Source organism: Oreochromis aureus, linkage group 7 (genome assembly GCF_013358895.1).
Source record: "Oreochromis aureus strain Israel breed Guangdong linkage group 7, ZZ_aureus, whole genome shotgun sequence".
Lineage (NCBI taxonomy): Eukaryota > Metazoa > Chordata > Actinopteri > Cichliformes > Cichlidae > Oreochromis > Oreochromis aureus.
In genome coordinates, this window is record NC_052948.1 from 59,621,031 (window position 1) to 59,909,388 (window position 288,358).

Consider the following 288,358-nt stretch of genomic DNA (forward strand, 5'->3'; position numbering starts at 1 on the left):
TTGTTCTTTTCCAAAAGGCATTCCACCTCATTGTACAGCAAATTGGATATTATATTAGATATAATGGATGGTAATGTGGGGAAACATTTTTAAAAAATCAGCATTTTATCAAATACCCAGACCAGTCCTTTTGGCTCTAACAACCATGACACATTTAAAGTCACTTAAATCACCATCCTTCCTCATTCTGATGCTCAGTTTGAACTTTAGCAGCATTTCCTCACCGTGTCTGCATACTTAAAAGCATTAAGTTGCTGCCATGGTGCTGGCTAGTTAGATATATCAGTTGAACAGGTGTTTCAAACAATGAGGCGAGAAGTGTATCTTTTGCAGATGTGGCAAAAGTACATACATTCTATACTTGGATGAAGTACAGAAGTACAGATACTTGTGTTAAAAAATACTCCAGTGAAAGTTGAAATACTGATTCAACTTCTTTACTCAAGTGAAAAAGTATAAGCCCTGAAATGTACTCGAAGTAAGAAAGTAAAACATAGGTCTTATATAGCATTATAAATTATGCATAAATTATGTGTTTGGCTCTTTCATCCCTTTGTGTGAGACCCCCCATTTAGGCTCAAACCAGTTTGACGTTTGAACCTAAAGTAGCAAGCCTGTTCTGAAAATTTAAGTAGAAAGTACAGATATTTGTTTAAAAATGTAGGGAGTAAAAGTAAAAAGATGGTTGAAAAAACTACTAAAGTAAAGTACAGATACCTGAAAATTCCCCTTAAGTACAGTAAAAAAAAAAATATTTGTACTTTATCACTTCCTTTCTCTGATATTTTGTAATATTCTTGTGTATTTCTACGATCCATATATAGGAAGGCGGGTCATCTGCCAGTTGTCTACCGAAGAAGAAATCCAATAAAATTTACTTTTGTTCTTTTGAAATGAAATCTATTTGGAAATGTCTAAGAAGGAAACTCTTCTTCTTCTTCTTCACATCTGAGCAGACAGACAATTACAATCAAATAATAAATGTAAGGTTTCTGTCGCTGTGTCCGTGTGTGTGCGTGCGGGAGGGGGGGCTCGGCTGTTACGTCACGTTAGCCCCACCCAATCCAGGAAGCGTCTCTTGATTAGCGGCAACCCGTCAGAAGAGGGCTGCGACGTAAATAAAAAAGCTGGAGTTTCCGAGGATAAACCAAAGCCTTTCTTCTCCTGAGCGCGGTGCCTGGCGGTGGTGAAGTTGTGAATAAACGTGTGTCTGGGTTATGAAGGAGTAGCGGTGTCATAAAGCTTTGTTGTTGTGTTGTTATTGTTGAACAGAAAGCGGCGTTCGCGCTGACTATAAAGCTAACGTTAGATAAGTTGAGCTCCACATCAGACGCGTCTCTTCCCCCCGGGGCTGCCGAGGACAAGGTTAGTACCGTTACCGAAGCCTGCGAGGACAGCCACAGTACCCATGAGGCTTTGTTCTGTTTACTTCACCTCTTCAGTCTTAGCATCGCACTGCCACACGGATTCCCCCCTCCCCTCTCTCATCCTCTACCAGTCCAGATGATGTCATCATTTGAGCACCACAGAAACAAATCTGCACATCTCTTTTTCTTTGTGCTATTAAGTGAGGTCCTTTAACATGACAGCCACTGCTTCCTGCTGTAGCCCTGCTTTACACCCTTCTACAAAGACCTGGCTGTATCATAGTGACTGGGCTCTTAAAAGCAGACTCTCAGATTTCAGATCCCTGCACATTCAAATCTCCATGTCACCTGTTTTCCTGCAGACTCCACAATGCCAAAGGAGGCTGACCACATCGAGGATGGAGGAGACAAGGAGTCAAAGGAGGAGCAGAGGCAGGGGGCTTCTGGGGAGACTGTTAGGAAGAGGGTCCGGGCAAACACTCTGAGTCCTCACAGAGGCAACACTCCACAAGGTGAACGGGCTTATTTTAACTGTTCAGTATTGTCTGCAGGCTTGCTCATTAACTAATGAGATCATGATCGTTTAACAGAGACTTTGTAAAAACATCAGATTTGTTAAACTTCCTGGTTAATTTCTGTGAAACTTTGTTTTAATTCAACTGAATAAACTGGCTAAACACATGAATGTGATCTGGATTAAATGTGTCACAGCCTGTCATGTGACTGAAATGAAAACTGAACAATAGCACAGCCTTGAAAGTAGTGCTGTGTCATACTGCATATTTTGGTATCCATATCCAAGTAAATGCTAATACCAATGCAGATACTTTTAAACCTGTAAAGGCAGCTTATTTAGGGACGAGCAGTGTGTCTTGATTTATGAGATGAATCATCATTAATTTGCTAATTTTGAACACATTTATTGACCACTAAATCACGGTGATTTACTGTGATTGTGATTATGTACTGCAATAATTAGTAATTACAACAAAAAAACCCGTTCAGCTTTTCATGTATTTTGAAACCTGGAACCTTTTCATTAAAAAATTATATATACATACATTTATCGACCCTGTCGCTCTAGTATTGCTCTGATACCAATACCAGCGTTGGTGTCGATACTATCGATATTTGGATCGATCCGCCCACCTCTACCTAAAAGTTAATTTTCAAAAAAGATTTACTGGTTCCTGCTGCTCACTGTCATTTCAGGCCTTTACTTCCCCTGCTGGGCTGTGTTTCTGAGGGTAGGTCATCCATAAACATGTTGGCTGTGAGACCTTCTACATACGTGTGAGAATATGTCCTGAAAGAGGCAGCACAGATGGTTTAGCAGTCTGGCTGGAGTTGGGATCTGACCCCTTCTTGCATGCTGTGAGAACAGCTCAGTTCTTCTGTTCAAACATGTGATCTTGGCCCTGTTTTTGATCACAGGAGTCAGACCATGAATGCTTCAGTTCACAGGCACATACCTTCAAGCGTTGGCAGATAAAATCTTCTTGTCTGTGGTGCTTGCTTGTTTTGACCAACTTGACTCTTGCAGTCACTGCCAGTGAGTCAATATGTAGAATTGTGAGAACTGTGTACAGCGACGCTTCATGTCAGTGAGTCTGTGTGATGGGTTTATTATTCACTGATTGACTGATTTTTATCTAGAGGTAGCTGAATGTAGGTTGCAAAAACAAGTAGAATGATAAATGTATACAACTAATTACAATTAGCAGTTATCTGTTACACTGTCCATGCAGTATATACATCATCCACCTCTGAAGATTCAGCTATACCTTCTCAGTAATGACAACTAATTGGTTATGAACTGATTGGTAGGTTTCCTAAACCTAGACACACCAAATTTGACAGACTACTTTGCCTCGTTGTTGTGCATTCTGTATTAAAATGCCATGCTTTCTAAGATGCTTGGCAGGTAATAATATTTGGTTTGTGTGCTGAACACAGTGTTCATGAAAAACCTTCCAAAGGGGTCTGGAAAGTCCAAACATCAATTCTAGCTCCAGCTGTGGAGGATGCTAACCCTGAAAAAAGGAAGAAAAACCAAAACAAAACACTCCTCCAAAGCCATATATCCACATGAGTACTACTAAATATGTGACACAATGATGTCCACTGAAAAACAGTTTGGACTTGTATAAGACGGAAAAAGATTAACATTGGGAGTTCTGATGTAGAAAATGTTCTCATGTGTTTATTCCCAGATTTAGATTTGTGCAGATGATGACTTCGCGAGAGTGGAACATTGTGACTTTTTGTTTTTGCTAATGGCCGTGAGCCACAACGACAGAGGCTTTGCTTAAAGGCAGGTGTGCTGCTGAACAGAGAGCTTTGTTTAGACTCTCACTGATGAATTGAGGAGATCAACGCTTATTGCACTTAGTGTTGCCTGCTTGTAAAACATTCACACTAAATCCATTTAGAAGTGAGAGATAATGCGCTCAGTAAATGAGTTTATATCTAGTTTGCTGGCATCGGAAGAGCTCTGTGTTCTCCAGATGAAGGAAACTTTATCTTTCGAAAGAATGACATGTAATTGTGTACAAATATATATATATATATATATATATATATATATATATATATATTTTCTCTTTCTCTAGCCAGCCCACCCAGGTTTGTCTCTGTGGAGGAGCTGATGGAGACGGCTAAAGGAGTGACCAACATGGCTTTGGCTCATGAAATAATGGTGAACCAGGCTTTTCAAATCAAACCCGCGGAGCTTCCTGAAGGAAGGTGAGGACTGGATCTTTTCCTCAGTGTGAGTTCTTTCTTGCTGCAGATATAAGAGCATGTGTGTTGTCCTGGTACAGTTTGGAGCGCAGGGTGAAGGAGATCATGCACAAAGCATTCTGGGATTGTTTGGAAGCCCAGCTGAAGGAGGATCCACCATCATATGAACACGCCATCAAACTTCTGGCTGAGATCAAAGAGGTGAGATGCTGAAGCCTTCATTCATTCGTATTCCTCAGTCATCCCTCTCTAGATTTAACCATTTTGTCTACCTCTTCTAACCTTTTTTCTCCCCTCTTTTAGAGTCTTCTGTCTTTCTTGCTACCAGGCCACGGTCGTCTGCGCTCTCAGATTGAGGAGGTTTTGGACTTGCCCCTGATCCAGCAGCAAGCTGAGAATGGAGCTCTTGACATCGGTCGTCTGTCCCAGTTCATTGTGTGGATGATGGGCTCACTTTGCGCCCCCAGCAGAGACAAGGACATTCAGAAGCTGAAGCAGATCACCGAAATTGTACCTCTGCTCAAGTAAGCCATGGAAGACAGATCATAATTAGCTCTGCATGTTCCAGGCTGTAGTTTATTTTTAGATTGTGTAATTTCATTCCCATCAGACCATGCAGCTCTCAGCTTATAGTAGAGCGACTGTTCTTTGCTTTATAACTCAAGACACTATTAACTACTTCTTATTACAGATCCAGACTTACCAAGACTGAATTAAAAGTTTGGCTTGTCATGAAATGCGTATATTTCATCATCAGTGCTTAGAGTTTGCCCATTTTTTCCATCTGTCATGTTTTAGGGCCATATTTTCAGTGCTGGACCTGATGAAGGTGGACATGGCTAACTTTGCCCTGAGCAGCATCAGACCACATCTGATGCAACAGTCTGTTGAATACGAGAGGAACAAGTTCCAGGAGTTTTTGGAGAAACAACCAAGTAAATGATATAGCTTTCATATTGACTGTTATGAGCATTATTAGCATTAAACATTACATATGATTATTTAAATAGCACAAAACCCACAGTGTCTAATTCTACTGTATTCAGACTAATCACCTGCAATATGAACTACTGAACCCCAAAACAGTTGTCTCATTAGCTGGTACATTTCTATTATTGTTGTCAACTATAATGTACTTTTTTTTTCTTGGTCACCTCCATAGAGGTTAACATTGTGCAATGTCCTTTGCACCATCTTGAGTACTGTGATACCCACTGATTACCTCTGTAGCAAGACTGAAACAGTTGCCCATTTGTCATTCAGAACATGACTGTAGGAGCTGCATGCTCTCCGAGGCCACTGCAGCTCTGATAAGAGGTACTACAGACTGTATAAAACATGGATGTAGCTCCCAGATGTGAAAAGTGAAGCAAAGTCAGACTTTCCACTGAGGTTGTATTCTTTTTATTGGCCAGCGATGGGTGACTCAAAAAGACTGGTTATGTGGATTTCTGTTGGAATATGGCCCTCAGTTTTCTTGCTCTGTGACTCAGGACTGTATCAGCTCAACAACTAGGCTCCAGTCCTATTGAATACAACATAATCATTATTTTATTAATTATGCTCCTCATCAGAATCAAGCAGTGAGGGTCTTGACATCTGGACGCCAAAACCTGAACAAACGCTTGAGGCTTTGCAATCTGACTTCACAAGCCAACATCTTGGCAGCTATATGCATGTTTTATATATGCAGTCTGTGGTGTCCATTGTTTTGTAGTTGGTCATTGCTGCTCGTGAGATATCCAAACATCTGAAAAGATACAAAATCGTATTTTTCTGTAACCAAACATGTTCAAGTTTGAGCGTTTGCTTTATTTAGCAATTTAGCAATATTGTATTTATTTTTAATTTTTTTACAAAAAGGAAAATACTCTTATATAATCTTTCAACCTATGAATACTGCAGGTATTAATAAGTTACACAAGTTTTGAATGCTTTTAAAATGTACGTGATGTACAGGGGTGTAGTCACTCCTGTGTGAATGCTACTTCTTTGCTTTACTTTTTGAAAATTAGGTGAATTTCAGCAACACGCAACAGCTTTGATTTGATGCAGTGTTTACACATAGACTAAATAATTCATTTTATACCACTGGGCATCTCTGCGTTCCCCCATCTACTCATGCTAGTATGTCTTTTAAAAATGTGACATAAACATTTCTGTTTTAGCCTTTCTGTCTAGTTTAATCTGGACCATGTACATTTAAAAATACAGAAAACTGAAAGTATCTTGTTTATAGACTCCCGGATTATATTCTATAATGATGTAATACTGCTGACTAGTACTGCTATTATTATACTGAATAATAACAATGATTGCTTCTCCTTCAGATGCCTTAGACTTCACTGAGAAATGGCTTGAGGATACAGTAAAAAGCCTGCAAGACTCAGCAGCAACAGCATCTGCATCTGCATCTGATTCTTCACTCCACCCCCTCAGTGTTCATAATCATGCCTATCTTCGCCTGCTCAGGTGGGACCACGACTCAGACCCCTTCCCGGAGGTAAACACTATCAATCCTGGTTCATTGTATCTCAGTGTTTGTTTAGATTTCACTTCTTGTGTTGTACTCTTCATCCGAAAATTCTCCTGTACGTCTATCAACAGACAGTGTTGATGGATCAGGTTCGATTCCAGGAGATGCAGCAGGAGGCTGAACAGCTGGTTCTTCTCTCCTCTGTGCTGCTCATTGTCTACACTACAACTGGGGAGGCCATCTCAGGCCTGCCAGGACTGATGGATACCCTCAAAAACACTGTTAACGTCTTGCTTGCAGACATGCATACACCGTAAGCACAAAGATTTTTTTTATATTTAAAGCTACAGTGGCCAGATTTGCCTTCATTTGTTTCAGTTCACTTCCTCAAGCACTAATTATTCTCTATGTGAATAAACAAAGGTGGATAAATATGACTGAGCCAGAGTGGATTTAATTTGACTTGCATTAATGCGTAAATTGAACGACTTAGGATTAGTTTGAATTTCAAGGTAACTTTCTCTGGAAAGGCCCCATGCTGACATATTCTGTAAATGCAACGTGCCTGATCTGAATTCAGCAAAAATAAAAAGAGACGCTGTAAATTCCATCGGTTTCACAGATGTGGTGATGTGACTAGTTTAGCCTCATTTAGATAAGAGTAGTGTTGCTTCCACGAGCTGTATATAACTAATTTCTGGACAACTTTTTGAATACACTGAGTTTGGACTTTGCTGTCACTATGTTAAGGGGTTTTTGGGGGGTTTTTTGTAGACATGACAGATGGGGGGGATAGGGATCTAACTTAGTACACAAGTACAGTACGTAGGCCTGTGCTTGAGCGTTAAAGGAGGTATTTGTAATCAGAATTTAGTTAGTTTTATTTAAATTCTCACCTTTAGGTGGCAGTCTTTACTGAAAAAGTGTACCTGGCCCTGCAGTAAGAAATGAAAAAATGCAGTATTTTGGGTGAGATTGAGGTCGTGCTTTAGTGTAAAAAGTTTCTCTGTTTAAACTTTCTGGTCAATTGGAACCTTTCTATGGAGTTTGTGTGTTTTCCAACAGTTTTAAAAGATGTGCTTTGTGTTAACTATTTATTCTAAATTGGCTTAATTTATGAACATGAGAGCAAGAGGCCAAAGCAGTTACAATTTTCTGAGAACCCCCTGGAGAGTGTTTGATAGATGGCTATGAAGCACTGATCACATACAGCTTTTTTTGTATAGTTAATTGTATAAGTAAAATAAGTTTATTATATATTAAAGGTTGTAGCTTTTCCAAAATCCAAGAAGTTTTTGCACAAGACAGATGGAAAAAAAAGCACTTTTGTCCTACAGTACTACGGACTGTGCACTGTTAGCCATCATGATGGAGTAAGGTTTTGCACACTAGGGTAGCGACTCAGTTACATGACTGAAAACTATGGATAGAAGATGCATGAAGCTTGGCTTTTGTTGTGAAGCTTATTAACTTAACAACTTGCATTGTTATAAAACTAAAGCTTTTTTTTGGTCTGTCCTAAGTTCATTTAGTGCACAGGAGGTCTTGGCGATCATTGGGGAGAAACTGTGTGTTGAGCTGAGTCAGTGTCTAAGCCAGCATGGCTACTCTCCATTCTCAGCTGACCGAAAGAGCGCTCTGAAGGGGCAAATCTCCGCCGCCATCCAACCAGACAACACAGTCCGCATGCTGATGGGTAAGAGCACTTACTTATGATGACTTCCTTAGAGGCAACACCAGCGGTGCACAGTTCAGTGAAGGTGTTTGTCAGCGACAGTAAAACTCTGTTCTCTCCTCTCAGAATCTCGGGTTCACAACTACCTTCTGGCTTCCCTGGAGTCCAGCCAACATAAGACCCCTCCTCCTCTCCCAGGAGGTCTGGCTCCAGTCAGCAAGGAGCTAAAAGAGCTTGCTGTTCGCTTCAGTCGCCTTGTCAACTACAACAAGCTGGTCTTCTCCCCATTCTACCAAAAGACCCTGCAGAAAATACTGGCGCCAGGGGAGAGTCCCGGCACAGACACATAAACTCTGCAGGGTGGGAGAAGAGAGATGTGGAGAGCTGTCTGTGGTTTTTTGCAGTTTCCCCTCACTAGTAACGGTTAAGATGTAAAGAAAACAGTCAAGGGAGGTGCCCAGAGAAGTATGCACCTTAAACCAAATCGATTAGAAAACAGACTCACATCTCAGTTACATTAATCCACAATGTTGTTTGCTTGGAAAAATGTCAAACCTCATATTTGTGACCTATTAGCAGCTGTCTTGGATGAGCCTGTATTCAGTATTATAGCACGGCAGGGTATCATTCGGAATAGTTTCATACCCAGAACTAATATTTTGGGGTATTCTGCATCTTTACTATACGTGGTAGAGTCCTTGTGACTTAGTTTGCGCAATATTTAATTAAAGAAAGAATTCAGGAAGATAAAGTGTCAACGTATGTATCATAAAAGTGTCTCAAAGTAGGAAGTTATAAGATCTGAAAGAAGTTAGCTGCTGTCATTACCAGCAAATTAAACTGCTGACTTTACAATTGAACCCCCAGGTCTCCTGTTCTTACACAATCCTTTTTCCTAATTTAGGAAATTCCCCCCAACATCCAACAAGCTCCAGTGCTGCCCCCGCCTGTCAGGAGCTGCCAGGAGATGTTATGGTATTTCACAGATGTGTTTGCTTTATTACATTTCTCAAAAAAGAGCCACAATCTCTGCTTATAAAAGGTCATGCAGGTATATTTGAAAGGGAATCTGTTTACCCAGGATAAACAAGTCACCGAGTATTTTTAAAACAAATTTGTGGCTAAAAAAAGTGTTTTAGTGAATCTGCCTAAACGCTCCTTCCTGTCCACTCCTGACAGGTGAGGCGGAGCTCTTCTAAAACACTGGCAGAGAGCTTCTTGATGAGTTGACAAAGCTGACCCCTTCAGTGAGATATGTGATGGGTAAAAGCCTTAAAGTATTTAGAAAGCATCAGTACGTTACGGTTTTTAAACTTGCTGCTCGTGGCACCGTTTAACTGGCACTCTAAGCAGTTGTGTAGCTCACACAAGTAAAAGAATGAGCAAGACAGCAAATGCCTGCATGCTGTCTTTTACACTGGAACTGAAGGAGAATACAGAGGGTACAAAAACTGTACACCTTAATCTTTTTGTAGCATTTAGTTCATGCATCTGTAAGTACTAGTGGATATGTTTTTTTTAAACAGACAGGGGACTCCTTGCGGTAGCTTCAGAAATATGTACAACAAAGCCTGCTAAGCAAATTCTTCGCTATAAAGTAAATTAGTTCCTTTAATGATAAACCAGAACCAGCCCCAAATCCAAAGGTTGGACTTAAAAAAACCAACAAACAAAAAGATGATCTGAATCTCTTCTATACCTGCTCACAGAAAAAGAAAAGGATCCGTTTATCTGTTGGAAATAACGGTGTGTAGACTTTTTGTACCCGCAGTAAGTGAGATAGCTTCCAGCATATTAGATAAAATGAAAATAATCTGCATTATATGTTGTACTGTAATTTTTACTAAGGGACTTGTGTTATGGACCAACTCGAACTATTTTAATTTAACTGATGTTTACGTATTGATTTTTTGATTGTTTTTAAGAAGGTGGAACATTTCATTTTAACAAGCACTTCTCGTTGGGGTTTGGCTTTTCTCGTGCATATTTTACAACTTACCACACAGCTGGTTGTAACACTGTTTCTCTCCTCCAGGCAGAATGACGTCAGCCATTCCCCAAATGAATAACACACTGACTGATCACACTGACTACACTTTGAATGTTTATTGAACATGACAATAAAGCGTTACGTCCCACACAGCAGTCTGTGTGTTTATTTTTGAATCCATCTTCACATCAAAGAGCTTGATTGCTTTCATCAAAAGCACTGTGAGGGAAATAAAACGTTTAAAGATTTTATAATAGAGCTCTCATTATTAACTCCAGTAAGATTTAGTGCATTCTTCTCTGTATTGCTAGGCTGTTTGCATGCAATACACTTATAAAGCGGTAGGTGGCGCCAGATCTCCAATTTAAAAAACAGCACAAGGCGTTGCGTTTGTGCAATAAAAAGCGTGCAATCAAATACTTGCATATAAGCTATTTATAACCAGAGGGAGACTTGTACTTATTCTTCAAAACAGCGTGTGTTTGAATTAAGTTTTATTGGCAATTTTCAGTAAATGACCACTATTTTAATGTTTTTGAAAATGTCTACAAAGAAACCAAGAAATAAGTGCAACAGCATGTCGGGAGCATGCACTTTGAATGCTTTAGAGCTGACTAAGTTCGCAGTGTTGTAACGCTAACATGCATTGTCTTGTCCTGAACTGCACCGGGGTGTGTTTTGGCTAATCCAATAGCTAACTTGTTTCACTTATATTATGACTGTCTGGCTGCCATTTTGTCCGTAATCTTAATTACCACTAAATCTACATAGAGTATGCCGTGAACGTTATTGGACAATTATAATTTTTAAAAAATTTCAGCTTTAATTTAAGGGGTTTAACAAAAGTGCAGGCCTGGCAAAACACATCAAGGGAGGTGTTGCAGCGTTTGGATGATGCCCATGAGCTCCAGTATTCAAGCAGTCATGGACTGCAAAGGATTTTCAGCCATGTATTAAAAACAATCTTCATATCTAAAATTATACACTATGATTTTAGATTTTACAGTTTCTTTTAAAGCTTTCAAGAGGAAGGACTAACGAAAAACAAAAGGCTGACATTCCCAAAGAGTTCATGCAATATTTGAATTAAATTCAAATATTCTAAAAGTTAGTCAAAAACATTTGTTTTCATATTGTTTACGCCAAATCCACCCTACTATCTGAACGTCACATCATAAATTGAAACTGTACAATTTTGCTGAGTTTATGCAAATTGTAGCCTCGGTTTCCTGCTCCTATCTGATAGATGTGGCACCCAGTGTGGACTTCTGCTGTTGTGGCACATCTGCCTCAAGGCTGGACTGTTGTGCATTCAAAGACGCTGTTCTGCATGGCTTGGTTATTTGAGTTCCTGTTGCCATCCTATCAGCTTGAAGCACTCTGGCCATTCTCCTCTGACCTCTGACATCAACATGGTATTTTTGCCCACAGAACTCCTGCTTAGTGGATATTTTCCCTTTTTTGGACCGTTCTCCAAAAACCCTAGAGATGGCTGTGTGGGAAAATCTCAGTAGATCAGCAGTTTTTGAAATACTGAGAACAGCCCCTCTGGCACCCACATCCGTGCCACACTCTTAATAAGTCACTTAATAAATCACCTTTCTTCACCATTCTGATGCTCAGTTTGAACAGCAGGTTGCTGCAATGCAATGCTATTTGGCTTATATATTTGCAGTTGAACAGGTGTAGCTAATATGACTGTTACACTCACCAGACTCCATGACCACATTGCACAAAGAAGCTAAAGTCCAATAACATATTAATATCACATATTAGCAGCTACATTCTACAAAGTATTATGAACTAATGTGCAAAATGACACTTGCAATTATTGCTTTCAATTATTCTGCATCAATATAAATGTGATCTGATTTTCTGATTTCCCCCCTCCAGCTGTATGCATACTAACTGTGGATGTGATGGAGAAAAAAACAAAACATTTGGATTTACATTTTATTTAAGAATTAAACAACAATTAAACATCTTTGAGTGTTGTGTTTATCATTTTGGTTTGCAATCCAGTTATTACTGATGAGAGATTCTGTTTGATTTCCTAAAAAGACTCAAAAATAGCAGCACACAGAAGTTTCAGCTGATCACAGCTAACACAAAAGGCTACGAATAGCAACTTTAATTTAGGACCAGAGAACCAGAAGCAACCAGTACTCCTGTGTTGGTGTATTATTACATGCCACCGACTGTCCTTTGTGCCATTTTCTTTGTCACAGCTCAGGTAGAGAGTGTTTTATTTAAACATGCGGATCATGCCAGCACAGTGAACTAGAATGAGCTAAAAGAAGTATAAACATTATCAACTGACTTGTAGCGAACATGGGGGCTGATGAAGCCATGCGTGTAAAAACAAAACATCTTTGTTTTGAGTGGATACAAATTTATAGTACTGTAATAAAGTTCAAAGTATGATTAAATGAACAGATTGTTAAAAATAAGTTTTAATTCTAGCATATCTAAACAGAAATCAAACGGTGCAGCTCAGTCAGTGTTTCATGGAGACAGCACTGTTATTATTTTACTGTCCCCTCCCTCTGCCCTCCCCAACATTCCACACATGCGGAGAAGCAACAAGCTACCGAACCAGCAGCAACAGCTAGCCGCCCGCCAGCAGCTATCTCCGTCGGGGACGAGGCGTATTAACATGCAAAAGTTTAGAAACACGGATTCCTTGTCCTAAGCAGGCACAAGAGTGACGTTCGGCGAAACCCGAGACGGCTGTGGAAACCATGGGTCACGTCGGGCTCTCGTAATAGCTAGTTATTTGCGTTATTTAGTGCTTCAAATGTGCGAAAAGTCGCTCGGTGTGTCCTCGTCGTTGAACAAGATGGCAGCAGCAGCAGGAGCAGCACCGTTGCAGGAATCGACTGTGGTGCGGGTCCTCGTTGCTAGCCTTCTCTTTCACACCCTGGGCGATACGATTTACTGGTTTTGTTGAAGGTATGTCACCTTATCTGGCAAGGCTGGGCGTCAAATGGACTTTGTGTGCTGCGCTGGTGTTTGTTTCATATGTCCCTTTAACGTTGACGGGACTTCGCTCATGGTTAGCTTGTTTGCTAACTGCTGCTAACTTCGATTTGTCCCCTGTAGCTGGAAACTGTTGGCGATAAAACGTGCTTAATTAGAGCTAGGGCACACGGTAGCTATTCAGGTGTGTGGTTTTAGTGTGCCCTTTTATGTGTGTTCATTTTTAAGTAACTTTAGCTATGCATTTTGTTGACTTATGCTAACTTGAAAAAGTTATGTACGAAAAAACGACTTTATTTGACATATTTTTGTCCCTTAGTAAAGATATAACACCTGTAAAAGTTCTCACTTGTATTTCTGAGTTGAGTTTGAGTAAATTACTTTGCTGCCTGTCAGTTTATAAGTTCCAACAGGTGTCTCGGCTGGTGTTGCCCATCCCCCAAACACGTACACACACACACACACACACAGCCAGGCACACATCACCCCTCCCCGTGTGCTAACATGCCTCTCTAGATTGATCAGTAACAAACTGTGGGGTGTTGTAAAAGGACGCTAGCTGGACCCGTGAACACATACAAACACGCAAACACTTGTGTGTGTCGTGGCTCTCTATTTCAGGCTTAGGTCTCGTCATCCTCTGGGGATATCAGGCTACCTAAGCCTGGCAGTGAGAAGGCAGAGCAGCACTGGCTGTGTCGGTGGCCCCCAGAGACTGGAATGACATATTGGCAAGCATAGGAAGGTGGAGATGTTAGCATCAGCCATATGGTGGTGTCGCCTTTTGCTGTTTTTTCTGTAGCACCATCAGATTATTTTTAGTGTTTGCTAAATTTGCTGCTGTAGTTGTTGAATGAAGAAAGGTAGCGGTGAGGGAGGCAGTGGAAAAATATGGGTTTGGTTTTAGACTACAATGATGTCAGCAAGAATTTTAATTACAGCCACACTCCACAGCTATTTGCCACTTAGCTCAGTTCAGCTCTGAGTAATATTGTTGTTAACCAGAGTCTGAATACAGATCTATATTGAGAGAGAAAAGTGTGGTTGCAAGTGTTACTGTCCATCAGCAGTTTGTCTAGTGAAACACATCAGCCCTGCTGGTAATAAGAGGTGTGTTTTATTTTAATGTTGACTTTGAGGCACACCCCTCTGCTTGTCTCAACCTGCGTTCTTGTGAACATTGGCACTTGGAATGAAATTTTGTGTTTAACGCAACCGGCTTCATGAGCGTCAAACTGGAATCACCTGAGTCCCAATGTAACCCAGCCAAACACGGGCATTCAGGAAGTATGGCTGCAGTCTTTGCCTCTGCCTGTTATCATGGTGTAGAGACTTGCTGCAATGAAAGGAAAGTTGCAGGAAAAGAATAAATGAAGGCAAATATTTTATAGTAGTGTGTAGCATTAGACAATGGGATGTTAAAAATGTGTATGTTACATCATGGCTGACACCGTTCTCTAATCATATCCTATTTGGTGTAAAAGTAAATCAAGCATGTTTGTTCTTTGGCTGCATAATCAGTTTCCTTTGTTTGTATATTCTTAACTTCCAGGGAGATGTGAGTAATGCCAGCAGTACTTCATTAAGGTCTGAATAATTAATAATTCGGCCTAATGTGTCCACTCCAGTCAATGATTTAACTGTTTTGTGGGACAGATGGACATTGCTCACCTAAAAGAGTTTAGGGGTTAACAAAAATCCTTGTTCAGCTTTGGGGGCATTAGGTACTTTTTCAGCTTGGAAGAGAAAATAAAGGATTAAATAAAAGATTGCTGTTTGTTTTCAGATATGAAAACGGATCAAGCCACAGTAGTCTTACCTGGTAGATTTCAACCCCACTCAGTGTGGTGAGACCCTCTTCTTATTCCACTGCTCCACCAGTTAGTTCTTGCTCACCTGATCTAGTCTAAAAGAAACCTGATACTGGCTGGTCAGAGCCCAGTCATGGAACAGTCCTAATCCTATCAAGACAACTTGAATTACACTTTGCTGAAATTTGTTTTTCCCCCAAAACAGCCTCCTGCCCATACCCCATCTCTTATAAATTCAGTTAACCAATAAAAACCATCAGTGAAATTTATGCTTTAGATTTCCATAAAATTATACTGCCTTTCTATCTTTTTGTGAACACTGAGTACACATCCATGTTGTTTGAATAGTCCTACATCTAATTTGAATTTGATTTGAACTGTCACCTGAGAAAACTGGCCTAAACATTGGTGTATACTGTCAGTGTGATTTGTGATTTGAAACATGTAATCCAATTCAACAAGTCATGTAACATTAATAAACATTGTAGATTGTGCTCCAGGGCTATCACAGTATTAAATTTTCACTCCACAATTATTTTGGTAAAAAAGAAACTCACCAAAAAAGATATCTGTAGAAAATCTTTAAGAAAAAAAGTCAATATTCTTTTAGTCAGCTCTATAACTGAATGTGTTTGTTGTCTTGTTTTGGGAAATTAAAATTGAAATACAAGTGGATGAAGGTGATGAGTCTAACTGTAACTCTACAAAAGCATAAAAACAGTTTGAGAAAGCCTATGTGTGTTAAAGGCATGACATTAATATTTAATACTTCAATACTATCAATACACAGTTATCATGACCCCTACACTGTCACATTTGTTTCTAACCATGTTATCACACTTTAGCTAGTATACACCTGGTGTGCTACCACAGTGTTCTGACTTTAGAAACGTGAACTCTTACATTTTCACAGCTTAGATCACATTGTATGCTGAACAAATGTTTCCATTAATACATGAACATTAGTAATAGACAACTACCTAAAGTAGAAAGCACTGAATAGAAAAGTGAGTGCTTGACATGAAGACCTTAAGTATAAATGAGTATCTGCATCGTGTAAGTTGCTTGAATGCATGTTTTGGTATAATATACTTCTAGGATTTGAGAGAGGTGTGCCTCAATCTAAGTATTTGAAGAGTCGTTGTTAGATCATTTGGACTACAGCATTGCAAAGGCCATAAAGTAAAGCAGAAGCTACTACAGTTCAGCGTCCTCTCTTACAGATGGTGTTACTTCTGATTTTGGTTTTGATGCTAATCTAAATAAGCACTGTTACTTCAATATCATTGCCATATTTGTAAAATGTCACTGGTTGATAACTCATCCTGCCTTTATGGTGGATTATTTTCCCCTCCAATACTGCTTGCAGTGTGGTTCTACTTGTGTGAAACTGACCCTTGAGTATAGCATGCAGAGACAGGCCAGAGATGCTGCAGGCTTCCCCCGTCTCTCATTTCAGCAGGCCAGTTCCCCTTTCCTGTAATGGTGAAATGATGAGTTAATGTGTATTTGCTCTAGTGTCCTTTGGTATATTTTTTTTTTCTTTTTGTTTAAAATCTTGGCATGAGAGAATGGTGAAAGAGAAGAAAAAACTTTGGTTCTACTCTTTACTCTTTTGAATGTAGCATTTTGGTGAGTTTGTTTTGCTATGCTTTAAATGATTCAATGTGTCTTGTGTTTCTCTGTTCTTTAGGTATGGCCTCACAAGTCTTGGTCTACCCATCACAGATGCACTCAGCTCAAACAAGTGCCTTAGGAACCAGCAGTAGTGGTACCAGCAGACATATAGGTGAAGCCCACCGCAGTAATAACACCAGCAGAGCCTTTCAGCACCGACCACCACCCAAAACCTATGTGATCGGAGTCAACTACGGTATTGCATATCCCAACAACGTTGTCCCATCCTCAGTCGGGGCTGATTCAGGAAGACTGCACGCAGGAATACAGCTCGGAGAAGGGGGGCTGTGGGCATTGCAGACTGCAGGAATACAGAGTGAAGAGAACCTTGGAGAAGGTCCAGCTTGGACCCAGGATCAGCATTCTCTTTGCCATAGCGGAGCCAGAGGTCCACAGGAAGTGAGGCTTTATAGGGACAGTGGTGGTACTCCAGCCGGAGGAGGCCTGGACTGTGGGCTGCTGAGTAGGGCCTGTATCAGAGCGCAAGAGGACAGTGGTAGAAACAGAAGAGCACTGAGGCCAGGAGGATACACCAAACTTTTAGACACAGCTGCCATCCAGAGATGTGAAAAGAAGACAGGTGAAAGTGGAGAACAACTGCAGGGAAACAACTGTGTCGGAACCATGCAGATAGTGGAGGAGGTATCTGCTCTGCCTTCACTTCCTCCTCCGGTGGCCATGTTGCAAACCAGCACTGGGAACTTTGCAGACACTGTCAGATTAGGAGGTGGAGGGATGCCTGCTCAACACAACAGGGTGGAAGGTGTGACAGACATTGGAATCAGGGTGGATGGAACTGAAATCAGGCCAAATGGCAGTAACGAGGCAGTGGCCGGAGCTACGGTGACTAGAGCTGGGTCAGGAGATGGTGACTACCAGTTAGTTCAGCATGAGGTTCTGTGTTCCCAGAAGAACAGCTACGAGGTTTTGGAGTTTCTGGGTCGTGGCACCTTTGGCCAGGTGGTAAAGTGTTGGAAGAGGGGAACGAGTGAAGTGGTGGCTGTTAAAATACTGAAGAACCATCCATCTTATGCACGTCAGGGACAGATTGAGGTGAGGAACTGTGAATTACTGTCTGTTGTCAGTGTGTTGGCTGAAATCTGCTGTTGTGTTGCTCTGTCCATGACTTTGCATGACCACAATTTTGTTGCAGGATCACACCAAAACCGAACAACAGAAACAGTTCAGTTTGGCTTTTTTTCTCTCTCTCATTATCTTTTAACAGCTGATAGTCTGAGCCTGTGTTATTTCCTTTTGTTCCAGGTTGAGATACTGGCACGGTTGAGCAGTGAGAATGCAGAGGAGCACAATGTGGTGCGTGCTTTGGAGTGCTTCCAGCACCGCAGCCACACCTGCCTGGTGTTTGAGATGTTGGAGCAAAATCTGTATGACTTTCTTAAACAGAACAAGTTCAGCCCACTGCCACTCAAAATCATCAGGCCTATTCTGCAGCAGGTAAAACAGCTTTTCTGACATAGAAACACACAAGATACAGGACATATAGTATGATCTGTATGATGATGCTTTTAGAGCTAACACACCTAGTTTTTAATGGGCTAAAAAATGCAGAGCACCATATTGAATCATATTCTGTATTTATGTTAATTCCTGCAGGTGGCAACAGCCCTAAAAAAGCTCAAGTCTTTGGGTTTGATTCATGCTGACCTGAAGCCAGAGAACATCATGCTGGTTGACCCCTCCAGACAGCCCTACAGAGTCAAAGTCATTGATTTTGGCTCAGCCAGCCATGTCTCCAAGGCTGTCTGCTCCACTTATCTGCAGTCCAGATACTACAGGTGAGTGCTTTCACATTCACTCAATTCTAAATCATTCATCAAGACTCATGGAAGTCATTCACCAGTGGGTGTTGCGTGATATGATAGGCATTCCTGTTCATACTTTGCAAGACATTTTGAAGCTGCTCTAAAATAATTTGCTGTGTAAACTTGCTTTGTTATTATAGATCAGAATGCAGCCCTCACTACTCCCAGTAGTTTTAATGCAGTGTCATCAGTTGCCATATCCTAAGAGAAGCATGATGTTTAATTTTGAGACAAATGTTCATGGTAAACATTTTTATTTCCTGTAATGTGACAAGTAAAGTTTTAGTTTTACTGGAATTACGGGCTTTTTAAAATTTTGAATAGGACTCACATTTGTCAAAAGAAACGTAAATATGTTAAAAAACAAGCACTGCATGCATCAGACTGAACCCAGCTGGTTTCCAGTGGTACAAAGTGTTCAGAATAAGCTTCACATGGTAGAATATTTTTAGGAAGATCAGATATGTCACGAGGTGAAATGTCATGGTATTTGTCTTCATAACATGCTAGCACAGTGATTTGACTTATTCCCATGGGTAATGGTTGTTTGTGTGTTTCTCCGTGTTTCTCACAGGGTTTAGTGAAGTCTTGCCTGAGCATTGTGTGTTTAGGCCTTCTCTGTTATGTAATATGACGTGGTCTGTAACAACCTGCACACTCTCATTGGGAGTTCATTGACATGTCTTGGGAGCTGTTTTTTTTCCCCTTCTCTATTTGTATGCATTTTTTATGTACATGCCTGGACGGACATCTGAGTAGTTCTCAGTGCATCACGCCCTTAACTTGGCTGATCTTGCATAATGTGCAGAGGAACTGAAATGTTTATATGAGGAACAGCGTCATGAAATATTTGGCTTGTCTTTCTGGCCTCGGCGAAAGCAAGAACGTGCTTATGAAACAGCTTTCCCAACCTCAGGACACATTGTTGAACTGAAATCTAGAACTTAATTAAATTGTTAAGCTGTAAGCTTATATGCTCCCATTATGACACAATAAATTTAGGACTTTCTGTACTTAAAAACAAAGTAGACCACAAGGTCAAATAACAACCCCCCCCCCCCCAAAAAAAAACCAACCTTGTCTCTCTTTGGTATATAGCTGACTCATTGTGGACTCGTAGGCTTGTTAGTGACACGTATAATGACATCCAAGCTTTTTGCCAAAGCAAAAGTATTTCCTTTTTGTTAATCATGGGACAGAACGCTGGCAATTTCATTCATCACCGCTCCGACTAGCAAGTTTCAGCAAGCAGGTCATTTGGGTCGGGTGAACTGTTGCAAACTCTTCATTGTGCAATTCTTCAGAGGCTGCTGGGATAAGGGGTATGTCAGCAGCTAATGGAGCACACACACCCAACATTACACTCTCTGCAGTTCTGATTTTATTGCCCTGTAAGGAACGTAGCAAATTATCAGTTATTTCAAAAGCGTTTCTGGTAGTGGTGTTGAAATGGGGATACAAAAGTCTGGGTTTCCTGAGGTGAAGAAACTTCGCACATGTAAGTGTAAAACTGTGAGCCTTAGAGCACAAACATTCCACCAATAGCTGTGTGCAACTTCTCTATTTTAGAGAAATCTAGCCACTCCCCAGCCCCCTCCTCTACCAGAGCTGAGGTTTAGTGTGGAGCTACAGCTGTTACATAACATAAAGGATTTGCTCCTCATTTGACCTGGATAACTGTGTAGAACGTGCGTTCATATGTGCTTGTGTGTGTGTGTGTGTGTGTTCTCGAAGCAGCAAAAGTGAGATCATAGTGCAGTTAAAATGGGCTGCTGGTGGATTTCGGAGAGGTCACTCAGGCCAGTGAAGAATGTGGTATGTGAAAACCCACATTTAGATCCAGAAAAAAACCATTCAGACATTCCTGTGTGTGTCTGGGTGTGTTCCTATGTGGTGCCCCTGTCTATAGAACAGCTGTTGAGCCTGGATATAAAATGTGCCCTAACATGCCTAACAATAATGCCACATGAATGTCACACAGGACCTTTGCTGAGTATTCAACGTTTGTATGTTGAGACTTGTACCTTTTAACTTGGCCTTTATCTTAGCTGGTGGTGTATGGCTGAAAGAATATGCTGACTCCAGACACAGAAGTCTTATTTTTAAATAAACCAGTACTTCATAGCTTTCTTCTCTTGCTGTATATCCCACCTCCTTTCCACTGTGGGTTTGTGTGAGGAGGAGTTGGGTTAGCCATGATGATAGCTGGTACTGCATATGCTAGTTGTGCAGTGTGCACTGGTAAGCATGTATGTCAGCTTGGTTAGGGGAATTGTCTGTATTCAAACTGAGAGGTCAAAATAATATTTTGCAGTGCATTTTGTTTCCTAAACGTGTTAATAGTGGAGCAGATGAAAGTAGCTGTTGCTTCTTATTGCTGTTATACAAGACCCAGTTCAATGAGTCAGCTCACTCTGTGCGAGTGTTACGTTGTTTGTAAGTGAGGTTATGTGGAGAGTGGTTTGAAGGATATAGTGTATCATCTCCCATGCTCATGTTACATAATGGCTGTGCTGTATTGTTACCATAGCGAAGCTCTTAATAGATACAGCCTCACCACAGTGGTTGGGTGGATTTTTCTTTTTTCTGCTTTTTTGCTTAACGTTTTTGGGTTTTCCCTGGATTTTCCAGTACCATGAATAATGGCATTGCCAACAGTGTGGCTTTGATGAGAATTCAGATTTTTAAAACACACAGAAACACCAAAAATGGCAGTAAAACTGAGGTCATTTTAATGAGGCCCAGTATGAATGTTTTGTTCCTGGTGTTTACTGGCATGACAAAGCGTCTATATTTATCCACAAAAAAATGAACAGATTGGTGTTTTGTCTAGTTCTAGTGCTGAGAGCACTGACCATAAATCATATTAGACACTCATTGAAAAGAACTTGCAGTTTCAAGGCATTCAAAGTGAGGGCAGACAAATAGCATAGCCATAACTGCTTGTATAAGTACATTTGTTTAAATGTAAAGTTAGGGCCTTTTGTGACTAGCTTATTTAATATTCAGTATCATTTCAGTCAAACAGAGCTAAAGTTCTACAGTGCTGACTGAAAACCAAAGATGGACCCTCCCCCCAAAAGCCTAGCATTTAAGTTTTTAATATATGAAATAATCCTTCCTGAATGTTGCATAACAAACAATGATGTGACACAAGTCATTAATGTGATTTGATTAGGATGATTGATTAGCCTAAATTTGTATGGACATTTACACAAAAATGCATAGTTTCAGTGTTGTCCATCTTAACCTTATACAGAGACTTTTGTACAAGTAAATGAAGATTATTGTGATTTTAGATATTATAGTGATTTGAGATATTATATTGGACCATTATTGGCAATTTTTGTGTAAATTTAGGTTGAACTTCCTTTTGGATGATGTTGCTAATTGTGTTGGTAATTTAACCAAAATTTATGACTCACTGGGTAATCTGTGGTTCAAGTGGTAGCATGTCCAGTAATTAAAGGTTGGGTTTTTTGATCCTCCTGTTTGCATGTTCAAAAGCCTGTAAGGGAATATGCATTCAAGTTGGATAGACTTTATAGGATCGGAAATTATATTCTTATAAAGATTATCACATCCATTTTACATAATTTGTAAATGTGTACATTTTATTTCATCTTTCACTGTCGGCGTCAAAGGCGCAATATGTCAACATAGTTTGGGTTTATCTGGTAGTGAGCACCTTGCTCGAGTTGAGAGGGTGATGGTATGAACTTGAACTTTATTGATTTCCCCTAAGCATTGCTCTGTAGCTAGACAGTTGTAGCTGAAACCTTTGTGCTCATCATGTGCTAATGTGGTGTTGCCATGGTAGCATGACACAGCAGGGCCTGGTGAGGTGACTGTTCTGTGCTGTGGGGGTTGTTGACGTAAAACCACCTCCCACAGTGAAAATGGAGCATTGGGCTATGTGAATAATTCAGCTAAGCAGCTCAGGTAGAAGTAAAGACGGCTATCATCTTAGCACAGTTACAGCTCGGGGCAGGCTGTGCTAGGCTTCCTTCAGCTAGGTGTGATGTCTTTGCCACAGACGTGATGTTTTACTTTGGCGCCTAGTGTCATACATCTTCTATATGTAGATATTCAGATGTGTGTCTTCGTCGAGGTCTAATTTGACAGAGTCCCGGGCAGATCTTGAGCTTCTATTCAAAATGCAGTAACCATATGTTAAGTTGCTGCCTCACCCACATTGGCACAGTTTCACAAAGTAGGGCTAGAAGATGACTTTTTTGTTGTTGTTTTATTTTAATTTACTTGCTGTTCTCTGTGGAAGTAAAACTGTGGAAATCAGTTGTAACCGTGTTTGGTGTCATGTTTCCTAACTGACATTTAGTCAGCAGGGAAACCTGACAGTGAACTCCATACCAGATTCCATGATACGTTTCTTGTACTTTGAGTGAATAATATATGATACTCACAGTAAGTTTCTGGTTCCTAATTTACCTGCACTTTTTTCTTTTTATATACCACCCCCTTTTCACATGCGTGCTCTTGTTTTTGTGTGTATGTGCTTATGTGTACACACATCTGCGTTAGGGTTGGGTAGCATAGACTCAAAGTTGTATCAAGATATTTGAATGAATTTTGTGACAATACTTCTGATGCTATAGAAATAAAAACAAACGTACTTAACTGACTTAGTTACTGTTTGCTTTGTTAGAGGTTGTTTAAGTAGCTGCCTTTTTTGGTATTGAATCATCATCGTTTTGACATTCCTGGGCTTATCACATTCTGTGGATACTATGGAACGTAAACACATTGCATCTCTGTAACACTGATTTTGTGATATGTCAGTTTTTTATCACGTAAAATTGTACACCTGTATTATATATGATAGTACACACACCTAATCTGCATAGCTGTGTATCTGTGTAGCAAGCTTATTGATTTTTCTGGGGACTCCAGATGGATTATTTATCCTACTGTGTGGTGAAGCAGCTGTTTGTACAAAAATGTGAAACTGGTGTATCCAGAGCTACACTTAAGCACAACTAAAATGTTACACTATATTTCTAATAAGCTAATAAGATCAGTTTTGTTCTTATGGCTATTGATATTATTAGCACCATTTTTGTAACGTTCCTTAATGGAGAATTTTAACATAATGGATATAAACAAACCCATCCCGTTAATAACTTAGTTTCTCTACAACTGTATCAGGTTAAGTACTTTTTATCACTCCCACTCAAATAAATCTCAAAATGAAATACTCGAGGATACTGTTCTTGTTTTTATTTTATTATTTATTTTTAATCCAACAGAAAGTGTTGCACATCTTTATGTACTTTGAAACAATGTTGACAAAGCTGAACACATATCACAGTTGAAGCTAATACACGTTGAACAACAGTTAATTCAGTGACTGGAGCACAAAAAAGACATGGGTGGCTACGCTTGCAAAACACTGGCTACTGTGTTAGTGTGAGCGCTATTATAATCAAGCCACATACACATGCAGTTTGTGTACATAGTAAACAAAGTCTAAGTGCAAATCAGTGTGGTGTTTATATGCTAATGATCAAGTAAAACAATGATACAGTATACAGGTTACAGTATACAACACAGTGAAATTTAATCATGTGAACAGGTAAATAAATGTTAGGTAGCTGCTGTTGACACGGTATTCAATACATCTGAGGCTGATCTGGATGACTAAATAATATAATTCACATTTTATTTGTTTGTTTTTCCTCCTTACTAATCCTGTAATGTAGTCTGCCATAAACTCACCACACCTTTACCATGGCTGAAGATATCTGCTTATATCGAGTACCAGTCAGTCATGTCAATCATTTGGCCACAAAATACAAATAAAAACTTGGTGTAGCTAAAGTGAAATGCCTCCAAGCTGCTGTCACTTTGCTCATTAGCTTATTTTACACTGCATTAGCTTTCCCCTCTAGCAGCCACTGTGCTGCTGACATTTGGTGTAGTACACAGTATACTGGATTGGCCACAGATCACCTCAGTGTCAGTTTTGTCTGATCTAGGTCACAAACGATTATTTTGATAGTCGACTAGTCACCGATTATTTCTGCGATTAGTCGACTAATCAGATCATGCATCCATTGGACGTAAAACGTACAGCTTATTGCACCAGCATGCATCTGCTCTTATATAACTATCATTAGCTTACAGCTTGAAGTGTTTAAGGTATGTGCTAACTAAAAATAAAGACAAGATGATAGTTTATTAAATTTTAATGACATTTGCAGATTGTTTTGGTGGAGTTCAATAAACTCAGCCGTCTGCTCCGTGCTATCTAAAATATAACAGGACACCAGAGTATACTCTCGAGCATCTCACACTTCTGATAATCAGTTGTCTGCTTGACGTTTATTCAGCTGTGTAAAAACTATAACTTTTCTCAGCCAAACCGATTTACTCAGGAACAAATAAAATACTAAAAAAAAGCCAAACAATAACATTTTTAAGTTATCTAAGTCACTTATATTACATGTTTAACCTGAGTAGCGAAAGACAGCGGTGGGTTTGAAAACGATTTGCCAGGAGTCCGGTGTTCTCACTGGCTCTAGTGAGCCTTGATCCCCGGCTAGCTATCAAGCTGGTGGGTAACAGACGTCTCCGAAAACGTCGGGGCGCTTTTGAAAATATGTGATGTCTTGATAAACTGAGCAGATATTTGAGGTTAAACAGCTACATTCTGGCCTGAAAATATGTTAAACTTTATTTTGTGATCCAAAAAGATTAATAAGAGCGATATTAAAACTAACTAGCTGCCGCCATTGTTGACAACTGCGCTGGGCCGCGCTATGAATTCTGGGACACAGCTTCTTCTTCTTCGGGGTTTAATGGCAGCTGGCATCCTTACACATGCAGTGCTGCCATCTTCTGTTTCAGTCCGTTATTACACTCTTAAATACTACTACTTATTCCTGTGTCTTTTGGGATCTTACAAAGCTTCAAACGACGCGTCGACTATTAAATTAGTCGTCGACGATTTTAATAGTCGACGTAATCGTGACTAGTCGACTAATCGTGGCAGCCCTAGTCTGATCCAACTTTTTTTAGTCCAAGATCTGACCAGCATTGGGCCACTTCATCCCCACTCAATCACCAACCCACACATTTGTGCAGAAATTGTGTACATATTGTCACTAGGTAGGACAAAGCAACTGTGTGAGTAGTATGGCCTTAAGTGTGCGTGTGCATGTATCACAAATATGGCCTCAGAGATGCTTGATGGAAGGAGGAAGTACCAACAATATGTTACCCTGTGTTAGTTGTCGTCACAATGAATCACAGGCATGCATCCATGTTTGTAAATAGGTGTGGCCTGAGAACTCATTGAGTCGCCTTCATGTTAGTTACTACTTTTTTAACATTTACAAATTAGAAGCAAAGATCAGTTAGCCTTAAGGAATTGTTACAAACATGCAACAGAAAGTAAAGACATGCTAACACTGCATTTCTTCAGGTCTTTCAGGTGATCATTCCTTTCAAACGTTGCTGCTCTGGTTGACGTGTTTCCTGCAACATGAGATGCTGCCTCACGCTTTAGGGTTTAGTAATCAGGTTGGAGTTGTTTGATATGTAATCATGATGAATCAGCTCTGCTTGCAGTTTGTTCAAGCACAGGGTTCACGTGTCCTGTACCAAGTCCCATCACATCAACATCAATTAAACACGTGTCCAGAGAGCGTGTGTGTGTGTGTGTGTGTGTGTGTGTGTGTGTGTGTGTGTGTGTGTGTGTGTGTGTGTGTGTGTGTGTCCATAGTTATTTATGTTCTCTGAACACAGCAGCAGTGTGTTGCCATACTGTATGCACTGTTTATTCATGTCGTAGCTGCTGCTCTCTAGTGAGACTAGTTAGTTCTGGAACCTGGTTTGCCTGCCAAACACCTGTGGGTGGGTGGGTGGGTGGGTGGGTGTGTGTGCGGGAGTGTCAGATGTGTGTTGTGTGATGAGCTTTTATAGATCTGGAAGGCTGCCGCTATTGCTCTGGGGGCAACAACAACACATGCACGCACACATACACACTCCTCTCTTCAGGTTTATTTTTGTGTGTGTCCCTCTCTCCCTTGACCATATGCACGTGGACTGTTTATTTTTGCTATAGGCCTGTAATACACAGCTGAACTGAGTTTTTGCTTGTGTAGTTGGTGGAGAATATCATCCTGTATTTTCCTTAGATAAATTGACAGAGTGGTCTTAATACTGACTAAAATTTAAGTGCAGTTGAAGCTTACCAACATGGGCTGTACTGTCTAAACTAGAGAGATTGACTCTTCTGTTTCAAAATGTCAGCCTCGAGGAATCACTTTCATGTGTAGTGGAGTCTTTCCCATTTACCATACCATTTTGGCATCAACACTTGGGTAGTTTATAATTACTGTAAATCATTACTACTGACTCTAGATTTTATAGCAGCTAAGAATGTGTACAGTCACCACAGACTTTTCAGTGCCCCTTACTGGTGCCTTTACAGATGCCCTTTTACCTTCAGGACTGCCTTGATTTTGTTTTTTGTTTTTTTGTTTTTTTGTGGCATAGTTTGAACAAGCTGTTGTTGGTGACGATTTGTCTGTTGCACATTTACAATGAGAACCTCCTGTTCCGCCACATCCCAAAGGTGCTCTATTGGATTGAGATCTGGTGACTGTGGATGCCATTAGAGTACAGTGAACTCATTGTTATGTTCAAGAAACCAATTTGAGGTGATTTGAACTGTGTTCCGTGGCATATTATGCTGCTGGAAGTAGCCATCAGAAGATGGTTATGTTGTTGACATAGTTTCCAACAATACCCAAGTAGGCTGTGGCATTTACACATTAGCACATGCTCAGTTGGTACTAAAGGCCCCAAAGTATGCTAAGAAAATAACCTTCACAGCATTACACCACCACTGGACTGACCTGTTGATACAAAGCAGGATGGCACCATACTCTCATGTTGCTTGTGCAGATGTTGCAGCAAAAATTAAGATTTCAGGAGATCAAGCAATGTTTTTGTACTGTCTAGTTTTTGGTGAGTTCATACAAATTGTAGCCCATCGGATTCAACATTTTCACAAGTGATTATTTAAGTTACTGTTGTCTTCCTATCAGCATGAAACAGTCTTGAAGTTTTTCTCTGTTGGTATTAACTAAGCATTTTTCTGGGTACTTTCTCCTTTTCAGACCATTCTCTGTAAAACTTGGAGATGGCTGTGTTGGGGGAAATCCCAGTAGACCAGCTGTGGGACACTGCTACGTTCAGTGTCACTAAACTCTGCTGTCTTCCCCTTTCTGCTGCTCAGTTTAAACTTGACTGTGTGTACATGTCTAAATGCATTGAGTTGCTGCCATGTGATCTGTTCTTGATTTTAAGGAAACAGCAGAAGCAAATGGGTGTGATGACAGTTAAAACAAGAACCACTGTTTCCTCTTCCTACATCAGAATAATACACTGGTTTTTGTAATCTTGAGCAGCTGGCCAGCATTGTCTTATGTTATGACTGCAGTTTCTCAACAAGGGACTTTATGCATCTATTTTTATTTGTTGTTTTAATAAGTGTGAATCTCTCTTTTTTTTTTTAAATACATTATTTTAGTAAAGAGTTTAAAAGTATTTTATTAGCCTTTCTGTTTGTGAGAAAAATGGTTAGTTTTTGGTTTGTCAGATAAAATCAACCACTTCCAGCATGTTTAGAACAAGGAAACCCACAATCACCGTCTTAGTCTCTGCTACAGGACTGTTCTGTAAATGTTTGAGGCCATCTACCCCAAGGCTCTTTTTGGTGTTGCATAACTGAACTTCTTCCTCCTGAATGAGCAATGGGAAATGGCAAAGTGTAATTTCCTGCAAGCCAAGGAGGGCAGAAAGCCTGGGCTCTGTAAAAATGAACTTGACATATGCATTTGTGTGTCTACACACAAGCAGACACTCTCACAGACATGTACACACAGAGCGATGACTGATGGCCCCATTTATCACCCTGTAATGCAGTTACATTATCGTCCTGCGTCCAGTTGTTGCTTGGCAACAGTCATTTTCCCTGTGGTCGTCACAGCAGTGGTTGCTGTTTGCAGCAGTGTTTCTCAGCTGCTGTGTCCAGGCCTGATAGAGCATTGTTTTCATCCACCGGCTCAAGAAACTACTGCAAGATTACAAGACCCAGTAAATTGCGCAAGTGGCAAAGTCCATTCTTTGAAAGAGATTTAGTTCTTTTGTTGCCGGAATGAATGCACGTCATATGGATGTAGTATTTGGTTTAAGTTCTTAGAATATCCTGCTGACAACATGGTAACTGGTTCCTTTTTGACAGTCATATACTACGCAGCATGGTGGTATTCATAATGTTCCTTATGTATAATACAGAAAGATGCATTGTTGAAACAAAGTTTTCAACCATGTCTTAATTAAACATGCCAGGGCAAATCAGCTCCTGTCCTTGTGTCCTGTAGGTCAGTTCTGTCATCAACGATGCTAAAAATGGGTACCAGCCATAAGAGATCTTTTTGCTGAAATACCAGAAAATTGTTCCAAACAAATTCAATCTAACAATTATGCACCAAGTTCTTACAATAATCCATTTTTCTTGAATGGTTTTCATGGTTCCGTCTACCCACATTGCCACAACGGTCTTAGTTTCAGAACATTTCATTGTGTTCTAAATGTAACGGTTAATTATGCAACTAAACAGCCAAGTCCAGAAGTGCAAGTTTCTCATCCACTAGTCCCTGGGCTGTCCTTAATGCCCTGGGTGTATGCTTGGTGTCTGCTGAGCTGTTTTACCTTTTTGTTCCCCATAAACATTCCTGTTCAACCTCTTTTGAGCTCCATCCAACAAAAGCTGCAGCGGTCCCAGCCTTTCCACTCCTGTCAATCCATACTTATTTTGTTGTTCTCTGGGTTGTGTCAGTATGACCTGTTTGTGATTATACTTGGTGACCAACTCCCAGGCGTAACCTTTTCTTTCTGTCTTTTCTCTCTGCAGGGCTCCAGAGATTATTTTGGGCCTGCCATTTTGTGAGGCCATAGACATGTGGTCGCTGGGATGTGTGATAGCTGAGCTCTTCTTGGGTTGGCCTCTCTACCCTGGAGCGCTGGAGTATGACCAGGTGACTTTCCCCTCCCGCACACACGCACACAAACGTGCACACACATGCACACTCTCAAGGACAGAAAGCCTGAAGAGGGAGACCTTTCATAAATGAAGGCGGAATAAGGTGGAGAAAATAAAATTAAACCCCATTTTTGCAGAAAATACATTTAGTGTGTATAATTCATTCTTGGCTGTGTTTTCCCAGGAGCCCAACGATAGTATTTTTATTACACAAGTAAACCTTCATTTGTTGTTGCTTCCCAATTTCTCTCCTGCTTTATGACTGTGGTCCAACAAATCCTTGATGAAATCCACCTAATACTAATCTGGACTAAGTGAATCAGGAAATTGTTCCTGGCAGTGTGTGATTATCTTCCCACAGGGTTGGGCGATCTAAACTATACAACAGGGGCCCTAAATGGAGTCCCCCGGCAAGGGAGAGGGAGCATGGGAACAGGCCCATAACACATTCACAGACTAGTGCAGGATTATCCAGCATTTGACCATAGTCAACTCATCGAGGTCCAGAATGAAGGCCATCATGAGTTTAGAAATTTGAAGGGAAAAAAGTTGGACACCGTTGTGTGTTTTGACATGAATTTCAAACATCAAATAATGAAACGTAATTGGTTTTTTTGGTTTTTTTAAAGAATCGATTGCTTGGTTGGCAAAGCAGCTAATGCTTTGAACTGCCATCAGTCAGAGAGTAGCTGATAGTCCTCCACTGATCTTTGACAGCTCTGTATCACAGGGCCATGCCAGGACACACACTCACGCGTGCACATCGAGTCCCCAAAAGCATGCTGTCCTATGCCAAGGCTCACTGCAGTTCCACTCTACACAGCAAAATGTATTTATAAACATAAGCCTGATGGTAGACAAGTGCGCACACTCACGCGCACACATAACACACACTTGTGCACACATAGACAGTGTGGTTGGCGTTCAGTGCACCATCAGCAGGTTCTCAGTCCAGTGCTCTCTGGCAAGTCAGTGTATTTGTTCTAGGCCGTAGACACAACATGTACACACATACACACTGTAAAACTGTTACTGTAGGATTTGTGTTTTTCATGGAATTTCTGGAGTATCGTAGTATTTAAGATGTTTAATCAAGCCTCGGGGGTCAGCTCAACCATTCTTGGTAAAAGACAGCCTACATCTGGGCAAGATGGTTTACTTCTCTGTTATCACACTGTGAAGGTAATCCCACCTTCAGTGGCATTTTAAAATGTCTCACAAATTAGTAAAAGTAAGCATTGACTGATAAATAGAAATGGATTTTCATGCTCATTAAATAAACATCAGATAGAGGCTTGTACATCCCAATAAAAACATTGTGAAATTACATGATTCAGCTGTGTTAAACTTTGTGATTTCTTGCAGTCAACTACAAAGAAAGTTTGGACTTGTTAGTGCGAGAGGGAAAGGGTAAAAGGTGGCCATCCTTGCTTACATATGGACTGAGAACATTTGAATCTGTCGCTTAACATTTGAGCCTTTGACTACATTTTGTTGGTGAAGATTTTTATTAATAAAATGGTTTGAACGGCTGAACACTAGGGGGTACATGTTGGAGAAAGTGTTTCAATCTACCTTATGTTCTTTTTAAAGAATAGTCATATGCATATTTACACAAGCAGAGTGCATCAGCTGATTTAAACTAATATAGAAACTGGGTAAAATTCATTACATTCATGATGATCATGTTGTGTGGTTTTATGCTGTGATTATGTAAGACGTTGTGACTGATTGTGACTTTCCTGTTATTTTCTTCCTCTCCCTTCCTCTGCCTCTTCCTCGCTGCGTCCCGTCTGCTTTCTTGCACCGCTCAGATCCGGTACATCTCTCAGACTCAAGGCCTGCCTCCTGAGCAGCTGCTCAACAAGGGGACCAAGACCTCTCGTTTCTTCTCCAAAGAATCAGATTCTCCCTATACATCGTGGAGACTAAAAGTATGTGCATTCAGATCCTACAAAAATAGACACATATATGACACAAACACAATGTCTTGCCTCTTCTTGCCAACCACATGTCATTAAAAGTCAGTAATTGTTCATTAAAATAAAAAAAAATAAAAAAAAGTCAAGTGAAAGATCCTTGCAGTCAGGGAAAAATAAGAAGTGGCAGTACATTCCCAATAGGAAACAGCTGCATGATCTTTTCCAAACAGAAAAAAGCCGGCAAACCCGGAGGAAAGCCGAAGGAAATGTGAAACTGTGTTTAGACTACCTGCTGAGCTGACTCTAAATACAGTTTAAATGAATGTAAGCCGAATGTTTATCTGTACGTGTACTTTCCAGCAAAACTCAGTTGGAACAAGTTGCGCATCCAGATTTGCATGCTGACGTGTAAAGTTTGCTCTCCCTGCTTGTATACTTTGTCTAATACTCTAACCTTTCATCCCTCATCTCTGAAACAAATCCAGTGGTAATTTCCAAAACACAGAGATGCAAACCCCTGCTTATACAAAAGTCTTAACATATTACATTTACGTGTCTGAAATATTTATCATCATGATCCTGTTCTTCCTCCAGACAACAGAGGAGCATGAGAAAGAGACGGGACTTAAATCCAAAGAGGCCAGAAAGTACATCTTCAGCTGTCTGGATGACATAGCCCACGTGAGTCTTTATAAACCAAATCACTTGGATAGGTTTCAAACCACACCAGACACAAATAAAACACCTTACAATACAAGTCTTACCTTCATAAAATTTATATTTAAACCCAAGTTTGTGGCTGTGACTTGCTCTGTCAATTAGGTGAACTTGGTGCTGAGTCCTGATAACGCTGACATGCAAGCAGAGAAGGCAGACAGGCGGGAGTTTGTGTCTCTGCTTAAGAGCATGCTGTTGATCGATGCCGAAGACAGGACTGTTCCCACCAGTGTCCTCAGTCACCCCTTCCTCACTATGACTCATCTACTGGACTACCCTCACAGCAACCAGTAAGGCTACGACAGCTCACAAGATGTGTTGATTTTCACATTCCTGTATGCTTCCTTTCTCCTGTCTAACTTAGAGCACACCGGCATGGTAAAAATACATTATATACTCGTGAACCACAAACATACAGCTTCCCTTCTCACCCTTACCAGTGTGCAGTCATCTTTCCGCATCATGGACATGTGCCACACTCGGTCCAGCAATGCAGTTTTTGACGCTCTCAACCAGAACACCATTCATTTCTCAAGACCACCTCTAGCTCCCACTGCCTCCTCTGGCCTTCTGGGCTACAGCAACATACCAATCCACACTCAGGTGAGAATGTGGTAGAATAGGTTTAGTCTCTCATTCAGCACAGCAAGTACCTAAATGCCTCCAAACATGTATAATTAATTAACATATTGTTTCTGTTAGCATATTCTTTACTGTTGACCTGAAGTTGCTGTAATGCATCACTGTAGTAAACTGGATTTAATATTTCTGTCACACTGACTTCACTGGCACCGCTGTCATCATCTTCTTTTCATGGCTAACCTTTGTTGTGTCTCTCTTTGTCACCGCTCCTTTTCATTTCCTCTCTTCTCCTCTACTTTCTCACCTGATTTCTGTCTATCACCCACTGCTCTCTGCTCTGCCTTTGCCTCTGTGTACACGTACCTGAAGCAGGCTATCACCCAGTCGGCTCCATCAGTGTTGCATCCAGGGATAGCTCTGACAACCGGAAATGGTCAGTTTGGGTGCAGTGACTCATTCCCACCTGCCCTCCTTCTTTGTCCTCCAACCATGCAAGGTATATAGACTGTGCATAGCTTCTTTTGGCAGTTACACAACATTCATTTTAGATTTTCTCAGAAGTAACTTTACCAAAATGGTATTAAATGTAGTTATTGTGTAACAAAAAAATTTTATTTTGTTTTTTTTGTTTGTTTTTTTAAGGCAACCTTAATCAGCCAGCAGGTTATTCTGTCCCCATGGCAACTCAGGCACCTCCTATACAACCCTTACCTGTGAGGCCTGGTGTAATAGCTCAGGTAAGCTCTTTACATGCAACAATAAGTTGAACTGTTAAAGAAGCAGTGGCAGACACACCCTGAGTAACTCTCAGCTCCTGTCGCCCTACTGCTGATGCGTCACTGAGTAAAAGCTTCAATTCCTCAAAAACCACTTCTGACGCCAATGGAGATCAAAAGAAGATTACATAACATCTATGATTTGACTCCTTTGTGCCTGTAGCAGGCCTGGTCTAACCGGGGGCAGCAGCTCCTTGTCCCAGCAGCCTGGCAGCAGATGACTCCAGTAGGGCCTCCTCCCTCTCACCCACCACCACCACCACCATCCTCCCTAACCAACGAGACCACAGCTGGACCACAGCGGATCAGCGACTGGGGGTGAGTCACAAAGACTTGAAGTCTGGGGAAAGTCCCTGCTTGCAAGACTTATACTGGTCAACATTTTTCTGTCAAATTCTTTATTGGCATGTGTGCAAAAATGATAAGATTATTTTTGGGAATTACCAATTTATGTGCAAAGCAGGGCTGAAATATCAGTATTGGAGTTCTTGTCATGAGTTGTAACTGTTTTTCTTATCATGTCACAGCATGTTTTCTATTCTCTTTATGCTTTTACCCAAAATATGGAGCTTCATGTTTCTCCTACACCTTTTACTCTTAAAATCTGTAACAGGAAAGTGCGTCCACACAACAGCCACTATAACGCAGTGATCAAACAACCTCTCCTGACTAATCAGATGCCAGCGCTCTCGGCCCATCAGCCGATCAACATCGGCATAGCTCACGTTGTGTGGCCACAGCCAACCAATAAAAGGAACAGGCACAGTCACAACAGGTTGGATTCTGCTCCTTGTGCACGTCTTTGGATTTTAAATTCTCTGTCACTGATATATTAAACATTTATGAAATAATTCTGTTTGAAGGAACCTGTCTCACTCCAGCAACGTCCACATCACTGGATGTCGGACCCCCAAAATGGCTGATGCTGTTGAACAGGCAGTGGCAGGAAGGGAGCAGCGTCAAAGGGAGGTGCCTTTAGTGGAAACCAGGCAACCACAAGTTCAAAACACAGATGAGGATGATGATGATGCAGAGGAGGAAGTGAGCTGCTTCAAAGAGGTGGCGACGAACGCTAATAGAGAGTCTGACTTGCTCAGGCAGCGAGATGTGGCGGTTCTGATGGCCGACACTGAAGGGAGCCCTGCTCCCAGCGTTATCAGCATCCGCAGTGATCTGACAGATGCAGAGGACGAGGGTGGGGAGGAACAACCACTGAGGTGCCGTCTGAATGAGTGAGTATAAACAGGAAAATAAACTCGTTCAAGCTCACCCTGCTTATGAAGGAAAACATGTCAGCTTCATGTACAACATTGTTTGGAAGTCCCTGCATTATACAAGAGACTACCTCTAAATTCAGCTATTCAGACTAAAAAATATGAAAATGTGTCCTCAGGTGCAAAGAGAAGTGTGTGTGTGAGGCTTGCGGAAACACCAGTTTGTCTATGGAGAGAGTGTGCTCACTGAGCAGCCCCGACAGCAGCCTCAGCACCAGTTCGTTTGCCTCGAACTCTCTTCAGTCCAGCCCTTCAGTCTCACCATGCAAGAGAGCCAACAGGTAGCAGTTTACATCCTTCAGTAACTTAAAAAAAGTTGCTCAACAGAAAAACACTGAACACACTTTTAAGTATTGCTTGAATCTTCTTTATGTTTGTTTGTCCCTCCCCTCCCATTCAGCATGTCTGAGGATGATGGTCACGAGAGCGGCTGTGACACAGTGGAAGGCTCCCCCTCATCCGACACGTCGACTTCCCCTCGCGGCAACAGTTCCTATCGTTACCTTGACAACAGTAACCACAACAACCACCCGTCTTTGGCTGCTGTGGTAGCGCCACTACCTTCGCCTACTGTGCAGGGCAGGAGCCCACGTGGCATCAGGACAATGGTAGTTCCACCAATGAGAGTGCAGAATAACAACACTCAGGGGATAGAGGAGCGTGTCCAGAGAAACGGTCAGTGAAAACTGATTCTTCAATGCAAAGTTTGTCTATGTGTATAATTATAATCTGAGGTTGTTTTTGTTTTATTGTATCTCTTTGTTTGTTTTTTGTTAGACGTACAGAGAGCTTTGCAGTTTTTTTTTTTTTTTTTTTTTTTCTTTAAAAAGTGTGTAAAAGTAGAGATTTCAAACAACCCACCTGAAATAGTGATGGTGGTGGTCATGTTTTTGGCCCAGTCGTGTGGTCTGTCACCTGTGCTTTGGTGGTGTTTGCTTTACAGGTCATTTGGAAGCAGTAGGGGCTTACCGCCCCCTAGTGGGTCATAGAGGCTTTAACAGGTGATCAAGAGACAACAGCAGAAGACTTTCTTCTAGTCTAAGACCTCAAAAGATGCATCCATCATAGGCAATGCTAACATTGCCTCTGTTATGGCTTTCCCTCCATTAGAGTTGAAACGTTCCTCAAAGAAAGTTTTTCTTCTGCATAGAGTCTTCCATCAGTGATCCACATTATATTACAGTAGACTCTAAAGGTTTACATAAAGACAGGACAGGATACTCTGTTGGATCCTACATACGGAGGGGGAAAGGAGGATGCATTTGGTTTGGTACTGGAGCAGAGCTTGAGTTTTTGCCGTTGGTTCTTGCTGTGCAGCAAAAGTTATCCTAAGACACTGACATGAGATCAGTTTCAGATCAATTTCTATTCCCATAATATAATTGTGTATTATAAATGTGTTAATTGTGCAGTGAGTTTAAAACTGATACAGATCAGAGTCTGAGGATCAACTTTGCTCAGATGCCATTTTCTGAGTGTCCATCGTCTTTTTTTCCCCTTTGCCTGATTTTATGGATTTTCTTATCTATTTAATGGTTCTGTGTTGTATGTGAAGATTCCCAGCTGTTTACATATATTCAGGAGTAAAGTTGTTTGTTTGTTTGTTTGTTTTAAACATTTTGAGTCATGACAGGTTAAAATATGTCATGTTAACTTAAATTACTAATGGTCACATTTTGAGATGCCAAGTTTCATGTTCTTTATACAGAGAAACCTACTGTCACTCTGGTGTGGATTCTTGTTTGAAGTCATTGTGCTTGTTGCTGTTACTTTTTAGTCACACAGACTAAACCTGGAGTCTGTTTTTGGCTTTGTATATGCTTTTGTTTGAATAATGTGTCTTCTGTCTGTTCCAGTCTTAGAGTCCTGGTCCCGGTCCAAAGGGCGATGCAGCTTCGTAGGACAACAGAGCACTCCCTCCTCCATCCCCCTCCTCCCATCCGCCCCCCTGCTGTCCCGACAGCAAAAGGTGACTGGGCAGCAGCAGCACCCTCTGGGCTTTGGACAGGTCAGTTTGTGTCCTTTCTTTTGTTAATATATAGGCCGTTAACAGGAGGTTTGAACTAAGGTTTGCTTCTACTTAGAGGAGATAATTCCAGGAGGACTCTGTTTCCCACACTCTGTATGTGGTACTGTGTGTTTGTCTATGAGGCTGGCTGTAACAACAGTGAACAGCTGGAAGGGAAAACCAGGGATCAGGACTAACTTGTAAGAAGCCAGTGAACTTTCAATATAAGAGTGAGGTGGATTTTAATTGACTACCAAGTCAATTGTAAATTTCATTTTTCTTCCCGATTTGAATTGAGTGCATGTTACAAAGTTAAACAACCCACCCCGAGGATTAATGGCATATACTGATTCTGATGTTGTCAGCTTGTGCAGTTGTATGTTTGTACTCAAAAATCTGTCTTTTATGCTGCCATTGTTTACCAGGAAACTGCTGTTTCTGAGTGGCGGTAACATAATCTGCATCTCTGAAGCTTTAATATATATGTATGTACATATGTATATGTGGGGAATTGTGTACCGGGAAAAACTTGAATGCGATGGATTACTTAAAGAGGTGCTGAAAGTTTTTGTTTCCTTTTTCTAAGCTCTTCCAATCTCTGTTCATGAAATGACTTAACCAGTGGCTTAGGGCCAGCAAAAAAAACTTGTCGAGCCAGTTGATTGGCTACTGGTCTGTTCAGGCCAGTAATGGTTTCCAACATTTTCAGATATCACCCAGAGTTCACCTGTGAATCAAAAAGCTAAATCAGTAATCTCTAATATTGATTTTTGTTACTGCCAGTTGAAAATAAAACAAGAGGTTTTTAGTGGAGTGGAAAACACAGCACCGTTAGGCTGTGTAGCTATGAGCTCATGTTCACAGCAACAGACACGAGTAATGTCAGTGTTCTTGTCTTACTCTGAGAGAGAAGAGCATGTGCATATATCAGAGATCTCAGACTGCTCCTGTGTGGGTTGCGCCTGGTGTTAAATGAGTCTTCTTTGTGCTTGTCTGTCCTCTCCCTCAGGTGCAGCCATACGCTTCAAACCAGAGCAGCAAAGAATGGAACGGCAACTATGGGCCTCTGCGGCCGCACGCCTACATTCCCCCTACTGTCCACACGCACACCTTCAGCCCCACACACACCTCAGCCGCCCCCCACACTCTGCTGTCTTACCCTCCCAGCGGCCCACTCACCACCGCCCACCATCCCCACCCCATCCTGCCCTCTCGCCCACCTCCTCCCCCTCTCCTCCAGCATGGCTACGGTCTTTCCCACCCCCAAGGAGGCGCTATAGTTCACCAGGTGACCCTGAGCATCAGCGCCCACCCTCACCACCCTGGACACCCCGCTCCCCACCCTCACAGGCTCCTCCCTTCCCCAACCATCCACCCGCATCATCAGCCCGGATACGCCACCCACCCCCACCAGTTCAAGCCTCCCTTCCCTCCTCCACCGCCCCCTCCTCACCCTTACATGGCCTCCCCAGCTGCCTACACAGGCTTCCCTCTGAGCCCCACCAAGCTCAGCCACCACCCCCAGTTCTCTTATATCTGAGGAGCAGGGCGGGGCCACAGCAGTACCTTCTGGTCAGGAAGGGCCACGGGAAGTGGACAGGGGCATCAACCTGGGCCGGGAGAGCTAGCAGCAGAACACAAAATGGACGCATGTAATGATGAAGATGAGCAAGAAGAAGATGGGAAGATGGAAAACGATGTATCATAGCGGACCGACTAAGAAAAAAAGTAACAATGCCGAAGATGACGTTAAAGTTCTGAGGACAAAGAAATTCCCAGCCTGTAATCCCGATTCATTGATTATGTTTTGATTGTCGGAGCATCTTGAGCTCTGAAAGACTTTCCGTGAAATCGACTAACGGAGGAAATAATAGATTAAAACCACAAAGCTTTAAAGGGAGCGCAACAGGAGTGAATGAATTCATATGACAATAAGGAAATTTTAATTAAGAATGTGTCCTTTGCATGTTACCTCCCATCAGTGGTTGTTGTTCAGAGAGTATGATCTAATTCACGGCTGGAAATCAGTAGTAGTTGCTGTCAGGCGGCCCAGCCTCCCTCCCCCTTTATCCTTATTGCCTTGTAGCATGTGCAAGCCGGTCAGATTGTGTTTGTTAAGCCATCCCAGTGTGTATCGACGACCGCTGATAGCCCCCCCCCAGCCCCTCTTTGTTTCGGGCTGCTGCCCTCTCTTAGTGCCTTAAAACGAGTGTCTCTGACGTTACTTCAGGAGCTTATACAGTAGATTGTACATTTAAATAGTCTTGCAGCACTTAACCTACAGAGTTTAAATAAGATGGGCTTATTGGATACATATGAGGTTAATCCTTGTTTTTATGTTATAATATTGGCAAACGTTGGACTTGGGTGTGCTTTCTAAGTCAGAGTATGGATTTCTTTTAGCTAGAGGCTGCACACATAGGGCTTTGACTGAATGAGCTTTTTATGTACATAAAGAGTGATTTGATATTTTGATAATCGTTTTCTATTCACTATAATACTTAATTCACAACAGTATTGTCACTGTTTACTGTAACTGCAATACAATCTAGATAGACTCTGGGTTGCTGTGTTTTTATTATTTGGCATTTAGGCTAGACTTGCATTAATGCATTTTACGTTCTAGATTTTGGGAGTGGCATAGACTTTAAAAAAACATGAATTTTTATGTTTTTACTTTAAACTGCTTTTCAGTGTTTGAAATAACCTATCAACTTACAGTATCAGTGCTGGGCTATCGAGTATTAGAGTTATAATCGTTTGAAATTATTCATGTGAGGCGAACCTTTTTTTTTTTTTTTTTTTGGTCCATGTATTGAAGCCTGTTGTCAGTTTTGATACATTCCTTCAGGGTGGATGCATAGCCTTGATTTGTGTGTTTCTAGTGTTTTTCGACTTTCTTTTCCCCCCACTGTGTAGTAGAGCTGTGTCTTTACCCGTCATATCAGCTGGTATTTTACTCCAATCAGCACCAAAGACTGTTTGTTTTTAATAATTTCTGAAGCATGGTCGACGATATTTCTCTCTTTTTCCCCTCCAGCATACTTGTTGCGGTTGTCAACATTGGAATATATTGTGAGATCTCTATTTTGAGTGTTTCGGTTGAGGTTTTATTATTATTATTATTTTTTTCTGAGCTGTGTTTGGCAAATTGTTTTTTGGAATGTATTAGATAATAAGCTGCTATGTACTGATTATCTGCCACTTCGTAGCTGTGAATTTCGAGGATTAATCTCATTCTAGCCTGCATTCTCGCTCTTGTATTGTAGTTCTGACAGCTAGATACAATAGAAGTGGGGTTTATTTTGATCCTAGAGTATATTGAATGCTACTCTATATGCTAGTGCCTCTGTATATTGGCTTTGTTGTTTTGAAGTGATTGTAAACTGCTGTAATGGAAGTTATGAGTTTTCCTTTTCTCTTTTTTTCCCTTTTTTTTTTAAAATTCAGTTGCTTTTTGGTGTGTGTGTGTGTGTGTGTGTGTGTGTGTGTGTGTGTGTGTGTGTGTGTGTTTTTTGTGCGTATGTATTTAGCATCAGTATTTCAAGCGTAGGCTGGGTTCACTCTTTGATTCTGTGTGCTCTTGACGTATTATCGTTTTTCTTCTTATTTGCGTTATCGGACTGTATTCGCAATTCTTCGTACTGTACAACTAGTGCCTTTCTTCATACGAGTGGCTGAGAGATTACGTCTCGCATCGATATCAAAGCAGTCACGCGTTAAGACTAGTTTTCTTTCTAACGGGATCAGATCCTGTTTTCACAAAACAAGAAGAAAAAAAAATCCAAAGTTTGTTTGTTAGACCGACATGTCGTCTAAAAACAATCCCTCTTTTCACAGAATCCTAAGAAGGTTCAAGTCAGGGAATGTTTCATCGTGCTCACCGTATTTGTGCAGTACTGCAGAACATAGGGCCTGAACATACACAAATGCAAAGCTTTACTCTCAAACAGTGAATGTATTTGTGGAACTCGACATCTGTTTGTGGTTTTTCAAATGTTGTTGCATTTCTGTTGGCTGCACAGCTTTTTTTTTTTTTTTTTCTTATGTTTTTTTTGATTGGGATGTTGATATGCAGCTATTACCATAGGCAGACATCATGTGTTTCAGTCAGGGGCTCCTTCAAAAGGCTTTATCTATCAATTAATATTCAAAGGTTTAGCTCCAAAGTTATACCACCCTGATCTGCTTATTGTATTACATCATATTTGTTTTTGCTATGTTGCTTAATTAATGGGTGTATCCTGTTTGGTTTTTTTGTCTACTATTCTACCGCGTTGATGAATTTAAAGCGATGCGTGATGGTGCGCAGTTTGGCTTGGAGTGCAACTGCACCGTAACATGTACTCCACTCCAAGGAAAATCAGTTTCTAAATCCTGTGGCATGCAGCCCCTGTGTGTATTCTTCTGTCAGCCACGCACAGGTGATGAGATGTACCAAATTCAGCAACATCGCACGCCACAACCCCCCCCCCCCTCCCTCCCTCCCTCTCCGTTTGAGGTTAACAATCTCAAAGGCACTAGAGGGGTTGCACGGCCCAGGATCCAAAAGCACTTGGTGCTCAGCATCCTCGAGCAGGCCTGAGGACTGCTCGGACACCAATGAAACACAAGGGGAAACCTGAACTTTCTGTGACAGAGTTCCTCCTATAGGCATTGTAATTACCGAGTCCCCCTTATTAAAAAAAACAAACAAAAACAAAACCAAAACAGCAATAATCCAAAAATGGCTCCACTCTTAACACTAAAATTTGGAACCCAGGCCTGCCTTTATTAGCGCTCGATTATATCAAAGCTACCAAACATCTTCTCAATGTCTCATATGGGCTGAAAAATAAACAGTATGAACAAATGAATTTTTGTATGGCACCTATGAAATTATCGGGTTAACATTTGTTGTACTTGGACACAATTATGTAGACATGATTGCTAAATTGAATCTGTTACTGTTCTAAATGTGTGTAGATTTGTGTGGCTTTGATTTTTCATTTTGATTTTATTTTTTATCTTAAATGCTACACTAGTGTGACATGTAGCAACTGCACTGTGCAATATACATCAATTTGAGGACTGGGGAAATGATAATTGTTTGGTTGTAATTATATGTGTCTTACCAGTTTGCAGTCGTTTTCCTGCCCCTCGCCCCTCCTCTAGTTCTCAGTGAGTTTCAGTGTGACCAAGCCGTTTGTACTTTGTCACAAAAAGCGGGTTCCTTCTTGGTGACTCTTATTGGTGAGTGTCAAATTATGAAATGATGGTGTACCATGTCAAGATTCACTTTGAATTAAAAAAAAAAAAAATCTTTTGCTTCAGTCTGTGTCTGCCTCTGATTGTACACTGATGATTCGTGAAAGTTTATTACAGGGATTAAAACACAAAATGTGTTGGGATTATATTAAAGTGGACCCATTGTGCTCATTTCTAGTTCCATATTTTTTATCCCTGAACTGTACTACAGAGGCTTGGCCTGACTGACAATATTCCTCATTTCTCCTATACTGGGCTTTGTGCTGCCTCTTGGTTCATCCAGTGTCTGAAATTAGTGCAGAGCAATACTGAAAATATCAGCATTGATCCAATACCAATTCAACACAGGGTAAGTATTTCCTGTGCTGATCCTGATACTTATTGCATATAAAGGCCAATTATGTAGGGGAGAGCAGTGTGTCGTGATTTATCAGATTACTCCTCATTAGTTTGCAAATTCTGACTGCATTTTAATAAATCACAGATTTTCATGTATCTTAAAAATGGGTATTTTGGAGACTGGAATGTAAATGGGGCAGACCCAGGACATGCTGGAGAGATTATATTTCTCGGCTGGCCTGTGAACGTCTTGGTGTTCCCCCAGACAAGCTGGAGGAGGTGGCTGGGGATAGGGAGGTCTGGGCTTCTCTGCTTAGGCTGCTGCCCCCGCGACCCGGCTCCAGATAAGTGGAAGAAGATGGATAGTTGGACTGTAAATGCGCCTCTCTCTAGTGCAAATAATCAAAGTACTGATCCTCTCTCACTTGTATCAATCTGATACAATGCCAACGTTGGTATTGATGCTATGGATAGTTGTCTCGATCCGCCCACCTCCATCTGAAACAAAGTGCCTAACACTACAGTTGACCCTGCTGTTTATCTGTTGTACACATTTTTAGTAAGGCATAATTAACAAAAAGACTAGAGATGAAAGAATGCCAAGCTGATACCAGGCCTCAGTCACATAGATTGTTTCTTAAATTCTGAAATTAAGTGGTCATCCAATTAAGATCTGCCACTTAAACTGATATATTAAACTGATGAGAAGCTGTGTTCACCCAGGAAAGCTCCCAGAAATTTGGGCAAATGTCTGCTGTGAAGTTTTTAGCCAAACCAAATTGCAGGTCAGTTTAAAGCTGAAAATTATGCAAGTAGTCCAAACTCTAAACCGTTCCTGAGATGCAGAAATTTTTTCACATACACAAAATTTGACGATTGTGCCTCCAATCAAATTACACTTAAAATGCTTGTAACACAAACGATGAAAACAGTAACTGCAAAGTTGAGACCGAAAAGTGTTACAGTTAAAGTGTTAAGGTGACAGCTGCCATTCAGCTGACTCATTGGTGATTGTAATGAATGCAGGTTTCATTATAGAAGAATATGGAGGAGAAGACAGACAGCAGGGAGTCAGAAACGGGGGTTGAAAGTGCAAGATGTTGAGGACAACTTCTGAGCCCAGACGTCAGGTGTGAACAACAACAATAACTGGGCTGTATTTAGGTGTACAGACCACATGACCATCAAAAGAGCAGTGTAGGAATGAGAGAAGATTAACAGGGGAGCAGACAAAGAGGTTTATGGCCTCAAACTGGGAGAGGTGGCACGCTCAGCAGATCAGTAGAATACCACACTAGACTTTCCTCCAGGAGGGTTGAGGACTGTTAAGGGTTCAGAAATTGAGGAGGAAGACCAAAAATAATGACCACTGATCCTGCCGGGTGCCATTAGACGACATTTTAATGAATACACATGTGGAGTCCAACACTGTGCAGATTCAGTGTTGAACTGTCTTACAATAGTCAAAACCAAGGCTTTATAGGGTTGGGGTGATACTGCTCCCCCCCCCCTCTCAGACACAATACAGCATACGTCAATCCAAAACCACAAATGTTCAGTTAACTTTGACATAGTTTAAAAAGAACATTTGTCTCCGGCTCGAACCCAGGTGCTTCCCCCAGCCTCGGTGTCGCTTATCTCTGGGACATCTGGTGTACTTCCTGGAACAGACTAACACGTACGCACCCCAACTTTGCAGTTACAGCAAAACACATCTTAACTTCTTACCTACTAAATGAGTCTACTTATATGTATGTGTATGTGTGTGTCAGCTTCTGCTGCCCTTTATTTCACCCTTCACTTCATCAGCTAAACCTTGTAACCTTTCCACCAGACAGAAGGCCAGCACGTACACAACTGAAACTATGTGTGTGTATGTGTGTCTCGTCCTTAAATGCTCTCTCATCTCACCCTTTGCACTTCTGACCTTTCACCAGAACAGAGGCTCATCCTTACATGTAATACCCCAATTGAAACTATATATGTAATATGTTGAGTAAATGTTTTAATCAAGAGCCTCTACTAAAAGCTTAATCCAAAGATATAAATGCATAATAAAATAACCTGCTCTTAGGTTGCACTCAGACTCTGCTTTCAGTTTCACTTTTGCAAAAGCATGCCGTTTCCTGTCAGCCTGCAACTCTGTCTCTCACCCACTGAAGACTTCAGTGTAAAAATATAAAAACATTCAAAAGCCTTTAAAATTATAGATTCACCTCAACAGTTTAAAGTGGTTCTTGCTGGACCTGTAATAAAAGCTTAATTGGGTGCCAATATGTTTAAACATCTAAATGCACTATCCCTACTTGGAGATTATGTGATTAATGCCATGGTAATATGAACAATAGCAGGGAAATAATTTCTCTAATCCCAATACTCCCTGCCATACATTATGTTGGGTCACTCCTTGGCCCATTCAGCTGCTTCCCTGTCCACCCATGACGTCATGGACATCACGGTCACCGCTCTAACCCTCTCTAGGCGTCCTCTGGCTCAGCAAACCAGACAACCTCAGGTCATCTAGGTGGTCTAGTAATAAAACACCAGCTCCAACTTGAGAACACTCATGCTTGAGGTTAATCACACCAAAGTATCAGTGAGCCTAAAGTTGGTCAGAGGCAGGAGAGAATAAGAGTGCGAGCAGAGCTCAATCAGCACTCCTCCCTCACCCCTGAACCCAATCATACCCGGTGAGAGACCCCTTACACTTGTGAATCTCTAGTGGTCTGTCCCTTTTCTGGGTCCCTCTCTTGTGGAAATCTACTCCTGTAAAGGATAGAAAACAAACAGCCTCTCTCTGCTACACCTCACTAATCTACTGTGTTCATCTCATGTTCCTTTAATTATTCAAACTTGGTTCACAATATCATGTTCTGGGCTTTATCCTTTATATTAACTTTACTTAATCTCAATGCTCTTTATGTGTGTGAGCAACGTTTTTAGTTCTATTAAACACACCCAGGGTAATATACACACCAGCCCCATGTCAGCCTAACTCTCCGCTAGAAAGCACACTTCAAAATTTCTATCAGGATTTACACCTCTTTTTGCTTCAAGCATATACATAACATGCAAAAGTTACTGTTAATGCCAGTTAGACAAGTTTCCATTATCTACAACATTTTGTTTCACCCGCCTCAGTAGTTGCTAAGCAGAAACAAAGCAACATGTGTTCCACCTTTACCCTATAAAATAAATCTCTGTCATGTTTGTGTCTGTAAGCATGTTTTGCATTCACTCATTACACTCCACGCCATCCCTGCAAGTTAGGAGCTATACAGTTAAAAGCTACATCAAGTCCAGGCCTTTGGCCTCGCCTATGTTTAAATCATGTGTGTTTGTAAGCGTGAATGCTGTTTATCCTTCTATTGCTCCAAGTCCCCCGCAATATATCGACTGAGACATCGCGCTCATCGAAGCTTATGACCTTAAATGGACCGAACATCAACTCTGTTAATGAGCACGATCGCAATGTGTAAGAAAAAATCATTTCTACGTATATAATCTCCAATATTATTCATTTGAGTCAGCGACACTTTTAACACTCTCTTAAGAAGCTCTCTCCTCTACCCCAGAAATAAATCTATGTAATATGTGTATGTGTAAGCCTGCATTATAACCACTTATCCTAGAAATCAAAAAGAAATAAAACCTTTTCTACTCCTAACATCTTTGCTAGTTTTCCCCAAAGCATATCTTTTTATTCCAAAATGTCCCGCAATTTCCCTTTAAATTTGGTGTACACCTTCTCATGAACACCGGCCTTTTATCTTCTAAACAGGATTCAGTTCATCTTTTCCTTTAAAAATAACTTTATTTAAAAATAACAATTTCTGCCATATCTCCATTATCAAAAAAACCCAAAATGTCATTAAATGATCCTAAAACCCATTTCAAATTAAACAAATTAAACCTTAAATCCCTCTCTTTTTTGACACATCTCATGTGGCAAAAAACTCAAAATGCTTCACCCACGCTTAGGAAATTAAAACAACAAGGTTAGTCATATCATTTCTCAAAACAGCTCAGCAATCCTCCTCTCTGCTCCGGCCCTGCAACCCTGTATTTAAGGAATAAAATCAATTTAATCATCATGTCAAATCTTCTCGAAGTCCTCGCTCCATCCAGAGCCTGTATCCTTGGAACTTCCTGGAAACAAAACCTGTACTTTACATTTCATACTCAACTCCCCCTTTATGATCCATTCTGTGTTATTACAAAGAAAACTTAAAACAGAACAGTCATCAGTCATGTGTTTCTTCAGTTAATGGTAACATGAGTTATATCAACCAATGTTTCCCCTATAGCATTTAGCATTCTCCCAACAATATAATATAATACCATAATCTAACCCCAGTAAAAAAGAAATTTTCTCACAGCAAACATCAGCAACCCAAAATCAACATCCCCAGATTTAAGTCTCCCACTTGTCCTGCTTATGGCAAAAGCAAAACAAACAGAAGAAACCATCCCCTTTCTCCTTCTGGCATGACAAAACGTCTGTCCATATTCAGGCACATATATTGTCCACATTTATTCATTCCCTCTTTGGTCCAGTCACACACATTCACACAAAATATTTTTGCTGATACCGCAGCCTTCTGCGCGAATCATCAGATGCTCCACATCAGCAAAATGAGCTCAATCATTTGTTTTATTTTATTTTTTAGAAAAATAATTCTTTATGCTTTTGACTGGATTGAATCGCTACAATCCTTTTAGACAGAGACTCACAACCAATCAGGTCTCCACAGGTCGCCTTTCTCCTCAGCCAGTTATAATCTGGAGAAGCCCACCTTATGTTCGTACTCGGTAATTTTGTCAGCGCTGTTAGTTCACTCTCTTTCAGGCCTGCTTAGAACAAAAATGAGAAAAAAGAGAGCTGATTATTAGCTCATCAAAGTACAAACCAAAATCACCTGACAGGTTTTTTCTGAGTGCACTACTACAAAAATTTTGGGCCCCTCTCAGACATATCCATGTTTAATCAAACTCCCTCTCTTGAAATAGAAACAACAGCCTCAAAAATCTGAAACAATCTCAAAGTTCACCCGTTCACTGCAACCTGGACCTCATCAAAAAATCAAAGACCATTTGAACAATGTCTCCCTTCCTCACTCTGCCATGTTTTCATTCAGCATAAGATGTAAACCCATTACAACAACGTATCATCACTACATTATAAATTTCCTGTCCAAATCTGCACCTCTGAACAGACCTGACCACCGTAATCAATTATCCTGTTACTTTACCATTATGTTTCGCCAAATAATCCTCCTCAGTCACTGCTCTGTCTCCTCAACTGAAAGCCTCAGACACACAGACATACAGGAAGTGTCTTCGTCACCACTCACTCCCTTGTCATACAGCTTCTTTTGAGTTATTCCACAACTCTATTTTATCCAAGTGTATTTTCTTCAACATTCACACCATTCTATCACTCATACAATTAGCAAGCTGATTAAATTGTATGTGTTTGTGTTCTTAGCCAGGTTTAATCAATGTCTATGCATTAATCTTCATGAGCTTGTCTTATCTCTGTAAGGTTAATGCATTCTCTGTTTGTGTGTGTTATTTTCCATATGTTGCTTCGCAATATTTCAGACTCCTTCACAATTTTCCAGTTAAACAGTCAGTTTTCTCCTTCCCCGAATTACTAACCCAAATTTTAATTTCCCACCTTAAATGAAAGCACTCCTGGTCTTCAGCCAGGTGTTAGGGCTTGCTTTTCAGGTTCATGGACACATCATGCTGTGAACAATTCAACCAGAAGCTTGCCTTACCATATCCATTGATGTTAACCTATAATTTTCTTCCGACTGCTGCATCTGGAGAATTGGTCCAGGTCTGCTTTGCTCCTGAAAATAACAAAACTAAGACATTTTCATTATTATCACGAGTGCTTAAACGACCCACTTCTCTCTCTTTCCTGTCACCAATGCCAATTATGTCATGTTTATGTCATGAATATGAATATAAGCGTTTTCCTCGTTGCATTTCATGTTAATTGAGTGTAAGCTGCTTTCTTCGTTGCATGTCATGTGATCATGTTAATGAAGTGTAAGCTGCATCTTCATTGCATCCTATATTGTGCTCTTCATTGCATTTTTATGTATTCATATTTAATTTATGCATCTTTTCACTGAGCTTTAGATTCAAACTATCTCACTTCTGATTCATTTCAAAATAATTTCACATGTAACAATTTGTGTATGTGTTTTCTATTCGTGTTTACCTCTTTTAAACGTGATATGGTGGACATCCCTAAACAATCATGAGTTCCGGCTTCAATTTTCAATCCGATTATACCCTGTATTCTCGCAGTCAAACTCGTTCGGCTTCACCTGACACTGGTCCTTTTCTTCACAGTGTCCTGTGTGGCCTTCACATCTCCAGCAAACACAGGCTGGAGCAAACACAGGCTCAACTCAGCTGTTGTCTTCTTCTCTGTTTCTTTACAGTCTTTTCTTTTAGATTTATTCCCAGCATGGCAAATATGACATTCAGTGCCTTCAAACAGTCATGTCACACTGTTCTTCACCAGCAACTGTGTATGTTGCATCACGTGCTTTTTCATACTGCTGGACTATCAGTCGTCGTCAGTGTTAATGCTTTCACTTGCACTGTCTTTTGCTGCTAGTCCACGATGTTCTGTCGGTCTTCATCAGGAGATTGACTGTCCTTTAAGCTTCTTCTCAGGGTCCGGACAGAGTGACAGGTGAAGCTATCAACTTTTAGCCAAAAACTGGCTTATTTTCCCAATGTTAATCTATCTTTTTTACCGGTTACTCAAAGTTCCATGTTGAGAGAAGTCCACCTGTATTGACACACTAAAGCATACAATTAATATCATTTTCATTTCTTTTCTTAAAAGCTTCATTTGCTTCATGTACCTAAAGTATAACTCGTCTCTCTCTCTGGGTGCACACTTGTCACAGTGAGTTTCCCTTTTATGGGCATGCATTTCCTGTCCCTGACACACACACACGGTTTCCTGTCACCGACACACCACAGGCACACATTTCCTGTTTCTGCAGACTCTGTCTTTTTTTGTATTTATAGTCTAAAAACCCTCTTTAATTCTACTAAATCTTAATCTAAAAACAATACACCCTTATTTCATACACACTTTTAAATGTTCTAACCTCTTTCAGACACCATGAATCGTCTCACACACACTGCCTTTTCTCTCAAACTTCTACCTTTTCACTCACTCAGACAAATCACGCAGAGTCACTCAAATCAAATACTGACAGCATTCACACGGTTAAAATCACTCAAAATACGCTTTCATACAAGTTTTTTAGCCATGCTTTTCATAATCAGAAAGAGCAAGTAAGGAAAAAACTGAAACCTCTAATCATTCTCACAGCTGCTCACACCACACACACATAACTAAAAAATAAAACACACCAGCATTTATGGCTCAAAATATATACATCTATCAAAATTCAGTCAATTACTATACATCCACACTAATATATTCAAACTGTATTTATACAATTCTAATAAGCAAAACCAGCATCTCAGTCACAGGCATTTAAGAACATCTACAAACAATAGTTATCAAGCTAGATAACACGAAACCGAAAGCACCAATCATCTCATGCGCTCCGCAGCAGCTGCCTCATTTGCATAAACACACACCGTCCAAAAATAAAAATCAACAGCCAGTGCCCTGCTGACACAGAGACTCCCTTCACGCAAAGATTTCTTATTTTATATTACAGAGACGTCTTATAATTACAACTGCACAGATTTTAGGCCTCTTAGCTCCTACCAAATTTCGATAAATTTAACATAACGGTCCAACCGATAAAGTCCCAGACTTTTTTGCGACCAATTCACCAGACCAGACTCGAACTGTTCCGTCCAGATTTCTAGCCCTAACTTAATTTACAGGTAGCCAAAAAAGCGCAGATAGGGGACTCGAACCCCTAGCAATTTTGAAGGTTCCCAAGTTCTTCCCGGCTGTCGACCGTACTATCCCTATTCGCCGATAGGTCAAGGGTCAGCGTCCTGCCCAGGCGCAAGCGTTACCAAGGAGAAAATGCGCTTCTTAACAGACGCCGCTGTCGTTCTAGACAAATTTAGAATAATTTGAAACAATTTCACCCCTAGCAATTTTGGAGGTTCCCAAGTTCTCCCCGGCTGTCGACCGTACTATCCCTACTCTTCAGGGTAGGTGAAGGATAAATATCTTTATCCAGCAGGGAGCGTTGCCTCCAAGAAACAGTTCTTAGGGGTCCCAAACTCCTCGTCCTAACCTTAATTAGAATAATTTGAAACAACAATCTACCCCCAAAACAGGATTAGGATTGAGGCAGGTCTACCCTTGTGGACATAGGGGACTTGAACCCACAAAATGACCATCACAAGATAGACCCAATGACCAACGGGACTTGAACCCACAAAAATGACCAATTTCCCTACTTTCTACATGGGACTCGAACTCACTTTAACTCTTTTCCTTTTCTTTGGGACTTGAACCCAGTACTTTTACTTATAACTTATCATTACTTCAACCAGCATGCTCATGAAATTACCATCAAAATCAAAACAGACATTCACCAGTAATTTTCAGTGAGTAGACTTTAATTTTGTAATGTCCAATCTGGCACACTTTGGAAAATTCAACAGGTATGTGCCTTACCTTTGGATAAGCCGGCTTGTCACTCACTTTCGACCACTGACTCGTATCTGCCCGTCCAATCATCACGGACCCCGGATCTCTCCGTCTACACCTCCAAAATTCCCCCTCTCACCGGACGAAGCCCCCAAATGTTAAGGGTTCAGAAATTGAGGAGGAAGACCAAAAATAATGACCACTGATCCTGCCGGGTGCCATTAGACGACATTTTAATGAATACACATGTGGAGTCCAACACTGTGCAGATTCAGTGTTGAACTGTCTTACAATAGTCAAAACCAAGGCTTTATAGGGTTGGGGTGATACTGCTCCCCCCCCCCTCTCAGACACAATACAGCATACGTCAATCCAAAACCACAAATGTTCAGTTAACTTTGACATAGTTTAAAAAGAACATTTGTCTCCGGCTCGAACCCAGGTGCTTCCCCCAGCCTCGGTGTCGCTTATCTCTGGGACATCTGGTGTACTTCCTGGAACAGACTAACACGTACGCACCCCAACTTTGCAGTTACAGCAAAACACATCTTAACTTCTTACCTACTAAATGAGTCTACTTATATGTATGTGTATGTGTGTGTCAGCTTCTGCTGCCCTTTATTTCACCCTTCACTTCATCAGCTAAACCTTGTAACCTTTCCACCAGACAGAAGGCCAGCACGTACACAACTGAAACTATGTGTGTGTATGTGTGTCTCGTCTTAAATGCTCTCTCATCTCACCCTTTGCACTTCTGACCTTTCACCAGAACAGAGGCTCATCCTTACATGTAATACCCCAATTGAAACTATATATGTAATATGTTGAGTAAATGTTTTAATCAAGAGCCTCTACTAAAAGCTTAATCCAAAGATATAAATGCATAATAAAATAACCTGCTCTTAGGTTGCACTCAGACTCTGCTTTCAGTTTCACTTTTGCAAAAGCATGCCGTTTCCTGTCAGCCTGCAACTCTGTCTCTCACCCACTGAAGACTTCAGTGTAAAAATATAAAAACATTCAAAAGCCTTTAAAATTATAGATTCACCTCAACAGTTTAAAGTGGTTCTTGCTGGACCTGTAATAAAAGCTTAATTGGGTGCCAATATGTTTAAACATCTAAATGCACTATCCCTACTTGGAGATTATGTGATTAATGCCATGGTAATATGAACAATAGCAGGGAAATAATTTCTCTAATCCCAATAGGACCCTGTTGTGGGAGCGAGGCTTGGGTCCCAGGTGGGGCTCGTGGTTCTTCAGGGAAGTGTCATCAGGAAATGAGGAAGGCGTGGGTTCAGGCCCCGAGGGTGCCGAGAGCGTAGCGGCAGTGGCAGCGGTTGGCTGGTGCATCGACTGGGGGTGCTGTTTCTTCTTTCACCACAGGCTGGCTGGTTTTGGCTTCGGGAGCTTGAGGAACTGAAACAAACACGCTGACATGTGATGTCAAATTAGACACAGCCATCGAGACCTCACCCCCTGGTTACTGCACTCTGTGTTGTGTGTAGTGTGACGGACACCACCATATTGATTTTTTGGATCCAGAAGTGATCATAATTAGACGACAGCGTGGAGTACCAAATTATCATCTAAAGCCAGAAAGCTTGAGTTCATTTAAGACACCACAAGCCCTGCCATTTTCAAGTCCAGTTCAGTAAGTAACAGAGGAGGGTTAAATCGCATATTTGTTACATTGGAGATCTAACTGGAACTAATAAGCGTAAAAAAGAAAATGCAGAGATGGAGGACAATTTATTGAGACTATCACACATTTTCATTGTTTGCATGGAGCTATATGCAGTTAAGCAGTGGAAATGCACAGATGAGAACATAAATAGACTCAAAATGTCTTTTTCTCTCTTATTAACTGAAGACTGATTAAAGGTTTAGGTTGCAAAACTAAAGTTCAGAAAACAGTACAATATGATTAAATCTGATCTGTCTGAACAGCAAGGCTTAACAGACGTAGTTTAATAGTACAATGAAAAACCTGGTGATTCAGGTTCAGGTCCCACACTTAGATTGTCCTGTATTTAAAACAAACAAGGTAAAGATAAGGAAAAAAAATAAAACGCACAGGTGTTCTTGTTTTACTGCATACAGTTAAAATGGCAATTAATAATGTTAATAAAGGTAAATCCACTCAGTCTGCAAAAAAAAATAAAAAAATAAATCAACACAAAGACAGTGACCTGCAAGCGCAAACTCGTTTCTTTTTAATGTCAGCTTGTCCTTTAAAACCTCTCTAGATGGTGTGTTTATTGAAATGACAGATGAGTAAATGGGCATAAAAATGCATATCAGATGGACATGAGAACAGGACAAGAAAGTAAAATTATTATACATGACTGTGTAAATTTCTTTAGCTTTAAAGGTCATGGTGGTTATATTTGCTACATGCTATGTTTACTTTTGCAAATCATCTGAATGACCCTCAGTACCTACAACTGACAGGTTACCAACATCAGGATCTGTGTTGAGTCTTTAAACAATGAGCTAAAGCTAGAGGTGACTCCAGGCTTTCGTGCTGACTTAAACACACCTTTGCTGATTAGTAATCACAGACATCTACAATAACAGGCTGACATAAGCAGGTCAGCTACTAACTGAAAGGTTGGTGGTTCGATCCCAGACTCCTCTAGTCTGCATGTCAAATATCCTTTGGCAAGATACTAACCCCACATTGCTCTCAGATGAATCCATCAGTGTGAATGTGTATGAATGTTAGACAGTGAGCACTTAACAACTTAGAAAAAAACGTGCTTGTGTGGCTTGTGTCATTGGGTGAATGAATTAGTTGTATAAAGTGCTTTGAGTGCTCAGATAGAGTAGAAAAGCGCTATATAAGAACCAGTCCATTTACATCAGCCAGGTTTGCAGTCACTATCTATGCAAATGAGAGATCACCTCTGAGGTTACTATACCACCGGCCTCACTGGAGGCACAGACAGGTGGGGGTGGGGCTTAGTTAGTGTCTGTTTATTAGAGATTATTATTGAAGTGCTGCCTGTCGCAATGCTATATATTCCTCACTGAAGAGTCCTTTTGTTGCACAGGCTTTGAATAAAAATGTTCTGCAACTCATAAAATACAAGTCAAAAAGTGAAAGGAAGGTAATGTTACACCCTACCTTTGGCTTATTTGGGTGGCTTCGGCTTGGACTTTGTGCAGGTGCAGTGACTGCAGGCCCAAATATGTTGCTGGTTGGTCCACCTGGAGGTATGGGTCTCTGTGGTTGAGCAGCAGGCTCAGGTTCACCAAATATTCCACTACTCTTTCCACCTACAAAAGATTAACCAACATATCTTATAGTGACACGATCTTTTAAAATGATACAGCAATGGTAGAAAATAAAATGTAATCTCTGTGTCCATTTCATAAAGAGTCACTCTTCGGTACCAGACGTAGCACATATGCAGTTTAGTATCACGTACTGTGTGCACATGCTAAATGGCAAGAATGTTCTGACCATTTCAGAGAAAAATATTTATGACTATCAGGGCAATCAAGTACCATGAACTATAAATAAACTCAGCTGTACCAGAGTAATATGTGCAGGCACAGAGAACAGCCAACATGTTTACAGTGGAAATATAAGATTGCAGTAATAGTTTTCACACTCTGAACATGGATGGATGCCGAGACAGACAAACTAAAGCATCAGCCGCCGGCAGGTTAATCTCACCTGGAGGACTGGAGCGTCTTGGTGCACTCTGGGTTTCCTACAGCTACACCCTACAGATGAACATACAAGTTAAATCTTTAAATAAACAGAATGCGGATGTGACTGTCTTGGTCATTATAGACCTGGGAATTGCACCACATGGGAACCATTGTCTGCTATAGATTATATCAGACAGATGCTTTACTTTCTTTCGTTATTGAAAGTTTGATCATTCTACTTAGGGTGCTGATCCAGACAGTGGTGCTTTCAACATTAAAATAAAAAGAATAGCACCTGAATTTCTTGCTTTAAGGAAAGTGTGACCATAATGCCTCTGTTGGCAGATACAAAGAAGAGCCTTCCTATGTATTTGCATAAAGATCTTAACTGTTTTCATATGAAACACCTTATAAAAAGCCTTATAATTTAACTTATACCTTTGATTCTTACAAGTGTGGTGTGTATTGTCAACATAAGAATGTACCGCATTAGGATTTAATGCCACATTTGACCTCCGACCTGTCTATTTGACTTCTCATCTAGACTATAGTGAGGGTCTAAAAGATCCTAATGTTATTTAGAGCTATGTTCCTTACTGCCATTGTTTGTTTTGGCAACATTTGGGAGATTATATACCAATATATGTGGATTCTACATATCACATTATAGTTTACATACAAATATCCTGTCATTCTGTATCAATGTGAGATCAGAGGTCAAATTTACAAATGAATACCTGTTATCTGTGACCTACTCCTACATAAGGTTTGTGCAATCAGAGTAAAGCATCTGCCATGTACAATAGTTGCTACTAAAATGTTTGATTTTGAATAGAATGACAAACACACAAAATGAAAATGTAGACATTTGTGTGACAATGAAACAAGCAATATTCACAATATAATCTTTTTAGGATTTTATTAAATTAATAAAATTAATAAAAACTCATCTTATTGGGCACTCTAAATTAATAAACTCAATTTAGAGTGCCCAATAAGATAAGTTATGTATTAGTTGACAAAAAACAAAACCCCAATAATCTGACATTTCCCTCTGAGCAAGCACTCGGCAACAGTGGGGAGGAAAAACTTTCTTTTAAAAGCAAGAAACTAGAACCAGGCTCAGTGAGGACGGCCATCTGCCTCGGCCGGTCCTGGAGTTTTTAAAATGACTTGTTAGCCAATTTAAAGAGTTTGATGTAAACTAAAACACTTAAACTGTCCTAATAATTTTAAACAAATATTTACAGGCAATCCTGATGGATTGCTTACAGAACATTCATTTTGTTTTGTCTGTGTGTGAACCCCGGAGCTCGACCCACATAGGAAAAGAAGCTTCTGATGAAACTCCAATATATTTACGCATGCTCTTTGAAGACCTTAATAATGAGCCCATGAACGAATCAGTGGTCTAATGACATGTATGTCAGAATTACATCTGGGTCTTTCAATTTCTCTATGAGAAACTTGTACACCATGTTACTGAGGAATGTCACTTTTTCGGCAGGGATTTGAACATTTTTCACTTGAGGCCAGACTTTGCTGAACAGCCGTTTGTCGATGGCAACGGCTTTTTCAGAAGAGCAGGGTGAGTCGGCATTTTCGACGACATGCTTCACCAAGTCCTCGATACAGATTTCCAGAGAAGACCTGTATTTTTGAACCTCTTCAGCCGCACTAAGGGCTGGATTCTCCATCGACTTGATCAAATGCTTTTTAATTATCTGGATCGTCAAGTTTTGCAATACCGGGTCCCTGTCATTCAATAACATTATCAAATGTTTGTCTTTACAGAATGTTTTGTCGCGGAGCTCTTGGTAAATGGCCTCATCAAGACCTTTTAACTTATTTTTGTCTATATATAAGTCTTTGATGCGGTCATCAGACACCACGTTGTCAAAGAGTTGCTTGTGCAGTTCGACTGAAGGTTTGTAGTGGGACGTGTTTGCATGTGAGAGCACATCACGAATAAGTGTGCTCACACACTCTTTAACCTCAACATCATGAGATGTCCTACTACCGCCAGATTTGGATTTTTCCTCCGGTAATGGAAATATATTATCCTCAAACTCTTGTGAAAGTGTGTGGGAGATTTTTTTAGTTTCTGGTGTTTGGTCTCCATCGTCTTCAGTTTTTCTACACCATGCAAATAGCCTTGTTAGTAGATTTCGCTTCTTTTGGAGGAGGCGATCTTTGAATATAGAAATTACCTTTTCTTGGTGCGGCTGAGCTACTCCTAGCGCAATTATTACAAGATTTGGTGGAATTTCCATCAACTTCTGAATGTCTTTGAAAATGGCTTTTTCCAGACTTTCCACTGTATGTCGTTTGATGTTAATAGCTTTTCCCTTAATTTTCGCCCACAGAGATACGAAGAGTTGCTGTTGCATCTCATCAGACGGTGGCACCTTTGCCTCTCTTGAGGCGCGTATAATCACAGCTTTTATGAGCTCTTTAACGAGCCGCTGTTGTTCCAACAGTGGTTCCACAGTCACATCACCAGGCGCCTGCTTGGTGTTTTCATCTGGGCACCCTGTTTTCAGTGCACGCCACTGTCCTTCTGTTTTTTTCTGTTTTGTTTTGGATTTTATAGTTTCCCTACATTCACTCAAAGGATTCATGTCTGTTTTTGTATTGATGTTTTCTGTTAGCTGATGCGCTCGCCTGTGAAACATTAATGCTTCTTGGCTGGTGAGCTATGCTAATTTAAATGTTTATGTAGCTTCACTCATTCACCTGCAGATACAGACGGCTATCAGAATGGTCACATGTCTGTCTTATTAAAGAACATTACAGGTGATCACCTGCGGTGAGTTACAGCCAGCAAGGAGTCACGCAGTTTTTGTGTGCATGTCTGTGCACGTGGACATTTATTATAGCTTTGTTTTGTCTTCACAGAGTGGTTTTATCATTCAATCAGCACACCACCCACTCTTTTTATGTATTTATTTATTTTAGCTTCTTAAAAGGCTGATGGAAACAAAGCATTTGCCAGGTTCCCACAACTACTTTTACTTTGAAAGAAGGCCCGGAAGTTTTATTTTTTGCCTGCAGTAGTCCACAAGTCACATCGCTGCTTGGTGCCAGAATAATTATGATGATGCACTAACCAAAAATGAAACTCAATGCTTCACAATCCAGTTGCCTCCATATATGAAAACAGCCCTTTAAGGTTAAACATTCAAATCTCAGACACGGATTCCCTGTCAGAATACATGTTTCAAGCTTTCTGTTAACCTGTTTCAAATTTACATTTTGAACTTGATTTTCAATTTGATTGTTCAGGTTTAGCCAGCAAAATCTACAGATTCTATAGTTTTTGCTGGCTAAACCAGCAAAAACCTGGCTAAACCTTACATTTATAAAAATAATTAAATAATTTTGCATCTCTATCATAGATAACATGGCTGAAAGTCAAGATGTTTGGTCCTGAAAATGTTCCCCAAGTGACTCCTGAAAAACAGCAGCACAGAGAAACTTTTAGCAGTGGTTTTCTGTATGATTTCATTGCTGTTTCACATCACCATGGATGAATTTCAGCCCACTCTTCTTTACAATGTTTCTTCAGTGTTTTGAAGTTTGGGCGTATTTGTTTATGCATCTTTATACATCTCTCTCTTACGGTTGCACCAAAGGTTTCCCATCAGGTTGAGGTCTGAACTTTGTCTGGGTCATTGCATTGACTCTAGAGTACTTTGGTATCAAGAGGAGTTCATGGAGAAGCCAGTGACTGAAAGGAGCACAGATCCTGTGCAAAACAAACCCATCATCACTCCTCCACCACCGTGCTTAACAGTTGGCTTGTGTAACTACCAACCGCAGGGTGAATAATCTAATGTGAAGACTGGCTTCTACCTTGAATGCTTTCCACTCGTGAATAATTTCTCTTACTGTAGAATGATGGACTTTGGAGTTTTTTGGAATGGCCTTATAACTCCACCATGCCACGGTGGCATGGTGGTTAGCACTGTTGCCGCACAGCAAGAAGGTCCTGAGTTCAATTCCACCATCAGGCTGGGGTCTTTCTGTGTGGAGTTTGCTCCGGGTTCCCTCCGGGTACTCCGGCTTCCTCCCACCGTCCAAAGACATGCAGCTTGTAGGGTTAGGTTAATTGGATAATCCAAATTGCCACTAGGTGTGAATGGTAGTCTGTCCCTGCGACAGACTGGCGACCTGTCCAGGGTGTACCCCGCCTCTCGCCCTATAACAGCTGGGATAGGCTCCAGCGCGCCCTGCGACCCTAAAAAGGATAAGCGGAAGCGAATGGATGGATGGATGGCCTTATAACTCTCCCCAGATTGATGTGTAGCAGCATTTGCTCCTCCTGGGTCATCACTGATGTCATTCTTCTTTAGAGTTGTGTTAACAAACATCATAAAGCTTCAGACCAGGAAACTGCAAAACCTTCTGATTTTATAGACATGGTCAACACTACCTCACAGTAACATGAAGATAAGCAGCGTGCGGAGATCACAGTACGGGGAACATTAGTGTGATCGTGTGCTATTAACTTGTTGCTTTTAAAATGTCAGTTGACATCTTCAAAGCAATTTTGGTGCAGTGATAGCAACAAGATGGAGTCAATTTTTGTATCAGAGCATCAATATGGAATCGATCTAACAGTCTTTTAGTTTGTGATTCAACTGGATCAATCAATTGGTGTTATTAATTGTGACAAATTGACCAAAATGGCATGATTTGAAGCAGATATTATTCCACAAAAAATTACTTTGTAGTGTTCTCAAAATGTCAAACTTTGTTTATATATAAAAATCTAACCAGAATACAACCAGTGAGCAATCTTTTCAGTTGAGTCCTCTACTACAAAGAGACACATTGCAGATGTGTTGCACTCATTGCAGCAGAAAGACTCAGAATGGAAAGTTTTCATCGTGTTCTGGACAGAAGGGGTTGAGACAGTAGATGTAGTTTCATTTTTAGTTTGTGTTTCTTGTCTGTAGAGTATTAGGGAATGAGAGCCACTTTATGGTATATGGCATTTTCGCAAACGTGCTAGTAACGTCAAAGGACAGTTTAACTTAATTTGTATTTGTGAAAAAATACATTCTCAGACTTTCTTGCACGAGACCCAAACTTGCAGACCTTTGGCACTGTAGTTCAGTCAGTTTGCTGAAATAATCTGGAGACATCTTGTCTGAGGGGCTGTTTTTATGGCCATACTGGCCTCAAAGCAGGTTTGTGGTGCCCTTTGCTGGCCTCTCCATTAGAAACAGAGTCCCAGTTTATTCTCTGAATAGTTCTTGAATAGTTTGGAGTTGTGCTTCTGAGCATTGTAAGAGGAAATTTGCGCCTATAAAGTTGTTTCCCAACACTCTGGAATAGCACTGCAAAATAAAATGATAGGTGCCCCTGTCCAAGATCTTTTTTATCCTGTACAAATGTCCCACTTTGCCACCATCAAAGCATCCCAGATTGTCACATTTCTCCTTCAGGCCAGACAGACGGGGTCAGCCTTTCCTCCCGCATCATTTCATTTGTCTCACAAATGTTCCAGTACCTGCTGGATTTATCTGTTCAGTCTCCCAAACATTCCTTTCTCAAGTCTTCTTTTTTTTTTTTTAATTGTCTGTCTCTAATATTGATTTTCTTTGCATCTCTGTCTCTAAGTCCAGCATGCTGAAGTCTCCTCTTCACTGCTGATGTTGAGACTGATGTTCTGTTTGAAGAAACTGCCAAGCTGAAGACCTGTGTGACGCCCGTGTCTCAGATTGAAGACTAACATACTTGTCCTCTCGCTCAGTTTTTCATCAGAGCCTCCCATTTTGCACTGTCCTTTGAAGGGAGCAGGACACACCTGCTTATATGGAAAAATCAAATTTCTGACAATTTCAGTGAGAAATAAATGTCAGTTTTCATTTATTACCATAACTAGATGAATGGATAGCAACAGTCAGTTAGCCGTTTTACATGATAAAGTTGCATTAGTGAACACAATGTAGAACACAGCAGACATGGTTGATGAGAATGTGGTTCTGCAGAACTACGTAGGTATTTCATAAGCAATTATTGATTAATAAATCCAATAATTATTTTTATATATGGAGTATTTCTGATTAATGTTCTGTTTTTTTGAATGAAAATGAAAATCAAAAACACCAACCAGCCTGTACTGGCTGGTATTCTATTTTTTCTTTTTATATCAATAATAGTTTATTTCTATTTTTAATAACTATGAACTATATTTTCATGTAATTATAAAGCCAGGTCCGTCAGTGGACAAGTAACCCTGCCTGAAACTCTTTCTGACACCTCTCCAAGCATTTCGGTCCATGTTCTGGTTTAATTCGTTGGTTCCTCTGCCTCTTTCTTTGATCCGGAAAAGCAAAGTGCATGCTGACATTTGGATACTGTGCAGACAACACAACAAGGATTCCATCTATCAAGCAGAAGAACACTCGCTGGCCTAAAACAGAACTTTTTTTATGTGATGCAACTCTGCAGGTATTTGTTAGAGCATCAGATCTCAGCCCACCACGGAGCCTGCGCCCTGTGCCAAACCAAACCTCCTGTTTTAAACAATAATTAGTTGTATTTCCATTCATTTATCCTCTTATCCTCTTTCTGACACTACTGTGACATGTCCCCTCCAAGCACGACTTCAAGTGATCAATTCAGCTGGAGATGGTGGAAATATGTGGCTTTTGGGTTTGGGCAGCATCCCATTTCGTCAAAAATAGTAGACATGCCTATCTGGAGAGAGCATGAGAATAAAATGTTAACTGTAAAGCTGGCAAAATAACGATGGCTGACTTTATTAGGAAAAAATTTAGATAGAACAAACAAACACACACAAATATCCCCTTCCCTTTTTTTTCTAATTACCAATGAAAAAATGTGATTAAAAATATGATTAACTGCTGTAAAGAATTATTTGTGGAAATGTTGTCATTACTAACAATGGTGCACTTCCGCTACAACAACTCAACTTGTCACCTGGACCACAAAAGTCGTCATTAGTGAAAATATTTTATTACTGAACCCAATTAGATCTTCTTCTTCGGCTGCTCACCAGAGCGGATCATCTGCCTCATCTCACCCTATCCTTAGTGTCCTCTCTGTCACACTACGTCCATGAATCTTCTTAGCAGTCTTCCACTTTTCCTCCTGCCTGGGAAGTCCATATTCAACATCATCTCTGCATCGCCTCTTGATTAACTTTTATTAACTAACTGCTCGACCTGTTAGTTAATATGTTTGAATGAATGTTTGAGTTTCTCATCCTGACCATTCTGGTCACTCAGCTCCGCCTCCTAGCTGCTCTCACTACCATCTTGTAAACCTTCCCTTTCACACTTGCTGATATCCTTCTGTCACAAATCACCCCCGACACTCTTCGTCACCTACTCCACATTGCCTCTTTTGCATTGTCCATTGATTTAAATTGTTCACCCCAGGCATTTAAACTCATCTACATTCACTGCGTCTGCTTCTTCACCTTTCAGCCTGTCACACTCATTCAAACACATCTATTTTGGGTTGCTTCCTCTTCCCTCCAGAGCATGCCACCACCTCTCCAGTCTCTCTTCCACCTACTCCCCACTCTTACAACAGATCACAATGTTGCCTGCAAACATCAGCGACTCCTGTATGACCTCAGCAGCTACATTGACTATCACCATCATAAGAAGGGGCTGTCACATCTGTCACTTCTACACCTCATTGGTGTTTCACTGCCCTCAAACATGTAATGCACCATCCTCACATACTGTTCTTCTTTGTCACACTTGACTTCTTCATACAGCACCACAGATCCACTCTTGGGACCCTATCACATGATTTCTCTAGATCCACAAAGACAGAGCGCAACTCCTCCTGACCTTCTCTGTACTTCTGCATTAATACTCTTAAAGCAAACATCATGTGTGTAGTGCCTTTATCATGAAACGAAGACATACTACTGGTCACTGATTATCACCTGTCGTGTTACCTTAAGTTCCCATAACTTCATCAGCATCATGCCTTCTGTAGTTTCTACAGCTCTGCACATCACCCATAATGGCTGCTGTATTTCTGTAGGTTTCTGTAAATGCAGCTAGTTTTGCACTGAGTTATCACTCACTTCTAAACTGATGATGTCTCTTAAACCATAAAACTTAGCAGTTTATATCAGTGTCTGTCTCTTCTGGATATCTCCTTTCCCTACTCCTTGTAGTTTAAGTGCCACAGTTACCCCACTGATTTTCTAATAAAGGTGCAAAAGTGTGCAAACAGAATGAACAAAACATTTGATTTGTCACTGTCAGAAAAAAGCCAGCAGTTGCAATTTTAATTTATTCATTTGTGTGATTTGAGCTGCGTGCAAACAGGCCTACCAGGTAGCTTCTCTGCAGGCCTCAATCTGTGCGGGTTAGATGATGATATATACAAATGCATGGTCCTGGAGTATGGCGGGAGCTCTTTCACTAAAATAATGACTCCACTATTATTTCTATTACAGCGAATTGGGCACAGAGGGAACTGTGTAACGATGGAGTTCACTTTGAGGCCCTTCCTCCGGCTGCCACCAGGGGTCGCCTGCTTCCAGCTGAATTCAGCTCAGCCACAAACACTTTCTCCTCTTTCGGAATAATGCGGGAGTTAATCTACTACTAATACAAGAGTTTCATCTCTCATCTCAGTTTTTAGACGGAGGGATAATTAGTCTGTTAGGTCCAGTGTGTTCCTGTCATTTCCAGCGTAATTACACCAAACACACAGGCTGTTTCTACCTGCAGGAAGATGCGTCAAGGTGGCCGCAGTTAGCAAAACATGACCGGAAGTGAGCGTCTCGGATAATCTAAATTCGTATAAACTGGTTTTACAAGAACAAAAAGTGTTAAATGAGCAGCTGGACCAGGTAAGCCTTAAGGAAATTGTAGCTTTATCATCCTAGAACCACGTTTCATCTCCGGAACTCTCTTTTTGTTACATACACATTATGTTTACTTTGTCACTGTCATACCATTGACTTAAACTGGCTATATCTTATTTATTTCATTATATGTCATTATTTGGAAATATAATGAAAATAAACAAATCCGTTATTTTCAAGAAGTATATAAATTATCTGTCATATGACAAAAATACATGTATAGTGTAGCTGTTGGCATGATGACATTGTTTATATAATTTGGATTATTTCTTTATCTTTTCAAGGTCCATGTCATCATTGTAAATTGTTTAAGTTGAACATTATTTTATGTTATTTTATTTTATGTAGTTAAAGTTTTTGTGCTTTTATTTTGAAAGTCAAGTTTGCTTAAAAGTGGCGCTGGTTTTCCTTTTTGGGGAGGAAAAAAGGAGAAAACACCTGTAAGCACGCAGCAAGAATGGTCTTTATTGAAAGTCATGTTAAGTGGGATGGACTTTAGATAAACGGCGGCTAATTCCCTATTTGGAGCATGCAACCAACGAGGTATTTATTGATTTATCGTGTTTTGTTGTTTATTTTAGATGATGTGTCGTACGTTGAGTTTTAATTTGTTAATACTGTATAGTTATAATCTCACAAGTGTCTCAGATGACACATTTGGCGTTTTTGGTTTTTTTTTTTTTTGCTGGTTTGTCGGTAGCAGCTCGTGAAACGCAAATCTGCCACACATCTGTTCGACCAAATCCAGTTAATCTGCGACGCCAGTTAATCTGGAACACCGGAAACCCATTTGCGTCTGCCTGTGCTTCGAGGGAATTATCAATTTCTACAGTCATTGGGAATTATGGTAAATAAAATGGCCTGTATTTGTATAGCGCTTTACTAGTCCCTAAGGACCCCAAAGCGCTTTAATTATATATAGATACGCATAAAATCTGATAAACCTCTTTAAAAGTTTCTTGATTTCCCGCACCAATAAGTTTGTAAAAGGACATTTTTCTTCACTCTGGAAATTATTTCCCAAAACATTTCAATTCAGGATTCTTTGAGTGTCATTGCTCTCCTAAAAGGTCTCTGAAGGCCATTTTAACTTCAGGGTGCAACCGCCTAATAAAGGTAGGTTTAATGTGTGGAATGTCCCAGGAATGCAGACTTCTGTTCAGTTATTTGGATCTAATGCATTTGAGGTATGTTTATACCACAGATTGTTGACCATTACTCTGAGCTTTAGGCAAAATATGCAGTTTTTAAAATAGAATGTATACATAAAAGGGAAATTTTTTACAATTTAATAGACAAAACTCCAAAATCCAAATGTGCATAAAAGTTAAGGGGGGAAACAGCCTGGTGTCTTATTTGCTACAGGGACAGAACACTTGGTCCATTGCGACCTGAGCTACACTCTAGTGCACTGAAAACCTTCAGTATACCCTCTATCCTGTATGGAGTAGGCTGGCCCAGTAGGCTGCAGCATCAAGTAGATCCTGACCTGCAGAGGGAAATAGCAAAATCTCACCAAGTATTCTGCTGAATCTTAACTGGGCAGCAAAAGAATATCTACTATAAACGCATTGCTTTTAATCAAAACCTTCTTAAATCTGGACAATAGGGCATACCTGCAGTTGGGATGTCTTGGAGCAGGTTATTTACCAACTGGAAGGTTGTTGATTTGATTCCTGGCGGCTCCAGTCTGTATGCCAAAGTATCTTTGGGTAAGATATTAAAACTCCAGTTGCTCCCAATTTAATAGCGATCAGTTAGACGTAGAAAAAAGGTGTTTGTATGAATGTAAATATGTGTGACTGAGGCATTCTGTATAAAGTGTCTTAAACGCTCAAGTAACATAGGAAAATCACTATATAGGAATAAGTCCATTTACTGCACAAGAAAAAGGAAACGGTGACAGCAGTGTTTGGATTGTGGAGTATAAGTAGACTAAAGTGGAAGCACAATCAAATACACCTGCCTTAAACATGTTCTGTGAAACACACAAAACCATCCACAGATCAGTGCCAGGTGCCCACAGTGAGTGTGGAGGTGAGTTAGTGTGCTTAAAAGAACCATATATTAGTGGATGCACCACTAAGATAATGCACAATAGACAGCTGGAACAATTTGCAGTGCAAAACATTTGGATGTCACCCTTTTGGAAAAGGTCACTTCTGGCCTGTGAGGTAACTTGGGAGTGTGCACTCGTTAGTCAGACGGACACAGAACATCCCAACCCTCTGATTTTTATAATTTGTTGATGTTTGTAGAAGTAAAGCTTACCACTGGTGACTAAAATCTCATTCAGTTGTTCTATGTTTAAAAATGATTACTGGAGTTCAGTCACTCAGGTTGTTTCATCTCCCTGGCTGTGGCTCAGGTGGTAGAGCAGATCAGCTACTGATCGGAAGGTCGGTGGTTCGATTCTTGGCTTCCCCGATCAGCATGTCAAGTATCCTTGGGCAAGATGCTAACCCCAAATTGCCCTCCGATGCGTTCATCGGAGTACAAATGTGTGTGAATGCAGGTTAGTTTGCACTGTGTTTAGAAGTGCTTGTACGAGTGGGTGTGAATGGGTGAATGAGGCATGTTGTATAGAGCGCTTTGAGTACTCCGGGAGAGTAGAAAAGCGCTATATAAGAATCAGTCCATTTACCATTTAAAAAAAAAAGCTGTGGCACGACAAGTGCAGTGGGCTGCTGGTAACCAAAATTAGTTGCATAAAAAAGACCGCTTCTAGCCACTTATGATCCAGGAGATTACTTTATAGGGGAGTGACTCATGCATGATAAAGATAATGAGTAAGGATCAATTTAAAATGTCAGAAATTGACTTTTAAAAAAAAAAAAAAAAAAAAAATCTGAAAAGGTAGTAACATTACACTTGTTATATGCTAATGTCATCACTAGATCCTGCTTCTAATTAATACAGACATTTAAGATTTAAAATTAAATCCAGATATTCTGAACTGTTAAATGTAAGTAGATCTCGCACAAAAAAAGAAGTGGGATAAATCACATTTCGAAGAACTAGAAGAAATACTAAGGAGCAACTAAGGGAATAGTCTGGCGAGGAGTGGTTGATGAAAATGCAGGAAGATGGTGATGAGTTAATTGTGAACAGATGCGACAGCCAGGGGGCTAGTTGAAAGCGTTATGTTTGAGGTAAGTACAAAGAAAATGGGCAGCTTGTATAAGAAAAACATCTGCAAACATTGATGTCAAAACTTTCAGGAGTAGTAGCAATGCACAGGAACAGGGCAGAAACCGTTTACAGACCTGCAAGACATGGATTGGAAAATCAGTTTTCATATTTATTTCATATTTACTTCGGACTTATGTTCATTTGAAGCAATGCATTATCAGAATTATCATCTAGTCTTTTTATTGAATCAGCATTGTGGCTGACGGAAAATATTGTTCTCCTATAAACTTTGGCAGCATATAATTCTTGCATTAATCTGGTTCACAGCCTGAAGAATAGCTCGTGTATACAAAGTGCACGCGGTTTTATTTTGAAGAGAACTTGGGTTGATTTCCGGTTCTGTATCTGTGCATTGACACAGCTGCCATCAGATATGGAGAGCGCCTTGCGGACGCAGTAGGGACATCAGACTTCACGCACGCACACAGAAACTGACACAGCCAGACGCGCAAAAGGAGAAAACTAACGCTTCTTTGTTTTTTCGTCGACCTTCACAGCCTCCAGCAGGCTCATGGAGAGCGGAGCCCTGCTTGTCCGAACCGGGGGCAGGTTGATCGGATGCCTTTCATCCCAGCAGCGCCGTTAGATGTTTCCCATTCAGGATTAATTGGTTGACCAATGGCTCCCAAACATGCGCGCCTCTCCAGCAGCGGTGGCCCCGGGGTCGGAGGGGTAAATAAGAAAGAAGACCCCTGCTCTTCCTCCTCGTCGCTATGGATCCTGGATGCGGGGATGGTGGCCGTCTACTCGCCGAGGATCGGGAAGAGGACGCGCGTGCTGAATGGAATGGTGGCCCGGTGGTTTGTGACCATCGGCGCGGCGCTGATGCTGATGATCCAGAGCTCCCTGGCCGCTGACGGTAAGACCCCGATGCTCTGTCTTTACCCTGTCACCGAGAGGAGCCCTGGATTCTTTTTCTAATCACGTAAATAAAGCATAAACCACGCGATCAGCCGCCTGAGTCGCGCTAATGTTTTGAATCCACTATCGAGCTGGCTCAATGAAAACAGTGATGAAGAGCCAGTGGAGAGGAAGACCTAATGAAACTGTTAGACAAGAGACGAGCTGCAAAAGCAGCAGCTATGTTAATGCACCCGGAGGTGTTGTGGCGATTTCTGAAGGGGTTCCTGTTGTTGTTTATACATTTACCGTATTGATTTATTTGTCTGACTGATTTTAAATCTCTTTATTTTGCGTTTGAACCGTCGGTGTAGTGTCACAGAGGCCCTAACCGATGTCACGGCCCCAAACAGGCAGCCGGAGCGCACTGTGGACCGCAGCGCTGCGCTCACCGCGGCCGCTTCTTTGCGTTAAGGAGGAAACTTTTTATTCATTCATGGAAAATTGGGCCCCGAGGTCTTCAGCCTCGATTAAGATCCATAGGGGACGTTTCGTAGTCGGCACAAATGAATAATTTAGGATCTCTTTGTGCTCACAGACATCCGAGGATAAAAAGCAAAAAATAACAGCACCAGTCCTCATTCAGAGAAGCAATAATTAATGCAGGAAGCTGTTACTTTAATACTGACAGCAAAGCCTCAGTGTAATCCTTTGGGATATACATATACTGGAAATTACTGTTTCAGTCCCTTAAGAAGATGCTGTTTCTTTTTTTAAGGAAATAATTCAGGCCTTAAGTTGGGTCATTTTGTGTCAGAATGCCTTCAATCGCTGACATGTTCCTGGGTTTTGGCTGGAACGACCGCGCAGGCATCACTGCTCGTCTGTTAGTCATGTTTACACTGATTACAGGTTTGATAAAATCTTATAAAAGAAGAGAATTAAATACACAGACACTGACTTTGGATGCATAGCAACAGTAAACCTTGTCTAAAGGGAGAAATCTGCAAAGCTGTGATTAAAAATTCCCAAACAACACAATTAGAATTTATTTGCTTCAGTCAGGTCCAGTGGAGAGGGGAAATAAACAGCCATTTCTTCCAGTTTGCAAAACATATTTTCTCATTTAATCAGACTTTTTTTTTTTTTTTTTTTGAGCTTTCAAATCTTTAAGTCAAGTCTGTTCAGCTGGAATAATCCTCAACACATGTATCAGCTACAGCTGAGATGTAAATGCCTGTACACAATAAATATTGTTAAAATAAAACACAAATGTGCCAACACACAGCCTGTCTGAACCGCAGTTTATTGTTGGTGCTCACAGCTCCGAGGGTGACATTTGCAAAAATGTCAAATGTCCTGTCGCTTTCCAGGGATAATGAGTCAGTGTGGCCAGCCCCGGTGAAAACGGTATTAAAAATATCTTTTCAAACTTTCAATTAAAGTGACACATGAATAATTATAATAAATATGTCAGCCTTCTGCCAAGATACTGCTACAGTGTACATGCTATCTGGGAAAAGACAGTTTTTAAAAAAAAAAAAAAAGATAAGGAATAAATGAGCTTCAGCTTAGATAAACTCATTCTTCTGAGGTACCAACCATATTACATCAGACAAATACAAAGTGAATATGCTTCTTGTTATAATTAAATGCAGCTGCAAATTTATTTGAACTGTATTATTCATCTGTTCATATTTGCCATTATGGAAAGGGAATAATGTCCCATGAATATTACAATATAAAGTAAGCCTACTGGACACGATGCCAATGTAAAAGCCCCAAATTGCAGTGCAGTGGTGTAATAATGTGAACATTCAGTGCAACGTTTTGGTGCGGTTTCTGTGTTTGAATGGCAGGTTTCCCTGAAATGTTGTGCAACAGGCATGTAGTTGTTATTTCTCTGCTTTAGTGGCTACGTAGGAAGTGTTACACAATTAGTGCCAACATGTATATAAACCCTAATTTTCATTTACATGGCTCAGGACCTAATGAATCAGATGCCATTGGTGCAATGCGTGGGTAACGACAGAGTGCTCAATGCACCTCTGTTTCTGTATTTTGTACAAATGACAACATCCAGGTCTAAAAAGCAAAGGTATCACTGAAGCACCAAAGACTGCAGTTCCTCTAATGGCCACTTGAGGGTGGCTCCAAAAGTGAGTGGGGAAAAAACTCCTGTGGGAAAATATTAAATACTATCATTAAAATGTGTGTTTTACAGCGCGCTACAAATTCTTTTACAAATAGAACTCGTACATTTAGATATAAAACACATAAAGTTACGGGTACTTTGACAGGTGTGTCAGGAGAAGCACCTGCAGTTAGGTTGGGGTTTTTCGCATATTTTTGTTCTTCAATATTGGTGAGTGAAATTATAATATTATAATAATCTGTTACCCATGTGTTTTTGTGTGTGTATGAATTACAGATCTATAGTTTATGGACATAGCTTGCTAAAAAAAACCTCACAAACATTAGCTGATAACTTAGCACCAGTGTTGGTTACGTTACTTGAAAAAAGTAATCAATAACTAATTACTGATTACTCCCACCAAAAAGTATTCCTGTCATTTACTGATTACTTATTTTCAAAAGTAATTAATTACTTAGTTACTTTTTAAAAACACGATTTACAACCTGAATAGGTGATAAAGCAATAGATCTTTCAGCCCAATTCTACTTTTTCTGCATAATTCATCATACAAAATGTAATCAAATGGAAACGTCTCTTTTTAAAACTTGTTTTATTAGTTTTAATCTTTATGCATCAAGCAAAAATTTAATTATATGCAACATTCTCTGACTGGAAGAAATTTGTTTAACATTTAAACCTATTTTCTGCACATTCCAGCACATAAAATAAAATATTTTTTTGTGTTTACACTCACTCTTTCAAATAGACGCAAGTAAAACACAGCAGAAAATAAAAAAATAAAAAAAAATCCAAGACTAGCGGTCCTGTTGCTCTATTTTCACCTGTAAAGCAGGACTGGGGTAGGCGGAGGTTTACCCTGGTGCAGGTGTGCTGCAGCGGTCAGTTGAAGAATCCGCAAGTTTCTCTGTGAATTTCCCATTATGTCGTAGCGCACTCGCCACTTGCTTGGAAGTTTAGGGGTTTTTTTCGCTGTAAAAAGAAGTTTTCTTCCCACGCACAACGGACACTAATGTTTTTGTCACTTTTTATGGAATCAAACTCAAAGTAAGGTCAGTACTTCCACGCTTTAAACGCTGCACGCTCATACTCTCTCCGCACTCGATATATTATCCATTGTTGATCTGCACACAGCTGTTGTCATGAACGTCCCACTCGCTTATGTCACTGTCATGAGACATTCTCGCAAAAAAAAATCAGTTTTAGTAACGCAGTAACGCAGCGTTCCTACGGGAAAGTAACGGTAATCTAATTACCGTTTTTGCAATAGTAATCCCTTACTTTACTCGTTACTTGAAAAAAGTAATCGGATTACAGTAACGCGCTACAAGTAACGCGTTACTGCCCATCTCTGCTTAGCACTCTACCCTGTTTTCCACATATACAGTTGTTTCTAGCTCCAAAAACCCCTGACAGCAGCAGCCAAATTGTTAACAATGAAATTTCAAAATGCAGCAATGATTGCTAGATGTAATTGCATTTAAATCTCTGATCAAAAAAAATCAACAATTTGTATTATTAAAACCAGCAAAGCCCTAAAAGCTTTTCTTTTGGAGAGAAAATGGTGACCAGGTTGCTCCGTCTGTGAGCTAGCAATGACATGAAGAAATAGTATGAAGCGTAAATTTGATTTAAAAAAGTACTGCAAATGTATTCAAGCCCCAGTGTATTTTGTGCAGAAGATGTTTCAGCCTCGCCATCGTGGGAATCACGGCAGTGAAAATTGCCTTCAGCTTCTACTTCAGAGTTTCAAGAAGTTAGACCAGGGGTGGGCAATCTCAGTCCACGAGGGCCGGTGTCCCTGCAGGTTTTAGATGTGTCCTCGAACTAGACTTGTAGTCAAGACCACCTAAACCAAGACTGAGACCAAGACAAGACCAAGACAGACCGAGTCGAGACCAAGACAAAGTCGAGACGAGACCGAGAATGAGACAAAAAAGTCTTTAAACTGCAGCCAGATGCTGCTTCGTTTACCTGTGTCAGGCATATTTATGTGTTTTTGCGATGGACTCGCACAGCCCTCCTCACCGCTGTCTACTGTCTCACTCACTTACTGAGAGGACATACTCATGCTCCACTTGACTGTTGTGTCTCTCACCCTCTGTTTTTCACATAGTGATATTATCCTATATCCTCGCATGTGATTGGCCACAATATGGAGGGATTGGAGCATAGCTGAGCCACTGTGTGAGAGCTGAGCAACGAAAGGAAATTACATGAGGATTCGGCTCTCGCTCAATGGGAGTCGACTCTTCTGATTCACTACAAAGCACTCTCTAAGCACGGCTCTTAGAGCTGATGCTTTTGCGCATGACACATTATCGAACGTTACGTTGTGTGTCATGGATACTGTTGACTCCAAATCTCCCGACCACTATGTCAATCTGAGACAGCAAGACCGAGACAGTGAGACCAAGACAAGACCGAGAGATCCGAGACCAAGACCAAAGTCCGTCGAGACCAAGACCACGTAAAAGTCTCGAGACCAAGACCGGTCTCGAGACATCCAACTCTACCTCGAATCAACACAGCTGATTTAAATGGCTAAATTAGCTCCTCAACATGTCCTGAAGTTCTCCAGAGGCCTGGTAACGAACTAATCATGTGATTCAGGTGTGTTGACCCAAGGTGAGATCTAAAACCTGCAGGGACACCGGCCCTCGTGGACTGAGATTGCCCACCCCTGTGTTAGACTATATTGACAGCCTGTGTTCGACAAAGGCCTCAAACAAACCACACAAATCAAACAATCAAACTTAAATTATAGGACTATAGGATTTACTGCCATCTTTTATATACAGTGAGTGGTTTTGTCTCACTTCCACAGACATGTTGCCACACCTGCAGCTGACAGTGTTGCTCTAAAGGAGTGACCTGTTCTGGTCTAAGTGCATCAGAAAAGATAACTTCATACGTGTTCATACATATATGGTGATGTTATGGGAGATCAGACGTCTCACATCACTTTATACCAAAAAAAACGCAGCACATTCCCTGGCACACTCCTCTCCCTCATTTTTCCCTAAAACGAGTAATTAAAGGACAGGTGTGAATTAATGGAATAGTTTAGTAGCAGCTCTGTCGGCTTGCTGCTGGTTTATATTTGCATAATAATTTAAGCGATTGTCTGACTGACTTGCACACTCAGTGCCATGTAGTTAAAGGAAGATTTTCTCTCTCTCTTCCTCTGTCTCAGTGCCACTTTACCAACCTCACTTCCCGATCAAACTGGAAAATAATGAAATTCGGGCTCGTCTTAATAACAAATGCCGCCACTACTCAGGGTGTGATTAGAGGGTAATAAAGAGAGACTGCACCCCTGTGATAGGCACATCTTCATTAGATGCATAAACCTGTTGTTGGGTGAAGATTTGAGAAAATGGAGACGATTGCCAAAGTATTTAGCAAAAGAGTTTATCTGCCCAGCCTCCCCGGTTAAATCAGAGCAAATCGCCCACTCGCTCTGGATGATATATCCTCTTTTATGTCATGCTGCTGTGCCACTTAAGAGTGAGCTGTTCCACAGAATGGCTCAGAGAGATTTGCCTTTCTCTCTCGTACCTGGTTATTCAAGCCTTTGGCTGTTTCTATTTTTTTTTTTTTTTTTTTTTTTCCCCCAGAGAGAAAGTGTTCCCATTGTATTTTTGTTTTCTGCATTTAGAACAGAAAAAAGATGCTTTGAAGGCTGATGCCCAGCTGGTGTGTGTGTGTATATATATATGTGTGTGTGTGTGTGTGTGTGTGTGTCTGCAGGCTCATACAGTATGTGAATGTAGGCGTTTTCTTTAATAGGTCTACAGAGATCTTCATCCTCAGTCAATAGCTGAGATCTATTGGTCCACGTTACCATGGGAACAGATCTGCAGCTAGTACTTTTTCTCACTGTGTGTCTGTGTTTGTCATTCAGGGATTGAAAATAACATCTGAGTAAGTGCCAGGTTAGAGTCTGTTGCCTAATGATCGGCGTCTGATGACACACCAGCGGAGATGAAACGCTTCCCGTGCTGCACTGTTTCAAAATCAACTCAAACCTTCTGCTTCCAGCTGCTAAACATCCGGTTTTCTGGTCATCTGAGTCACTGCATCCTGCTGCTGTTGTTTTCTTAGTGTTTAACATCATATGCAACTGTGAATCTCTTTCACTTCAGGATGCTTCACAAACAGCAACGTGACAGCTGATGTCAGTTAGCTGTGCCTTTTAAACACAAGACAGTTTCATGGACTGAAGGCAGCTTAAGAGATTGGGCTTCATTTGTTCGTTATGGCATTATGATACATATTCCTAACCTTTTTCACAGGAGGGCTTGGTGAATTTTGGTGGCTGTTCCTTTCACCTTTAGATGGATCTAAGCCAGCTCTTGTAAAGTGTGACATCTTCTTATGAAGATTAAAATCACACACCTTATAATATGGGTTGATTGGCCTGTAGCAGAGTTTTAATTCATAGTATGTGTCAAAGTAACAGATGTGATCAGGATCAGAGGTTTTCCATCAGAATATTACATAGCAGCAACAAAACGACCAGTGTTATTAACTTTACCCATCAGGAGTTTTAATCTGCTTGCTCAGATACAAATATTCAGAAAACGAAAAGCTGCTTGGTAATTTCGGATCTTTAGTAAAACGTCGTATCTTGGTGACTTGGGCATTAGATGGCATGCTTATATTTTTTGGTCTATAAATAGCTGAATCAGATAAAGCCCGGAAATCTAATAACCAGGAGCTGGACTGTGAGGAATTGAATGTCTGGCCACAGAGTGATTGATAAATCCTGATGCTGCTGATCATTTATCTGCTGTCATCAATTAAAGCAATCGATTGTGCTGATTACATAGAGGGAAACTGGGCTCCTCCCCGCCTCCTGTGGCTTCAGAGAGAGGAGGAGGAGGAGGAGCTGGCTGAGCACAGAGCCCTCACAATCAGATTAAAAGTTTGTGGTGCTGCAAAGGAAAGACGAGACAGAACGAGAAGGAGCGGGTAATCAGTCGGTCACTTAGTGAGGCCGATTTAAATGTGACTTTGAGCTGAAATTGCACTGAACCTAAAGCAAAGAATAGCGTTCAGATGGAGAGACTGCTTTTATGCATACTGCTGCTTCACTTACGTCAGTGAACTTTGCCAGAGCTTTGCAGCCCCGTTACCCACTGTGTAACAATGACACATACTAAATCTGTGGTGGCACTCAATAATAAATAGGATACAATCTATAAATATTTCTGTAGCTTTATCAAATGTGAAAGGAGAACGACTTTACCGTGTATTCTTCTTCTGCATATGTCAATTTTTAGTACATTTTACTCATAATTGCGGTGAATTCCGCCGGCTTCACAGAGCACTTAAGCTCTGAGCTCGTGTTTAATGCACGGGGAATGTCGGACGCGATACCTCTGAAACTCTGATGACGGCTGACAGATGAGAAGGCTTGCTGCGCTACAACCTGCTCTATTTGATGCCAGTTACTTGGCTTCATAAGGATTCCTGCTCACACACGATCGCTCGGTTCATCCGTTTAGAAACCCTGACAAATCAAATGAACAGCAGCGCTGCACGCTCCAATGTGTCCTCTTCAGCTCTCAAGTAAATAACATTTCCAAGATTCAATCCAAAGAGGTTTGCAAAGGCACAGTTCACTTCTGCTCAATTTATTTGGTGTCAAAGCATGTCTCATAAGAAGTATTAAAAAAGGGGATGTAACCAAACATTGGGGAAATGAAAACCGGTGCTTCAGCAGCTTTGCTCAAAGGGTTTTGAATCTTGTAGTTATAACAAAAGCCATAATCTATAGATAGGGATGTAAGGAGGTCGGAGGGAATGTTTTAGATAGCCTTACACCCAGCTTATTCATAGACTGTATAAAAAAGATGGATGTAGACAGTGTGAAGTTGCAGTTTTACATGGGACTCAAGCTTTTTTTACGCTTCCTGTTGGTTTCATTCTTCCTGGACGGTTGCCACTTGGTTTTACAAGATGGACTTTTGACGTGAAAGATGACAATCAACAAAATGTAAAGAAACTCAGCAAAGCCCTTAAAAGCAAATCTGAATTGAATTTTTGCCTTTTAGTTCAGTGGTCCAAAACCTTTTTTGCGCCACAGACCGGTTTATGTCCAACAATATTTTCACGGACCGGCCTTTAAGGTGTCGTGGATAAATACAACAAAATAAAACCCGTACTGGTACCCCAAAAAAGATGATTTATTCATAACACATGGGAAAAGACCCAGGGAAACAGAGTTAACGATTAAAAAAACGCTAAAAACCCTGGAAACCATGAATTTCACACCTGAGCCTCAACTCTTGGGGCCCGGTACAAAATGACCGGCCCATGGCCTGGGGGTTGGGGACTGCTGTTGTGGATGACAGGTCAATGCTGCAAGAGAGGCTTCCTTCTCTTTTGTGTAAAAGCTCTGAAATTAGCTCATGAGTAAAATGAATTTCCATCATTAAGTACCAAAAATGTCCCCTGCTTCCAAACGGGGATAGATAATATTTGAAAACCACTGCAGTGGATGAGTCATGATGACAAGTATGAAAACAGCCATTATTATGTAATTTAAAGATGGTTGCATCGGGTCTACATGGTTGTAAATGAAATCCCAACAGTCCCAGATTGTTCTTGCCAATTTAACTTTCAATAACATATGTAGGTTTTCTTAGCCCAGGTCAAAGCTGACCTTGACCACACTATGAAGGCATGAAATAGGAACAGTATGTAAATGTTAAGGACATCCTCCCTTTGAGCCAACTTTATTGTAAAGGCTGGTGGGTGGGGCTTCTCAGCTCACTGTCAGAGCTGTATGCCCGAGATGACCTTAATAGCAGAGGCTTCGATGTTAATAGTTACTTCAGCCCTTTGTGAGGTATTAGCAGATATTTCATCAAGATGAGTGACAACATTTGGAGCAGAAACCCAACTCGCAACATGGAGGACAGGGCCATCAAGACGACTCTGGCCTCGAGGAGAAAAGTTTTGAGTTTTAGCTTAAATTAACACTTCTGCTGCTCACGCTCAGGCCCTAGCTGGCTCTCTTTGCATCATAATGAGACAGTAGCTTTTCTCTGCTCTGCCTCCCCCCCCCCCTGTATCTGAAGGGCTCAGGTGATCAGAGGTGTGGCAGCACATCTAAGAAGAGGATTCTGCCTGCAACGGATCCAAGGCCAAAGATCCTGCATTTGGTCCCAGAGGCTGGAGCGGTGTGGGAGTGGAGGTTGGGTGGGGGAGTGGGGTCACTGCATCATCCGAGCACATGTTCTCAGCATTAAAGCAGCAGTGGCTCATTTTGCATCGCTCTGCTTGGCTGCACTCCATTCTGTGCTTCTCTGATTATGCACTGCTGGAGCTTTTCACACCGACAAGGAGAAAAAAACCCCTCACAGGAGTAAGTTTGGCTTTCCACACAACGCAGATTTAAACCAGTGCCATGGTCACTAAATCATGAGATTAAAAAGCCAGCAGAGTTTTAAAAACTGATCGCATTATTTTTCAAAGTAAAATGCCAAAATTTGCCAAAATATTTTCTTGTGACTCATTTTAGATTTTTTATTTATTTATTTTTTTTGTCATTCACGATTATTTTGCACCACTGAGGCTTCTTTTTAGTGCAGGTAGAGTGTGTAGTGATGTGTGCTGTCCTGTTAAACGTCTCCTCTGGCTGCGCTGTCATACCTCTTACTGTTGCCAGGCAGAAACGCAGCGCAGCTTCAAGGAAGTGCTGATGAACTCTAATGATATGACTGACGCAGCTCTATTTTAGCTGTGCTCTGGCGAGTGTTTTTGTGACTGTGACCAAGCTAACCAGGCCAAACATCTCTCACAGAGAGTCCTTATCTGATCTGTCCTTCTTTGACACACACATGCACAAACACACATGCAGTGGCACAAAGTCCCATTCAGTGCAGGGCATCAGTGTAGCAGACAGCTCCTTTCTGCAGCACTCTGAAGTTAATAATCTATTTCAGGAAAGAGCGCGAGTGTGTGCATGTTCGAGGGAGGAAGAGTGACTTGACATGAGAGAGAGGGGCTTCATAGGCCGACCATAAATATTGCCTCAGCTTGTATATTAAACACATTATGCATGGAAGGACTCTCTCTGAAATCTTATGGGTAGGCAGAAGCTTTTTTTTGGATAAATTGATTTTATAATCCCAATTAGCCACACTTTGTATTTTTCTAATCTTGTGGGAGGTTGCATGTTTCTCTGTTGGTGTGTTTTGCAGAACGCTTTGATGTAGAGAGCGTCTTCACATGACAGCACTTTCCCTTGCAATTAATATGTGCGCTCTGTTTGCGGTGCAGTTTTGTTTTGATGTCATGAAATGCAGTTTGTGGTTTTTTTTTTTTTTTTGTTTTGTTTTTTTTTTTTTTCAAAGTTGGTCTATTCTGCTCATTTTAAGATTCTTTTTTTTTAATCCATGTAATCTAGTAGAGTAGCTTTGCTTGATTCAAAGTTCAAAATTATCCTTATGGTGTTTTTGTACTTATAGTTCTTTTACTTTACTTTTACAGTTTGTAAGCGTGTAGCTTTTTCCTGTGTGTTGTTGTTTTTTTTCACTTGGGGGGGGATCCAAGCAATCTCCGAGGGAACCAAAATGTGTCATTACAAACCATGTGAAAATGATCAGACTGCTTAGTGGCCAGAAGTGTATGTGGTGGGAGCAAAAAAAGTAAACACAGGAAGAAGGTTCTGGACTGTTAGAGACTCCGGAGGATTTACTCAACTTCTTACATCTGTGGTACTCTGCCACATCCCAGACTGTAAAATATGTGCCTACGGGGAGATGCTTAGCTGAAACTTGCAACGTACAACATACACCATAACCAAAACCCCATTAGAGTTTGTTAGGAACCAGACTGAGACCACGTCCTCCAAAGGGTCTCGGTGCGGTTGTTTTGGTCCGCACACAAATGTGACTAATGTGTTCACATCTGACCTTGGTGCAGCCCTTTATATTAGGGATAGCAGCAGTCATTAACATCATGCAAAGCTAAGAGTAGAAAAATTGCTTGAAGCCTGAGCATCTGTCTCCGGGATTATTTGCAGCCCCAACTGGTTCCCTCACATGGTTGCCTGAGCCTCGTTCTGCCGGCTTTTGTTTCTTCCTGTGAAAAGGAAGATCAAACAGCTTTATAATTGACATAAATCACATTTCAAACAATAATCAAAACTAGTAATAAAAGATCAGCAACTTATATCTTCTAACAATAGAATATATAGAAAAAGCCTGAAAAGTTGGATCATAAGAAGAAATGTCTTGTTGCTAAAAACAAGCCTTTTTGCACTGATTTAAGTTATTTCATCTTCTCTGGATTTTACACCTCTTTACAATAGAGACATCTGTGTGATCATGCAGCGTGCTTATCATGCTTCCTCCTTGTGGTCATGTGATGTGGGACAGGTTCTGCATATTGATTGCCTCATGCTGCGTAATGCATCTCTGCAGCGTGTGTAGTAAGAGACGACCACTGTTAACTGGTCAGTTTCCCCAAATTACACATACATCCAACATGTGTGTGTCTGTAACTTTAAGAGATCAAGAAGCCACCTGAGGGCTAAAAAAATGAAGCCAACTCAAAAAATGAGCCAGTAGTAGTCGGTACTGTAGCACTTAGAGAGCACAAACCTCCAGCAAGGCAGCTCACAAGACAGTATTTACTTTTAAGGAAATAGGAATTTCCATCCATCCATCTTCATCCGCTTTATCCGAGGCCGGGTCGCGGGGGCAGCAGCCTAAGCAGAGAAGCCCAGACCTCCCTCTCCCCAGCCACCTCCTCCAGCTTATCCGGGGAACACCAAATGCGTTCCCAGGCCAGCCGAGAGATATAATCTCTCCAGCGTGTCCTGGGTCTGCCCCTGGGCCTCCTCCCGTGGGACATGCCCGAACACCTCACCCAGGAGGCGCCCAGGAGGCATCCTTGTCAGATGCCCGAACCACCTTAACTGGCTCCTTTCGATGTGGAGGAGCAGCGGCTCTACTCTGAGCCCCTCCCGGATGGCCGAACTTCTCACCCTATCTCTAAGGGAGAGGCCAGCCACCCTTCGGAGGAAGCTCATTTCTGCCGCTTGTATCCGCGATCTCGTTTTTTCGGTCACTACCCACAGCTCGTGGCCATAGGTGAGGGTAGGGACGTAGATCGACTGGTAAATTGAGAGTTTCGCTTTTACACTCAGCTCCCTCTTCACCACGACGGACCGGTGCAGCGTCCGCATCACTGCAGCCGCAGCACCAATCCGTCTGTCGATCTCCGGCTCCCTTCTCCCATCACTCGCGAACAAGACCCTGAGATACTTGAACTCCTCCACTTGGGGCAGGAACTCATCCCGACCCGGAGTGGGCACTCCACCCTTTTCCGGCTGAGAACCATGGCCTCAGATTTGGAGGTGCTGATCCTCATTCCCGCTGCTTCACACTCGGCTGCGAACCGTTCCAGTGCGAGCTGGAGGCCTTCACCTGATGAAGCCAACAGAACCACATCATCCGCAAAAAGCAGAGATGAGATTCTGAGGCCACCAAGCGAAAGCCCTCCGCCACTTGGCTGCACCTAGAAATCCTGTCCATAAAAATTATGAACAGAACCGGTGACAAAGGGCAGTTTCTGGCGGAGCCCATCACCCACCGGGAACGAGTCCGACTTATTGCCGGCAATGCGAACCAAACTCTTGCAACGGTTGTATAGGGATCGAATGGCCCGTAGCAATGGGCCAGACACCCCATACTCCCGCAACACCTCCCACAGGACACCCGAGGGACACGGTCGAATGCCTTCTCCAAGTCCACAAAACACATGTAGACTGGTTGGGCAAACTCCCATGCACCCTCGAGTATCCTTGAGAGGATAAAGAGCTGGTCCAGTGTTCCGCGACCAGGACGAAAACCGCATTTGTTCCTCCTGTATCCGAGGTTCGACTAGCGGACGAACTCTCCTTTCCAGCACCCTGGCATAGACTTTCCCAGGAGGCTGAGGAGTGTGATCCCCTGTAGTTGGAACACACCCTCCGGTCTCCCTTCTTAAAGATGGGGACCACCACCCCGGTCTGCCAGTCCAGGGGTACTGCCCCTGATCTGCACGCAACATTGTAGAGGCGTGTCAACCAGGACAGCCCTACAACGTCCAGAGCCTTCAGGAACTCGGGGCGGACCTCATCAACACCAGGGGCTCTGCCACCAAGGAGTTGTTTAACTACCTCAGTGACCTCGCCCCGGAAATTGGCGGGTCATTCCCTCATCCCCAGACTCTGCTTCCTCCTCGGAAGACGTGTCAGTGGGATTAAGGAGGTCCTCAGTATTCCTTCCACCGCCTGACAATTTTTTCTCAGTCGACGCCAGCAGCGCTCCGCCAGCACTATACACAGTGCAGGTAGAGCACCGCTTTCCCCTCCTGAGAGACGCCTGACGGTTTGCCAGAATCTCTTCGAGGCAGTCCGAAAGTCTTTTTCCATGGCCTCTCCGAACTCCTCCCACACCCGAAGTTTTGCTTCAGCCACTGCCCGAGCCGCATTCCGCTTGGCCTGTCGATACCTGTCGGCTGCTTCCGGAGTCCCACAGGCTAACCAAGCCCGATAGGACTCCTTCTTCAGCCTGGTGGCTCCCTTCACCTCTGGTGTCCACCATTTGGTTGGGGGTTACCACCACGGCAGGCACCAACCACCTTGCGGCCGCAGCTCACTGCAGCAGCTTCGGCAATGGAGACGCTGAACATGGTCCATTCGGACTCAATGTCCTCAGTCTCCCTCGGAATGCTGTTGAAGCTCTGCCGGAGGTGTGCGTTGAAGATCTCACGGACTGGGGCCTCTGCTAGACGTTCCCAGCACACCCTCACTACACGTTTAGGTGCACCGGGTCTGTCCAGCGTCCTCCCCGCCACCTGATCCAACTCACCACCAGGTGGTGATCAGTTGACAGCTCAGCCCCTCTCTTTACCCGAGTGTCCAGAACATATGGTCGCAGGTCTGGTGATACAATTACAAAATCGATCATCGACCTGTGGCCTAGAGCATCCTGGTGCCACGTGCACTTGTGGACACTCTTATGTTCGAACAAGGTGTTCGTTATGGCCAAACTGTGATTTGCACAGAAGTCCAATAACAAAACACCGCCGGATTCAGATCAGGGAGGCCGTTCCTCCCAATCACGCCCCCCAGGTCTCGCTGTTGTTACCCACGTGAGCATTGAAGTCTCCCAGCAGGACAACAGAGTCTCCAGATGGGGCACCTTCCAGCACCCCCCAGGGACTCTAAGAAGGCTAGGTACTCTGAACTGCCACTCGGGCGCATAAGCGCAGATGACAGTCAGGACCCGTTCCCCGACCCTAAGGCGCAGGGAACAAACCCTCTCATCCACCGGGAAAAACCCCAAGCACCAGCAGCAAGCCGAGGGGATATTAGAATACCCACCCCAGCCCGCCGCCGCCTCACCAGGGCCAACTCCAGACTGAGACAGAGTCCAGCCCTCTCCAGGAGACTGGTTCCAGAGCCCAAGCCATGCGTGAGGTGAGCCCGACTATATCTAGCCGGTACCTCTCAACCTCACGCACTAACTCAGGCTCCTTCCCCACCAGAGAGGTGACATTCCATGTCCCTATTGCCAGTCTTGGCAGCCGGGATCAGTCCGCCAGGGCCTCCGCTCCTGGCCGCCGCCCAGCACACAATGCACCCGACCCTATGGCGCCTCCTGCGGGTGGTCGGCCTGCGGGAGGATGGGCCCATGTCTCCTCTTCGGGCTGTGCCCGCCGGGCCCCATGGACTAAGGCCCGGCCACCAGACGCCGCCTCGGGCACTCTCCCAGGCCTGGCTCCAGGGCGGGGCCCTGTAACCCTATCCCGGGCAGGGTAAACTGTTCCCTCGATATTCTCTTCATAAGGGTCTTCTGAATCGCTCTTTGTCTGGACCCTCACCCAGGACCAATTTGCCATGGGAGACCCTACCAGGGGGCAAAAGCCCCCAGACAACATAGCCCCTGGGATCCCTGGGACACACAAACCCCTCCACCACGATAAGGTAGCGATTCACGGAGAGGGGAAATAGGAATTTGTTTTTTATATATATTATTTTTGTTTTCTTAATTCTTTTTGGAGGTGCTTTTAGGTGTTTGTGGTGAAAAATGAAACAAAGTGAGGTGAATCAGTAGCATGAGAGATGTTTACTTGGATTACACAAACACTATATAGGAGTATGTAATGGACAATAAGTATTGATTTGTCAATAAGGAGACCTGGATAACTAGTAGCTCTTTCTCTTTGTTTTGACACATTTTAGGGTCAATTTGAAACAAAGGCAGTTGTAACATATATCATTCCCTATGTGCCTGTCTGCTCTCAGTACAAACAAAGACAGTAAGAAACAGTTTTAAATAGCATTATCACTGACCTTTAGATAAATCGGTTGACTTTGGAGGAGAGGTCAGAGGTCAAATGTGACATGATATTTGAAATCTGTACATGTTACTTGCTACATGCTGACAATACACACCACATTTGTGAGAATCACAGTTTCTAAGTTAGAAGCCTTTGTGTCAGCTTTTGACAGAATTTTACAGAATTAAGTCAAAACCTTTCCAGTTGTCATGTTTGCAGACAGAATGATGACTTGCATGCAAACACCACTAAAAATATTACCTCCCTTATCGGAGGTAATATGCTTGTATGCTAATCATACCTCACCTTCTTGTTGCCATGTGGTGCTTGTTAGATTTTTGGGTCCGACACCTATTACATTTTTAAAACACTTGCTTCTCTGTGGAAACTGGGCTGAGAGTTAACACTGCTTACAAACTATTAGAGGAGCTTGTAGCGTCCTGCACACTCAGGTGTTAAAATGTCCTTGAACATTAAAGGGAAGGGCGTGAGGTGAGTATAACAAACATTTGCAAGCAATCTGATGGACACGGTTCACAACTGAGTAAATTTAGAAAATGATCCAAATATGAAATGTCAGTCAGTATTTCATACCTCAAATGAAACTAATGGATTTTTTTGTCCCCAGATCCCATTTCTGATTTCCAAGGTCAGGAAATTAATTTAGTAAAAGTAGCCAGAGAGAAATATTGAGTGCTGGTGGAGGTTTACTTCTTTAGGGGTTTTGTATAGCAGCATGATTGAACTGATCAAAATAAAACACATGTGGCGTGACCCCATCAACCGCCGAGTTTCATGAGGTCTCGAAGCCTTGTACATGCAACAAATAGATAAAACTGCCTCTCGATGGAGAGCACACCCTGCTGAAGAGATGAAAGGGAAGTGCTGAGATTGGAAATTTCCCCCTGGACTTGGCAGCAGACAAGTATGGAAACAGGTTTTTTTTTTTTTTTAAATATCAAGTGATGGTAGAGAAAACATCAAATCTGGGCAGACAGAGAGGGAATGACGCCGGCTGATGGCCTCACTCGATTTAGCTTGTGAGGGAAATGTGACACAGCGTGACACCACCGTCATTAGCAGCACTGTCATCATTAGGACTGTAATGATCATCTAATGAAAATAAGAATGAAAAGCAAAAGATTTAACTCGTGTGCAAAAGGTAGAAAGTGAAGAAACAATCTATCTGGCATCTACTTTTAGAGTCAGCCTCAGGGCTTGTTAACAAGATTTATTTTCCGTCACTAAAATGAAATGTACAAACTACTTTGCTTTAGTCCACGCTCCCTGCTGTTCCTGTAAGGATATTATGCAACCAGACTGATTGTGGAGTGTGCCTTCAAAGGCCTCTGTGTTTTTCCGCCGTTACCCACTCCATCGTCTTCATGTTCGTTTGCTTTTCTGTTTAAAATCAACTGCGCAGAAAATGCAATCCAGCTTGTGATATCCGTGAGAAATCAATTTGTTCAGATAAACTAGTACAGTATTTATTTATTTTTTTAGCAAGTTGTTGACGAGCTGCTTGTACTGCAGGAGGTTGTTTCAGGCTCCAAACCGGCAGACAGGCAGGGATTTATTCTGCTGTAGCAACTGAAAAAGGGGGAAAAAATGGGGAGAGAGGAAACAAAGCGGGCGAAAGAATGAAAATTTAATCAGCCTGTGCTTCTTAAGGATTGACTGGGAGAGGGCTGGATTTATAGCTGCTTGGCCTTCCCTCTTTCAACTCACCATGTATCACTCCAGCTGCTCACCTCCCTCCTATCACTCACTCACTTCTGTGCATGTGTGTTTGTGTGTACATGCAAGGGCCTTTCCATTTGTGTTTCTGATGTGTCATTTGGCCTTGAAGCCAATGATGTGTATGTAGCAGCCACATTTTGTTCATGTCTAAGGATGCTGTTCTGCCCTTTAGTAAGCTTCATTCACTTCAGCTGTTGTCTGAGCAATCCTGGAAAAGTGGCCGTACAGAACAATAACGTACTTTTGTATTTGTGGCCAAAGTCCATCTGGCAAAGATATTCACCGTGTTAATTGTTGAGATCTGGAGTTTCCAGCCAAAAGAAAAGGGTGGTCAGCTGACAGATGTTAAGGAAACCTCCCAGTTCGCCAAACCTATTTAGATGATAAATTGAGGGCACAACGCTTACCCAAACTTTTATATTGCAAACATCCATCACAGTTTAATTCAGTTCAGTTTTATTTATATAACAACAGTCATTTCAGTGCACTTTGTATTGTACGTTAGAGATCCTGAAATATTAAAGAAAGAACCCCATTTGGTGCCCTATAAACAAACATTTGGCAACAGTGGGGAGAAAGAACTCCCTTTGAGAATCAGGACAAGAATCAGGAACTGCCCTCAGACCATGTGTATGTACAAATGATGAAAATGTAAACACATACACGCAGGATGCAAATAGTAATTCAAATCAGTTCAACTCAATTCAGTTCAGGTGTATTTATATATTGCCAAATGAGAATTACAGTTGCCCCTAAAGGCAGTTAATACTGTAAAGTAAAGACCCTACAATAATTCATGCAAAACCCCAACAACCAAACTCCCTTTTAACAGGAACAAACCTCTGGCAGAAACAGGCTCAACGAGGAGCAGCCAAGAATGGAAAATCTCCCTCCACTTTGTACCACATTTTTGTCTGGAGATTAAAGATCAAATACATCCACTGCACACTCCTGCGTTACACCAGCAACAGACATTATCTTGCAAATATAGTGTGAAATGATCTAAAAGTGATAAATAAGCCATTTTCCCTATCATAACACAAAATATAGGTTCCTTTTAAATAACGTTTTTTGGCATATCAGTAATATTTGGAATCTTCTTTGAATGAACACTTATTTTTTTAACATTAAAAAGCAGTATATATGACATTCAGTGTGAGGGGCTTAGCCTGAATGTACCTGAAGTTTCTTGTTACATAATCTCATATTTATAGGATTACATTATTTTTTTTTTTTTTTTTCTGTTTCCATGGCAATGTTTGAAATATTCTCTTTGGTCATATGTGATGAGAATACGAAGATGCACATAAACAGTGTCCTGAAGTTGACCTGAGCCTCTGGTCTGTTGTCTCTTATGTAAATAGCTAAATTTAAGTGCCTTCAACACGGGGATCAAAACTGTTTGGACATCAGATTAAAAAAATACTATACATTCCTCCGCATGCATCAAAAGCAACTTCATTTCAACAATTGGCTGAAACAATTAGGGGAATCCATTTCCACACGGCAGCTCGTTTTCTTCATTATGCGTGCCTGGTGAACTGAACTTGGATTGCTGTGTAAACGGAACAATTGCTCTCGATGACAAAGGTAATTGTTCCCTCTGGGTAAATCAAAGTCAAACCGCACGGCTCTGACCCCAGCGCACACTCTGCTATCTGTTTACCAGCCTCAAGAAAAAAATCTACATAAAATATTCATAACTGTGCATAATCAGACATGCTGTTCAAGACCTAGTTTAGGTGTTAGCGAGCTGTAAGGTCTCAACAACCCAGATTAGATTCCAGTTTCGTGAGCAGGGAATATTTAAAAACCAGTGCTCCCGCTGGTTCGGATGGCTTTATGAAGATCAGAGGTTAGCTAGCAGCAGGCATTATGAAACCAGCGCCTCGCTGTGAGCACTGAGATCCTTGTGATTAAAGGAGAAACCAGTGCAGCACCGTATCTTTGGTTTGTGTGTTTTGCACTTTAGGATTAAAGTAAAGTGCCGTCACTCAGACTAGTGCTCTAATCACTTTTTAGGGACTTTAGACGTCTGTTCAGTCTTCTTAACTGGCAAACTGTTAGCGATGATGTTGAACTCTGCTCTGGGTGTCTGTGTAATATGGTTCAGACCGTTACATAACAAGTGATGACTAATTAGCGCACAATTTATTCTCTTTCTGTAGCTCTTTAAAAGATACAAGATTTTCATTTCATCAACGCCATCATCGCCTCATCATAGCTGGGTGGAAGCACTGACTGATAGGAGTTAGGTTAAGGATAACGATGAGGACACTTAATCAGATTAATGTCTTATTTCCACAGCCGGTAATGAAATGGCACTCTGTGCTCACACCATATGTGTTTTATGCACTCACACGGATACTAGTGTGCCACCACAGGGGACACAAGGGCAAACGCACTTCAGGTGCTCCAATCGGAAGCACTCAGCTCGCTCATTGGCTTGCTCAAAGTCACATGGTACATCTTGCAGCAGCTTGGGCTTGTTTTCATTTCATTTTCCTTTTTTTTTTTTTTTTTTTTTTAAACCAGTATAAAATCAATACAGCTTTACACACAAACACTCACACTGATGCTTTTTGAACATTGCGTGCCTGTGTGTGAGTCTGTACACAAAGTACCAAGACAGTCCACTATGATTACGTGTTTGTGTAAGTGTGCGCATGTGAGCGTGTATGAGTGTGCACTTGTGTGGCGACAGAAGTGCGTCATGTGTTCTGTTTTGAGTATACTTCAGTTAATAGGAATTTATAAGCAAATTAGAGCTCCCTCATCGAGTGTGTGCGTGTCACACTACAAAGAGGCTTGTCCTCTTTTCTGACGTTCCTCAGAGGAAAAGGTTGTCTTTAACAATTTGACAGTTCTCACATGTGTGGGTTTTTTTTTTTTTTTTTTTTTTTTTTTTTGTGCTTAGTTGTCGAAGGCTTGACAGCTGTGTGAAAACACAACTTGATGAGATTTTCAGCTAGAAACTGGAACAAAAATGAAAGCAAAGCGGTGTAAAAGTGAGATGAGCTTACAGTAATGTTGTTTGGAAGTTTTATGTGACACACTGTTTTTGTGTCGTTCACACAGAAGCACACACTGCAGTTTGGATATTTGAACATGCAATCTAAGTAGAGCCATGTTGTTATGATCTCTTACAATTCACTTCCAGCTGTTCTAGCTATTTATTCTTATTAATTAGGAAACATCTTCTGTAAACGATACAAAATCTCAATAATATCAATATAATATAATATTATTGTTGTGATACATGTAAAAGTGACACGATTTTGATATTTCATTTTAAATACCTGAGTTTTTCTAAATATATCCCAGAACAACATCCCCACTTATGTACTTGAATTTCCTATTAACGTCACACCGTCACAAAACAAGTTTTCAGTCAAACTTGAAGTTCCACTGTTTGAGTCTCTGTATTTATCAGGCAAAATCAAAGGCTCTTCCACCGCGGAGCAGAACGGAGACTTTTATTGCTGTGTGGCTTTTATATTGTCGTTCTGATTCAATAAAAGTAGATTGTATATTCCCCTAGTGACAGTTCTCTGCTCCAAAAAACAGACGCTACCTAATCTATCAGTCTGGCTCTCCATTTTACCTTTACCAGGGTTTAAAATTGAAATCTAAAAATAAAAATAATTGGTGTGTGTGGGCGGGGGGGGCACTAAAAGCCTCTAAGAGGTATTTTGGGGGTGGCCAATGACCCGAGTGTACTACTGGGACTCATGCCCTGCTGTTCTCCTGGATTCATCAGACACTGTCACTCGTAGCTTGGAGATGTGCAGCTGCAATTTTTCAGTTCGACTTGAACATTTTTAAAAAGCACAGCTGTTGTACTTTGTGCAGAATTCATAAATAGAGCCAATGTTAACTTCAACAATAGTGAAGAGCCATAAATAACAGCGACAGTTGAGCACTGTTGCTTGACGACATGAAGGTTGCAGGTTCAAACCTGCCTGGGGTGTTTCTGTGTAACGTTTGCATGTTCTGCCTGTGGCTGCATAAAGCAGAATCTATTTATATTTTTTGTTCAATAATAAATACCAGTGGAGTCTGCTTTTGTCTCATCTAGATCACTTCCCACTGCGGTTCAGTAGAAGCACTAGAGTTGGCACTTTGTGTGGGTGGAGATGATTTCCCACCAGTGACCATTCCTAGCACCAGATTTAAATCTAAGTAAAGTAGGCACTGCTATGCTCTGTCAGATGGGCAGGAATGGTTCCATAAAACCTCTCAAGTGCTGGCTGGTAAAAGCTTCATTAGTTAGAAGCTTCGCATATAATAAACTGATATATTAAGCTTGTTGTCAAAAAGCAGCTTAATCCAGCAGTTGTGGAGCATTCAATCGAGGCTATGTTTCTTCCTTTAACTGTAACATTTAGTCTTGTTTTAACTCTATTTTGATCTCCACAAACATTTGGTAAAATTGTGGCTTTTTAAACTCAGCATTAAGCTCGCCCTCTTGTACCTTCAGAACCATTCGCCAGAGATTTTGGTCCATATTGACATGATAGCATCACACAGTTGCTGTTGATTTGTCGACTGATCGTCTATGATGCAAATTTTCTATTCCACCACATCCCAAAGTGGCTCTGTTGGATTGAGATCAGATGATTGTGGAGGTCGTCTGACTGCCTACAATCTGAATGTTGCTGCAAAAAATGAAAAACACTCCTCTGTATCTAATTTTGGTGAATCTGTGCAAACTGTAGATCGTCTACTGTTAAAATAGACTGTATACATTAGATGGACATAGCCACAATGATAGTTTGGCATTTCAGTTTGTTTTTTTTTGTTTTTTTTTTGTTTTGTTTTTTTTAAACTCTGTGTGAGCATATATACACAACAAGGTACACTAGCTACCGTTGGCTAACACTTGCACTAGTGACTAGCTTTGTTAGGAAGATCTATGCCTAATGTTATGGTATCAAGTGAGATTAAATTTTAATCTTTTGCAAAAATTGAGCACAACTGAATGGAAAACAAGGCAAGATTGCACCAACCAAGTTTTATGATTTAAGTTATTTTACAGATTTAAAAATCTTACTCTCAGAAAACTAATAGAGTCCATCCATCCATTCGCTTCCGCTCATCCTTTTCAGGGTCGCGGGGCGCGCTGGAGCCTATCCCAGCTGTCATAGGGCGATAGGCGGGGTACACCCTGGACAGGTCGCCAGTCTGTCGCAGGGCCAACACACAGGGACAGACAACCATTCACGCTCACATATTCACACCTAGTGACAATTTGGATTATCCAATTAACCTATCCCCTCAAACTGCATGTCTTTGGACGGTGGGAGGAAGCCGGAGTACCCGGAGGGAACCCACGCAAACACGGGGAGAACATGCAAACTCCACACAGAAAGACCCCGGCCTGATGGTGGAATTGAACTCAGGACCTTCTTGCTGTGCGGCAACAGTGCTAACCACCGTGCCACCGTGCTGCCACTAATAGAGTCATAACTGCGTATTTGTCTGTTTTGAAATGGTTGACAGTTGCTTTGCTGAGCCTAAGGTATTTGTCCCACTGCCTGAAAATACACCTTCAGAGGATGCACAGATGTGAGGAGGGCTGACCCATGATGCACTGGACTTCTCTTTTCTTCTTAGTTAATGTTTATTTTGGTGCCCTGCTTTTAAACCAGTTATTTGATTCTCGTCTCTTTTATGTCAAAAATGTGCTCATTAAAAATCCTCCCTATGTTCTAAACCAAGTTACATTTCTAAGACCTTTTCATGCAGCTCTAGCCTTCTGCTTTAATTATGGCTGTTTACACTTTGGTTGTTAAGTTGCATTTGCTTTAATCCATTAAAAAAATCTAAATCATGGCCTGCTGGGATTGTGATAAATTTATCTGCAATGCCTTGTTGCCTGACAGATTTATTGTTACCCAGCAGTAGATTGGCTTCACATGCTTTACAGTTCTACTGCGAGATCGTTGGCTAGATCCAAATGTGTGCCTCATATCTGTCCTGGTATTTTATTGGCTCCCTGTTTGTTTTAAAAGAGACCATAAATTTCTGCACAGACTTTAGATTTATTAAAACTCCTTCCTTTTGGGTTGAGGTTGAGGCTGATTTAATCTCTTCAAAAAGCAAGAAAAATTCGTATCTTTAGTGTTTCTGCGACAAGGTGAAGACATCTATCCATCTTATACACACTCCCACTACACAAACACGCACTCATATGCACGTTTCCACGGTGATTCGTCATCACAGACTTGCTGTCACGCCAGCGAGGCCTCAGCAGCAGCAGGTTGGCTGCGGGAAATGAAGCGAGAGATGGGATCTGAACTGGCGTCTATACGTGTGTGTGTGTGTGTGTGTGTGTGTGTGTGTGTGTGTGTGTGTGTGTGTGTGTGTGTGTGTTTGCGTAAATTTGGGTGTGTTCGGACTCTTCTGTCTGCACTCCTGTCGGGACTCAGTGGACCTATTTTCCAAGTTTGTCTGCAGCGGTGTGTGTCGCAGCTTGTTTGTGTGTTGTGCGGTGACATCAGGGTTTCTGTGCGCTTGTCTGTGGTTCAGCTTTGGGTGTGTTTGTCTGGATGTGTTATTGTTTCTGTCACTGTTTGCGTAGCTCTGTGTGTGTTTGTGCAAGGGTAAATGGACTTAGGCAGATGATGTAATACTTTTTGTCCCCTTGTGTGTTGCTTCACATAAGCTAATGGCTTTGGAGTTCTGTGTGTGTGTGTGTGTGTGTGTGTGTGTGTGTTTCTGTGGGGGAATTTCATTGGATGCATCTTGTCAAAAACAGACAGGAAGGTGCTCAGCTTAGTAAAACCATAATCCTTAATTGTTTAAAGTGCAGCACCGAAGCAAAGAATCGGTGTAGAACAATGTTTCTGGTTTATTCTTACACAACTGGACTCGGTGGGACACTGAATGTTAAAGATGGATTTTACCATGTTTGATCATTTCTGGTGCCAAAGTGTTTTGTTCTGAAAATGTAGAAAACTATTTTTCCGAATCCCTTTTAGCTTTTTTTTCTTTCTGTATCTCTAATACATACCGTGCAGTGCAGCATTCCCACATGCCATGTAGAAAGATGAATTTATGGAGTGGTTTAGAGCACACTGGATAACAAAGAATCAATTGACCTCTGCTGCTCCCATTTTCTAAGGTAATATGAGCAACATTTCCTTGATGCCACAGTACGGTATTGTAAAAGACGAGAGCTTTTTAGCTGTGAGAACATTACATTCAAAATGAACCTGTCTCTTAAGATGAAATAATATTGGAATAATAAAAGTGGGACGCTTTGACGGATCAGCCAGCCTTTCGCTCTTGCTTCTGTGCGTTTGTGCTTGTGGTGGCGTGGATTCTGCGTTTATTCCCAGTGCGAGTATGGGTAACCTGACATAGCAGGAGCTGATCCTCGGTGAGCAGCAGTGTTCTTATCTCCATTGGCCGATGGCATGTTTTTGCATCTTTTGGTTGTAAAATCCTGCAAAACAAACAAGAACCTCTTTGTTCTTATGCTGCATGCATGAGTGATTTCTTCCTTTTTCCACACCTTAACGACTAAAGAATTTATCTGGTAGTAAAATTTGTCTGAAAGGTTTCCCTGATGCATTCTTCCTCTGACTTTAAGTCTAGTAGCTGGAAACCATGGCAACATCAAAATTATTGCAACCAAGGGCAGTGAACGTGCAAACTTTCATCTTTGAAATGGTTGCTTCAAAATCACAACCCAGGTCTTCTACTACATGCAACTGGTTGCAGAATGGGGGGGGGGAAAACCCCCCCACTCATTTTTCATGGTTGTGATAACAGCATTCATACCAATGAGTCAAAAATGCACCATTTTCTTACTTATATTATTAAATTCTCTTTTTTTACCATTTTATTTTTACGTTAATTTATTTCTTGTTTTAATTTTAAATAGTCTTGATCAAAAATTATGTCAAGTTTTTTTTTTTTAAATGTGACTTTTATTAGGTAGTAAACAGACATTTACGTCTTCTATTAATTATTCTATAACAAATTAACATTGCAGTAGGGACATATTTGGGGTCTTTTATCTTGCTAAGGACACGCAGACTGGAGGAGCCTGGGTTCCAGCAGCAACCTTCTAGTTAGTGGTAAACCTGAATGACAGTGACCCTATGATTGCCTGAATATCACAGCAGAAATGTTAGAATGACATGCAGTGAAATAACCAAGGTCTCATCTTCTAAGGGGGTTATAGCGTATGTGGTATGTGTGGGTTTGGCTTGTTTCATAGAAATTCTCTTTAAATCCACACCTGAAACTGAATATGGGTAGATAAGAAAATGGTCTTGAATCCATTCTTTAATTGTGCTGAAAATATCAGGTGTACTCTGATATGGTGCTTATAATAGTAAAGTCAAACGTATTCCCCTTTTAAAAATTTGCCCTGGCCTTCTCGGGGCTTGTGTCCAGAATCACAGTGCTATAATCTCCCTGCTTCGTGGTCAGAATCACATTTGAATAGGAGGCAATGTTTGCTTTTGGTTCTTCAAAATCCGAATATGCTCAATGCAAGTGTGAAGGCCCCCACTGTGTCCAGGATTACCATATGTATACAAAGACGATCAAACTGGCAGACAGTGATTTGTGAGCCTCTGTGCATGTCTGAGATGGTGGTAATGCCCACAGGAAGACTCTGCACGTCTCCAGAAACCAATGAATAGCAACAAGTAAAAGTTTGTGGGGGGGTTTTGTCTGTAGATGTGAAAATGGAAAAAAATACAGCTTTATAATAAAATATTAACCAAAAACAGCTACAATAAATAAGCCTAGACCTTTAAGTGTCCAGAATAGGATGGATTTAGCTTTATGCCCACTCTCCACTGACTTAACATAAAGGTTGTAGTAATATATTTGACAGTAGAAATGACTTCATGCTATACAAGCTATCCACATTTGCTGAGAATATTGAATGCTGCTCCATCTTTACACAGAATAGGAACTTATTGTAATGCATGAAGAATTTGTGTGCAACATTTGGTCTGTTTTAAGCTCAGTTTTGATTTCCAACAACTGCTAAACACAATATGTCATCAAGCTCGCCACTAACTTTGCTCTGAGACATTAGCGTCGGCTGATTTGAAGCTTTAAGTCTGACATTATGATCGTCACTGTTTTGGTTTTCTTTAAAACTGGATGTGACCACATGTGTTGAGAAGGGTAGCACTGGGTAGTTAGCAGTATAATATATATGTGTGTGTGTGTGTGTGTGTGTGTGTGTGTGTGTGTGTGTGTGTGTGTGTGTGTGTGTGTGTGTGTGTGTGTGTGTGTGTGTGTGTGTGTGTGTGTGTGTGTGTGTGTGTGTGTGTGTGTGTTTTTTTTTTTTTTTTTTTTTAAAAACAAAAAAAAAACCAGCCTGCAGGCCTGACAACAGCAGGTGTATCACTCCGCTGGTTTTCTACTTAGTGACAGTGTTTACGTTGCAAATGTGCCTTTGTGACATTCATTAGTGCCCTCACTGACACACACAACAAAACGACTACACAACAGAACAGCTACACAAGACAACACAGCACACTAACTGTACACTCCACACTAAACGTCACAAATCTCCCACATCTAAAAACACTGTCTCTCACTCGCTTGCTCTGTCTCGCTGCCGTTACCATCACTCCCAAAACTTTTCCCTCTTCCTAAACAACCAAATCCCACATGTTGACTTAAAATGCTTAAAACACACACACACACACACACACACACACACACACACACACACACACACACACACACACACACACACACACACACACACACACACACACACACACAAAAACGTGACGACAGTATTTAGAAAAAAGCATGGCTTATATATATATTATCATAACTCTGGATTTACTGGCCTGTAAATAAAATTAAAAGACTTTGAAGTCCAAACTTTCAATGTGGGCTGAAATAGAGACTCAGCTGGCTGCAGCTTGCTGCTATGTCAGCTTACATCAGTCATGTGATTTGGAGGTGCAGCGTGTCCCTGGACCACAGAGGGTTAATAACACTCACCTTCCTTCCATTTCCAGAGTGTAACATCCAACCACCTGTGTAAAATCCAAAATTCCCATGGTGTTGTTCAAAATGTGCTCTGGCACAATCATAAGCATCGCTTGCTACTGAAAACAAGAAAAAAGCCGGTCCCTGCTATGGGCTGAACCATTTGTTAATGGTGCAGGGGGGGGAACACAATCCAATATCTTCAGTTTAGATAACTTTAAGTGCAGAAAAACTTTTCAGCTGCTGTATCAGACAGAATAAATTCTCAGTATTCTGCAGGTATTAAGTGAATTTTGCTGCACGATTTGACTGAATTGTGCATGTTTAACGTCCCGCTGAGAACCAGCAGCTGTGGGATTACCATGCTTGCCTCTATACCTGGAGTACCTGATGAGTACTTATTAATTTTTTTTTTAGTTCACATTATGATCATACTAGATTGTTTAAATTTCTACTCCATGATACTGTAGCATTGCTGGATGTGGTTCAGTGTTCAACAAAGTACATCGCTGACGACATGTCATGTGACCTGTCACTACTGATGGAAGGCCAAGTAATACTGAATCAGAAAAAGTCCCTCATTTTGCTCACTTGCTTCACTTTTCTCTCTAAACAAAACAAAGAGACATAAGAGGCCAGTTTGGCAAACAAGTCTTTTTTTCTTTTGTAATTTATTTTATATAATTTATTCTTTCAACCCAAGCTCGATTTTTCAGATCAGAATAACCAAATCTAACCAATCAGATCACTGCATTTAGCAAAGACTACGCGTGTTGCTCAAAACGCACACCAGAACTGTGTACACAGTGAGATGGAAATAGGATGGAAATCTGTTACGGCCGGTCTAGGGGTGACCCGACCGCAACAAGAGGGATGATCCACCCCCCGTTTGACCCCAAGCAGCACATCACACCATAAGTTTAAAAATAGGAAGTGGTTTATTTACAGGAACGGAACAAAATGGAATTCACAGGAGACACTCAGGCTTTGGGGTGGACCCACGCCAAAATAACAAACAAAAGGAAATTAACTCAGAGGAGCGACTTCTTGCCTCACCCCAAAAGAAACATAACCAAACGACAGTCACTTACCTCCCTGACTAACAAAGCATGACAAAACTGTGACCAACTGAAAAGGCGATCCACCCCTACTCCCTCCTGGATTCACAAAACGACACAGGGCATGTTGCAGCCCCAGCTGGTTGGGGTAAAAACGAGGATGGATGGATTGCCGTCCTCAACCGCGCTGTCATATACTCCGCCTCCAGGTCATCATCCAATCCGGGCACACCATCTTCGGGATCCACCACTCCTGGAGGCGCACCTGCACACTCAAATTTACATTTCAGAACCCCAGCCTACGACGGCAGCTGTAACGGGTCCGAACTCTGCCACTGACATCCTGAAATATGGACGAAAGCGGCTCCTGGATCAAACATTGAAACTTTAACTGCTGTTGCCTTCTCATGAAAACTGGAAGGAATGAGAAGTTTCTTAATTGTCTTGTTTAGAAACATCAGGACCAGCTCGTCATTGCTTGAAGTCAACTTTTTTTCACAGAGCATCTGTTGATGGTTGAATTTGCTGCAAAATCGCAGCGTGTTGGGTTTGTAACAGCCTTTAGGCTCAAACTAATGTAGCAAATAGTGAAAACTTGAGGCTTTATTACTAAAAAACAGAAAAGGGAGGTCTGTAAATGCACAGACAGCTAATTAAAAATAAGTGGCTCTAATCAGGATGGGGTAGATGATCAGAAAGGAGGGGGGAAAAAAGGCAGCGAGTAAGAGAAAAACTAACATTCAAAATAAAACGAAAAAGACCACAAATCACAGAAACATGAAGACAGAGACAGACAGTCCATTTCCCCTTAACCTCCCAGGACCTGGCATCCAGATATATGTGGACATCACAATTTGGGTTGTCTAGACCACAATGCTAAATTTTGCCCTACAAGGGCTTGATATCCACTTACAAGGAGATTATACTGCCACTGTTCTATGGAAATTTAAAGCGAATGTCCTCGTGTGGATATCAGGCCCTTGTAGAGCAAAATCAGGTAAAAAGATAATTCTTTGGGACCTGATGAATGCAAAACCAATCAGCCCAAATAGCAAAGAGAAAGTAAAAATGCATGCCATGAAAGAGTTTGGGTCTTAGGAGGTTAATGATAAGATAAATGCAACATCTGCAGTGAAGCATGCTATAATAAACCAGGACTTAAACCCAAAATGAAAAAACAAACAAACAAACAAACCCAAAAACCTCTCAAATATTTTGCTTTTCTGTCATGTGTGACATGTTGTCAGTCTATCTTGGGTAGTATTTCAGGTGGTCGTCAGACACGATGGTTACAGCATAGCAGCTGAAAAAAACAAAGCAAAAACTGGGGCCAGATGGGTCTTTATCACACACAGCTACAGCGTTAGCTTTAGTTGTTGGTGCCGCCAACTGTTTAGGAATGTATGCAGAACCTGTTTCTTCACTCCGCAGCCTCATCTCCACGCTCTGCTGGAGACTGATGTTACTTTGAAATACACTCAAGCCAACCTTCCTGACTTTCATGTTTTCAGTGTAGTTCTCATTAGCATGCCTATGTGCTTTGTGATCTTTGTCACATGCAGTTCTCTTCATGCATTTTCATTCCTGTAGTCTGAAAGATTTTAACGTAATCCAAATACTGAAAAGAGTATTTTCGAGTTATCACACTGATTGAAGCCCGCTTTAAGCTTGTCAGTGCCATGGTTGTCTATGAGCACAATGGGTTTGTGTTGTGAACAGAAGGAGAAAGCGTGATGTTTTATTTATGTGTCTGGCTATATTGGTGTATGAATAGTGCCTCTACTTTTGCCACTGAAAATTTTAGTGCTTGTGAGTGCTTGACTCTTCCTGTGCGTCTCAGAATAAAATGTCTCCTGGCTTGTTGGACTATTTACATGTGTGTGTTAGGAGTGTACACTTCAGTTAAAGTCTGTGTGTGCACATGCACAGTGCAGCGGCCCAGGATGTCTCCCAAGTTCTGTTTATGCTAGACTGGCTGACCTACTGAGAGCCCCAGAGCTAATCACATGACTGCGTAAGCCAGTCACAAGGGACTCTGCGACAGAGCAGCACAGATGAGGCGCCATGCTGCCTTCCAACTGCGGTTGTTTCTTAATTATTGCATGAGTGCATACTTATTGCTTTCCTCACCCAACCTCTCCCAGACTCTAAAGATGTGTGTACAGACTGAGCGCTTGTGTTTGCAGACATTTAGGTTGCTTACAGCTACTTTGGTTTTTATTTTAGTTTAGTGGTGCGCATCATTTCTCATGATCGAGCAGATGTGTTAATACACAACATAATACAAGCTGAAGGGTAAAAAAATGTGCTCTAATCTTTTACTGATGGCAATATATCTTGCATGCCTCTAGGCTGACGTAATTGAATAAAGTTTGTTCTTTCTCACAGTGATGCAATTAGTTCCTTAAAATTCAATGTGTCGCTGAGAATGAAAAACTGCGGGCCATCAGACTCTAAGATTGCTGTGCGTGTGCTTAAGTGTTGCCGTGAAGTGATGTCACCCGAGCAGACAGCAAAATCAATTTCCAGAGAATGAGTTTTACAGCGAGACTTCAAAATGAACTTTAACAAATGACAAGCTGAATTTTTCACACATACACTTGCTCTCTTTGGTGAAACAACTATTTTGGCTTTAGATCAGATATTTTAATATAGAAAATATATTTTTAATGCAAAAACAATAAGTGCTTTGGGCTTAAACTGTAAGAAATAAATGCGGAAATTTACAGAAAGTTTGTTTAGCTCATTGTGCTGACTGGCCTGTAGTTTTAAATGAAAAATTGTTCATTTGTTATTAATTCATGATTTATTATTATTCATACATTTGAATAGTCGATGTAAGTGAAAAAAAACAGGAACGTTCTGTCATTTGATGGTTTATTTACATCTCTTTAACTTGTGCCATCTGAATGGCTGTGAAGGAAACACAGTTAAAGTCTGAAATGTGTGCACTCCTTCACAATCCAATCCTCTCCAGATTGCTGGGTCTTTAGCAGGCCAATTCTGGCCCCAGACCTCATGTTTGACACCTTTCTTTAGATCATAGATTCCATGGGTATAGCTACGATGGTTGTGGACACTTGTTTTTCAGATCTTGTCTTTAATATTTTGGTCACTGCCTTGTTGTTTTTTCCACACCAGCAGAGATGAGAGCAGGATCAGTTAGCAGGCTGTATAGGTGCAACTCACAGACACACGTAGTAATGGTGGTTAGCACTATTGTCTCACAGCAAGAAGGTCCTGAGTTCAGTTCCAGCATCAGGCTGCGGTCTTTCTGTGTGGAGTTTGCATGTTCTCCCCGTGTTTGTGTGGGTTCACTCCAGGTACTCTGGCTTCCTCCCACAGTCTGAAGACATGCAGTTAGTGGGGATAGGTTAATTGGAAACTCTAAATTTCCCATAAGAATGTGAGTGAATGTGAGTGCGACTGGTTGCCTGCCTAAGTGTTTGCCCTGTGACAGAGGTTGTACCCTGCCTCTCGCCCTAAGACAGCTGGGGTAGGTTCCAGCCCCCTCGCGTCAGAGAATGGATGGGATCTCGATGAAATTTGCTATATAAACTTTAGAAATTCTTTTTATAAAACTAAAATTCAGACAAATTACTGTGTAGTAGCTGATATCAAAGCCAAGGGTGACATTACGTCTGTATTACGTGTACATTGTTGACATTACGTGTCGATGTTCATCAAAAAGTAATGCTAACAGTGCCTGTAATTTTATAATATTGTAAAAAAAAGAACAGCAATAAATGTTTTTATTATTAACTAATTTTGCCATCTCACTGTATACAGTGCTGTAGTTAAAGGAAAGAAATGACTCAATTCAGTTCAATTCAATTTTATTTATATAGCTCCAAATCACAACAGTCGCCTCAAGGCGCTTTATATTGTACAGTAGATCCTACAATAATAGATACAGAGAAAACCCCAACAATCATATGACCCCCTATGAGCAAGCACTTTGGCGACAGTGGGAAGGAAAAACTCCCTTTTAACAGGAAGAAACCTCCGGCAGAACCAGGCTCAGGGAGGGGCGGGGCCATCTGCTGCGACCGGTTGGGGTGAGAGAAGGAAAACAGGATAAAGACATGCTGTGGAAGAGAGACAGAGATTAATAACAGTGATTAATGTCTGTTTTCATACATGAGTAAAAGCAAACAAGCGCTAAAGGCCTAGTAAAACCCCCTTGTGGGGTGCATTTTTGCTGGTACTCTTAATTCTTAATGCTAAGAATAATTAGTATAATTATAATAATGTTTTTATTTACTGTGCATACAGATAAAAACACTTAAATACTTAAATACACTTAAATGTGTATAGCAAGTCTATAAAAATGTCTTCTTAGAAGTGATTTAAAGAAACTTACTGATCCTTAGTTTTATCTCTCCAGGCAAGTTGTTCCAAAGTCAAGCCTTACAAAAAGCATAGTTGGCTTTTAGTTTGGACTTTGGCATAGCCGAAGGGCCTCACCCGAGCATCTGAGGCGGGCTAATAAAGGGTCAAAATTTCTGCTTGTAGTCTGGGGATCGACACATGCTGTGTAAAAGTGAGAATCTGAGCTGTGAAATCTGAACTATTGGAGCTGAGAAAGACATTTTTCATTTATGCCAGAGAGGAGGGAGCAGCGATAGCCGAGCCTTGGGAAAATAAATGTGTGGATGGCTTTCTTCAGGTATGAGTGTGAATTTATTATTAAACACAAGTTAAAAATAAAAGTACCAGTTTCTTTGAGATTGAGGCTCCTTCTGTGAACAATCCATTCATTCTAACAGGCTAATAACAATTCCCATGGAGCGAAGCAGTAGGTGTAGGTAGCAGACAGGCAGCCTAAATATTGCAAGGCAATGCCAAATTCCTGATGAGAAGCAAAGCAACACAGAGGCAGTCTGCCAGGCAGCTACAATATGAATCAAGCAATTAGATTTCCCAACTGAGTGCCCTGGATTATTTTGCTTCCTGTTAGTCACCTGGCATCTTCTAACAGTCTACAAGGGAACGTTAGGAATACTTTTCTGCCAAGTTTCTGACATTTCTCGAATACCGTGCAGTAATAACTCGCCATGAGCTGTTTTACACTTGTATTTACACTGACCAACAACAGTGTGTCGTTACCTTAAGGAGAACTTAAATCAGCAAAACTGCACTTTGACTTTCTTCCTGCATTCCTTCTGACACCTCTTTCACTTTTGACCTTTTTTGGCTCTTGTCATCCTGATGCTTACATCCTTGTTGTAATGTATTTGATAAAAACACTGACTGTGTAGCAAAATCATTCTTTGCAAAATCAGGACATCTAGTCACCCTTTCTTGCAACATTATCTTTAATGACTTTTGGTAGTCGGAAAAGGGTGACGTGCCCACTCCGGGTCAGGGACAAGTTCCTGCCCCAAGTGGAGTATCTCGGAGTCTTGTTCACGAGTGACGGGAGGGAACGGGAGATTGACAGATGGATTGATGCTGCAGTGCTGTGGATGCTGTACCAGTCCGTTGTGGTGAGACAGGGTGAGAAGTTCAGCCATCTGGAAGGGGCTCAGAGTAGAGCCGCTGCTCCTCCACATCGAAAGGAGCCAGTTGAGGTGGTTTGGGCATCTGACAAGGATGCCTCCTTGGTGAGGTGTTCTGGGCATGTCCCATCGGGAGGAGGTCCCGGGACAGACCCAGGACATGCTGGAGAGAGATTATATCTCTCCAGCATGTCCTGGGAACGCCTTGGTGTTCCCCCAGACAAGCTGGAGGAGGTGGCTGGGGAGAGGGAGGTCTGGGCTTCTCTGCTTAGGCTGCTGCCCCCGCAACGCGGCCCCAGATAAGCGGAAGAAGATGGATGGACTTTTGGTAGTTTTTGATGATGTGACGAGGTGATCGGTTCTCATTTTAGGGTGTCAAATGCTGTTGATTTGCATCCGGGACAAATTCCAGACACCTTGTTAGAGCCCACGGGGATGTCTACATAAAAGAAATCCTGCATGCATGTATGCACCAGCGCACATAGAGCTCCCCAAATATCTTTAAATCTGTCAAACCTCTGTTGATTTACCAAGGCTAAGACTACATCAAAACAGTGATATCGCGTAATGTGATAAATGCAATCAATGGTTATGGGTGACTGTGCTATGCATTATGTATTGCTATGATTTTAGCACATTTGAGTTTGTGTAACATTTGAACTGTATCTCCAAAGCACTTTGAACCTTTGAACCCAGAAATCCAATTTGATACGAGTTGATGTGGTGTAGTCCGTCTGTTGTGTGTTGTTGTATTGTTGATCCTCTTCACCGCAGAAGAACAATTTGTCCAATTAAATATGTGCTAAAACCCACAGTGAAACGGAACTTAAAGCGCCTTTATCTTCGGTAATGCAGCATATTTCCACATGAAATCCTTTAGATATGATTGAATCAGTCAAAATCGGGCACGGATTACCAAATATGCCAAGAGAATGTGGAAATAGAGGCCAATGCAGGGATAGAAAGATGCAGTGGCCTCCACATTCTCCTCATTCAGCTGTGTTGTGAAACCAGAAGCGTGTCCATGCATCAGGATTTGCAACTTCATATTAGTAATGATGGTGGTTCAGTTCTTACTAGAAAACATCGCGGAGGTAATTTAAGCTGCAGACCCAGCAGGCTCCAGCCCAGGTTATGATCAAAATATCAACATGTGCAAAACTAATCAGTTCTGCAAAATAGCTACAAATTTGGTCCTCAGTGTGCAAAAAGTAAGGTATGTATTTTTTTTGTTTTGTTATTGTATTTGTATTATGTATTTTTAAGAGCACAAAAATATAGATTCCTATTTATTTTTTTTAGCCTGCTACAAACATTTTTCTTTATTGTTCTACAAGTCGAGGTTTCTGCTGAATAAATATGACTGATATTGTCTAAAACGCCTCAAAATTATTAAAGCAGCACATTAACTTAGCAAAATACACAGTTGTAAATCCAGTTGAGTCTTCCTGTGTTTTATGGGGCAGAGGCTATCTGCAGCCTTTCTTCCTTTATATAGCATTTTTCCAGTCTTATCCTTTTTAATATTTATTTTATTTTATCTGAATTTTATTTTGTAAAAACACTGTGTGAAAATACAGCATGATTCAGTTTTTCTATTTCTCAGTGTGATACATACAGGCTGAGCACCTACATTCTTTTCTGTAAAGTACCCCACCCTCAAAAAGACAATAAAGAAACAGATAAATGACAACATCAAAACACCAAAAATATCTTTGAAAACCATTTTTTTTTTTAAAAACAAACACACACACACACACACACACACACACACACACACACACACACACACACACACACACACACACACACTTTAAATTTATGTCATTATCCTACCACAATTTAACCCCAACAGTAGACATTAATCTCCTTTAAACACCCCTTTTTTCTTTTAGTGACATTATAGATGTCTTTCAAATCATATTTGATGTCCAAAAATACAAAATCTTCAATCCAGCACTGTCTTTAAATATCACTTGGCAGAGACACTTACATCATCACCGAAGTATTTTATGAGCCTAGTTAGCCCTCCTATGCCGCTCTTGATTTTGTACAGTTTCACGAACCCCTCCATAATGGTCAAGCACAGCAAAAAGGAACCCTGTCAGGTCAACAGATGTAAGACGGGCAAATTCAGCTTCAACCTGAGCAATAGAAGAGCAGTGGAAAGTACAGGCAGAAAAAAAAAAAAAAGATTCTTTGAGACCCAAATTTGAGCAAACTGTCATCTGAGGCCCATTAGAGAAAACACAAACACACAAAAGCAAACAAACAAAAAGATGCACTTTACCTGCCGTTCAGCGAACAAGGAAGTTCAGAGAACAATAAGCTCTGTCTTGAAATCTTTTAAAGTAGAATGATTGTGGTTGTTGTTGCCATGGTTATGCATTGTTGGCATTGTGGTTGCCATGGTTACGGGTGGTTGCCAGGGTGGTTGCCATGGTTACGGGTGGTTGCCAGGGTGGTTGCCATGGTTGACATTGTGGTTACGCATTGTTGGCATTGTGGTTGCCATGGTTACGCATTGTTGGCATTGTGGTTGCGCATTGTTGGCATTGTGGTTGCCATGGTTACGGGTGGTTGCCATGGTTACGCATTGTTGGCATTGTTGTTGCGCATTATTGGCATTGTGGTTGCCATGGTTACGGGTGGTTGCCAGGGTGGTTGCCATGGTTACGGGTGGTTGCCAGGGTGGTTGCCATGGTTACGCGTGGTTGGCATTGTTGCTACCCCCCCAAAAACCCATCTCCATTGAGACTGTGTCAGCTCCCAAAAAGACAAAAAACAAACTAAAAACCAGCAATAAACAACTTAAACATAAAAAATCACAAAGAAAGAACAATACAGTATCCACATCTGAACCAAAGAGTAAAACGGTGAAATGTGGATTATTAAATATTAGGTCTCTCTCCTCCAAGTCTCTGTTAGTACATGACTTAATAATTGATCAACAAATCGATTTACTCTGCCTTACAGAAACCTGGTTGCAGCAGGATGAGTATGTTAGTTTAAATGAATCAACACCCCCGAGTCATTCTAACTACCAGAAATCCCGAAGCACAGGCCGAGGGGGCGGTGTGGCAGCAATTTTTCACACCAGTCTATTAATTAACGAAAGACCAAGACAGACTTTTAATTCATTTGAAAGCCTGATGCTTAGCCTCGTCCACCCCAGCTGTAAAACTCAGAAACCAGTCTTACTTGTTATCATCTATCGTCCACCTGGGCCTTACACACAGTTTCTCTCTGATTTCTCAGACTTTTATCTGATTTAGTGCTCAGCTCAGATAAAATAATTATTGTGGGTGATTTTAACATCCATGTAGATGCTAAAATGACAGCCTCAACATCGCATTTAATCTGTTATTAGACTCAATTGGCTTCTCTCAAAATGTAAAAGAACCCACCCACCACTTTAATCACACTCTAGATCTTGTTTTAACATATGGCATAGAAACTGGACATTTAACAGTGTTTCCTGAAAACCCTCTGCTGTCTGATCATTTCCTGATAACATTTACATTTACAATAATTGATTACACAGCAGTGGAGAGTAGACTTTATCAAAGTAGATGTCTTTCTGAAAGTGCTGTAACTAAGTTTAAGAATATAATCCACCCACTGTTATCATCTTCAATGCCCTGTACCAACATAGAGCAGAGCAGCTATCTGAACGCTACTCCAACAGAGGTCGATTATCTTGTTAATAATTTTACCTCCTCTCTACGCACGACTCTGGATACTGTAGCTCCTGTGAAAACTAAAGCCTCAAATCCAAGTACCTGACTCCGTGGTATAATTCTCAAACACGTAGCCTAAAGCAGATAACTCGTAAGCTGGAGAGGAAATGGCGTGTCACAAATTTAGAGGATCATCATTTAGCCTGGAGAAATAGTTTGCTGCTTTATAAGAAAGCCCTCCGCAAAGCCAGAACATCTTACTATTCGTCACTGATTGAAGAAAATAAGAACAACCCCAGGTTTCTCTTCAGCACTGTAGCCAGGCTGACAAAAGTCAGAGCTCTACTGAGCCAACAATCCCTTTAACATTAACTAGTAATGACTTCATGAACTTCTTCACAAATAAAATTTTTATCATTAGAGAAAAAATTACCAATAATCATCCCACAGATGTAATATTATCTACAGCTACTTTTAGTACCATCGGTGTTAAGTTAGACTCTTTTTCTCCAATTGATCTTTCTGAGTTAACTTCAATAATTAATTCCTCCAAACCATCAACGTGTCTTTTAGACCCCATTCCTACAAAACTGCTCAAAGAAGTCCTGCCATTAATTAATTCTTCGATCTTAAATATGATCAACCTATCTCTAATAATCGGCTATGTACCACAGGCCTTCAAGGTGGCTGTAGTTAAACCTTTACTTAAAAAGCCATCTCTAGACCCAGCTGTCTTAGCTAATTATAGGCCAATCTCCAACCTTCCTTTCATATCAAAAATCCTTGAAAGAGTAGTTGTCAAACAGCTAACAGATCATCTGCAGAGGAATGGCTTATTTGAAGAGTTTCAGTCAGGTTTCAGAGCTCATCACAGCACAGAAACAGCTTTAGTGAAGGTTACAAATGATCTTCTTATGGCCTCTGACAGTGGACTCATCTCTGTGCTTGTCCTGCTAGACCTCAGTGCTGCGTTTGATACTGTTGACCATAATATCCTATTAGAGCGATTAGAACATGCTGTAGGTATTACAGGTACTGCACTGCAGTGGTTTGTATCATATCTATCTAATAGACTCCAATTTGTTCAAGTAAATGGAGAGTCCTCTTCACACACTAAGGTTAAATATGGTGTTCCACAGGGTTCAGTGCTAGGACCAATTCTATTTACATTATACATGCTTCCCTTAGGCAGCATCATTAGAAGACATAGCATAAATTTTCACTGCTATGCAGATGACACGCAGCTCTATCTATCCATGAAGCCAGGTAACACACACCAATTAGTGAAACTGCAGGAATGTCTTAAAGACATAAAGACCTGGATGGCCGCTAACTTTCTGCTTCTTAATTCAGATAAAACTGAGGTTATTGTACTCGGCCCTGAAAATCTTAGAACTATGGTATCTAAGCAGATTCTTACTCTGGATGGCATTACCTCGGCCTCCAGTAACACTGTGAGGAACCTTGAGTCATTTTTGACCAGGACATGTCCTTCAACGCACATATTAAACAAATATGTAAGACTGCTTTCTTCCATTTGCGCAACATCTCTAAAATTAGAAATATCCTGTCTCAGAGTGATGCTGAAAAACTAGTTCATGCATTTATTACTTCCAGGCTGGACTACTGTAATTCTTTATTATCAGGATGTCCTAAAACTCACTGAAAAGCCTTCAGCTGATCCAAAATGCTGCAGCAAGAGTACTGACAGGGACTAGAAAGAGAGAGCATATTTCTCCTGTTTTGGCTTCCCTTCATTGGCTTCCTGTTAAATCCAGAATTGAATTCAAAATCCTGCTCCTCACATACAAAGTCTTAAATAATCAGGCCCCATCTTATCTTAATGACCTTGTAGTACCATATCACCCCATTAGAGCACTTCGCTCTCGCTCTGCAGGCTTACTTGTTGTTCCTAGAGTATTTAAAAGTAGAATGGGAGGCAGAGCCTTCAGTTTTCAGGCCCCTCTTCTGTGGAACCAGCTTCCAGTTTGGATTCGGGAGACAGACACTATCTCTACTTTCAAGATTAGGCTTAAAACTTTCCTTTTGCTAAAGCATATAGTTAGGGCTGGACCAGGTGACCCTGAATCCTCCCTTAGTTATGCTGCAATAGACGAGGCTGCCGGGATTCCCATGATGCATTGAGTTTTTCCCTTCCACTCACCTTTCTCACTCACTATGTGTTAATAGACCTCTCTGCATCGAATCATATCTGTTATTAATCTCTGTCTCTCTTCCACAGCATGTCTTTATCCTGTTTTCCTTCTTCACCCCAACCGGTCGCAGCAGATGGCCGCCTCCCTGAGCCTGGTTCTGCCGGAGGTTTCTTCCTGTTAAAGGGAGTTTTCCTTCCCACTGTCGCCAAAGTGCTTGCTCATAGGGGGTCATATGATTGTTGGGCTTTTCTCTGTATTTATTATTGTGCTATCTACTGTACAATATAAAGCGCCTTGAGGCGACTTTTGTTGTGATTTGGCGCTATATAAATAAAATTGAATTGAATTGAATTGAATTGTTGGCATTGTTGTTGCGCATTGTTGCCATGGTTACACATTGTTGGCATTGTGGTTGCCATGGTTACGGGTGGTTGCCAGGGTGGTTGCCATGGTTACGCGTGGTTGCCAGGGTGGTTGCCATGGTTACGCATTGTTGGCATTGTGGTTGCCATGGTTACGGGTGGTTGCCAGGGTGGTTGCCATGGTTACGCATTGTTGGCATTGTGGTTGCCATGGTTACACATTGTTGCGCATTGTTGGCATTGTTGTTGCCATGGTTATGCATTGTTGGCATTGTGGTTGCCATGGTTACGGGTGGTTGCCAGGGTGGTTGCCATGGTTACGGGTGGTTGCCCGGGTGGTTGCCATGGTTACGCATTGTTGGCATTGTTGTTGCGCATTGTTGGCATTGCGGTTGCCATGGTTACGGGTGGTTGCCAGGGTGGTTGCCATGGTTACGCATTGTTGGCTTTGTGGTTGCCATGGTTACGCATTGTTGGCATTGTGGTTGCCATGGTTACGGGTGGTTGCCAGGGTGGTTGCATTATGGTTGCCATGGTAACGCATTGTTGGCATTGTGGTTGCGCATTGTTGGCATTGTTGTTGCCATGGTTACGCATTGTTGGCATTGTTGTTGCGCATTATTGGCATTGTGGTTGCCATGGTTACGGGTGGTTGCCAGGGTGGTTGCCATGGTTACGCATTGTTGGCATTGTGGTTGCCATGGTTACGCATTGTTGGCATTGTGGTTGCGCATTGTTGTTGCCATGGTTACGGGTGGTTGCCAGGGTGGTTGCCATGGTTACGGGTGGTTGCCATGGTTACGGGTGGTTGCCATGGTTACGGGTGGTTGCCAGGGTGGTTGCCAGGGTTACGGGTGGTTGCCAGGGTGGTTGCCATGGTTACGCATTGTTGGCATTGTGGTTGCGCATTGTTGGCATTGTGGTTGCGCATTGTTGGCATTGTGGTTGCCATGGTTATGCATTGTTGGCATTGTGGTTGCCATGGTTATGCATTGTTGGCATTGTGGTTGCCATGGTTACGGGTGGTTGCCAGGGTGGTTGCCATGGTTACGCATTGTTGGCATTGTTGTTGCGCATTGTTGGCATTGTTGTTGCCATGGTTACGCATTGTTGGCATTGTGGTTGCCATGGTTACGGGTGGTTGCCATGGTTACGGGTGGTTGCCATGGTTACGCATTGTTGGCATTGTTGTTGCCATGGTTACGGGTGGTTGCCAGGGTGGTTGCCATGGTTACGAATTGTTGCCATGGTTACACATTGTTGGCATTGTTGTTGCCATGGTTACGGGTGGTTGCCAGGGTGGTTGCCAGGGTTACAGGTGGTTGCCATGGTTACGGGTTGTTGCCATGGTTAGGAGGCCACGAGCGCGTTGTCATCGTCTTTGTTGCCATGGTTACGCATTTTCACAGCTGACAGTAGATCCAAGAACAGTGTGAATCAAAAGCAACAGGTGGTGTTGGCGATGTGGTTGTTTGCATGAGCAAAAGCATCTGTACCTAAAGCCACAAATGTTGTTGAATCTATTTATACTTTTGTCTTAACTGGTACAGCTGCTCCTGATCAAACCACACACAGTTCATTTCACCATTTCACACTGTTTGTATGTAAACCTGTTTTCCTTTGTCATATCTGAGTGAAGCTGAAAAACAAAGTTGGTTTTTATATTTCAAAAACTCACATTACATTTCACCCAGTCAATAAAAACATTCCACAGCTTCAAACTAAAATGACTTTGTAGTTAGTTTATGGACGTGTATATTTAGTGTTGCTGTCCCTCGTCCTTGTGCGTGTGTGTGTGTGTGTGTGTGTGTGTGTGTGTGGGTGTGGGTGTGTGTGTGTGTGGTGGAACTCTCTCTGACGCTGGATTGTTGTGTGACTTCACGTTAGCAGTGTTGGGAAGGTTACTTTTAAAATGTATTCCACTACAGAATACTGAATACATGCCCCAAAATGTATTCTGTAACGTATTCCGTTACGTTACTCAATGAGAGTAACGTATTCTGAATACTTTGGATTACTTAATATATTATCGTGCTGTTTACAACTACGTGAATGTACTATTGCTGTGATTTATTACTGATACTGAAGGTCCACGGCTGCGAACCGTAGTAAAGGGACCTCTGGCTAATACGGTGGGTTCCGTGTCGGGCTGGTAGCCGAAAACTAGCTTTACTTTGTTGTCTGGGTCAACTTTGCTTGCAGAGAGAGAGAGAGGCGTTGAAAGGCTGCTCCAACGGAACTTATTTTTCGGAGGAAAACACGAACACAGTGTACAGTCGAGTCTTAATAGCTTACTTACAGCTGGGCTCGTCAGGCACTCTTCTTGGCTGCAGTGGTTATTATTATATTTACATGCCTCCAGCTCCCGTTTTTGCTCCGTGACAGCTCGGACTTTTCCTTTCTCTCCCTCCCTCGCTCACAGACACATAACGTGTATGGCAGTCCATTCTCGCTGCAGCACGGACTACACTGCCCATGAGGCTACATTCTTTAGGGCCATGCCTGTAGCATTCTGCCTTTTAGCTTAGCACAACAACAACAACAACAAAAAAGCGCTCTCTCACCCAGGAAACACGCAGAGAGAGAGCGCGTCACCCTGTAACCATGGCAACCGTAACGCTGCCGCCTAGAACAACAGAACACAGCTGTCAAACAAACCCAAACAGTTCTGACCCGCGACAATATGAAACAGGAAAGTACCGCCGTGTAATCCATTTATTTCACCAAAGTAACTGTATTCTGAATACCACCTTTTTAAACGGTAACTGTAACGGAATACAGTTACTCATATTTTGTATTCTAAATACGTAACGGCGGTACATGTATTCCGTTACTCCCCAACACTGCACGTTAGTCTCCTTACAAGTTAGTGAAGGTTAGTCTGCTGCAATTGTGGTGTTTCTGACGGCTGCCTCTGTGTTTTCCTAGGATTGTGGGAACGAGAGGGCAGCCAGCATGGGGTGCTGGGACAGGGAGGAGCGGAGACACACTAACTCTAGGAAGAGGACACAGCACGGGAGTCAGGAACAGACTGGGGATTTATTGTTGTAGTGTATAATTTACTTCACTGTAAATAAATGCCCTGTTTTCATCGCACAAAGTCCAGCATTTGAGTCCTGTTTCCCCTCATCCCCACGGTCTGCCAGCGCAGTCCGTGACAGACTCACTGATTAGATCATTTATAGCATGTACACAGATAATGAAAGCGATGTATTATCACTCTGTATGCTAACCTCTTTCTGGAACTAATGGTGAACATTACAAGTGTTTTCTTTGTTAATTTATGCAATATAGCAAACATATTATTGAGTTAGGTTTTCTGTTAGCCAAGTGAGAGTTTTCTTGTCAGATGCTAACTGAACAGTTCAGACATCACGATTGATCAGTTACAGTTATTATGATATCGTAGGAACAACACCAACACGGCAATGCCCAGACAATGCTACTGCATATTTCACATCAGTAATGTCTAGTAATATCAGGTTTGTGATGGCTTCCTATATGGTGGGTTAGATATTTTAATATAGGCCAGACAGCAGGGAGACGAGCCCATAGGCCTCTCACATCAAAAACCAGCTAAACCGCTGGAGGTCTAAATTTAATCCACATGTCATCCTATTAGTTTGATTTTCAATCAGAACTAATAAATAGTAAATAACTTCAAACAAAGCAGCCATATTATTTTCTCTGAGTGGCCTGTTCATACAGCCAACTAGTGCATGTAATTCCCCAGTGATCATAATTTTATTATAGATAATTCATGGCTCTGTTTATCTGTAAACCGTTGGCACAGTACGATAAGCCCTCATATGCATTTTCATCCTGCCAACAAAAATAATGTCTAATGTTGCCTCTTATGCCAAGCCGTGAAACTGCAGGGCACCACTGTGACATGCAGGTGGGCCTTGATTTCATTTCCGTAAAACATTGTGGGTGACTGTGATCATATAGTGTAACTCTGTCTAGAAGCCAGAGGCTGTCTATCAAGCAAAAAAATGCAGAACATCACAAACATGCTCGCTTTTGCCTTCATTTATCAGCAGATATTTTCGGTGCATGAATTCCTTATCAGTGTAGTTTTCTGTGTTTACGAAACAAGAGTTCATTTTGTGCTCTGCTCACTTGTGAAGTTGTTCGTTTAAATATGTTATTGTGTTTGTTGTGATAACATCATACTTCCTTATCGCTCCTTATTGTTACAGCTGCCGTTCAAGGTGATACACGACAGACGTCTCAGATGTCACAAAAAACAGAACACTCTGTGTCTTTCTTCATCCGTTCTAATGGTTACCCTGGTGACAGCATCCCTGTGGTTGCTGTGGAGACCCAGCAGCAGAGGCAGCCCAAGCTTGTTGTCAAGCTGAATGAGGCTGTGGATTTACTGTTACCTCAAATAGGTTTGGGCTCCTGCTTTGCTTCTTTTCATCTAATGACTGACTTTGGTATCACTTTGTTGCGCTGTTTTGAAGTGCAAGGTTGACATCTTGTAGCGAAAGCAAGTCTAGTAAGTTTCTTTTAATGCATGAATGTATAAGATGGAATCTCTGCGGATTAACATAAAAAATTTTTCTCCATGTTTTTTCCTCTTTCGCTTTGATTTAGAGGATATTAGGTTATCAAAGCCATGTTAGGCTGAATGTGTTCTCATACAGAAACTGAACACGGACGATTCAAAAATCTCCCAGGTCCTAAAAGCAGAGGTGACAAAAAAGAAAGTTATTCCTTCTTTTTTTTTTTTCTTTTCATTTTACCTCTCAGTTCAAACCATCTGACACGGAGAAAAACTTGACAGGGTAATTCTTTTGTATTGACCGGTCTGAACTGACCCAAACACCCAAAATGTTTGACTTTAACAGCTGTGAGGAAATGACATTTCAGCTTGACATTTTGTGACTTTTTGTGCTCTTTCATCATAAGACCCCCCACACACACACGGTGAAGGCAGTCTATGTCAGACCTTGCTGTCCCATTGATTGCAATCAACCATCTACCTGTTGATTTATCTGAAACTCGAGGAATTGGTGGAAAAACTATATATACTTTTTTTTTTTCCACAGCAAATATATAAATATATATAAAAACAATTATGGAAATGGGCCAACTAATAATAATAATAAGATTATTTGGAACAAAAAAAACCCCCAACAACAAATACTGGAGCTATTTGCATATCCTGAATTTCACTTTGGCTCCACACTTTTTGTTGTTGTTTTTTTTACTTTTTGACATATTAATATGACCCACCAATAACCAAGCACCTCACCTGCTGGCTAACTAACCAAACTTGGGCCACATATTTACAGATATGAGTTCCTTGTGATCATTTCAGATCAGTTGCATTTATAAACGCCATTATGTTTGCACGTAGTCTTTTTACATGCCACTTCATAACTCATGTTATTTTTATTCGCTAACAGCAAAGAGCAAGAAGGAAAAAATGAAGTGAGACCATTTTGAAAATATTGCAAACACCTGAATGAAACTGAAATAGGTTCTTTTTTTTAAAGAGACCGAATGATCTCAGTAAATTGAGCAGATGCTGATTGGAAGTTTGTTCCTATTAAAGGAAGGTGAGTGTCCCTCAGTTATCTGCCCCAGCTGTATCTCCTAATTTAAACTAGCTGTAAGTGAGACTGCATGGAGCTGATCACATCAAGGTGTAGGGGGGTGTAAGAATTAGGGTAAGTGTGTAGTTCCAATCCATATGTAATATATGGTGTATATAAGGTTTGCATTTTCATTTAGAGTTTACTGGTGGAGAGGATGCCGAGGACATAAAATAATCATAAGTAATGCTACAAAAGATAAAAAGCAATAGAAAAACAAGTGGAATTATTGTTCAGGCTTTGAGCATCTCTGTGAGATTTTATTCCTTGTGTTTTTGATTGACAGCTCTTGGCCCATATTTGGAAATGAAGTGCAATCTTACCGAGAAAAGATTAATGAATGCTGGCACAGGACTGTAAAATATGTCTGGAGTGCTGCAGGATTAAATGAGCCGGTGCCTGTGTTTTTTCGATAGTTTCGATAGTGCTATTTTTCACTTTCTATGTGAAGTTTATTAGTGTAGGATATTTCAGCAGTGATCAAACATCAATTTAAACTTAATCTCATATTCTCGAATGGCAGGCTTACAGCCTTGGCAAGTCCAAAGCAGCTAGCTTATGGCATCTCACAAGTCACAAGCAGAAAGCAAGTGATAAGTTGAGGAAAACAAGAATCGTATTATATGTAGAGGGTTTCAGCATATTTACTGCTTTCAGCTTTTCATAAAAACAGAGATATTTATGTTATACTCCACTGTTTGGACAAGGGTAGTAGGCAGCACTAATAATGTATGAATTTAGAATATTTATGAAGCAAATATAAAAGGGAAAAATGTCTAAGCTACAGGTACAGTTTCCGCTTATTTGTCCTCCTGTTTTTTCCACTTTGTGTGCACAAATCTCCAGATTTTTAGAATTGATCACATGGACATGGATGCCACTACTACAGTGCAACTATAAATGTGTAGCAAGTCCATTACCCCATGAAAATAGACCTGAATAAATGTAACCCATTCAGATATTGACAACAGCTGAAATAGCAGCCGTTGCATTAATACTCACTGATAAGCTGCTGTGTGTGTGTGCGTGTGTGCGCGGATATGCGTGCCCTCTTCTAATGTTTTAGTGATGCAACTTTCAGAAACCAAAAAGCTTCACCATTAGCCATGATTTTAATGTGTGCATTAAATCTATCAATGCACTGTGTGTGCATGTAACGGCTGTTTCAGTTCAGCCAGAAAAATGCAACCAGAGGTGGAAAGAGCAGTGAGGCGGGCATTCGATCCGATGCTGAGAGGAGCCGACGTGGTGCTGGGTTGCAAAGTAGGTTGCAGATGTGCAGAAAATTGCCTGCGAACTTAGATGCCTTAAATGGTTCGTTGCATATGATCACCACATCAAATCAAATGTTTAATGATCAGTTGTATTCTGGAAGTTTCCACAATTTGGTTTGGCTTAAAGGTGTAAATGAGGAAAAAACCACAAACAGTACATATTTACATTAATTTAACTATAAATCCTGAAAAAGTAGGCCTACTTCCCTGTTATCACACTCTTTAGTCGGTGTGATATTGTGCTGCACTCAGCTCACACAATGGGTAGCTGTTGTTGTCAGGCAGTTTTCTTACACTTTGGCAGCTCTTCTCAGTAATACTGAGAACAGGGCACACTTTCCAAATGCTGCTGTCTCCCCTTCACAGAATAATAAACTTCTCAGAACTGCTGCTGCATTACTTTTGTTTTGCACATACACATTATGAGAGACAGATTGTTTTAAACACTCAAGAACCTAAATAATTGCATTATGTCACATGAGCTTTTCTTTTGCATCCTGGTGGACATTTTGGGCTGTTTCTCACACAAACAGATGGAGTGTCTGGGTTGCTTCAGTGCTGTCAGATCCTGTCAAAGCAACAGTCCTGGTCGTACTAATATGCTGGCAGACATCACTAAAGAATTAAACTAAAGACAGCAACTCAAATTTTAACATAAAAGCCACCTTTGAGTATTTGATTAGTACGCCTCTTTTCATTATCACTGACTGATTTTTTTTTTTCATTTTTTTTTTCACCTAAATATCTATTTTTTTCAACAATCTATCCAAACTGCTTTCTGTTCTTTCCTCCACACAGACAGATGGATGTCCTGAATAGTCCCAGGAAATGGTTGCATGTCCATCCTGTTGGACGGCCTCACTGTGTTGGACAGAATTTATTGGCTTGAGACCACCATTACGCCCACTGAGTCTCGTACCACATCGAGTACATCAGTGCTTTGTGGTTAGAGTGGGAGTGCTGGTAGCAAGTCAAACACTTTATTTTTTAAAAGGAAAAACAATAGCATTGAGAAAAAAAAATTTCATGATCCTCACAGTCTCGCTGTTTTACACAGAGACCTTGGACCTCATTCACAACACTGTAGAGACAAATATGTAGATGGGTGCTTAAACCATGCACCAGTCCACAAAAAAATTCATTTTTGTCCCATGAAATTGTTCTTACTCTGCACAGAAATGTGCAACTCCCATCGGTTTGTGTATGTGCAAATGATCAAAATGTAAACACACGTATGCATTGTACAAATAGTCATTCATATAGTGCCAAATGAGAATAACAGTTGCCTCAAGGCACTTTTCACTGTAAGGTAAAGATCCTAGAGTATTCTAGAGATAAGCCCAACAATCAAATGACCCCCTATGGACAAGCACATTGTGACGGTGAGAAGGAAGAACGTCCTTTTAGCAGGAAGAAACCTCCAGAAGAATGAGACTGATGCAGGGGCGGGAATTATTTGTGGCCTATTGATGAGGTGAGAGGAAAGGGAAAAGGAAAAGGAAAAAGAGAGCAGGCAGAAGGCAGTCCAGAATAAATCTGTTTCATTATCCTAAACAAACCTGTAAGAACAACATTACATGCACGCTTGTTTTGTTTGCAAATGACAAACACTTTTGCACACATATTAGTGAATTTGGCCCCTTAGCATGTTGTTTGTGAGTGTGACCTCTATTTGTCTTACATTTTAGAAATTACCTTAACTGAAAGATCACCACCAACTGGTGAGCTTGAAGCCTTAGACAACAAATGAATGTAAAAATACCCCTGCCAATGATTTGGATTAAATTCAACTGAATCATTTGTACATACACATGCTCTGAGGGCAGTTGCAAATTTGTTTTGCGTATTCAGCATATACCTGTAATTCTCTGGCAAACTGTCCAGTGTGTACCCTGCCTCTCACCCTTTGACAGCTGGGATAAGTGGATAAGCTGTTAACAAAATAAATAGACCATATTATTCAGTCTGAGCTTGATTTCCAGCAAACGAGCTAAAATAATGTACCCTACAGTAACTACCCAGTCTGGAACAACAGTAAGTAAGGTAAAGATGGATGATTTTCATTAAATGCATTTATATGATAGAGTTCACTAAACAGTTAAAGTAAATATTCAGGTTATATAAATGCTGTTTTTGCTCTATGTTAGCTAGATATGTAAATGCACAACTGTACATGCTGGCAGTACCAGATTAAAATAAAACAGACTAAATAAAAAAAAATAAAAATAGTATAGCTATAACAGCAAGGGTAAAGGTCATGCCAACCAATTCTTAAAATTTTCCAATAAAAATGTTAACATGTTAACATTTAGGCTTTCACCACTGCTAATTTAAGAGATAAAGATGAAGTTTGCAAGCTAGTTTTTAATTACATTAAATACATTAGTATTAGCTCAGGTGGACCAACTAAAATATACATTAGATCACCAATCATTCATCCCTTGGAAACTTTGATAATTACAACAAAGTTTCAAGTACATATTTTAATTTGTGAAAGTGAAATGGAAAATTGTCCCTCACAGCAGTGCTCAGTGTGCCTCGCTTCTATTCATCACTTGCTAGTGAGTAAAGAAAAAATTCCAATCTATTAGTGAATGAATGTGTGGCTTTGAGATAAGACTTGAAACCATCCTGAGCAGCTCTTGCAGCTTTTGCGCAGTCGTTGTTGATAAATGAATTTAATGTCTTTATAGAACACCAGGCTGAATGTGACATGATGACATCTTTTGCTGAAGGTGCTGGCATTGTGAGCGCATCCACTACTTGCATTGTGTATGTGAAAAACGCTCTGCCTGTTACTAACAATGCTATTTTATTTGGCCTAATGAGTTGAAACTGCAGTGTTTTCATTAGTGCGCATAATGTGACACTCTTCTGTACTGCAGGGTGATGATGTACTATGTAGTGTAGTCACATAGACAAGTCTTGCCTGCAGCTCTGAGGTGGAGATCAAGACATTTAGTTTTTTTTTTTTTATCCAGCATGTGTGATAATTACCTGAATGAAAATTGGCCACCAGTTGGCTGGTTGGCAGACTGAGCTGCCACACTCCCCCTCCTCAGTTTTTCTCTCCATGCTGACGACCAATTGGCTCACTACTTTTCTCACACTTCCTAACCACCTGTCCTGCTCAGTCAGTGCGGCAGCATGGATCAACTTTTGTTGGCCGGAAGCTTTGAGTATGGAATACAGGAGTGAGGAAGGCAAAGCCCTGACCAAAGAGATTATACCCGTATATTATCACAGGCACCTGAAAATAGCAAGCCGGAGTGGTCAGAAAGCTTGTAGTGACCTGGCAAGGTTTTACAGGTTTGTGTTGGCATCTGCAGAGATGCAGTGGGACATCAGGAGAAACAATGCCAGCTGGAAACTCGCTATCGTCAATACATAGCACGACCTAAACGGCCTGCTTTGTGCATCGTTTTCATGTGATGATTCTCATAATCTGCTAAAAGCCGAATGTTCTCACATGGACATGTTCAGTGTGTCTTTTCCAAATAGAGAAAGCATGTCATGTCTGGACAAATCTACATTTATCCATCTTTAATCCATATTTTCTGTTCCGCCATCCACCTACCCATCCATCTCTCCATCCATCCTGTCCATATTTGTTCTCAGTAGAGGTTCTTCTATCCTAGTGTTTTGTCAGAGGTCTGATGGTAGAGTCGCATATGTTGCTCTCAGCCTGAGCAGGTGGCCAACTGTTGGTGGAGAAAACACTCAAATCACTGCTAACAGTTATGCATATGGTAAAGGCCTCCCATCCTCGACACCATCCATCATTCATTCATTCCATGTCCATTCATCCTTCCACTCAAATAAACAGATTCCTGTTAGCTACTTAAAGAAACAAAAAGTGGACTATGGAAAGAAAATAATCCTCAGTAAGTATTGTGTACTTATGTTTGTACAAATTACAGTAAATAATATGCTCTATACCACTTTTACTTTTAAACATTATCAAGAACTATGTGCCAAATGTCAACTTTTAGGGTAGGTTTACTAATTACATTCCTCTCAAGGTTATTATAGTTAACTAAAACTAAACTAATAACTAAAGCTAGATGTGAAAAAAACATTTTAGTTAAATAAAATACAAATGTAAAGGAACTCAAACAATTTTGTAAATTGTTTGAGCCACAGATTAAAATAGAATAAAAATCAGAGCAGAAATATCCTTTAAGTATCAGCATGTCTTTTATCCTGTCTTCCTTCTCTCAGCCCAAGTGGTCGCGGCAGATGGCCCCGCCCCTCCCTGAGCCTGCTTCTGCCAGAGGTTTCTTCCTGTTAAAAGGGAGTTTTTCCTTCCCACTGTTGCCAAAGTGCTTGCTCATAGGGGGTCATATGACTGTAGACAATATAAAGCGCCTTGAGGCGATTGTTTTTGTGATTTGGTGCTGAATAAATAAAACTGAATTGAATTGTTAGTTTGTATCAAAATTGTATCAAAACTTGCCTGATGAGTTTTTGATGGACATGTTCATTCAGACTTTGGACGTCTACAAGACTGAGACACCACTGCTTTTAATAATTTCCTTTTTTATTGTAATACCTGTACTAATGTTTCTAATTCTCGCTCCTCACATTTACTGAAAACAATAAAGCTACCACAAAAGACTAAGCTAAAATGAAAAATAAAAAAAATAAAACTAAACTGAAACAAGAAAGGAAATTGGAAACTAAAGTTAATTAAAAGCAAAGATCACTATTGGAGCTCTGGATGCTTGCTATAACATAAAGCTTAGCACATAAAGAAGCTGCAATATAAATTGCAGTAGCTTAACTTCCACTTTAAATGATATTTATAGTATGACATCCTTTAATGAGGAACAGATTGGTGGTAGTTAATAGTGTGGTGGTTGAAAGGCTTTCTAGCAGGTGTCCAGAGGATATACAGCAGCTAAGCTCAGAGCTAGTTCTATAAAGCCTCTCTTGCTCAGAATCACAGTCTTTTAATTAACCAATCCTCCTCAGAGACATGGGGAGCGTGGGAAGTGTGCGTCACACATGCACACATAACACACAGGCTAAAATGAGTGTGTGCTGAAAAAAAATGTATCCAGATTTACTTCTCTTATAATCTTTTGGCTGAAAACCAAAAAAAGAAAAGAAAACTCCAAAAACATGCAACATCTACCTGGATTGAGGCCAAAACCAAACCTTTTGACTTCAGAACAAATGAGCAAACGCAGTAAACCGTATCACCCACTGAGAGTCCAGCAAGCCAATCAGACGGTCAGTCTTGTATTTCTTCATTGTTCATTTCCACTAAGGCAAGGTGCCTTTGAGCCTGAATGTATTAGGCAGGATGATCGCCTTTCTCTGCCAAACCTTCAGGCTTTGTTGAGAAGATGAAGACAGTTTACAGAATGGAGATAAAGGCCGGAGCTAAATGCTTTGACTGAATGTTATCTTTGCTGCTCCATTTCCACGTATCATCTGATGTTTACCAAATGAAAGATGACGCCATAAAACTGTGATTACTTAAAAATAAGCCACACCAAACTTTGCCTGGAAAACAGATATTTCTCATCATTTGACTTGTGAGCTGAGCGCTTGTGTATGTTCTAGGAATAATAACGCCACGCGTAGCACGGCTAACCTAACAGATCAGATTAGTATCTGTGAAATCACAGCTGATTAGGATTTGTGTGTGTGTGTGTGTCCTAATGCACTCTGGAACATCTAAATTAATTCCCTATGCTTTATCCTCTAAAAACATAAGTGACCTACTTTAGACATTATTACTATTTTCCACAGTTGCAGTTTTAATCCCTTTGGATAAATGTGTGTGAGACAGAGGGGTAAAAAAAGAGAAGGGGTGTGTGTGTGTGTGTGTGTTGCAGAGAGTGAGGGAGAAATTTGTGTTTTTTCCCCAGTGATGAGCAAAACAGTTAAAATCTCCTGGCATCTGGAAAGTTGTGATGGCATTATGAGGACTAATGATCTGAGGATTCCAGCTGTGTGTGTGTTTATGTGCATGGACGGGAATGTGATGAGTTACCATAAAAGTAATTGTCTAGCTTGTAGGACTGATGAGTAAAAGACTGCTCACTATCATGCTGCTGTCCAGAACTCCTAATTAAACTCTATTCTTTCTTTTTCTTTCATCCACCCCATTTCTCTCTCCATCACTCTGTTCCCATCAGCTGAGGGAGGTCATCATGAGTCAATGAGGCAGGCTCACTTGCTTCTGAACCCCGCAGTGCCCTCCAACCTCTCGGCCACCCCTGGGATTGGAGACAAAGCTGGAGCTAACAACAAGGATACAATGGATGGGCCTCACACTGGTCCTGATGCTGGGTCTGAAGCTTGGCCTGAGGCAAAAGTGTTTGCTGAAGCCAGAACAGCGGTTTGGACAGAAACAGAAGCAGGAGTGCGTGCTGAAGCAGGTGGCAAAGTCTTTACCAAGACTGGGATTATGACAGGAACTGGTGCTTGGGCTGAAGTCGGAGCAGAATGGAGGCCCGTAGACACAGAAGGGGAAGACCTGCCGAGCATGCCTGGGGACACAGCTCCCTGGCTGGGGCAGCGGAGGCTACAGACAGATGGAGAGGAAAGAAGAGAGCAGGCAGCTTTCTCATCTGTCCTAACCATGCTGGCAGAGACAGCAGAGCTGCAGGCTCCAGTGGTTGGAAAACCTTTAGGGCTGCTGTCTAAAGCTGCTTGGACCAAAAGCTCCTCTTCATCATCGGCCAAAGCCGCCTCCTCCTCTACGACAAAAGCATCCTCTTTGCCTTCTTCCTTCACATCCTCCTCTTCTCCAGCTAGTACACTACAAGACAGTCACACAGCAGGATCACAGAATATATCTGTGCTTGTTGTCAACACTAACTATTCCAACAGCAACAGTAGCCCCACCATGGGTATGTAATATTTCTGCCATTTGAATATGTTTCACATTTTTACAATGATTAAGTGTTAGCAACCATAACTAGACACTGCTGACTAAAAATAGCTTTTTCCTAAAAAAGAAAAACAAGAGAAACAGTGCAAGGAGTTGATGAAATTGTGTGTTTATCAGCATGAGTATTTTTTACTAATTAGCTTGGTTAGTAGTGGTTAGACTTCAATTACAACAAGGAGCAATGCAATTTCTAGGAAGCATAACTGAGATGAAGTTTACGGTCTTCATCTTCGCTTTAGTCATTTATCCTACAAATATAATACATACAGTTAATAAAGAACTTTAGGTTAAATATAAAAAATTCATTTTTTTTTCAGTTAGCATTGATTTGCATAGACATCAAGATATAAGCTAAAATACATTTAGGGTTTTTTTTTTCATTAAATTAAATAAATCAGTTGTAAGATTTCTGAATTAGCATTAAACAGCTAACTAGTTATAGCTAATTAGCCTGCTAGCAACAGTTCAAGAAAATCACTGCTGTTAACAAGAAATCAGGGCCTGTTTTTGCTCCAAACACTGGTTCATGGGTTACATGCAATGCAACCATGTCCTGTATACAAAGTATACAGGACACAAAGTATTTGGGTGGATGTTTAATACTTTAACCAAGATGCCTGTTGTATATCCTGACCCTCAGGTATCACTTCAGTGTAGTTAAAAGAATGAAATGAAACAACCCATGCAGTCTATATAGTCTGCTTAGAGAGGCGGGAAGCATGCTATTTATACTAGCATAACAAAGCTGTTTGACCCGCTGACTCCGGCCAAACTTTAAACTAGCACAAAATAGGATCACACTGTTACCCACCCACCAACATTGAGCTACCGGAGCTAATGTTGTGTGTGTGTGTGACTTGCAAATTGTCTCAGCAGTTTCTCACCTTTCTGAATAACAAGACTCCTATGAGGATTATGTGCCACTGAACGATCATGCACAACAATGTACTATTGTATTTGGCATCCCGTGAGAAGTAATCATAAAGAGACTGCTTTAATGTGATCACCTGATTGCAGGGACTGTGGAATTTAATTGCTCCCCCTAATTGAATAATGGCATGCATTAACTCTACTTACTTCATTGCACAGAGGCCTATTGCAGCAATAATAAGTGAATAGCAAACAGTCAGCTAATTTTGCTCAGCTTTTGTTTTTTTAAGCCCACAGCACACTTTCACACAGCGAAATCAGCTTTGATGTCATCTTTTATGAATCGTCATTCTTAACTACTCTCATCAAATTGTAATTTTCAGCATTGCTATCATCACAGCCGCTTATGCGCATCATCTTCATCATCCCATCATCGCCCTCACTGTTTTGTCAGCAACTTTATCATAGTGTCATCATCTTCATCATCATCAGCATCCTTCATGTCATGTCCCATTTCATCACCTTCATATCTCCCCTGCTTCCTGTCATGCCATCATCATCCATAGCGCTGACATCAGCAAGGTAAATCCTTCACATATATTTTAGCTTCTGATCAAGGAGTGAGCGGAAAGCTAATATCCTGTTGCTCAGTGTTTTGTGTCACATAACAAGCACAATATTTGAAGTCGTCAGGTGTTGATACGAAAGAATCCGCAGCTTGGTCTGAAAAGGTTCATTGATCGCCTGGCTCTTGTTTACTTTAGCTTCCTCTACACTTCTCATCAATATGCGTCTCCCATCAGTATGTAGATGGATTAAACAAACCCCTTTCATTAAAATGCCTCTCTGGTTCACATTTTATAATTGGATTTCTATTTCCCATTCAAAATTGAAACTATCATGCAGTCCATCTAAGTGCTTTCAATTGGACAAAAACCTTATCCTCATCTTCCTCATTCCTCATTCATGAGAAAAGTGACAACTGAGTCTTGCTGGTTTGCTATTATCAGGCAACTGGTTGCTTTGCATCACTTTATTTAGGTTTAAATACCCCTATGGCAGTGCTTTAATGAGGATTTAAGAGACATTGCTCTAAACTTGGTTGCTCAGGGGTCATTGCATATATACATTTAGGTGTGGACTGAATAGGTTAAAATGGTGTTTACACTTTTTAAGAGTCAAATATTACAGATTCAGGTCAAACACAAGTGTAGCTGCAGTAGTGTCTGCTATCAGCCTGTAGCCTTTTATGTTGTATATTGCATACGTGGTATGTAGGTCAGCAGATGATATAAAATACCAAAAATAGCACCAATACCTTCAAGTGTCTTATCTTTCTGCAGTTCCTGTTTGACCTTATATAAGATGTATGGTTCATTTGGGACCACTATAATCAACAGATGAGCAATACTTCTGTCTGCAGAACATTGACATTGTTTATGGACCTCTCCATCCTTTGCTGTGGACACATGGAAAACTGTAGTGGGGGTGGGCAAAAGCAAGACCCCCAAACGGAGCAAAGCAGGCATCACTGACATCAGACACAGCATTCATTTAAGTTAGAGACACAGTGAAAGGAAGTGCTGAAGTGGTGGGTCACCAAGTGGCTTGCAGATCTGCAGCAATCGTTGGCAGGGTAAAGTAGCTTGAATTGTGTACCCTGTTTGAGATACTCAGTACTTGTCATGAACTAGCTGAACTAACGCTGTGCTCCATTTAAATCTGAAAAAAGGCTGAGTAGTTTTTATATTCAGAGTCTCTGGAAATCCTTTATTATGACTGATTTTCATGTTTTCTGCCCTACAGAGGACTCAGTGAGCAGCCTGCCGGCCTGGGATCTCCCTACAGTCCCCGAATCACTCCTGTCCACAATGGGTGACCATGATGTCACACTTCCTGCCAATGTCACCAGCCCTTTCTCCACCCACCAGTGGAACACCACCGCGCCTGTGCGCACCAGAAACACCTCACGGCGTCCAACCACCACAACGACCACCACCACCATAAAGATGCCTCTGTCTCCCACTACCAGCTCAACTTTACAATTCCCCACGACTGCAAGAGCACAAACACCACCAGAATCCAGCGCGGCTACACACACCACAAGCCAGGACACTGTGACCAATGACAGCCTTCAGCTGACGACAGTAACTACGACAACACCCTCAACGACCACTCTTACTGTGACCACCAATGATGTGACGAATCAGGCAGCGACCACTGGGAGCGATGCAACGTTATCGCCAAATACCAGTGCTGCAACCACCACGCAGCAAACAACAAGCATCAGACTTACCACAACAACTCAACCTGCAACCACTACAACAACCACACCTGCCCCGACTACTGCTTCTACTACTACTCTTCCCCCGACTACTACCAGCAGCAGCACCACCACCACCACCACCACCACTACTACCACTACCACTCCTGAGCCCACTACCACTACCACCATAGCTACCACGACTACTACAGCTCCCACTACTACAACTACTTCTACCACAACCACAACAACAACAAAGGCGCCTGCTACCACTGTGTTCATCCAGACTACTCCACCTCCTCCTCCATCTAGTACCAGTGCAGAGGAAAGTCCTCTGCCATGCAACATTACTGAAAAGTTTTGGGTTAGAACAGGTAAGAAACCAAAACACCACCACTAAGATAGTGATAATGATGAATTTCTTGACATTTATTGAAACTGTGTGAAAGATAAGAAAGAGTAAGTTAAGCTAGTAAGATGAATGGTTGGGACATCAGAGAGCTTTCATAAAAAATAATCTAGGTACTGCATGTCCTTCAAATTACATAAAGTACACTCAGTGTTAAGTACAGGCAGGCTTTAGCCAATCGTCCAGAAAAAAAAAGATTACAAAGTAATAATGAATGCACACGAAATGCCGCATTTGAGACTCAGGCAGAAAGTACCTATTATGTGGCCAAGATGTCAGTAGAGGTGCACAAATTAATTAAAACTTGGATAAAAGTAAGTACAGCCTTTCCTCATTAACAAGTATAAAAAGCCACTGATCATTAATAATAGCCAGAGAGGCTTTGATTGCAAATAGCAGCGATGCTGTGGGTTTATAAAGCTTTTACTAGTGCTTGAGCTTGTTCATGATATATTTAATTTATATGGTCTTGAACTACAGATGTAGTCAGAGTAAGTATACTTTAAGTTTACAGCAGAAGCAGTGCTGATAGTGTTGTTAAGGCATACAAATTATGTAAATGTGCACATATGAAGACATAGTGCACAGTGATTGAGAACTAATTACATTTTTTCATCTTCACAGTGTTATCTATTGAGCTGCGCAGGAACCGCTTAGACCTCATACTGAAACATCACCTCTCCAAAGGTCTGAGTCATGCCTTGCAGAGAGCCCTGAATGACTCCACTGTTTATGCACAGGTCAGTTTTTCTTCATCATCTTCTTCTTCTTTTTCTATAAGCTCCACTGACTGGTTTTTCATGTATGACATGTCTGAGGGTAGCGACACGGTGGTGAGGTGTGAGGTAGGAGTGAGAAATGGGTTTGAGGTGGGGTGGGATTACATCAGGGATCTGTTCCAAGCCCCTTCTTGTCTGCAGTGGTAATGGACAGGTTGATAGGGGAGGACAGGCAGGACTATAATGTTTGCAGATGACATTATGATCTGCAGTGAAAGTAGGAATCAGGTGGCAGAGAACCAGGGCAGGTGGCGGTATGCTCCGGAGTGAAGAGGAATGAAAGTCATTAGACGCAAGACAGAATACATGTGTGTGAATGAGAGGAAGACGGATGTTACAATGAATATATGAAGTGAAGAATAGAGTGGAGGCAGGGCGGAGTCGATGAAGATGAGTGTCAGCAGTGATCAAGATATCAGAAAGAGTGAAGGGGAAGCTTTACAAGATGGTGGTGATACATGCTATGATGTATGCTTCGGAGACTGTGGCATGAACGAAAAGACAGGAGTTCAAACTGGAGATGAGATCGTTTGGAGGTGTGCAGAGGAGAGAAAGTGGATATTCTGAGCAAAGGATGTTGAAAGGATGTCCTGCCAGACAGAAGGAAAAGAGAAAGAGAACAGACAAAATTAATGGATATAGTGAAGGATGCTTGGGATAAGGTGAGATGGAGGCAGATGATCTGCTGTGGTGTTTCCTAAAGGGACTCTGAAAAGAACCAGCTGTGTGTTTTCAGCCCCCTCCTAAAAGCTCAAACTCCCTTGAAGTTTAGTTCCGCTTCATTCAAGGTGACCGAAAGAGGCTGCGCTTTTTTTTTCTTTTCTTTTTTGCCATTACTGTAACCACAGACATCTGTTTGTGTAATAAGGGTCTAAAAGAAAAGGTCAATAATGGAATGGCATTTGTTAAATTGTTGCTGGTAAAGATCAAAAACATAATAATAATCATAAAAACAGTGATGTTGGGTTACTTCCTGTAATCCCTGGTTCTCTGATAACCCATAACTACCAAACACTGTACATAAAAGATGGACATATCTAGCGGAACATCACCCATTGTTTTCTGGACATTTTGAAGCATCAAACATCTTTTTTGGAGCCAGTAGTGATCAGAGGGTGCTAAGCTAGCAGCTAACACTGGTATGCTCAACTAATAATTTGTATTTCGAGCAATTTGCAATAATTAATTATTGCTAATTAGATCAGAAAGATCAGACCACAGCAGCAATGGATAAGTGGCTTGAAAACGTATGTCAGAAGCAAATAAAATGGCTACTAAGACTTTTTTTTGCATACACATTATTAATCATCTAGTGCATTTAATACTGCACAAGAAATTTTGTAGATCTATAAATTATATTTAAAAGGACCGGAATGCTGCAGTCAAATCTCTTTGTTGTGTTTCTGTTTTGCCATGATTTTTGCTCTTCATGTGTGCTCAGATATTCTATATGTGAGTGTGTCATCAGTTTACAATACATGCTCCTCCTCCTCCTCATTGACTTCATAAGGACTCACATGAAGGGTGCTAGAGACAAACAGAGAGAGGTGACTAATGCAGACTGTGGTTGAGTCTGAATTGTTATGACCTGCTGAATAGTGAGGCAGTTTACTCAGAGAGGTTATTACGCACCCTTGTACTGTCTCTCTCTCTCACATGCGCTACAATGTAAAACAAATTAAGAATGAGCTGTTACTCTTCTTTTTTTTTTTTTTTTTTTTTTTTTACATTCACATAATTTTCCCATTCTGCTGTTTTTTCTGTATCATGTCTCTGTTCTGACTTTTGTTTCCTTTGCATATTTCTCAGTATTTACATTTCTCATATCGCTCCCTTTCTCAATCTCCCTCCAATCTGATTGTTCCCTGGGTTTAAGTCGATTGATTTTCTGCCAACCTGTCTGTCTCACTTGTCTGTTTGTACGCCTGTTGGGCCTGCCCGCCTCTGTCTGTCCACCTGCCTCCCTTCATCTTGCCGTCTGTCTGTCTTCATCTTTTTTTTCTTTCTATTTTTATCCAGTTGTTTGTGAGCTCGCGCTGGAGTGACTCAGTATCTCAAAGCTCCAGTCCACTTTCATCTAACCCTCCTGCAACACATACACGCAACCTCAATCTCCTGAGTTTTCATCCTATCCATCAGATAACGTAAGCTATTATTTGGCAATCAGGATCAGTCCTTTGACAACAGCAACAACAAGAGGAAGGAAACAGATCTTTAAAAGCAGCGATACGCAGGCAAAACTTTGCTTCAGCGTGGGCAGGGATTGTCAAACAGCATGAAATTAACTTGCAGGTTACATTTAATATGTTGCATCATTGAACTATGTCTTTTAACATAATTGCTTTTTCAGCTACTGTACTGGAATCTCCATAAACCAGTCATTAATAGTTTGTGTGCTTCTTTAGCAAATAGGTGGACAAAAAAAAGGAAAACAGCTAACAAGCTGACAGTTACAGAGTGCTTATGGTTGGAAGATTGCGTCACAGGATCGGGTTGACTTTCACTTGTTTTCCTTGTAGCCAGGAAACCAGCCGTAGCACGGGAGGACATGAGGACAAGCAAGTCTGTCACGGCAGCTATACATAACATCTGCAAGAAATACTTTGACTTCCCCGCTCTTCTTCATTTTAGCCCTTAAAATGAAAGCTTCAAAAGCTCTTTTTTGTTTTCTAATGATATGCAAAACCCAAAGGTAGGGTGTTGGAATAAAGGAATGTGTCGCTGAGTATAATTAAAAACTAAAGAAGAAACTGGGGCTAAAGCTTTGAGGAGAACTTAAAACAGAAAAGGGCTTAAACAAAGATGGCAGGTAGCTATAGTTTGAAAAACTGGGTGAATTTTCTTTCATTTCTGTTTGCATGGAAAGTAGAGGGGATGAGAGTAGGAGGGAAGGTTAATGAGATACAGTTTCACTAAGAAGGATGTGTTATTTTCGAGAAAAAGACTAGCCGGGGCAGCCAGGGAGGAGAGGAGAGGAAAAAGAAGGATGAAGAAAGAGGAAGACGCCATAGTAACACAAGCTACAGCAGCTCAGTGTGGTTGAAGGTAGAGGCTAGAGGAAAGTGGGCGGTGTATAATTCCAGAAATACAAGCCTTGACTCACCGCCGATTGTTGTCTGTGTGTGTTTTTCCGGGACACGGTTAGTCAGATTCATGACTGGTGAGGGCTCAAGCTATAATATGCCCTTGAGTCAGATTTGCCTTAAAAAAATGCCAGGATTATAAGTATTCATAGTCTGATACATTTATATTTGAAGCCCATCGCTTGAGTACAACATGTATCAGACAAAGATGCTTGGTGTACGGTGTAGTTTTCTAAGCTTGTCACCTGGTAGAGCTGATTTCTGCTCTGATATGGTTTCTGCAGTTCTTTGCAGTGTGTGTGCTTTAAAATGAGGACACAAATCCACGAGGTAAACAATGCTTTAAAGACACATATCCTCTGTCTGCCTTGAAATACAGATGTAAATGTAGTTTAGAAAACAAACTCCAACCTGTATTGTTCCCCTCTGCGTCTCTGTCACAGGTGGAACATGATGACTGCAGCCCCCACAACGTGACGCTGGGATACTACGTGACCAACGGGAAAACTGTCTACATTTCTGCCATGGTCGTCAGAGCCCTGAATGTTTACGGTTTTGACAAGCTGCTGTCAGACATCAGGCAGCACACCCCGTTGGTTAAGGCAGTTCTGGTTCCCGTGGCAACCTGGGTGCCTGCTCCAAATATTCACCTGCAGCTGAAAACAGGTGATGAAAGCAAACAAAAAAAAATGAGATATGACGGAGCAGTTTTACTCAAGAGGCTCTCACAGCACCAGCTTGATTAGGATCTGGTGATGGATGTGGAGTATGAGAGGATAGCAGAAGTTAAAGATATATAGAGACAGGGAAGGAGAGAGAACGCAGGGAGGAAGACACAGAGGAAGAGTAGAGCTGAGTCAAAATTAGAAAACTTTGATTACATGTCTGCTCTCCTTTACCCTAAATCCCATACAAACTTCCACGACTGCAGAGCAAAGGCAAATTGGTCCGTTCATTTAGACAGCCTGGTAAGCCTCTTAAAAAACACATTTCAGCATGCCCACCCAGACACATCGAAACCTCATGGGAGCAAAAGTAGGACAATGAATGCACTTATTTAATTGTTAGTTAAAGTATACATGCACAGATTAGATTTCCTTAAAAAAGAAGTATTGTACTTTTTAAATCTGTAGAATTTGGTAGGTTTTGTATTGGTATCACTAATTATATTATTCATTTTGGTTCAGTTGTATTTATATAGCAGCACTGCATAACAGCAGGCACCTTTAGGCACTTGATGTTGTAAAGTTAAGACCCTCCACAGTCAGATGATTTCTTATTAGCAAGCATATGGCAAAAGTGGTGAGGAAGAACTCTCAGTGCATCGTGGAAAGTATCCCAGCAACCCGAGCATAATTAAGGAACTGTACAGGGTCACTGAATCCAGCCTAACTTTAAGCTTTGTAGCCTCATTTTATAAGCAGAAGGAGTGTCTGTCTCCTGAATCCAAACTGGGAGCTGGTTCCAGTGGAAACCCCAAGAATCACAAGTAAGAGAGCAAAGTGCTCTATTGGGATAACGTGATATTATGAGGTCTTTAAGAAATGATGGGGCCCGATCATCAAGAAGCATTTTAAATTCAGCTCCGGTTTTATGGAACTAATGAAGAGAAGCTAATAAGAGAGAGATTTATTTCTCCCAAGAAAAGAAGGAAAGACAATTTACTGTCTATAATTAATCCTTTTCTTAAACTTGCATTCATAAAAAAAACATATTAATAATGGGGAGGATAAGAATAATGATCACCTCTGAAATTCTCTTCATTTCTGTGAAGCAATATTGTTTCACGGGCTGAAAATGGTAGTCGTTAATGGGCAGAGAAGGCATTTTTCCATGTAAAATAGTGGTTTAATCCATCCACCTGTCATAGAAACTATGAAATACCAATCATATTATTGCAGTTGTTTCCTACCCTTTGTGTACAGTGACACATATCACTGTACATTTTTATCTGTGCATACGGTTTTCGGTTGCTCATGTATATAGGACTACTTTGTGTGTATATTCCTCTTGCTATAAAAGCTGTGTAACACCCAAATTTATCATTCATGGGATAATAAAGGTCTATTCTATTCTATTCTATTCTATTCCACTTCTTTTTGTTCCTTTCTAATTAATACAATTACATGCAAAATGTGCAAAAATCCTCGGAAACAAGCTCCCACTGAATGTCCGTAAAATGCCTTTTAGTTATGGTTTTGCTTTAAAAATGTTTTTAGTGTTAAACAGCAGTCAAAGTTATAATTATCTGATGTACACTTTTGCATTAGCAACTAATTAGATATAAAATATTTTCTCAACAGTCTCGTCAAACACACAGTTTCAGTTAAAGCTACTTGTTCTGTATTTCATGACTGTAAATGGGCAAACTGGCCAGTGCTTTGTAAGAATTATTCATTTAAGATATGATTTTTTTTTTTTATATGCAAAAATGAGTGTCTTTATGAAAACCATTATGACTATTCAGTGTATTTAGTGTGTGTTCATGAACCCTACAAAGTGGCTTTAAGCGATTGAAAACATCTATTTTTTGGCTTTCACGTTTTCTGTAAAAACAACTACAGCTCTCTGCCAAATCCCACAGTTTAGCGCTTGTAGTGTGATGTTTGCTGTGTTTGTTGTATCTACTCCTGTATGTGAAGTAGGCACTTGAAGCAGAAATTAAAACCCATCTCTGTGTTGTACAGCTTTAATCCATAAATGTATAGTATATGCCAATTTAGCAGCCAGAGATCCATTTACATAAGATTACCAACTGGGTCAGCAGTGTTTGCGCCTGCACAGTGTTGCAGGCTAAGACACCAGTGAATGATGTAGTGTTTCTTTTTCTTTTTTTGAGAGATGTAGCCCGCACTCATAAGCATCACAGCATTTGAATTTAGGTCATAATATTGTTCCACCTCTCTTATCCCAGTCGCTACAGAGCTTCTGTTTTTTTAAACAGCAAAGAAAGACAAGAGTGCAAGGCGAGAACAGAGGGCGACTGCTGAAAAAAACCCAACAACTGAGACAACATTAATAACATCTGCTGTAATCTGATAGACTCAATATTGCTTACTCTGTGCCTCCTCGGTGCAGGACTGTGTGACGCTAACATAGAAATACTCTTTTTAGTTGTTCTAATTCTAGATAGTGACGATAATCCTCTTTCTATGTCTCACTGCTTAGGTTTATCGGTCACACAGACATTTATATAGGGCACTAATGTCTAAACCACAGCCCCAGATACAGATTCTAGATGCAGCATGATGAAGTGGATTGCTGAAGAGTTTTTAAATAATTTCTTTCCATGATTCTTTCCCGGTGCAGGAATTCAATTTGTAGCTACGACATTGCCATGACAACAGATTAAATTCTAAATGATTGTCTGTTATCTGAAGAGCCAGATTTTGGAGCTGGTACCTGAATACGTAGGCTACTGCTAAAGAAATCACCAGAGTATGGCATTAGAGGGACTGGACACAAGGTTGCCACCCATAAATCAGTTATAAAAAATATGAATGTGTCTGACTTTCGAATTAAAGATTTTTTTTTTTCAATAATTGGTTTATTTTATCCTTTTAATGACCAGAGCAAAATGAAATACACTTGATTGATAGAGGAGTAAAAAAGCTATCTGCCCTGGAAGAGGCTCCCAGGCTCCGGGGCCATTTCTGTGTCTCATCCTACTGAGCTAACTGCCCATAAAGTAAAAAATTTTAAAGCGTCTTACTACCGGTTCATGGAAAAAAAGGGAACATTGTCAAACTTTGTAGGTTTTTAAAACTGCAGCCTATAAATAATGTTTTTTTTTATGGTCTGTTTTCCAGTGTTGAGGTTTGTTGGGCCGACAGACAACATCTACTCCTGCAGTTTTGTTCAGATGTTGGAGCAGAGGCTGGAGAACGCCTTTGATGAAGCTCAGGACAAAGTGCTGGAGACCTACAACACACTCACTGTTGAGGTGCTGCATGGGGCGTTTTTTATTAGAAAAAACAGACGGACAAATAAGCAGTATTTGCATGCTGATAAGGTTTACATGAATAATAAAGTAAAATTCTCATCACTTACCAGAAAACAAGCTTTCTTGATTGTATCCACTCTATAACTAGTCTGAATACCTTATTTCAGGCGTGTGTTTCTTGTGTTTTCTGTGGTAATTGCCTGGTATGTTTTTTTTCCTGTTAAAAGGTCAGACAGTTTTGAAGCAATTAAAAAAATAAAGACAAAAATAGCTGTGTTGTTAAACAACTGGAGACACAATCAAAGCTCATTTGTGTGCAATGCTGTTTTGTTTTTCGCAAACCTTAGCTGTTCTTTTTTTTTTTTTTCAAGCTCTTCTTTCCTCTTTCTTATTTCCTGTCTCTTTCTCTCCATCTGTCAATGCACCCTCATGACTGCAGGATATACTGCACATGCACACACCATTATAATCAGAAGTAGGTCTCAGCATGAAGAGACAGATATATAGGGTCCATTCATAATTTATCCTCTGAAATGAACACTCATGGACGAATGTGATGGAAATCCCTCGTACCTTGTATCGCCATCCACTCTTTTACTGTGACTCATTCACATAAGGTTCACAGCACCACCTAGGTCTTATTATATTGTGCTCACTCAAAGTGTAATACTGTGTCTGAAGCTCTGGTATGCATTCTTTATGTGGATTTTTGACATTTGGTATGATACGCTTAGATATTTCAGCATGAATATTTGAATTATACATGCAGCCGTAGCTGGCTGTTTGTGTGCTCACTATAAAGTATTGAAGTCATTCTAATATGACAAATATTAGAATGACTATGGGGCACATAGTGTACCATATTTGACAGGCGGATTCAAATAAAAATAATAAAATGTATTATGTGTTTGTGTGTTTATCCTCAGATCCAGAGTGTGTCTCAGGAGCCTGACTCCCCCTCAGTCACTCTGGTGTATGTGGTGAAAAATCAGGACTCAATACTTAACGGGACAATTTCCAGCAGTCTTCTCAACCAGCTCACAGCTGAGCTGGTGGGGTACTTTCTGTTCTACCCACCGCTGGTAATCGCTGAGCGTAAGTGCATCCATAATACACTCAATACACTTTTATACCATTTAGTTATGTTTTGCACTTACAGCTAAAGACTATAGTTTAGCAAACATTAATCTCCCTTTTTTGCTGCCATCTCTACACCTGGAAGATGCCAAATACCAACACTGTACATACTGTACATTGACACAGAATAATCGAGAATTTGTTGTAAGATAGCCATACAGATGATTTTGGTTTTATTTGTCCCATTAGAGTTTAATGACAGTTTTAAGTTTATAATAGGAATTTGACCAACAGAACAAATAGTAATGAAATTTAATTAGTGCATCTGTCTATCAAATATATACTCTCTGTGTGTCCTGCTGATTAGCAGAAACGGGTTTTGTGAGGATTAAAGCATGCTTTACATTGCTTCCAGTGTGGTTTGCTGCAGGTAGGTGTCCCATTTTTGAGCAACCACATTAACAGTTTATGGTACCCATAGACTGGCTACAACCATCTTTTATATACAATGTAATGGCCACCACAGGTTTTAAGCTTCAACTTTAGTGGTCTGACTACTGCCATGTTATTTATTTGCAGTCTGGAGTGACTACGTTTAGAAATAGAGAGTGATGAGGTGCTAAGCAAGAAACAGCCCATTGGCTAGCTTACTGAGCAGCTCCATCCTGCTCATTAGTGCTCACTCACAAAAGTGAAGTTAAACTTTGTGGCTGATCTGCACCACAAAAAAGCCATAAATGTATTCAGATAATCCTTTAAAAATGCTCCAGAAGTCAGAGCCCGTTCTCACTCCCGAGGCGTAATGTAGTGACGATCTGTCAAGTCCAGAGGCTTTCCTGAGGAACGTGAAAGGTGACCTTCCGCATTCTTATGCTACACGCCGGGTTATGGATGAAATCCAGTAGAATGACGCTCCCGTGGTAATACACATTCCATTCCTTACCTTATCCCTAACCTTAACCAGCACTTTAATGATGTTAGATAGTGTTTTCCAAAGCGATTTAAGTAAAACAAATGTACATGTGTAGATTCGTTCCAAACAGTTCTCACGTTTCCTCATTTTTCCGATCTCGTAATATATGGACGTGTTGAGTGCCCGGAAGCGTAATATACAGACGATTTGTCACCTAGCGTAAAATGTTACGCTTTGGGAGTGAGAAAGTTTTGAAAGTCACCAACAGCACAAATGATGTCGAGAGGTCTTTTAGAATGACTCCAGTTAGCGAAGGTGATGCTGATTGGCGCCAACGACCAATGAAATCAGTTACGCCACTCAAAGTTGTTATGAAGGGTTAAACTCTCTATTGTAGCCTATCAGGCTAGAAACATGAAGTTAATGGTGTTAGTTGTGCATTTAACAAGCAAATTGACTCACTTTTGGAGCCAGTCTCAAGTGGCCATTACAGGAATTGCGGTTTTTAGTATTTCATTATTAATCACTGCGATTGTCACTTTGTGCAGCACACAAAGACTTGGCTAGAACAGTCTAATTCAGAATAAATGATGTATAACCAGTAAATTAGAATTCAGGGTGTTCAGTACTCATTCACAAGATCTACCTTCAAGCCATCTCCTCAGAGTCGCGGCTGGATGATTATGATGCATTTCTAATCTTTTATAAAGGGCTGCAAGGGGAAATTAAAATGAGAAATTCATCATCGGGTGAGGCATGTTGCTCTGACAATTTAGAAAATATTAAGAAATATTACTATCACGCTTTGCAATGTTTAGTTAAATGTCGCTGCAACACTTTAGCTGTATATGTCAATGCACTGTGCCAGAGCTTGTTATAACACTATCAAAAACAACCTCATCCACAGCTCCCATTGTAGGAGACTTAGGAGTGACATTTCAGAGTGTTGAGGTACATCACCAAGCAAGATTGCTTTTGACATTATACTGACTTGACATTATATTGCCCTAATGGGTTTTTTTTTTTTTTTTTTTTTTTAGCTCATTCTGACAAATCAGAAGGAGAGTCCTGCGTTGTCAGGGATAGTTTATAGCTGAAAAGGTGACTTTGTAGTTTTTGCTTTGCTGGTATCTTCATCACCTACTAAGAAGAACTTCAAATAGATAAATACGTTACATTTTTTATTAACCCTGCTCTGTTCCACTTTAATCAATATATCACCCTGAGGTAAATTTGAGGTAGGTTTGGACACGTTGCATATCTGCCTCTAAAATCCGAAACCAAGAAAATATCAGGGATTGTGTTCATTTATTTATTTATTTATTTTTTCTGTCTTGCTAGAGTGTTACACTCATGCTGGGAAGGCTGAAATGAAAACACAACAAGAACAGAGATGGTTCCCACATCTATGTGTATTTTTGTGAGGTTTTATGCAGCAGGAAGGGAACATGGGTGCAGAACATGACTTAGACAAAGGTTGGAGGCAGAGTGGAGGACTGTCAGGGTCAGATATCAGTATTGACACAAGAGGATCGAACACATGCAGAGCAGAGCGAGGCGACAGAAGATGATGCTCTTGTTTGTTTTCTTCCCATAAAGCGGATGTGAGTCTCTTCACGCTAATTCCTTTAGTCTTTACATAACCATTGTTCTTTTACTTAATCTGTGCTGCTTTGTGCTGCTGGGCTGAAACTGACATGGCATATGTAGGGTACCTTCATGAACACTGACTACTGAGAACCAGTGAGTTCACTGCAGGGCGTTGCATGTTTCGTGACATAACAAATGTCTGACCTGCTTCTCTACGGGGGAATTAAGGATTGGGTAACACTGATAAGAGGCATTCTCTAAAATATCATGACTGATGCAGTTATTCCATTCTCATTATCAAAGCATCAGATTCTGCTGTTTAATCAAACCTGCTGGGGTCTCATTTTTCCTTTAGCATCTGGTGTTGTGACGCGTGTCTTGCAGCAAAAATGAAACGAGTGAATGGAAGCATGGATAGGACTAGTAGAAATGTAACTAACTGCTTTAATGTCATAGAGTTTTAATGTAATTTATTTATTCCATAGCTATTCCTATGCCAAGCTATGCTTTATGCTTTGGTTACTTATTATTTTGCAGTTAAATTAACTAAAAACTCTCATTATCTGTTATGGTTTTTATGGTTGCTATAATGTGACATTAGTAGCATTCTGCATAAACAGTAAGATTATTTTAGGTACTCCTAGAAAATGCAAGGTGCTACTCATTTTTTTACTACACACTTCAAAGAGCTGTCACTTAAGGCTTTCCTTGCAATATTTATATTTTTTCTAATTCAAGAAGAGTGATTGTCTTTTATCACATATATGTTAACAGAAAGAGGTCAAACTGTTTAGTTAGAGAGAAGAATAAAACAGGAGTGCACATGAAAGCTTGTGTGAAAAACAACGTTTGCATAGGACTCTGTGAAACTGCATCCGCACTTGCATAGGAATTAAGAGAGTAAGTAGGAGACAGGTTCTGCTAATGAAATGCGCTTGATTAACTGATCATGAGCAAATGTGCCCACCTCTATAAAAGCGCAGGCTTTGGCAGCTTGCTGATGTGGAGCATTCAGGTCTGTTTTAATGCCAAGGAGGAAAAACATCAGCAATAATCTGGGAAGGCTTTAAAAGTAATTTCAAAACAATTTCAAGTTCATCAGTGAGAAAGATTATTCACAAGTGGGAAACATTCAGGGCTGTTGTCAATCCTTCAGATTGATGTTTCTGAGCATTACAGGTCAGACAGTGTCATACTCGGAGAAATGAAAAAAGAAAAAACTACTAAAGCTAGATTTCAGACTTGGGTGAAGGGGTGATGATTTGGGCTTGTTTTGCAGCCACACAATTTGGGAATCTTGCAGTTATTGAGTTGATGATGAACTTCTCTGTATACCAAAGTGTGCAATGTGAAGCCATCTGGCTGACAGCTAAAGCTCAGGAAAAATTGGGTCATTCAGCAGAACAAAAATCCCAGGAACAGCAGCAGATATACAACAGAGTGTGTGAAAAAGAAAAGAATCAAGGTGCTGCAGTGGCCCAGCCAAAGCCCAGACTTCAGCCTGAATGAAAGGCTGGCCCTAAGAGAGGCGTGCATAAACTAATGCCTGCAGGACTTCATGAAGTGAAGCAACATTGGAAGGAGTGGGCCAGAAGAAATGTGATGGACTGATAAAGTCATATAGGAAATAATTATTTCAGCTTGTTATTATTATTAATACAGCCCATGACTGAGGGTGAGGTAATTCCCCTGTAATTAAATGGAATTTAAATGTATTTTATTTGAATTTATGTATAACTATATTTAGCTAGAAATACCTGAAGGTAGGTAGACTACAGGAAGGTGGTAACAAGTTAAAGAAATGATTAAGTTAACCGACTATGTCAGGCGTTACCCTGACAAAGGTCACTTTAGGGTAATATAGAGTAATTTGTGTTCTTTACTCAAATGGATAACCTGCAATCACCTCTGTCACTTAAAGTGTTTCATTCAGTTAAAAAAAAAACAGTGCAACTCCTGAAGATCTTTATGGTAAACATTAATTATTGCAGTAGCTGACGCAGTCATTTTGTTGGTGCTATTTGGTTTCTATCATTAAAAGACTCTACAAACATATGTAAATGACCATAGACCCCAAAGATGAGCCACAGGAGCTCTGTTTGTATTCCGCTCTCGTCTCTGCTGCCATCTGTGAGATTTTGAAAGGGCAAACAGCTGTACAGCTCCGATCATCTCAATCGTGCCATCGGCAGTCTGTTGTCCATGTCCCCCGAATGAGCTAATTTTAGCCCGGTGAGATTAGATTAGTATCTATTTGTGCATGCTCTCAACACCCAAAGGGCTCAAACATCACACTTCACATAGTCACATGCAAACCCACTTGGCATCACCATGGAAGCAGTGTCTGTTCTCTTAAAAGCAGGATGTTTTTCTAGGGAAACGGTGAGCGAATGGTTGTGTATATAATAATCTAAATACATAATTAAATGAACAAATGGCTGGAAATGATCATAGGCAGGTCATTGTATTGATCAGAAAAATTAACTATAGTTATACCGAGTTATACTGAGATTCATATGAACAGTCTGTGTGCATACAGAGGTGCATATAGTCATTTAAGTGTTTGCGTTTTTGAGGATTAAAGGGCAATCTTATAGTATAATTATATTTTTTAATCTTTCACCATGTGTATTTCATTATTCTTCAAAGTATAGGCTTAAGTATGCTGCGTGCCTGTAAAGCAGCAAAGGCATGTGTAATGTGAATTTAATTAGCTGCCATAGGGAATGACTGTGCGTGTTTGAGCCTGTCTCCTTATAGAGTGTCTGCATTTGCTTTGGTGTGTATCCTTACCTTCAGGTCAGTGAGATGTCTAAATTATTCTCATTATAATGTTGTCTAAACTGAGACTGATTTGGAAAAAAACCCAACAACTTTCTGTGTATAACTATAGGTTAGTGTGACTGAATTTTGGCAGCGTACATCTGAGGGAGCTTTGATCTCACGTGGTTATTATATCGTGCTGCTTCAGCTGTCAGTCAAACAAATGATGCAATTCTTTGTGAATCCTTGTTTTCCCTCAAACAAACTACTGTTCAGAATATAAAGCACTTCATCCCCTGGATTCAATCGGAGCAGGTGTGGCTTGAGCGATTGATGGAAATAAAACAGAGAAAAAAAACATTTTAGGTTCATAAGGTAAACAGATGAAACTGAGGGTAAAAAAGCAATAATTAGATACACATGTCCATGTATTACCATGAATGCAGAAACTAGTTCAATTAAAACAATCCAATATACGCCAATCTGCTCACTATCCTCTGTGTCTAAACCCTTACTGTGGTTGCTGATAACAATACAGCGCCCCCAATTCCTCAGTTACTTTCACCCCTCACTCGTGACATCTGGTTTCAGAGAAGCAAAATGATTACTGTCATAAAGCTCTTTGTCACATTTTAAAGTGACAGTGTTAATGTGAGGATGACTGCATCTGTCTTTTATATACAGCCTATGGAAAATGCTCACTCGATAATATGTCAATCTACAGGTGAAAATAGTCCACAAGCAATAATATTACACTTGTTGAGAAATGGCGTTTTTCTAGATAGCAGAAGTAGCTTTTTGCTTTTATTTTTTCATCTGACTCTTCTTCAAGTTTCTTCCTTTTTTTTTTCCAGCTGTTGTGTTGATGAAATCAGTGCACATTGAGCAGGTTCTCAAAGTGAATGAGTCCAAACTTTCACACTTCGGTGCGGATTGTCTTATGTGTTTACATGAACTTGTTTAACTCGAGAGGACAGCGCAGTGAATATGAATGCGTTCAGATACAGAGACGTCGGGGAGACAGGACGCGGGCTGGTAACAGCTACTGCAGCTTGTAATGCCACTGACTCAGGCTAAACACTCAATGCTCGGCAAGCAGCCAGCTCAGAGGAGTTAGGTGGAGACAGATGGTGAAACAGGCAGATGGGAAATAAGGAGGGAGAGCTTGACGGATGAACAGGACACAGAATGAGGTCGACGGGCTGAGGGAGTGATGATGTGTGTATAAAAGCAGAAGGAGACGGCCGGGTGGACAGAAAGGAGCCGGCGTTTTAGGGAATGAATACACTGACAGGTAAACAGGCAGAGAGTGAGATGCTAACAGAAGCACACGAGCGGGAAGGAAGACTGAAGGCTAGTGTAGACATGAGAGGTAAAGGAAATCAAAGCAGATAATGAAACCTGACCTGCACACACACTGCTGTGTAATAATTATAGATGTGTAGCTCAATTACTTATTAATTATGATTTAATTGTTACCAGGGAAAATAAACTTAGAAGTAGTCTATTAAAAATGCATACGATTGGGCACCGGATTGTGGAAACTAGCTGCTTCCCCGCTATCTTAAATACAGTAGCCGAGACAGACCTCACGGGAAGCAGGCCACATATGCAGTACACCTTATAAGTAACTTTTAAAAGATCATAATATATCTCGTTCAAACTATATATGGCTGTATGACATTTATACATATATATTTTTATCATCTCTTTCTCATTATGTCTTTCTCCTCCTGCACTGCTCTCTATCCTTGCTCATTTCGAACCTCTTCTGAAGTGGGTCAGGGCTCTAACACATGAAAATGTCCATAAATTTATTATTAGTATTGTCACAATCATTTATTGTCAACAGATTAGCCATGTGACCCTCCGGTGGCCTGCCAGGTGACAAGAGCTGGCAAAACAACAACAACAATAACAGCTGGTTATATGCTAACATTATAGCAGCTGATGTTAGGCTCTGGTGTCCTAAAAATCAGAGTTTCCCTCTGATAAATAGGTTGATTACATTCTCACATCATATTCGCTGAGCCCACAATCTTAGAGCTAATTTAAAGAAAGATTCAGTAATGCTGGCTAACTAATAATGGCAAAAAACAGTTCGGGATATCCTCAAAAACTCCTCTTAGTATCGCTTTCATCAGATAGCAGTGAGCTTCACTGACTCATTAATACATATTAGACTCTTTTCAAAAGGTTTTACAGCCTCCTCCAGAGTAAATAGACGTTTACTGCTGAGGTAAACAGCAGGCTGACAGCCTACACTCTCTACCGATGAATGGTGTCCTGGGTTTTTGAGGTGACTCAGGGGTGGAAAAAGTAAAAATACAGCAAATTTAATCTCTCTTGGCAAACTAAAACATGTTTTTACTCCAGTGGCTACTATTGCTAGGGTTATGCATTTGAATTGGGAGGGCTAAGAAAAAACAATCCAGTTGACTGCAGTATACAATCTACTGACATCCAGGGGTGAACGTTTTCAAACTTTACCTTTAACAAAAGATTTTTTTTCTATTTCTGTTCCACATGGGTTCAACAGCCTGAGTTAAAAACAAAAAACTGCAACTCACGCCATAAAAGTGTACACCAGAAATAGATAAATAAATAAAAATATGATCTTGGGGAAGTGTCAGTGTTATTATTTATAGAAAGGAGCTCCATCCAAAATCAGAAGTTCTGGTCTGCATGTGTGTATCTTTAGAACATACTGAAAAATATCCCAAAGTAGATTTTAGATGGTAAAAAGACTCAAATGAGACTTTCTCATATTTCTATGAATTTTGTTAATGTTTTTACTTCAGATTAGATGCCAAACTGCATTTCATTGTTTGTGTTAGATACTTTTTCAGTGACAATAAATTGAATCTAATCTAATCTAACCTCCTATTTCTGTCTCTGTCTGTCTCCAGCTCTTGAGTACCATAATCTCAACACGTCCGCAGCAACCAAGAACTACTGGGTCATAACGGGTAAATTGCGACTGCGCTGCTTGCTGCTGCCTTGCACGCTGCACACACACACACACACACACACACACACACACACACACACACACACACACACACACACACACACACACACACACACACACACACACACACACACAGACTGAGGTGCTCCTTGGTGATCAGTGGTAATCAAGAGCTGCATCGATTGGACAGAACAGCAGTTAGTTAAATGCCTGGCGCGTGCTGTTTTGCAATTCAGCACAATGGTATTGGATCTTTACATTTTCCTTTCCTCTTGAGCCCACCCCCCTCATTCCCACCACCCTTTGTGCCCCCTCCCTTGAGCTCTCTGTGTCAGAGTGCCTTTAGCTGCTCTGTTCCCGGGAAAACCTATTGATGTATAATTCACAGCTTCCTGACCGGGGCAGAGGGAGAGATCACTTCACATCACATCACGGCCGGGTGTGAATGATTCTGAAGTGTGTGTGTGTGTGTGTGTGTGTGTGTGTGTGTGTGTGTGTGTGTGTGTGTGTGTGTGTGTGTGTGTGTGTGTGTGTCTGTCCATGGCTTCATCTCACTTATGGCCTCTAGTAAGAGACGCACACTCAAGATCAAGATTGATGCAAGCACCTTCATCTGTTTGTGTGTGTTTGTTTATATGTTTGTGTGTGATACAGACAGACTGTTTGATCTGTGTGCCGCTGTAGCCCTGATAGAAGTTTCAAGATGATCAGCTATTAAATTGAAGGGACAATCACCCAGTCCTCTCTGATAGCCCACTCATCTCCTGTCTGCTTGTTTCTTTTATCTATTTTCCTTCCTTGTTCTCAAGTATCAATACTGTCTTCAGATAATTTCTCTTTACACTCTCCTTCTGTCTTTATCACATCCTTACACCTATTTTCTCTTTTGCTCCCTTTGCTCTTGTCCTGTTTGTATTTTCCTTCCTGTCCTCCATCTCTTCACTTGTCTCCGGTTTCTCTTCTCTTTGACCGCCTGAACCCCCCTTTCAAAATCCCTCCTCTGTCCTCTCTTGTCTCCACTCACAGTGATCCAGGATGTAGACAGCTCCTCCCTGGAGGTCAACTACCAAAGCTTTGCCAGTCTTATGGAGCAACGGCTAGCTGAGCTCTTCCTGGTGGCTGGCAGGCAGGGCCCTCGGACGGCGAGATCCCGGCGGGCCACCACTGTGGGGGGCTACACCGTACAGGTAGGTGGAAATGGGATTTGTGGATCTCAGTGTGTGGCTGTGATGATGGTGTCTTCTGCTTCCTCCATACGGGAAGAAAAACACTTTGCACCTCTGTAAAATTTCATCATCTCTTGTATCTAGAAACTGGTACACAGTGTTCACCTACTTTATTTTTCAGAGATTCAGGTTTAGCTTTAATCTTTTAATTAAGATAGCTCTAGGTATTGGGATTTCACATTCGGTCTGTAGACATCTACCTTTTTCCAGAAAATGTGGGACAGAATCTCAGAAGGTCACAATAGAAACTGGTTTTTAAACTCCTTTCTGTGCTTCAAAAACAAATTAATATGTATATTTACTGGAAAAATATAACAATATTATACTTATGGTTGTGTCTTTGATATGCCTCCACTCTGCTTATACAAAGTACTAACGATGCTCACAGTCATGATAAAGAGGACCTATTATGATAATTTCCAGCAACATAATTTCATTCTTATACTACACGTTGGTAGCTTTGCACAATTCACAGTTCATAACAATCAAAAATCTTGGTTCTTCTGTTCATCCTTAGTGTTAAGTTTCTGTTTCCCCTCCCTCTAAGCCATGCAAAATGGTGTATCAAATTTAAGTGTAATAAATAACATTCATAACTGATACTTTGCCCTGGAAGAACTATCAATGAACATAGTGTCAGTATCATTCCCTGAACCCCCTTCTGGCAGGGCTTTGGGAAATAGCAAATTTACTATTTGTGAATGTCTGCGTGTCCCTGGACAGCTCCAGATTTAGCACCCTGGACAGCGCTACTGACAGTAGTCAGTGGGGACGGGTTTCAAAACTGTTGTTGCGTTCAAGAATGCTCTGATATTCTGAGCGCGTAAGCTGCAGGGGAGCATGAAGTACGCTGCCAGAAAACTGACATGGAAAGGGTAAACTTTATGAAAACTGAAACACTGCAATGTCAAACCTTTAAAAGCGGTACACAAATATTTAAATAAAGTCTTAAATTTGTCATAAATAGGTCTCAAGTGCCAGTAAGTTAATTTTCATTGTGTTCTCTAGTAAGTGTGTGTGTGTGTGTGTGTGTGTGTGTGTGTGTGTGTGTGTGTGTGTGTGTGTGTGTGTGTGTGTGTGTGTGTGTGTGTGTGTGTGTGTGTGTGTGTGTGTGTGTGTGTGTGTGTGTGTGTGTGTGTTTGTCACCTCCCGGCTCCAGTGCTCCATATTGTGCAAATTAAGACAATGTTTGACTCTTCCTGGGCCTTATGCCTTACACACCCGAAAGGTTTTATGATTGCCATGGATGACTGGTTTTATGCCTGCAAAGTGGAGGAGGGAGGGGCAGGCAGAGAGAGACAGGAAGGGTGGTGCGGGGTGTAGCCGGTGGAGAAATCATCCAACCATTTAATAACACACATCCCTTCTTCTTATGACAAAATCAAATTACCGGACTTTATTAAACCGTGTAATGTTTGTCAAATTAAAAATGGTGTTTGATGTATGATGAAAGGAAATTGAGATTTCAAGTGACTCAGTTATCCTCGAGTGTCTTCCCCAAGTGTAGTTATCTTCCACCAAATGCTCGACTTGATTAAAGCAACTGAGCTGATTCAGAGTTTTGATTGGGCCACCAGCAAGAATTTTTAATCCTTTGCTCTGTAGAGAGAAAGAGAGTTTGGATTTTGTTCTAAATCTTGCCATAGAATATGTTTTGAGTATAAACTGGGGTAAAACATTTTTTTCTCATATTACTCAAGATTTTATGACATCCCCATTCTCTTGCAGATGGTGAGCATGCGTAGACTTCCCGGTCCCAAGAACCCAGCAGAGATGACCTACTATGCCCAGCTGAATGGAGCACCCATCTCTGGAACCACAGCTGCTAAGACACTGAGCAGTCTGGACTCCCAGACCATGGCTCTGACCCTGGGATACTTTGTACAAGTCCAGGCTGAACGTAAGCTTCTCATTATACTCCTCCAGTGTTTAGTTACATTGTCATATGTCATGAATATCAGGGACCAGGCAAGTCACACAAAAGAGGGCTTTATTTATCCCAGTGTCACTATTCATAAAAGCTATTTTAACATAACAAAATGTAAGTGTTAGCGTTTTGGCCATGACCATGTTGATTGTTGAAGCCAGAAAGCCAGCTAGGATGCAAGCTAGGCCTTGCAGGCTTTACAGTCAAAAACTACCAAAACTGGTAAGTTATAAATTCACCCAGCATAGACTAGTTATGACATATTAGCTATAAAGATCAAAACTGTTGTTTGGATCAGGCTGTAAACATGCATTGCTGTAAATATGGGCATTTTTGTGGAGACTCAGTTTTGAAGCCAGGCTCAAGTGGCCACTTCAGAAACTGCAGTTTTTAGGACTTTGACTTAATTTTTCATGCCTGCAGTATAACACTTACATTAGCTTTAAATTGTGTGTATTTGTGTGAAAAAAGACAAAAAAACAAAAACTACAAAATTAACTGAGCTCTATGTAGAAGGACTTTATTTGTAAGTTTGTGAACTAGAGTTGATACAATAATTGCTTACAGTTGCTAATTACGAAGTACGCTCGCAAAATATATGCTAAATTATACAGTAGTATAGTATTGTTATCAACTTCAACCATAGTGGGGTGCAATTTGGGAAATAACAAGCGGGCTATTTTTTTTTCTTAATCCTAACTGTATATTTATATGATAATTATGAGCTTGAAACAAACAGGTTCAGAACCTAAAGATATAACCACAGTGTTTAAAAGAATATTTATATAATAAAAGGTATTTTTAAAAGAATTAAATGCACAATGTAATAAGTGTAAGTTTTGACAAGGGAGATAATGTAAGGAGTTTCAAACCAGGTTTGCTGGGTGTTTGTGGCATTTTTTTTTGTTTTTGTCACAGCTAATCGAGGTGGATGTGCGGTTTTTGGGACAAACACAAGCTTCACAGCCTGTTAAAAAAGCAGCTGTTAAAAGTTTTCGGGGTGTTCATCAGGTTGAAAATCTAGTTTTACAAGCAGCGATTTTAGCTATACGCTCTGTGTAGTTATCCGCTTAGGAATTGCTGCTGCTATAGTAAATTTTGATCTGTTGTTTTAAATCCTTGATGTAAAGTTTCTAAATGAATGCATAATTTGTCAAAGTTGAAATGTGATATCAAAGTACACATTGATCAACTATTGATGTTTTTGCACAGTAGACAGATTAATGACGGCTGCATTTCACTTTGGAGCGGCTCTACTGTTATGCACGCTGGTTCACTGTCACGGCTTACGGGATCACTTTATTGCAGAGAGTGAAAGATGACTCCATTAAGTTATTAATGTTTCATTAAGTGCTTTTCCTGCTGTGACAAGTCAGAATGTCTGGTGTAAAAAAGATCTGTTCCCATTTGTTCGAACACTTGCAGATTTTAGTCTAGAATTTAGAATTAATTAGCATAAAAATAGGAGCAATGAAGTACGTGGACCTTTTTTTTTTCTTTGAATATTAACACAACTTTTGTCAGTGTGAGATATTATAGATGCAGAATCAAGTCACAGAGCACATTTCTCATTCAGCACCAGTTGTAGAGACCCCACACCGCTAAAACATTCCTCTCTAGGAGAGATCTGCTAAACTCAGGCACAGCAGTGTTGGCTTACTGTGACATTTGGGTTTAAATTAACTTTCAGTTATACTCAGTGCGTCTAACAGAGCTTTGAACGAAATAGAAATAAAATAACACATAACAGGATTTTCTAAATTAAGAGGACGCTGTGGTTAGATATGCTTTTCAGGTCAGTTTTCTTTGAATAACTACTGTTCGTATTGTATATGCTGGAGAGGACAAAATGTTCCCCCTTACCTTTTCTCCCTCTGAGTTATACAGAATCTGGAAAGACACCAACAACCACGAGTGCCCTTCACAGCTCCTCCACACAGTGTTTGGGCAGGGAGCTGAACACAGTGTTCCTGTAAAATTCATTTGCTTTGCTTTCATGGCCTCAGTGGAAACCATCTACATTAATTCTTGTAATGGAAATGCATCCATTTGGTAAACTGCTGTGTTGAAGAGAAGCTCAGAGAAATAAGTTATTAGTTCAAAATTCTGGTGAACTTCAAGTTGTTCCCTGATTTTGATATTTGATATACATTCAAAGGTAAGCAATCCCTGTGATCTAAAAGCTCAGGCTTCAGACTCTCTACACACTTTATTTTCCAACAGCTTTTTCTACTCCTGGCTTTTTATGATGTCACAGAGTAGTGATGTCCTTAATATGCTCATCTCTGGCAGACAGCATTGACTGTGTGATTTTTAATTCAATGCCACGCCTCTCTCTCTTAAAACCTCTGGGTCTTATGCAGAAGCCACACCCACCTGCTGTTTAAATTGTTTTACTTGTGCTGAGGAGCCAATCAGATGTTGCCTTGTTTCAGGCAGTGGCTTAGCATCAAGGCCCAGCATATTTTGAGCTGTGAATCATGCATAGCCTTGCTGCTGACGTCCAAGAAGAAAAACATGGAGGTGGAAAAGAGAATGTTAATGAGGCACCTGGGAAAACCGCCTGAATCAGTTTGCCTAACAGCTCTTGTAAAGATATTTAATTAACTTGTTATACAGTGTTTTGTTTTTAATGACTGAACCCATTTGTGTTCGTGTGCAGCTGTGGTAAAGACACCGCCCAGCAACCTGTGGATCATGGCCGTTCTGACGCCTCTCTTCTTATTGATGGTGGTGATTGGGATGGTGGCCTTCATTCTGTGTAAGAGAAACAGGGTCCTTTTTAAAACGGGCGCCTTCAGGACCTTTAAAACTCGATCCAAGGTAAGATTTCATCCCTTTCTCCTGCCTTTATTTATTGCCCTTTGTGTTTGTGTCCGTCCACTTTTTCTGTCCCTTTGCTGCTTTTTCTGCTCCTTTCTCCCCCTCTGCTATAAATACTGCAGCTCAACTGTTGCAGTATTTATAGCAGAAGAGGAAAAAAATAATTAACCTAAAATATCCAAATGTCATTGCTTCACTTTAACAAATCTCAATACCAGAAATTTGGATCTTCTAAAATATTACATAACCCTGTTATGAGTGACAAATTGCGCAGAGTAACGAGTGTGTTAAGCCGTTCCTTCAGGTCAGAAAAATGAATCCCATCTGTCCCAGAATTACTCATTTGTTTTCTCACTGCCCAATAGCCCATGGTTACTGCTAATCATGCATGCTGCAAAGACCAAATGACCAAAAGGAAATGGGCAGGCCCTGTTGTGCTGGAAGTGGACCTTAGGGTAATGTTGGCCCTTTCACAATAATAGCATTCAGCCAACATGAGCCAAAGTGAGGTTAAGTAAAAGTCAATCATTTGAAATGGGCATGTTTGTTATGGATTGCTACCAGCTGGGTTTGATCGGGTCAGATTGACACCATGCAGCACATGATGCCAGAACAGCAGCTGCTGGTGTCACTGCAGTCAGTTAAGTGCTAAACAAGCAGCGAGCTTGCCAGCCTTATTTCTTCAGAAAATTCTTGCAGTGGTGTTCAGAATTTGATCGCCTTTAAGTTCAAATTCGATATCATCATTAGATCTCCACTCCAGCACATGCAGTGACTTGACTTATGGGATGTGGCTGGTTGTTAATCCACGTGAACCATGTTCACATTTCACAGCCCAAAACAAAGCAAACTGACTCACTGAGTTACTGGAAAGGCCTGCAGATAATTTCCATTATTTGAATTCATTGCAGCCCGTTTGCACCACAATAGGCTACGGATGTGCACATTAAAGGATAACGCTGACTAATTACAGATATTTCATCATATAGCGTTGGCCATAAAGTCAATTCTAAAACTTCTGTACCCATCAAATAGTAAGAAATAAGGAAAAAACACGTTATTGGATAAAACTAAAGCTTCATTTGCTTATAATGTTGTTATAAAGTGGTACATATGTGGCACATAAGTACAGTTTCCAGGGGTTTGTAAACTGTGTTAGGTGGAGGGAAAGTGTAAAAGTTTGCCTTTTCTTGTTGCTTTTCCAACCAAATAGGTTTGACTAACCTTGGTTTATAATTTTTCCTACTCTTTGCTCTTTATGATATCAAAGAGAGCTGATATCCCTAATGGTCATCTCAGGCACACATATCTGGGTGTAAGCACAAAGCCCCACCCAGCTACCTTCTATGGACAGGCCATAATAAAGCAGACTGCCACATTAAAGGGAAATGAGCTAAAATTACTTTTTTACACATTTAATGTTCTTGCCGCGGGTAAAACTCACCATAACATGAGCTGTTTAGTGATCTTTCACTTAAAAAAGTGTCCAACATATTCTCTTAAATTGAAATACACATTTTTTTTTTTTATAGCTCGACATGGTAGGCATGTCAAAAGTATCCTACTTTGTTTTGCTACTCTTGTTACTCTGTGAATACAGCCTTATTAACCCAGATTAGAGTGATGGCCAAAACCTGAACATTTGATGCATTCCTTCCTCCCCTATCCACCTGTTTCCTATTCTATTCTATTCTATTCTATTCTATTCTATTCTGTAATAACCCTTTCCTGACCATTTCCCTCTCTTCCTGTTTAGACTTCATATCGAAGGGAGGGCAGTTACCACCACCAGGTATTCACTAAGACACCTGAAAGGTGTATAGCAGACTGACAGTCAGTGGATGAATGAATGAGTTGCTGTTATTCTCATTAATTAATAGGGTTTGAACAGTTGCTATACAACTGCGTGTTGGCTGCTTATCGCTCTGTGTTCTGTGTCCTTGTTGCTGGGTAAATTCTTGCATGCGGCTGCTGTTCTGTGGACATCACTTTTTCCACCATTCTCATTGGCTACGAGAGATCAATAGGAAATTGGAAGAGGGAGCATTAAGAGCAGGTGAAGAAATATCTAAAGCATGCTCTGTGAGATTTAAAATGTTTAGGTTTGGGTTGATTGGCTGATAAAATGCTGGCTCATAAAAACAGCCAAATGAGCTCAATACTATTGGCCTGAAGAAGAAGCCATTTTAACCGGGACCCATAAATTTGAATTGCAAAAATGAAGCTCAACATCTGCGAAACAAGCTGATCTATTTTTATTTCCGTAGCATCCATAAAGAGTGACACAAGCTTGTGTCATCAGCCTTAGCTTTTTTGTGCTATTGCCATTCCCTTTCAGACCGCTTGTTTTATCCTGCTCACATTCTGTAGTGGCACAGCAGGATCCCTGCACACAGACCTCCAACCCATTTCTTTTTTTTATGTGGTTTTTCCACCAAATGATATGATCATGAACTCAAAGCAGATCAGCAACAGAGCCAACAGATAAAGATGCCTAAAAACGTCTTAAATGACAAAGAACTGTGCAGAGGCCATCAGTGTTGTTAGTGTTACTGCAGTGGAACATATCAGCTGGTTATTTTGGTCCAGCCTTTCTCATCCTCATCCCTCAAGATGCAAAGCGCGCCGAGGGAACGATGCGTGCAGGGGTAGGCGGGATGTCTTTGGTCGGACACGGAGCTAGTATGTGTAGACGCCTCGGAAAATACATGTACGTGTTGGGTTTAAGTGTTTTCCACTCCTTTTAGTATTATATATTAACATTCAAATTTTCCAGCTTCAAGGTTTGTTTGCTTTCAAAACTGTTTGTAAACATTTAATGTTGCGTTTCACAAGAGAGCACATGAAATATTAAAGAGGCCCAAAATATGAGGTTTCATAAGTGGCGCCGTGAAGCTACACCCACTGTATTTACCCTCTCCCAAACCCGAGCAAGATGTGCATTCAATAAATCAGATAAATATTTAACAGGACTTAGGTTTGGGAACTGAAAACTAGAGTTAGAGACTTTCAGTTAATTTTGGTCTTTTTTAATTATTCTCATGGCGGCATGTATACTGACCAGTCTACATTCAGTACTGGCTGGTGTTTTTTTTTTTTTTTAAATCATTTTTTTTGTTGCTTACATAAGAAGGGCCAGATGTTAGAAGAAACGATAAAAAAAAAAGAGGGGGAATGGCGTGCAGTGCTTGTTCTGTGCAATCAAGCAGCAACCTCCGGGTTGCCAAAAACTGAAGGTCTTTAAATGGCAACTCGAGGGTCCACAATCTGCCCAGCTTTACAGCGAAAATACACGCTTACATAGACTGTTACACAAAACAGTTTTCATTTCAATAACTTACTTTAATGAGATGTAATCAAAGTGGAGTATTTTAACTCATCAGTTATTTCATTACTTAAAGTCGGGTGCCTTGTTCATAATTTGATTGCACTTTGAGGAGTCAGCTGTTTAGTTTCTCTGGTATATACATTTTGATTTGTTTCTCAGCACCCAAAGCTAACATCCCATATGTTATACCTGTGCCCTAACCCTGCATTCTGTCTAATGGCCTGCAGGGGGTGAGGATTCTGGTTGCAACGAAAGACCCCCACTTGTATGAAAGTCTTAAGTCTCCCTTGTTTACCTCAGTGAGCACTTTTCTAATGACTTCATGATCTCAGTCGCTAGTTTCAAGTCTTACTGAGTACAATAACATGTTCATTTTGAAAATTATAGCCCCCATTAGAGTCCAAAAGTAGGATAAAGCACGGTATGCATTACTGAGATTAACAGCCTAGCCAGTCCTGCAGAGTGAGTTATTGTAGCACCAAATTCCCTCAGTGTGTTTCCTCATAGAAAGTGTTTTCTTGCTGAGCTACAGTGGGGGAAAAGAAAAACACAAAAGGCAGTTATAAAGTAAAAAGACTGAAATGCTAGAAGACGACTGCTTAATTTGATTAATTTGGCTTGAAAATGTTTAATTCTGGCTTTAATTTAATTCTCCATTTTTACTAATCTACTAATTTACTAATGCCAATCTGTAATCTATAACCCTATTATCCTTCGATGTCTCAAGTTTAAAAACTTTAAAACAAAATTCGAGGGTGTCGAGTTTAAAAAAAAAAAAAAAAGCCTCTGTATGAGGCTCTTAACAGAATAGCAAAGGACGGACATCAGTGATTTCATGAGGCAGCTTTTGCTTCAAACTTGGCAGTGGATGTAAGAAGAAAGAAGCAGAAGAGCTGATTAGAAGTTACTGGCTGGATTTGTGGTCACACCTTGCAGGTTGCATTTACACCTGGCAAAGATCCAATGTTGTCATTTCATTTTTTTTCTACAACACATTCTAATTTTAATGCTTGTGTATGCATCTTGAATTTTCCTCCATGGGACATGCAGATATAAATCCCATGCAAAATTTCAGGCGTAAACGGAGTCTGTCTTAAGCTAGCTTGCGTGTGTGTTTTATCAAGTTATTTGAATACCAAGCAGACTCCATCAAGCTGACCTCCTGTGTGCAACTGTGCTCGCGTGTGCACGTGTGCGTGAACTATTCCCACGCTGTGCAGGACAAGCTAAAGCTGCTGATCAATACTGTGCCTTATATTAGGTCCGCATGTGTGTTTAAGCATTAAAGAGGGATTCTGCTGCTTCCTCCTCACTTTATCACTCTGCTGTGCAGCCGGAACATTCTTCAAAATGGCTTTTCCTCCCTCTGTGCCGCCTTGTAGACGCATGAAAGCCTCAGATAGCTGGCCTCCGTGTGGAGTACAATAGAGGTGGAATCAGCGAAAGTAGAAGAAATCCATTTTTCATTTGTAAGGTGTTCAGTGAGTGTACAATGCAGTGGCTGCCATTTAAAGGACTGAAGGTATTTTGCATTTTGCTGCATCATGCCTCAACTGGCCCCCAGAAGGAGTTTATCTAACCGCTGCAGCACCTTGTTGATGTGCAATCCAGCCTTACTTTAGATACATAATAAAAAAAAATAGTCTTTTTTTTTCTTTCTTTTTTTTAAGCGCATCTCTTTGCTGTGCTTCCGCCATCAGCCCTGCTGGAGCTGAATTTAAATCAATATGGCCACAGGGGGAAAAGAGCATATCTCATCCATCTGCTGCACCTCATCAAGCTGCTGTTGGGTATTGCTCTGAGTTAAAATTAGACAAGAGGAGAAGCATCTGTGTGATACTGAAGGGAGAAAAGGGAGGATAATCTGGTGGTGCCACAGAGTCGTGCTCAGAGTGACTATATATGACATCCTCAAGTGGAAGAAATCCCAGACTTCTTGCTGCTGTCCTCCTCTCTCTCTCCTCGCCTTCTTTCTTCCGGTGCTATTCCAAATGGATGTGGAGAAAAACACCATCCATCTCTGACAGAGAGATCAGAGGATCACCCCATAGCACGGGCTTCAAGTATTCATTAAACTGGGCCGCTCGCGCAAGATGAAAGACGGCCATTTGTTAAGTCAACACACTGTCAGTGGACGTAGGAAACGAGGGAGTGAGATGACAAGGCAGGGAGAATGGAAAAGAAAAAGTCTGGAAAGGAAGAAAGGGCAGAGACAATTTGAATAGACAGATGTGTGAAAGTGAAAAGAACAGAGAGAAAGAACGATCATGAGGCAGTGCAGTCAAATGTCAGCCTGCTTTTCAAGGTTACATCCCCTTGGCTTTGTCATTTCTGAGAAGCCATACCGTCTCCATGCATGACTTTACCCATCACCTGCAGTTCAGTGCCAGTTCAGCCCCCGTGGCACGAAGCCTTATGGCTGTGCTTCGATAATGCACATGCATACTGCTGGAAGGACATATTTGCAACAGCACATCTTGTACTCCTACCTTGCACGTTGCCCTTTCTTTTCTCCTCATTGGTTATAGGCAAATGAGTGTTTGCACTCTCCATACATCTTTCACATGAAAGAGTCAGCAACTGTCAACATACATCACTTCAGTTGGTAGAATATGCGTGTAAAGATGGACTCAATCCATATATATTTATGGCATGGCGAGAGGCCCTACGGTGCACCGCTGTCTTTCCGTCTCTATCTGAGCTCCTATCACTTTCCCCGGCACTCATTCACGTCTGCAGCCACGTGTGTTGGAGCTCGCTGATGGTACAGCAGTGTGTATGACTGATGAATTATTAACAACGCCGTCAGCTGGATGCACATGTTGCCTAACCTCACACGCACTCAGAATTTAGCATGCATCATCAAATGCATTAGACGTCCCATTTTAGAGCTGCTCAAAATAGAAAAGAGGCGGCAATTTTTATTTTTTTTAAAATCTGGGTTTCATCTACTTGGTTGTGTAACCTAAATTGAAATTTTCTTCCCCCCCACGCTTTATTTTTTTCACTCCTGCGTCGCTAAACGCTTTTTCTTAATTTGAATACAAAGATTGTGTCCAGGCCTCGGAGGCTTTTCAGACTGCTTTTGCTGCCGCCTCTTTTTATGTTCTGTCTCTTTATGCCAAAACCCCTGACTTCAAAGGTGCTGTTAATCTTTTTTTATTTATTTATTTTTCAACTTTTCATTATGCCAGCTCTGGTGTTTGGAGACTGATAAAAAAAAGGTTCAGGGAGGGATGTCCATCCAATTACTTTTATCTGAAATAGAAGCAACACTTATCTGGAAATTTTTCTTTAGTATTCAGGAGACCATGTCGTGTCAGCTGGTAGAACTCTGAGCGCTGTTCACCCACATCAGGTTGTTCAGTGCTGCAGCTAGCGTGAAAAGCTCAGGGTGACAACGGACTCAAAATGTTCTATGAATTGAAAAGTGAGTTAAAGTCTTTCATCTATCAGTCCAGTCAAGCGAAGGCAGTCCCATCTCCGGCGTTCATGGTGTTTACTGACGTATCTATTCACACAGAGGTTAAATCTGAAAAGAAAAACATAATAAACACACATTTATGTTTAAGCTACAGTAGCCCAGCTTGTGAAACAGAAGGTTTTAACCAGATAAAAAAAAAGTATAGACACACACAAACCCAGTGAATAGACTCTATCCATAATAGAGTTGAAGCTGCAGCCTTATGCTTCTGCTTTAATCACTGGAAATGGCTACACCAGGCATGTGATAGGTGTGTATGTGCCACAGAGATCGACTCCAGCTGGTACTGCTATGGGGCTTTTTACATGATGAGCAGTCTATAAAAAAACCAAACAAAAAACCAAACTCATGTATCAAAGCTTAAGGTTACATTCTCGGAGCAGCAGTATTGAGTGGGAATTCAAAATTTAAAATTAAAACCCCATGCACAGGGAGTTTATGGATCCTGTGCAAGGTTCAGAAACTGAAGGCAAACAACAACAAGGAAAAATTAAAACACCTTGTTTTTGCTGTCACATCCAGAGCCCTGCATAGAACATGCGCAGCAAGTCTATCCAAGTGTTAGACTTTGCGAATAGTTGGCAAACGTTACACCCTCAGTGAATCCACAAAGTAAAATTCTATATGTGTAAGTAGCTTTATTACCAGTAAAAGAAAGAGCCTTAACTTTAATTTCTGTGCCATGACATAAAAACTGCATGGACGGTATTGCCTATCCAATCCAATGACCTTTTCTAAAGTGTAGTGACTTCTCACCAAATTAAACTGCTTTTGCTTCTGCTGTAAGTGTGTTACCCAACATTTTGGCTTCAATTACCAGAGTGCTTATATCAGGATAAAAGGTGTTGTGCACTGAACAATGCAACAATGGGCAACTGATGTCACAAAACAGTAGGCAAAGACAGTAAAAAGTGCAGATGTATTTATGTCTTTACTATGGCAACAGGCAGAAAAGACATCTGCTACCACACATCTGAAACTGTCGTGAACATTAGCTGTATGCATGCATCAGCACAACACAATTGGCTAATATGCTTCAGCTGGCTATTGGCTCTTTTTATGCATTACAATAAGCATTTTTTTCTTCATTCTCATGCTTGTTGTAATGCATCAGTATAACATATATGATTAAACTGAAAGCTAGCTTACCAGTAATGTAAATGGGAAAACTCTGATGTTAAATTCTGCAAGAAATCCTGAATTGCACTTTTGATTCTTCAGTTATTTTGGTGTCAAGCGCTCTTTCCATTCATGCTAGTTGCAAGATCTGCACATTCTGTGGCTGATAAATCATTCATTGCTCATTATTGTGAGTTTTAAAGTAAACTGACTTACAGTATTTCCCTGTCATCAGCATATGCCATGTGCAGCATATCGGAAACAGTTGCATTGCCTTTTTGAGGTCTTTGCATGTGCTCTACATTCAATGTTTGTTTTCATGTCTCTAGTTGCTTTTGGTCCATCAATCCAAAAACTCCCGACTGGATTGTGCTAAAAGCTGGATTAGCTTTGACTGTGCAAATTCAAATATTTTGTGTTGTCCTTTTCCCCCCAACAGCCTGTCCAGGGCTTCGACTATGCCAAGAAGCACATGGGTCGAACTGGCGATGAGGCAGTCTCTGTTACTAAGGAGACGCTGGTGTTGGGGCTGCCTGTGCGAGACGCTCCGTTGTCGCTGTCACTGGATAAGAAGGTGCACCAGGATGGGACTGCCAATAAGAGGCCTCCGTCTGCTGACATACACAAAGGAGGGTAAGAAAGTTACTGACTCATTTGCTTTAATGTACTGGAAAACTGACCTTATATAAATGATTTAGATGTTAGCATTAGTGTGCTTTATCATTGCATCTGTTTTTTGAGTTGTTTTTTTTTTTTTAATCATGCAGACAAATAGCACAAAAATCTCTTTGTTACCTACCAAACCTAAACACAGACATGCACAGACATATGCTATAATTTGGATAAAACGGCTGCAGGTAGAGGCTGCATCCATGTCATCCCTTTATTATTCTAGATTTGAATTTGAACTCACAAGCTCTGAATGAATTTAATTTGTTTATATATCATTTATTTTTTTTATGTGAACTGAACTCAAGCTCTAATGGCACAATTTCAAAATTTCAGGTATTAAATGAAATATTTTCACTAAATTTGTGGGACCCAACAGAGACCCAAATAGACCTCACAGACTTCATTTGTGTTATTTTTGATATATTATTAATTTAAAAAAACATATTTGCTGAGGTTTATACAATAAAATTGATTTGATTAGGGCTAGGTATTGATCATGGTTTGGGTGTAAATGTCTGCTGGTTGGTTGCCAGGGCAACTTGTCTCCACAGGAGAATCTGGAAAACATAAACACACATAAAGCTTCAAAAGTCCTCAAATTTACATAAAGAAGTTTTAAGAATACAAATTTTTGTCACGTAATATTGTGTTGCCCATTCTGCTGATATACATCTACTAGGTATGAGTTAGGCTACATCAGCTGTGGTGCAGAGAGGCTAACACACCCTCAGCTGTACTGTCTGTTTTAAAACACTGTTTTATGTCTAACAACAGCAGCAGTTGGAAATTTGAGCTTGACGGTTTGCTTTTGGGTGTTTAAGCAAAACATATCTTTAACACAAAAATGTAGTCTGACCCTTTCACGACCAAAACCCAGTAGAGCAGGTGTCTTATGTCACACTGCTGCCATCATTGTGCATAATTCATTACAGATGTGAATGTAAAGGAAAGCTCTCCCTTGTTCATACATCACTATAAGCTGTGATTGAACACAGGTACAGTGCTGAAATAGCGAGCTGATCCGACGTACTGTTCCCAGCTGGAAGCCTTGTGAAGGGGAAGAACAAAGTTCTCGAGCATCTGTTTCAGTCAGTGAACAAGGCAGTGACAAAACCCACAGCTTTTCAGCAAGTCCAGACATCAGTGCTTGTTTGTGCATCACAGTTAAGCCAGAGAGAAGCCCAGAGTAAGCAGTGCACAGTCTGACAGATTGACATGATTTTAAGATAAGTCCAATGTTAACGAAAGGCTGTTTGTAGACAAAAGAAGGGAAGCTGCTTCTGTTTGCAGCAAAAACAACGGATGGAGTGATGTACTAGGCTGAAGTTGAGAGAGCGGAGTCTAATAGTGGTGTTAGGTGTGTTGCCATACAAAAACAGATGATCCCATTTAAGTGTGAATAAATAATTGCTCCAGTAATTTTCAACTGTTAACAGCTTAACACTTATCTGACACATGATGTGACACAAAAGATTTGTGTAAATTAACAGGAAATACATTTAAACGACTGTGCTTTTCATCTACTGATGAGCAAGATCTAAACAGCGTGGGACGGGGTATCACTGGCAACGACGCGCATTACCTGTTTAAATGACTCATTACAGGGCTGCTGGGCCACACTGTGAAAAGACAAGTTGGCCAGTAGACACACCGGCGTATCTCAAAGTCAGAAATTAATAACGGAGTTTAAAATAAAAAATACATATAGTCCACAAAATCAATATCTCTCTCATTATATGTAAGAATATACATAACATATGTTTAGGAAAGGTAGGACAGACTGTTGTGGTGCTTAATAGAGTTACTGACTGATAATGGGTGTGATATAATACAAATACACAATCCTATATTTTTTGTGAACTTTACAGTTACATTGGCGTAGTTTTCTGAACATGAATGAGTGGAAAAATAAAGTGGAGGGCCAGACACCCCCCTCCCCTCAATTATTTCAAGCATCAGACGTTTCATTTTCTGCATTCTTGTGAAATGTTACGCACCATTTTGTACCTTTTCTGCATCAGTTTATGGGGGAAATGTCAACATATAATGCAATAAGGCACTCTGGGATTCCATATGGCTTTCAATATAAAATATTCTCAGCTTCTCCTATTTAAATTCATCCCTGCTGAGACAAAACACAAACGGGCTTCATGTCAGTATTTTAATGTATACACCTTTTTTCAAAGCTCAAATGTGTTTCAAAGAGATTTTTGTTAGTTACAACTTGTTACACAAATCTGTGTTTTATGATGATTTTTAGGAGTTTATACATGTTACTGAGTCTGAAAACCAGAAAGTTTTCATTTGTCTTTGATTTGTCTGGTTATCAATTTGCCATCAAGCACATGGCATCAAAAGAGAATCTGCTGCCTGAGATTTCACCACTGTGTTTGTTTGAGGCGCAAAGATAATTAAGTTTCCTACAAATATTGAGTGGTGGTATGAATTCATAATTCCTTCAGATATTTCATTAGTAAATAAAATGCTTTATACAGCATGTCTCATTCATTTATCAACACAAACATTCATAAAAGCACTTTTTTCTACAGTTTTTCTAACATTCACACACGTTCACATCATGCACACACTAGGAGCAATCTGGGGTTCAGTGTATTCCCAAGGATACTTTGGGATTGTTTCCAACCTGGGATCGGATCTCCAACTGTACAGGTGGTGGGGGTGGAGGTATCTTACTCACAGCCTAGTCTCACTGAAACATACAAATATCATATACATTTATTTATGGACATCAGAGATGGCTTCGCAGCAGAGGTCAACATTTTTTGTGAGACTGAGGCTCTTTTTGTGTAGGGATTGGTGTCTACACTGGAGAGAGTACAAACCTAAAGTCATCTGTTTAAGTAACATTTGAATAACATTTTTTGGATGAATAATTTCATTGTCATTTTAGTGAGCAGAGAGACCGTGTCCTCTCATTAGCAAAAATGGCCAGTACTGGATTTTATACAAACTCTACACTTATGAATGTCAAGCCTCTTCTCATATTTTTAAATACGCTGATGACATGAGTCCGATGGCTTCCTGCTGCACTAATGTGGGTTCATTAGGTCATTCACAGATAATTATCTGCAACTAATTGTCTCCGAAAAACTACTAATATTAAAAAAATAGAATCCGTGCAAGCTTAAGTGCATTTCCTCCAATCTTCTACACACTGGGGAGTGTATTGCTTAAAGCGTAGTGTCAGGTTTGAAAGATTCGGATCATATTTTGGCTAAAAGTAGTTTTTTTTTTTTTTTACCCACATGTGGCATAAATCATAGACTGATTTCAAAAGTTAGGGAGCAATAAATCAAAAAAGAAAATAGTTTTAGAAACTGCAGCTGAAGCCTGTCACTATGATCCACGTCTGTAAAAGAACATGGAAAAAAACATCGCAAAAGGGTAACGTTGATAAGTCAGTACATAAGGCCTCAGTTACAATCAGCGACCTCCTCACAGCTTCCGGTTGTAGAGAATAAAATGTGTATTCACTGCCCGGCGAAATTATTTGCAAAGTGCGTTCTGCACCAAAAAGCTCCCTGTGAGATCCCTTGCAGATTGCTGCAGTCGCCTGTAGTTTGCATGAAAGCTGCAGACTTTTTAGCCTTTTTACTCTTCAAGCTGTAGATAAAACATGAAAAAGGCTGACACAAAATGGAAACGGATAACATGTGCCTTCAAAATAAAAGTTGTATCTTACCTCTTCAAACAATACATTTCAAAATGTAAAACGTTGTCTTTGAAGGTAAGCGGTATACATTTCCAGGTTCCATGGCACTTTTCATAACTACTTGTTGAGTATTTTTTCTGACATTCAGTGTTTCTATATAAACTATGGGGAACAACAGCAACCTGCAAGCAATTAAAGCATTTGCAAGGATGCTTTTGCTGCATCAACATATCTATACCTCCCCAAACAGTCTGGAAATACATACTATTAATTAGCAATCAGCAGTTGCCATTGGCTCACTGACTGGTCTCCACACCCTAAAAAATGTTTTGAGTGCAGGCCTGTTTGACTAACAAATCTCACACAGAGCACAGCAGAGGACAAACGTGACCATACAAACACAGAGAATATAATTAAAAACTGGAGAATATGCAAGCTACAGAGATAATCAGATAGAAAAATCATATCAGGACACAAGATAAAACAAAGCAACCAGGAGAAACCTATCAAAGTCAAACAGGAAACAAACAAAAACTATGTTTAACACGGAGGCTCACAGTAAACATGTCACACAGAAAGCAGACAGACGAGACAGAAGGAACACGGGAAATGCTGGGCAGACACAAACTCAACACCACTAGAATAACAATGAAAACAGGAACCAAAACTCAAAGACGTCACCAAAACCATCACAAGCAAGCCGCAACGGGCACGTTTTGAAAAGTTGGGCAGTATTTTGGATTAAAGCTCTGAAGCTTGGCTCTAGTAAAATGTTATTTCTACATGGTTTTTAAAGTTGAGCGAAATACTGTGTATTAGATTTATGGTGTTTTTGGAAATGTGAGCTCATGGGAAGAGACAAACTGATCAGACACAATCTGCTCTCAGTGGAAAAACTAATGAAATCCATGTAATGACCCAAACACACGGCTAAACAGATGGTCATTTGTCCCCACAGCCACTGGGCTACTACTGAGGATTCGACATTTGTACCGAGTGTTTGATTGTATTTCTGTGATTTCAAATCAGAATGAATAATGTTAGAAAATGAAAGTTGCATCTATCTGCTGCTAATCTTCATGTTTTATGTAGTTTGTCTTTATTTGGTATTTAATGGAGTCTCTTCCCCATATATTTTGTCTTTTTTTTGTTTCTAATCTTCCTTGTTATTGTCTCGGCTTTTCACGCATGAGCGATGAATGTGATTTGCAAACATCTGCCGGAATCCCGCCATTTAAACGCTTTTCCCAAAATGTACCAAAAGGTCTTATTCCCGGTAGATTTCACTAGACTTATGACATAATCTGTTCTATGCATAAACAATGAAAAGATTTAGAACAGAATTATGAAAACTGTTCTTTTTGTAAACGTTTCCATCCCCAAACATCTCTCTACTACGAGCGACGCCCACACCCGCGCCCACAGTCAATTGCGACAGCTTTCCCTTGAGGAAGTTTGGGAGTCATAAATGAGATGCATCATGCCTCCTCTCACATTAATGCAAATGCAGAAATGCACATAAGACAGAGCCTCACATTTATACACCACTAGATGAAAATGAATGGAGGTGGGATTAGTTGTGCTTTGCCTCTCGAGGATGATAAACACATGTATATTTATAACCCTGGCTGTAGCCAAGCGAGAGGGAGCTGTTCTGTGTGACGGCGATGACAGTGTAAAGGACTGGAAGAGCTGGCATAGTTTGATAATCAGCTTTACCAACCGGCACACATATTCTCAAAGAAGCTAGCACAGATTATTCTACCACCTGGGTGCACACTAATTACATATCTCACTGTCTAACCGATGCAATGTGGGGTGCAATGGATTTCAAACCCAAACAATGACCAAGAATGCATTTATTGTTGTGCTTTGTGGTCTGTGTGCAGGCAGAACCAGGTGTTGTGCTTTATCATAAAGGAAAAGGTAGATAAGAAGAAACAAGACTGAAATCACTCGCTCATTCATAAACACGCTGTACACTTAGAAGCCAGACGTTTACTGTGAAATGTGAAATTTCGAATTGCATTAGATGAAAAGTTGCATGGCTTTCATTTTCAAATGACTTTGGATTGCTAAGCAGTATACATGTTATTGAATCACTTTGCACTGCGTTCCAGTTTGGGCTTTTTATTTTGTGTGTGCATTTCAAATTCATTGATGCTCCCCTCGGCCAAAACTGGTTGTGGTATCAGAAGTGGGTAGATTTTGATGTTGTTCCCAACTGTTTCACTTCAACTCATGCACACAGACTGCCATCTATAGAAGCCTAATTTTTTTTAAATAGTTAAGAAATTTTGTTAACTTCCTAAGACCTGAACTCTTTCATGGCATTTTTTTAATAACCTGATTTTTGTTTCTGAGAAAAATGAGACCCCATATGAGGACATTCACTTTAAATTTCGATAGAACAGTGGCAGTATAATGTCCTCATACGCGGATGTCATGCTCTTGTAGGGCAAATTAAAGAATTTGGGGCTAGACGACCTAAAATCTGATGTCCACATATGTGGACGCCAGGTCCTAGGAGGTTAAATACTAAACAGGCTGTGTCAGAGAGTTTTTTTTTCTCCTTCACTCTGTATGATGCCTGTGAGAGTAAATAATAGTATTTGTCTTGTATTTGAATTCAACAGTTCCCATAATATTATTGTTTGCTGTATATTATAGTTATTTGTGTTAATGAGCAGTGGAACAGGTGCGACATGTTTGTGTTTTAAGAATATATATTTTACTCCAGCAGCTTTGTAATATAACCGTTTTTCTTCAACAGTGACTAAATTGCAATCAGCTTTTTTCTTTTTTTATGATTGCGTCATTGTCTTGACACAAGCAGAGTGATGTGATCATTTTCTGCTACATTTCAAGACAGTTCTTTGTTTGTTTAAATTTTTTTATGATTTAATGTGAGAAACAACGGCGGTGATTATTTTACCCGCTGAACGCGCTCTGGTATGGGGAAGGAGGAAGGCGCAGTCTGCATGCTAACCATGGAACAACACTGTAGGATGGGTTCATAGGGGCAGCATTTATTCTGCTCACTTCAGCCTCCAGAGAGCTGCAGTTTGTGAGGCACAAAGAGCGGCAGGGAGATGAACGCTAGTCTCCAGTAGTGTGATTATTGATTCAGCTGCTCCTCCCTCTGGCCTTCACAGATTTATGTGGAACACACACTGTATTTCTCCTTCCATCCCAGCAGCTCTTTGCTTGATTCCACATGACTTTTACTTTGACTTGGCCAGTCACCGGACACAGCACTGGCTGCAGAGTGTGTGTGTGTGTGTGTGGACGTGCTCGTGTTCACAGTGTTAGCCTCGCCTGTGGTTCTGTAATGTCGGCTCTGGCTGATTTGTGCATCTCACACCACCTGTAGACCGGCCTGTCACGTTGTGTAGCTGCTGTGTCTTACATGCCTCAAGGCTGTGCGCATGTGTGTTTGTGTACCATGCGCATGTGTGTGCGCATGTGTGTGCTCGGTATATAGATTGAACTGATTCGTACATGTTCATGCATGAATTTATTTCACACACACACAAACACACTGGACATAAAGGACATAAAGGTGTTTAATGCACTGACTTGATGTTACCTTTTGGGGACAAAAGCAAGTCCCTATAATGTAGATCATTACTTGGTTTGAGGTTATGATAAAGCTTGGAGGTTGCAGCTATAACAGGAAATAAATGTCATCACTATAATTCCCTCTGAAGTAAAGGGAAATGACTCTTTGTGTGGGAAATATATGCATGCTGGGCTGTTTTCCATCAAGGTCCTTGGCCAGAAGCCAGGCTATCCAAAAAAATCAGCATGTCATTCTTCTGCTTGTCCTTCACATGTGCCCTGCATTTCTTTAATGTTGCATGTGTTTTTTTTTTTACAAGGTGCATTCAGCAGAAGTCTGATCACCATCTCTAAAAGCACAAACACTGTATGACACAGTACAACAGTAAAAGGTGATGTAATTTGTCTGGTTAGTTGCTAACATCACATAGGTCAAGCTACTGTAACTGCTGGTTTAGTTGTCTGATTATCGGGTGTAGGAGCCGGCATGAAAATGCCAGGAGTCAGTGTTATTAGTTTAGGTGCACAAGATAAGATAAGAAATAAATCATTTATCATTTAAAAAAAATGCTATGACATTAATTTGACTCTAAATGATCAGGCTTGTGTATCTATAATGTTATCTTATTTGCTGATGTGATGTCATATCCCATCAATCATCCTTTCCCCTAATGGCTTATCCGGGCAGCACAGTGGGTTCGAATCCGCCAGCAGGCTGGAGCCTTTCCGTGTGGAATTCACGTCTTTTATTGTTGTCACAGTCCAAAGATATGCATGTTAGGTTCATTAGCTCTTAGTTATCTGTAGATGTGAATGGTTGTCTGTGACAGTCAGGGAGTATCCTGTAGCTCCAGTCCCCTTTGACCCTGTCAGCAGGGACAATATTGTTCATTATACAGGTTATGTCTATTGCTGTTAGATGACCTCTTCTTCTCAGTGGTGTCAACACAGCTTTGTATATTTTTTAGAAAATTAGCTAGCTTGTTCTAAATGTACATAATTAACAATCTAATGAATGAGCTAAAAAGCATTCTTATGGCTATTAACAATAAAATAACCATAATAATATAAAAATACAAGAACCACAAGCTGTCTTCAATCGGTTTACAGTTAAAGCACCTTCATGAGTGAGTTCATGGTATGAGGATAAAACTGCTCTACGAATCCTACAATATTGACAGAATGAGCTGAAGAACGAAGAAAAAGTTGGACTCATACTTTTATGACTGACAATTATATAATTTGGTGATGACAACTGATTAGCTCAAGATGAGACAAAAATTGAGTCAGTGGTGTTGACAATTGGCAGGTAGCACGATGTGTGACAATGCTAATCTTCAGCTTTCAGATCAAGTTGCTGCTACAGATTTTAATAATTTTTTAGACATCTGTCTTTGTGACTAATGATGTCACTCATAGTTAAACAATGCCACTTGAAAAGTAGCTTAGATTTTACAAAGTTTGTTCACCTTCAGTTCCCGTAGACTCTACAGTCCTTACAGCCAAGATTTCACCTTTTTTCTCCTTTTTTTTGGCATTTCCAGGACAAATCAAATTGCATATAAACTTCCAAATCTGCTGGTTTACCTCCAGGATCGTCATAAAATGCGCACACTCACATACAAACACCACACAACATGTTTTTGGCTTGTAAAGCACTTTTGATTTTTTTCTTTTTTGTAATGAGCCATTAACATTTTTTTAAATAGTGTTGGCAGTAATAACTGTGAGATGATGCCCTGTTTGTGTACACACTCACAACCCTCTCCGCCCCTCCCTTTTCCTCTCTCCCTCGCCTCTCTCTGTTGCCATGGCTACTACAGGAGGTTGCCAAGTGATGAGGATGGCTCGGTGTCGAGTAACGGCTCCGGGAAGCTGAACACCAGCAAGAGCTCCTCGGCCCGGAGGACTGCGACTGGCAGCAGCAGCAAGAACGGCAAGGAGGAGTTACACAAGAGGGGCACCAATGGTGAGGAGGAGGAGGAAGGAAAGAGAGATGGGGAGGGAGGGGGTTAAGAAGGTAGACAAAGAATGTGATTCCAGTGAAGGAGGAAGAAGGCAAGGTATTAGGAGAAGGACACATAGAAAGACGGATGGATAGATGGAAAAAAATCTGTCTCTCCTTATGTTAGTGCCCATCACAAAGTCTGTTATTGCTAATAAACAAGTGCAGATCACCAAAAACGGACACACACATCCACAAACCTAATTCATACACTGCCCCCCTCACACAGTCACATGCAATGATGTTTTTACCCAAGGATAATTATGGTGAGCTAATGAAGCGCAAACACACTCATGCTTACAATGAGTCATCCTGCTACAGCATCATGTAACTATCAGGGACGACACTTGTACTCATCAGAAATTGTCACATGTCTGCTCATATGCAAACTGGGATATTAGATCAGTTGAAGACATACAGGGAGCGCAGAATTATTAGGCAAGTTGTATTTTTGAGGAATAATTTCATTATTGAACAACAACCATGTTCTCAATGAACCCAAAAAACTCATTAATATCAAAGCTGAATGTTTTTGGAAGTAGTTTTAGTTTGTTTTTAGTTTTAGCTATTTTAGGGGATATCTGTGTGTGCAGGTGACTATTACTGTGCATAATTATTAGGCAACTTAACAAAAACAAATATATACCCATTTCAATTATTTATTTTTACCAGTGAAACCAATATAATATCTCCACATTCACAAATATACATTTCTGACATTCAAAAACAAAACAAAAACAAATCAGCGACCAATATAGCCACCTTTCTTTGCAAGGACACTCAAAAGCCTGCCATCCATGGATTCTGTCAGTGTTTTGATCTGTTCACCATCAACATTGCGTGCAGCAGCAACCACAGCCTCCCAGACACTGTTCAGAGAGGTGTACTGTTTTCCCTCCTTGTAAATCTCACATTTGATGATGGACCACAGGTTCTCAATGGGGTTCAGATCAGGTGAACAAGGAGGCCATGTCATTAGTTTTTCTTCTTTTATACCCTTTCTTGCCAGCCACGCTGTGGAGTACTTGGACGCGTGTGATGGAGCATTGTCCTGCATGAAAATCATGTTTTTCTTGAAGGATGCAGACTTCTTCCTGTACCACTGCTTGAAGAAGGTGTCTTCCAGAAACTGGCAGTAGGACTGGGAGTTGAGCTTGACTCCATCCTCAACCCGAAAAGGCCCCACAAGCTCATCTTTGATGATACCAGCCCAAACCAGTACTCCACCTCCACCTTGCTGGCGTCTGAGTCGGACTGGAGCTCTCTGCCCTTTACCAATCCAGCCACGGGCCCATCCATCTGGCCCATCAAGACTCACTCTCATTTCATCAGTCCATAAAACCTTAGAAAAATCAGTCTTGAGATATTTCTTGGCCCAGTCTTGATGTTTCAGCTTGTGTGTCTTGTTCAGTGGTGGTCGTCTTTCAGCCTTTCTTACCTTGGCCATGTCTCTGAGTATTGCACACCTTGTGCTTTTGGGCGCTCAGTGATGTTGCAGCTCTGAAATATGGCCAAACTGGTGGCAAGTGGCATCTTGGCAGCTGCACGCTTGACTTTTCTCAGTTCATGGGCAGTTATTTTGCGCCTTGGTTTTCCACACGCTTCTTGCGACCCTGTTGACTATTTTGAATGAAACGCTTGATTGTTCGATGATCACGCTTCAGAAGCTTTGCAATTTTAAGACTGCTGCATCCCTCTGCAAGATATCTCACTATTTTTGACTTTTCTGAGCCTGTCAAGTCCTTCTTTTGACCCATTTTGCCAAAGGAAAGGAAGTTGCCTAATAATTATGCACACCTGATATAGGGTGTTGATGTCATTAGACCACACCCCTTCTCATTACAGAGATGCACATCACCTAATATGCTTAATTGGTAGTAGGCTTTCGAGCCTATACAGCTTGGAGTAAGACAACATGCATGAAGAGGATGATGTGGACAAAATACTCATTTGCCTAATAATTCTGCACTCCCTGTATGAAGCATTTACATGTTGCTATTTAGGCTGTTTTCAATCAGCTTACCTCATTCCAAATGCTGCACGGAGATAAAAGCGAGTAAATATTCCTTAAGTGTTGCATCAACTTACTCTGGAGCAGAACCACAGAGAAAGACAAGGAAGTGGGAGGAAACAGTTCTGACAGCGTAGTGTCACCTTAGGTGTTATTCAAATCCATACAACCCACTGCATATGTTCTGTGCTGTAGGAAAGTTACTTGTTAATCCTCGATGCCTGTCCTCTCCATCATTTTAATTGAGCTTTTAGATATTGCACTCACACAGAGTGCAATATTAAACACACACATACACAGAGGGTATTACTACTTAAATGCCAAGTTATAATTGAATTACTATTAAAATGATAAGGTTACTTTTAATCAAGAGACGCATTTGTTTTTTTTTAAAAGAAGGGACCTGATGTAGTCTAAAATCTGCGATCACATGCTGTAGCTTAGTTTATTGATATTTTATTGACACTTCTTGATTATTAGGACATCTTGATTTCCATGTTGTGTTCTACCTTTTTATGCTCATTCTGATATTTTTCACACTACTACATCAATTAGACAGACTGTTGATGACTAATTATGAAGAATGCATTATTAATTTAAAAGCATTTGTTAAAAAGGTCGTAAAAAGCGGAGACTGGTCCATGATGATGACAAACACGTACTTCACATTATTAAGTTCACTTTAGGCAGCTTGAGGCAACTGTTGTTGTGATTTGGTGCTTTATAAGTAAAATTTAATTGAACTGAATTGAATTCAAGAAAAAAATAAGGCAACTTTAAAGTTGATATTACAGCAAAACAACACAAAACAAAATTAGCATAGGTGTGCTTGTGTTGGGAGTAAACATGGTATATGTGAGTAAAACTATACACAAAGCCCCTGTTAATCTATGGGAAATCTGTCATACACCCACATTTACATGTGGGTACGTTGATGAAAAATGAATCCAGCCACTATGATGCCCTCCACTGGCTATTTCACTTCCCCTTCACTTTTCGGACCGGGAAGCTACTAACATTTTTCTTTATAATCACTCTTCGGCTAAATCTATCCAGACTCTTGAGTCCGTGTCAGTTCGGACACAAGTCAAATCTAGAAATGACAAAAACTGAGGCGTCATAAAAAAATGAGTTTACCACCTTCTGTGGTCTTCTCGTCACTGCCTGAGGCTACAATAGCCGGTTCGCGCATGATAGCAAAACTTCAAGTGAACTCCCGGTATGAGTAATGGTGGTGCCAAGTTTAAACAGAACGTGTGAAATGAAAAAAGACAATGTCTGTTTTCTACTGCATCATCTTTAAGCCTTTTGAAATGTTCTCCATCATTAATTCAACAAAGTAGCTGGCAGGTAGTGTGTACTCTTACCAGTCATTTTAAATAAGAAGGTTCTTGTTTTCAGCCATGTGACCATCTCCGCTGCTGAAGTAAACGACAGTTCTCCTAATGGAGCTTAAAAAAAAGCATGTTAGCAGGTTGGGACAATGAAAAACGTTGTCGTTTTCCATAGATAGGCTCACTTCTGGTAATTTGGACCACTCCACTGCAATGGACTTCTCAACTGTGTTTGTGCTTTTGGTCCCTTTTTAGCATTTTAATGGAATTATCTGACAAATTCAATGACTGACTCTGATACAGCCCGTCAAAGGAAATTGTACTTCATTTTTAGTGAGTGAAATTTGACTATTTTATTAGTCTGTTACTTAATATTAATTAATAAATATAGGTACTGTAGCATATTGCTTATGGATGCATGTTGCTGAAGCTAAATAGCCTTGTATGATTTAGGACTTCACCCGTCCATCCAACTAGGGCCACTTATGGCTCCAAATGTTGAGATTTCCAAATAAACATACCACGGCACACTCGATGATGTTTCCATGAACATCCTTTTCCGCATCTTTTTATTAACTCCGGTTGCTGCTACAAACAAACTCAGTCGGCTTTCCAGCTCACAGCCCGACTCATGTCAACAACAACAAAACAACCCTGGACTCAGTGCAGAGCCGATGAGGCGTGATTGCAGATGCCGTGCAGGTGCGTCCATCGCTCCTGCAGCGGCACTGCAGACCATGCCCCGCCACATGCAGATTTCATAATTAATGGTTGCCATCTTGGTGGTCAGTCCATTTTTTATATACACTGTGTGGATTGAACCTGCTAACTAACTTGGAGGAGTTTTCTTTTCTCCAACTTCTCTGGTGCAAAATGTCCAAAGATGCAAGCATGAATGCTTTTGTCAGCCCTTGCAATATTTGGCAACCTGGACATTTTTAAAAATACTAATTTAAAAAAAGAAAAAAATCCATGCACTGTACTTCAGGGAATTTTAAAACATATTTATGAAATATTATATAATTACATAGTTTGCAGAATGTGATAAAATGATAAAATGATTCACTGTCTGCATAGATTCCTTACTAGCGGAAAATTAACAGATATCACAGGATTAAAAACAAACAAACAAATATTTGTCAGACACGAGATAATAGACTGTGCCTTTTGATCTACATCACCTGTAATCAGTAGTGGCAGTGAATGCACTGCATCTTTGAACTGTTCAACAGATTACCAGCCCAGTTTTTTTTTCTCCAGCTTTGCAGTTTCAGAATTGATTGCCTAAACATTGCTCTGATCACTGGTAAGCCTGCCACATTGCTGCTGTTCAGTGACATTCTGGGACACTGTGATTTTCAGATCTCTTTTGCATCAGCAAACTAATGTTCACAGCAATTTAAGTGATTAATGGTGTTTATGCGAGCGAATGAATGCTTACCCAGAGGAGACAAGAAGAAGATGAGTAATTGTTTCATTTTCTCACTAGAGATTGCAGAGAGCTGGAGATGGACAGGAATAGAGTTTTCAGAAAAAAAAAGGGAGAGAAAAATGCGGGTATACTACAAAAATGATAAAATCACCCACTTGCTGCAGTGGGTCACACATCTTCAGGAAGTTTTACAGGTGTCAAAGCATTGGCTAAAGAGCATTTGTACTACACCTGTAATTTTACTTGCAAGAGTCAATGAAAATGCAAACACTCAAGAACTACATCTCAGACTCCACAGACCTCAGTTAGCATGTTAAAAGTTAAAGTTCCTTGCAGAACAACTAGAAAAAGACTGAACAAGTGTGGCTCGTTTTGAAGCATTATCAGGAAAAGCATCTTCTTTCTCAACAGAACAACACAGCTTAGAATTGCAAAGTTGATTTTGAACAAACCACAAGACTTGTGGAGCAATGTCCTTTGTACAGATGGGATACAAAGTGGAGTTTGGCCATAATGCACAGTGCCACAGTTTGAGAAAAATAACAGCATTCCAGCACAAATGCCTCATAGCAACTGCCGAGCACAGTGGTGGAGGGGTGATGATTTGGGCTTGTTGAGCAGTAGTTGAGTCGACTGTGAACTCCTCTGTATGCTCAAGATAAAGCTTAGTCCAGATTGCGTCGTGTAACAGAACAATGACCCCAAGCACAGCAGCAAATCTGCAATAGAATGGCCAAAAACGAAAACAATTGAGATGTTCCAGTGGTTCAGTCAAGAGAGCTATGTAGAACAAATACATGCAAACTTCAGTAAACTGAAGCAATGTTGTAAAGAAGTGTGAGCCAAAATTAATCTGTCCGATGTGAGACATGTAGAAGATTAGTTTTTTTTTTTTATATATGAAGATACAGCTTTCTGTATAAGTACGGCCTGGTTCCATTGCTCGGGTGAATCCTTCAGGGCAGTGCCATCAGTGCCTTGTGCTGACTGAATTCCTTCTTACAAGAGTGAACCGCTCAAAAGACAGTGGGACTTCTTTTATTTAACATGCTAAACTTCCTCAACAAGAGACTAAAAACAGTGTTTTGGTTATTTACATTTTAGAATGATTTTAGAGCAACTGTTCAAGAGAAACAGACGATGTCTAACACTGAGCCTACTATAGCTCAAATGAACTTTTTAATGTTCCTCAGATGTTCAGGGTTCAAATTCCAAAACTAATGGATAACATGATGGTGGTTTTATATATAGTCTACGGATTTACTAACTTTATTGTTCATCGGTTAAATCATCTCCATACTTGTAACTAATATCGCTGTACACATAAAGGAGTAAACAGCAGATTGTTGACTGACTCATACTGTTTACCTCCCTGTGTACAGAAGACACACTGAGTAACAGGGGCTCTAAAATGTAGTTTATTCAAATTATGCAACATGTAGTTTGTACATTCAGTCAATGAAGCCACATGTTTTAAAATGTATTTAACCACGAAAGAAGAAGAGAAGGAGGACCCTTCTTTGTTGAGCTGAAATCTGTAGCTGCGAGGAAGCAAAACAACAACGCAGCCATCATGCTGCCACTAAATTAAATGAAGGAACAGACACAACAGGAAAGTAGAACTCAGTCGTCTTTGCAAAATTTAGTACAAAAGGGTTTCAGCTTACTGGGCATAAGTTAACCCTCCCATCATATCGAATCTGAATTAGGAAAAAGTTAAAAGACAAAGCCTACAAATGTTGTATTTGTAATGTTTGTAATGTTCCCATTTACATAGACCAAACCAGTCAGTTCTGTATGAAAATAAATATGATTCAGTTGCTACTTTTTCTTCATAGTGAAACTTGGATAAGTTGTTGTAAAATAAAATGATATAAGATAAAATGGCCTTTGTTAGTCCCAGAGTTGAGAATTTCACCCTGGTTTTGGCCTCTGTCTTCCCTGAGTGCACATATGCAGCCAACCAGCCACCCACCCACAGCCACACATACACACACACACACACACACACTCGTTTTCATGTCTTAGTGAGGATATCTCATTGATATAATGCATTCCCTAGCCGCTTACCTTAACCCTAACCATCAAATATGAATGCCTAATCCTAACCCTCAGCCTAAACTTAACCGCAACCTAATTGTAACCCGGACGCTAAAACCACATTTTGAGCCTCAAAAATGCCTTCAAACTCTGGGACAGGCATTTTGTCCTCATAAGTGACTGTTGGTCCCCAAAAGTATAGCATGCCAATTTTTTTTGTCCTCACAAAGATCTCTAAACATGTACACACACACACACACACTCCATGGCACTCACCAGGTGTAACAACCTTTGCAGCAGAAACCATGTACATGTTCGATTCAAACACCAGTTCAGTGTTTGCCATTTGCTGTGAAATGGTTCAGGGTTCACGTTAGCTACAACACATCGTTACCTGTGTCCAGTCAGGTTCACAGCCCTCTGCTGCTTGTGATGCCACCTGTGCTGACCTTAGCTGTCACACTCTGATAGGCTGAACAGTTTCACCAGCAGATGAGAGCAGATCAAGCTGGTGCCGGGACAAATGTAACATTTTGGGTTTGGAGCAGAGTTAATGGCAGACTGTCGTAGCCCTACAAAGAAGCAGTCTGCCATATGATGTCAGTCAGTGAGTCACTGTGGAGCCAGAGCAACATAGCACTATCCATCTGCTGCTCGCTGCTGTAACATACAGTAGCCACATAAATACTGAGATTGTGTTACTGTGCGAAGCAGAGGACCTGTCACGTACAGCGGATGTTTTTCATGAGACACAACTCAATTTTCATTGGCTTTATTGTTTATTAAAGTTGTGGTTTCCATGACAACAAGTAAATCTCACATTAGAGGATAAAAGCAATTATTTTGGAGTGAAAAACAGTCGAGGAAGGTGCATGTGAGCAATGAGACAACGGAAGGTAGGAAATTGAAAAGCTGATAACTCATTACTGATCAAATTCATCTTATGGCACAAGCAAAATCATATAAATTGAATCCTAGAGTGCTAATGTATTAGCTAACAATAGCTTACTTCATTAGTAAGTTCCATTCAAAAACTGTGTGGGTGCAATGTAGACACACACACACCAGCTTATTAGTGCTACATGACACAGTAAAGATACAGAAATTTCCCTCACCAAACCTGAAACACAGACTTCTTCCATGGTCTGTACGTCACAGCAAACTATAAGATTGCAAGTAGATGTGAGGGGTTTTAAACAAAAAACAGGCATATCATTCATTGGTTCAAAAATAGTCCACACAAGCTTAATATAAAGCTTGCAGTATGCGAGAAATGAAAACTAGCTACATTAGTAAACCTTTGTATCTATCTGTTAATACTTATTTTTGATTTATTCTTCCTGGAGAACTGAGCTGATCTACACTTGCTTATTACCAAGTTGTGTGCTTTCTTGTCTTTCCAGATCCCTATGAAGACCATACAGGCTCTCTGCGTCTCATCACTATCAAGCCCATGACAGCCCAGCCAACCTACTCGTATCCCTCTTCCTCTTCTCACAGCCAAGATTCTGTGGTTGTCAATGGGGAGGTGAGTTGGAAAACATAAACATTTACTCGCATGTCTTCAAAGCTTTCCCGCAGTCAGACGTGGTGACAGAATAGGGCAGAGCAAAAAGTAGGACACCATGAGTCACACAGACAAGTGCAGCATTTGGTAACCACGTTTCGTCTACCATTGTTTAAACGATTGATAATGTTGGACTGCATCCAAATTGAAATCAATCAACTCAATTGATTGAACAAATATTAATGGGTGGTATGGAAGAGGTAGTTCATCAAGCTCTTTAAATGCATCAACTCAGAAAGGTGCTTTTCTATTCTGTTGTACTACCCCTCCTTCACCATAGTAGTAGTAACATAACGTCTCCTCTGGGACAAATTGTACTGTTACTGAATATAGCTGTTGTTGCTACAAACACTATTCCTCTGTCTCTCTCTAATCTCTCAGTCAGCCCATCACATCTCACTCTTGTTCTGCCTCAACCTCTCTGCACCTTGCTGCAGCTCAAACAGCAACACACAGGCTCATGATAAATCCCCCTCAGTCTATTAACATAAGAGTAGAAAACCCCATGTTTAGAGTGTGTTTCATAGTCTGATTATCTGGATTTGAGTACTAAAAAGAAAGGCCAAAAAAGTAAAAATAACAATTGTATATAAAAAAAAAATAATAATAATTTGATTACTTGAATTTGCAGGCTAACCATAGTGGGCTTAAACAGAAGTCCGACATTGAGCACTACAGGAACAAACTGCGTCAGAAGGCCCGGAGGAAAGGCTACGGAGAATTCTCGCTCTCCGAAACAGGAAGCCACGGTTATAGTCACCGCGACACGAGGCACAGCCGGCACGACAGTGGGGTGAAAGAGCCAATGACTGCCGAGGAGAAGAGGGCGTCCTTTGCAGGGTGTCACAAGAGGTATTGTAATATACATATAATTAAATATGCATATTTTGGAATATAATTAAATGTTTGTCTTATCACTGACTGGATTTGCTGCAGAAAGTGAAATAAATCTCAATGACCAATCTCAAAATATGTATTACGAGGATTAGACCATTCTATAAAATTACAGTTCTTACACATAAAATTTTTGTTTCGTGCCATTTAAACAATGAATGTTCAAGTGTTAAACTATTACAATGATAAACAATAAAGGCTAAATAATTTTTTTTCATCTGGAAATATAAACTTAATGTAGTGCTGTAGCTGTAAAGCGTAGTTGCTAAGCAACACGTAAGGAGTGAGTAGAGAGGGGTGAGATTAGGTCAGCATATTAATATTTCACAGGTCACACTGACAGAGTGTCTGTTTTGCTTGTTTGTGTCACTAAGTTTAACACATTCACCCTGAGGACACTTCACAAATCCTTTGACATCAGACAAAGAAAAGCATTTATTGCCTTCTGAAACTTAAAGTTTAGCAACGCAGAATCCAAACTGTGACAGTTTTCAGGAGATTGACTCAAAATACTGAAAAATGACAGCATCAAGAAGCACCTGAGTGCTGATAGAAGGTAATTCCTACATCAAATCTGTTTTAGGTCAAAGTCATGAAATAAAATACACAAACATTATACATTAAACCCTGAAACTATTACTATAACTCATTTAAACAATAAACAGATGTGAGTCTGTAAATTTGGGTAATTTGCATGCGTCTATGGGTGAATTCCATAACTGCAAACATGCTTGAAAAAGTATAACTTATTGACTTATGGAGGAGGGGAAAAAAAAGCTTTTAAAACGTAACTTTTTTTCATTGCCAACATATTTAAACATATTTACGCTTCTCACATTTATTCATAGAAATCTTAATTTAATAGAATAGAATAGAATTCAACTTTATTGTCATTGCACATGTCACAGGTACAGGGCAACGAAATGCAGTTTGCATCCATCCAGAAGTGCTTTAGCCATGATATAGAATATATATTAGCAATAATATAGATATGTAAGTATATTACAGAAATGGGTCTATTATGGTATGTTATAATGTACACGGTATGAAGTATGTTATGAATATGCTATAACTATAAGTATGTACAGGCTGTAGTGAGTACAAGCTATGTACAGGCTATGAACAGGATATAAATATGAAATAAACTATACAGAATATGAAATAAAAAACTATACAGAAATATGAGATATACAGTTATACAGAAATGTGAACTATGCAAGTTATGAACAGTTGTAGGATTAAAAATTATCGTATGTACAGAATGATTATTTACACAGAACTATACAGTAGTGCAGTTAAGATAAGTGAGATATGTGGACAATTTCTACAGAGGCTATATAAAGTGCTAGTGGTTGTCAGTAGTGCTTCAGTCATGTTATTATTGTGTGTTTGAGGGTACAGTTGTCCATTTTGTGTGTGTGTGTGTGTGTGTGTGTGTGTGTGTGTGTGTGTGTGTGTGTGTGTGTGTGTGTGTGTGTGTGTGTGTGTGTGTGTGTGTGTGTGTGTGTGTGTGTGTGTGTGTGTGTGTGGTTGTGTGTGTGTGGTTGTGGGTGTGTGTATGTTCAGTCCATGAGTTTAACGTGGGTCAGATGTCAGGAGGCAGAGTTCAGGAGTCTGACAGCTGTGGGGAAGAAGCTGTTCCGGTACCTGGTGGTCTTAGTCCGGAGGCTCCTGTAGCGCCTCCCAGAGGGCAGGAGGGTGAAGAGTCCATGTGATGGGTGACTGGGGTCTTTGATGATTTTCCCAGCCCTTTTCAGACACCGCTTCCTGTAGATGTCCTTTATGGCAGGAAGTGGTGCTCTGGCGATGCGCTGGGCAGTTTTCACGACCCTCTGCAACGCCTTCCGGTCCGAGGCGGAGCAGTTCCCGTACCAGACTGTTATACAGTTGGTCAGGATGCTCTCGATGGTGCAGCGATAGAAGTTCACCAGGATGTCTGAGGACAGGTGGTTCTTCCTCAGAGTCCTCAAGAAGAAGAGGCGCTGATGAGCCTTCTTGACCAGCTTGGAGCAGTTGGTCGTCCAGATGAGATCCTCGGAGAGGTGGACTCCCAGGAACTTGAAGCTGCTCACACGCTCCACAGCCATCCCCTTAATGTGGATGGGTGGATGTGGGTCAGCATTCCTCCTGTAGTCCACGATGAGCTCCTTAGTCTTCTCGGTGTTAAGCAGCAGGTTGTTTGTGTCGCACCACTCAGCCAGACGATCCACCTCCTCCTGTAGGCGGCCTCATCGTTGTCACTGATGAGGCCAATCACCGCGGGTGTCATCTGCAAACTTAATGATGGTGTTGGAACCATCAGCAGGTCTGCAGTCGTGGGTGAAGAGGGAGTAGAGGAAAGGGCTCATCACACAGCCTTGTGGTACAGCGGTGTTCATTGTGATTGTAGATGAGCAGCGGTTATCCAGCCGGACATGTTGGGGGCGGTTGGTAAGGAAGTCCAGTAACCATTTGCAGATGAGGGAACTGATGCCCAGGTCTGTCAGTTTCCTGATGAGTTGTGAGGGGTGGATTGTATTGAATGCTGAACTGAAGTCCATAAATAGCATTCTGGCGTAGGTGGTGTTGTTGTCCAGGTGTGAGAGGACAGAGTGCAGTGCGATGGAGACTGCATCCTCTGTGCTCCTGTTCTGGCGGTATGCGAATTGGTGGGGGTCCAGGGTGGGGGGGAGACAGGATTTGAAGTGTGCTAGGACCAGCTGCTCTAAGCACTTAGTGATGATGGGGGTGAGTGCTACTGGGCGGTAGGCATTGAGGCTAGATGGGTTGGAGTTTTTGGGTATCGGGACGATGGAGGTGGATTTGAAGCAGGCCGGTACCACAGCATGGGCCAAGGACAGATTGAATATGTCTGTGAGCACTCCTGCAAGCTCCCCATCAGGACCTGCAGCCTTGTGGACATTGATCCTGCTCAGCACCGCTCCTACATCGGTGGGGGAGAGAGTCAGAGGTTGGTGGTCTGGCGTCATGTCTGTTTTGGTTGTGGTTGTGGGGTTCCCTCGCTCAAAACGAGCATAAAAGTTGTTGAGCTTGTTGAGGAAGGAGACATCAGAGGATGTGGGGGAGGGTTTGGTGGTCCTGTAGTCTGTAATGGTCTGGAGTCCTTGCCACATGCGTCGGGGGTTGGAGTTGGAGAAGTGTTCTTCTACCTTCTTTTTGTAATGGTGTTTGGCTTTTTTGATGCCCTTCTTTAGATTAGCCCTGGCTGTACTGTAGGCGTGTGCATCTCCTGACCTAAAGGCGGTGTTGCGGGCCTTCAGGAGGAGACGAACATCCCGGTTCATCCAAGGCTTCTGGTTGGGGTACATGGTGATCCGTTTCCAGTAATCCAGTAATCCAGTACAGATCAGGCGTACTGGTCCAGGTCTGTGTGGGTGAACATATTCCAGTCTGTGTTTTTAAATCTGTCCTGGAGCACTGCGTCTGTCCCCTCTGGCCACACTTTGTCTTCACAGCAGGTTTCACACGTTGGATGAGTGGTGAATACCTAAAAAAAAAAAAAAAGCTGGCGTTAATGTGTTTGATGTGTATGGTCACACAGTCAAATTTAAGCAAGGAATAAAAAATAACACAGAGGTTGTTTAGCTGAGTTTTAAATATGATGCCAGGGAGCAAAGACGTGGTCCCAAGTATTGAGAAGCGTCATGCCCTGGTGGTAGCAAATACAATAAAAAAACAATGGGAACCAGAACGGAGCCTTGAGGTACACCACAGGTGTAGGATGCCATTTTAAGAGTATTTGCAAATGCTGATGGTGAAGGACCTGATACTCGGATAACAGTAGAGCAATACAGGGCAGTGTGACAAAGTCCTCATGGTGGAAGATCAAGGTCTCATTACACACTGCATCAAACTACCCTAAACATAGATGTCAAAGGACTGGAAAAGGACCTCAGTGCCATCAGGAGTAATTGTAGTAATGACACTAAGCTGGTGTTGTATTTCTTTCCACCAGGTACTCTCACCCACGAGAGCCTACATATTGGAGCCGGCAGTCTCTGAGCAGCCCCAGTCCGGTAGAGACAGAGATGGACCTGCTGGTGCTCAGGGAGAGATCCAGGAGAGGCATCCGCAATAACGGCTATGATGTAAGTGACTGGACAACAACCTTCTGAAACAGTAAACCAGGAATGGGGTCAGTAGAGCAGATGCAGAATAAGACCAGAAACTATGGCTTTACCCAAATTGTAATATGTGAGTAAAGGTCTATATAACCTGTGCGTTATAACCAAGAGTTCAGACTTAACCAAGGTCTGTGACTTGAGGATGAAGGATTTCCGATAGATTTTTTTTTTTGAATCTCTGAACTCCGATAAACTTACTGAGTAGTAAGAAAAAGCAAAGCTCTCAAGTCGGATTCTGTAACGAGCTGTAATATAGCAGCTCAGGTCCAATCTCAGAACAACTGAGTCCCATAGAGCGATGACGAAATGGGTCACTTGATAGTTGTAGGAACGTAAAGCGCTGCCACTTTGTCACACTAATAAAATAATCTCTTGAGAGCGTTCTAACTTTAATCCTTCCTTTCCCTTCCTTTACTCTCTGATGCTTTTAGCTCTGACCCAGTGGATTAACAAATTACCTTTCGATGAACCTTATAAACCTACACAGACACAGAGATGAAGAAAAATAAATTAGATAGAAAAGAAGAAAATGACAAAAAGATTAGAGAGAGCACAATTCCTTCGTTTTAACGGCAGCAAACAGGGGTGAAAAGGCAGACAGGAGGAGATAAAACGGGGACAGATAGAGCATCGTGAGTGAAGTCTCTTTATGCCGCTCCTCTGACGCACCATAGTAACAGCAGCGACCGTGATACCTACCTGAATGTCAATGACTCTGAATATGATTATAGCCTATTCATGGATTCAGATGGGAGACTCGATAGCAGTTAATAGCCTCGGATGCACCAAACGGTTTGGAAGGAGAACATGGTGTGTTTGTGCACGAGCGTGTGTGTATGCAGACAGGACAGAAAAGCAATCTGATCAGAATCCCTTATCGCTTTTGTTTTCATGCTTTAGAATGGTTGCGACATATTAAAGCTGTATTAGCGATGTTTGGATTTATTGGTGGCTTTTATGTGGTTTGTGGAATTTATTCCTGTGGTTTTGTACAATGGTTAGGTTTTAATTTAATACAATTCTTTATCCAACCTTTAATGGAATCCTAATATGGTGATGTGATTATGTTATTCGTTCATTCATCTCTTAGTCTAATTCATTAATGCAAAATTTAATTAAAAACTGATACAGTGGGTTATTTTAGTTTTTGTTACACGTCTTACATTTATCTGATGTACGTCTTTTTTCCTATGTGATGTTTTAACACAGCATAGTCACAAATTCCCAAAGATTCCCAAACAGTACTACCCTATTCCCAAAGGGTAGCTGCAGTAGTTTAGCTAATCTGAAAATCTAAAAAAAACATTGCAATTATGATAAGGTAATAAATATATTTAGATCTACAGTTCTATTTGGGGAAAAGGCAAAGAATATTAAATATAGATTTGATACTGATCTCTACCCAGTTAAATGTCACAGAAAAAAACTAATTTGTTACATTTAACCACATTTTTGTGCTCCCAGAAAACAACTGTTTCCATTAATCTTCGCATATGTCCGTAGCACTCACTATGCAGTAATGTAAGTCAGTGAGTTGATACTTGTAGTATTTCCTCCACCGCAAAACCAGCAACAGTCTTGCTGTTCCTGATGTTCCTTGGAGAGTTCGGGCTAAAATCGAGTTTTAGAGCTGCAGCACTGCCATCTTTGTTCTTCTCAACGGACTTTACCCACGTTATTGTGGAGCTGTAATTAGCTTCAAGATGCTTCTTCAAAATTATAATAATTATTATCACCCTTGTATGAAATGAAGTGTGAATACCTTCCCAATATAATAACCATCTCGTCTCCCATGACAACCTTTCAATGCACAATGACACAACTGTAAGATTTTGCTACAGCAGAAATGAATTACTAAAATAAAAATATAACTTCTTTCCTTGTGTTACCAGAGAAATATTCTCCTGTTTTTTTTCTCATTATATCGAGACTAAGAAACTGATGAACTTTGTTGGGAACTATATTTTGTGCTTGCAGCACAGGCACATGAGCAAGCAAATAAACACTGAAAAAAATGGCAGCTGTTATATGATCTTTTCGGATACCTGATAGCCTCTGGTGTAAGCAATGAGAAGATCCACTCCACCACCAACTCCTCCATTCTTACCTGTAATTGTGGAGCATTTGTTGCTCTAAAAGCAGAAAATATTAGTTTAATGTACATGGATGCAAATTAGTCCATACGAGACTGGACAGGTTTGTGTTTAGGAACAGAAAAATAAGGGTTGGAAATGTCCATGTCCAGGGACAAGAAAAAAAGTAAAATTCATGTATAGAAAGAAAAAAATCAATAGATGACAGCTGTGAGACTTTTTTGTTGACTAGTCCTCGACTCCATTGCAAGGAGTCAAGGCGAGACAAACAATGAAACTGCATCAGGATTTTGTCTTTTGTCTTGTTGTTACAACAGAAAAGAGCAGAGATATGTGGTAACAGTGCTGGACTGATTCTTTTTAATATAACTAAATAACAGATCACTTAATTTTCCAGATGTATGTTACAGTACTTGTTAAAAGTGAAATGCAATCCCAGCTTGTTAGCGTTATTCTGATACTGAACATGGTGCAGTTTCTGAAACTCACCCTTCTAAATGCAATGAAATGAAAACGCTGGTTTTGACTACAGCATGAAACACTGTGATTAAGAAGGCTGACTTCAGTGGCGATAACAAAACCAGAGGGAAAAGGTAAAAATCAAGAGGAAAATTGAGGTCCAATAGAAGGAAAAATTGCCAGAACACTTGATAAGTGGTAGACAGACAATCTTGGATAGAGAGGAGGAAAAACAGACACCCCCTGTGTACAGTGTGTACAAGTGTACACAGGGGAAAGACAGTTAGGCCCTGGTGCAACACAAAGAAGGGGCAAGAAATCATATAAGTATGAAGCAAACTAGAGCAGGAAATGGAACAGGTATTGGTTTATCTTGAATTCTCAATTGAAGCCAGGTCTTAGTGTCTTAAGCTCTCACAATACCAAAGTAATTCCACTTGTTACATATTTGTGTTAAACAAGCTTTTTTGCACAAAGGGGACAAAGTCAAATGATGCTTTTTTTTTTTTTTTTTTGGTCACATTTTTACAGCAACACTGTGTGTACTTTCTTTTGCATTTTGTAGCACATGTGGACCTATCCAAAACATTTTTCATGCATACTGAGTTCACTTCATTCACTCCTCAGTTTGAATACCTGCAGTAGACCAACAGGATCCATACCAGCATTTCCAAGCGATGAAGTTGCATATACAGTTGTTACACACAAGATGCACTGACATATACTGACAGAATGTTTTTCTATTCGAAGTACTCAAAGCACTTTTTACTACAAGCAACATATACCCCTTGTTTTATGCTTTGTAGACCAGCGGTCCCCAACCCCCGGGCCACGGACCGGGAGTTGTTTGGTACCGGGCTGCGAGAGTTGAGGCTCGGGTGTGAAATTCATGGTTTTCAGGGGTTTTTTTGTTTGTTTGTTTGTTTTGTTTTGTTTTTTTTAATCAATTTTATCATTAACCTGGTTTCCCTGGGTCTTTTCCTGTCTGTTATGAATAAATCTTCCTTTTTTTGGTACCGGTACTGGGTTTATTTTGTTGTATTTATCTCTGACAAAAAAATGATATCTATGTCCATGTGATTGAGTTGAAAACATCCAGTGGTACAGTTAGTGCTATACAGTTATAACTATACAGTGTATAGTTAGTTACAAATTTCAAGGATTGATGAAAGCACTCAACATAAGAGGAGAAAACTGTGAAAAACTAATGTTTGTGAGTGTGGCTCGTTTTACTGCTTCTCCAATTACTGATAAAGACATCAGTACCAGAATGTTTATCACTTCGGGTTTGTTTATAAGGAAGCCAGAAGTGAAAGGAGGACTGTTACGAGCTTTAAACTGTGGACACATGACCTTGGTGTTTGTGTCCTCAAAACTTATTGGAAAAGCTGATAAACTACTTTTGTACTGGTTGCTAAATGTGTGTGTGTTCCCTCCACAGGGTGAACCAGAACCCTTTGAGGAGACCAACGTGGACCGTCTGATGAGCTCTCTGGGTTATGGAGGTGGATCTACTGGCACTGGGAACGGCAGCTTAGGGGTGAAGGCTCACCGTGGCTCTGACTCCTCCACACTCAGCTCCCAGCCATCCATTGACGAGGTCCGTACGCAGATGCATATGTTGCTAGGCAACGCTTTTAGCCTGGCACCTCCGGACCATGACCCTCCTTCTCCTCCAACCAAGTAAGTTTTTATTTTTCACTGAAAACTCTTTTCTTTTATAACATCTGCATAATTTACAGTACTGTGTAGGAAAGAAAAGAGAGAGGTCCCCTGATAGGCAGTTTGAAAGTGCATACATCCCACTCCCAAGCTGTTTCTCAAAATCAGAGCAGTTTTATCTGATGTCTGCTTGCCTATGCAGTGTGCGCTGGAGCAAGGCTGGAAAAATAAAGAGATAGTAGGTGTGTGTATATTGACTCAATTGAATTTTTTTTCTTCCTCTCTCACCAACAGCCATCACCATCATCATCACCATGCTCACAGCGCCTACAACCCTTCCAGTACCAGCCACTACAGTGACGGCGTGACCAGTGCCCCCGGGACCATGAACCACCCCTGTGGAGGCAGGCAGAGAAGCATAGGCTATGAGGACATGCACCAGTGTAGCCTGCCCAAACCAGTAAGCACTTAAAGGACGATTAAGGCTTAGAAAAATACAATTAAAGCTATGCCTTTCCAATAACTTCACTGTTACCCATCTGTTTTTAATAGGTTCTATTTTTGAGTAGGAAGTAGTTCCAATAAAAACCAACCCATTTATAGCACTGTCTAAAATTGGAATCAAGGTCTGGTAATAACAGGATGTAATAGTTTTAAAGAAATTTGCATTTCAGGAACTTTACCTTTTTATAATACTTGTCTGACACTCTCACAGAGCTCAATCTCACGCCAAGTATGAGCAATCCTCAGTGACTTGATCTCATAAACAAGATCAAGCCTCTCTGAACATTTCAGCTTTGATGTGGCAATTAACCTGGCCTTTTGTGTGTGTTGACTTTAATTAGAGGACCTAGGGATGTTTTTGTTGCTTCAAACTGTCTGTCTGTCCCCTGAGTTTATTAAGTACAGGCAGCATCAAACAGCAGCAGGATCCATACGAGCATCTCCAAAGCAAGAAGAGTTGAACACATTTATGCAAAAGGCACAACAGCAGTAAAATACGTGGATCGGATCTTATGGAAAATCTATATCTGTACTTTTGTCCAATTCGGGCAGGTGACTCATCACAAACACGATCATAGTTTAGCAGCTACAGTCCTTGAGTTGATTGCTTACCTCTGTGACAGGTATCAATATATTCTGATTTTAGTAAGTAGGAAAGTCTTTAGTAAGTTTGATTCCTGGAAAACCAGAATTTTTTGTTTTGTTTTTTGCATTTTTCTATTAGAATTTGAAGGCTCACAGTATTTGGAGTATTTATTTTTTGATCCCATAGCTTTATATAGTAGATTCATCACTTTTCTAACCGTTACCCACCAAAATGCAGCCACAGGCAAAACTTAACTTATTGCAGATAGGTTTAAGTTGTTAAGGATTTTCACCAGTCAGGCAATTATAAATAAATTAATAAAAAGATTTGGGCTCATCATTAATGAAAAATTTAGAATAAAAAGAGTAAAGAGGGTGTCTGTCTGGACCTCAGGCTTTAGGTACACTGTAGCACCTTTCCTCTTGAGTGCTTAAGTGGTCAATTCACCCAAATAGCTTAAAGTGACTATTTCCTGAATAACCTCTGGTTATAGGCGTATTAGGTCTAACATGTGTTAGTAATGTGAAGTCCACTGACTTCAGCTATGAGACTGAACCAAAACATAGAAACATACCGCCTGCAAACCCAAAATAAATAATTGAAAGCTACAAATGAATGAAAAAAATGTGGACATACAAAAGATGCTCAAACAGAAAATTGGAGACTTGGATAATGATTACGTTACAAAGATAATGATGACACCTTACATGCAGTAGTTTCATCCAATATTTTTTCTCCTACATGCATTAAAGTACTTAAAGTATAAAAAAAGAAACTCTGCATAATGGCTGAGAATGTTAAATATTTAGCTTTATTATGCCAGCAAATGGATAAATCCCCAAAGAGCTTGATAAGGTCATGCATGTGTAGTAAATATTTGCTCATGTGGGGTAATTATCTATACTCGTGTAAGTCACATTGCATTATCTGCCAGATGACAAAACAACTAAAATGGTTGCATGCAAAAGTTAAAATGTTGGCACCAAGAAACCGACACAGAGAATTTGGACAGTCAAACTGCGTGCCGTCACCAGCTGCTCTGCAAGGCGAACCTTGAGAATGATTAAAGAAACTGAGGACTGAATGCCTTCCAACAAATGAAGTTGCTGCTTGAATCTGAATCTGTGTTTGATCTTCCTTTTCTGCTCTGATCAGATACCCCCCCTGGTTTCTTTACCCTATTTATTTCTTCTTTTTCACTTTGGATTAAGGTTGTTTTGTGTTCATACTGAGCTGAACAGATCTCTAAATTGCATTTGTGGCTCCTGCAGGGTTTCCGGTTCACCCAGCTTCCTGATATGGGCATCGGTTCTCCACCTCCACTGATCCCCTCAAGACCAGGACCGCCACCTGCGACCTCACTGCGACGGTACCACGCACATTTATATAATCAAACTATCAAACACTCCACAAACACTTTGCACTTCATATATGGCAGGGAAAACATTTTTAAAGCCTAAAATAAGGAGAGAAAAAATAAAAGCAAGAAACACTCAGTCCCTTCAATGAAAGATAAAAACATGCACAATGTTAAACATGTGGCCCATAAATATATTTAGACATCAAACTTGAAGGAAATGCTCACATATGGCATTTAAAAGTACTCTGAGATGAGTCCTCAGCCAGTCACATGGCAGCACTGGGGCTAATCACTGGATCAGACAGATAGTGGAGAGTACACCGGAGAATACACAAAATGCATCAGAATTTTAATCAGCGTCATTTCAAGAGATTGCCCTCCACGTACACCCTCCGTTTGTGCCACTCACTTCTCTCTCTTAGGCCCATATGTTAGTCTGCATCATTTGAACTGAACGTTCTTCATTTGAATGCTGCTGCTGTGTGCACTGTGTTGCTGGGCACTTTAGCACTGCAGAGAGTGATTGAGTCTGTTGGTTAGCAGTGAGGAGCACGCTCGCCATCTAGTGGGCAAAATAAATAATTAACACTTTTGGAAAAAGAAGGTGCTGCAGAGTGGCAGGAACAAATTCAGTGTTCTGCAATAAAATAAAAAAGACAAACTAATTTACCACCAATCTACTAATAAAAAGATAATTATACTATATATTTATATATATATATATATATATATTTATTTATGTATTTAAAATGTTCTGCTAGACAGAGACAGCTTTTAGTTGGACTTCTCTAATTACTGCTAATTAAATTTTCAGATATGGCCACGGGTATGTGACCATTATTCTTGCTTATTACAACCAGAAACAGTCATATTATGGTGGTTAATCAGTCAGCTCGTCACACATCAGCTCCACTGTGCTCCCAGGGAGAAAGAGTGCAGCATGTTAATCCCTCTTTGCTATGCACTGTGAGGCATTAGTGCGCACAGTGCATCATGGTCCTGAGATGTGCCAGTGACATCATCTGTCCTCCGGTTCTTTACTGTAGTTAACATGCACTGTAACGATGAAGAGGATGGTGCTTCGGTGCAGAGATAGAGAAATAATATGACTGCATGGAGAGCTGTAATAAGGCTCGAGGTGACAGGGTAGGATTTATGAATGGTGAGGTCATGTGTCCTTCACTGCAGTGACCCAAAATGCCCAGAAGTTTTAGCCAGATGTTGAAAGCAAGTCTGGGAACCTCTGTACTGTGCATGAAAATACAACCCAAGAGCTGTCATAGGGCAAGAGGCAGGTTATACACCGAACAGGTCACTAGTCTGTTGCAGGGCTAACCCAGGAAAGTCTTTGGACTCTGAGTGGAAGCCCAGAGTTGCCACGCAGACAAAGGGAACAACATTCAAAGTGTATACAGAGAGAACAGTCTGGATTTGAACTCAAGACCTTAAACCAGGACTTTTTGAACTTGCTATCATTACCACAGTCTGATGTGACTCAAGATGAAAAGATGTCTGATGGGCTTGATGCACCGTCGGACTTTATTCTTAAAGATTTCTAAAGATTTTATATCTTTTTATTCTGTGTAACTATGCCGTTCCCCATAATATTTAATCATAGCTGCAAACAATTTCTACAAAAGATGCTTTCTTTGTCTTTGTTGGCCTGTGAGTAAACATTTTGAAATATAATAGAACAGACCCAGAAAATAATTAAAATTATGTTTGTCAAGTAAACAGTACAGGATTTAGTATTAAGTAGAGTAAATAAAGCTATTACGGTGCAGATTTGACCTTTAAACTGATACAGATGAAATCAGGCTGTATATAAAAGACTGTATATAAAAGAGAGACATAACTGCCATGATATCACCCATTGGTTTTTGACTGCATTTTGAAGCCTCGCAGCCAACTCTGTTTTTTATTTTTATTTTTGAGCGTTAAAGTTACAGACAGCTAAGTCTAAATGCAGCATCTGCTAAATAGTAGTAAATAGTCAGAAAGTAAGGAAGGGAGATTTGACTTACAACAAGCCAGATTATGTTATTTAAGGATTTGTCATATTATAATATTCTGTTTTAATGGTCAGTTTAAGATGTTATACAATGTTATGTCACGTCAGTGATGTCTCTGATTTGTTAACTCCAACTGAATTTAAATTGCTTTTATTGCTCACTCTTGAACTCTGTAACTGTGTTGATGGGCATCAAATCAGATTCCAGTTGATATTATGTTTTGCTCCTCTGCCAACAGGTTTTAAGTTTCTCTTAACTGCTTTATTGAATTGTGTCCTGTGGACACAATAAAGCTATAGTTGTTATTTTTCCAGTTGATTGTAACTCCATCAGTCATTATTTAAATGAATAAAATAGTAACAGATTAGCAATAATTTTGCACTTTCCGTTCGACACGTGCTGGAAATAACCAGCTGAACTTTGCAGGTGTCTGTTTGCTGTACATCAGGTTGATTTGTGCCTCTCCTCTCCACCGACAGTTCCACCCCTGATGTTAGTCTGAAGCCTCGCGTGTCAGAAGCCTCAGAGCTGCAGGCCCAGCAGCACAATGGTGCCCCCTACCTGCCACTCTCCAGGACCCCCTTCCCTGCTGTCACTGTTGACCAGTCCATCAGCACCTACTCAGGTACGACACACTGACAGGACGCTGAAATTCATGATATCTTATTTCCGTTCAATCTAAATCTATTTACATCTCACAGGAAACCCAATAACAGCAGTCTACGCTATATCGGCCAACCGCCCAGGTTACTCAGACTACTTCGTCATGTCACCGCCGTCCTCATACCGGAGTCCATCATGGATGTCTTATCCACCTGAACCAGAAGACCTGCCGCGGCAATGGAACGACGCACCTGTGAGACACTGTTTTCCTCTATAATAATGTTTTTTTTTAAGTACACAATGAGCTGTGAACACTTTGTGGAAAGTTTCAGTGTGTGTGAAGCACTTCCCCCACTTCTTCCTGCAGAACTCACGTCACCTCGAGACCATCTGCTGAAGTCGTCCGCCTGTGACACTGAGCGGAAACGGTCAGTAGCTTGGTGGGTCTGCAGTCTTATACTGTTGTGCTTCTTTGGCGAATTTTGTTTACCTCCTCATCTTTGATTCAGCTGATTTTATTTTATTTTACAAGTTAAATGTTGTATTCTATCTATAGTTTAACCTATATTTCAGTTTTATTTTAGATGTTTGGCACCTGTAGTGAAAATATGTTATATGCAGGGACTATTTTGTTGATATCTTAAAGGTATAAAATTAAATATAAGAGTATAATTGTGGCATTATGGAATTGCTTAGTGTCTCACTGTAGACCTCATACTAATTTGGCCACAGAACATAGGAACTTAAGTCACTTTCCACAAAAAACGAGACAAAGGCCAAAAGTTTGACTAAAGAGGTGACATTTCAACTGGCTTTTGAAGATTTCCAGAGACGGGGCATTGCAGATCTCTCAGGGGAGCATGTTCCAGGGAGCAGCACTGCAGCGCTGAAGGCTCTGTCCCTGAAGGACTACGGTCTAATGTGGGGAATGGAGAGTAGGCCTTTAACTGAGGAACCCAGATGGGGTGTAGGGGAGGAGAAGGATTTTATAGGGCATATGGGACTTGACTGGGAGTCAGTGGAGGTGTATAAGGGTGGGGGTGATATGTTGCCCGTACTTAGTTTGGGTGAGAACTCGGGCAGCTGAGTTCTGAACATATTGCAGCTTGTTAGGCAGACCAAACCAGAGACCATTGCAGTAGCCCAGGCTGGAGGTGATGAAGGCATGAACGAGGGTTTTACTTGCTGGGTCTGAGAGTAAAAGTCAGAGTCTGGAAGGTTTAATGGATTTGGTATGTGATGAGTTTGAGAGAGCGGAATTCAGGATGATCCTGAGGTTACAGACCTCCAGAGATGGTGATCAGAATTAACTATTTGATTTGTATGTACAGGGGGCCATATGTACAGGGGGCCATATGGGGCCTGGCAGGTCTTCCACTAATTGGATGATTCATGGTTTCCTTGGTCTATGTGGTGAAATTTACTGGGGGAAGATACTAAACAGCAGATTCCCCAGATAGAGTGATTGGTGTGTTAGTATGTGTGTAGACAAAGCAGATATTCATAGACTGAATCTCAGTGTGTCATGAAAAAGAGCTTTGAATAGATCAGTAATACAGGAAAGGCACTGTGTAAATCAAGTCCATTTACCAGATATACAAAAAGTAGAAATCTCATGAAAAAACATGTGAATCTTTCAAAATACTGTTTTAAAAAAGCTTTGCTTTGTTGACTGTTGTTTTCCTGGCCAAACAGCCTTGGGCAGGTAATTCTACTTTGAACTCTGAAGCAGATAATGGTTTTGCTATCAGACTGCATGCTAGCCTGCAGGTGAAAAGCTGACAGGATCAAATGTTCGCTGTAGTGTTCAGAAAGCAATGCAGTGCTGTACCTGGACCGATACCTTTTCAGGGTTTTTTTTTTTTTTTTTTTTTTTTTTTCAAAATGTGTGCAGGGTAAAATTTTGAAGCTAATATGGAAATAGACAATATCTATGGCACTATTAAGTTCAAAATACACACATTTGAGAGAAATGGCTAGCAAATACTTTCAGGTTAAATGATAAATAGCTATTTGATTATTTGATGATCCACAAATTGAGCAAAGGGTTAGTGACTCCTGCGACCCCTCACACTCCAGCTCAGCCAGTAATACTGGCAGCTGATCTCATTCAGCTGAGTCCATTCTGTGCAACTTCTTGGCAAGACTCATATTGAATGAGACTTTTTAGTTGCTTCAAACTGGATAAAGTTGCTGCTGCCACTCCAGCCTGCTCTGCCACCCACCTCCCTCTACTGTAATAGCTATTCAATCTATTTATAACTCCTGTACCACGAGGGAGTCCTGTTGCTGCTCCTCCTGCCTTCAGGCTTTCCACTTATACATGTGGAAGGCTCGTATGTCCCAGAACACAGACATAGTGCCAAATGACTAAAATAATAAAATAATAATCCAGTTTTGAGTCTTTAAAAATTAGGAACCAAAGTCTTACTGACTGTGACAGCCTTTTTTTTGAGTAGAAAAAGCCTGTAGATGTGATTATGAGATCTGAAACGTTATTAAGCAGCGGCCGCACTGTAAAGTGAAACAGATGAATGAGCTAATGGAGTTGTTAAAGTTGTGAGAGTTAGGGATTTTCCATTTTTATTATTTTATTACGTTTTTGTTCTTCGGCAGTAAAAGGCCGATGGGTTTAGACAGACATAATTTAGATTTTAATGTTGCTGTTAATTACTAAACAAAGAAAAAAGTAAGCATTTTGCCTAAGTTAAAATCTAACTCTTTTATTATAGCTTTAACATCAAGCTTTGCTCTGACTTTGCTGGTGTTTCTGGACTTTAATCCTAATGTACACAGAGATAATCACATACAGTAACTTGTGCTGTGGTAGCAGATCTGTCATGCGTGGCCACTGTCTTTGTTTTTTTGCAGGTGTCTCTTCAGATGGGCAGAGGACCTCCTTCACACTCAAAACTCTTTGGAGCTTCATCACCCCTCCTTGGCTTCGGCACAGCCCTCCTCCTGTATGATTCATTCATCACCAGTGGAGCCGCCCCCTCTGCCCTCACCTTTTCCCACAGCTCCTCGTCTCTCCTCTGCCTGCCCTCTATCTGTCCTCTGTCAGCCCACTTCATCTGCAGCTCAAAGCATTTCATATCCTCCAGAGCTCCTCTGCCCCGTAATCCCTCTTCACCTTGTCTTCAATCTTCTTGCCAATGAAAAGCTCAGCCATAATTTTCTCTTTCTGTATTCTGAGCCCCCGGCCTCACAGGCCCGTGCTGGCCCCTCTGGGCCCATAGTCACTATCTCCATGTAGACTGCCTCTTCTGTGGTGACCACCACTGTACAGTCCGAGGCCCCTCACACTGCTGAGCTGAGCTGAGCTGCTGTGCTGTGCCTCCCTGCCTAACAACACAGACACAGAAAGGATGAACAGGGTGATTACAGTACAGCGTGACAAGTTCTGTGGCCCAGCAATCATCGTAGAGTAACTGCCATCTGCCCAGCACATGATGGCAGGCAGCGCTGCGTTATCAGTACTGTAGCGCCCCAGCCGTTGCCAGTATTCTACTCCTCTTCTGGACTGGACTGGACTGGGCCATCGTGGACCTGACCCTAAGGTCCACTGTAAAGCCAGGAAAGCTGGACTGACTTAAAACTGTGTTTTGTTTTGTTTTTTTTGATCAATCCAAATTCCTATGTAAAAACTCTGCAGCTGGTTAATATGTGTATTTTAAACTTGAGTGAAAAAAATAACTAAGGAAAAAGGAAAAAAAAATCTCTTGTCTTGAGCTGTCTCTATTTCAGTTTTTGGATATTCGTGTGCTTTTGTCTTTTACTTTTGTGCATTGATTATTATCAATGGATTATTGTACAAAAAATGTTACTCCGAGGCAAAAAAATATATGACATTCTTTGAAGCAGAGAAATCGGTGGCTTAGTTGTCTGTGGTTATGACGGCATTTCTGTACTTTTTAAAAAGAATTACTTCGTTTACCTTTTTCCTTCATCCGACTCAGCAATGAAAACAAGAATTACTGTATGTCACTATGTTCTGTCAGTCATCTGATTATGACGTTTTGTCTGCTAAACATTAGACAGACCTGAGTCAGAGACACTCACGGAAATCCTGCTCAGTGTGATTTTGGTCACAGTCGTTTCTTGAAAGGCACAAAAGGCACCTTGGATAAAAACATACTTGGTATGAGCTGCTTTTGAAGGGATTCCAGTTGTGGTTTGACTCAGGTCTCTTACAGTTATGTGAACACGCCAGTATTCTTAGAAAAAAACTGTTCTTTTACTTGAAAGGTGTCTACTGTATTCTACTGTAACTTTGACTTTTGGTTCTTTTGAGGCCGAGGGATTATTATTTGGTCGCCGGACTATGGTTTAGTACTGTTCAAGAGACTCGCCGGGCTCAGACGAGCCGTATATGTAACGATTACATGTATTACTGTATATAGCAGATGATTTAATGAAGAGATTTATGCAAGTAGTGTGGGAGGGAAACTTGACATTATCATGATGCCATTCTTTTCTTTGTTTTAGTCTGTTTGGGTTTCAGATGAAAGAAGGTTGTAACTTCTTGACTTTCTGAAGGTGGCGCACATTTCAGTATCATCTTATCTCATTACACCGTGCATAAATCATTACATTAAGAAAGAAGAAGAGAGTTTATAGTGATGTGCAGCAAGAGAATTTACCGCTGTAATTGCAGTATTCATTAAGTAGAAAAGTCGATAGCCATAATAGTAGAAATAATGCAATTTTTTTAGTATGGAGAATGTCTAGAATATATTTACCCTCATTTTTACTGAGGAAAACTGGAATTCTGTGACCACACTGTATGTAAAGCTCCTTATCATTTAGATGGTATTAAAGGAGATTATAGCCATATATTAACTTCATCGAGTGGATATAAAAGATCAATGATATACAGTGTTGTGTCAAAAATGTAAATGATACCAAATGAGAATATATTAGACATGGGTGGGTGAGTGGGAGAGATATGGTTGTGGGTCGGAGACAGAGGACAGAGAGATAGTATAGATATAATAATGTAAAGAGAGGATAGTAGGTAGTTAACGATGAAAGCACTTTTATGACAAGAAAAGAGCAGAATCAATGCAAAAAATGTCAAATGTGTAACTGCACAATTAACACGAAGTTTTGAAATACTTTTGCTCAGCAGTAACTAACAGTGAAGACTCAAACCCAGGACCTTTAGGAAGTTTATATTACACGGTAATACTCACGTCTTACAAAGCAATGTTTTATAGCTGGATTTTGATATTTTTTTAAAGTTAGAATTCTTACATTTTGACAGTCACGGCTAAAAACAAATAGACAGGCTTTAAAGCAATATCTCAGCCTCTGAAACAGTCATGGAGTGAGATAGAGTTTAGGGAATTTTCACAAATGTCTAAAAAGGGGAAAGGGACATTTGTAGTCTGCAGACTTGTAGACTGCACTCTTCCTTTACATTTATGACTTTAAGCAAGACATTACAGGCAAATATCTGGATGGATTAACTTCCAAGTTGATTACTTAACTTAATGCTTAAATATGCAAAAAAGCAATGAGAGAAGTCAGGATTCAAAAAACTTTTTCACTTTCGTTTTGTTCTTCCAGAGGGAAATTTGGATTTGGATATTTCTTTTTCGCAAAAGAGAAAAAACATTCAACCTTGTCGACAGCTAAAAATACCCCCAGTATAGCTGTGGGTAGTTTGTGTGCAAACGCCTCTTTAAAAAAACCTTTAAAACGTCAAAATGTTTTGTTAAAAGTTTAGGTAACAGACAAAGGATCAGTTGACTGTCCTGTAAAATAAGCAACAAAGTTTTCGGACATTTTCTTCCCACTAATCTGAACGTGTTATGAGAGAAAAATCGTCAGTTTTGTCCTGTAGTGTCTTGCCTCAAAATGCAAAACTCTAAAAGAATCACTGATATTGACAATCTGCTAAATTAAACCCATGTGTGCAGCAAGCAGAACAGACTGGTTTTCTTCCAGTACAGACGATTATTAACAGCTCTCCACTTCATTAATCCAGGCCTGCACATGATGAATATTAGTTGTGTATATTTAGTGAGAGGAAAGCAAAGGTGTGAGAAGAAAGTCCTGAAGCATTGTGGGTGTTTTGGAATGCTTTGAATTATCAGTATCATTACTGGATGACAGCAGGAACCATCACATTTTAACTCATCCTCACTGTACAGACCCACTTTTATCATTTCATTTGACTCCATGCAAAAGAAAGGGGTGGGTGGGTAAGAAGCGAGGCTTAATGCGATGCTCTAAGTTGATGTGCAATGTTTGTGTTTTACACGGGTAGTGGCGAGACGCTTTGATTGATGACGGACTCCGGGACGGACTTAACTATCAGTAGTATTTTTCTGCCGTTTGAGGCATGTCATGAAGCTGTGACATCTTGGCGGCGCTGATGATGTCATACTATCGTCACTCGGGTGTTGAGGAGGTCACAGTGACGACAACCATGAATGCTGTTGGATGTAGTTATGCAGAAAACTTTTTGGTGAATTTAAACAATAAATACAAATTACAATTCTCAGCCTGTGTGTTTTGTTTGTATTTGTGTGTAGTGAAACAGGGCTGCTGTGCATGAACAGTATAAACCACTAGAGGGAGGCAGACACACACGTTACAGGTTTAATCTTTATGCACCTTATGAAAAAGTTGTCAGCTGTCAGATAGTGTTTGTGTTGTTTCCTCTGGCAGACACCGGCAAAAGATAAGGAAATTATTTGTGTTTTAAGGTAAGGCAGTTAGGTAATGAATAAAACATGCACGGGGAATCCTTTTTGAGATGAAAGATGCGTTACCGAAACAGCTGCCTGTCAGTGACCTTCACATGCTTTCAAACAGCTACTTAGAACAAGATGTCTCTGCGGCAGACTTTATCTTGTAAACTGCAAAAAACACACAGCCCTGGATCACAGTTCAAACACCCCTGGTGTTTTACCTGACTGTAGCCTGAAGGAATAATCTTTTGATTTTGATTTAGGATGTTCAAAAAAAAAAAAAAAAAAAAATCAAAAGAATAACTCAGTGGAAAAGTCTTCTTTCTTGTGTCTAAAGAAGACATTTCCTGGGCTCAACATATTTCTGACAGGCCAGCTTTACCCAAGAAGTTAATGTATCTATCTTTGATCACTTCAGGACATTCTCAGATATCAATGGCTTTGACTAGCTCACTTGGAAGAAGTAATCAATGCTTTTTTCTCCCATCCTTTCTGGTTTATTGAATATCTCTGTGTACCCAGTGAAAAGAAAGCATTAATGACTTTAAGTTGCTCCTAAATGCAGCAGTTGTACTTTAACTAATTTAATCCAATTTAAAATATTATTAATCCCTCAGAAAGCTTTGAATACTTTGATTGCAAATCCTGCCTTTCATCTTCTAGTCTCTTACACTCGGGGATGCAACCGAAGAACAAAAGCTTGCACAGAGGGCCCAGACTTCCAACAATCAACTTTATGCTTCAAACATTAGCTATGAAAATACAAGTTTTGTTCATCTGTATCTTTCCTTGTTACAATTTTTACATTTTGCAATGTCCTTTGACAGTTCTACGGTTTTTTATTTTAGCTGTGCGTTGGCCTAATATCTCCACTTTGGTGTCAGCTGTGCAGAACTCATGTGGTCAGATGCAACTTGGCAAACCTAAGCCGAGCCGTCGTCATCTTTTGAAAGAGAAGCGATTTTCTTCAGCCAATGCTTCCAAATCATTCATACATGTTCAACCATTTTCTAATTGTACTGTTGTGAACTTTAACATTTAACATGCTAACTGAGGCCTGTAGAGTCATAGATGTAGAGCTTGGATTTTTTTGTAGTTTCTATTCAATTCAATTCAATTCAATTTTATTTATATAGCGCCAAATCACAACAAAAGTCGCCTCAAGGCGCTTTATATTGTACAGTAGATAGCACAATAATAAATACAGAGAAAACCCAACAATCATATGACCCCTATGAGCAAGCACTTTGGCAACAGTGGGAAGGAAAACTCCCTTTAACAGGAAGAAACCTCCGGCAGAACCAGGCTCAGGGAGGGGCGGCCATCTGCTGCGACGGTTGGGGTGAAAGAAGGAAAACAGGATAAAGACATGCTGTGGAAGAGAGACAGAGATTAATAACAGATATGATTCGATGCAGAGAGGTCTATTAACACATAGTGAGTGAGAAAGGTGACTGGAAGGAAAAACTCAATGCATCATGGGAATCCCCGGCAGCCTCACGTCTATTGCAGCATAACTAAGGGAGGATTCAGGGTCACCTGGTCCAGCCCTAACTATATGCTTTAGCAAAAGGAAAGTTTTAAGCCTAATCTTGAAAGTAGAGATAGTGTCTGTCTCCGAATCCAAACTGGAAGTTGGTTCCACAGAAGAGGGCCTGAAAACTGAAGGCTCTCCTCCCATTCTACTTTTAAATACTCTAGGAACAACAAGTAGACCTGCAGTGCGAGAGCGAAGTGCTCTAATAGGGTGATATGGTACTACAAGGTCATTAAGATAAGATGGGGCCTGATTATTTAAGACCTTGTATGTGAGGAGCAGGATTTTGAATTCAATTCTGGATTTAACAGGAAGCCAATGAAGGAAGCCAAAACAGGAGAAATATGCTCTCTCTTTCTAGTCCCTGTCAGGACTCTTGCTGCAGCATTTTGGATCAGCTGAAGGCTTTTCAGCGAGTTTTTAGGACATCCTGATAATAATGAATTACAGTAGTCCAGCCTGGAAGTAATAAATGCATGAACTAGTTTTTCAGCATCACTCTGAGACAGGATATTTCTAATTTTAGAGATGTTGCGCAAATGGAAGAAAGCAGTCTTACATATTTGTTTAATATGTGCGTTGAAGGACATGTCCTGGTCAAAAATGACTCAAGGTTTCTCACAGCATTACTGGAGGCCAAGGTAATGCCATCCAGAGTAAGAATCTGCTTAGATACCATATTTCTAAGATTTTCAGGGCCGAGTACAATAACCTCAGTTTTATCTGAATTAAGAAGCAGAAAGTTAGCGGCCATCCAGGTCTTTATGTCTTTAAGACATTCCTGCAGTTTAACTAATTGGTCTGTGATACCTGGCTTCATGGATAGATAGAGCTGCGTGTCATCTGCATAGCAGTGAAAATTTATGCTATGTCTTCTAATGATGCTGCCTAAGGGAAGCATGTATAATGTAAATAGAATTGGTCCTAGCACTGAACCCTGTGGAACACCATAATTGACCTTAGTGTCTGAAGAGGACTCTCCATTTACATGAACAAATTGGAGTCTATTAGATAGATATGATACAAACCACTGCAGTGCAGTACCTGTAATACCTACAGCATGTTCTAACCGCTCTAATAGGATATTATGGTCAACAGTATCGAATGCAGCACTGAGGTCTAGCAGGACAAGCACAGAGATGAGTCCACTGTCAGAGGCCATAAGAAGATCATTTGTAACCTTCACTAAAGCTGTTTCTGTGCTGTGATGAGCTCTGAAACCTGACTGAAACTCTTCAAATAAGCCATTCCTCTGCAGATGATCAGTTAGCTGTTTGACAACTACTCTTTCAAGGATTTTTGATATGAAAGGAAGGTTGGAGATTGGCCTATAATTAGCTAAGACAGCTGGGTCTAGAGATGGCTTTTTAAGTAAAGGTTTAACTACAGCCACCTTGAAGGCCTGTGGTACATAGCCGATTATTGTCTGACCATGGTGAGATTGGTAACTGTCATATTTTCCCACTCATTACTGAAGAATATGGAGAATAACTTTAAATTGTTTGTAAATAGGTGTATAACCCTTATTGATGGGCAAAACATTTTTTCAGAGGTGCCCACACTTGCTGATGATCAGTTAATATCAACAGCTGGCTTTATGTTTTTCTTCTCCTGTTTTTTTTTTTACTCCTATAGTTGCAGTAAAGATGTACATAGTTCATCACACATTGTTTTTGCATTTTAGGTTTGTTTTTGTTAAATAATGACATATTGTAATATGTCATACATTTCCATGTTCCCATCTCCAGCCTCGGTAACCCGGGCTTGGGCCACCAGGGTCTCCGCCCTTGGTTGCTGCCCAGCTCATGCTGCACCCGACTCCTACGACGCCTCCTGCGGGTGGTGGGACATGGCCAGAACACCTCACACATGTCTATTCATTGGACTTGTGGCTCCAAGGCGGGGCACCAGTTACCCTATCCCGGGTATGGTGAAAAGGACGCAGTTGAGGTGAGGTATCTGATAAGGATGCCTTCAGGGCACCGCTTGGGCAAGGTGTCCTGGGCATGTCCCACCGGGAGGAGGCCCGGGGCAAATCCTGGACACACTGCACTGATTATATCTCTTGACTGGTCTGAGAACGCCTTGGTGTTCCCCCAGACACGCTAGAGGAGGGAGCTGGGGAGAGGGAGGTCAAGGCTTCTCTGCTTAGGCTGCTGGCCCCCAACCCCACCCCAGATAAATGAAAATGTTTGCATTTCCAACAGACTCATCAAATCTTGCATGCATTTTAAGTTATTGGCCATAAGGCTAAGGTGTTTTCCTGTTTTGGGTTCCACTTACCTCCGTTTCTGCCTGCTCCAGTGTGTTATTATTATTTAGTCACAGGCTGATAGTATAAATTTAACATCCACAGAGCCCAGACTTTACATAAAAGACAGACATAACAACTGTGGTGTGTCATGTTCTTTAAAACTTCAAGGTCCCCAACTGTTCGAAATGAGACATCACGTGACGATGAACTCGAATGAGACTAAAAGCTTACTGTGATTTAGAACAAAGTCCCATCTCGACCTTCTGGATGCTGATGGGAACCATACTTTGCATACTGATCATGATGTTGTATTCAGTAAGACATCAAATTAGCATTTGAATTAGTCATTAGACCATGAACTAGGAAAGTAAGGATGTATTTACCTGTACTTACCTATCAAATCTGACTTCTTTCTGCAACCAGAGGAAATATCATTTTTCATAACTAGACGTTACATCCATTGTTTGCATACAATGTATTGATAAAGGCATTTAAATGTAACTGCATATGAGCCTCTAAGTATACTTTTCTATGGGAAACCTCGTCACTCATTTATTCCAGTATTTTTGTGCCATATTCTCCTGACATCAAGGGGCACATTTAGAGTAATACAGAGTTAGACATGATATAAAGGCCTTTTGAAACCAATGATGGACTCTGTGAAAATACAAGCAGCCTGCCTTGGTGCTAGCTCTGGTGTCTTGCATTTGTAATATCCTTCATCCTGTCTTGGCTTTGGTAAACTTGTCTCTTTCAGGTGCTAATCCCCTGCATTCCCATATGGGAGGTTGATGTTACAGTCAGCTAAAACCTGCCAGATTTCCCCTGGAACAGCAGCGTTTAGCCAATTGTTACCCCTGCCAGCTCTGTGTGTGTGTAAGCTCTGTTAGACAATGCTGTCTCAGCTTTCTCTACCTTTGGTAGGGCCGGTGTAATGAGCTCTATTTAACAGCTCTATGCTACGCTACACATGTGCACGTATGTGTGTGTGTGGGGGTAATTTCTCTAGTCGGTAATTAATGGCTAATCTCTCTAAGTCAAACAAACGGAAATTAAAAGAGCAGGCTACTCAGCTGAAGATCAGAACACGATTTCAGGGCTTATACCGCTCAGTGGAATTAGATCCTCTCTCACATACACACAGACATACTCACAACTTGTTCAGACCAGTGGGTAAATTAGCACGCACAACAGCTACACCAGGAAGTCCCCAGTGGTTGTTGAGTGTTGTCTGAGTCAAGCATGCGTCAAGTCCAGCCTTCATTTTCCTGTGCAGGGCTTTCTAGTATTTATCACTGACTGGTTGGCTCCTTCTCTCTGCTGCTGCCATTGTCTAATGAGAGGGAGGGAGACAAATAGAGAGAGACAGAGGTGAGGACAGAGAGGGAGACAGAGGGAGAGAAGGGACTGTTTAGCCAGTGTTAATTAAGTTTGGACAGGCTCTCCAGGGAACCATTATGAAAGTCTTATCTGCTAATAAGAAAAAGAAGACACTGTAATTATAGTTCTATATACAGGAGAGGAGAGGATGGTGAGAGGGAAGGAAAGTGCAGCCACGAGTGAAATATTGCTCATACATTAAGAGCTTTTGGTTCTTGTTGAGCAGTCCTTTCTTTAGCTACGACTAAGGGGCCGAAATGGACGGTGGTTTAAAAGTAATACATAAGGACTATTGGAGGTATTTCAGTGAGTGATTACATCATAAAAAACAAAATAAAAATATTCAACTGCGTAGGTTTTTTGCACTGCGGGTTTGGGGTTCATTGCTGAAAATAACTACATAATTGGATGTTAATTGTAGGTTAAAATGATGGCGTCCCGAAGAAATCAATTTAAACTCAAGAACACATGAATTCATTATTTATTCATTATTGGTATTCTATATAAATGTTGGAATGTGTAGCTGACCTGCTGTGCACTGATTAAAAGACTTCATTAAAACAGCAGTTCACTAGTAATATATCAACTGAAGACGGCTTCAATTTTCTCTTTATAATAAATCCCAAATTATGTCCTTCCTTACAAGAAACTTTGCTGAAATTAATTATAAAATATTTAGGAATGAACTGAATTAAAAGTTGATGTGTTTTGTTCTTGTTTTAACGAGGTGATAAAAGTTAGACATTTCAGTGCAGCGGTGAGAAGACAAGTTCTTCCTGTTTGATATCCGGCAAACCCTCATTCATCGATTCGCCTCCGATTTTCTTCTTTTGTGTCAGAACTTCCAGAAGTATCACCTGGTCATCTCACTTGCACCATCTTTCCAGGATTAATAGAATAATGGTTCATCAGACTGGCTAACTTACACTGTCTACGCTCATTGACTTTGTGCTGTGCTTTTGGCCCAATCCCAAGAATGAAGAAGTTCAAATACACATATAAACACGCTTATCACCACTTAACCGTTTGTCTTACAGCATGAATTTAAAGGGTATTTTCATCATATCACAGGGATGCAAGATTAATGGGTTACCAACGTATGCTGAACCTAAAGCTTCAGTTATCAGAGTCACAAAAGTGGCTCTATGAATGTGAAAGGAATCGCCATGGTAACTCAAGCTGCTAATTTTTTATATTTTTGAATATTCAGCACTGTTCTTTCTTGAATAGATTCTTTACAACCAATATAGACTCATAATGAAGCGAATGAATGATATATGCGAACCTATATCATTCTGTGCTGTGAACTGAACTAGGTATTTACAGTAAAGTAGTCAAAACTTTGTGACTTCCACCAACCTCTGTTAAAAATGAAGATAATACAGTTCCTCTATTGTCCATTAAAGCCATTCATAGTGGGTGACTTATTTATTATTTATTTTTTTGTAATTCTCCTATTAATTGAACTGTGTTACCAAGGCTTTAAGTTATTATTAGCAGTCTGACAACTATGACTGACAGTTGGATGCTTACAGGCAGCTAGCCCACTTACTGGAAGCACTGATTTGGATCTCTCAACCATATTTGTACTGTTGGCATCTTTTAATTGTAAATATTAAAATAATATGGCCTTTTTTTTTAACCTCCATCCAATACATCTTTGCTCTGTTTCTGATGTGTGAGATTTAAGTATTTTTCTTGTGTGTTTCTCAGCACTAATGACCAGTTATCTGTGTCCGTGTGTTGTGCAGTCTATGGATGCTCATTGCTCACCACACCTGCTAGTGTTAGCTGATTACTTAGCACTCCATCTTCTCATTTAAATATAGTAACTTCTGGCTCTAAAACGAACAAACAAATTACAAAGCCTGGTCATTATCAGCTTTCTTTGGTACCCATTTTCTCACTTTTTCAGACCAATTGATGCAAAGCATGCCTCTATCCATCCATTCTCTCCCTCTTATCCAATTCAGGGTGACGGGGGCTGAACCCTATCCCAGATGCAATAGATCGAGAGGCTGGGTAGACCCTGGGCAGGTCGCCAGTCTGTCGCAGGGGTAACACAGAGAGACAGAGAACCATTTACAATCATAGACAATTTTAGAATCGCCAGTTAACCTAACCCCACAAACTGCATGTCTTTGAGAGGATGCCATAGTACCCAGAGAGAACCCACGAAAACACAGCAAGGAGATACAACTCCACCCAAAAGGCAACGGTCAGGTGGAGGCCCCAAATGCTCCAAATGAACCAAGGAGTCTAATGCATGTGGGAGTCGATGGGTCTCACAAAACTCCAAGGTGCAAAACAAGCATGCTATACAAAACTAGAAAGAAAAGAAAAAGAGTGCAAAACTAGTTTTGGATCATCAAAATAAGGTGCACTTACATTTCTATATAAGCCTTTGAAAGCAACCACAATCACTTGAGTGGACATTAAGATTGGGCCATAGTCTTGGAGCCGTTGATTTGGACTCTTCTGGGCTTGTTTTTACTTGTCTTCATGTCTATCGTACCTTTCAAATATGCAAGACTTAGCAATCTACATTTACGTGACTTTGTGTCATGCATTTAGGCCAGTTATTCAAAACTATAGAAAAAAGTGGTTCAATATAAATTAGGTAAGAAGATTGATATTACTTTTATAGAAGATTGATACTTTTTATCTGCCTAGAAAGAAAAATAGCTTGTGGCTTTTTGAAAAATAACATTATTGACCATGCAACGTGAGCATTGGACAGCTAGGGATTTGAGACAGAAAACAAATATTGCTGAGTACAAAATTGTGTTATTGTCTGACAGAATTTTGATCTTAAAAGATAAATTTTAATATAATAAGATCAAATTAATAATGTACAACCATTTGGTAGAGTACCTAGGCACTCAGATCATCTGGCCACATATCACGCAAGCTTGCCTGCTCTACATTATTTACAAAAATCCCTGGGGAAGATGCAGATGTGATGCTCGCTGTATTTCTTTGGACAAATTCAGGTATTCCAAATGTTGTCATGTTGTCCCTACTATAAGTACTATAAGTTGCCAGGCAACAGAAGATCTTAAATAAATCTTCTTGTATAATATATAATCCATTTACAGAACATGATGAACAGTCTGAGCAAACTACAGGCAGTTTCAACAATATGTTTCAATTTTCTGCTACTCGCACTAGTTGTAATAAGAACCTGCTTTCATTACAATTTACAGATCACAGTGGAAAGGTACAAAAAATGATTGCTTAACTGTAAATGGTTAAATGACTTATTTCCTGCAGATGGAGAACCCACAGTTAATCATTACAGTACACAATATAGATGTATATAGATGTAAATAAAAGTCTCAATCCATTTCACCACCTCTTGGTTCTATAAGCTCAGAAATCCTCCGTGTCTGACCTTCTCCGAGCTTCCTCCCTCCTCCTCATTCTGAGCTTCCGTAGGCTGCTCTGTCAACAGTTTGACCTTCAGTGTCTTCCTGCAATACATTCTCACTCCTAACCTGTCACATACTGACACGTCCACCTCCCTGCTGTGCAGTTAACCTTGCAACCCCACATCCACCTTCCTCCCCTCCCTCTCCAGGTGAACTCCCCGCTGCAGTTTTTTTTTTACCTGCACAAATGAAAATTGAAGCCTCTGTGAGTTATGACCTCCCAAACAGCAGACTTCTCTGTTGTCTCTCTGTCAGAGCCTTCAGTCAGCCTGTTCCACATCCCTCATCAATAAACCTGATGTCGTAACAAAGAGAACATACCTGCTGTTATCCTTAGAGGCAGGTTCCAGCCTGCTACCCCTCAGTGTGTGTAACATGGCTGCTTGGATACAAAGGAGGTTTTCTCCTCAGTTATCTGTGAGTGGCACAGACACAGTGAGGTGAAACTGCTCTATTCACTGGTTGTTATCACTTAACTTCCCTTTTCAAGGTACTTGTCAGGAAAATCTTGGTGAACTTGCCACAGTTTTTCTGTAGATCTAGTGTCTCCTCTCTTTTTATGACTGACATCGCGGCTCTGTACCGCTAGTCTGTACAGAATCGCTTCTTCAGTTTGTTACTGAATGTTACACGAGTCGTCTTTTTTCTTCAGTGCATATGCCAGCTTGTTGAAGACCCCTGTGGCATTACACTTGAACATAGTGGGTACCTGTTTTCAGTTAATGTTATGAACAGGCCAGTTTTAAGCTGACTTATGGTCTTTTCTTCCGTTCTTAATCTAACCAAACAGTGAGTGGAAGTGAAAGAAAATTAGAGATAAAGACTAAATTAAACAGCTAATTAAAACTAAAAGTACAAAACAAAATTCCCACAGAAGACACAAGCTACAGTCTTCTTAATGACATTCTGGTGATTCCAAAAACGGTGGGTATCAATCTGCTGCTGTAAGAGCCTCCAGTCTTCCTGGGAAGGCTGTCAACAAGAAATCTGGCTTGTAGTCAGTGTTGCAATTCATCCCAAAGGTGTTGGTTGAAGTGAGGTAGGAGTTCTGTGCAGGCTTGGTGACATTCTTCTAAACCACCCCAGAAAACGTATTTGGAGCTGACCTTGTGCATGGGGAAGCTGTATTTTAAAAGAAAGCACTAAGAATGGCCTGCGTCAGATTGGCATCCTGTCCAGGGTATACGCCGCCTCTCGCCGTATGGTAGCTGGGATAGGCTCCAGCCTCCCTGTGACCCTCATAAGAATAAGCGCAACAGAATGGACAGATGGATATTTATAACTGCATAGATTGACATTTTTTGCTATTATTGGACACTCAAAGCACTTTATGCTACCTATATGCCTTTTGACATATTCACATGACATTTTACTCTATGCACTATATGACAAGTAATGTTATGTATCCCATCTGCCTCACTGTCTAGGGATGTGCATTTTATCCACAACAGGAGGTCTGATGAAAAGATATTATTGTAGACAAGTAGTAAACAAAGGGGGAAGAAAGGTCCTAAAATCAAAGTTTTATTAACACAATTACCTAAAAAATAACTAATACTTGATGTGGAGTCAATTTAGTCACGTATCATTAAATTGTGCCTCAGTTTTGCAGAAGGCTGTAGCATGATGGTTGCTGTGAGGATGGAGATTGTGGTTGACAAATGTGTATTTATTGTCACGGTCCTGGGTCGTTGAGCCAGTGTTTTGAGTTTTGTTCTGTTACTGAGCTTTGATTTTATTGAGCTTTGATTTCTAGCTCCATAGTTCTTTAGTATTTCCTGAAATCTAGTTTTTAGGTGCCTTCCTGCCTCACGTTTAAAGTCTCTGTTCTCTGTGTCTTCCTTGTCATTCCTCCTCTGTGTTTATGTTTCCTGTTTTACTTTGAAGGTCCGGGTCTTAAGTCACTGTATTCTGTTTTGCTTCCTCCCTGTCTCGTCATGTTTAATTAGATTCAGTTGTGTCTCCCTCCTGTTTGCCTCCGTGTACATATAGTGTGTGTTCTGTTTTGCTGCTGTCTGTCTGCGTATAATTCTGCCTGTCATTCCCTGTGTTCCATCTGCGTTTCATGGTTACAGGTTTGTTAGTTTATCTTCCCAGTTTAGGTTTTTCTTAGGTTTTGGTTCCTGCCATCTCTACTTCTGTTAATTTTGTCATCACTTTTAAATAAAGCTCACTCGCAGTAAAATCAGTGCCTGCACTCGGGTCCTTCTCTCACCACCGCCATGACATTTATTTGGCTTTGTTTTGCTTTCTGTTACACCACTAGATTCCTGTATCCACCCATTCTCTTCAGCCTGGTTATGTAGAATTCAGTAGTTATACTAAATTACAAATAACTACAAAAGGTAGTACTAACAAAAAAGAATAATGTAACAGCTTCAACAGCACCAAAAGGGAAACACGGTTACATAATAGTGTATGTTGGTTTATTAAACATCAGGTCTCTCTCTTTCAGGTCCCTGTTAGTAAATTATTTAATTGATCAAAATATTGATTTCTTTTGCCTCAGAGAAACTGAGTTGCAGCAGGATGAATATGTTAGTTTAAGTGAATCAGTGCCCTTGAGTTACACTGTCAGACTCCCTGAAGGAGGAGGAGGAGTGGCAGTAATCATTGACTTTAGTTCATCAGTTAACCAAAGACCTTATGATTTATTTAAAAGCCTTAATCTGTGCCTTGTACACCCACAGTTTTATTTGTTGTTCTTTATCACTCACCTCGCCCTTACTCAGAGTTCCTCCCTGAATTCTCAGACTTTTTAGTGCCTAGTTTAGATAAAATATTAAATAGGCGCAACTATAAGAAAATAGCAGCCTGAATGCTGCTTTAATTCATTGTTAGACTCAATTGATTTCTCTTAAAATGCAAATAAGCAGACTCAGCATCTTAACCACACTCTGAGTTATTGAGCAGAAACTGAACATTATGTAGTTTTTCCCGAAACCCTTTATTTTATCTGACCATGTCCTCATAACTTTTAAATTTACAATAATGGATTGCATAGCATTGAGAAATAAATATCATTACAGCAGATATCTGTCTCCAATTGCTGAAACTAAATTTAAGAAAGTGATTTCTCCTTTGTCATTTTCTACCTAACTTTAGTCATACAGACTCTGAGTCACGGCCTCTGTAGCTCGTCTGTAAAAGAAAGGAACAAATCAGAGAGGTTTGACTCCTCGATTAAAATCTTAAACATGCACTGTAAAGCAGATAACTTGTAAACGGGGAGGAAATGGGTCTTTGCTAATTTAGAAGATCCGTTTTTGGTCCAGAGAAATAATTTATTACTTTGTTTTTTTAAAAGCCCTTCATAAAGCTTGGACATAAAACAGGCACAACATTATTATTATTATTATTATTATTTATTTCCTTAGCACTGTAGCCAAACTGACAAAGAGTCAGACCTCTGCTGAGCCCTATTTTGAAAAAGTGACCCAGAACGTTTAGTACACACTTTAATTTTCATTATTTTGATTATTGTGACTCACTTTTTGCATGCATCTCTCAGTCCTACAAAGCTCCTCCAACTGGTGCAGAACGCAGCAGCAAGACTCTAATAAAAACTAGTCCGCACTCACATATGACACCCGTTCTTGCTGCCGTTTACTGGCTCACAGTGAAATTCAAAATCCCATTGTCAACGCAGCTCTACATGGACTGGCCCTTAATTACATATCAGAGCTACTGAGACCTCATCACTACAACTGACTTCTCAGATTATGATCTGATTATGGTCCAACTGTTCAATCCTCTCACTTTAAAACCAGAGATGATCAAACTTTTGAGGCTGTAGTGTCCAAATCTTAGGAACAGTCATCCTTAGCCTATCAGGTCAGCTCAACCTGTAATTTGCTCTAGAGTCATCTTTATAGGTGAGCTTCCCCTTAATATTTCTCCCATTATTTGGGTCATAGTTTTTAATCTGTTTACGTGGTTCGAAGAGTGTTGATGGGAAAAGACGGACTGAAATCTGAGCCGTTGTTCTCCTGCCATGTTGCACATGGTCACCTGCTCACCCACTGAGCTAAAGTAACACCCAAATTGGGAAGCACTTTTTACTGTGTTTAAAAAACTTATTTAGTACTAAAAACTGGCCTTTAAGACCTCACCTAAAATTGAAAGCATTAAAAACAAAAAAGGTTCTGATAACTTCTTTACAAAGGAACTGTGAACCACTCTAACCCCACTCTAGTCATATAAAGACATAATTAAACACACTGGGTAATACAACAGCACCAATATTACTTTAACCAATGCCCTGGTGGATTTTGGCCTTGAGGCCCTTTTTCATTTTGATTGCTAATTTTCGATTATAATTAAACCTGCATACAAGCTGTGACTTTTAGGCTCCCCAGGGCACCTGCTCCATTAACCCTCTAAGTCAGGGGTGGTGCTTGAAATTCCTAACCAGAGTATGTGGTAATAGGCTCAACAGTGGGGAAATAACAAGATGCAGGAGTTTACCAGAAGATGGCACTGTGTGATACACTTGGAGAGATGACAGATCTCAGTACCAACAAAAACATTCAGCAAAGTTCTCAAAACTCTTGTTTATAATCTTATATAACACATGCAGGGGTTTACAGAAGATTAGATTCTATCACATTTTTTCATTTTTCACATCAATGTTTTGTTAAAAAGAGGAATGTATGGTCCACCTGTTACATAACACTGGAGACATGTTAAGTTCTACTTCTCAGGAAATATGTTATCATGCTTTTCTAGTTATTCTGAGTGGGTGTAAAATTCTCCAGAATCAGATTAGTGGCTGCAGACAGTGGCAGTTGTGGTAGATAAACGTTTTGATAATGTAAGCCATGACTTTGTATGAGGCATAAGGAGGGATGCTTTCAGTGGCACTCTTAAGCTAGAATTGTGAACTTTGAGCCCTTTAGAGCACCAAATTCTGCTGAAACTATGAAGGACAGCAGGACAGAAGCAATGAAGGATGATTTACTTTCCTGACATCATACAGCACACCTTGACTGACAAACGGCCAGTCTTTCCATTCCTGTGACAGCACCATATTAAACATCCCTATTTTCCCATGATCTCCCTGAGGGGTTCCCTCCACTCCATCTCACATCACCACCCCTCTCTTCCAACCATGCACACATATTATCTTTTCATTTGGCACTCCTCCACTCTTTCACCTTTCTCCATTTATCAATCTATCAGCATTACACTTCATTTTCCTCTCCTCTATTTTTGTATCTGTTTCTGCAGCTGGTGTTCTGACAACAAGATGGAGGTGTGATCGTGTTAATTGGTGTCAAATCATTACCTGCTTGACTGGACATGACTTCACACGCACACACACACTGACACACACACACATAAAAGAGAGTGTTGAATTAGCTGTAGATCAGTGGCTGTAACCGTGCATATCATTTACCATATGGTCAATTAAAAGGCTAATTATGAAACAATTGAATATATTTTAAAAGCAAGTATTGATGTTCATTACCCACTTAATCATTTTCCAGGTTATATAATATATTCCAGAAGGCACTGTCTTGAAGAAGTGCTCAGAAGGTCACCATAGAGCTAACACACACATACACACACATCCACTGATACAATCCATGTGTGCTGCATGTGTTGGCATTGTGGAAAGAAAGAAATGCACTGAGTACACATCACAAGAAACACCTGGTTTATCTTATCGGAAGGAAATGCAGGAAGCATCTGTGCAACATCAAACAAAGTCAATTCAGTAAACTTACAGCTGATTGAAGGCGAACAGCAGCAGTTAGCCTGGAGTGAACAGTAGAAGAATCGGTACTAATTTGCATGTGTAGTGAAAGATAGCGGTGCGATCTATCATAGCTAAAGCTAAAAATTAAGTGACAAATAGACCAATTCAGTTTTATTTATATATTTCCAAATCACAACAACAGTTGCCTCAAGAGGCTTAATACTGAAAGGCAAAGACCCTACAACAAAACAAAGAAAACAAAAAACCCCAACAATCATATAACTCCCTATGAACAAGCACTCTGGCATTGTCATTGTACATATACAACAAAATTGTAGGTGCTCCACATCAATTGTGCTGAATAAAATATAAAAAGTAGACAGCAGGAGTAAGTAGCAAACAGGTAAAAAATATACAAAAAAGGGGAAAAGCACATGTTAGAGAACAAAATAGACGCAAAGTGCCTCAAAGTAGTGCAAAGAAAAGACTTGGTATGAGTATGAAGTCCATGTGTGATTGGCTGAGTGATGAGGGTTACATGGCTCAGATTGGTGAGGTGGGTGGGCAACGTTGGGGTGTTCATTAATAGTCAGAATGACCCAGGGGAAGAAGCTGTTTGTGAGTCTACAGGTGTAGAACCGGATTGACCTGAGGCACCAACCAGATGGCAGTGAGTCAAACAGGTGATGGGTGGGGTGTGAGGAGTCACCCATGCTGGCCCTGGTATTTCTGATTCAGGAGGATCTGGCGATGGCCTCCAGGGGTGGACGAGGGCAGACAATTATTTTTTGGGCAGTATTAATTATCCTCTGTGCAGCCTTTCTGTTCTCAGTTGTAGCTCTTGCGTACCAAACACCAAGGCAGGAGGAGAGCACGCTCTCCACTGAGGAGTGGTAGTAGGCCAGTAGCAGCTTCGGGTCCACTAGGACTGTGCTCTTTTGGACAGAGATCTCGAATGTTGTTCCTGGGATCGCCTAGCTTGGGAGTCACTGAATTGAGTGATCCGATTACCACTGGGACCACTGTTACCTTCACACTCCACATCTTCTCCAGCTATTCTCTGAGCCCTTGGTACTTCTCCAACTTCTTGTGTTCCTTCTTCCTGATGTTGCTGGCAATTCAGTATCACTACGTCTATCATTATGGCCGTCTTCCTCTGCTTGTCCACCCCTACTATGTCCGGTTGGTTAGCCATTACGAGTTTGTCCGTCTGTATCTAGAAGTCCCAGAGGATATTAGCTAGGTAATTCTCAACCACCCTTGGGGGCATCTCCCATTTTGACCTTGGGACTTCCAGGCCATACTCGGCAAAGATGTTTCTCTATACCATGCCGGCCACTTGGTTATGGCGTTCCATGTATGCCCTGCCTCCTCTTGTTAGATTACAAGGGTTCTCCTCTTGCTCAGGTTTCTGCTGCCTGGGGTATTCACTGTCGGTCGTGGCCATCTTCCTGATGTACTACTGAATGTCCGTTGTCTCATCCTGGACAGGATGAGACAATGAACATTAGTCCCCGGCCTCCTTCCTTCTGCATAGTGTACAGTCTCAAGGTGCTGGACTTGGAGTAAAACCCTCCATGCATGGTAAGGAGCTTCCTTGTCTTGATGTCAGTGGCTTCTATCTCCTCCTTTGGCCAGTTTATTATCCCAGCAGGGTACCTGATCACAGGCAGGGCGTAAGTGTTGATGCCTGACCCTCTGCAGGTACTTGGTGGTTGCAGCTTTCCTAGCTGCCTCTTCATTGTTCCCATTTGCCTGTGGGGTTCCCAGGTACTTGAAGCTATCCTCAATGTCTGCAATGTTGCCTTCTGGTAGTACAATCCCCTCACTTCTGACTACCTTCCCTCTCTTTGTTATCATCCGACTACACTTCTCCAGTACGAATGACATTCCAAAGTCATTGCTGTATATCCTGGTGGTGTGATCAGCAAATCAATGTCGTGTTCACTCTCGGCATAAAGCTTGATGGCATCCATCTAGAGGAGGTGGGTGACGATTGCCCCATTCTGTAGTTAGTATCCGTAGCCAGTCTTGTCAATGATCTCACTATGCAGAACAGCAGTGGGGACAGCGCATCTCCTTGGTAGATCCCTCACTTGATGGTGACTTGTGCTATGGGTTTGAAGTTGGTTGAAGTTTTGTACGTCACATTCCCATTGAGTTCCTGATGAAGGCATTTTGCAACCCAAGGTGTCCATTTAAAATAAATAAATAAATAAATTTTAAAAAATGCAGATTTTAGGCATTTTTTTATTGGTTTACTTTTTTTTCGCCTTGACGCTATCTCCATCTTATCCTGAGACACACAACAGAAGAACACATCAGCAGTCGGGATTACTTTATTTGAATAATGAGTGGCAATAGTAGGAGGATTGTAGAATTAGAGTCTAATTAGAGTCTCTATTCCCTTCTTTCTGTCTGTGTCCCAGAGTTGTGGATTGAAGGAGGCTCCATAGTGCGTTTCCACATCACAAAGCTAATAATGCAGAGCAAGAGAAAACAGCTCCAACTGCCAGAACACAGCAGAGAAGAGAAAGAAAAACAACTACTGCCAGTAATGAGGGATTTATTACAGAGGAGGGTGGCTTTGTGGTGTGTGTACATCTATACGAGTGTGCCCTAATAGTCACCAGAAACAAACTCAAACAAACATTCAGATGGATTAACAGAGGAAACAAGACCCCATAATTGCAGGAAGGGGGTAAATGGATTCCTCTGGAGAGAGTAAAGTGAATTACATCCAAGTGCCACAGCTCCCTTCTAAACCACATGAACTCTATCTCTGTCCCTCCCTTTCCTTTTCTGTCCCCTCTGGTGTTTGTTTGTTTGTTTTTTTCCTTTATGTGGTTCTCAGTCTGGGTGGCTGTTGGTAATTTACTTTATGCCTCCTTCACCACCTCCTTCTATGTCTTTTCCTCTTCCTCTCTGTTGATCTCATCTCTGCAGCTTTCCTAGTGACAGCACATCAATATCAGTGACATTATCACATTGGGTCTTGGTTGTTTCAGGAGGCAGAATAAAATGCTGGACAGCACCACACAGTGAGAGAGAGGTAGATAACGTGAAATGTCAAGTCAAAAGTAATTAGAGGATGTAATGTTGTAAACGGAAAATACAGTTTGAAAGGCGGAATTAGGAAGCACTGGCTAAGGTTTCTGAAGGAGAGCCACATACGTCCTGTTGTGCGGCTTACCTGGACTTAAGGATCAAGAATAGGAATGGCCCAGCAAGATCTGAGTGACCCTGCCTATTGACAGACCCAGGAACAAATTGGGTGTGGACGGATCCAGGAACAAGTTGAATCAGTACTTTTACTGGAGTATTTTTAACACTAGTATCTGTACTTCTACTTAAGCACAGAATGTCTGTATTTTTGCCGCCTCTGTTAGGACCAGGCCTGAGAGAGGCAAAAGATGTTTTCACTTGTTGTCTCTATAGTATGTTTTTCATCTTCTTTAGAACAGGAACTAGAGCGGATATTCTGTAACACTGGTATCTTCTTCTGTTTCTTACTTGGGTTGTAAATGTGCCTCATGATCACACACAGCTGGTTATTACAGATCCTCGGAAACTTGAAGAAGCCTTTTCCCTGGTGTAGTTTTATCCAACTCTCTCTTAACCTGGTCAGAAGCCACAGTCATGTACAGTGCGGTGAGGAATGGGAAGGACTGATCCAGAGTCCACTAAGAATGAGTGCAGCACTATGTTTATATTTTACATTCACTTTTCCATTTTGGGGGGCCCTGACAGGTAAGGTAAAAATGATCAATTTTGGGGTCCATTTCTAGGATTCAGCACTTGCCACCTTCACATACTGCAAATAGGTTATCCTTGATTACCACAGAAACTGTGTGACTGTCACAGGAATTTACATTCTAATTTACACCCACTTCATCGTGAAACCTGCCACATTTCTCAACCAATTTACATCCCTTGTTAGCTCGGTCCCAAAGATCAACTACAGTAGACAGAGAAGAAACACTGTAATCTAAAAGTCAAAATGTGCAATGTGGTTGGAGTGTAGAGAAATACCTAATGTGGCACATATCACCAAGCACAGCCAATGATATCTGCAGAAAGAAGTTTGGGAAGATTGTTACTGTAACGTGAAAACTTTCTGTAGTCATGGAAACCCAAGGTTTGATAGTTACTGATGAATATGTTGTGTGTAGGGTACTCTTCATAACACCATTTGCTAGGTATGTTACGATAACAATGACGTTTAAACTAAAAACAGTATCTCCCAAAGTCGTAGAAATGTTTAAACTTTCTCATCCATCAGATGGTAACTTTGAAGTCTATGATGTAATAGTTCCTCTTTAAATGCACAGCATAGTGAAGGTTTTCATGAGAAAGCTTATTTCAATCCAGTTGGAGAGCAACATTCGTACTCACTTGCCAACAGTGAAAAAAGCCAAACAATCAGCTGAATGTCTCAGCTGGTACTGATCCATGTCAGGAGCCCTGCATCAGTCTGAAGACTTCAAAACAGCTGAGAGTGAAATGCACATGATTCACCTCCCTCCACTTGCAATGTGGTTAATGCATCCAGTCATGTTCTGCTTGAACTCATTGACTTGCAGTCTGATTCACTACAGGCGGAGTCAGTATCACTGCTGGATTTTCTTTATTCTCTGAAAGAGGATAACTTTGTACACATAAGGAAACATGTTAAGAAGTTTCTCTTTGGATCTACGCTCACATGTGAACAAACATTTTCAGTAACATATCCAGATACAGATACTGTCGCAGTGATAGTCAGCTGTCTGCTGTCCTTAACACTGAACCTTACTTTAATGCACTTGCTCAAGACCAAAACAGACTCAATTTCTCGGACTCAACAAGAACGTAAGAACTGAAAAACTGCAGATGAAGTAATTAAACTACAAGCAAAATAGTAATAGATAGTAATAGGATTTTTGTATTTTGTATGTTTGATGTTTTTTGTTCACAACTGTTTTTGGGAAAGCTGATTAAATAGTGATAAAATGTTGGCATTTTTACTCCACCCATTTCACTCTTTTAGTGCTATAATTCAATTTCATAAGTAAAGATTTACAAGTTGGTAGTGAGACCTGGTATGATTTATGGGTTGGAGAAGGTAAACATGATTAGAAATTAATATATTACAGCTCAGTTTGAATGGTTTGGAGACAAAGAGAGGCAAGGCTGAAATGGTTTGGGCATGTGAAGAGGAGGGATGGAGCTGAAAACAGCTGTCAGGCAGGAGGAAAAAGACCATGGAGACGATTCATGGATATACCGAAGGAGGACAAGGAGAGGATTGGTGTGAAATGGAAGTAGATTGTTGTGGTTGTGGTGAATGCCAAAGTTCGCAGCCAAAAGAAGAAAAAGATTACCTACAGTCACTCTAACATCTACTTTTACCAGTAGCATTTTTATGAAAGGATAAAATTTACACTGAGCAGAACTAAATACAGTTTACTGGTTAGTCTCTTGACAGCAGTCCCATTTTCTATTTTGGCCCTTTGGGAAAATGATCCAGTTTGGTGAATCGGATGTTTCAGTGTAAGATGGACTCGTAGTCATTGCTACACACGAAGCGTGCCTAAAGCATGCAAAAACAACATCAAGCTTTCTGTAAAACACAATGATAACCTACTTTTAACCTGGCTGGACTGTTGGGTCTGATGCTTATGTCATAATTGCAAATACTTGCGTGATCAATGAACCGTCAAAAGGGAGGAATGTAATGAAAGTTTTACTTTGCTACTCTGCTACTTTCCTGTATCAAGCTGACCTTACAGAATGAAAGGCTCTGCATCATCTTAATCTGTTTCCATGTAATTGCCAGCTGTACCACATGTTGATGTATGAGTTCGTACACAATGTTCTGACTGTGTTCTGTGACCCTGGCAGATAGAACACTTGTCTCTATAAATATTCTAGGTTTACAATCCCTCTGTCACAAAACAATAACAAAATTTAAAAGAAAAAACACCCCAAACTGTCAAATGACTGCGTGGCAGGCAGTTAGACCAAAAATGCAGGATTTGGAAATGAGGGGTAAACAAACTAAAAAGCAGCCTTATTGCTGAGCTTTTACAAAAGCACAAAATGACAGCAGAAGAAAGAAGGAAACCAAAACTATACCACAGGGATGGACACAGCTATAAGAGAGAAAACGCAGAGCTGATGGAGGTTAAGACAACTGAGCCTTACAGGATGATGAGGGAACAGGCAGCAAGTGGGAACACAGCTGAAACTAACTACAGATGGCGAGAGAGGAAATAGAACAAGACAAAGCACAAGAGATTTAAAGTCCACCAGAGTAAAACAGGAAGTAACAGAAGACACACTCACAACATGTAGACTTGACAGAGACAACAGACAAAAACAGAGACAAGACTGAGAGAACAGAATGGGCATGAAATCACATGAGACACTGCAGATAGTCGAGCTGACCATGACTGCCTGAGGACTGGCTCTGCACTACCCAGGCGAACATGGGATACATGAAAGAGAACATCTACAGAAACAGTAACTGAGAATTCAAATAAAAGTCCAAGAATTAGTATTCAAAAACAAAGAGAAACCTTAAGAGGCGTTTGTGAAGAATAACAACAACAGCAACTAAAAAGGAAAGACCATAACAAGTACCAGTCTAACGGGTCAACATTAACATTAACTTCTTGATCTGCTTATTTCTTACAGAATGACCCTGCAGTTCATTCCATAATTAATGTAGTAATTGCTTATTCTCATTCACTTTTTTGCAAACTTCTTATTCTACTTTCTAAATATCTAGTTTGTGCACTCATTTAAATGTAATTAAAAGCTGGAGTGACATTGCTTTTCTTTTTCTTTTTTTTTTTTTTTTTAAAGAAAACAGGTACAGAACATTACCTCACTATTGTTTAGGTTTATAATGGGTGGGAATACAGGCCCCTGCCTTTCATTTGTATGGAGGGACCTTGCCGCTGCTGGAGGTCAGCTGGAAGTGGGGCAAAGAAACACAGAAATTAGGTGACAAGATGACTGCACTGAATAAAAGCTGTGAGCAGGTAATTATTTCTAAGAAAAGCATGAAAATGTTCACAGGATAGTTGAACCTTAATAGAATAAAAGAGCTAGTGAAAAATGAAAGGGTGGCAGCGGTTAGAGAGGTAGTCATCTAATTAACTTTCAGTATGGCTCCATTTCTATCAAACACAGCCATGACTTACAAAGGAGAAAAACAGAACAGAAAAGTAGAAGATGAGAGGACACAAAAAATAAAACACAGCAGAAATCTGCTTTTTTATTTTTTAAGGGTCTAAGAATTGTTTTGTGTTCTGCTTTTCAAAAGAATCTCATTATAAATATGATGCAGTACACCATGTGATAAGAGTAGTGTGCACTCTCTTTCTCTGCAGCTAAGCATGTGGTCTCTTCAAAAACAACATTATCCCAGTGCTAATATACGTAGGCTCCTTTTATCGTCATATTTCCTGCTAACATTGAAATGTATGCTTTGTAAATCCAGTGGGTAGAATGGAAAGAAACTAGGAAGAAACTAGGAACACGCTTTCACATTTAACAGCTTTCCGAATGTGTTCAGCTCTTTTTTTTAAATTCGATCGATATTTTTGGAATATTGTGAAATTGTAAGGCTCCCTGAGCTTACACGTTACCTCCTCAAACCGAATCAGAACTGGTCATGAAAAGAGAAGAGAAAAAGGAGTGAACTGTGGGAACAGTAATTAGATAAACTTGAATTCCCTCCTTAGCAGGTGTGATGTCACTACATACATGGTATTAAAGTTTTAGTTTGCAGTACATCTTCCTCTAGTCTACCTACCTCTGCAGATTATCCCCTGTTCCTTCTGCCTTGTTTGCCAGGCAGCCATGCAAGCCTTAGTCCAGGGCCTCCTAGTGTGCCATGGGCAGTTTGGTTACACAGTAGCAACAGTTTACAATTACAGCATGCATTTCACATTTACACAGCATCTGTCCAATTATATTCATCTATGTCTCCAAGGCTGAGCTCTGCAGCTTAGAATAGACTCACATTTGTATAGAACTTTTCTAGTTGCGCTGTAGTCAAAGTACTTTATACTACAAGTCATATTTAATCATAGTTTTACTTTATTCTTTACACTGGAAGTACTTTATACACCTCACTCGATCACAAAATAACTCAACATGCACATGGTATGCATGTCTTTGGACTATGGGAGGAAATTAATGCAGGCACAAGGAGAATATGTAAACTTCACATTTACAGGGAGTGCAGAATTATTAGGCAAATGAGTATTTTGTCCACATCATCCTCTTCATGCATGTTGTCTTACTCCAAGCTGTATAGGCTCGAAAGCCTACTACCAATTAAGCATGGTGATATGCATCTCTGTAATGAGAAGGGGTGTGGTCTAATGACATCAACACCCTATATCAGGTGTGCATAATTATTAGGCAACTTCCTTTCCTTTGGCAAAATGGGTCAAAAGAAGGACTTGACAGGCTCAGAAAAGTCAAAAATAGTGAGATATCTTGCAGAGGGATGCAGCAGTCTTAAAATTGCAAAGCTTCTGAAGCGTGATCATGCTCAATTTCACATACAGGGAGTGCAGAATTATTAGGCAAGTTGTATTTTTGAGGAATAATTTTATTATTGAACAACAACCATGTTCTCAATGAACCCAAAAACCTCATTAATATCAAAGCTGAATGTTTTTGGAAGTAGTTTTTAGTTTGTTTTTAGTTTTAGCTATTTTAGGGGTGTCAGTGGTAAGACATTATAAAACACATTGAAGGAATACAAAACAGTCAGAGTTTTGTTCAGAGAAGAACTACGTGCGCACGGGTGAGTGATCGTGTGTTACTCACCCCGAGGCTTTGCAGTCAGCTTTATTTATACTCAAGCATGTTTGCGTCACAGACACATGTAGGAAGAGATAACATACCACTCCTTACAAAGCATAAAACATATACGTTCAACTGTCAGTAAGGAACTGGTCAAGCCTATCTTAAGGGCAACAGAAGCCAGTTGGTTCCTGTTCCCAACGGCAGACTCAGCAAACTCAGCAAAGGTGAGGTTTCCTGTGGCAACCTCCTTATGCCAGTCATTTTCTTAGAAGTCAGCAAGGCTCACGTGCATGTGTAGTGACAAGATACATGTAGTATAAAATATATGAACATCATTGTACATTCGCAAACCTATTTAGGGAAAGCATGTTATTTAATAAAACATTAAACAAAATCTCTTAACATTCCCTGCTGTTGTTCAAATATTTTTTACATACTTCAACTTCTAGTCACTTGTGTATACGTTTTCAACCAGAGTATCATTTAGTAAAATTGATATGATCAACATTTAGGTTTGTTTTCACTTTGTTGACAATAATTAAAAATTGTCTTCTTCTTCAAAGTCTGTGTTTCGGTCCTGATGTGTAAGCAACATCATCGTCTCTTGGTGAAACGTAACATGTGGTGTGATGGCAGTTGCTATGAGTCTGTTGATTAATGCTCTAATGCAGGGAATACAACAACATCCACATAGAGTGAGTATTGCTGCAAATACAGCCATGGACACTAGAATTGATGACCCCAGAGTACGGTACTTCCCGAACATATCCATCCAGCTGTCCCACATCAAGTGTCGACTCCCGAATGTTCTTTCATTTTTTCATTTAGGGTCTTTAAACCCTCCAGGGCTCTGGTGAGGCTTCCATCCGCCGCTGTATTGTTGGGTATGAATGTGCAGCATTGTTCTCCAAACATTGAACATACCCCATTCTTTTCACTCAGGAGCATATCCAGTGCGACCCTATTCTGGAACGACATTAGGGATGTGGCTCTCAGTTGCTCAGCTACTGCGTGGAGTCCGGACATGGTCAGATTGCCTAATCGCTGCACGTTATAGTGAACATAGTTTATTCTGTCCACGTTTTTGTTGATAGTGCACCACCAGCATACTGATGACTCGAAACCAGCAGCCACCTGGTCCACTAGTTTGTATTCATCTGGTACTCCTCTGGGGACTCCTATGGCGTCTATATACGTTGGATCGGGCTCAGGTTGCGCTGGGGCTGGAGCCGATCTTTTCTTCCGGCTTGCAAACCATTGCCGTTCAGCATTCATGGTGATGTCAATCACTGAAAGTTTTATAACCTGAACTGGTAGTAGGAGAGATATCAGGCCACACATTCCGGTCTTATTCCTGGGCAGTCGATCGTAGATTTGTGGATCTCCACACCACCACCAGAAGTCAGCTCTGCTGTTTAGACAAATTTCTAGCAGATCCTTGTGTTGGCGTTGGTGTCCAGTCGTTTCCAGTATAGGTGAAGACTGTGTCCCAGCCTGGGTTGGTGGCATCTGAGCTTGACAGGTACCAGTCATATCCAGGCCACTGGCTCCCTAAGTATCCTCCGATATGGAATGAGTTCAGGGGAATCCATACTGTTGACGAGAAGCTAGTTTGGTTGTAACACAGGTACAGGTCTGCTGTGGTTTTTACCTGTGTTGCGGCCGTTTCGTTACAGGGGTTGAATCCATTCACCTGGCTCTTGATGGCCACCAACCACAAGAGTGTACATAGTACTGTGATGACAAGTGTCATTGCAGCACTTTTGGTGTCTTTAGATCTTCTTTGTTTTGTGAGTGAGTTTCTTCTCGACCCCTTGTCACTCCCAGGGCCCCTGGTGAGTAGACCTCAGCCAGAGGAGTGGGATCCCAAGTGTTGCCACTGATCACCCTACTCCCCACCGAGCGAACACCGGAGGTTAGGGAGGACTGGAATCTAGGCTGTTGCTCACTTTAGGCTGACGTCGATGAATCCTGGAGTAGTTCGACCTTCTTCGTGTGGCTTTGGTGGATCCAGGAGGGGCGTTCAGCAATTTTGCAGGCTGTTGGTGTGGCCAGGAGGACTTGGTAGGGTCCTTCCCACCTCGGGGAGGACCAGTTTTTCCTCTGGAGCACTTTTATCAGGATCCAATCCCCTGGCTTCAACCTGGAAGAGACTGAAAAAGAATCACTCGGCAGTTGATTGTTCAAAACTATTTCCTTGTTTTCCAACAATTTTGTCATCCATTCTGCCAGCGTTGTTTCTCTGTGGGTGGTATAAGCAGTGATGTTTTATGCTGAACCCTAGCGCTTCGGAGACTTTTGATATTACTTCATTTACAAAGTGTGTGCCATTGTCAGATCTTATTAGATTTGGTATTCCATATGTTGGGATAAAATGATTACACAAACATTTTGCCACCGAGATTGCATCATTTTTCTTCACTGGGTAGATCTCTGGCCACTTTGAGAATACGTCTATGATTACTAGTGCATATTCTACTTGTTGGTGTTTATGTAATTGGATAAAATCCATGTGTATCGTATGAAAAGGATGTGGCGGTGTTGGGAAATGGCCTCTCTTTGGCCTTAAATTTCCCTGTGCATTATGTTTTTGGCATATCATGCATGTTCTTATATATGCTTTAGCTGAGTTTCCAAAAATTAAATTTTTTGAGTAGAATTGTTTAGAAAGAATATCTACCATCCCTGCTGTTGACAAATGGCAACGCCCATGTGTCACTAATGCTGCTGTTTTATGTAGGGATTTAGGTAGAATAGGTTTCCCATTACACGTCATAATATCATCTTTCAGAATTGCGCCATCTTTTAACCACGAGGATTTTTCATTTTGTGGTGCCGCCTTTTGTTCGTTTTTAAGGACTTCTGTTGGTATCAGGGAGCACGAGGTTAATGCAAGAACATTTGTTTTTTTCTGTGCAGCTTCTTTTGCTGCTTTATCTGCAAAGTTAATTCCTTTAGTGATGTAAGAGTCATCTTTTTGATGTGCAGCACATTTGCACAGTGCTAATTTTCTGGGTAATGTGATTACTTCTAGTAATTTTTCAGATGACTGCCATGTTGTACTGGTGCCCCTGTGGAGGTGATCATACCCCTATTTTGCCATATTTTTGCGAAATGGTGTACTGCTGAAAAAACATACTAACTGTCCGTGTGTCTCTCTGTCTGTCTGCGTCCTTGACACAGTCAGCTCCTTTTATGGGCATGTAGTTCCTGTTTCTCCAGACTAACCAAACTCTTTGTTGAACTTTCCATATAGCGACAATAAGTGTCCAACATTTGAGAGTTGTCTCACATGTGTCAGGTAAGACAAATTGGCTTAGATTTAAAATTGAAGTCACTGCATGGGGGCACTTTGATGATTAAAGTGTGTCCTAAAACAATGTCAGCTGACTTTTTACTGCCTCTGCTGCAGCTACACCGGCCTGCACACAACAGAGTCTAATTTGCAGAAGTAAAATGCAAGCAGACGTTGTTTTTCTCCAGATGCCTGTGTTAAAGGCTATTTCCAAGTTACTGAATGCTTCTTCCTTTTTTCTCTGTAGATACAGCACTACATATTTTCTTAAGGCATTTTGGACAATTTCTATTTTGTTTTAAAATGATTCATATATCTCATACATGTTACATATGTCAAACTTCTAAGTTGGGAAAAACTTTGCATTGCTTACAGCTCGTAGCTCACAGCTCTAAAGCTAGGCATCAGTAAATCATGTGCCTAATCATTTCGTGTCACTGTGATCCTCAAGTATGATCACAGATTTGTTTTTCAAACCAACAAAACAAACAAACAAAAACAAGTTGCTGATGGCATGAAGGCCTTACACACGAGTTGGGACACAAAAAGAAAAAGAACTGCTGTCAGAAACAAAGCAGAAGTGTGAGAGAAAAAACTGAGATCACAGACTGCTGCATGTGTGAGCTTTTAATATCATGCAGCTTCTGCTCTGAAAAACAAAAAAATTAATACAAAATAAAAAGGTGTATCTTGCTCATTAGCTTGGTAGTATAGGTTTGCTCTTCATCTTAGCAAAATCTCATCTAGGATGACAGGTTTACAAGCGGGTCAAGTGTCTCTATGCACTTAATTAGTTTACATATTTCCTTTATTTTCTTCATCTCATATGTCATTATACTGAATTTGAGCAAACCTTAAGCTTGATACAGACTACTTTTAACAATTATCCACCTCACATCACAACTGACTGAGGTGCCTCTTCATATTTAATATTATTTCATTATTAATGTTATTATCTTTTTATATAACAGCAATAGTATATTACAATATTTTATTTGTGTCCACCAAGGGCTGAGGGTGAGCTGCAGTCTCACCCTTTCCCAAGCTGGAGACATTTTCCTTTTCACACACTTTCTTTGGCTGAACAATGACACAACCTTAATATACCTTATGCATCTCTCTACTTCATTTAATATGTGTTTGTGTGAGTTATCTGGTTTCATGCATTCTATCCATTCTAGGCACGGTCGTCCTGCCAACTATATTTCATTATTAATACCAGTTTACCGGTTGTTATCCTTCTATTATCAATTTGAATACATTAAATAAGCTCTAATTTAATTTAACCTTTTGTTTATTCCACTTCATTCCTCTTTCCTGTGGATATTTCCCCGCATAAGCGACGATGCCTCCCTCTGTTGTTACTACAAAAACTCCGGTTTGTGCTGCTTTGTTTTTCTGCACTTTTACTGCGTGCTCTGCATGCTGTAGGGCATCAGCTAAGCTTCCAGTATTTTGAGTGACCCAGTGTTTATCTACGTGGGCGCGGACTTTTGGGAGGAGGCCTTTTAGAAACGCATTTTTTAACTGTTGTTCGAAAGGGGTGTTCATGCCCTCATCATATTCTAGACCTGAGTTTTGACCGAAAACTGGCCGTAGTCTATCCAGGAAGTCAGAGGCAGACTCGTTTTCATTTTGCTTTGTTTCTCCTATTTTTCCATAATCTGGCCTAGGTGCCAGAATGGTTCTTATCCTCTCATAAACTGGGTTTAATGCCTGAATTAAATCATCGCCTCTTAAAGCCACCCCGTCCGCCCCGTTACCTGTGTACTCTCCTCGGACCCGGGCCAGCTTCAGGCCCAATAAGTCCTGGAGCACCTGTAGCATTTCTCCATCTATCTGCACTTATTTCACCTGCACCTGGGTGTTTTCTCTCCATCCACTGTTCGTCGGGTGTTAATTCGGGTTTTGTGGATTTGTTGCCCATTTCTAATTTTATTTAGTCGATGCAATATTTATATTTTTTATTTATTTATTAATACTATTTTATTGATTTATTAATACTACCAACACACACACTGTGAGACATTCTGGCACTAGAATCAGAGGAGGTTTATTAAGTCAGCCTTCTACCCTGAACTAAATTCAGGGCGGACTTAATTTTTATGCGTTGATGCGCAACCTTTCTCTTCCTCACCATTCAGTACTCACAGGACAACACTAGGAGTAGTGCAGGAGCCTAGAGTTCCTATTCAATGAAGCACTTACTCCTCAACAAACATTCAGCGCGCTTTAAAAAAACATCCTATTTTTATTTGACACTCTCATTACCTTTCACTCCCGGAGTGAAATGAAACCACGAGCTACCAACCTCTCTTTTGTTGCGGAATGGGCCCACACAGGGCGAATTAGTCCGTCTTACACAGGCGAGCGTTTACGTGCGGGTCCACACAGGGCCCGGTCCACACAGGACGTTTTACAATAGGACACGTCTGTCCTTTTGGTCCACACAGGACCCTTCTACTTTGAGCAGTGTCAGCCTAAAAATCGATTATTCAACGCAAAGTGTTTCTGGCTGCTTTATATTCACCTTCAATGTTGCGCTGTGTCCTTTTTCCCGGCGTCACCGAGTCCTGTCGTCGTGGACCTGTATAAGACACTGGCCAATAGGCGAATTTACGACTCTGGGCTTTTCCTTGCTTCGCTAGAAGCGGTGGTTTACAGTGCAGGTAGTCACGACGTCAGGATCCGGCGGCTCCGTCTGTGAATAGTTAGATGATATAATAATATCAATCAATAACTCCGGCTCGGAGGACCAATTAAATGTCAGTGGTAAGACATTATAAAACACATTGAAGGAATACAAAACAGTCAGAGTTTTGTTCAGAGAAGAACTACGTGCGCACGGGTGAGTGATCGTGTGTTACTCACCCCGAGGCTTTGCAGTCAGCTTTATTTATACTCAAGCATGTTTGCGTCACAGACACATGTAGGAAGAGATAACATACCACTCCTTACAAAGCATAAAACATATACGTTCAACTGTCAGTAAGGAACTGGTCAAGCCTATCTTAAGGGCAACAGAAGCCAGTTGGTTCCTGTTCCCAACGGCAGACTCAGCAAACTCAGCAAAGGTGAGGTTTCCTGTGGCAACCTCCTTATGCCAGTCATTTTCTTAGAAGTCAGCAAGGCTCACGTGCATGTGTAGTGACAAGATACATGTAGTATAAAATATATGAACATCATTGTACATTCGCAAACCTATTTAGGGAAAGCATGTTATTTAATAAAACATTAAACAAAATCTCTTAACAAGGGGGATATCTGTGTGTGCAGGTGACTATTACTGTGCATAATTATTAGGCAACTTAACAAAAAACAAATATATACCCATTTCAATTATTTATTTTTACCAGTGAAACCAATATAACATCTCCACATTCACAAATATACATTTCTGACATTCAAAAACAAAACAAAAACAAATCAGCGACCAATATAGCCACCTTTCTTTGCAAGGACACTCAAAAGCCTGCCATCCATGGATTCTGTCAGTGTTTTGATCTGTTCACCATCAACATTGCGTGCAGCAGCAACCACAGCCTCCCAGACACTGTTCAGAGAGGTGTACTGTTTTCCCTCCTTGTAAATCTCACATTTGATGATGGACCACAGGTTCTCAATGGGGTTCAGATCAGGTGAACAAGGAGGCCATGTCATTAGTTTTTCTTCTTTTATACCCTTTCTTGCCAGCCACGCTGTGGAGTACTTGGACACGTGTGATGGAGCATTGTCCTGCATGAAAATCATCATGTTTTTCTTGAAGGATGCAGACTTCTTCCTGTACCACTGCTTGAAGAAGGTGTCTTCCAGAAACTGGCAGTAGGACTGGGAGTTGAGCTTGATGCCATCCTCAACCCGAAAAGGCCCCACAAGCTCATCTTTGATGATACCAGCCCAAACCAGTACTCCACCTCCACCTTGCTGGCGTCTGAGTCGGACTGGAGCTCTCTGCCCTTTACCAATCCAGCCACGGGCCCATCCATCTGGCCCATCAAGACTCACTCTCATTTCATCAGTCCATAAAACCTTAGAAAAATCAGTCTTGAGATATTTCTTGGCCCAGTCTTGACATTTCAGCTTGTGTGTCTTGTTCAGTGGTGGTCGTCTTTCAGCCTTTCTTACCTTGGCCATGTCTCTGAGTATTGCACACCTTGTGCTTTTGGGCACTCCAGTGATGTTGCAGCTCTGAAATATGGCCAAACTGGTGGCAAGTGGCATCTTGGCAGCTGCATGCTTGACTTTTCTCAGTTCATGGGCAGTTATTTTGCGCCTTGGTTTTTCCACTATTTTGAATGAAACGCTTGATTGTTCGATGATCACGCTTCAGAAGCTCTGCAATTTTAAGACTGCTGCATCCCTCTGCAAGATATCTCACTATTTTTGACTTTTCTGAGCCTGTCAAGTCCTTCTTTTGACCCATTTGCCAAAGGAAAGGAAGTTGCCTAATAATTATGCACACCTGATATAGGGTGTTGATGTCATTAGACCACACCCCTTCTCATTACAGAGAGCACATCACCTAATATGCTTAATTGGTAGTAGGCTTTCGAGCCTATACAGCTTGGAGTAAGACAACATGCATGAAGAGGATGATGTGGACAAAATACTCATTTGCCTAATAATTCTGCACTCCCTGTACATGTACATATACTGTAAGCTTACACAGTTAAGTTTGTATGAGCCAAGGCTGTTTTGACTGAGATTGAGGTAAAACTGGGAGAGGACCAAATTAAGACATTCTCAAACCTCTGAAGACTGATGAATACCCCTAATTTTCAGTGATGATTTTCAAAAGATGACATGGAAACTATAAAGAGTACACTTCCACCATCATACATGCTAAGAAAGTCATCACTAACAACCTGGACAACAGATACAAAGATGTTTAGGACCATCTGCACAGATTTAGTGCCCTGGATACAAGATACAAGTCTCTGCCATACCTTACCTCTAGTTTTTAAACTAAACAGAATACTTCTGCAACATTTACCTTTTCCTACTGTGCAACAGAGAACAACTGTATTGTCTCATCTGCCATAAACATATTTTTGTTGTTATAATTTATAATAATAATAATAATAATAATAATAATAATAATAATAACAACAACAACAACATCAAGAAAAACAACAACAACAACAACAACAACAATAATAATAATAATAATAATAAATGAATAAATAAATTAAATATAATAATTTCAAAATTTCTATTTGTCTTTATTCCACAGGATAATCCCAGTGAAGCCTGGGTGGCCAGTTCATTCTCAGCAGTAGAGCCAGAGGCAGATCTTTTCCTTCTCAAAGCAGATCTGTCATGGCAGAGTCATGTGGAGAGCTCCATGCAACAGAGACTAGAGCCCCAAAGCCTTTTTCCACCGTCACTCAGGAGGAAGTTATAGGCTGCATTTCTGTCGTTGTTGAATTTGACAATCTTATAATTCATGAGAATGCATCAATTCATTGCAAGATGTAATAAAACACATTATTTTTTATATTTATAATATTTATGAGTACACTATTCTCTCTAAAAAAGTTTATTATTAAAGAAAGGAAAGTATAGTGCTGCTTGATCTTGTTGTTTACCTTGTACTGATGGCCTGAAAATAGCAATAAAGGTCTTTTGTTTGGACTAATTGAGAAATCACAACATTGAGAGCCATTTCCTTTTGATATATATACCCTATAAATATCAGTCAGTTCAGTCTTTCTGTGCTGAACATGCACAAAATGTCTTAAACACAGCAGTCACAGTGTAGTTTAGCATCAAGAAAACCTATTCTTTCGTTAGGACTGGACAGTGAATAATTGTTCATTCAATGTCAAAATGAATTTAAGAGTTTTAAAATTTTCTAAAATTAGCAATCTCTCCACGTTTACTGCGCAAAAGTCTCGCCTAGCTTTAACCTAACCCTGTCAGAATGATGCGCTTTACACCAAAGTGCCTCATTTGTTCACTTTTTGTGTGACTACATGACATGTCCTTGAGAGTAATGGCATGATCTTGGTATTTTAAAAACTGTGAATGGTGGATTATCAATGTATAGCATTAAATACAAAATATTTAAGAAAAAGTACACTGGACCAAACCAAAAACCAAACCAATACAAACCAAACCGTAGATGTTGTGTCGTGGGGGGGAGCGCCAATGTATTTTAAACGGACCCAAGAGCAGACACTGCAGGAGATGGAGGTGGTTTGCAAAGCAAAAGCGAGCGTTATTAGGGCTGAATAAAGGCAACAAGAACGCTAAGGAGAAAAACAGAAAGCGACAACTAAACTGAGTACAGGCTATGAACAACTACGAAACTGAAAAACTGTGAACACTACGACGATTACAGAGTGAAATTACAGATGACCTGACAATGAGTGAATGGAAACACAGACTAAATACACACTTGGTGTAATCAGGGGAAGTGGAAACACATGAGGAAACAGCTGACACAAAAGAACCTGACTATGGTACAGGGGAAGTGAACCTAAACACAATGATAAAGACACAATAGACTCTTTCAAAATAAAACAGGAAACACTCAGAACATACAATAACCAAAGAATAAAACTAAAATACACAAAACACTGAGTCGCAGACCCAGTACCATGACACGTTGTGACTCTTTCCACCCCTAATGCATAGGGACATTTAGCAGCTCTAGCTCAAATTTTGGATTCATTTTTTAATTTTCATTACATGAACCTTTAACTGTGACCTTCTGAATAATTCATTTAATGTAGTTCTTGATTCATTCCTCATCCCCTTGCTAGTTTTTTCAGGAAAGCATGAAGCTTATAGTCAACATGGGCTGTGTAGCAAACAGGAGTTGGGACCCAGATGAAGGAATCAGAAATGAAGAATATGAATCTCAAAAGCTGCTTTACTGCCAGACTTGTCAGGAACAAATCTGCAAATAAACAATTCCCCTGTAAACACACAAGGAAGGACACGGTCATGATGGAGAACATAAGAAAGGACAAGGGGCGATTGAGAAAATATATAAATGCAAAGCACACGTGACAAGAGGCTGTCAAAATAAAACAGGAAATAACTGATATATGGATATACAAACTTGACACAGAGACAGAAGATGAAGAATGGCAAAACAAAAGGGGATAAATAAACTAAAGTCACAGAAAACAGGACCATCATACGCCCCAGGAATGTAAAAATAACACCAGAAGACTAATAAATAAAGAATTTGAAACCAAAACACAAAATTATCATAATAAATACGAAACTAGAAAACCCTTACACACCTCCTTCAAAACTCTGCATCAGTGACACATGGACCATTACACTTAGTGTCTTACAGTGTTATGACCTGGAGACTTCAGAAATGATATGTATTTCACTAGTGCATGCAAGTCAGAGCATGGAGCTGCTTCTGGGCAAGAGAAGGAGGAGTCATTTTTTTCTACTAACAGCTGTGAATAAGTGAAGTACTGAAGATAGCTTGAATATAAGGCTGGTACAGAAGTGGCTAGAAGGGAAAAAGGAACAAACAAATGAACAGAAGCCAGACAAAATATCTGTCATTTGCTCATGTCCAATTCCAGAAAAAAGGAAATGGGCATGGAAAGGTGACATGTACTCAGCTACATCATGCTCATCGGTTCACCCAAACCTTTTATGCCTCATTTCCATAACCCAGTACATGTTCACACCTGCCATGATTTATGTGTGCTGCAGATTTTACCATCCTGGCAATCATGTCATCGGCTGGTAGAAGGTCAGATTCACAAATGTAGTTCTACAATGTCTTTCACTTTTTTTTACCCTCTGTTCACCATTTCTTGTTTACTTGCATTTGTAACAGTTTTTTCTCTTCGGGCTAATGCATCCCAATGGAGAAAAATGATTGTGGTTATTAAATGAATAAATCACAAGTAATGCCTTGGGTTTTTCCACATGCTTGAGTCCTTTTTTTTTAGATGTGTGTGTGTGTGTCTGTGTGACTGAGTCAATAAACAACTTCATAGAGGATGCCTTTAGCTCTTCATGTCAAAAGATGAAATAAAGATGAAGTAAAGGCTTCTCTCTGTTGATGTGAGCGTTGTGTTTTCTTGCTCGGGGGGTTATCTGTTGTTGACAATTTTTAAAGGTAGAATGCTCTTAAACATTTTAACAACATTAAATAGCAGAAAGGCAGTGGAGGAAAAGCGACAGATACTGATGTAAATGCCAGGTTTTGGTGTCAGTTGCTTAGATTCAAAGAGTAACAGCTTGTTTAATGTCTCACTGGACTCAAATCCATCATAGAAGAAAGAAAAAATATTTTTTCCACCACCAGCCTCATTACTCAGAGTGCTCTCAGACATACTGTGGTTTGAAAAATAGGCAAGGTTGTACTATAAACTGTATATAAAAGATGGCCATAACTTCTTTGAGTTCTGAATTTTGGGCATTTTTATTCTTTGACAAAAAAAAAGTGACAATATTTGAAGGGGTTGAGTGCCAAAGCTGACATGCTTTGCAATAATCATCCATAAATTATATCTGGACAGATCTGCCACATACAGAATTGCAAACATGAAAATTAACTTGAAGAATTGCAGTAACTAACTCTTTTAGGTGAGCATAATTCAACACCAAAATATGTCGGAAAGGTCCAGTTCAGTGACTTAAATTCCTTAATGTACGTTGGCATCTACCTGACACCCAAACCTGCCAAGCTCCAAACAATGAAGTAACTTAACACTTCCCTTTTGTGGCAACTATAAAAAGTACAACAGTCTGTCTCCTGCATCTCAAACATATTCAGAGTTTTGAAATTTTGAGCATGTGGTTTTCACCCATTACTCATTGCAAAGACACAACAAAGAGCCAGATGAAATGCACTGTGAAGCTTTAGCACGAACCCACAATACCTGAGTGCTAACTAATTTCTGGTGTCTGGGTTTGGATTTGAGTTTCATGATATGGAGTAGAATATTGGAGGCGTGCAATTGTTGGCTGTTGAAATGTGTTTCCAAAGTCTTCCAGTGGATGGAAATTTATATCCAGAATGGCTGAGTTTCTCTGGAGACGATCTTCCCGTTCTTATCAGCAAGTCTGACAAGCATGAATTCTGATAATATCCTGAATAGCTTGAACTGGAGAGGTACACTTTAAATCAGATTAGATGATTGTGAGTAATGTCAATTTTGTGTAAATAGTAGAACCCAGCTGATATATTGGCCAGCTGATCTTATCAGCTTATATTAGCTATTATCTGTTATTGATATGGCTGAGTAATTTTCATTTATCTGTTGATAAAAACCCTTCAACCATTTCATGAGTGTTGATGTTGCATAGTTAGTCCACTAACTAACACAAAGGCACCGACTAATCTTGTGTTGTTCCGTGGGAGTGTCTGGGGATTTTCCAGGGTGTGTAAGAGGTGTCCAGGCCATCCTCCAAGGCGGAGGACACCAATTTGTCCTGCTACCCCTGGTGGTAACTTGACTTCCTAGTGGTCAGTTCCATGGTCCTCTGTCCTGTATCTAATGCTGCTCTCTGTCCTCAGTTCCAACCAGATTTACCTACTGCCATGTTCATGCTTCAGTGTTGGTCTGAACTGCTTCAGCTACTTCAGTCAAATCTCAAACTAAGGACTTCCATACTCACCTCGTTCACCCGGCTGCCCTCCTACCTGTTGTCACTCCTCTGGGTCTAGATATCCTCCTTCACGGACACCTCCCCCAGGACTCACCATCTCCAGTCTGCAAGTAAGCACACCCCAAGGCCATACGCACTCAACTCTTGGCTCTCCGTGTGCTCGCTGTGTTTAAGCATTTCTCCGCCCTCAGCCTTACTCAGCTCTAGTTCCCCAGTTTCAGTTTCTAGCCATGTTCTTGTTTAAGTTCACATTTTGTAAAAAACACCTTGTAAATAGTTCAACTTGTGAATTGAGTCTGCTCTTGGGTCCCATTCTCGTATTTCCATCAGTACATGACAAATCTGTGCAGAGTCAGGCAGGGTGTAAATCAGTAATCCACAACTTCTTACAATAAAACAAATTTATTTTTAACATGCATTGTTCAATTCAATAATATTTTATTTATATAGTGCAAATCAAAACAACAGCTCTCTCTGTATTATTGTAAGGTAAAGATCCTAAAATAATACAGAGAGAACCCCAACAATTAACCGACCCCCTATGAGCAAGCATTCGGAAAGAGTGGGAAGAAAAAAACTTCTTTTTACCAGGAAGAAACCTCCGGCAGAACCAGGCTCAGGGAGGAGCACCATCTACTGTGACCAGTTAGAGCTGAGGGGAGGGAGACAGGAGAGCCAGTGATAATACGTTACTGTCATAAATGATTTCACATGAATCCAATATATCGGGGTTGGTTGACCGATATATTGGATTTTTTAAAATCACCACTATCCGTGTTAAAAATCTGCTTGGGCTAGGCTAAATGGCTTTTCAAACAGCTAACTGAAGGGCAGGTAGGAGATTGGGTTATAAGCAAAGATGGGTTTAGTAATTTATTTATTTAAAATAGACCCAGTATTTAAATTACATATAAAACTGGCATCCCTGATCTCATACTTATTCACATCTCAGGGATGTGAATAAGTATGAGAATTGCTAAAAATAAACAAACACTTTTCAATTCTTTATTTCTTTTTATGACCATTACAAACATACATTGCCAACATTCATGGAAATACGGTATATATGGCAAAAACAAGTTTGTACAATTCTAATGAGCTTGAAAGTGAATATTTGGATTGTTGCTTTATTCTTTAACACAGCATGAAGTCTCTTAGGCAAGCTTTCTTCAGAAATGGTTCTCCAGGCTTCTTGAAGGACTTAAAGCTCTTCTTTGGGTGACTGCCTTTGGTTTCGTTCTCTGTTAAGAGGATCTCACACTGCTTCAATTATTTTGAGTTCCAGGTTCTGGGAAGACCAATCTATGACTAATGATGTTCCAGTATGTGTTTCTCTATCCAGGTATGTTTATATTCCATTGTCAAGTGTGTTTGGGGTCACTGACATGTTGAAAAATGAATCAGATGCTTTCCAGATGATATTGCATGGTACAGTGGCTTGCAAAAATATTCGGCCCCCTTGAACTTTTCCACATTTTGTCACATTACAGCCACAAAGATGAATCAATTTTATTGGAATTCCAGGTGAAAGACCAATACAAAGTGGTGTACACGTGAGAAGTGGAACGAAAATCATACATGATTCCAAACATTTTTTACAAATAAATAACTGCAAAGTGGGGTGTGTGTAATTATTCAGCCCCCTGAGTCAATACTTTGTAGAACCACCTTTTGCTGCAATTGCAGCTGCCAGTCTTTTAGGGTATGTCTCTACCAGCTTTGCACATCTACAGACTGAAATCCTTGCCCATTCTTCTTTGTAAAACAGCTCCAGCTCAGTCAGATTAGATGGACAGCGTTTGTGAACAGCAGTTTTCAGATCTTGCCACAGATTCTCGATTGGATTTAGATCTGGACTTTGACTGGGCCATTCTAACACATGGATATGTTTTGTTTTAAACCATTCCATTGTTGCCCTGGCTTTATGTTTAGAGTCGTTGTCCTGCTGGAAGGTGAACCTCCGCCCCAGTCTCAAGTCTTTTGCAGACTCCAAGAGGTTTTCTTCCAAGATTGCCCTGTATTTGGCTCCATCCATCTTCCCATCAACTCTGACCAGCTTCCCTGTCCCTGCTGAAGAGAAGCACCCCCAGAGCATGATGCTGCCACCACCATATGTGACAGTGGGGATGGTGTGTTCAGAGTGATGTGCAGTGTTAGTTTTCCGCCACACATAGCGTTTTGCATTTTGGCCAAAAAGTTCCATTTTGGTCTCGTCTGACCAGAGCACCTTCTTCCACATGTTTGCTGTGTCCCCCACATGGCTTGTGGCAAACTGCAAACGGGACTTCTTATGGTTTTCTGTTACCAATGGCTTTCTTCTTGCCACTCTTCCATAAAGGCCAACTTTGTGCAGTGCACGACTAATAGTTGTCCTATGGACAGATTCCCCCACCTGAGCTGTAGATCTCTGCAGCTCGTCCAGAGTCACCATGGGCCTCTTGGCTGCATTTCTGATCAGCGCTCTCCTTGTTCGGCCTGTGAGTTTAGGTGGACGGCCTTGTCTTGGTAGGTTTACAGTTGTGCCATACTCCTTCCATTTCTGAATGATGGCTTGAACAGTGCTCCGTGGGATGTTCAAGGCTTGGGAAATCTTTTTGTAGCCTAAGCCTGCTTTAAATTTCTCAATAACTTTATCCCTGACCTGTCTGGTGTGTTCTTTGGACTTCTTGGTGTTGTTGCTCCCAATATTCTCTGAGACAACCTCTGAGGCCGTCACAGGGCAGTTGTGGAGCTGTTTTGCAAAGAAGAATGGGCAAGGATTTCAGTCTGTAGATGTGCAAAGCTGGTAGAGACATACCCTAAAAGACTGGCAGCTGCAATTGCAGCAAAAGGTGGTTCTACAAAGTATTGACTCAGGGGGCTGAATAATTACACACACCCCACTTTGCAGTTATTTATTTGTAAAAAATGTTTGGAATCATGTATGATTTTCGTTCCACTTCTCACGTGTACACCACTTTGTATTGGTCTTTCACCTGGAATTCCAATAAAATTGATTCATCTTTGTGGCTGTAATACGACAAAATGTGGAAAAGTTCAAGGGGGCCGAATATTTTTGCAAGCCACTGTAGATGAAAATCTGACTGTACTTTTGTGTTTTCACAAGTCCATCAGTTTTGAAAAATCCCCAATGGCACTAATTGGGGTTTTAACCCCAAACCATGACAGAGTCTCTACCATATTTTACAAACACTCACTGTTTTAGCTCTCTCCTTACAGCCTCCATACATATTGACGACAAGCTCAAGCTTTTCTACGCTCTCTTTCCTTAAGAATAGTATCTTAATAGCCACAGTTTCATTGAGCCCTTTCACTTTTGGTGAAGCTTTTTGGTAGCCAAATATGAAGAAATGAGGGTCTGGACTCTGGAGAATCCAAATTTTACATAGTACTGTACATAATTTGGCACTAATTAAATAAGTTCCAAATTCAAAGTAATGTGGGCAGGCTAAATTAATAAACTAAATTTGGATGACTATTACTGTTATTAGTGCTAAATAGCACACATTATTTCATTAAAAAGATTCCTGGAAAGTAGTTGTAAAACTAAGCTTCACTTTCCTTTTTTTTGACTCTCCGTAGAAGTAGTCACTGTATGGGAGTATGAAAGAAACTGCTCTGTTTGCAGCAGCAGCAGCAGCAGCAGAAAAAGACGAATAATAATAATAAGAAGTAGAAGAATTAAAGAAGGAGAAAAAGCAAATGAAGTCAAAGAAGAAACCACTTCATCCGAATACTTTAGTGCAGCTTTTCATTTTCTGATCTGCAACTTTTCAACCTCATGCATAAGTCAAACTAAAAAAAATCTATAAGAACTTTTAGTTTAATGGGGAAACAATCAAATTAGGTCCCAACAACATTAGTAATGTGTAAGAGCATGTGTGTCATGTTTTTGTACAGTGCAGCAAGCCATTCTTCTCCCAAATGATTTTGTAGCACATCATACATAATTTGTTGTTGAAACAGTCCAAAAATGTTCTTTGTATTATAAAGCATGTATTGCCAAAGTCAAATCTAAATAATTGACAGAGTTAACATGGCTCTTGGTGATGAGTTTCAGCCTCCACCTGCAGTGACTGTGCATATCAGATACCACCTGGAGTATTGTGGAAGAGAGGGGAAATGAAGACCATTAACAAAGCAGAGCTAGACATGACTATGTGCAAGGATGCAATTATATCAGTAGCCTGCTGTCATGTTTCTGTAAGAACCTGCTCTCTGCATAGTCCAGGTTATAATTGTGGTTGTCAGGGACGATGATGGATGACGGCAGATAGTCTCCAGTGCTGGGATGCAGGTAATAACTTGCATTAGCGTTACTTCATTCAGCAAGGTAATACAAACAGTCATGCTGGCACATATTGAGCAACTTGCCCATTTTACTTTATGACAAGTAGTTTGATATATTTCATTATCTTTTCTGCATATGAGTGATTTTATAACTCTCACTTTTATTTAACTTTGAAAATAACACAAGCATAAAGATGGAAGTGGTTTTTAATAAAGCTCAACGACTTGAAAATGTCTGAAAAAAATAATATACTCAATGCACTACTCATACGGGTCAAGTATGATGGAAGGCAACTATCAACTCTTTAGACTGGACTTAGTGCTGAGATGGTTTGTTTTCCATGTTAACCATTTTGCCAGATAAGCATTAGTTCAGATGGGTTACAAACTCAGTCTCAGTTTATCCAAGGACATCAGCTGAATTTAGTTCCAAGCTTGCCTCACCTAATGGCTCATCTGATACACTTCTATACATTCAGCTGGCAAATGTCAGGGAGTGTTTAGCTGCTTTAGGCTGTGTAAAGTTGCTACAAATCTGCAAGCTGCATTGCAACCCACCTCGACTCCAGTCTAGGGTCTTGCTGCTGCCTTTCCTACCTCTGCCTTTTCATATATGCATACAGATAATGATGGGCAGAGAGATGTTCTCTGTTGTGGACATCTCAGAACAGAATACAGACGGCAACGATGAGTTTCCCCTTACCTGTAATGCTCCTGACTGAAAATGGCACTGTTGCTGTTTAAAGAATGATGACTTGTAAAATGTTCGTAAAGCCATTAAAGCCAGCCAATAGTCGCTGAAACATTTCATCCTGCTCAGCTAGCACCGTGGCTAAAAGTGAAAGTTTTGTCCTTCGAGGTGCATTAGAAACTATTAGCGTCATTAAAAAAGGGTTAAGAAAAGAAATGTGCATAACATTTTCCTAAGTGTTGAAGGGCGAAATGTATATTTTTGAGGGCACACGTCATATTGGTACCACAAAGTGTTATGATCTGGTGAGTGTTTTTTTTAATAACCTTGCTCTGAGTTTTTAGCATCTTGGTCTGCAAAATATCAGCTGGTGTTCTAATTAATTCAACTATTGGTCCAATCACATCTCAACATTTCTTTCCATGTAAATTTTTTCAATGACTGCTTAGCATCCTTATACTGTACAATATACTGTGCCCCCAAAAGACATACGCACAACCCTTTCATTACAGTATAATGCTCTACTTAAAAAAAAAAAAGACAAAAGTGTATCTCTATGATACAGTTTTAAAACATATACATGTCCAAGCCAGTATTACCTAAATGAAATGACTATATATGGACTTGAACAACATCAAAGCCTAAAGATCATATAATGGCTAATAGCATAAGACCAACAACACACTTTAAAGGTAAAGTGTATAAAATATCACCACTAGACTGCAAATTGCAGTCAACTGAGTTCTGTGTTCTTACTCATCCCAATTCAAGTTCATAACCCTGGCTATGGTGGCCACTGTAGGACAAACAGCTCTGGCTGCCATTCATCTGTAGTGAGTGTAGGCTGTCAACATACTGTTTACCTCAGCTGTCAACAAACCACGTACCTGTGTCTATTTACTCTGAAAAGAGGCTGTAAAACTTTGTGAAAGAAGTCCAGCAGAAGTTGAGTCAGTAAATATCACTTCTTTCTGATAACAAATACTGAGGTTAGTTGTTGAGAATATCCCAAACTTTTCTGTTGGTACAGGTTGCTGTTTTTGCTGCTGGTAGCCTCTGTTAGAGGCTGTTAGCTGGAAATAGTGAAACGTAGTTAAAAGCTGACAGTCTCAAACAATTTGAGAATGTCAAACTGTTTATCAGAGAGCTTTTATGAGCGAGAGCCCACATCGATTTATTTTTAGTGGATTAATTCATAGTTTATGAGAATGCATGAATTGGAGGAAGATGTAATAACACACTAATCAATGGATACTTATGAGTAAAATATTCCTTTTCTAAAAATTAAATAGTCCCCCAAAAAGCTGACATTTAACAGAGATTAGGTAGTGGTGGACTCAAATACATGTCCCTCACAAAAAAGTGAGGTAATGATGTATGCAACTAGCTGAGAAAGCAGCTGGTGAGTTGTAAGGTAGGGTAATCTAGCATTAGGTTTTCCAGGTGAAATGGTGGAGGGTGGGCCAGGACGTGTGACTCCATAAACCTAATCCCAAGCTCTGCATTCTAATAACTAGCAGGAAAAGGCAGGTAATCAGGGACACGAAGCAAGGAGGCAAGTAGAAGGTAAATAGAGGGAAGAAGTCATGATATAGAGACGGTCAGTCTTACTAGCTGACCTGAAGGACCTGGAAGGGCATTCTACCACCATCAGTTAATGTGTAATTGAATCTGACAATCAGGTTAATGCATATTACAATTGAGAAATGTTTTATCCATGTTTACCTAGGATTGCTTGCTGAAACTTCAGCATGTAGCTCGCTACAGTTCAACAAAAATCATCAAACACAAGCTGTTTCAGCACATTTTTCCACAAAATGTAATTGTGAGCTAAATGTACACTTGGTGCATTTCCCAGGGAGACAAAAACGTCTCAAAATATCGAGAGCTTGATGGTGAAAATGCTCAGCTTGGGCCAGTATAACCAGACTTGAAATGAATGGGTGACATCAGTGTCTTTCGCCAGCATCACGTCAAAAGGTTTCCCCATTGCTTTTTCTCATCAATGCAATTTAACAGCTATGATATCAGTTATGTTTCAGCCTTGTCAAAGAAGCTTTGAGTGTTCGGAGCATCCATTCTTTTTGTCAGCACAGCCTTATCTCAGTGGGCTCACGCTCACACAGGAACTAAGCACTATTAGTAATGGTGGCTGGTATGAGCTCTTGGTCTCTGTCTGGCGCTACTTACTCAGTAGTGTTTCAGCAGTTTCAAATGAAAAGGGACCTGGCAAGCAGCTGAGGCCTCCATAATAACCACAATAATTATTTGAATTGTTCAGTGACTGCGGCAAAGTGTTCATACTTTACATAATAATAGAGAGCCAGGCGTTAATGGCTGCAGGCAGTGGAATTTTGAAAAACGGTCATAACCACATCCCAGCGGAGCAATTGTGAATAATTTATAGTGTTTGTTATTCTGGGAATTCAGAGATTTAGTGCTATTAAGCAAAGGAAAAATTAAAAGATACACTTTGACCCAATAAAATTATATTTTTTAAAAGAGACTTTCTTTGTATTGGGGACTTTTGGACTAAAATAGGTTTTGTGTATGTGAACAGTTGCAAGCTTTATAATTTTCTTTAAAAGCAAAAGAGAAAACTTGGAGACTGCCAAGGGACCAATCTTCTAACCCCTGGGGCAGGTGCTGATGTGTTTACTCATTTACCTCACTGTGTGAGTTTGGCTATTACTTTTTGCTGCGTGGGCTTTGTATTAGCTAAGAAATAAGCAGCTTTTTAGCCAGTCCCCACTACCCACAGGGCTGGTTCAATACAAATTTATTTAGTCTTGTCAGTTAGAGTTTTGCTTGGGGTTGAGTTGTGGATCACAATGACACTTTTCTTGCAAAATAGCAAGACAGACATTTTCTTGGGGGGGTCTGGAGGGGTGGAAATGACTGGCAGCCAAAATTATAGCACATCCAGATGATTCGTACAAAGCAAGCCATGGCAAATAGTGCTGATTAAGGTTGCAGTGCAATTTTAGTATATACTCAGTCAATGTATTTTTAAAACCCAGAGTGACTCTTTGGAAGTACAAGTAACCACTATTAAGACCAAACAGTCTTCTTGTCCAGCAGATGCTACAAATAAGTATGAATGTGTTTGTGTCATCACTGAAAATCATATGACCTGTAAATCTGTCATTTATAATACAACAGTAACAATACACATAACAACCCAAGATTAAGTAACTTTTCCATTTGGTTGTCCACCATGTGTCTCTGCCCGTCACATAGGCTGTGTATAAAAAATGGACAGGTTTTATACACAGCCTAAGTGCCTTAAATCTGCCTCCTTTCTAATGGCCTGCAGGAGGCAATTCCTCTGGCTCCAAAAGAAGAAGTCTTTACAGGCTCAATTCTTATAGTTGCAAAATCATATAGGAGATAACATGGTGCACATTATGTACAGATTTCCATTAAAGCACTCTGCTCTTTATATGTAGAATGGGAGGCAGAGCCTTCAGTTTTCAGGCCCCTCTTCTATGGAACCAGCTTTCAGTTTGGATTCAGGAGACAGACGCTATCTCTACTTTTAAGATCAGGCTTCAAACTTTCCTTTTTGCTAGAGCATATAGTTAGGGCTGGACCAGGTGACCCTGAATCCTCCCTTAGTTATGCTGCAATACGTGTAGGCTGCTGGAGGATTCCCATGATGCACTGGGTGTTTCTTCTTCAGTCACCTTGCTCACTCACTATGTGTTGATAGACCTCTCTGCACTGAATCATACGTGTTATTAATCTCTGTCTCTCTTCCACAGCATGTCTTTTATCCTGTCTTCCTTCTCTCACCCCAACCGGTCACAGCAGATGGCCCCGCCCCTCCCTGAGCCTGGTTCTGCCAGAGGTTTCTTCCTGTTAAAAGGGAGTTTTTCCTTCCCACTGTCGCCAAAGTGCTTGCTCATAGGGGGTCATATGATTGTTGGGTTTTTCTCTGTATGTATTATTGTAGGATCTACCTTACAATATAAAGCACCTTGAGGCGACTGTTGTTGTGATTTGGCGCTGTAGAAATAAAAATGATTGAATTGAATTGAATTGAATCTAATTCAGTCCAATCCAATTTAGTACAGGTTTATTTATTTAATCCAAATCACAACAACCGTAGTCTCAAGGTAGTTTATACTGGAGGTTCCTTACTCTGCAATATTACAATAAACAAAAGAAAAAAACATGGGAACATTCAAAATAAAATTTAGCAAGCCAAGGAGGCAGGATGAACCAACCCAGAATCAAAAACAAATTGGATTTTGGGAGTTGCATCCATCATATCACTTAAATGATGTCCTTTAATGACTACAAAGTGTATTAATGTAAAGAATAACAGAGGGATTATCAATTTTCTGCCATCTAATCTACAGAAAACAATGCTTAAAGGCTTTACCACTAGCTAGTTATCAAGAAAAAAAAGCCAAATGCTTAGTAAATTGTTACAACCATGTTTTTTTTTTAAATAAAAAAATTAAAGTGGACTGACGTGGTTTTCTGTTTTTATTTCTGTTTGGGTTTTGTAAAGAACTAACCATAAAACTGAAAATTGTCACAGCTGGGACTATATTGAATGTAAAAGTTTTATTAGCTCGCCACTTCATTATTTATTTAAACTTTTATGTTAATAACACAAAATAACAACATTAAAGCAACCTCCTAAGGTCTCTTTAATTTAAAAAGAAGTGCTGTAGTTAATAGATTATTTGACATCTTCAGGAGAGGCAGATGGAAGTGAATGTTCACCTTTCTCCCAGGTTGGTTGTGGGTACTTTCTCAAGTGAATTTCATTTAAAACTGTTCTATTTGGTGGGAATGATCCCCTTCTGCTCCACAGGCTCTGGTGCAGGTAAGGTCTCTCCAAATCCACAGGGGAATATTTCGTTGAGAGTGTGAGTGTGTCAGGCAGACACACCAGGACAGAATCTGCAACAACGAAGGATCGGTATATACGAAAGAAGCAAGCAAGGAAGCCTAAATTACTCTACTGCCAGAATAACAATCACAGAAACGGATGAGATATATAATACTGTAGATAGCTGATGACATTTGGGTGGGTTGGTGGAAACTGGGGTAGACGTGCCTCCTTCTGGGAGGGGTAAGCAGAGTTAATACTCACATCCACATGTGCACGATAGAGAAAGGAGAGATAGAGCAAGTAGAGGAGAACACAAAGAAGGAAGATCAGAACCTGAGAGGACAAGGAGACCATGATACATTTGCAAAATGTATCCACATGTGTAGGCTTTTACAGCCATGCCCTAGCTCAGCTTTGGTCGATAACTTTTTAGCACAATACGTTTTGGACATGAAGTCAGAAACATTTTTTCATTCTTCAAATTCTGCCAATAGTTTCAGTTAATGGATGGCACTAAACCATTTTTTAAACACAGGATTTTACAGAATGACAGAAAAGGACTAAACACCTAGGTTCAGATACTGGATAAACTGAGGGGCTAGTATAGTCCGAGAGTAAAAGTAACATCCTCCTTTTCAGGTTAGAGTAAAGCACCAGCATCCTCGGCATCCTCTGGAATTATGGAAACATGGCAGCGTGTCTATATGTGTGTGTGTTTTGAATGTGGACTGAGTTGGAATAGATGTATGTGTGTATAGCTACATGAACATGTCAGTGTAGAACTCCTGTCTGCTGCGTGCTGATAAATGCAGTGCCTGTGTGCCTTTCATCAGAACTGGGAGTCTATTTGCTGTCGCTCTCTCTTTTTTTTTCTTTTTTTTTTGCAGCTTCGACTCAAAGAAGAGTTTTGCCAAAAGCAAGAAATGATTTAACTGAGTTGTCTCCGTTTGTAGATCGGATAGCAGGATGACAGGAATTTGCAGTGACTGTGAAAATTATATGTAGTCAAAGAGTGCCTGAAAATACTTTTGCTCTAACTACATTTGCATAAGTGAATAAAAGACATTGTTAAATCTTCATAATAAAATGCTTTTCCTTTGTGGCGCGTAGAAGTAAGTGAATTTTGGATACGTATGATATTCTGCACATAATAAGGGTTCCATGGCATATGGTTATGACCTAGTAAATTCCCAAAGATTGAAAGGCATCTCAAGGTGTCAGAGAAATAATTACAATTATAACCACTGTGAAAGAGAGTTAATACCTGAGGTGAGACTTTAGCAGAAGTGCATACTACACTTAAAACCATGAGACACAAAATGTCAAGAGAGGCTGTCTTAATGGTTATCTTTTTAAAATGTGTTTAAACATTGGGTTGTTTTCACACTAGACATGATTGTGCCCGCTCCCCATTTCCTTGCTAGCCCACACTCACGCCACAGTTACATCCCAAGCCCTGAAGCATGTTTCACTTTTTCTGTTTTGCTCAAAATATTTTATCCCACATCTTTTTTTTTCTCCACCTATCATTTACCCCAGACTGAAAGACTCATCTTAACCACCTCATTAAGATGTGACAGTTTGTGTACATGAAAGTGCTCTGCAGGCGAATTCATCTTTCTGTGTAATTTATTCCTTTTTTGGATCAACTTTTCTTTTTTTCCACATCCACGGTGACTCATTGTCCTCGCACCGTGTACATTTATCAGTCATTTGTGATTTTCAGAGGCAACTGTTGTGGCGAAAGAATTCGAGGTCTGTGAATGAGCATGGTTAACAATCACACCAGATGCTTTTTCCAACTGACCGAGCCACCCTTCTGTAAGTGCACCACAGCATGTCACACAAAAAAATCACAGGAGCCAACCAAACTGGATTTTGGGGTCCAGCGTGGGCACATCAAAGATCACATACTTTAATGCATAATAATGTAAATTCTTCTGAGACTACTAGGAAATCTGTCATTCGTTTACAGGAAAGGTTTTTGTAAAATACAATTTTAAATTAGTTGTTTTTCCCCCTGTAATAGATCCATTATTGACATGTTTCAGTCCGTACTTAAAACTGCCCAAATAACACATTCCTGCTATTAGTACTATCACAGTTTGGTGACTGTGTGGATTGTAAAGTTGCTATGGACCCAAAATGAATGACGCAGGAGAAAAATCTAACAAAAGGTGAGATTTACTGGAAAATATTCAAAATCCAAAAAGAAAAATATCTAGGCAGGGCTGAAAATAATAGAGGAAACCAAAAGAAGAACATGAACCGACACTAAGATGATTTAAGAGGATGTATATTATATGCACAACTGCAGGCTGATAGGGATTTGCAGACAGGTACGGAGTTAGCTATAGCTGAACTTGTTTAACAAAGGTGAGAATAATGAGGGCAATGACAAGGAGGAGATATATCAACACATAAAACATAACAAAAAATATACACATTAAAAACACATAAAATACCCGTTTATAACCAAAAGACACTAAAGATGGAGACAAGAAGGCTTCCAATAAGTATGAAAACAGGGTTGTAAATCAGCAAATTATTAATAAAACCATCACTTCAAAGCATATGTGAACCTCCGGCACCTCTAGACTTTCAAAGTTCAGATCAGTTGTACAGTGACACACATGAAGCCACAAAAAAAAAGAAAAACCTTCAGTGATTATGTAGAATCATATGCGTGCCTTTATGTGTCAGTGCCCTGGCATTTCAATCGGTCTGTTTGTCCCAAGCTGCCAATGTTGATTCAGAGCATGTTTGATCAGTCTGCTTCCAATATGTCAGCAGATGATAACACTCTCCCACCGAGTGGGCCTTATCTGAATCACTACAGTTCGAAAGTTTAAAAAGGGCAACCCCCCACTGCATGAGAAAGACAATCAATTTCTTTCCCTATCAGAGATAAGATTAAGATCTGAGATGAGATATTCAAACTTGGTGTAGAGCTGCCCCGACATACTGATTAGAAACCGATTTGTTTTTATGTTCTGAGATAGTCAGCTGGTTAAATCCTCCGGCTCTCAGACTGTGAGCTTATCATCTCTTTCTGTCCATGCCTCCGTCTCCTCTCTCTGAAAGAAGAACAAATTGTCTCTCTAGACACACAATGCCACCCACTTAATAATAAAATGTAAATTATGAAATAGAATTACAATAATCTGACTGGAAAAATTGATGTTTTATATAAGTCTGGCTACTTAAAAAGGGAAAAACTTTTCTAAGAATCACTCCTTAAAGTAAGTAGCAAATCCTTTTAAAGATTCAATTCATCCATCCATCCTCTTCCACTTTTCCAATTCAGGGTCGTAAGGCGGGGTACACCCTGGACAGGTTGCCAGTCTGTCGCTGGACCAACACAGAGACACCTGTGACCAATTTAGAATCACCAGTTAAGCTAACCCCACAGAGTGCCTTTCATTGAACTGTGGGAAGCAGCCAAAGTACCGAGTGAGAACATGCAAACCCCACAAAGAAAGGCAGATGGTGGATTTGAAGCCTGGACATTCTTGCTATGAGGCAGCAGTGCTAACTACTGTGCTGCCCAGTTCAATTTAATTTTATTGATATTGCACCAATTCACAACATTAGTGTCAAGGTGCTTGCAAAAAATCAGAACAGCCTTTCAGAGAGCTGCTATATTGAAAAACTACACCAAAAATAGGAGCACTTTAAGTTTTCTTAGGCAGAAGATAAAATATCATAGTAAGATAAGAAATCTAAACTGTAGATGAGAATAAGTTAATGACGCTTTAAAGCTCAGATTTTGCAGGGATCATTTTTGATTTCATTTGAGATGTGAAAAAAAAGCAAACCCCACAGTCGCCTTCTTGATGAACGCCATTATTTTACCATTTGCCCAATTAAAAAAGATTCAAAACTTGAATTAAAACATATTAACTTATTTGGATTGAACATGCAGACAAGATGCCCTAATCCCAGGATTTTATTTTCTTAAACCTGTGCCTCGATTCCTTGAGACTCTTTCTTGCATGTTTTGCTCACATATTTGGTGGGAGGGACTGAAAGGATAGAAATCGAGGATGTGCAATGTGGGAAATCTGAAAGAGGGCCAAACTAAATGCCAGGAAGAAGGATATTAGGTATCAGGCGAACTTCATCTGACACTAACATGGGTTGGGAAAAAAGAGGGGGGCGGGCGTGTAAAAACAGAAAACACACGAGGATCTAATTTTCAAAATAAAACATGAAGTTAAAAAGGAAAACAGTCACTTTAATCCTGAGGGTTTAAATCTGTACAATATTAGTCAAAATAGACTAAATAGAGCTTTTATGACTTCAAATGTTGCTTTATAGCTCTATGCATCCCTGCAGTTTAACAACAGTTATCATGGATTTTCACTCAGCTGTGTGCATTTAACATCTTTGTGTGTCCATCTGGCTGCATCTCATGTAGTTTAAACCCTTTTTTAATTTCCCCTTTGGACCCATTTTTGTGTCAAACTTCTCTTTGGAGGCGGAAACTGAATCACAAGCAGTACTTTGTGAAGTGATGCAAGCGGTGACGTTCTTTGAGTGAAGCAAGACTCTGTGTGAAAATAATTTTCCATGAACCAGATTAGGATGATAAATTCCTTAAAGATTGTGTAACAAAACAACACAACCAATTCCTCCATAATCAAAAACATCCACAGTTGTAATTAATAACAGAACAGGTGCTACTTTCTTTAAAGAGTGCATTCTCTGACAGGATGCCACTGAATCCAACATTTGAAATTAATAATAGCTTCTGAAACACTTGAGCTGAAGCTGAAGGAATGAAATTAAAGAACCATAACTCTCTGACATGTGAACCACTGGTGAGAAGAAACCAGCCTTGTTGTTATGAGAAAGGCAGCCCGGACAGAGCGTTAAATAAATCCAACATGCAGAGCTTGCTATCCTTCCAAATCACACATGCAATGGATGCTCGTTTTTATCTTCCTGTCGTGATCTACTTTCCTGTCATGAGATAACAAAAAGTGTATTTTCCCCAAACAGACTGTGTAATCAAGCACTTATCTGCATCTATCTCACACACACACACACACACACACACACACACACACACACACACACACACACACACACACACACACACACACACAGATATGCACACCTTCATACACCAAGTGACATTTTGCACAATACTCAGCCTTTTGCACATTTCTATTGCACTGTTGTGTCTGCACTGTCTTGTGTCTATATCGTTCTGTTTTGTCTGGTTTCGCGTTGCCTCTGTTTTGGTTTTTTTTGCACATTGCACTTTATGTAGTCCTGTGTTGATTGTCTGTTATATGTCATATGTAGCACCATGGTCTTGGAGGAACGTTGTCTCATTTCACTGTGTACTGTACCCCTGCACATGGGTGGAATGACAATAAAGCCACTTGACTTGACTTGACCAATTTTTCTAAATTTGGAGTCTAATTTCCAGTACCTAAAAATACAACAACTCAATACTAATTAAGTGTTCTTTGAAGAAATTGTATAGAAAGTATACTCTGAGTATTTAAGTAGTGTTTTGATGTACTCTAAATTATTTTAAAGGACAAACAGCAGCACAACACAACACCTAACATTTTGTAATGCAAGAAGAGAGAAACATTGTTCTGTCCTCTAAAATACCCAGAGATACTCTCTCCTTAAAAGTAAGAAAACCTCTCTTCTTTCCTGTAAAACCTCCAAAATCACCAGAGAGTATACAGTAGAACAAAGGGGTAAGTATTTTTAGGGACTGAAAATGACATTCTAAATTCAGAAAGAAATCTGAGAGATTACACTGTAAGTCAGAGACTGTAGTATGAAATGGTTCTTCTCATCTCACAAATCCTTGCTCCTGTATCTCTCCATTCTCTCTTCTTCCTTCTGTTTGCAGGATATATATGCTCACAAGTTATATTTTATGCCTCACGATTCTGCACCCTGACTGCTGTTTGGAGAAGTTCCAACATCTCCCAAAAGGCCATGAAATGCACCACTATGACAGTCTCAAACTTTCACACGAGTGGGTTATATTTATGCGTAATGATTCACACTGTAGCTGACTACCTTTTTGGAGATGTTCTGCCGTTTTCCCAAAAGGCCTTGGGAAGCACTTTTTTTTGCCTCTTAGATTGCATCCAGAAAGTTTTTCCCTCTTGTAAGCAACTTTATGTAACAAATCATTTTTCCTGATACTTTGTAGATGTGATGAGAGGAAAACAGGGCAGAAGAGGCAGCAGAAAAAATGTAAACCTATATGAATGCTTTACTTGTTCACTTACTAACATTCAATTGCATGGAGCTAAACTAACAAAGCAAGCCAGAGAAAACATCTGAATACAGCTGAACTTAAATGATTTAGTACTTGTGACAGTAGAAAGGCGATATAGGGCATAGCCTGGCTGGGTTTAAGCTATAATGCTCTCCTCTGCAGTTCACACTAAGATTTAAAGCAGCACTGCAGTTTAGGAAAAACTGAGCCTCTACATTGTCTGTGTCCACAGGCATTGCTGTCTTATATGCAGTATTTGAGGGTGCAAACATGAATCTGTCCCCTCAAGACTCAAAACTGTCTTTCCCACAGAACCATCACATATGTTCATAATTTTGGTCTTATGTCCCAGATGTTGCAACAGCTGAGTTACACTGTGGGTTTTATCTGCAGTACATTCATATTGTTTGTGGGCATGTAACTGAGCATGTGTAAGTTTCACAACTTCCTGCTTAACTCATTTTAGTTTTCAGACAGACATCGGTATGAATAATCGTGTTAATTATGACTGAATTCCATTCAGGTGCTGTGGGCCAGGGTCCATGATGGCATAGCTTACTGGCACACCTAAGTGGAGCAGAGCCATGTTCAACATGAGTGCTTACAGATGTGCGTTTTCCTGCCATGACATGTCAATATCTGCCGTGAGAAAGGTCTGTTATGCTCGTGTCTGTTTGTGCAATGTGAAACCAATTAAATCCAGCTGGACAGTTTATTGTAATTTCCAAGCTGCGGATGTGATAAGTTGGGCTTGTTACAAATTGTCAAGCTGAAGGGGGGGGGGTTACAACTGTAATTCAGTGACCTGAAAATAGTCTTAATATTGCTTGTAATTGCAAAAGAATGAATCGATTTATTCTAATACATTTTAAGGGAAGGCAATCAGCTTTGTTTTATATACATGTTTTGTGCTCATGCGGTTGTATTCTTATTGCACTTATATGAGATTACGTTAACCGTGAGGTAGGGCTGCACGATTAATCGTTAAAAAATCGCGATCTCGATTCATACTTATGTGCGATCTCATTTCCAAATGACAACGATTTAAAAAAAAAAAAAAAAAAAAAAGACGACGACGATTGTACCGCATTTTGATCCGGGACGTAATCTGCATGAAAACAAGCGCTCCCTCTTCCTGCTCAACAAATGACAAGGGCGGAGCCTTATACCACGTGATACAGAAGCTGTGCCTTGATGCTCAAATTGGCAGGGAAAAAACAACGGAGAACACGTCAGGGATGACGAGAAAGTGACAGGAGAAAATTCGTCCCGGTCAACCACCCAAACATCAATAACGGGAACCTTATACAGCGCTTCCCTATACACGTCGAACTCCCGCAGGCACAAAGAAATTACGGAGGCTATCACTTATCACCTGACCAAAGATATATCAACACTGTGCAAAACGAGGGATTTAGGAAAATGATCAACACCCTAGACAAACGCTACACAGTGCCGTCCCGCAACTATTTTTCTATTGTTGCACTACCTGCTCTATACATGCAGTGTCGAGCAACGGTGGAGACGGAATTACAAGCAGTACAACATTTTGCGGCAACCACAAAATGTGAGACATTTATTGCTTTTATGTTTATTTATTGTTTTTATGTTCAGTTTCAACTGTTACGAAGTTGATGTGCAGTTAATAAGTGCAATAAATATTTATATTGGAAAAGAAAATCGTGAGAGAATCGTGATCTCAATTCTAAGCAAAAAAATCGTGATTCTCATTTTATGCAAAATCGTGCAGCCCTACCGTGAGGGCTTTTGTGCATTAAACCCAATTAAGGCTCTCACATTTATTTCTCACTGCTTGTAATGAGAGCTTTGTAAATGTAGTGTATCTTGTGTTAGTGCGGTTCCCAAACTTTTTTTGCCAGGCCCCCCTTTGTTTTATAAGAAAAATGTTCGTCCCCCCCCCCCAAACACACCCTCCAAACACACACACCCATATTTTGCTCCATTTCACACCTCAAAAATTGAGTAAACAATTAAGCAAATACAAGTAAACGGCAATAAATTACAGGTAGTAATAAAATATACTACGAACTCTTTTACGCTACGTCCACACCTACGCGGGTATTTTTGAAAACTCAGCTGTTTCTATGCGTTTGGGCTTTTCGTCAACACGTAAACGGCGTTGCGATTCACCGAAAACGGAGATTACTTAAAACTCCTTTTTTGTGTTTACGTGTGGACGAGGATTACAGAGTTTGTCACGCAACGTCAAAGGTATGTGCCTCTTTTCACGTCACGCTGTGCGCCAAGTTATTGTTTACATGAGATGAATTGCAGAATGGCAGATAGAGACAAAATACTGTTACTGTTAATCTGACTATCTGCAGGTTTTACACGCTTACATACACACACGCAGTTACTGTCCCTCCATTTAGAAAGGCAGAGGCATCATGGTGTAATTATTTTACGTGTAGTTGTTGTTTTCCTGTGTAATAATATTCAACATTGCTGTCAATACATTTTTCAAAAAATGCCTCTCTGTGCAAAATGGGTTCAAAAACATAAACAGCTGTGGGATACTGTTTGTCTGTGATTTGAACCGGGGGAACAAATTACGGCAGGATCAGCCTGATATTATTTGTATCCCACTGTAACTTTACTGCATAAAGAGCTAACATGTCCAAAATGTCAGGAGTAGTTAGTTATTACAAGAAGTGTTTGTGAACTAAAAATCAAGAATGTGGGATACTGTTTGTCCGTGATTTGGAGAGCCCAGCGCTGCTCCCGATGCAGGGAAAACTAATTCTGCAGGGGAGACCTACCTTGGCACTTGTGCAGGTGAAACCAAAGGGAAGATATGCGTCACCATATTTTCTAGTCTTTGGCTTGGAAGGAAGTTGGTTTGGAAACATATTTGGCGATGCTTCATCTCCTGCTTTGCGTTTGTGTGGGAGCCCCGTCAAAAACCTGGCCATTATGCTGGCAGTGTCCAAGCGTTCTTCTTCTTTTTTTTTTTTTTCATACTGCGCCCCCCCTGCAATGGCTCTGCGCCCCCCCTAGGGGGCGGGCCCCACACTTTGGGAACCTCTGTGTTAGTGATATCAGTGCTACTGTCTATTTACAGTTATGAAGATTTATTCATTCAACTTTTTTAGTGTGTAGAGGGCTCGTCAAGTATCACATTAAGTTTATATCATTAAGTATCACATTGAATCAGAAATAGTTTTATAATAAACAAAACTTGTTGATGCTATTTGTTTTCTAAGACAGTAAAGTAGATCCTGTGTTATTTTATTGTCAGGATAACTGGTCACGGCTGCAGCCCAATACAACATGATCCAATAAACAGATGTAATAAACTTTCCAAATAATATTCTCTGAAAAAAATAAAACTGCTATCATGATGTTTAAAGAAACCTTTCAACTGGAGGGAGGACTATTTCAGCCTCATATGACTTCATACTAGTGGAAATAAAACTAAATAGGAAAAACTGACCGGTGTGATTCGGTGCACCCTTGGAAACTAGTTTTGATTTACCCTTCTAAGCTGACAAAATAGATTTAATTACAGTGTAAATTAGTGTAATTCACACAAATGAACACCAGCAGAAGAGGACTGAAAGTGGATCTTCCCAAATTAGCCTTGTTATTTGCATTTAATGATGTTGCCTTCCATCTTGATGGTTACAATGTGTGTCCGCAATGAGGCTTAATTTATAAGATTTGAGTGTTTAGAGCTGCATCAATTTTATCTTCAAAGAGGGGATGAAATTGACTATCAAAAGTTAAGAAACGTTTTTTGCATTCGTTAAGCCAAAATAGCCCTAAAAATACAAGGAAACATTTTTAATGATGTGACGGAGTGGGCAGCCAACAGACAGCCTGCTGCACACCATCTTAGTGCAAACCTGTAGAAAGCGGAAGCAAACTTTTTTGTCTCTAAAGAAGGAGTTGAGGCAAAAAGAAAAGCATGCAGATGCGTTTCTTACAGTGCAAACTCTATTTTTGATCAAGCTTACAAATACATGTGTATATAAGGAAAAAAAAGAAAAAGGAAAAAAAAAAGACAAGACTATTTATATCCAGAAACAAAAAGCAAGACACAGGTGAAAAAAATCAAGAAAATCACAAGAAGAGAGACAGGAAACAAAACCCCAAGAAAAACAAATCTTCAAAATAAAAAGAAAATAACAGGAAATAACCAAAAAACAAATATGTACAGAGACAAGAGAGGACTGTCACAGGTGGCTGTCAGGCAGGCAGAGGTTGGACCCAAACACAGGACTCGAACACAAAGGGATTAACAAGGAAGGTGCTTTATATTGCTGAACAAAATACCCAAATACTACAAACAAGAAAAAGAACGCCCCACAGTGGTAGCCCGATATCACACAGAACTGTCACATGATATTAAACAGAAGCTGTCAGCTCTGTAGATTGGACAAATGCAATGAAGCCTTTCATTTCAAGTTCTAGATTCAAGCTGCTCTTCACACGGCTTCTGCTTTTCACCACAAGATGGCACCAAAGAGGACTGTGTCAAAAAGCTTCGGGTAATGAACCCTTTTCAATACAAGCTTCAGAAAGTTTAATTTGGCCATCACTAGAAACTGGGAACTAGGGGGCAAACTAGGGGCTACACAGGAACTGAGGAGCACAAGGAGACACAGCTACGCGGGACAACGTGACACCAAGCAGACAAAGACAGAGGACTTCTATACACAGAGGATAATGAGTTTAGGCATTATAAATAACTTAGTTAGTTATAGGCACTAAAAATACAATGAAATACAATACAATACAACGCTATGAGGCTGGGCTGTTCGCTAAAAATCCTAAACACAAACCCTTTGGCACAAAACCTGGGATCATGACATGCCCACAATAGCACAGCAGGCCATCTTAAGATGTGCCTTGGTCTCAGGTCCCTGTGGTGTAAATGATGTGTACCTTTTAACCAAAGTGGCTGTATAAAGAGGCAAGGTGCTCACCTGCACTCAGGAGTCTTGTCCAACCGTGAGTCCAAACAACAACCCTGAAAACAACCTGCCACACGTGTGAAGAGGAGTTTGACTTGTGTACTCGTTATTGTGCAGGGATACACAATATTAAAGATACAAAAGATGTATTTCTCTTATCTAACTGATGTGATCTCTTCATTATGTGATAAACCTGTTCCTTGGGCTGCAACAGAAAGATAAGATTCACCATTATTACATTTGGTAAGGGAAGTAAACAACAACAAAAGAAGATCAGAGACAGCTGACATTTTACCGCTATCACTGTTTTCTTTGGGCCATCAGACTGATTTTATCTAAGAATAGCAGATACCACAACTCAGCTTTCATCACAGAGCTTGCCAAAAAGGTCAGAGAAAAGCTGAATCAGAAATAACGAAAGTTTGGATGTGAAAAGAATGAAATACGAAGACTCAATTAAATAGACTTTTGTGCAGCGTAGGCCGGTGTAGGAAGAAGAACTTTATCTGAGTGTATGGAATCTATTCACAGTTAACATGAAGAGCAAGACACTGATATCCTTTGCTATTTTATATGTAGTTCGCTCCCAGAGTTGTCACCCGAAGGAAAATCAAATCAAAGTACTTTTCAAGTCCTTTGTGATGAGATGTTGGTGAGTTCTTTGTAGCGGCACATGAACCAGCTCTATACTTGCTGCATGTTCTGTTTAGAGTGGACCCCTAGAGGACCACCGTCGCTAGGTACGGTGCAAGACGGTATGAATTTTAAACCACATGAATATGATCACCATATGTATAGATGAAGAAATGGTGAATGTTAACTTGAACTTTCAAAATAAGACTGCGGAGATTGTTTATTGGCAAATTAATGTGTATGAAATATTACATACACACAAATCTGCTTGATAATAGTAAATCTTAGACTGGCTTTTCCTTATTCAGTGATGGGGTATTAAAGTGTGTGTTAGCAGCACACATAAAAACAGTCAGGTATGCAGGTCACAACAACACATAAAATATTTCATATTCAAGCATAAGACCATATATTTATACATAATTTGTATCTGTGGATGGTTATATTGCGTGCAGTGACTGAAGCAGGCAGTTATTGTGACACGTAAATATCAAACTGAGCACCAGATTGAGCTGTTGGTATTTACAGAGAGTATAATTCTGTCAGTTCATTAAAAACTGTGGGCATCGGTTAGAATGCAGATGATCTTTTATTGATAATAATAATACATTACACCTCTAGTCTATATGTGTGTGCGAATCTACAATAAGAAAATAATGACATCATAAATACAAGTTGTCGTCTGTTGAATAAATACACAGTGTAGTACATGTTTATCTTTCTGTCAGCTAAATAGAGAGAGAAGGAATCAGAATCATCAGCTTTAAATTTGCTTTAGTTTATGCTGGAGATAAATAATAAGTTTCCTTTATAGCACAGTTCGATCGCAATGAATAACTTTAACTAGTATCGTAAGAAACATATTGCCAATCAAATATCCAAAAGCACTGCATTTATCATTTAAACAGATGACCCGAGAATTCTTGGGAAATGAATCTTCTCCACAGAATGGGCAAGTGTGAAATGTGCGGAAATGTAAGTCGTAAGCCGAGAAGAAATAAACACCTTTTTACAAGATGAACAATTTTCTGGGTGGATTTTGTAAAAGTTTGAAATCCCATGCACCATTATGCAGGAACAGAACACACAAACATTCACACACCTTGTTTGGAATGATAAAGCTTTTGAAGTCTGCAGCAGTTCTGGAGAAAGAAGAAGGGAAAAACTGACAGTGTAGCAAACATCAGTAAACAACTGATTTTCCCTTTGTGTTTGAAGGTGAGATGTTATAATTCTGGAATGGATCAGCATCTATTAGCTAATTCTCACATTCTAACTTTTCCCTTCTGTGATCACTCAGTTTCAACTGCTGCACAACTGCTGCTTGTAAGAATTTGTAACTCATTGCCCCTTCAAGTCACATACTGATTTCTTAAAGTGCTTCTTTTTGACATGACAGCTCTTCACATAAAGCATGACACTGTCAAGTGATGAGATGGGAAGAGAAATATTCACAGCTTCTCCTGAACTGATTACATTTCACTATTAGCACGTTTGCGTGTGTGCGCTACTTCTTGTGCGTGTTGCAGCATTGGTAGGCTGGATCAAACCCCAGTGCAATCAGTTTTTAATTTCCCTGAAATCAAATTACATGGAAGGGCAATAACCAGAGCACTGGACTGTACGAAAGTCATCTTGGAGATTATAAATCGACCCCTGAGTGTGTGAATGTGTAAGTGCATTGAGTCTGTGTGCACTGCATGTGTGTGTGTGATATACGTCCAGCATAAAATCAGATTGCTAATGATATACGTAGAAAGTTGAACTGGGAAACTAATATCAAAAATGGATTCTGAGCAACTAATCAGTCCTGTAAAAATTTGCTTACTGTTTCCTGTAAACTCCTCACAGCACTGTGGCCATTTAATTAGGTTCCTAAAGTAAGAACTAATCGAAGTCAACAGTCTGCACTATAATTTGTATCGATCAGCTACAATGAGCTTATATACTCTTTAACAAAAAGATTTATTTTCCCTCCACATGAGTGAAAGGAGGTTTGCTAAGTTACACACACACATACATATTTTATATGGTATTTTGATAACTGGAGTTTTTCCTGTGTATTTTAGGTCAATGGAAACTGATCTTGACAAAAAGTCTTTCCAGGTTAAAGATTTTCAGAAACTCAGTTTCTCAGACACAAAGAGCAGATTTTGCCTTGCAGCATGAAAGCTGTGCACCTTTCTCTCCTTTTTTGATGTTAGACTGTTGTTTAGGCTTCTGATTGGCCAACATTTTTACATCATTAGGGTTACATCAGCAGTTCTGCTTTGCAATGTTTTTGTCAGCACTTTACATTGTTTTTTGCATTTTCATATAGACAGAGATATAAACTTAGTGGAAAATCTGTTTGAAAAAGTACTCCTGTATGTGTGACATTTTGAAGAAAAGACAAACACCACATTATCACATTTTGATTTGATTTGAGAAAAGATGAGATCATATGTTCTTTACTCAGACAGCCCAAGGAGAGTCTGAGGGATGTTCCAGCTTCCTAACCAGTGGGGTAGTTTGGACCTGGACTAGTCAATCACACTGGCCTTTGCTACCAGTAAGAGAAGTAACCTGAAATCTTAAAGCTGTGTGAATGTATTTCTGCCATTTGGGGCAGCAGAACAAGCTGTTAATGTAGGAGATGCAATCAAATCCTTTCAAGACTTCCTGTTGCACAGGAATGACGAGCAAGGAAGTCATGTGTGGCAGCAGGTGCAGGAATCAGCATTCTGTATGGTGCACAGTACCTGTGTTGCTTGTGCTCACCTATGTTTTTGTGACATGTGATACTTTAGCCTTCATGTTGAGGACCATCACATGTGGCTATAATCCACAAACCAAACAAAGAGCAATCAGTGCCATGCTTATTACCTGGCTTTGATATTCTCATTTACTATAAATTCATTTAAAATCTGCTGTAATATCCTGATGAGTGGGAGGGAAAACATTCTGCACAAACAACCTAAACTGTGGTGCATTTGCACCTGGTGCTCCAATGTGACTTTTCACTGTCTCACCCAATAATAGCTGGGTTTGTCAAAGTGCGAACTAAACGGGACTGAAACAGTGGATTCAGATAGGATTTGGCATATTTAAATGGTTTATTGAAAGTGCTGATAATGTGATGTGGCAACTGAGGAGTGAAGCAAGTGAGCAGCTTCAGGTGAGGGGATCATGCGGCAGTTCTGCCAGACGAGAGAGATTATTAATGAAGGCTTCAAGATGAATAAAAACATGATACTGAGTCTTGGATTTTTTGGGTGGCCTTAGTTGAGAAAGAGCGAGCGAGAGCTAGGAGGGGTTACAGGCCTGGCAGGTGGAAATCCACAGATTCCAGGTTGGAGCAGAGAGTTGCTGTCAGGCCGGCAGTGTCTCCAGTTCACAGGTGAGCTGAGGTTTGGTCAAACATATTTCCAACAGGAAACTCAGGTTACTCAGTTACTGCTTATAATTAGACCCAACGTGCTCATGCTTCGGCGTGTGAGCCAAGAAATCCCGGAAGTGCTTGACAGAGTGTGTATCCAGACTTGTATCATGTAGGGCACGTCACTGATGACCTTTTAAAGCCTTGCCATTTCTGGAAGTGATTTGAATTTTGCCTTGATTTACTACCAGATAAAAACCACACTGATACAGAGGTGAGCTTTGGTGAACTGCTGCTTCTCTGCGAGAATGAGAAGGTTGTCCCCGCTACCAAAGCTTGGATGTTGCCTGGATTAACAACATCTGTCTCAGGTGTTGAAGCACTAGGACATATTGACTTGAAATGGGCTACTGGACTGAGGAGGTGTAAGCGGACAAGAGACGAGAACAGGAAAATGAAAGTGCTTACATGAAGGGCGTGTGAGACCTATGGATTCTTCGACACCCAACATCTAGACATTAAAACAACTAGCTTGGTATTCCAATATCTGCAAGACGCAACTGAACAGTATAATACTGATATTACATCTACAGGATGACATTCCTCTCTTGTATGGAAATCACATTTATAATGACATCTTTTTTATTTCTCTAGCTTGAAAGATGAAGAATAGATGCCACAGAAAAGGTAGCATCATACATATATATCAGTTCATTTCTAGTTTCTAGAGCTCATGAGGCTTTTAGGGGAGCATTGTACATCAGCTGAGATCATTACTTGACATTAGGAATAGCTGGTATATACCTGGTATCATATTGAAGCATGGGAGTAATTTGCAGATAGATTGAATGCATTTCCATGCATGTTTAAGGAACATAGGCAGACGGGGAGAGGAGAAGGTGATTGAGTTAAAGCTGTTCGGAGAGGACATTTTGGATGCAGGTTGTAAGAGATTTAAATCAATCAACATATGCTCCACAGGGAAATCAGAAGGAGACAAATGATTGATAGATTAGGAACAAGACATGTTCTGTCAACTAGTCACAGTCTGCTTCCAAATCCGGGACATAATGCATCCAAGTAGCTTGATATTCATTATCTGTTGAGGCTTAGTCCTTCTTTGTGTGGAGCCACAGAGAGAAAGTGAGTGTGTGCGTGTGTGTTTAACCAAATCCTCCTGCATCAATGCAGCCAGAAGGATTTGGTTTAACATTTAGGATGTGACTTGCTTTGAAGCAAGGGAATTTTTCATGCCATTGATCCTCAGCTTAGAGAAAGGCTTTTGATATAGAAAAAAAGTTTAATTGGCCTATTGGTTTCTGAGCTTAAGAAGCCCACTGTCTCGGATTAGTGTTAAACACAAAGCAAATTTTATTTTCACAAATACCTCCATGTACATCCCTTTTTCTGTCTGAACACAAAACTTTGGCACACAAATTGAATTCGCACAGCATTTATTTTTATCTGTATTCATGCCACAGGCTTCAGAGATTGAAGCAGCTTTTTCTTGTAATTGTAGAGAAAGTATCCACTCCTGCCTCTGAGAACTTTAATCACTATAATCACTCTCGCATTGTCTGAAAAAGCTTTTTTTTTTTTTCAAACACCATCTTTTGCTGTAGTCTGACTCAAAAGCTTCTATTCTGTTTTTTTCCTGTCACAGCACAAACATAAATTGATGTTCTCTAGTCACCTCTCCTAAAAAACAAAATAATTATATTTAAATGAATGCAATTAATCACTGGTACAATTATCCCTTATAAGGCTTGACGAACATATTGTGTCTGCATCTGTGTGGTGTTTCAGTAAAGCAATCTTTCTGTTTTAAATCTTTTTAATGAAGAGGTAATTCTTTGGAAAACTTTCCCCTAACATACATTACTGCCACTGTAACACCTTAATTGCAGGCAGCTAGTGTTAAATCAGCTGTTAATGTGCCCCTGATTAAAACAGATGCCACGTAAGGCTAGAGGCAGCTGGTATTTTCATTATACTTCTCACCAGAGAAAGACATAAAAGCAGCCTTGAAGCTGGGCTGAGAGCAGGCGCACAACCACCCTTTGGTGAACACAATGCAATGACTCGTTGAATTATTTCTAACAGGTCTATACAAGCCAATATTTAATATCAGTACTGCTAATATAAAACTTCATAATGGCTATAAATTGGGCAATCATTAATTAAGCAGTAAAGTTGAAAAATGTAAAATTTTTTACATTTTTTACATTTTAACTAACTTGTGAGGCGTCTTTAGAGCTGCTAAACTCTCTGACTTTTCAAAGCCTGTGGTAATACTCAGCTATGGTCTCTTCTATGCAGCAGACTGAGGATCTGAAAATGAAGCTAATTGATGCTTACAAAGCAGGGGAAGGCTATAAAAAGATGTGTAAGTGCTTCCAGCTCGCAATTTCTACCGAGTGAAATGCTATTAAGAAATGGTATTTAAGGACAGCTCTAGAAGCCTGTCTGGTGCTCACCTACAAGTAAGGCAAAGTAACCCCTAAAGATTCAGGAAGGTGTAGGTGCTCACAACCAGGGCGTACATGAAAGAATTGTCAGAAGGAAACCGCATTACAAAAGTCAACCCATTAAGTATGCAAAGCAACATCTGGATCAGCAGGAGTCATTTCACAAACAAGTGCTATGAAGTTTAAATTGAGCTCTGTGGCCAAGCTCACCACTCACCTTGTCAGTTAATAAGCATATGACTGAAAATATTCTTCTTTGAGCTTCTGTTGCAGCTAGCAGCAAGAATGTTTGCATGAATCAAGGAAAGAACAAATTCCGCTACACATAGTTACATCTGAGAACTAACCAGTCAAAAAACTAACCTGTCATTTTCATCTGTGGAGACTTTATTTTAGATCAGATGTTAAAAAAAAAAAAAATAAAGCCATAGGAGTTTATCAGCATGAGGCTCAGTTTTCAATTTTATTCACTTTTATTTATATAGGGCCAAATCACAACAACAGTTGCCTCAAGGCGCTTTAAATTGTAAGGCAAGAACCCTACAATAATACAAAGAAAACAGCGAAAGCTCCAACAATCATATGACCCCTCTGAGCAAATGTTTTGGTGACAGGTGGAAGGAAAAACTCGCTTTTAACAGGAAGAAACTTCCAGCAGAACCAGACTCAGGGAGGGGCGGGGCCATCTGCCACAAATGGTTGGGAATGAGCGGATGAAGGATGGATGGATGTGGTGGTAACTGAAAGAATTACAAATCCTCAAAAACTGCTAAAGTTTTACTTTTGCATAAATCTGAAGACAGATGTCCAAAATTGCACTGATATTACTATTTTAGTGTTAAAATGTTATTGTACTGTTACCAAAAATCGTTCTTCTGTACGCTTACTGCTCTTTTACATGACTACCTTGTTAATATTACTTAGATATAACACTTTTAATACTAAGTTGTCGCTTGATAATTTGTTTATTTATTCATTTAATACCTCTTTGATTAATCTTGATGCCACTATTAGCATGCTATTATTGAACTGAGATACAGTGCTAGCCTCCTGAAGGAGGAGTTTTTAATTAGTTTGCTTTTTTGTCATAAATAAAGTCCACCATTAATATGTATTAACATATAATAATTAATATTGCCATTATTTTATTAATACCTTACAAAACTGCATACAGTTAGCTCCATAAGTTAGTAAATTGTTTATTTTTTCCTTTTCTGACAGCTTTTAAATTAAATGCACACTCACTCTTTTTTACTTCAGTACCTGTGTTTGAGATGCTAGGCCTGACCTCCTCCTCCTCTTCACTTGTTTTCATACTATCAGCCATGTTTGCAAGCTGCTTATCCAGTCATTATCCACAAACTCCAACGTCACTCCTAAAGCAGATTCCTTAAGGTTCTTCAGATACACAATACAATCCACTCCTGTAGCAGATTACTTTAATAACTGCCATTCTCAGTTTCGCACTGATGCAATGCAAGAGGCAGTACATACCATTCAATCAATAGATTTGTGCTTTACCATCCGGATCTTCTTTGCAGCTCAAACCCACTCCTTGTTGTTTCTGTTTTTTCCAGATGGAGTGCTTATCTTAGTGGAAGAATTCTTTGAAAGGAGCTTCTCATTATCTAAAGCAAACCACAATTTTTGTAAACCATGGTGCAGACAATGGTATGACATGAGTATGAACGGTTTCCAGTGGAACCAGGTCACTAATGTTTATTGATCATGTGACTGCTGATAGAAATAGCAGGATAAATTATGAAGTGTACAGAACTATGCTCTCTGCTCAGATTCAGCCAAATGTTGCAAAACTCATCAGATAGCATACTGCAAAAGTAACCCGAGATTTTCACGCCAAAGAAATGAGATATTCTTCACTGGCTCAGTCAGTCACTTACCTCAGTGGAGCATGCTTTTCAAAACTGAAAGCTGGAAGACATCTTAAGGGAGGAAAGAGCATTTGGTGCTGTCCATGAGATCAAGGATTCAGACAGTCTTTGACTTCAGAGGGTTTTCATCCAAGTACTGTCCTGATATTTAAGATTATGTTACTGTGCACAATAACCTTTGAGCCTCCTAAAATAGGAACCTATGTATGTATAAACATGGCTGTACTTCCTTAACAGTTAATGTGAAACTTTTGTTCCTTGAATTAAAGCTCAAGGTCTGCACATTTTAGCTCAACTGTTTGACTTAAAATCTACAGTTTTAGCATTTTCTGGAAAATGGATGAGAGATCTCATTTAGGGAGTTATGAAGGTCATTCTCAGGCAGCCTTTGTATTTAATTTTAATAAACAAATGTAGGATTACACTGATGCAAAGATAAGCCAGTGTTGGTAATTGGACTGAAACACGAGGACACGTTTCAGTGTTACAGTGCACTGCTTGTGAACGTAGAAGATTGCATGATGAAATGAAAAATCAAGTCACTTTAAAAAACCTTGATAATAATAAGGTAACTTTTACTATAGCAGCTTGTTGAGTTACAAAAGCAGCACATTGCTAACTTACAACAATCTACTAGCAAATAAAATATGGATGGCTGAAGTTTCCCATTTGAAACGTGAAGCTTTTGTCAAGGAATGTGTTGCACTGACATGTGCCCTGTGTCCATATTTATTCCACATAACTATCAGCCGTAATTTACACCAACACCTTGCATTGGCATGCATCACCAGCACTTCCTCAGTGAAATGCAAATAACTGCTTCCTGTGTAACAGACTCCTGTCATGTTTAAAGTAAAATGTTTACTTTTACATCTACATTTTGGAAATATCGTGTCATCAGTGCAGGGATGGAACACAGCAGTGAGCCTCATCTTCCTGATTAACAGACTGCAGGTAACAAAAAGGTCAAACTGTTTTGTTTACATGCCACAGAACACATTAGAAAATTCAATATAGCGCTCAATTTGACATGAACCTTTGGAGTATGAATTCAACTTGGTATTTTATATTTGAGACTTAGCATGAGGAACTTCTTCAGGAATAAATATTATCAGAAGGTGGCAGTGAGATGACAATAATGCTAATTATATTCATCTTAAAAGAATATTATTTCCACCTGCAGTAATTTATATCTGGCAAGAGTCTATGTAAGCAAGATCACATCAATTCCATTAGCACAGGTACCTTCCAAAGTTTTGATCATCTTCTGTTAACTCAACTCTTAACACATTGCCAAACTCACACGCCAATATCTTGGTGACATCATGCAGTGTTTAGCACCATTAAGATAAAAACAAAATCTCTATTAACTATTGCTCATCTAATACTTCTGTGTGCGAATAATATACTACTACAATATTGCTGTTGTCAGTGCACTGCTAGGATTTATTGTCGCTTTCAGATATTCAATATTCACTAACCCATCTTTGAATACTCCCTTCTAAATCTGGTAGGCTCTGGTAGAGGTGATACTGCTCTCAGTTCGACACGTTTTACTGGTTCACTGTCGACAGTTCACAGTGCTTCTTTCAGCTGCTTTTGTTTTTTTAATGTTGGGTAGCAAACAGCTTTCAGGTCCAATATCATTGCCTTCTGGCAGTAGTAGCATATTAAATACCAGCAGTTGGTAGTAAAAACAAGTAAAAATACACAGTCCAAAAGAAACTAAATAGCACTTTGAAAACACATATCTTAACAAAATCCATCCCAGTTTGATCTTAAGTGGGCCGAGCAAGTAACACTCCCTTTTCTTCCATTGTAAAGAAGGTTAACTATGCATTTTAACCCTAATGTATTTAAATATAGGAAAACAAAGTGCAGTGGCAAAAATAAATCTCACTTTTTGTACAAGATAATGAAATTTTGCTGCAGTAAAAGAACAAAGTATGTCGGCTCTTTGGGCATAAATTGTACTAAATTGTAAAATTAGAAGAAAAAAAAGTTCTATTAGCTCATCTTACAGACTTTTTTTTTAACTGTGTACTGTAAAAAAAAAAAAAAAGTAGATGGTGAAAAAACAGCAACTTTCTGTCGTATGAATGGTAAGTCTAAAATTTATGCCTTCCTTGACATTTTCCAAGTGGTCCAGTGGGCCGGACTGGAGTCTTTAGCAGGACAATTATGGCCCCTGGACCTCATGTTTGACATCCCGGATCTATACCAGTAAGGACTGGGTACTATGTTGGGAAAGAAAGGATGCAAGATCATTTGATGGAAATGAAAAATATCAACATCCAGAGGGCTGAATTCAAAGACACTCCAAAAAATAATAGTTGGGAAAAAATGATGAGGCAGGCATGTCCATTTTGCTGAAATTTCATTGCATCATCTCAAGATGTTACTCTGTAGTTTGTATGGCTTCCACATTCTACTATGCATGCCTCACAACACTGGGGCATGCTCTGAATGAGATAACTGATGGTGTCTCCTCCCAGATCTGGACCAGGGCATCAGTAAGCCACCTGAAGCCAGAATAGCTGTCCTGTTTCCTCGGATTCTTGGTACTTTGGGGAGCTTAACGGAGGCTTACAGTTCCAGCTAGACACTGCTCCTGTAAGGGAAAATTCTTACCTGTAAGTCATCTACCTGCTCATCCCCAAATCCTTCTGCCTGGCAGCTGCTCCTATGAATCTTCTGCTCAAGATGCAAACAAAGATGGTATCCAAATCAAATCACAAATACTGCAAGATCCATCTCTAACCTTTGCACTCCTCTTCAGCAGAAACACTAGTTCCAGTCATGTAAAAATAATAAAAGATTAAATAAATACAAACACTGGCAGGGCCAACTACCGGTTCACTGAATAGTCGTTTCATTTTTACAATTACGGTTTTTACAAAAGCTATAAAATTGTTGGGTTCTGCTCTTTGAGTCCAATCTTCAGAGAAAGAGTTCAGGGAGTGATGTATAATTAAGGTGGTTACACCAATTATTGACTTAAATACTCTATTTCCATGTCAGCATGTGTTTTCAAAAATGCTTCACCTATCTATACCTATATTTCTATTTTCCTAGCAAAATATAAAGAAAAGAGGGGTGTGAAAGACTTGCACAATATTGGATATAAAACTCATATTTCAAATTATAACATTCCACGTTTCACCTGAAACACATTATTTACTACAGAAGTAATTGACAAATGGAAAGATAGGAGTCAGAAAAGCATACCGCCTCATAACGATGATGTCAGACAGAAGTTGGAACAAAGACAGTAAATCTAACCTTATGTTTAACTTTACAGACAAATTCTGCTCTGGCATCCTTTTATTCTCTCTCTCTCACTCACATACATAGTGGCAATGATGCCAGTATGGCCACTGGCTACTGTCTCAAATGGTTCATTATACTGAAGGATCATTATTCCTTCCCCGTAGGTTGCTTTACATGCTGCTACTCTGCACATGAGTGGATCCGCCTGTGTTAAAGTGCTTATGTGCCTATGTGTGAGAATCCAGCTTGTTATATTAAAATGATTCATTGCATCTTGCATTCAAACCTGTATCCGGCGGGCGCTTTTGAATGGCTCTTTTGTTTTGGACTCTTAAGGTGCTGTTTGCTCCGGCAGCACCTAATGGAAACGCCTCCTCAGCGCGTTTACAGCCTGTACACAAAGGACACTCCACCTCGAAAAACAGACCCTGATCATTCAAGGCACACAATACACTTTCACTGCATCAGCACTCTGTGATGCTATAAAAACCATTTTGAATAGAGGGGAGCATCGAGGTAGTCATTCATAATGGATAATGAACCTTCCCATTTATCTCTCTGCCACTGTCCCACTCCCATCTTCTGTCTTTCTCTCTCCATAATGGATAAAATATTGTTGGGATGAATATTTGTAGTGTTATTCTTGTTTTATTGAGCAGAAACGGTGGAGATGGGCAAGAATTGTGCTTCCTCAGCACTAAGCAACGTGGTGTGTAAATCAGAGCTTACAGCAGGAGGAGCTCATTAATGTGGATGAAGCGGGACAGATACACTACATGAGGCCCGAGAATATGTGGAGATGGAGACAAGGCAAGAAAACTTGTTAATGGAGGCTGTAACTAGGCGTGAAAAAGCAATTTAGTGACCTGAGATGAAGTATTCTTCTTTTCAAAACAGCGCTGGTTGTGTGTGATATTTAACCCTTAAGAACCCAGACCCACATTTACTTTCAGGAAAACTATGGGAGAGTCGATATTAAAACTCCAACAGGAACTTTCCTCAGTGCGTAAAGGTGTGGTGACACCTGTGTCACCGTGGGTTGTCCTCAAATAGTGGCATTTTTTATTCTAAGCTGCTGAACGGGGTTTATATGAAGCAGATTTATATTAGAGGCAAGCTTTAATTTCCCTCTGCTGGATTCATGTCATTTGCTAAATTTCAGTAAGCTCGCTTGTCCTCGTACATGTTGTTAAAGTTTAAATTTTGCAGTGTGCTTCTCTGGGTTATTCTGCATAATACATATTTTTGCAGCAAACAGAGCGGCATTAACGTGGAGATGGTCATCGACTACACCTACCTACTACACTTGCAGTGTTGCAACACGAGCAAACAAACTATAAATCTCCATACATTTTCCTACTGCAGTCTGGGACCCCCCCCACTACCAAAGATACAAGTGCAAGATTTCTTATAATTGTGTTAAATTTGTCCAGAGCTACTTTTTACAGACCCTGATTGATAAATGGGAAATGATCCCTGCATGCCCATTATATGTGATTTATTAATGCTGTCCATATTTGTTCTGTCTGAATTATTTTCTGGTTCGTTTTGTATTATGTGTTGTTGGTGTATTTCATGCATCTGTTGGTCCTCATATGATTTATGGAAAAAGATGTCCAATATCCTGCAGCTGAACCTAACCCTTATAGCTATAGAAAAACACATCGTGTTAGACATGTTGAAAAAATTACATGAGCAGAAACAATTAGTGTATTACATTCTCAGTGAAACTAAAACTGACCCACGATGAAGGTCAAAACTATGATAAAAAGCAGTTTTAGACAATATCTTCAAAACTAAATGCAATAAAACCAATAAACCTTATTATAACATGAGCTATAGGATCAAACAGGGTGAAGTTCCTGTGGTACAAAACTAACTGATTAAAAAAGCTGGCTTGAACATGAAAGTCAACAACAGCTAACACTAGATACAGAGTAGCTAGAGTGCTGGAAATGGTGCAGAAGGAGACAAGAAGACGGTAAGGTTTTAGTTTTTTACTTTCGGATGAGCATTCAGAACTGTTAAATGTGTATTTATTATTCACTCATTCATTTTACATTTGTATTAAAAATGTCTTAGAAGTGGAATGTGAGATGTACTTTGTGATTTAATGAAAACTTTGAATGTATTATTAAAGCTGAACAGAAGGTGAATAGTTGGTTTGGATGAATGTACTGGTCCACTTATCCCACCTAGTCTTAAGTCCTTACCATTTCAATGGTAATAGACTTTATATGACAGACCTTTTATAAGAAAGGAGACTGGATGTGCACTTAACGCCCAGCATCTTAGCACCAGAACCTAGCAACACCTCGCTTGTTTAATGGTGCTTGGAAAGAACTGTGGGCAGCTTTGAAAGTGCCACGTCTGTTGGAGTTTTACAGAAGCGTACAGAGAGAGTTTCACAAACACTTGGATGACAGCTGCATTATCATGAATTCAAAAATACATTCAAGCCATTTAGCTCTAGCATCTAGGAGTTAAGCGAATGATTTGACACCAGCTTCATTAACAAAGAGCCATGCCACCCTCTTACACAAAAGCAGAACAGGAGCACACATACTGTAGCTACAGAAAAACACTGTTAGCAAAGCCATAAAATGCTCTATCTTCCTAACATTATCATACTTCCTTAACAGGCTAGTGGAAAATGTTTGTTTGGAGCCTCTGGATCACGGTTAAGTATCAATTATGGAATAAGAAAAATAACTTCAAGGGGAGGCATGGACATGTGTAGGCTACTGTGTGTCACATTGTCTTGTTTTTCCACTGACTGACTGAGCTCTGGTTTAATATCAGGTTTATAGCAGCTTCCTCTGTGTTCTGTGTGTGTGTGTGCGGGTTCAATTGTTTTTTGGTTCACTTTCATTAGAATTAACAGTTACTATAGGTCAAACATGAAACAACAACAAGCAACTTCTTTTTCTTTTCTGTTCTGCGTTGTTTGGAAGGTAAACTTTATTTCACTGCATTTCGATGATGTTATCTGCCGTGGGTACAAAAATGTACTACAGAGTGCTTTCTGGTGAAGAAAAAAATGTGACTGTCGTCATATCTTATCTAATTTACTTGCTCAAACACATCCTGAGGCACAATCCAACACATTTTGCCCTCAAAAGTCTGGTGCTTAGGTTATTCAAACACCTCGTGATACTGCAGGAGCTTTTTTAAATATTTGATAAGGTGCTAATTGGAGTGAACTTGTGTGACTTTCACACGTGTAACCATATGGCATTATTCCTTGTCTGAATGTAGATGACACTAATTAAAAACTTTACTTTTCACATCATTTCAGGTACAATAACTGGGAAAGGTGACATAGAAGTCCTGTAGAAGCCACTTCCTGCAGTATTTCTTGCAGCTCTGTGTACTTTTTGATAAATACGTCTCAGCAAGTCAACACGACTTGGCTGTCTCGTCTTTGACAGAGTGGCACACACGCTGATGGCTGCGTTCCTTTTCGGTCATGATTTGAGATAATTTGTCAAAACTTAACTGGGACTCTGGCTCCAAAACCATACACTCTTATGTTAAAATGTGCACCTTTACGATATTAGCATATTAAAAAATGCAATACTGGCGTTAATGGGTATTGCATTCTTAGGCCTCACCTCCACTACCCCTGCAGTGGACCTCTCTGCTGTGTGTTTGGAACATTTTAACGGAATGATCTGACAAAAACATGGCCTGCTGTGTGGCACAGGTCGCCAAGGCACTTTGTGCTTCAGTTTTTGTGAGCGAAATTCTAGTATTTTAGTTATGTAGTACATTTGATGCAGCTTGCTAACCAACCTTGCAAGCATTAACTGATAAAGACTCCACCCTCTCATCTAAACATGGTCACCTCTGGCTCGTTTACTACACACAGATGGTAACTGACCTCAGAGTGGTGAAACAAGAGCAGGTTGTCTGGCACACAAGTTTTCCATCATCTTCTTGTCAAAGACCAGAGGTTCATCCCCAATCTCAGCTTGTCCAGCTTAACCTTGTGTTGATGGGCCCATAAAATCGAGACAGATTTAAGTGGAATATAAATAAAAATATAGCACAATAATTAAAAGAATATTGCATCAAAATACAAACGACCTGTCATTTGAAGGTGTACAACATCGCTGATCCAGCCTATAAATCAAGTTGTTATTTGCACATTTAAGGCACTTTGTATATGAAACACCCTGCACCACCTGGTCGAGATATATATAAAAATATATAAAAATAAGAAAATAAACATATGGCTTCTACTTTGCGAATTTTCACCTATCATGGGGGGTTCTGGAATGTCACCCCCGTGAAAATCGAGGGAATATAAGTTCAACACTAGATATCTCGATGTCTTTGGCTTCACCTATCCCAACACTGGTAAGCCTGGAGTCACACATAGGTGGTTTTCCAACTCGTGATACTGGCAGCATGAATCGGAAACACGAAGAAACCTTCTGGCATCATATTTGACAAGTGAAGACATAACTATAATATTAGAAACATCCTAACATTTCAAACACAATACAGCTGCTGTCTAAGCAGGAGTGAGTGACTGTATGTGATGGGAAAGCACTTTTTTTTGTTAAGGTTTTATTGTTCGACATAGTAACCAGTAAGACTGGAAAATGCAGTGTTTAAAGGCAGCAGGGAAAGCTGGGATAAATGCCAACTTTTAGTTACCAGACTTATTTGCATTGCTACCCAATCAAAGCATTAAATTTGTTTTTTAGTGGATACATTCATACAATCATTAAAACTTTAAAGGGGAAATTTGACTATAATTGGGCAACATCTGTATATTCCACAGATATAATAGATATATGATAGATCTACATTTTCATTTGAGGTGTTTCTTGAAAGGGTGTAAAACAACGTTAGCCTTATTCTTTCCAATGGACACCAGGCAGAGGTGAACAGAACAGTGTTCAAATTGTATGCAACTAATAAGAAAAAAATGCTTTTAAGAATTTATATTTATTGTTGATTGACATGAGACAGTGTATTTTAGACCCTCTCACTATTTATGCACAGAGCTCCCAGGAACGTCCAAGAGTGGGGACAATATTTTCCAGAAAACTGAGTGGTCAGCAGACTAAGGTTTTGTTTTGTTTTGCTTTTTTTTACATGCTGACCTCTTTTCTAACTCTTTGGAGCAGGTTATGTTCCAGATTGTAACTTGGAAAGGAGTAAATCACCTTTGACACAATTAAACCCATGTGTTAATGAGGTAACTATGTGTTACCCCACTAAGCCCTTGTTTTAAACAGCACTCTGCTAAATATATGAAAGTGAGCTTCTGTCAGGTTTAGTGCTCAAACCCAACAGAAAGAAAAATTATATCCAAGACACTTATTGGGAAAAAATATTAAAATATTGTGACCTGCAGCTGTTTTCTGTTAAGCAAGATGGTAAAACCCCCATTAAATGATGCACTATAATAATAGCCATTAAACAGGCTGGTAGCAAAAAATAAAAACATGATTCTGTGTACCTGAAATGTAAGTCTATTTCTAATTTCTGTTTCTTACAAATTTTACCAGGTTTTCCTCGACTGAAATGTTTTATTTTTATTGTTTGTTGTAAGCAGGTAGAAGGAAAAATGGTTTGATGTGGCATTTTAGCTATTTACAAGATAAGCAAATTTTCTTTATGCTAACAAATAACAGTGAAAACAGACGACTCTGTGACTTGCTGTTAGTTTTACTAATTCTGTTAAACTTTGTATATTGTTTTTAAGAAAAAGGACATTTAAAACATATTCTAGGAGAAGGTTACAGTGTAAATCAATTAAACAACAGGATTATCACCCTGTCACACTATTTATTAGCCATTTCTATCAAGCATACAACCTAATAATTAAGTTACTATAAAACAAAATTGTATATTTATGTCACAGTTTGCTAGGCAAACAGCGGAAACATAAAAAAACCTGAGATGGGGACCACAGAACACGGAACCAGGAACATGGGAAAAGTGATGAGTGATACAGAGACAAACCAGCAACCAATGGAGGAAAACACAGGGTTAAATATACAGAGGGATAACGAGGGAACAAGACACAGAAGAGGGAAGAGCACAACTATGAGTAATCAAAGGCTGTGTCTCAATTCAGGGGCTGCATCCTTCGGAGGACCCGGCCCACGTAGACTACGAAGGTCCTCCGAAGACCAAGACGGCCGGAAGTGCGAGGCTATGAAATGTTATGCTCTAGTCTTTAGATTTTCGACACCGCTGTCTTTAGCCGCGCTCCTCTGCCATTGTTGCATTTGAAAAGTATTTTTATATTACTATAAAAGTATTATAAATAATAATCTAATTTAAAAAATATTCAAAAGAGTAATAAGAGTAATATAACAACTAAGTAGCTGCTGCCATTGTTGGAAACTGGAATTGGCTGGGCCGCAGTACGAATTCTGGGATAGTTTGGGCCATGAAGGATACACCCGACCCATTCTTCAAATTCGGGGAAATGAAGGACGAATTTGTCAGCCACATTTGGAGCGGCCTTTGAATTGGGACAGCGTTTGTCGCGTCGCTGTGACGTAATCGGCCTTCAAATGCGGCCTCCGAAGGATGCAGCCCTTGAATGATGAGACCAAGGGGAAGTAAAACTGACACAGACGCAGACTGTCAAAGTAAAACAGAAAACATAACACAGAGACACGAACTTGACAAGGGGATATGGCTGATAGGAGCGACAGAGCAAACATGGAACAGAGGGACAGAAACCAAAAGACTAAGAACTCTAAATAACACTGAAACCAAAGACAAGAGACTGTAAATAAGACAAAAGCAAAGACTATTAATAATAAACAACAACAAAACACTGGGTCACCGACCCGGGACCGTGACAATTTAGGTAAAAAAATGTGCAACCTATTTACATTCAGATGAAACTTTCTTTCATGAATAAAGTTTTGTTTATTAAATTCTTTCAGTGCCTGATAGAAAGCTTTCAATATTCTCGGCCCAGATTGCATCGTTGAAACTGATGAAGACCAAGAGACAGTTCAATTCTCATCATCTTGTCCTTTTGTGACCATTAACAAAGCAATCTTGATACAGTTCTCTTCTACAAGATGATGAGTGTTTTGAGCAATCATTATCAACACAGCCAAGACAAACACAAAGCAATACTGTAATCAAGTCTTTTGTGTGCAGATGGCAGACGTGCATATCCAAAGATGTGCATTTGTGGCAGTGGGTATCCAAATTGTAGTCACTTGCTTAATCTGAAGCTTTTGAATCAGTGTAACAAGACGACAGCTGTGCAGCAGAATATAAAGCAGTGTAGAGAATGCTGTAAAATGATATAATACCAGCATCTACAGTTATCAACACGGCGGCGTTCCAATTTATGAGGACTGAATCATTGTTATTACATGAAAATCAGGTACTCATGGGTCACACCACACCCACTTTTGGACAAATATGTTACTTTCAGCTGCTCCCATGTCACAAGAGGTCACCACAGCAACGGCGCTGCTTGTTTGATTTGGCATTGTTTTAAGTTGGATGCCTTTCTTGCTAAGGGGAAATGTATCTCCAGCTGAGACTGAACCAGGAACCTTTCACTTGACAAGAAAATGTACAAACCACTAAACTGTGAAGCTGCTTCACTTTTCACCTATTAACCTTCACCTATAAACATTTTTTTGGGGGGGGGGTTGGTGCAAATAAATCCAACGTACTGTCTACTCTACATTTTACAGAAAGGATTTGGGGAAATCACTTGGACTGCATGACTGTGGCCAAATGGTGGCAGATAGAAGGATGGTGAACCGGTATATACAGGACAACTCCAAGTTCCCGTATACCACAGATGTCAACATCAATGATACTAAAAGCTTAGCCACGGCCAAACAGCTCTAGTGACTAACACAGGTGCTGAGAAGCTAGTTAAGCCACATACAGAGAAAGATGCCACTAATGTCAAGACAGAAAAACAAAGCACCGGGAGTTCCACTCAAAGTCCAGCAGCCTGAAGCTCTCCGAGCAATGAAAAGAGGGAGGGCGATGATTGGTGAGTGTCAGAACCACGATCCAGGAAAAAACAAATAACATCTAATATATCAGGAACAAGGCCTCCCCTTAGATGGGCGCCTTAGGCAGCTGAAGACAGACAGTGACAATGAACAGAAGGAGAAACTAATCTCCTCCACTGGATGTGCCACTGACAGACCAAGGAAGTGCCTGACATCAAGAAGTCCGAGCAGTGGCACGAAAAGGTTGGCCTAACAGACAGCACAGAAGCTCTGATTATGGCTGCACAAAAACAGGCCCTAAGCTCCAGCTTCATAGAGCCAGGACTCTATAACAGCTGACAGTACCCAACCTGCAGGCTATGCAGAGGTGCACAGGAGACAGTCCTGCACATAGTAAAAGGTTATAAGATGCAAGCTCGGATATCAGTGAAAAAGGGACAAAGACGACATCTTTCACTGTCAAGAAGGACATCTCAGTAATTGTCAGAGATGGAGCAGACGCATGGGACAAAAGAGAGAAAGCCCTTCAACTGTAGAGATGATAAAGCAGCCACTCCGCTGACCCTTCAGACGTAACAGTTATCATACCTGGACCTGTTTAAGAAGTTGTTGAGGAGACGAGAAGGGCCCAGAGGCAGAAACACAAGCGCAAGGAAGAATGTGCAGAGCATCTGCATGGACCGCAGCATCTTCACAGAAAAGAAAAGCACTTTGAGAAATGGGAAGCTTAGCAAAGGGTTGACTCCAGAGGAGGATGAGGCTATGGGAGAAGAGATTTTGTAACAACATAAGATCTTTTTTTTTTTAATCCATGAACCAACACACAACCCTGTGCAAAAGATGTGACTCTTCAGACTCCCCGTGCTTCATGGTCTCTGTGGACAATATTTTCAAATTACTTTTGCTCCCATCTTGATGGAACTTTTCTGTGCAGAGTTTGCATATCCTCCACAGCTGCTTGGATTTTTCCCCACAGTCTGAAAACATGCATGTCAGGTTAAACGATGGCTCTATAATTCAAGGTTTGCTTTAATTACACCCAACAGACATTACTACATTTTTACATGTCACTGACTGTCTGTCCACAAATACACAGACAAAGACATACATCTGCCAAATGGAACAAAATACCACTGCTGTACTTTCTGCTACAATTTTTAAATATGTTAGATTTACAAACAGATAAGTGAAAAACACAAGTTAAAACAGCACCAGCTGTGTTACCACATGTGATGAAGTGAAAGCTTCTTAAAAGTGGCAAAAAAAACCCAACAAAATTGAATGGTTCTGTTTTCTCATAAACAATAGTCCAATCATGCTGAATCAATTTCCCTTTTTCTTTGTTGTCTCCTCATTTTTTCCTGCTGTTTTTTACTAATTAAAAAGAAATTAGTAGAAGGAAGCTTGTGCATTTAAAACTGAGAGCCTTTATCTCATTCCTTAAAGCGGTTGCTGGGCAATCACAGATAATCCATTAACAGATTAATTTTCTCGGCCAACAAAGGCCAAGAGATCAGACAGATGGCAATGCATTTTGTAAATAATCCATTGTTTTATTTAGATTAGACTGGCTGATGGTACAGGAGGCAAAATTGGTTTCAAACCCGAGTAAACGTTAGAAAAGTGTTTTTTTTCTCACACTCAACTGCTTCTTTGCAAGGTTACATAAATCTCAACAATTATCTTAATGCCCATATTATTACAGTGACACACCAACAATGATACCATCAGTATGTTGAAATTTTGTAGTATTGCATGAGTACTGTAACAATACCCATCTTCAAATTCAGCCTTCCGTTTGCTCTAAACTACGTACCTGCAAAATTTCTTGATTGCACAGACAGACAGATCTGATCTGCCCACAGACATGTAAACACCTTTTGCAATAGTATCTGCTGCTGTAGCTGTCTGCAATACCATGTTTTAAAATTATGGCACATGCATACACACTCAGAAGGATAAAACAATTCCAGCTGTGCTTTCGTCCTGGTAACAACATGAATTATGTCAGGAACTACAAAAGCCTTGATGAGTGGGCACAATCAGCTTCACCGTCCACTTTGGTACTGGAACATGCTGAATTATTGAACTGAACTATTGTTGACTTATAAGGCCTAAGATATAATTAACAGCAAAAATTCAGAGTTATTGATTAGTCTCAGGAGCAACAGAACAAGTGAACACAAAACTGAAATATAACTGTCTGTAAACACATTTTTTGGCCACTTGGGAGATTGATTTGCATCAAATTGGCCTCTGAGATGAAATAGAGTATTTGCAGAGAGCTCTTTCATTGACAGCGGCTATTTCTGTAAATGAGTAGTGTGAGAATGAACTGAAACAGTTGTAGGTGGGTCAGCTAAATGACTGTGAAACATTAAGAGCCACAAAGATCTCAATCATTACTCTCAATAGATTCCTCGCTGCAACCAACCCTCCTTTGTTTCTTTAGACATTTGTTAAAGTTTTTTTTTCATTCATTCTCAACAGTCATTCCCGTAGGCAAATGCCCAACTCTTCAGCAGTTAAACACTACACTTGGCTCATCGGCTGTTTGTTTTTACTGCCATACTATTGGTGGCTTCATCAGAGCGTTTCTGCTGGAAAAGTAAGACTGAACCTGTCATGTTTCGGCTGTGTGCAGGCAGGATGAGGACCCAAACGCAAGCTCACGGAGGCAGGAATGAACTGAAAACACAGCTTTATTGCTGGACAGAAAAACCATACAAACTAAACTGGGAAAAGCTAATTATAACGTACACTAGGAGACATGGGGAGAATCACACACAGCATGAGGGCAATCACCTATGACAGAGCGGGGAGGACACGAAACTGAAAATACTGACACTAAGATGTGGACCTTAAACACAACACAGAGTACACAGAGAGGAGCACAGAGAGAGGCAGAGAACAAGAAGGAATACACGAGGGGATGAGGAGAATACAGAACACAAAGGATGGAACACGGTACCAGAACAAACACCACAATACAAGCACGGACACGGGGGGAATCCAAATACCAAACCAAACAATCCTATGAACACAAAGAACAAAATATAAAACCACAGGAAAACTAAGAACACTGGGTCAAAATGACCCAGGACCATGACAGAACCATAAAATACATAAAAGAAAAATCATTCTACAAGCCTGAAAGAAGTTGCAGTCAGGTGACTATTTTCTGTGGATTAGGTTGGGCTCACACTCAACCTTTATTTCAGTGTCATCTAAAATGCCTGTAAAAGTTCACGATCACCTCAACTACAAATGTAGAAAGTTTGGTGATTGTATGTCACAGTTCTTTCACATTCATGTTGACAAAGTCAGCCCACAGACTTCACACAGACATAAAAACACCCACCACCTGCAAAGCCACATGCCACAGAAGGGTCTTTTTTTTCAGTGAAAACATGCTTGCCACATACAGGCGGACAAAGTGAGTAAAATACTGGACTATACCAGACTCACTGAACAAAGACCTCCAGCTGGCATGGGCCGTTTGGAGCCAAGTCTGAAGTGGCGTGAGGTCTGAAGTCCTGGTTCTTGTACACAAAAGGCTGGATTGGACACTCGTGTTGGGAATTAGTTACAAAAGGAGGAGTTCAAGTATCTTGGGATCCTGTTCACTAAGAATGGGTGAGGGGTGAAAGATGGACTGGCTCAGCATCTGCAGTGATGCAGAGATGAGTGAGAAGGCGAGGCTGGCGATTTATGGGTCAAGTACATTCCTGTGCTCATAACCACAAGCGACAGAAAGGAGATCCAGATGAGGTGGTACAGCATCTGCTCAGGTTGCCTCCATGATTTCTTCTAGGTGAGCTATTGCAGGCATGGCCGACTTAAAGTTAACTCCAGCTTGGCTGTGCCCACCTAGAAGAGCTGGAGGGAGTGGAAGATCCGGGCTTCCCTGATTAGACTGCTGCCTCTGTGACCTGCTCCAGGATGAACTATAGAAAAGGAAGAGATGAAGGGATGGAATTTATCAAACACTGTTACTGTAACAGAAAAATGATAACAAGTTTGTCACTCTGAAACATATGGAATATGTTGCCAAGTTTGGTGGATAACTGAGGTCTAAGTCACCACTGGGATGACTAACACTATCCTTTCAGAATACTGTTCATACCTAACATGCACCTAGAACAAAAATGTGACAAGATAACAAAAGTCACATGCTAAGACAGCCTACCACGATTGGTACATTGAACGCACCTTATCCCCTTCACTGTATTATTTGTTTGTTGGGGTTGGGGTCATCACCGATGATGATTTGGATCTGGTGCTCAAATGCTGAGGTTATTCACATCTGTGGCCCAGGAAGTGGGAAAGTTTGAGCCATTTTATTAAAAGTTGATTTTAATTCAATTCCTGACATGGAAAATATTCTAAGAAGAGTTTGGGCAGATAGTAAATGTTGGAGCTGTTAGCTGAGTAAACTGTCTGAGAGTATCATATTGTGCTTTATTCACTGCATCCATCTGAATGTATTTAATGACAAAATTGATGCTTTATTCAGAAACAACTTTTCCCTAAACTTTTCTTTACAAAATCATGACAATGTGCTCAGTTAGCATTATGCAGGGTCACTCACACTGGAGACATATTGGAGGCGTTTATCTATATCCATTTACAAACACCAGAGCTGTGGACAAAGGTGTTTGCTAATGCAGGCTTGAGGAAGAAAAACATATCAGGTACAGAAAAAGGAGGCATGTCTTGGCAGGAAATCTCTCGGGACACCAGGGTTCACTGAGAGTTGGTGGTCTTTAAACTCCCTTGCTGCTGAGGGTGTGTTTTGCTGAGACAGTGATTCATTAACATACATATGAGAGAAGTGTACTCACAGGAGAATTAGAAGATTTAAGTTTTGAACTGTGTAAGGCTTTGACAGGCTGTGTGTGTGTGTGTGTGTGTGTGTGTGCGTGTGTGCGTGTGTGCGTGCGTGTGTGTGTGTGTGTGTGTGTGTGTGTGCTCTTGAGGTCATACTGAAAGTGTGTGAAAGAGCGTGTTCCCTATTTGTCCTTGATGCTTTATTTCCACGGAAAGTGGTCAATTAGTTCCAAAAGTGTATCAGGTGGATTTAAAAATATGATAATGTATGCAGCAAAGTGGACGAGTTTGCTTAGGCACGATGCTAGGCTATTTAGTGCTTCACAGCTATTGTAACTGCTGTAAGTCTGCAAAGCCTTAGGCTCTTTACAGAGTAATAAAGGCTGGTCGGTCTGTGCATAAAAGGTAGCAAGGAGTTGAGTGTTTAAATACTTAACCGTATGCATATACATGCAGGTTTTGTAGGAATTTAAATGGGATTTTACGGACTTTGTTTCTATACAACAGGCACCTAGGGGTCGAAAATATTCATCTTATAAACTGAAGACTTTATCTTTTTCCTTGGGGTTTTTAGGACATGCTTATAAATTATCTAGCTAAAAAAAAAAGTAATTCAAGGATACAAACTATGTAAGGTTGATGCCAGGCAAGCCTCACGTGGTTAGTGTTTGCAAGGGAAACACAGCAGAAGGAGCTTACAATGCAAATAACAGCACTGTTATGGATTCTTTGCTATATGTGAAAGCGTGAGTAGCTGGAAGTTACACACTAGTTCATGTTGGTAATATTTACTTTGTCTTTTGTGTCCTGTGTTAGTTTTCTGTCCTGGTATTCTGTGACTACTGTTGCCTGTTGTTAGCTGCTTCCACCTGCATCTCCTTCTTCAGCTGTTTGTCATCCCCAATCAGTTCTAAGTGTATTTATAGCCCTGTCTTCACTTTGTCTGATATCCTGTGCATTTCCTGTTTTTTACCTGAGGTTTGTTGGGGGTCTTTTTTGGATGTTTGCTTAAAATCTAAGAAAAGGTTTACTTTTTAAATTTTGGTATATTAAGAGTCTTGCATTTGGGTCTTAATTATTTGCATAAAACATCATTATGTCATATGTGGCATGGGTGTGGTCTCCGGACGGTTGCAGAGGAGGGGTGGCGCAGTGAGCTCCCGGGGAGGCGCGGAGGCGGGGTGAGGACGAGTGATCGATTGTGACTCTTTTTATGTTGCAGTGACAGTCGAGGAGGGTGGTGATTGGACGTGACAGCGGAGTGGGAGTGTCTGTGTCCCATGGGTTTGTGCTGAAACCACAGTGAACATTGTTAATGAAATAAACGTGCTGTCACCAGACCCGTGGACTTGTGTATGTGTGTCGGGGTCCGACTTCACATCATAATATCATAATATTCTTGTCATTATTTAATTCCTTTTTTTAAACCTGTGTGTCCAACTGATTGTACACCACTGCTGTCTTTTTGGTCAGGACACACACAAAATAAATTTTAATCTCAGTACTTTAATTTTTTCCTGGATACATTTAAATAAAATAAATGAACACGTCGGTATTTTCATATGTGAACCTAACTCATTTACTTAGTGCATGGGTTGTAATTGATTAGCAGTCTGTGATACGTGACAAATTTAACAAATGCATTTATTGGCATGTGTAGCAACAAGCCCAGTGGAGGAGCTGGGGATCAAACCACCAGCCTTACATTTAATTTAGAACGCCTTTACTTCAGCTAGATTACCAAATGTACCTATTAAAAAAATAGTTAACAGTTGGATAATAGCATTTTCCACTGAGCGAGTAACGACTTTCCTTTTTAATAGCACTAGATGAAATGGGAAGGGATCACCACAGCGATTAAAACTAGTTTCAAGGGAACTTGTAAAACCAAGTTGTAAAAAATTGTATCCAAACTGAGATGGTTCATTCAAAACTGCAAAAATATTACAGTTTTTTTTTTAACAAAAATATTTATGACAGTTTACCAAAAAGGCTTTTGCTGGCTTTCAACCTGGACAAAGTGCTGGATTCAGAGGCTAGTGTTGCTAAGCTCATATAATACCCACATTGTGTTGTAGTTTATTTGCATTGGGTAAATTAGGTTTACATTTACAAATAAGCTGACTTGTCCAATTTGCCATGATAAGAGCAGCAAAGCCAACACAGGACACCATCTGCTGCCACAACCAGCATCACCTGTAGGCAGTGCTGTGATTGGCAAACACTTGTCCTTTAATCAAAGCGAAGGGCTGCCAGTTAATAACCAAGGGAGAGGAGGTATAGATGCCAAAAGCAAAAGACAACACCTGTTGTAACAGGCTAAAACCCTGCTAGCAGCTGTTATAAAGAGAAGTAAGAGTGTGAACAAGCATGCAGACACTTTCTCATACTCATGTGGGTGGAGGTGTTAAACGGTTTGACTGAAGGGTGGTACTAGAAGAAAGGTCACAGGGTTGTTTATCCACGAGGATTGTTTAAGAAAATATTATGTGGCGATTTTGTGTGCAAAAATGGCATTTTGGCCAAAAGGTGTTGGGAGATCACCAAATCATTATTTGGTATTTGGCGAATGAGGCGAGTACCATTGGAAGGATCATAAGGTCACTAAACACACCACGATACAAAAACTACACGTTTGTATGTGGCTCCTGATGAAAGATAGGAGGAGGCGTTAGAAATCATGATAAAATTGTCCACTGGGGATAATCAATATCCAGAGTTACCATTCACTGAGTCTCTGCTTTCTGATTTTTATGAATGGCCACACCACATTCAAGATGTTGATGGACACAAATCTGTTGTGAGCCACAGCATGATGTTAAAGGGAATGAAATAATGTGATAACCTTTTTCATGTAAATTTAGAAATAACATTGCAAAAACAAAAAAATCAAATTGCTCTTTCAGGAAATAAAACATGTTATATGTTATCGTATGTATTAACATTTTTTTTCGCACACAGCAAGAGCGACAGAATCTTACTCAGAACAAAAACCCTGCCCATCTGGTCCTTGATTTGGAAAATGTTTGTGAATTCATACAGCTGACTACTAGGTTTCACATTAACCTGAAGTATTTCCATTCTTTTCATGGAAGAAACAAACTATAGTTTGGCTATTCTTTGGCTACTTTAAAGTATATGGTAAATGGTAAATGGCCTGTATTTGTATAGCGCTTTTACTAGTCCCTAAGGACCCCAAAGCGCTTTACACACCCAGTCATCCACCCATTCACACACACATTCACACACTGGTGATGGCAAGCTACATTGTAGCCACAGCCACCCTGGGGCGCACTGACAGAGGCGAGGCTGCCGAACACTGGCGCCACCGGGCCCTCTGACCACCACCAGTAGGTGGTGGGTGAAGTGTCTTGCCCAAGGACACAACGACCGAGACTGTCCAAGAGACTGTCCAAGCCGGGGCTCGAACCGGCAACCTTCCGATTACAAGGCGAACTCCCAATTGTAATATATATTTTACAATTTTATGTGCCCTACTAAATACTTAAATAGGAGTCTAAATACATGCAAAATAATTATCCAAAACAAAATTATGTTGAAACTCAGTCTAGTGGTGTAATGATGTGGGGGATATTTTCTTGGCACACTTCAGGCATGAGTATTGTGTAAATGTCATAGCCTACCTGAGTATTGTTGCTGACCACGGCCATCCCTTTGTGACCACAATGTGAGCATCTTCTGCACGTTGTCCTGCTTCCAGCAGGATAATGTGATCATCTTTACAAAGCAAACATAATTTCAAGGGTTTTTTTCTTCATTAGTAACCAGAGCTCAATCCAACAGAGCACCTTTGGGATGTGCTGGAACAGGAGATTCATATCATGGGTGTGCAGTCAACAAATCGGGAACCACAATGTGACGCTATCGCGCCTTTTTCTGGATTCTATTCAAGCTTCTTCTTTTTTTTATTTCAGACTCTCAGAACGATGTCTGTGGCTCAGCTTGTGTAACAAAACAAAATTAAATACTTATTATTGATGGAAAAAAAACTACTTGGTGAACAAAGTTTGTTGTGCTACACACTGAGTGAGGGTGGAGTTTACAAGAGTACAGCAGTTCATCAGAGATACTCTAACAGTTTCCCCCCCTTTTTTTGTTTTCTGTCTTTTAACAAGTTTTTGCAAGTTATTTTCCTGCCCATTCATCATGCAATGATCTCAACCAGGTGGGGGAAATTTCTGCTATTCCCACAACAATGGATTGTGAAACCTTTAAGTGAACTGCGACAAACATTACCTCGAATCCTGAAACCAATTATGTGCTGTTTGTAGCAAAATCCTTATATGCATTCTTGCAGGAAATATACAAAATAAAATCATGACTGAGCAGAAAGATTTACAAAGCTGGCATTCATTTTAAGTGAGACGTGTGCAGGACAGCAATTACAGCGTGTGTGTGTGTGTGTGTGTGTGTGTGTGTGTGTGTGTGTGTGTGTGTGTGTGTGTGTGTGTGTGTGTGTGTGTGTGTGTGTGTGTGTGTGTGTGAGTGTGAGTGTGTGTGTGTGTGCATGTGTGTGTGTGTGTGTGAGTGTGAGAGAGAAAGAGAGCAAAGCAGCTGCGAATTTTTGTCAGTATATGTCCAGCTCTTGGTGTGTGTGTGTGTGTGTGTGTGTGTGTGTGTGTGTGTGTGTGTGTGTGTGTGTGTGTGTGTGTGTGTAAGGTATACCTCTTTTTTAGCTGAGATCTGTTTGTTCAGGGTTTCAGTTTTCAGGAACAAGAAAAGATGTCATGAACTTTTCCAGTTATATATTCATGTGAGATTCATCTGGATGACCCCTGCAGTAGACAAATCCACGGTAAAAAGACCAACAGAGGCAGTGACCCACATGATGAACAGCTTAATTTCTTACCTTCAATCATTCTTGCTATTATTGCACAGGGCAGAGAGATCAAAAGCTCATTCAATATGCTCGAGTATGTTGGCCACAAATGCAGTCTGAAATAGTCATTATGGTCCTGAGCTGCAGCAGCCGGCCTCTTTTAATGTCAGAAGGATTTGCTTTTTTCTCATTGTCTGAGATTTTGGGTTGGGGTGAATCGAAACAAATTCAGGAAGGTAAAAAAAAGTGAAAATATTGCAGTGCATTTATTTGCTGCTATAGTTAGGAGGTTACTGTAGATAAAAAGCACAGTCTGAGCTTCTTCTGCACTTCAATCTCAGTGTTGCAACAGAAGAAATATCCAGACTGTGTTTGATCCAGGTGGGAAACATTTGAACAATTTACAGTCAGATGAACACAACTAAGCTTCAACTGCTTCGATTGAGTCTTATTTCTTTTCCAGGCCTTGATATAACATGTCCATTGTACCTGCTGCTTTCATAGTTACTAGTCTGTCATATTTTAACTAAATTAAACCCAAGATAAGCATCTTTTTGGACCACATGTAGTCCTAATATAGCCATAAAATCTGATCCCTCTTCTTTAGCAAATACAGTCCCTGTGAGCCCCACTGAGCACGTTTTCACTCATCAAACACACACAGGAAATTTAATAATGAAAAGTAAATGAATGATGTTTGGGCAACACTAAGAAAAAGAGAACATGCCCTCTGTATACTCCATGTTATGATTTTCAAAAAACTCATGTACTGGAAAACGTTAACAGTTTTAATTAGCGGTTTAGAACCAGTGTTTAGAGATTTGTCTAATTTCAGCATTTCCTGATTTCTCTTTATATTGACATTCCCGGGTTTTATTTCTCATTTGCTTCTATTCTGGGTTTCATTTTATTTTTTATGTATTTTTGCCTCCCTTATGTTTCCGTGTCGGTTCTGATCCCGTCTCTTTGTTTTGTCTTGTTTCCCTTTGTGTCATGTTTGCTGTAATTTCTCTGTTTTTCTCTTTGTTCTTGATATCTTTAGTTTTCCTCTGTGTTTAGTGTTTCTAGTTTTATTTATCTGGGTTCTGTTCTCAGTTAAGGTTGTATTTCCATTCCATCCCTCGTTTTTGTTAGCTTCCCATCTGTTTCCATTTCTTATCAAGTTTTCGTCTGTCTGTGAGTTCGTGCTTAGTTACTTCCTGTTTTATTTTGTCAGTCCTTCATCTTATGTACTCTCTGTTTAGTTTTCCTTCTGTCTTGTTTTCCCCTGAGTCTCAGCTGTATTCCCACCTGTTTCCACTGCCCTCGTTATCTTGTTTATTGTCTGTGTCACCCTCTGCTCATTGTCATGTTCTCCCTCATTACTGTGTGCTGTTTGCTTTCTATGCTGTCTTTCCCCTTGCTTGTGCTTCCCAAGTTTGCCAGTGTTCCCTAGGAGTTTATATCCCCCAGTCAACTTTTCCAATGGATCATTTTGCACTTATTTGATCACCCAGCAATAGAGACTTGATTATGTGTTCCACTTCCAAGTCCTGCGTTCTGCATTTGGGTCCACTATCCGCTCGCTACACGATAAAAATATTGCATCGATAACTCAAAATGTCTTCAGGCTGGTGTTCAGTCTTTTCATGAAGAACCTCAGGAAAGTTCAGCAAAGTTCCACAAGATATTCACACATTCAAAGCTTCTCAGCTCAGGTCAGCTTTAGCTCACAGGTGAGTTTCTCCAGAGGCCTGCTATTGTGTATCCAAAGTTTCAAAAATCCCCTTCTCTGATTAGCTGACCTCACAGGTACTGTACGTTTTCACCACATTCTTTGTTTAGCTGTGCTCTCAGGTAAGTCTCTTCAGAAGGTAGAAGATAGATAGGTTTCCAGAAGTGGTTGGCTGACCCACCGAGAATACGTGCTTGACAAGAAGGATAGACTGGGTGTGTAATTTTAGAAAACAAAAAGCAGTCTGGGCTATTCTACCAACTGAGCAACTCAACAATCTGGTGATGAATGTTGAAGAAAGCAGGGGTCACATAAAGCAGATAAGTGTAATGACAAACAGGTGCATTAGCTAGAGTTCAGAAGGCCACACCGACTCCTGGGAGGAGGTAATTCAACACACGCGCGCACACACACGCGCACACACACACACACACACACACACACACACACACACACACACACACACACACAAATGAGGGACCACTTCATCTGTTTCAGTTGTTCCTTATGCACTCAGTGCTTCTCAGTCTTCAATGGCTCTTTCCTGATGTTGCTGGCAGCTGGATTTGGACCTCACATTAAAGTTGAATTGATTTGTGTTGAATGTGACAGTCTACATGTTGTTCCATGATACAGTTTTTGAAAATGATATTAACTAATTTTATAAAACAATGTGATTTCAACTTAAATGTTATCATCATAAAATGATTAGTTCAGTAATTCACCTCAACTCGATAAAAAAATGTTTCATGGCATTCTGCGTATTTTCTTCTCCTGACTGTATTTTTGGCATGCTGCTAATCAGCCTAAGGGCCGTCTAAAGACGATCATTAGTCTGGCTGAACGGGTTATAGATGCCCTTTTGAAAACAATATAGTATCTTTAAAGAAGAGAAAGATTAAGAACACGATGGAAGAGAGGCCGTGAAACGGAGGAGGATGAGAGGGGAAGTAGAGAATGATGAGGAAAAAATCATCAAAGGGGGCAAAAGAACATTTTCATGGCCTGTGATTCAGCTGTCTGACTTTTTGTTATGATGTGAAAGCTCACCAGAACCAGTGAATGAAAAAGTCAAAGCAATGTTCCAGACACGGCTGTGCTGTATTCAGAGTTCAGCAATCACTAAGGCCAGTGAAACAGTCCTGACGAAAGTGACCCAGCACAGAAAGAAATGATGAATGAGATTTGTCAATGAGGTGATCCACTTTTTGCAGAAACACACTGCAAGTGCCAGTCAGCCACGAGAACAATATCACAGGACTTTAGACAGGGCCTGCCATAACCACAGAGGAGTCGAAGTACTCAGAATTACTTCAGGAGGATCGCTTCCCAAATATATAACAATAATCATCATTTTGATTAATAAAATATGTATGGCAGCAAATCCTTTTTCACTTTTTCACAACAAGCCAATTTTACACTGATTTTAAAGGTCAATAAACTCATTTCCCTGGTTAGGTTTTTGGTCTGAATATCTAAGTTCAAACCCTATTTAATGGATTTAATAAGTTTTGGTTTTAAAGTGTTAGAAAAAGAGATGTTTTAAGGGGCTTCAGAGTGTGGCTAACTTGTGGGAAACTAGATCCATAATGTTCATCAAATTCAGCCTCTTACATTAAGCTGTTAGCATGCTAACATTTAACAAATAGCACCATTCACTAAATCTGCAGCTGGTAGGTAATTAATTTACCGAAGAAAAAAAAATACAAAATTGGTCCAAAATTTTAAAGTCAGCAGTCATGATGATGACTAAGCAAACCCATTATTGACTGAACCTCTGAGGCCCTGAATACAAATGATCACAACAACGCATGACTATTTGCTAGCTTAGTTTTGTCTTGACAAAATTAAAGTATGAACAGCTCAACCCAAAATCAATGTTTGGACCAGGCTGGAGAGGCAGAACAGAAACACAGATAATTACATACAGTCAGCAGTAATTTGATAGAAAAATAAATTGGTTGAAGGTAAAGGTGCAGCAGAAAGAACTGAAAGCCGATCACTTGCTCCGTCTCCAAATTCCATCTCAATTATTCCATCTGGCAGTAGTGTTGTGGATTTCATACTGTTCAAGATTTGATGAGCTCAATCTACATTTGAAAGAGATTTTTCTTCTTATTAAATCTGTGAACTAAGTTATTATATTTTCATGCCCACTCTCAACATCTATTCCAACACAATTAAAAGACTTAACTGTGTTGTATTTTTCTCACGGCAGTCATTAATTGCCCATCAGAAGGCTTGGGCAACCTGAGGTGAAGCCTTTGGCTGTGTAAACACAGGATGAATATAAGCCGGAGTCATTACGTGCTTCTCTAACCTGTGGTTACTTTAAGTCACTCCTTTGAATGTGTTTCTTGGTCTTTTTCCTTTTTCCTCTCGTTTTGAGGGCAGTCACCAGCACATTTCCTCCCCCACCTTCCTCCACCCCATCACTGCCTCCTCCATCTATAGCTTGTTAAATTTGATTGACAGAACCAGATATTTGTGGTGAGTGTCAGGGCGCCGAGGGTTTGGAAACGGAACAGAGATGTCCACGCATGGGGTCCGCATGAAAGTCATCTCCATATATGTTCTTTCACGCCGTTATATCTTCACCAGTTTGTCATGAATGATTTAACATGAGCACATGCAAATTACTTTTCAGACATTAAAATATTTTTGAATAAGTGTGGCTGATTGGCATCTTATAATAGATGTTCAGCCCCTATAATTTGTTGGCAGACACACTGTTGCATGGCCATCAGGCGTTTCAGAGCAGTGATTTTCACTGGGCCCAAACTGCTGCAATCCAGCGAGAAGTGAGAGAAAAGAAGCTGACTCTAATATAGGGCTGTGTGTGTCCCTGCTTTCTGGTAGAACAGACTGGTATGTCACTGGCCTATCATCATCTTCCACAATTCCAAATGAATATCATGAATTCAGACTTGTTTGCTTTTGGACTGGCAGTCATCTCCAAACAATTTCCATTTTATTTTCTTTCAATTCTATTTATGAAACCAATCAGTCAGAATCCTGCGCTGCAGTTTGTATTATGCATACGACTAATCACAACAGTGGACATTGCTTGAAATATTTGTTGAATTAATCTACATGCAAATGATCATTTGCTTATGTCCACAGACTGTAGCTACATCCACTGCTGCTGGTTTAGGTTTTTCTTTGACGTTCCCCTTAAAGTTTGCTGTGGTGGGATTTCAGTGCCCTGACTGATGTATTTAATGATTCTCTTGCAAATGTACCTGCAGTTTGGACAACTGATTAATGGCCTGGAAGACCATGAGAGAAAGCTAAAGCAGATTATGACAGAATTCTAAAATAAATAAAAGTCAAGAATACATTTAAGGAGGTAAACAGTCAAAGTCTACAATCAAGACCCCTCCTTTGATGAACATTAATACAAATAATTCACCTCAACCTGGTCAGCTTGGTTAGCTAGACCAACAGTTATGAAATACAGTGAGTCAACTTGTGTTGCAAAAGTGACCCTTCTTATGGGTTCAGCTGGAGCGGGGATGCCAACTGTTCCATTGCCAAATACATCATTCGGTAATGCTAACATGATGCTAAGGAAGCTGAAGAACTTGGGTTTTATTCGGTAGCAGTAAGACTGTTTAGTGGATTGTGTCTGATAAGGCGATGAAGAATGCTAGCGGAAACACGGTGGGTGTCACACCATGTCTAGATTCAGCAAATAGACCATCTGATCGTTGTCCGAAAAACACAATAAATAAAGAACCAAATACTTGTCAACTAACATGAAAGCAATTTTGCACAGATAAAAATGTAAATTTGTTTTGGGCACAAACATTTGAACACCATATAGAACCTGTGCTACAAAGCATGTTCAGTAGCTTTCTTTAGTAGACCCGGCAAAACCAGAGATAATAGGTATCATGATTTGTTATTGAGTTTTTTTTAACCCAGGCTTTTTGCTTGAGGCTGAGTGGTGGCCTCATAAAAGAGGGTGTTTGGTGCATCATTTGATTCTTTTTCCCTACAAAAAAAACCCCAAAACAACAACTGCAACAAACAAATGCAACAAAAATATCAGGTACTACCTGCTGCAACAAGATTAGATGGTGAGAGGAGAAATGCTTTATCTCATATTTGGGAAATTCTGGGTTAGAACAGATAATGGATGGGTATCCCAACAAAAAGCAACATTGGTGCCAAAAATAAGGCTGGGGAAGAATGCTTACAAAATCTGTAACCTTGTAAAGCTTGTAAACTTCAAAACTGATGCATTTATACATGATATTCAATCAAGGCATTTAAGCCTGACGCTGTCCCATAATGAAGGAGATGCAGAAATCACTTTAGCATTACACAATATGATTATTTTTCTTAATGTGATATTCTCTGTACTGCAGCAGCAGTGGGAAACAGCCTCAGAGAGTACAGTGCTGTATATTTCCACTACACATGCACAGTTCCATACATACTGGGTAGAACACACAAACACACTGTCTGTCGTAATTATGTTTCATTGAGACTGATCGTACCTGTTAGGTCTTCTTTTATCTGCGCAGTGATACGATCAGTGATCACTTGTCAGTGCTTTGGTGGCGCGTGTGTGTGTGTGTGTGTGTGTGTGTGTGTGTGTGTGTGTGTGTGTGTGTGTGTGTGTGTGTGTGTGTGTGTGTGTGTGTGTGTGTGTGTGTGTGTGTGTGTCTGTGTGTGTGTGCCTGCACTCTACAGTGTTCTATCCTTATTAAAGACATCATGACACAATGATGAATGCCTCTCCAAGAGAGCTGAGATAACAGATTTTGCTGCTTGGCCTTGAGGCCAAGAGGTTACAAATGACATTTCAACTAACTTTATACAAGAGAAGCCCATAGTCCTCAGCTTTGAGGGTTTTTTTTTTTTTTTACTTAATTCAACTTTTCTCAATTTGCTTTCAATACTAGATACACTGGATTTCATCAAGTATTTTAATTTGATAAATAGATCTCATTTGTCTCTGATGCCTATCTAGCTCCAAACCATCCACTGTTAAATGTGGAAAGCCTGTGTCCTACATTATAGTGGGGCAAGTCATCATATAA

The 288,358-nt window shown here is 40.4% G+C and overlaps 3 protein-coding genes across 7 annotated transcripts; all 3 read left to right on the forward strand.

The window, feature by feature from the left end:
• Positions 1-1,078: 1,078 nt before the first annotated feature.
• On the forward strand, positions 1,079-10,400 carry tcp11l1 (t-complex 11, testis-specific-like 1). The gene is made up of 10 exons (XM_039615852.1): positions 1,079-1,365; positions 1,730-1,879; positions 3,980-4,112; positions 4,190-4,310; positions 4,413-4,633; positions 4,908-5,044; positions 6,440-6,612; positions 6,717-6,898; positions 8,109-8,281; positions 8,387-10,400. Exons 2-10 carry the CDS (start codon positions 1,738-1,740, stop codon positions 8,608-8,610), a joined length of 1,506 nt encoding a protein of 501 aa, XP_039471786.1. The 5' UTR covers positions 1,079-1,365; positions 1,730-1,737; the 3' UTR covers positions 8,611-10,400.
• A 2,301-nt stretch (positions 10,401-12,701) lies between these two features.
• hipk3a (homeodomain interacting protein kinase 3a) lies at positions 12,702-42,205 on the forward strand. The gene is made up of 18 exons (XM_031738313.2): positions 12,702-13,202; positions 16,734-17,770; positions 17,981-18,172; positions 18,332-18,513; positions 29,486-29,609; positions 31,429-31,548; positions 32,131-32,217; positions 32,359-32,543; positions 32,694-32,856; positions 33,208-33,331; positions 33,478-33,572; positions 33,775-33,929; positions 34,225-34,386; positions 34,475-34,843; positions 35,005-35,166; positions 35,286-35,560; positions 36,742-36,893; positions 37,903-42,205. Exons 2-18 carry the CDS (start codon positions 16,736-16,738, stop codon positions 38,431-38,433), a joined length of 4,113 nt encoding a protein of 1,370 aa, XP_031594173.1. The 5' UTR covers positions 12,702-13,202; positions 16,734-16,735; the 3' UTR covers positions 38,434-42,205.
• A 21,135-nt stretch (positions 42,206-63,340) lies between these two features.
• Positions 63,341-195,113, forward strand: kiaa1549la (KIAA1549-like a). Of its 5 annotated transcripts, none has more exons than XM_039615102.1 (25): positions 63,341-63,625; positions 67,330-67,691; positions 120,685-121,401; positions 124,119-124,949; positions 125,609-125,724; positions 129,290-129,512; positions 132,656-132,789; positions 133,716-133,884; positions 142,042-142,101; positions 143,130-143,290; positions 145,058-145,229; positions 147,919-148,079; positions 149,836-149,871; positions 156,450-156,643; positions 165,740-165,885; positions 174,142-174,266; positions 174,937-175,157; positions 179,155-179,287; positions 183,317-183,558; positions 183,832-183,997; positions 185,899-185,996; positions 188,479-188,624; positions 188,701-188,855; positions 188,970-189,030; positions 191,474-195,113. In XM_039615102.1, the coding sequence occupies exons 2-24, from the start codon at positions 67,451-67,453 to the stop codon at positions 188,997-188,999; spliced, it is 4,677 nt and encodes a 1,558-aa protein (XP_039471036.1). In that variant the 5' UTR covers positions 63,341-63,625; positions 67,330-67,450; the 3' UTR covers positions 189,000-189,030; positions 191,474-195,113. The 5 variants fall into 5 exon arrangements, with proteins under 5 accessions (XP_039471036.1, XP_031594209.2, XP_031594208.2 ...); XM_031738349.2 differs by lacking the exon at positions 63,341-63,625 and adding an exon at positions 64,061-64,183 and having other exon boundaries at positions 188,970-189,042; XM_031738348.2 differs by lacking the exon at positions 63,341-63,625 and adding an exon at positions 64,061-64,183.
• The last annotated feature ends 93,245 nt before the right edge of the window (positions 195,114-288,358 follow it).

Excerpts from the sequence above, each read along its gene's own strand:
- hipk3a (XM_031738313.2), top strand. The coding sequence starts at position 16,736 with ATGGCCTCACAAGTCTTGGTCTACCCATCACAGATGCACTCAGCTCAA. Across the intron at positions 32,544-32,693 it reads GACTACCCTCACAGCAACCA|TGTGCAGTCATCTTTCCGCA; the intron begins GTAAGGCTACGA and ends CACCCTTACCAG. Across the intron at positions 36,894-37,902 it reads ACCCTCTGGGCTTTGGACAG|GTGCAGCCATACGCTTCAAA; the intron begins GTCAGTTTGTGT and ends CCTCTCCCTCAG.
- kiaa1549la (XM_039615102.1), top strand. The coding sequence starts at position 67,451 with ATGGCTCCCAAACATGCGCGCCTCTCCAGCAGCGGTGGCCCCGGGGTC. Across the intron at positions 129,513-132,655 it reads TCACCTGCAGCTGAAAACAG|TGTTGAGGTTTGTTGGGCCG; the intron begins GTGATGAAAGCA and ends TCTGTTTTCCAG. Across the intron at positions 149,872-156,449 it reads AGGGCAGTTACCACCACCAG|CCTGTCCAGGGCTTCGACTA; the intron begins GTATTCACTAAG and ends TCCCCCCAACAG.
- tcp11l1 (XM_039615852.1), top strand. The coding sequence starts at position 1,738 with ATGCCAAAGGAGGCTGACCACATCGAGGATGGAGGAGACAAGGAGTCA. Across the intron at positions 6,899-8,108 it reads CTTGCAGACATGCATACACC|TTCATTTAGTGCACAGGAGG; the intron begins GTAAGCACAAAG and ends GTCTGTCCTAAG. Across the intron at positions 8,282-8,386 it reads CACAGTCCGCATGCTGATGG|AATCTCGGGTTCACAACTAC; the intron begins GTAAGAGCACTT and ends CTCTCCTCTCAG.